A 247,776-nucleotide genomic window follows, 5' to 3' on the forward strand; every position below is an offset into this window, starting at 1 on the left:
AATGAAATATTTTGGGAAATATTAAAAAGGCAGGGTAAAATATTAACGGAAAAATTTAAAAAATCTTAAGGGAGACAGAAACCAGCCCCAGTTTCCCTGCCCAAAGCAGAAACTGAGGAGACCAGCTTTTAGAAATGCAGATTTGGTAATCCATTCAGAAAAATTGGGCCAAGACAGAAACTCAGATAAGCAACAAACAAAAGGTTGACAAAATTAGCTCAGACAAGCACCTAGGGTTTGCATTTCCCCTTTTGCCTATAAAACCAGCTATGACCTTATAGGACTCTGAGAACAGCCAATAAAATATTAAAGGACATGTTCTTGCACAGGAACAGGAAGCTCAAATACAAAGCCCAAAGAAGGTATAAAAACCCACCTACTCTCAACTCCATTTTGTCAGCTGCACAGAATCACATGTGGTTGGTGGTTCTGCTTCATCAATAAACAGAACCTTTTTTTTCTGCAATCAGCATCCAGCGTCCATTTTATCTCCAGTGCCTTGCTCCTGGATTGGAACTGAACCAGATGGATTTTTCTTCCAACAACTTCATAGCTATCAGTATGAATCCCCATTATACCATGTTATTCTGAGATGCAAAGAACAGCTCTAGGTAGCATGAACCAGGGCTGTAACATTTTCTGAAGTTGATAATTCATTATTTACCAGATTTTTATTGATCTGGGAATTAAAAACTATATTAAAATGTTTCCATAACCCTCACTTATCCATACAAATAGTCACTCATTAACTAAACCCATCTGATTCAAACTTTGATCACGACAGCAGGAATTGCAGAGTAAAATAAAAGGCATAAGGCATAAGGTATTGTGTATTTTACAAAACCATAACTTTAGCTCCACCTGGTGGCTTAACTGGATCTTATTCCCCAATAAAGTGCAATAGTGCCAAATAGTCAAAGATCATCAGTTCAAAAAATTCAAAAACTTTCTTACTAACACCACAAAGTAATTCCTAAAGGGAAAAGACACCAATCTAGCAAATATAGATATAATAGTTATAACTATATGGGAAGATAGGTCACCAAAAATTTAATTTTCTAAAATGAAACATTTGTTAAAAGTGGGTTTTCATTTATCAGACTTTTTTTAAATATTACATTATCATCTGTATTTATGTGGGATGACAACTGAATTAGGGCTCACTTGGAAAATTATTACTTATTTCCATGAAGATCTTAGCAATTACTTGGATCATAAAGCAAAAAGGAGCTTTTATCTCCTGGTTTGGGGGCATATACTCACTAGGGCCCTAAAATATAGGTTAGATTATATTTTGATGGGAAATTTCATGATTAGTTAACTTCAAACTCTTTTACTTTATTTTTTTTACTTGAAAAATAGGTGCTAAAATGTTTTGATAAAAAATAATGGGAAATCTGGAATGGTAATTTTAAATCAATTAGTCTTGAATGGTTATTTTAAGGAAGGTCAATGACTACAAATTTATTTCCCTAAGTCACAACAGCAATATAATTGACTCAAATGTTTGATAGTTTGATTTAGGTGAGATCCCCTAATCGGATATGTTCTCATTTATGTTGTGAAATTGACTTTATCAGAAATTAAAATTTAAAATTGGAATTGTTGAGGTTTATGATTTATAGAAGAGTTGAAATTTGTCGTACTGTAATTGGACATCAGTAGACACTTGTCTTAAGAAATGTTAAATTCATTCATTGGACCTGAGGTTGAAATTATTGAAATATTTCGATTTTCCCCAAAGAATCTATCAGAAAGATAGATATCATATCTAATGTAGATATTGTTTGTTCTTGATGTAAGATGATGTAAGATGATGTAATATTGACACTTTTACACAAGCCCTGAAGACATGGTTCTGCCAATGGGCCAGGAAACCCCAGACATGGTTCTGGCCAGAGGTGGTATTCAGCAGGTTCTCACCCAGTTCTGGAGAACTGGTAGCAGAAATTTTGAGTAGTTCGGAAATCCAGCAAACACCACCTCTGACTGGCCCCGCTCCCATATATTCTGTGCCTCCTGAGTCCCATCTGATCAGCTGGATCTTCTTTTGTTGCCCTGCACAGGAGAACAGAACTGGAAGGCAGGTTAGTGGGGTGAGGAGTGAATGGGGATTTTGCAGTATCCTTCCCCTGCCACAGCCACCAAACCATGTCCACCAAACAACACCACGCCCACCAAGCAGCACCCACAGAACCGGTAATAAAAATATTTGAATCCCACTACTGGTTCTGCCAACAGGCCGGGGGATATATCAAGTATTTCGTATTTTAGTATTTATTTGATTTGTCAATTGATTTGTGGTTTGTCTGATTGTTATCACTAGAGGGATGGGGCTTTATTGGTTTTTTTGGAATGGGTTTTTATCTTTGTAAGCTGCCCAAACACCATCACTGATTTGGGAGCTCATAAACATTGTCTTAATGCATAAATAATAAATTTGAGAATATGTAAAGTCATGTCTCTACCAGATGGTTTGGGGACCTGATGGGAAACATTACACTAGAGGTAATGAATTATGATGAATTAAGAGGCAATCCTAACCCCACCGCCCCACCCCAGGGCATATGCTCCCTCCTTCCCCATCTTTTAACTATATTTCTACTTTTCATTGTAATTTCCATTTTTATTGTTTTGGAAATATTTATCTTTTTAAGATTTTTGTGCTTTTAATGTTGTAAGCCAGGGGTCTTCAAACCTGACAGCTTTAAGACTTGTGGACTTCAACTCCCAGAATTCCTCCTCCAGTCATGTTAGCTCAGGAATTCTGGGAATTAGAGTCCACAAGTCTTAAACTTTTGAAACTTACAAGAAGTTTGAAGACCCTTGTTGGAAGCTGTCTGGAGTTGCTTGGAAATGAGATGAGCAGCAAATAAATGTATTAAATAATAAACACATATGAGTAGATAATATTGTCACATTAAAGATATAAATGCCGTTTTAAAATATACCCCACTTCTGAAGAGCTACACCCTTTGTTTATAGGTTATATATAAATTATTCAAATATTTTTGCATATTATACACTGCTCAAAAAAATAAAGGGAACACTTAAACAACACAATGTAACTCCCAAGTCAATCACACTTCTGTGAAATCAAACTGTCCACTTAGGTGGCAACACTGATTGACAATCAATTTCACATGCTGTTGTGCAAATGGAATAGACAACAGGTGGAAAGCATAGGCAGTTAGCAAGACATCCCCAATAAAGGAGTGGTTCTGCAGGTGGTGACCACAGACCACTTCTCATTTCCTATGCTTTCTGGCTGATGGTTTGGTCACTTTTGAATGCTGGCGGTGCTTTCACTCTAGTGGTAGCATGAGATGGAGTCTACAACCCACACAAGTGGCTCAGGTAGTGCAGCTCATCCAGGATGGCACATCAATGCGAGCTGTGGCAAGAAGGTTTGCTGTGTCTGTCAGCGTAGTGTCCAGAGCATGGAGGTGCTACCAGGAGACAGGCCAGTACATCAGGAGACATGGAGGAGGCCGTAGGAGGGCAACAACCCAGTATCAGGATCATTACCTCCGCCTTTGTGCAAGGAGGGACAGGAGGAACACTGCCAGAGCCCTGCAAAATGACCTCCAACGGGCCACAAATGTGCATGTGGCTGCTCAAATGGTCAGAAACAGACTCCATGAGGGTGATATGAGGACCCGACGTCCACAGGTGGGGGTTGTGCTTACAGCCCAACACCATGCAGGACATTTGGCATTTGCCAGAGAACACCAAGATTGGCACATTAGCCACTGGCGCCCTGTGCTCTTCACAGATGAAAGCAGGTTCACACTGAGCACATGTGACAGACATAACGGAGTTTGGAGACGCCATGGAGAACATTCTGCTGCCTGCAACATCCTCCAGTATGACCGGTTTGGCAGTAGGTCAGTAATGGTGTGGGGTGGCATTTCTTTAGGGGGCCGCACAGCCCTCCATGTGCTCGCCAGAGGTAGCTTGACTTCCATTAGGTACCGAGATGAGATCCTCAGACCCCTTGTGAGACCATATGCTGGTGTGGTTGGCCCTGGGCTCCTCCTAATGCAAGACAATGCTAGACCTCATGTGGCTGGAGTGTGTCAGCAGTTCCTGCAAGACGAAGGCATTGATGCTATGGACTGGCCCGCCCATTCCCCAGACCTGAATCCAATTGAGCACATCTGGGACATCATGTCTCACTCCATCCACCAATGCCACGTTGCACCACTGTCCAGGAGTTGACAGATGCTTTAGTGCAGGTGTGGGAGGAGATCCCTCAGGAGACCATCTGCCACCTCATCAGGAGCATGCCCAGGCGTTGTAGGGAGGTCATACAGGCACATGGAGGCCACACACACTACTGAGCCTCATTTTGACTTGTTTTAGGGACATTACATCAAAGTTGGGTCAGCCTGTAGTGTTTTTTTCCACTTTAATTTTGAGTGTAACTCCAAATCCAGACCTCCATGGGTTGCTAAATTTGATTTCCATTGATAATTTTGGGGTGATTTTGTTGTCAGCACATTCAACTATGTAATGAACAAAGTATTTAATAAGAATATTTCATTCATTCAGATCTAGGATGTCTTATTTTTGTGTCCCCTTTATTTTTTTGAGCAGTGTACTTTGTTTCTATAAAGCTGCCCTGTGTGTTCTAGTTTTTGCTTTGTGTCTTCCACAGGCTTGAGAAAATCCAGATGTGTATTCCTTTTAATCATCATCAGTTGTAGACATATCTATTCCTCATGCAAGCTTAATCACCACTCATTCTGTGACCTTTTGAATTTACAACAGCATTGAATCAGTGTTACATAAAATCCATCCTCATACTATGGCCGTAACATCCCCATGGTCATGTGATCGTAATCTGGGCATTCAGCAATCAATTTGCAATTTCAATGTCATGGCATCCCACGGTTAAGTGATTGCCTTCTTTGATGGCTTCCTAAAGGCAGTGAGAAACCTGGCAAGGAGGTCACAAATGGTGACCATGTGAGGTTTTCACTTAATGACCTGGGGAAGTTAGCAAACTGGAAGTGCTGAAATGTCCTTTGCTAAGCAGCGTGGTCATGTGGTATCAAACTTTATGACTGATTGCATTGTTTAACGACAGAAATTCTGGTGCCAGTTACCATTATTAAGTAAGAACTATCGGTAGCTACATTCCAACGTTATACATGTCTTACTAAGGTACATACATTTATTTACTTGTAGTTTTTCACAATTTTTGCATGATTTGCAATTGATCCATTCACCCAGCCATGTATAACGACCTTGGTATTTGATAAAATTAATTTTCTGAATCCATGAGAGGTGCAGGCTTTGTATAACACAACCTTCATTACGACTTTGGATGTCAATGGACCATTTCTTCAGATCAATGAAATATTTGGGGGGAGGGGAGTTTGCACCAACTGTCAAAACTGACAGCTTCAGTGGCCTCTATTAAAGCTTTGCACAAAGCTGTGCAAAAGTGTTATGTTATCATATTTCTGATGCATATTCCACATTACATTATACAATTTAACATTTGCTGCAAATCATTTGGGTTCTCAGCCAAGTGGTCATCCATCATCTGTATGCTCATGCCCCCAACCAAATTACTTCTATTATCAAAAGCATTCCTTATACACTGATCTGTTAATACATTAAAATACCAAGACATTCTCAGCATTAAACGCTCTCTTAAGCATTTCATTTATTATCAAATATGCTTTACTTCTCTCATAATAGCCTGCCTCACAGAGTTGTGGATGGTTCATCACTGGAGGCTTTCAAAAATAAACTTTGAAACTTACTTCTCAAAAGTAAACTAAATGACAACTATTTGACTGGGATGGTATAAGATCTCCTGCTTTGAGCAGGTTGGACTACTAGAAAACCTAAGAGTCCCTTCCAGCTCCTATGCCAGTGGCGGCTAACCTTTTTGGGCTGTGCCAAAAATTGTATAGCGCTTGCACACTTGAACCCGCGTGCCAGCACCCAGAAGGCAATGTGCGCCCCCCCCCACAGCACCTACGCATGCGGGCGTAATCCCCACCCACCCCCACACCTGCACTGTGCCTCACAGCTGATTTTCAGCCGGTTTGAGGCCTTTTTCGGCCTCCCAAAGGCTTGAGGAAGGCTTCTGCAGGCTTTGCAGCCGGAAAACTAGCCCCGTTTCGTCACTTCTGATATTTTCGGAAAAACAGGAAGTGATGAAACGGGGCTATTTTTCGGGCTGCAAAGCCTGCAGAAGCCTTCCTCAAGCCTTTGGGAGGCCGAAAAAGGCTGAAAATCAGCTGTGAGGCGCACGCATGCCCAGTGAGGTAAGTTTGCCTGCAGCTTGCATGCCAGCACAAATGGCTCTGCGTGCCACCTATGGCACACGTGCCATAGGTTCGCCATCAGTCCTATACTCTATAAACCACTGTTGTCATTCAGTAAGCAACCTCATTACTCTCAAAGTATTCCATAATTCAAGCATATTGACTTTTATATATTTTCTCTACATTAACAAATATACAATAAACGTTATTGTGCAAGAATCTGCAGGGATGTGGGAAGAAGAGTGTTAATATCCTGTTGAATTCTTCACACATCCTTGCCTGGCTATAACCACAATGCACTTACCTTTTGTAATTGTGCTCATTGTCACTTATTATCTCTTGGAGATTTTGCCAAGCAGCTTCCCATTGACTAACGAATGCCCTGTAGTTTTTGTATACAGATCTTTTCCTGTCTTGTAACTGCCTTCTTTCAATAAGGCATTTGCCTCTTTACACAGCCATTCCATAATAAACAAACCAGGTATATAGTTGTGCTTACACGATCTACACCTGCAGACTTTATTTTTCAATGTTCTCAGTAGCATTTATGCTTCTTTTTCAAAAACAAATTCTTGGATTCTAACATTTACGTGATATGGGTCTTATATAAATTATATAAATTTCTAAAAAGTATTTCTTCCAACATTCCTTCATTTACTGATGCCAAAATATTTCACCGTTTTTGTTTCCCTTATTTTCACTAGACACTTCTCTTCATTCACTTCCTGACAATGTTTTATTTCCCTCAAAATTGCTCAGGATTTTCTCTAAATATTGACTGATCTTTGGTCTCCGACTGCATTTTTGTACCTTTTTCTTTCTGGCTGTATTGCACAATCATTCTCTCCTCATTTTTTGCAGCGATTACAGGTAGTCCTTGACTTACAACCATTCAGTGAGTCTAAGTCACAACAATGAAAAAAGTGACTTGCAACTGATCCTCTTATTTATACATCACCAAGGTCATGTGATCAAAATTAAGGTGCTGGGCAACCAGCATGTTATTTATGACTGCTGCAGCGCCCCAAGGTCATGTGATTATCATTTGCAACCTTCCCAACTGGCTTCCAACAAACAAGTCAATGAAGGAAGCCAGACTGGCTTAACAACCCACCTAATTCACTCAACAACTTCAGTGTATTGCTTAACAACTGTGGCAAAAAAGGTCATAAAATAGGATGCAGCTCACTTAATAACTTACTTGCTTAGCAATGGAAATTCTGGTTCTAATCGTAGTTGTATATCGAAGACTACCTATATTCTGCATTTGTCATCCACAGCCTCTTCCACTTCATCATTCCATCAAGTATCCCTTACAGCAGAGTTCCCCAACCTTTCTAGCTTTGTGCAATGGCGGGATGTTCCGCATGAGCGGCAGCGAAGCACACACACGCATAGCTCCATTTGTGCAAGCAGTGGACACACACACCACTCACGCAAATCGAGTGTGTGTCCATTGTCCACTGCTCACACAAGTAGGAGTGTGTGCATGCACTCTCACCACTTCCACAGCCCAAGGCCTGGTAGGTGAGCTGCAGCCCGGGGGTTGGGGACCCTAGCCTTAAAAGAACAGCTCTTTCAAGAGAAAATGCTGATTTCTGTGTAACTTTTCCTTTGCATAGCTGAATCAGATAATTCATTTATCAAAAATCTAAATGGTGCAAGGATTTATAGGCAAGTTGTTGACTTTTATAGTTTCTACAAACTGTTTTCACTTTCCACTTTAAAGCAGAGACCTAGATAGCAAACCATAAACTAGGTATTATATAAAATTTATAGAATATACTACATCCATTTTTACTCTTGAATTCTATATAACTAAAGTGTTCTAGTTAAGATGCAGAACAAACTGATATGTTGTACACAACACAAAGCAGTCAATATTAATTCTGAAATGAAAATTATCTTGAATAAAGGACAATTTAGATGAGTATATTCAGTGGAATGTTTCAAGATTCTCAAAGTTTTTATTTTGTACATGTTGGATAGATCCAGCCCATGAAATAAACTTTCTGCATCTGAATAATTTATCAAAATAATATTTATTTTCCCCACAAGGATCAGAACCAATTTTGTAGGATCCAGATTCCTGGGTCTTGCAGCATCCAAATAAAGCTTTTGATTTACACCACTTCCATAAAATTTGGAACTGAAGCAAGTCTTTTCATAATTACTATATAGAATAAACTGCTAGAGAATTACTGCTTTGTTTCAAGAAGTAGTACTGTAACAGTTCAGGAAATAGATGTTTTTGTGCACTCTTGTTAGAAGACATGCTTCTCAGTATACTGTCTGTGCACAAAGTGAACACTCAAAATTTCCATTGTAAAATAAATCTGCCTCAGTGAGCAGCATACTGAGTCGAGCTGCCATTTTATCCCTTACACCTGCAGTTTTAAGACAAAACTTTGCCAAATATTACATAATCTTTTTTATTATTAAATGAGAAAATCTCATTCTCTTACACTATCACATTGCTAGTCTGAGAAATGCTGCAGTGATGAAGAAAGGCAATGTGGAAAAAAGTTCTCATTTCTACAACATCCATTTACAAAGAAATTAAAAATCAGGTTCAACACAGCTCATTAGCATAACAATCTTAGGTTCCTTTATGAGGAGTCCCAAAGATCCTCCTTCTACTGGTGCATATCATTATCATAAGAGTATCGTCCTCCTTTTTCAACATTTCTTAAATTGCATGAGATGCAGTACAAATCTTCAACACTTCACGCATCATCATCTGATGTGTCACTGCTGCTTGTCTCTGTATCTTCATTCTCAAGCATTGCTCTGAAAGTGCTGTTTTTCCAGGGATTGAACTTGAAGTCACAGATGAGACCATTTTTTAGAATGCAATTTTTTCTGAGGCCATTTTTTTGCAACTGAAATAGAAAACAAACAGAATTAGCAGTCTTAAAATGATAAAGGATCTTGATTTTTGGGGTTTCAACAAAACATAGCTTTATATATATTTTAATAATACAGAAGATAGTTTCTGTTTTTACTTTTGAGCATCTGTGACTCTTTTAGACATAGACATAGAATAACAGAGTTGGAAGGGACCTTGGAGGTCATCTAGTCCAACCCCCTGCTCGAGCAGGAGAGTTTATTCCAAATATTAGCGTCTATCTAGGATTGAACTCACAGCCTCCTGATTGTGACACGTTTTTGGTTGATTATTGCACAGTAAGCCAGGATTTAGTGAGAATTTTTTCATTTAAGAGCTGAAAATAGTAATTAAATAACCTTCTAGTGTACAAAATTGAAAAAAAAAACTCCTTCAAGTAAGAAAATGATAATCACTAATCTTCTTCCAGTCTTGTAGGAAGGGCAACAGTTGAAATATGTAAGGATAACCTCAAGTTTAACGAACCAAAATGAAACCTCAGAGTGGATATAAGTTCTGACTGAGTCCCAATCAGACCAGATTTTTTTTTTTTTTTGGGGGAGGATGGGAGTAGATTGTAATTGAAGTATTTGAATACAGGTAGTCCCCGACTTAAGACTACAATTGGGACTGATATTTCTGTTGTACGTCAATGAGGTCATAAAACGAGACATTTTACTGTGGTTATTAAGTGAATCATCATTAAATGAATAACCTATAGGTAAAAAGACTTGGTTATGTTGGAGGACAGGCAGCTACACAAGCTTGCTTTGAACATGCAATGTGGCAGTAAAACTTAGATATCAGGTTTTCATTTTCATTTCTATGTTTTATCATCACAAACACAATAATCTCCATTGATATCATTAACTTAACATGTGATAGGTACTAGAGAAAGCCTAGTGAGATAAGTCAGTTAACTGCTACTAAAGTTGGGCGGGGGGGGGGGGGAATGGCAGAGCAAAAAATGGAATATTAGCCACCATACTGAATAATTGAGAGGCTCAACTACTATTTTGCATTTCAAAACAATGATTGTATTTCCTTGTAAAAGGATTGTGAACACTTAAAAAATTACTTTGCATCTTGAAAAGCCATTTAAGCCTTCTATGCATTTTAGGGGGGATCCTCAGAGTACTAAAATATTGCCCATTATTGATTTGCTGTAATATGAAACTTGGTTTCTCCCTCTCTGGTGTGAAATTGGTTTATTTAGCAATTAACTAGTATTTAAAATTAGTTATCCTGATCCACGTACCAAAACATAAGCAGGATGAGATCTAGAATCCTGGTTTATTTCAAAGAAAGGGCAAGTCAACAGCTTTCTCGGGGTTTTCTACTTGCCCACATGTTGCCAAAATGTAATTCAGCATGTTGTGTAAACCCTTCCAGAATTTCACAATGAGACATGGAAAATTTAATGGGTCAAGCTTCATTGGCTTTTGAAATCTTGAAATATTACATCAACAATAGGATACAGAAATTACTTTAGGAACAACTAGATATCCTGATCTATATACTTTGCTCTATAAAATGATTCACTCTGAACACATTTGTGCCAATTCATCTTACCTGTTCACTAATGATCTGAAATTCTCTCATTTCATCTTCAGTTAGTGGAGCACAAGTGTCATCGTTTTCACTGTCTTCCTGCCAACCCATTTCCTTTAACAACCTTTTTAAAAAGGGAGAAGGGTCAATATTCTTCATTAGATTTATGTCCTGCCTTTTTAGTAAAAAGCTCAAGGTGGCATATGTATAGGAGGCATATGAAGCCACTATAAACTCCACAATGATCCATAGACACAATTTAGTTATGTGAAAGAAGGACATTTACATCATTTATTTGCAAGACTTTTTGACTTGGAAAAAATCCTCAGAAATTCATGAACCTGTAGAAAAAGTGCATCTACCTCTCTGGCTTGATATTCCCTCCCTCGTGTTAAGTATAAGGTTCAGAAATATTTATACTTTTATAACCATTTCACCATAGGTTTTTTTTTTCAAAGTCAGATTACAGAAGGCAGGAAACCTCTCCTACTGCTCTATGAAGATTCTCAATCATGCAGGTCATGGTTTGTCCCAAAGGTGCTTTTTCAAGAGGCAACTGGACTTTCTTATTTTTTTTATTTGAAGATCTTTCGCTTTCCGCGCAAGAAGCTTCTTCAGCTCTGACTGGATGGTGGGTAATGGAAGGGGGAGGGATACGACATCATCTATCTTCAGTAGTTCCAAGAAGGCTCCATGCCCATTTGCACTATTCAGGTGACCCTGAGAACACAGATAAACCTCCAAGTGGTCTCAACTACTCTCGAAAAGAATGCAGATGACCAGCTGTCTGCAAGGAATTTAAATCCTTCCACTTTCCACCACCCAGTAAAAGCTGAAGAAGTTTCTTGGACGAAAAGTGAAACATCTTCAAAGAAAAACAAAGCCCAGTTGCCTCTTGAAAAAGCACCTTTGGACAGAATAATCCATCAGTAGATTGAACTGCATATTGGGGGTTTAGCTCAGAATTAAGAAAAATGCAGATTCCTGTTCTTATTTTGATCATATAATTTGTTTATCTTGAATTTTTTACAAAATGAAATAACCAACCAAAATAACAATTTAAAGATGAATTATTCGAATAAATGGTCCACAGATAGCTTTTTCTTCTGGCAGTGAATACAATTATTTTAATAAAACCAAAATACTTACCGATGTTCTGCCTCAAGTGAACTCGAAAGGACATCAGTCTGTGGAAATGCTGAAGACTGGATCGTTTGCTGAGGACTGTCATTTTCAAAATTCCGGTTTACGTCCCTCCCTTGGTGGCCACTGTTGCTGTTATGTAAATTAAATTCATCATCATCATCATCATCCTGTTAAAGAAGTCACATATCTGAGTAAATTCCAAAAAGAAAAAAAAAAAGATTTACAAACAGTAAGTTGTAGATAAGCTCATACATTTGGAAAATGCCAAAATTAGGAAAGGCTAAACTTTGTCCCCAGGAATGTGTAGATATTTGAAATGGACATGGGAAAGTGCTTTAGACCCAACATACGTGTCCTTGTTGTACGTTACAGCAGCATTTTAAAGAAATTGTGCCTTTTCCTGGTCTTGCACAACTGTGATCCCAGGAAAGTCTATGTTCAATAAACATTAATGAATCAGACCCATACCAAGTCAAAAGCATCTTCCCCACTTTATAGGTGAATGTAATGTATCCCTACAAAGAGCTTTCTGCCACACAATCCCGACACTGAATGTACAGCAATTATCTCATCATTTTAACTGTTTTTACATCTATATCCAAAAACTAGGTTATAGGTCATCCTTGAAAAATGAATGTAATGGAGCCTGCCCATTATGGTTGCATGTCACAACAGTTGTTAAGTGAAATAGCTGCACATAATGACCCCATTCCGTGCTCTTCCTGTTGCAAATGTTAAAACAAACAGGAGAGTTATTAAATGAAGCACAGGGTGACTCGGTGGTGGGAGAGGCCCTGAGAAGCCTGCAACAGGCCCATGCTTGCCTGTCTCAGTCCTCGCAATGCTACCCCCACCCTAAGGCATTGTGTGCTCCGCTTCTTGCTGGGGTCCCTACAGTCCTTCAGCTTCCTTTCCCACCCAGCAAGCAAAGGGAGATCAGGGCAAACAGAGTTTGGAAACTCTGGCAAGGAAGAGGACATCCCATCCAAGGACTTGTAGGATTCAAATGTGCTTAGGGCACAGCAGTACACAACTTACTTTTCTGTTTTTTCAGCTGTTAAGGGGAGCAACTAGGCCCCGAAAGGATCAGTTTCTTACACAGTCAGCCTCCTGGCAAATTCCTCCTATTTTGCAACAGGTTCAATTCTGGTGATACTGCAGAGTTTTTAAAGGAAACTCTATTTTCTAAGGAGGCTCTATAAAGTACATGAGCAAATGGAGCCTCCTTTTTTTTAAAAAAAAAAAACTGTACAGTATCGCAAATATATGATGTAGGATCAGCAACATAGCAAGCACGTGTGCTAACCTATTTGCGTTTATTTTTCCATTTTTCTCTCTTTAGCTCTTTACATTTTTCATTGCTTTTATGTACAAAAGAACTCTGAACACATAAGCTTTCTTAGAAGTATGCTTATCAGCACAGAAAAAAGGACAAAACTAAGCAGTACTACTGCTTGTTTTCCCAACCCTTATGAATACTCACAACATGCTGTCAAAACTCAGGGGTCCCTGAGCTAAAGGCTAGAATTTAACTGATTTAATAAAATCACATATATTCTGCTAATTAACATACCCATTATTATATAAATCCTATGCATATTTATTCAGAAGTCTCACTAAGTTCAACTGGACTCACTACCACAAAGATGTGCAATGGACTATAACAATCAATTAATTACTGATATTATGCACACATTATCTTTTTATTCCCTAACATTTAACTGGGTTATTTTTTAACTGATGCTATTCTCTTTGGTTTATATTCTGGTTTAACATTTTATTATGCGAAAAAGCAATTTCATTATGCTTTTTTATTATGTGCTTATCGCGTAATAAACACTGTTAGGCACCTAAGTTCCTTAGCAATGACAAAAAAATAAGTACTGGATAAACAAACATATTCCCTGCACAACTTGCTGTACCTTCTCTTGATCAACACAGTTTTCATCATGTTCTTCTACTGGATCCCGTTTTAACATCTTCAAAAATTCACTCTTCTTATCAGAGCGTGTTCGTGTTAATTTGGTTAAACGAGGCTGACCAAGTTTATCAACTGGAGATAAGGAATTTGACCGATTGCACTAAAGAGAAGAAGAAATGTAATGAGTGGCAAAAAAAGTTCTTGTTCTTGTTTAATCAACGGCATTTTAGGTAGCATAGATTCAGATTCATGTTTCAGATCTTCCATTTAATTTTTCAAAATTGTCATGGAGACATATTTTGACAAAAAAAAGTACCTCTTTCACTGACTTTTGTGATCCAACAGGCTTGGCAGTAGTTTTTAAAGCACTAAAATTTCCACTACCATATGCAGAGTCATGAGGAAATGAAGGCCCAGTTTTGTTCTCTTTTGTTTGGCTTTTCCACTGTGTGATCTAAACATATCAAAATAGAATATTTTTGTGCTCAGGTTGATAAAACAACTTAAACTATCCAATAATAACTTGTCCTTTATGTTTATTTACATTATAATATACTTGTATTTTAAAACAGCAAAGACGAGGGAAAGTCCCTATACTGAGGAAGAAATAAAAGAAAAAGACAGCAATGAATTGCAGACATCCCTGTAATATGCACAATTGAGTAAAATTAAGTTGATAAATACAAGCAATTTCATATTACAGTACTTACAAAGTTAAGATAAAAATTGCAAGAAAAGTCCCTAAGATATCCACTTTTCAAACTTACCGTATATACTCGAGTATAAGTCGACCCGAATATAAGCCGAGGCACCTAATTTTACACAAAAAAACTGGGAAAACTTATTGACTTGAGTATAAGCCGAGGGTGGGAAATGCAGCAGCTACTGGTAAATTTCAAAAATAAAAATAATTAATTAATTAATAAGCGCTTTTTGCCTTTCCCTTCCCGGCTGGGGCTGTTGGGAGTCGCTGCCGCCGGCGCGGCCCCAGTCCCGCCGCCTCGGGAAGGGAAAGGCAAAGCGCTTTTTGCCTTTCCCTTCCCGGCTGGGGCTGTTGGGAATCGCTGCCGCCGGCGCAGCCTGTCCCGCCGCCGGGCACCCTTGGAGAAGGTCCCGCGTTCGCCTGTCTGCCCGCGGATGTCAGCGGAGCAGCCGCTGCTACGGGAACAGTTTACTGCCATCGCCCCTCAAAAGGGGGCAACCGGACAGGGAATCCGAGGGCAGCGCTCGTTGCGTGCCGGAGGCGACAAGCCCCGCCGGGTGGACGTGTTTGCCCAGAGACCCCGGACGAAGCAGCGGCAAAGCTCCGCTGACATCCGCGGGCAGACAGACGAACGCGGGACCTTCTCCTCCAAGGGCGCCCGGCGCGCTTTCTACCCACCCCCGGCCCGTCTCTTTCAAGCGGCGGCGACTGCGGGCGGGGGTCGTCCTGCGGGGACACCGGTGGGTGCGGAAAGAGGGGCGGGCGGGAGAAGCTCCTCTCCCTGCCCCGCCCGGGGGTCTTCCCCTTCTCCCGGTACAGGGAGCTCCGCGGCGCTGGCCGGGCGCCAAAGACGACGCTCGGGGCTCGGTCGGAACCGTCCGGCGCGCCCGATCCGATGCTAGCGCAGCGGCTGCGCGCAGCTTCGGCTCCAGCGGAGGCCTTCCAAGCCGTGGCCTTTCCCTTCCCGAGGTGACGCGGGACTGGGGCGCACCGGCGGCAGCGACTCCCAACAGCCCCAGCCAGGAAGGGAAAGGCAAAGGCGCTTTGCCTTTCCCTTCCCGGCGGCGGGACTGGGGCGCCCGGCGGCAGCGACTCCCAACAGCCCCAGCCGGAAGGGAAAGGCAAAAGCGCTTTGCCTTTCCCTTCCCGAGGCGGCGGGACTGGGGCCGCGCCGCGGCAGCGACTCCCAACAGCCCCAGCCGGGAAGGGAAAGGCAAAAGCGCTTTGCCTTTCCCTTCCCGAGGCGGCGGGACTGGGGCCGCTCCGGCGGCAGCGACTCCACACCATTTTTTTTTTCAGAGGAGAATCTGACTCAAGTATAAGCCGAGGGGGATTTTTTCAGCACAAAAAATGGGCTGAAAAACTCGGCTTATACTCGAGTATATACGGTACTTATACTTTTCAATAGAAAGGTATCCCCCAGGCTCACCCATACTGTTTGTGAAGTATGTATGTCTTCTTACATTCACTGGGAAAACAGTGGATGTGCAAAAGTAGAAATGACTGCAGATGCCTCTCAACTTATATCCAGCTGCCTAGCAAATGTTCGAAGTTACAACAGATCCCGAAAATGGGATCTATGATCCAGATTTGAAAGTTACAGCATTCACCTTTCCCCCTTGGTCACATGACTGCATTTTGGGCATTCAGCTATTGGCCTGCATTTATAGCTATTTGCGGTGCCCCACAAACATGGGACATGGCCTTTACTTCCTTTACTTGATTACTATCAAGACCTATGACCAAAACTATGGGCTCAATTACGATCCTAAGTCAAAGACTAACCATACAGTACCACAGATGGAGAAGCAGAGATGCCTTTGAGCCTGAGCATCACAATTTAGCCATCGCATGAGAGCGCAGGGGGACATTTGCCTGGTGAACCAAATGCATTTTGCAATATTTAAACAGGGCTTCTTCTCTCCCTCTCTTATCCATCTGTTATTGTTCCATCCAGATTTATTATCCACATTTCCTTTCTAGCAGAACCTCTGTTTCTCCACCACCATTCTGCCCCACTCTCATTCTTTACTTTTCATGCAAGGGAGAGTGGTTTTCAGGTATGAGAATGAACCCCCTCTTCTCTGTGATAAAATTGATAGCTCTAGTTTAAAAAAGTGGAGAAGATGTACTTTTATCTGCTTTTTATTTTCATTTACGTACAATATTTTCACATCTTACCTTTGCTGGTGGAATAACAGGTTTAGGAACTAAACCTTTATAGACATTCAGGCCAGTTCCATTCCCAACCAATTGTGATGAATGAATATTTCCTCCCACAGGGAATCCAGATATCTGCAAATCTTTTGTATTGCCTTTTTTAATAATCAGCATTCGTGGAGATCTAGATTTAGGATTTAGAGGGTATTCTACAAAGACACAAAAGAATAAATGTCATGCTAGATCATGGCTACATTTAAATCAGAAATACAGTAATCCTCATGTACAGGTAGTCCTCAACATGCAATCACAATTGAGAAAAAAAATGTCATTGCTAAGCAAGAGAGTTAAGTCAAGTTTTGCCCCATTTTATCTTTCCTGCCACGGCTGTTAAGTGAATCATGCAGTTGTTAAGTGAATCTGGCTTCCCCATTAATTTTGCTTGTCAGAAGGTTGCAAAACTTGATTGCATGACCCCGGGATACTGCAACCGTCATAAATATATGCCAGCTGCCAAGCATCTTAACTTTGATTGCGTGACCATGGGGATATTGTAATGGTTTTAAGTGTGAAAAATGGTCATATGTCACTTTTTTCAGTAACTTTGCACAGTCACTAAATGAATGGTTGTAGAGGACTATTTGTATACAGTTGTTGAAATGCTTTAGATAAGGCATTCACTGATACTCGTGATACATTGTTTAGACTTAGACACAGCAAGAGCTGTGTCTAAAAACACAGTACATAATAATTCTCCTCCAATTATTGAGCCCCAACAGATCAGGAACCAAAATGTTTACTCAGAAACAAAAAGATCATGATAATCTTGGAAACTAATGTATGCAGAAATATTCAAAAGAAAAATAATAATATCCAAATCATTAATGAGAATTAGCATGGAGAGCAGCCCTGCAACACAAACTGAAAGCGATGCAAAATAAACTAAGGAAGAACAGTTATTGAGACAAAAAAAGTATAAGCCCCAAATGGATTTAATTTTTAAAGACCCCGAAGAACATTCTCAAGGGCTCCCAAGCACTAAGGAAAAAGCCTGGAAATCCTAAGATATACCGTGTTTCTCCAACACTACGGCCTCCACCAATAGGAAGGCCCAGCATGATTTCTAGGCATGAGGTCAAATTAAGCCCCGCACCAAAATTTAGGCCTATTTAATCCATGCGTTTCCCCATTTCTCACATTGTTCGTTAGAACTACACAAGGTGAAGAGAAATGGGGGGGAAGGGCGGGGTGGGGGGGAAGAAAACTTGCCTTTAGGAGTGCCCTGCAGGTAGCCTAGGTTAGAATACCCCGATAGCTGATAGAAGCTCCCCGAAGGAAGAGTCCCCAGCCACTTCAGGGCGTGGCATGGCTGCCCGTGTCCCCTCGCCTTTAGGCAGTCTCTTTCAGGCGATGGAAGCTCCCCAAGTGCAGTCACCAGCCAATTCGATCGGCCAATAGAAACGGTCTCGCGGCGAGGGAGTGTGTGTGCGCTCGCCCGAGGCTGCTTCTACTGGCCGATAGGAGTGGCTGGTGACTGCACTTGGGGAGCTTCTATCGCCCGAGACTGCCTAATGGCGAGGGAACATGGGCAACCACGCCTCGCCCCAAATCGGCTGGGGACTCTGCCTTCGGGGAGCTTTCGTTGGCCAAAGCGGCCTCGCAGCGAGGGGAGTGTGCGTGTGCGCTCACCCCGAGGCCGCTTCTACCGGCCGATCGGAGTGGCTGGTGACTGCACTTGGGGAGCTTCCATTGTCCGAAAGAGACTGCCTCAAGGTGAGGGGACACAGGCAGCCATGCCACGCCCCGAAGCAGCTAGGGACTCTGCCTTCAAGGGAGCTTTCATCGGCCGATAGAAGCAGCCTCGCAGTGAGGGGAGTGCATATGGCCCGCTCTAGGTGGGGGAGGAAATTAAGTCACCTCCGAAAAAGGCCTAGCCATTTTTTCAGGGGTCAAAAAAAAAAATAAGGCCCGGCCTTATTTTGTGAGAAACACGGTATATGCATACATACATATCTACCACAGTACAATGATATGTTTACTTTAAACATAACGCAGTACTGCAATCCCAAATCCCAAGTTACAAATATTACTGCAGATGCACTTGCTGAAAAATTAATTAATACAATTGTATAATATAAAATAATAAACCTAATGTTCTTACCCCAAACACCTTCAGCTAATGATTTGTTCTGGTTTGGTTCCCTCTCATGTTCAGGATTCAGGGATGGCTAAAACAACAAATCCACAGCTTGATTAGTTTAAATTCCATTAGAAACTGTCTTGGAGTTGAATTCTCATTTTCTTGGTTGCAAAAAGCATTATCAAAGAACTCTTGAATCAGTAAGAGGAGACAGTGAAATTGGTAAACCATACTAGTCAGATGGAAAGTATAATCATAGCGAAGCTATAATCTAAATGGTTTATATTGGCCTGAAAGATAAACATCAAACATGAGCACAGGATGGGATTACCACACTGAATTTAGTAACTTAATAACATTTGGTCTATTAACATTTGCATCATTAGTGGTAACCATTGGGGAGTATTTCCTTGAGAATGAGGTTGGACAACAAAACACAACTTCCAAGGTTATTTTTTGGAATTCTCTTAAAATAAAGACAGCTTGCATTTAAGAAAAGGCAGCAACATCAAGAACAGTTTTCTTTAAAAAAAAAAAAAACAGGAAGGAAGGAACGTTGGGTGTTTCTGAACTTGCAGGTTGAATCCTGAAAGTCCTTGGGCAAGGAAGAAACCTGGAGGATAGCAAACTCCAGCTGGCCTGTTCTCCCTTTGCTTACAGTATGGGAAAAAAATGCAGGCTTGCAAGCCCCAGTTGATTCATCCCAGCTACATCTGCCTGATCTCTCTTGGGTGACTGAGTAGCTGCAGGGACCTTGCAGAGTGGAATTTGGGGGTGGGGGTTAAGCATTGCAGCATTCCTGCAGTCAGTCATAAGAGTAAATGCCTACGGAGGTGCTACAGCAACTTAACTTTGAAACCATATTGTAAGCAGCTTTTGGGGAGTCTGTCATAAAACTGAATGGTCACTAAGTGACCTGTCATAAGTCAAGGACTACCTGTAATATCTTCCCAATATCAAAAACCAACAGTAGTTCCATGAAATGTTCTGAATAGTTTCCTTCTGGAAGTACCTGAACGCACTATGATAAACTTACAAAATCTTCAGCTTCAAATTGTTTGGGTTCTTCCTTGCGTGTCTTTTTCAGAGTCTCACATTCAGATGCTTTGTTTTCCTGTGATCCTTGGCTTTTTCCAGACTGAAAGCTCCTGGTGCGAGCACGTGAACCTCCATTATGATATCCTGCTCTATAGTTTGAGTTTTCTGTTCCATTTCTGCCTTGTGAACGCCAACCATTTCTTTCTTTTCTTCCTGAATGCCCTTGAATAAGATTTAAAAGATTAAAATCAAAATTACATACCATGTCGCACAAAGTTTATTATAGGAATATGTACGTGGAACATGTTAATTGAACATTTTAAGCTAGTTCAGTTTAATAACTGATTCTATTTAACATGTATGAAGAGTCTTTGCACAATATACATCTCCCCAATGACATGTAAGGTTCCAGAAAGAACAAGAAACAGTGAAGACATTTATACAACTATAATATAATAAGCATAATGTATCTAGTGATTTTAACATGTTGCAGAGAACTCAGAAATATGCTAACAATACTTTTTATTTTTATTCTATCTATAAATTAAAACGTACATACCAATTTTTTTAGAATCTGTATAATCCCATTGTAATTGGAAATATATGATTTACAAAGGAAATCTACTTAAATTTTGATTCTATGTAAATAATAAAATACTTTGATGCCTTATTCAAAGACAAAAAAGTACAAACAAACCTCCATTTGAATGGCCACAACTAGGATCCAATCCATCAGAAGAGTTATGCCGTCTACGATTAACTTCATAACGATTTTCTGTCCATGAAAAGGTGCTGGAATGTTTCTCAAAATTCAGTGATGACTAAAGATGAAAACAAAAATTATATGCTGTTTGAATCAGAAGTACAAACTAATTAACAAACTATTATGTAAATTTGCAGAGGACTATAATCTTGTTTCAATACCCAACTACTACACCCTAATGCAATCTCATCCTTAACGTTTAAACATTCTCACATGAAAGAAGAAAAAGCTATACTATATATACTACATCCATTCAAATATTCAGAATAACCAAGCTGAAAGGGAGGTCTTCTAGTGTTGAGCATGCATTCTGAAACCTATACAGAAAACTAACCCAATCATCATTCTTCAATTTTTCTGCTTAAATCCTTTGTACAATGTTTAATAATAGCCAAGGATGTGATATTATTCAAATTTGCTAACAGTGTTAATACTACATACAATCTATCTTTTGAGCACATGATGGAGCTAGCGTTCTATTATTCTCAATACTGCAAAGAAAGTTGCTACTAGTTTTATTGATTTATTACATTTCAAACTGCAGATCTCCAGACTACTGTGAGGTGGAAAAAACTTGATGCTTGGAAGTACACATGTATTCTATTTTGTTAATAAAATCAAGATAGAATTTTACTTCAAAAAGTGAACTGCATTCATAAAATTAAAAATCAAAGTACAATGTAAATTGTCTTTCAACTTATTTCCATTTTGCTTCTTATATTCCTCCATACCCAGTGAAATTTTGCAGTGAAAGAAATAACATTTTTGTTTTCCAGTTATAAGAAATATTAATAATAAATATGAAGCATTTATTTCAGTTATAATAAGAATACAGTTCACCACAAAAGTGATGCTAAGAAGCCAAATTCAAAATAGTAGTTAAAATAGATTGTTATTAAAAAATAAGAATTGAAGTCTAGGTTCCTATTTTGAAATGTATATCAAATAACAGAAAAAAGTAAGGATAAATATTTGAAAAAAACACTGAAACATTTTAATTGCAGTTTTATGCTGTTTATCTTAGGGGACTTTAAAGAAAATTACAATGGGCAGAATTCCTACATTGCACCAAATATCTGGGTTAAAAATTCCTTCTTTATCCAGCCCCTCAATATTTCCTTGAAATCCTGTTCTAGATGGCTGTAGCGCCTACCGTTGCAAGGTAAACTAAAGAAAGGGAAAGGGAAAATTTCCTACATTAGTAATTTAATAAATAGCACAAATAACCTTTGATGATGGTGGTGGAGTAGGAAAATTAAGCCAGGCTGGAGCAAAGTCATGCTGCGCCATTTAGGTCCAGTCTTCCAATCAGTGAAACAAGGCTTCAACACCTCATGACAATACCTGTCAAACAAATGTCGTACATTTTTAAGTATGAATACTTTAATCCTGGGCCAATTAATAGCTTTTTTAAAAAAACTAGAAATACAACTAAAGTATACAAATATATAATACACTTTGTATAGCATATTTAGAAAAGAATGTTAAATGGACAACAGAAATCTCATATTTTTAACAAAGAATTTTAAGTGTCAACAATTTTAATACTGACATTTATCAAAATTCACATTTTATCTAATTAGAAGATATATATTAGCATCCTAAGATGATGTTTGAAAGTGAAAAATGTTTCCTGTACAAATGCTTTAATCAGAACCTCCCGCTATGCAAATGGAAGAACGTCTTCCATTCATACTGAAGTTCTCAATACAATTATTTGCACTTCTTCTAGGTAAGTATCACCAAATAAAATGAGACATATTTTGACTCAACATGTAGCGACCACAGTATTAATTGCATAACCGGTGATGAAATGAGCAGCAAATAACTTTAATAAATAAATAAAACAAGGCTATTCACAATTAATAAAATAAATACAAGGTAATCCTGGCACTATAAATTGGGCGAGTAAAACACAAAAATATCCATCATGAACTCCTGCAGGAAAGGTGAGATATAAACTTAACAAAAAGTAATAATCAAACCACTTCTATATTTTTAACAAGAGAAATATATGCCCACAGATACTAGGGGTTGAAATCAACTCAACAGAGACTTTACCTTAACTTGGGCATAAGGAAAGGTTCAAAATTCTGATCACAGAAGAAATAAAAATAATGCCATACGGTAAATGCATCACTGATTTTGGTCCCCCACTTTGGAGCATTTTAAAAAATCAGCTCAAAAATCAAGGCAAAACAAACTGCAACTTGTGAATTGGAGAAGAAAGTTGGAAGCATATTTGTTTGTGTGTGCTTGCCCTGTTCCTTCTTTCCCTTTCTGATAGGGACCTAAGCAAATTTCTTAGCAATTCCTAATTGGATGACATACCAACTCCACAACTAGGTCGGGGGTTCAAATTTCTTAACAACCGGTTCTGTGGTCATGTGACTGGGTGGGCATGGCTTGTGTGTAAATATTATATTTATGTAAATATTGATATATTTTTTTATAAAAAAGAGCAACTTTTACCCAAAAGCAGGCAAAGCAGGCAGGCAGATTGAGTTGCTCACAGAATTACAGATTCACTTAGAGATCTATCTATCTGCAATCAGCTACCTGAGTCTGTCACATAAAATTTGCTAGCAAGCAAACTCACAAAATTAACTCACCATGTATGTAAATATTGAATTTTTTATTTTTTTAAAAAGGTAATAATGGTGCCATGGAAATGTTTTACAAAAGAGATCCCCTTCTTGCTATTATTCTGTTAACTGCTGGGATGTCTAGAAGACATTTCTAAAAAAGACTTAGAGAAAGTTGTAAAATAAAACCTCAGGTAGTGGAGAAAGGTAGTTTTAGCTATCAGAAACGTTAGCTTCATCGGATGAATTTAAATCAACATTCCCATCATTATTATCTCCTATATTTCTTGAAGAGGTAAACTCAAGTGTTAAATCAAAGCCAAATAATTAATAATTTTATTTTTACAATACCATGTGTTTGGGAAATATACATTATTTTCATTATTATTTTCCCCTTTTTTAGATAATGAAGTTTCTTCCAATATTTTCTGATATAGTTTCCTACAACTTGCAAAAAGTTTCTGAGATTAAAGGAATATAGAAAAGTGTATAACTGATTATTTTGCTTTTGCTTTTTTCTTATTGTCCATATTGTACCCAAGACTTTTAAAAAACATTACCTTGTGCACTCCATTAAACTTATCTTAACCAGGTCAAACATACCAAGCTCTTTCAACCATGCCCCAATAAAGCCACCTCTAGTTTCTCCCCATCTTTATTATCAATCTTGTTACTATACATATTGGCACAAAAATTCTCACACACTTCTGTTAAGAGTTCCTTCAAAAGATACTACCAAGATGTATTTCATGAGTCAGAGTTTTACCATTATTATACTTTATTACATATAAGTGACTATTAACAGCATTTAATTTAAAATTTAATTAAATCAAATTTTATATTTGCAATTTGCAATATAGCTACCAGTGCATTAATCAAAGACCAATCCTGGCCCTCTGATTATAAAAAAAATGATCTACATGGTTATGAAGAGCAAAATAAACAATTATTTTTCTAAAAATATAGATGCTAAAATTGAACTGGAATATAAATACTATGTTCTATGGACTCTGTTCTAGTTGTGTTAAAACTGCAAATATATGTTTAGCTTTTGACCTACCTTAATGTTAACGAATTAACTGCAGTATGAATAGAATTATTAAAATTATTAAAAACCAAATAAAACATAAGCAACCATTAACCAATATATTACTGTGTTTCTTTTCATCAATGACTGACAGGACAAGTTTCTTACAAATGCCAAATGGGTGAGGGGCTCTTCCACAAGGGAAAGTGCCCCAACACAGATGCCTGTTTCCTGGGTCCCATCAAATGGCACTGCTTGATGAAAAGGACTCAGAGCAGAGAATACCAAGGATCCCAGAATTAACTATAAATAGTAAAGTGCAAATAATTAAATAAAAATCTAAACTGTCATGATGATTACAGTTTTGCAATATACCTTTAATTATGTATTAATTATAAAAATCACTTTTAAAAACTAGGAGTCACTATTAAGCTTTAAGCAAAGAATATATATTAGGAACCATGGTAAATGCAATATACATTATTGATGAAAATTGTAAATAAGTTGATTCAATACTAAGAATCTATTCAAATTAGAATATTCCATGTAGTTAAAATAAAGACCTCATATATAGAAAAAGTGAAAGTCTATATTAAATCCAGAAATCAGAACTGAATTACGCATTAAATTTACTTTTAAGTTACAGTTATTCTGGACATCAAAACATATTCTCACAATTTGGTAAACTGGTCTTCCAAGAAAGGAATTGAACCACCTTTCTGTTAAGAAGCATACTATATCCTTAACATTCACAGCTTAAAGTTAACTCTCTATACTCTGAAGACCATGTGGTTTAGTAATATTTAATACAATGTAATTAAAACATTGGAGTTTGAACTGAGAATTCAACATTAAAATTTTGTTACATTATAGTATGGAATTGGTGAGTTTTACAATATTGCTACAAAATATGAAGAGAAAATGAGCATGCCTAAGCCAAATACCACCATTCATCATATTAAAAGCCACTAAGAAACCAAAGAGACTAGTACTGAGCTACACAGCCATCCCAAGGCCTTTAGAAGTTATCTGCAAGGGAATCAATGCTGTCTCCATACTAGGTCCTTGCCTGAATCATGAACGAAAAGGGTCTGCACAATCTGTATCCTTCAGAGCTCTTGGAAGTTGCAGCCTGACCACCTCTTTTATAGCCTTCCTTAAAAAGCAAAGGTTGGAAACTGGATGCAAATTGTCCAGTTACTTGCCAGGTTGAGCAATGGTTTTTTGAGAAGATTGACCCTTCATATAAGGATTATCTATAACCATTATCTCAGTCCAACTACACTCACTTCCACATTTCACTATGGCCTTGATGAATTAGTAGGAACATCAATGTAACAAACATAACTAGCACACAATTCTGAGAACTCTGGCTACTTCTTCAGACAGACTTCAGACGGACTCAAAACCTCCCCAGACAGATAGTACTTTAGTCAACTTAGGATCTGTACACCCAGATCCATTTAAAGCAGATCCAAGCACCATATTTGCTAAATACTGCTCAAAGTAGACCTGCAAATGTCTTCTGGACTCTCTTCCCCAAGAGCAGTGTTTCGCAACCAGACTGGCAGAGGCAGCAGCAACAGCAGGGAGAAGGGATAGTTTCGTGTGCATGCACCACTTTTACAAATCATGTATGTGCTCACCCACCATTTCCAGATCTGGGCCTTGGACCAGAGATTGGAGACCCCTGCCCAAGAGGATCTAGGTCAACCTAAGCAGGCCACTGGCAGTGATCAGAAAAATAACATTTTGTTACTATTAACACCACAAGGTAATCCTAATAAAGACTTTACCTGTATTCAGTCAGATTTGTTCTTTGCTTTCCACCAGGCACCTCTTGGCACCTCTTCTCTCACTTCATGTCCAGACTCCTCTTAAAAATCAGGAGGTACTCCAAGGTCAATACTGATAGTCCTTCACTTACAACCATTCGTTTAGTGAGCATTCAAAGTTACAATAGCACTGAAGAAAATAATTTATTTTTCCATACTTACATCCGTTGCAGCATCCCCATGGTCACATGATCAAAATTCAGGCACTGGGCAACTGGCATGTATTTATGACAGTTGCACCATCCCTTGGTCATGTGATCACCATTTGTAACCTTCCCAGTTGGCTTCCAACAAGCAAAGTTAATGGGAGAAAGTTGGATTCACTTAACTGTGTGATTCATTTAACAACTATGGCAAAAAAGTCACAAAAAAGGGCAGAACTCACTTAACAATTGCCTTGCTCAGCAAAAAAAAAAAATTTGGCCTCAATTTCGGTCATATGTTGAGGATTACGTGTATACAGGAAGGGATGCAAAGATGCAATCTGATCTGAGACTATAGTTGTCTTCACATACCAAACAGCAGCTAAAGCCTCAGATAAATTGTTTATCAAAACCTCCAGAAGTTCCTAGTGTTCCCTCCAAAATCCAGTATGATCAATAACATGCTTGAGATAGACAAATCAAATCCAGCTATCCTGTAGTAAGGAGCAATCACTGAAAATTTCTAAGTGTTTACAGAATTACCAGATCATGAGGGAGGGATAACATGCTTTATCCACATCATGCATGGTCACTGTGACACCTGAAACCTGGCTGAGCTATGTCCAAAGGGGGAACCTCTTTTCCATATCAGCCATGCTTTAGTTATACACACCAGGGCAGCTCTCTGTTTCATTATTAACTCCTACATGAGGTGAACTTTAATACAAACCAGCCAGGCATTAAACAGCAAGACACAAGCCTGGGCCACAGGTGGTCTCATGACCAGATATTGGGTAGAATCCAGGAGGCTGGAACACAAATCAATTTAAGACACCAACACTGCCTTCCCTGAAAGTGGCCCACCTTCCATCTCCCAATGTATTTTCCTCTCTGATTTATCACTAGGATGTTACTACCCACACTTTCCTGCCAAAGTAAGCCAGCGTCTTCCTAGCCAAGGCATTCCTCTCCCAGATACAGATGGCATATTTACATAATAATTGGACAGACTAGTTTCACAGCCACTCCTGCAAAGCACTCAGCAGGAGTGGCTGCTCCTCTCATACAGTTCACCAGCCTTTGGGATTAAAAAAAAACCTATCAGTTTGATGCAGTAATTATGGTGATTATTTATTTATTCATTCATTCATTGCATCCTTCTTTTTCACAAATGACTCAAGGCAGAAAACATATCCAACACACCTTTCTCCTATTTTCTCCACAACAAACCTGTGAGGTGGATTGGGCTAAGAGAGTGACTGGGCCAAAGTCACCCAACTGACTAAGTTAGGACTAAAATTAACTTTCTCGCCTGCTGTCTTAACCACTAGACCAAATTACCTCATTAAAGAAGACCAATAAGATCCATTCAAGTTAAATTCAGCACAAAAACTCATTTTGTATAACTTTAAGTTATTATATCTATTGTAAATCACCATATTCTTGTGATATAAAATTGAAGAAAGGCACAATGCCTTGTACAATCTAAAAAAAACTATGTCTAGATGAATTATTCCTGATAAATCCGTGCTGAATCCTAACAGTCAACATACTATTTTCTTAAAGCTTGCAGAAATAAGATTCTTGCAGCCATTATATCATAACAGTTTGCCTCATGAAGGCCCAGGCTGGGCAAACTTTCAGATGGGTGGAAGAAAGTGGCAGAGGTCATCTGGGAGCAGCAAGGCCAGCAATGGAGCATATGGGGAAGAGGTAAGTCGGTAAGAGGAGCTGAAGCGCCCCTTTAAGTGCAATTGGGAGCACTCAAATGTTGATTGTATGACTGTGGGAGTGTTGCAACAATCATAACTTCATAAACCAGGCATAGCTACCATTTGTGCAGCACTACTGGTCGCTGAATGAACTATTGTTAACCAAGAACTATCTGTATACTGCTTGCTGTCCAAGAATATTTATTATTATTTAATTATTGGAACAACCCTCCAAAAGATAACCAAATCTTCACGCTCCAGAAAAATAATCCAAACATTTTGGTGCTTCCAACAATAGTATGTGCACATCGCTAAGATAAAGGTTTCCCTGTCAGTTGTGACCAACTCTAGGGCATGTGCTCATCTCCATTTCTTGGCTCCTTTCCGTGGTCATGTGGCCAGCATGGGTTACCTTCCTACCAAAAGTTGTATCTATTAATGTACTTGCATTTGCAGGATTTGGAACTGTTAGGTGAGGCAAGTAACAGAACTCATGCTGTTGCGCAGAGCTTGAGTCTCAAACCCAGGTTGTCAGCTCTCCAGCTAACAAGCTCAGCATCCTTAACCACACAGCCATCACGGTTAAATAATATACATTACTAGGTGTTATTTAATACACATTCTACAGAAAGTAAGTTGAGCATTAAAAGTACATTTAAATTAGGGGTGTCAAACTCACAACAACCCATTGTTATCACATGACATATTGCAACTATTCCCCCTTCACTAAACCAGGGGTGGGCATGGCCAGTGCATGACACATCCAGCCCGCAGGCTGCGAGTTTGACACCCCTGATTTAAACAAATGTACTATATTTGTTGTACTATATACACGTCTCAAATATCATAGGTTGCTAACTCAGGGAACTGACAATATAGTATGGTACCACTCATGACCTGAATGGGCAGAACAGGGAGAAAAGGGCAGTGAGGAATAACAATAATTCAATGATAACCTTTAAATTCATTATAAAACCTCACATCATTCATATATCTCATAGTTTACCCCACTAGACTGTTGTTTGTGTGTCTATTTTAAAGACTCTATGAAGTTGAACTGATGATCTGTCATTCTATTCAAATCTATCAGGTTCTTTACCTGTAACCTAAAATGAACTTTTTTTATAAACCGTTTCTTTTTAATGGGAAATTAATGAAACAAAACCCAAATAATTACAAAATTATTGAAAACACAGTTTATCGCAGGCTACCAACACTCCATGCATTCTTAGTTTCAACAGTAATCATCCACTGTCACACAAAAAGAGTTGCATCAGAACATTATATAGTATGGTGAAAACCCACTGTAGTACCCAGCAAGCTACACAACTGGAGAGAAAGTATCTATCTACATGGATAATTCAGGCAGAATGGGTACCCACAAGCATTTATTACAAGATGCCTGCGCAACACGCAAGGAAGAGAAATGAAGACCACCAACTATATGACACATCCTGACATACATCAAAATCATTTAGGAAGCCGTGCAATACAGCTTCCGACATCTACAAGTGGGCATTGCACATCATCCAGAGGCTACCATACAAGGCAAATCATGCACTGCAAAGATCGCTTGGAGGTGGAAGATACTTCTAATGTAATCTCCCGGATCCCTTGCATGAATTGCCCCTTTGACCTCCAGATTGCAAGAATACAAGTGAGCAGTCAGGTGAGAAGGCCCAAAGTCATTGGTAGTCTCTCATTGCAATGAATAAAGACATGCATTCAATTTAGCAGCTACTAAAGTTGTTGGCCATGCAGCTAAAAAGACGGCCAGGGAAATGATTGAAACCTGAGAAACGGGGCCCCTTGCCAGTCAACAGAAGTGATTTACTATCAGCTTATCAGGTATTTAGGAGCCTGATGACTTGGAAGCACAAAGAAGAAACAGCCAATCACCGGACATCAACACAATACGACAGCTCCACATAAATATGATGCAAACCCAAAGCACGCATTCTGGTAGACAGAAGTTCCCCTGATGATAGGTTCCAGCACAACTCCAAAAGCTCGGAAGATTAAACCTCTGATCCCTGATCAACCCAGGTTGGAACATGCAATTATTGCCCAGATGTTGACCAGAGCAACCTAATTGTCATATTTATTTCATTTTTTCACAATTAACAACTACCCATATCAAAGTAATATTTATTTCACTCATTAAGGATTAGGTAAGGTTTTATTACTGGTATTTTGTTTATCAATTTACAACTGTGCATATATACAAAATAACCCCACAGGTGGCAAATAAATTTAATTAATAAATAACACACACACCAAAAACATGTTTTATCACCTAAGTAAAAGCACACAGTATCTATCTTGTGGCAGCCAAGTCTTGCACTTAACAGAACTTGAAAAAACAAAGGGTTTAATGCAGATTTCCTCCACCCATTTCCTAAATTGGAGGATTTGTTAATCCTAAAACTAACTACATGAAGACTATCTAGGGATTATATTTGCATTATTTCAGTATTTTACTTCATAATTTAAAATAAACCGTTTTTGGCAATTGTGCTAAAGAATATAAGTCACAAAAACCGTGCTTCATACAGCCAGGGGACAATTTTTCCTCTTCATTAACTTAGCTATTGAATAATCTCATAAATGCAGATTGTCACTCAGAAATACAAAAACACTCCATCTGTTGAAATCGGTTTATTCTTACTGCTGTTTAAAAAAATAAAAGAATCTTATGTCTAATTAGTCTTTCTCAATCCAACCCCCACTCCTACACATACAAAACCTCCTTTAAAAGTTGCTATATTGCCTACAGACAAACTTCAATAGAGACATAACTCACCTAAAAACCCAACAACAAAGTAGTAACAATCTACTTTGGGGCAAGCAGCTCAAGTTGAAATCCTTCCTAAGCAATTAAGCTTAGTATATAAAACTTAAAATAAAACATGTTTCCTACTCTATTAACAGAGCACTGATTCTCTGAAGAATTCTGGAGAAAATATAGAATAGAAATGTCATAAAAATATTAAATATTGGATTTTTGATGTTTTTATGCCTTTTGAAAGTATTTATCTTAATAATCTTCACAGCCATTTTAGAAAAAACGATGAGACTTATCCCTAACACTGCAGATGGGATGGCAGTACTGATACCTCACCTAAGGCTATACAATGAATTCATAAAGAAGAAAGGATTTGGTCTGGAAAATGTGTACATAAAGAATCTTTTTAATGGAATTAAAAGTTACTGTATTTGCAACTGACAAGAACTGCAACTCATTTCTACCATTTTTCTACTCTTAATTGCAACAGCATATATATCTGAAAAAATAGTGTTCTCACACTCTCTTACCCTCTACTTCTTGCTTCAGCTACCACAAAACTTTATAAACATGAATCCTAACAGAACTAAACGAAAAAGACCCTGATAAGATTTTGTATAAATTTGTATACATTTTTCTTTACATTTGCTTAAATTCTGAGACAGATACAGGAGGTCCTCATTTATCAAACACTCACTCAGCAACCATTCAAACCTACAATGGCGCACAACCAATGATAGTTAAAACCATTTCTTGTATTGTCATTGCACGTAGTCATGTGAATATGATTTGCAATCTTCCCAGCTGGCTTCCCACAAGCAAAAAAGTTGCAAGTCACAATTTATGACTGCATTGCTTAATGGCAGTTTCTGGTCCCAATTAACATTAAGCAAGCACTGTCTGCAATTAATAAGATAGCATGCCACAAATTTTACATACAAATATTTCAGTTCTAGAACAATGAAAAAATGGAACTTGGAAATACCACAATTTGTCATAATGCTATGACAAATATTTTTCCTCTGAATGCCCCACTAAGAATTTGATCTTTTTTTTTAAATTAAAAATATGCAGTTTCAAATTTTGAGATGCATTTTCAAATGGGCATTGAGATATACAATGTGCAAAGGGATATACATATATTTTTGGATCATGGCCCCAAATATACTTGGTTAATTTATTAAGTTGCACATAAAACTATATGCATGCCCTTTTCTTCTAATTAAAACTAAGGTCACTTGGTCCTTTAAGTCAATCTTTCTGCAACACCCCAGCAGCTAGATTTTCTAGATTGCACAGCTATCTAAAGTATTTAATGACTCTGGGAAAAGATACAGCTGCTTTAAATGTTTCAGAGCATTACATATAATATTCTAAATAATAAATATCCCAAACCAAAGATCCACAAATTAGATTGCCTATTTGTCAGGAAGTAGAAATATAGGGAAAGGAATGCTTTGAGCAATACAGATACATGAAAATAGAAAACTGTAAAAAAGAAATTCCAACTTAAATTCCCATTTATCTTTTAATGTAAAAAATGTTATGTACTCACTAAACAAAATTATTTGGTTTAATATCTGATTTAAGGTTTTAAAGTAATTAAATTGGTAACTATATTATTTAAAACTACTGTTTAAATAGCCCAAAGTATGTTTTATTTATTAAGTATATGTAATTTATAATGAGAAACTGGAAAAACCATACAAACTGCAATAAATGGTACTTACTTCTGAATTAGATTGCTTTATCCATCTTATATGAGGTAGTACTGGATTCTGTTGAAAATAAACCTGCAAAATTTAAAAACATTGAAGCATTAGACAATCATGTGCTCTCTCTCTTAATTAAACGCATACCGTGTTTCTCATATAATAAGGCCGGGTCTTATTTTTTTTTGAGCCCGAAAAATGGCTAGGCTGTCTTTTCGGGGTGACTTAATTCCCCCCTTGCATCTTTGGATGGGCGGGTGGCGATGGCTTGGATGTTGACCTCGGCGTTGGTGGGGCACTTCGTATCGGGTCAACGCAGGCAGCACCATATCCAGGTGTGCAACAAAAGTACTTCCTAATGGCAAGCCCCCCCACCATTCCCCCATTTCACATGTTTTAATATAGGCCTTAATTTGGGGGAGGGGCTTAATTTCATTTCATGCCTATAAAACATGCTGGGACTTCCTATTGGGGGAGGCCGTATTGTTGGAGAAACAGGGTAGCTTTTTTGTTAAATAAAAATACAAACCAAATACAAATGTATCAATCACTATTAATCAGCTCTCAGCAATATCTAATTAATATACAGAACTTCTGAAAGCCCAGTTAAAATCTAAGAAAAAATCTATTTCTAATTAGAACCAATTCTAATTCTATTTTGTACAACAAGATTCCACACCTTGCCTTTGGTCCTTTGCAATACCAATTATTAACCTTAATGCCAGATTCTGGAAACCATCACTAATATAATCCAGATTGGGAAGAGGCTATGAAATACTAACATTATGGAGGGAACCAAGTTTCTGCATGTTGGCTCAGTAATGCTATTTAAAGTAGGTAGCAAAAAAAGGTTTTAATAGCAAATCTTTGTTGACTAAAGTTTTATGACTCATACAACATGCTAGAAAATATTGTAATGCAATGCAACAAATATTAGATAATCTATAAACAAGATGGTTCTTTTCTATGAGTTTACAGCTGTTCAGCAACTATGTCCTGAATGCTTATTCAGACACATGTTCATATATAATCATGAACATCCTCTCAAGATTCCAGATCTCTACAAGATTTTCTACAGTTCAGACATGCATCTAGATTGATGTTTTCTACAGTAGATCAAGTGCAATGGCAAAAGCTGTTATAGCAGCAGAAAACTTCCTAACAATTGCTTCAGTTTTTCAGATTAATAAAAATTGTTTCTGTGCTATTACTATTATATCCCAGTGACGGTCTAGGCAGACACAAAGCTTAGGAATATAACTTCCTTAACAGCCACATTTAATTGAGGTTTTTTTTAAAAAGTTGCACTCTTTCAAATATCCAGTTTCAATGTCAATAACTTGCTTTATTAAACCTGTTTCTCAGGTTAGACATTATAGGACACTATAATATGCTTTAATATGCCACAATATAAATGCATGTATAAGGAAAAGTTGGAAACAGGGAACAGAAAGCAGTAAAAACTGTTTCCTATTTGAAAAAAGTTGGCAAAGATCAGAACATGCGAATATGAACACCTTAATTCTGAACACCAACATTATTTAAATTTAAAACATAAGAAATTCAACTTAAATTCAGTATGATTTCAAACATTTATGCATTAATCAAGCTGCATATTTAAATATTCAATTTAATATCAAATATTACTATTCCTCCAACTAAGAAAAGTTGCTGTAGTAGCACAAGCAAGCAACCTCAATGCTCTTAAGTCTACAAAAATTAGTATTTGGATACTTACAAAATCCAAGAGTACTGCAGAGATTGGCATCGACTTCCCACAATTTGTTTTCCAGTTTTGCTTCCCTTGAAATATCCTGAGCTCCCTAATGAAACTACATCTGTAGCAAACAGCTGACTCTCCAAAATCAGCTACCCATTGTTCACATATAAGGACTCTGCCAAGTTATTTCTTGAAGCAAACAAGTCTGATTTCAGTGATTTGTTTTCTGAAACAAAGTTTTCTTCACTTTCCTATTCCATGTATTTTGCACGATAATGAGCATCAGCTCTATAAAAAAATAAATACCCTTTTTAAAACATAAAGAACAGAACAAATTCCACATCCAAAATGAGGTGCATTTCTAAGAGTTAATTCAGGCATGAGCACAGCAGCTATCTCAATATTTCCATAATGCTTCTTTATATAAAAAGCAAATGCAAATGAAAAATAAAGTCCATTGCCTTCATAAAGGAAATAGGGTCCACTGCAAGCAGCAATATTAATCCTCCTAAAAATTTAGATAGGAGTTACCATCAACTACAACTAAAAAAAAAAAGAATTAAAAGCTAATATAATTTCTAAATATAATTGGCAAAATAAGTCAATCTCAATATTTCCTGAATTCAGTGAACTGAAAAATAAGAGTTTTGAAAGAAATATGCAGAGCCTAAGAAGTTTATATAATTATCCATTCCATAGGGACAAAAAATTAATCCAAGGCGTCTTCAACCAAAAGGGGAAAAATTTTCAAAAGTTCATAAGCTTTAAATTCTGAAGATTTCAGAAAAACACGAAGTGGAAAGTGACCGAACAGATCGACTCCATGGTGGAAAAAATATTGTCCTTTTCAATTGAAAAAGCTTTTCCTCATTTAATCGGAGGCAATGAAAAATAACCTCGACGTTCAAAACTAGAGAATTACCTAAAATGGAAGAGGCACAAGAAAGAGACAAAACACGCCGTAAGTCAGGTTTCTTTTCTAAATAACATCGAGAAGTGAGGCGTTATTAAAATACATCCAAACAAATTCCCTTCCCTCCCCCACCGCGAACAAGACAGGTCTACTTTAGGGCACATGAAGACGGATCCATGCGTGCCGGATTCAGCAGCCAAGGAGGTTTGGGGGAAGGATCTTCCCCACACGGTGAGAGTCGTGGCTACAAACGCAGCAGCAGCAGCACCACGGGAGGAAGGCCACGGGAGAACCGGAAGGACGAGGCTTTGGATCCAAGTTCTTTTACCCAATAAAGTACAGAACCGGAGCGAACAATAGCAAGATATCGGGCAGGGGGTGGGGGAGATGCGCGCTTGCCCGAGACCCTTCCTGCGCTCGCTTACTTTTCGTGTGAAAAGTCCAAAAAGACTCGGGTTGCAACTCCACGAAGCAAACGAAAGTTAAAATGCCGGACAGAAGAAACGTCGGGGAAAACCCGGGGCCCACCCGCTTTCGCTTGCTGGACCCCAGGAGAGAGCGCAGTTTCCCTCCTCTTCCTTCGCCCCCCCCCAAAAAAAAAATTGGACACCGGTAAAGTAGGGCACAAGTCCTTGTTTCCTCACCTGGCTCCCTAAAAATTTACGCGGAAGAGGAATTGCTGGCCCTTTTCTCCGCCAGCCCTTTTCGGACGTTCGTTTCGAACGAGGCTAAGGCCAAAGAGAGCCGCGCCTCGGGTTCAGAGGGCCCCGGAAGGAAGAGGAAGGGGGCGAAAAAGGCCAAACGTTCCGGCTTCGGGCGGGCGGAGAGGGAGCCTTCGGGACGGCAACGGCTCCCCAGGGGAAAGGCTCTGGCCTCCCCGGTGGACTTTGACCCAGCTCTACGCCCCCGCCTTCCCTGGGGACGTGCCTTCCTTCCCTTCACCGCTTTCCAGAGCCGCCGCCCCCCCCCCCTCCCCGACGCAAACATCATTTCAACGCTACTTTTTCCCTCGGCCTGCCGAGCAAGGAGAGAGGTAGACGCGCGGCTCCCACCTACCGGCAAAGTTCCCAGACAAAACGGGACCCCCGAATTTGAAAGCGCCTTTTGCCGCCGCTTCTTCTCGCCCGCCGCGCGCACAGCTCTCCTCGCACCAGTCAGTCCATCCCAAAATGGCGCCGCTCCGAGCCGCAGCAAAGCGATGGCCTGCGCTGAAACCTCGCGAGAGTTTCAGTACACAGCCGCCGCCACGAGCCGGAGAGGCGACGGGAAAGGGGCGAAGGCTGACCGTTGGAGGGTCCCCGTCCGAGAGCGGCCTAGCGGGAGGAGGAAGAGGAGGGCGAGGGCATCGGCCCGGAGAGGGACAAACAGGGATGCCCGCTGGCTTTCAGAGGCCCGGCCGGAACGTAATTTCGCGGACCTTCCCTGCGCTTCGAACACTTCATTCTCCAACCCGCGAGCACCCTCCTGTGACGTCACTCGGAACAATCCCGAACTTCCGAGCATTCTGAAAGAGGGAATCCCCTTTCCTGCTTACTCCAGCTGGAAGAGGGAATTCCCCCCACCACCACCCCCGTGCCCTCAGCGAAGCCAACATTAACCATGCGCTCATCTTCTGTCTGCGCGGGATACGTTTGTCCTGGATTGCTTCTCGCAATAGCGCTGCTTAATATAAAATCCTGCAGCCGTAACTGTTCTCCGGAGAACCAGCGATCAGGTGTGATCTGAAAGCAGGAGCAAAAAGAAACTTGCCATCGGCCGATGTCTCGAGAACGGCGCGATCTCCAAGATAAATGACCCAGCCTCTCCTGCGGCTCCTCGACGCAGCTTAAAGAAGCGCATCTAGCTGGAGCATATCAACACAGAGGGCAAATAGTGTAGCATTAAATTTCTGGACCCCAGCATCCTGTGCACATGAGATGGACTAGCTGAGCATAAACTTTCCGTTGCGGGGTTCAAATAATACACTGAGCTTAAATGTGGCTGGCTGGTTTATTTCTCAGCAAGTTGTGCCAATTTATTTTCATTTATTCATTTCTTTTCTTTTTTTAATAAAGTTTTATTTGGGTTTTCACACACAAAATACAAGTAAAACATCTTTTTTGAAAATAGCATGGTCCCGGGTTGAACTTCTTTATACAGACACAAAACTCAATTTCATGTTCCTTTTTGTGTTCTGTTCCATATCTTATATTATTCTACATTTTCTATATAGTTTTTCCCCTCTTTTAATTTTCTCAATTTTATTTTGATTATCTCATCTCAAATCATTATATTTATACTTTTGTCTGTTCTGTTTCAATTTCATATTATCTTTTCTCAAACAAATTTTCTCCTGTAGTTACTAATTAGAGTATGACACCTTTATATCTTTTAATTACATCCATTCAACTCTTATTTAAACTTCAATATATACCTTAAGGTTATGACCTTCAATATAATGCATAATACATAACTTCCAATTGAATTCTGCTTGGTACATTCTTATAATACACACTATATTCTTTTTTTAAAAAAGATTATAAATATATGTAATTATAAACCCTCATTCCATTCCAATTCAGTTGTATCAGTAATAATCATTAAAATCTTAACATCTTTAACACTTTTCAATTAAATATCATACTTCCTTAAAGATACATATAATCTCCATAATTAATTTTTCCCTTATTTCTCTTCACATATGTTTTGTAAATCATTAAATATTCATTTTGTTACATTTATTTATTGACAAGCATTCCACTGAATTACGACATTTTAATTATACATTGTTTCATATTTTCTAAAATTATTTCTGCTTCTAATATAACCAGACTATCTTATGTACCTTTGCAGAATCCCTTTTTCCATTAAGTTTTCACCCATTATCTCTAAATTGGCCCTGTTTCTCTATATTTTGTTTCTGTCCTTTATAACTTATTTTCCTTTCTTTCTTCCCTCTCATCTTCTCCCTCCCCTTTTTACCTCCTTGTCTCTCTACTTCTAATTCTTCTGCATTTCCCTCTTCTGTTACTTTCTGATTTTATACTTATTTTTCACTCTTATTTTTTTTTTTGAGTTGTTTTTCCCAATCTTAAACTTTCCATCCTCTTTCCCCCCTTTCCTTTTTCCCCCCCACCTAAGATTACTTGTTCATTAAAGATGGCTTCTTCTTTGTCGCAATCTTCTTGTTCTGCAGGCATTTCTTGTTGTTTCTCATAATTCCAAATCTCCATTTCTAAAAACTGAAATACGAAGCCAAAAGAACCTCTCCCTTCTTGTGCATCTTCTTTGTACTTTTTAAGTTCCATTTTCAGTTCTTCTAAAAGTGGAGCCATTTTAAACAGTTTTAAACAACCAGCCGATTGATTTTGATCATTCAAATACAATAACCAAAAATCCAGAAATAATCAAGTAATCCAAATAGTCCCGAGTTATATCTTCTTATTTCTTTTTCGATTTTCTCTTCCTGGGGTTTTTGTTGCGATATTTCAGTTAGAATGTATCTTTTGGAAGTCATGTTGAGATTTTGCTATAAGTTCTTTTTAATTCCAGGCAGTCTCCTCCCTTCCAGATCCTGCCCTTTTATTCTTTTTCACTCCTTTCCTGTTTTCAAAAGCTTTTAATTATCCAGAAATCTTTATTATCCCTTTGACTTTTTATTTTCAGCATTAAATGCCTATTAATGTCAAAGTGGATTTTTTTTCCAATTTCTTGCTTAAGTCTCTTAGCTGTCAGTATAAGGAAAAGGAGAAAAAAACCCAAATCTTTTCCCTTTTCTCTCTCCTTCGCAGCTTAAAAATCTTCTTAGGGAACAATGTTATTGGGTTTTTTTTAATAGTTTCAATTCCACGGTACCTTATTTGTTGCTTTTGCTGTTTGACCCGGTCAACCAATACTTTCTCTTCTTATCTTCCTCCTGCACATTCTTTTCCGATCGAGTTCTTCTTTGTGGTGGCCATTTCTGACCACCGCTACAACCGCCTTCAGGAAAGGGAGTAATGGCCAGCTGGGGAGGAGAGATGCAGCTCTCCTCAACCCTGAAGGCAGTCTCCCCCCTCTTCACCACCTCTACGGGGTGGCTTTGCCCTGAAACCAGCCAGCTCAGGGCGCTCCAGCGGCGAACACGGATCGAAGCCTCGCAGAGACAAGGTTTCGGTCTGTCGCCGAAGAAGCTCAAACCGGAAGTCCTTTCATTTCAATTCATTAATTCTCTCCCCCCTCTTTGCTCTCTGCTCTCTAACCCTCCATCTTTTTTATCGTATTAATGTATTCTTGTTTTATTTTTCATTGCTTATTGTTCTATTTACTTGTTCACACTTTTTTTAAAATTGTTGTAAGCCACCTGGAGTAGTCCCACAGCGAGATAGGCAGCAAATAAATTTAATAAATTAATAATTCAAGTAATTGGATTATTCTAGTAAATCATGGATTTGCATTTTGTGTAATTGTAAGAGCTGAGTTCCTTGGACTGCAAGGCAATCAAACCGGTCAGTCCTAGAGGAGATCAACCCTGACTGCTCTTTAGAAGGCCAAATCCTGAAGAGGAAACTCAAAGACTTTGGCCACCTAATGAGAAGGAAGGACTCGCTTGAGAAGAGCCTAATGCTGGGAAGGATCGAGGGCAAAAGAAGAAGGGGACCGAGACAGAGAATGAGGTGGCTGGATGGAGTCACTGAAGCAGTAGGCATGAGTTTAAATGGACTCCGGGGGATGATAGAGGACAGGAAGGCTTGGAGGAACGTTGTCCATGGGGTCACGATGGGTCAGACATGACTTCACAACTAATAACAACAAAAGAGCTGTACATGACAAAGACCAAAAAAAGCAAGGAACTCCTAAACTTAGGCTAGGTGTTTCAGCAGCCATCAAACCAGTATCATACTGGTAGCTACTGGCTAGATTTGCATCCCTATTTCCAGGAGTTCAAGATAGCATTTCATGGTATTTCCTCGAATTTTAAATTCTTAAGCACATTCAGAGTTGCATTGCAAAGCTATGATGGACTGTATTGTCTTCATCTTAGTCTTACCCTTAAGCACTAGAGGTGGTCCTCATTTATCAACTACAGTTGGGACTGGCAACTTTGTTACTAGGACCAGTCATAAATCATCTCTTTCTGCATTGGTGTAACTTTGAACTGTTGCTGAATAACCGGTTGGTAAGCAAGGACTACCTGTTAAACATTGCATTTTAAAAACAAAAGCAAAACCACTTTCTTAAAGTATGTGAGCACATAGAGGCAAAATGTGGGATATCTACTTTCAACTTTGAATGAATAAATGAATTCTTTATTGGCCAAGTGTGATTAGACACACAAGGATTTTGGCTTGGTGCATATGCTCTCAGTATACATAAAAAGAAAAGATACATTCGTCAAGAATCATAAGGTACACTTAATGATAGTCATAGGGTACAAATAAGCAATCAAGTCATACTAGGAAACAGTCAATATAAATGGTAAGGATACAAGCAACAAAGTTGCATTCATACAGTCACAAGTGGGAGGGGATGGGTGATAGAAACAATGAGAGGATTGATAGTAATAGTAATGCAGACTTGGTAAATAGTTGGACAGTGTTGAGGGAATTATTTGTTTAGCAGAATTATGGCGCTTGAGGAAAAAACTGTCCTTGTGTCTGGTGTGCAGTACTCTATAGCATTGTTTTGAGTGTAGGAATTGAAACAGTTGATGTCCAGGATGTGAGGGGTCTGTAAATATTTTCACAGCCCTCTTTTTGACTCGTGCTGTATACAGGTCCTCAATGGAAGGCAGGTTGGTAGTAATTGGTTTTTTGTTTTGTTTTTTGCGGTCCTGCAGTTTGTATGTTTGTAAATCCAGCAGCTATGATTTCTAAGTCATGTTGTGTTTTAGCATTATAGGTCATAGTTATGCACTTGCTTTTGCCATAATAGATCCACCCACAAGCAGGAAATCCCACTATATCCAAAAAAATAAAAACTCCAAACCACTGAATGCCCTCTAGTAGCTGAACATCAGCAGCCTTCTTTGTATTCTTTATATTGGAATTCTGGAATCCTTTCAACCACCCTGAAACTCAGGAAGTGCCTACCAGCAACTCACCTGTATACCAGGCCTTCCTGGTATGAATGTTGGTCAAATGTTTTCCTTTTAATGAATGTCTTATTTAATACAGGTAGTTCTTTACTTATAACCACAATTGGGACCAGAAGTCCCAGAAGTCATTTAACTGCTAACAAGGCAGTTAAATGAGTTGAGCCTGATTTTATCACCTTTTTTGCCACAGCTGTTAATTTGAATCACTGCACCTGTTAAGTGAATCCAGCTCCCCTGATTGACGTTGTTTGCTGGTGTCTGACTGAGAGGCTACAAATGGTGATCACATGACCGCAGGATGCTTATAACTATCATAAATGCATGCCAGTTGCCAAGCACCTGAATTTTGATTACATGAGGGGAGAGTGGAATATTGTAATGGTTATAAATATGTGGATTAGTTGTAAGTCATTTTTTTTAATGCTGCTGTAATTTCAAATACCTGTAAACAAATAGTTACAGGTCAAGGACTACTGTATTGTTTTATGTATTTTTAAGATATTGCTTATCATGCAATGTATTGCTTTCCAAAAAAAAAAGCTTTAAGTATATAAATAACATTTCAGTATAAGAAATGATATCTAAAAATATTTAGAACATTTAGTGCTAACACTAAATAGGATGCTTTATGAGTACCTAACCAGTTGTGATTAATTCAATAAAGTATAGCATGATGCATAAACCCACTCTGTAAATTGGAACAGATGGGAATGGAGTGTGGAGAATACTTTTAAAAAGCCCCAGGAAGACAAAACATGTTTTGTGCAGTTTGCTGAATGTTGAATCTGAATATATTTTTGCAGTAAGTCTCAGTCATCTCTCTTGAGATTCATAAAATTTAGATTGCAGCAGAATCTTCTTAACCATTTCTAAGATAAGACAAGATGGATTGAGGAGGCGGGAAAAAGAAAAAAGCATTATTTAAGGAAGTCTGTCCAAATATCCTGCATTTATTTATTTTTTTCCTATCAAAAAAGTGGAACTCCTATTGGGAGGGAGGTAGAGTGCCATGAGCACAGGAAGAGCCAAGGAATGCTCCAGCAGCGCATAGACAGACCCCAGGTTATCCTACAGGTTCTATCCCCCAGAAAGGATTTGCTTGGGTAGACTGAAAAGTATTACTGAGAGACATAAATATAGATTACAAATCATTCCATCACCCACTGTTAGCTGCCATGCGAGCTCCCTGCTAGTACTTGACCCCTGTCTACAGCAATGGATCTGCCATAGTGTGATAGGTCTAGTTGGGCATGATCTGTTAAGCCTAAATTTAATCTGTTAAACCTTTATTCTCCTAAAGCAATTCAAATGTTATTTGGATACTTTCTCAGAAAGAATAAGTAGAAAACTAAGAGAAGTGAACAAAGATAGAGAAGAGAGTAGTTGATAACCAAAACTGAGAGAAAGGATATGCAGAAGTAAGATAATCTTTGGTAGCCTTGTGATAAACATTATGTAATTAAATACTCAGGACTTATGTTGATGTACCCCTAAAACTATTTCTATAGTATTGTCTGTCCATACAATACTATTGTTACATAAAATGTTATTTGTACTTTTTTATTGTTTTTTATTTGTTTTTTATTTGTATCAGCTGGTCTTCAAATAAACAAGAACATGATACAACTTCACACCACCATACATTGTGAATACTAGATTACCAGGCAAATAATTGATAAGAAATAATATCTCAATATAAGGACATCATTCTCAGGCAATAGCTGAGACACTGTAAAACTTTGGGGGGGTGGGGGTTGTACCACTAGTCAAATGAATTGCATTTTCCTTTAACTAGTTATGATAGTTTTTGGTGTCCCAGTTCAGAAGTAGCCTGTTTTTGAAAGTAAGTTGGTGGAGAGGGAATTGTTCTTTTGTCTTGATAGCCTCCCAACAATATCTAGTTGTTGAGTATTATGGAAACCAGATATATATAGCAATTGCACTTAGACTTATATACCACTTCACAGTGCTTTACAGCCCTCTCTAAGCGATTTACAGAGTCAGCCTATTGCCCCCTACAACCCGGGTCCTCATTTTACCAACCTCGGAAGGATGGAAGGCTGAGTCAACTTTGAACCGGTGAGAATTGAACTGACAAACTGCTGGCAGCCAGCATAAGTAGCCTGCAGTACTACATTCTAACCACTGCACCACCACAGCTCTCGGTAAATGCAAAACTACAATCTAGTTCACTGGACTAAACAAGTTTGCTGATTGGTCTAATCCAGCAAGACTCTTGTAACATTCCCTTTGCAAAAATGATGTGAAAAATACTGGGATGATTCAGTTGTAATATATATATTGCAGCAAAATGATTACCTCATCTTTAACGTTATAAAGGTACCAGGTCTGGACCTTCCTAAGGGAGATTCCAAAAGTCTCTGCTACATCAAGAATGGGGAGGGGAGGAGGATTACCAGAAGCAAGATACTTTGACCTAGAATCAAGAACCTAGAGGTTGAGTACAAAATCACATGAATTATGAACCCTAATCATCAAAGGAGACCATCCTATTTACTAATAGTTCTAATAGTTACAAACTGATCAAGAAAGATTTTTAAATATCTATGGAAAAGTAGGGAGGTAGAATGGAATGGAATGGAATGGAATGGAATGGAATGGAATAGAATAGAATAGAATAGAATAGAATAGAATAGAATAGAATAGAATAGAATAGAATAGAATTCTTTATTGGCCAAGGGTGGTTGGACACACAAGGAATTTGTCTTGGTGCATATACTCTCAGTATACATAAAAAAAAAGATACATTCATCAAGAATCATAAGGTACAACATTTAATGATAGTCATAGGGTATAATAAGCAATCAAATCATATTAGGAAACAGTCAATATAAATTGTAAGAATACAAGCGACAAAGTTACAATCATACAGTCACAAGTGAGAGAGGATGGGTGATAAGAAGTGATGAGAAGATTAACAGTAATAGTAGTGCAGACTTTGTAATAGTTGAACAGTGTTGAGGGAATTATTTGTTCAGCAGAGTGATGGCTTTTGGGAAAAAACTGTTCTTGTGTCTAGTTGTTCTGGTGTGCAGTACTCTGTAGCATCATTTTGAGGGTAGGAATTGAAACAGTTTATGTCTGGGATGTGAGGGGGTCTGTAAATATTTTCACAGCCCTCTTTTTGACTCGTGCAGTATACAGGTCCTCGACTGAAGGCAGGTTGGTAGTAATTGTTTTTTCTGCAGTCCTAATTATCCTCTGAAGTCTGTGTCTGTCCTGTTGGGTTGCAGAACCAAACCAGACAGTTATAGAGGTGCAGAGATAGACTCAATAATTCCTCTGTTGAACTGTATCAGCAGCTCCTTGGGCAGTTTGAGCTTTCTGAGTTGACACAGAAAGAATATTCTTTGTTGTGCTCTTTTGATGATGTTTTTGATGTTAGGTGTCCATTTTAGGTCATGTGATACAGTAGAACCTTGAAATTTGAAGGTCTCTACTGTTCATACTGTGTTGTCTAGTATTGTAAGAGGTGGTAGTATGGGAGGGTTTCTTCTAAAGTCTACCACCATTTCTATGGTTTTGAGTGTGTTCAGTTCGATTGTTCCGGTTACACCATGAGGCAAGTTGTATAACCTCCTGTCTGTATGCGGATTCATCGTTGTCTCAAATGAGACCAATCACTGTTGTGCAGTGGTGGGATTCAAATTTTTTTACTACCAGTTCTGTGGGTGTGGCTTGGTGGGCATGGCAGGGGAAGGATAGTGTAAAATCTCCATTCAGAGGTGGTATTTGCGGTTCTCTGAACTACTCAAAATTTCCGCTACCGGTTTTCCAGAACTGGTCAGAACCTGCTGAATACCTCTGCTGTTGTGTCATCAGCAAACTTCAGTATTTTAACAGGTGGATCGTTTGAGATGCAGTCATTGAGTATATAGGGAGAAGTGGAAATGCACACAGCCTGGGGAGGGGGGGCTGTGCTAATTGTACAGGTATCAGATGTGATTCTGCCTAGCTTCACCTGTTGCTTCCTGTCTGTTAGGAAGCTTATGATCCACTTACAAGTGTGTTCAGATACTGCTAGCTGGTTTAGTTTAGTTAGAAGAATGTCTGGAATGATGGTATTGAATGCTGAACTGAAGTCTACAAAGAGGATCAGTTACAAAGGTAACTGATGATGATGACTTCTTCTCTAGTCTGCTCCTGTGTTCCTATAACCTTTTCACTCTCGTCTGATGTATTCTTGGAAACTTGGTCACTTCCAATTATTTTGTGAATCTTCAGTTAACCAAACATATTTTCTTAATGTAAGTTTGCATTTTCCCATCGTGATTCTCCACACAGCTGCGTTTACTTTTTATGTGTCTGTAAGAAAAAATATGTTCCTTGGGCTTTCATACATCATACCTCAAGAATGTTGGTTGTATTTTGTACACCTGCTACCCAATCCAGGAGAATATCTGCATACAATAGAAAGATTTATTTTATTTATTTATTTATTTGATTTGCCAATTGTTTACAAGATAATAAGTATAAGTGTATACATAGTTGTGAATACATGAAATGGGTACATATAAGAAAAATAAAAGAAGAATAAGAGAAACAATAGGACAGGGACGGTAGGCACGTTGGTGCGCTTATGCACGCCCCCTACAGACCTCTTAGGAAAGGGGTGAGGTCAATAGTAGACAGTCTAAGGTTAAAGTTTTTGGGGTTTGGGGAAGAAACTACAGAGTCGGGTAGAGTATTCCAGACATTGACCACTCTATTGCTGAAGTCGTATTTCCTGCAATCAAGTTTGGTGCGGTTAACTTTGAGTTTGTATCTATTGTGTGCTCTTGTGTTGTTATGGTTGAAGCTGAAGTATTCATTGACAGGTAGGACATTGCAATGTATGATTTTATATACCATGCTTAAATCAGACCGAAGACGGCGTAATTCAAGGTTTTCTAGTTCTAGAATTTCAAGTCTGGTGGCATAAGGTATTCTACAACGAGTAGAGGAGTGGAGAACTTTTCTTGTGAAATATTTCTGGACTTTCTCAATTGTGCTAATATCAGATACGTAATGTGGGTTCCAGACTGATGAACTGTATTCGAGTATTGGTCTAGCAAATGTTTTGTATGCTCTGGTTAGTAGTGTGATATTACCAGAGAAAAAGCTACGTAGGATTAGGTTAACAACTCTTAATGCCTTTTTGGCTATGTAGTTGCAGTGGGCTCTAGCACTTAGATCATTAGAGGTGAGTATTCCAAGGTCCTTTACAGAGCTTGGGTCATCAACAAGATCTTGACTATTCAGCTTGTATTTTATTTTCTGATTTTTTTTGCCAATATGTAAGACAGAGAATTTATTTGTTGAGATTTGAAGTTGCCATTTGTTTGACCATTCTGATACATAGTCAAGATCTTTTTGTAGGGTAGCAGTATTGTCTGTGGTATTGAACAGCTTTACATCATCAGTGAAAAGAACGCAATTGCTCTTAATATGATCACAGAGGTCATTTATGTAGAGTATGAAGAGAGTTGGTCCTAGAACACTGCCTTGGGGGACACCACTATTGACAGGTACAGAATTTGATAGGACGCTCCCAATTTTGACCATTTGTTGTCTGTTTGCCAGGAATGCTTCTATCCAGTTATTCAGTTGTCCAGAGATACCATAGGATTTTATTTTTAGGAGTAGTTTGTCGTGTACCACTGAATCAAAGGCTTTACAGAAGTCTATGTAGATTGCGTCTATTGCTTTGCCCTGGTCGAGTTGTGTCGTCCATATGTTTTTGCAGTGTAAGAGTTGCAGATTACAGGATAGTTTTTTTCTGAAACCAAATTGTTTATTGGAGAGTAGGTTGTTTGTCTCTAAGTGGAGGATGATGGATTGGTTAATAATTGATTCCATGACTTTACAGGTGACGCAGCATAAGGAGATTGGTCTGTAATTTTCAACTAGGCTTGGGTCTCCCTTTTTGAAGATGGGGATGACTGTGGCTTGTGACCATAGGTTAGGCAAGGAGCTGGTCCTGAAAGATTTTTCAAAGATTATGCTTAGAGGTTTGGCTATGGCAGTGGATAGCTTTTTTAAGAAGTAGGCACATATTCCATCAGGTCCAATAGATAGAGATGGTTTTAGATTGCGTGAGTGCTTTTTCAACATTGTCTTCTGTAAAATCGATATGTATTAGATCATTGTTGTTATCTGTGGTACGGCTAGGAAATACTAGGCATGATCCATTGCTGTTTACAAATACTGAGCTGAAGAATGTGTTAAAGATGTTGGCTTTAGTGGTGTCGTCGTTGCAGTCTTTACCATCAGGTCCTATCAAGGGTGGGATAGACCTTGAGTCTTTTAGTTTGTTGTTTACAAAATTGTAAAAAGCACGGGTGGAATTGGTGCTTAGAAGGTTTTCCTCTTGTTTAATGTGATAATTGATGCATTCGGTCTTTATCTGGTGGCATAAATTTTTGTATCGGCTTTTGAAATTGGCAACGTGACCAGATTTGTTTTTCTGCCAGAGTGATCTCTTTTTGGATTGAAGTTTCCTTATTGTTATGGGTAATCTGCTTTTTTGTTTTGTTTTGGGAGTTGTTGTTGGTACATATAGTTTGATGACTCTTTTGACTTCAAGTAAAAATATGTTGTAATGGTCTTCAACATTATTGCATCCAGTGAATAGAGATTGCCAGTCAAGGGATGAGAGATTGTTGTCTATAAGATCATAGTTGCCTTTTTTGAAGTTACAATTGGGGATTACATCATTGTGGTGATTTTTGTGTGGGCGTATGTTGAGACAAAAGTCAATCATATTGTGGTCACTGCTGGAAAAGGGTTCTTTAGTTTGTATTCCATAAATTAAATTCAAACTATTGCAGAAGATGAGATCGAGGCAGTTGTTTAGTCTAGTGTTGTTGGTTACTAGTTGTTCCAGTCCCAGATTTGAAAGATGTATTATCTTTCTGCATATAATAGAAAGGTGTTCAGAAAAGAGAGCAGCAACTTGATATTTTCCACGTGTCGGCACTGAAACTTGTTTAGCTGACTTTTTTTTTTTTTTTTTGCCTGCAACTAGCGATAAAAATCTGGTGTTCAAAAAGTTTTTGCCCGATAGAAGATAAATTCACCCAAACGAAAAATAGAGACGGGGCATTTCAAACAGATCTATTACTGATCTATTAGCCCAAAGATCTATTACTGTTGGGGTTTATTTCCCTCCAACCTTTGAATGGAGAATGTTAATAAGCAAACACCGGCTGCTCGTGAAACACTAAGCAGGGTCGGAGCTGGTTGATACTAGGGAACTGGGAAATAAAACCTCTACAGAAAGTAAACGGCTTATTGTATGCATTTTTCCAAGACATTTTCCCCCTTCTACCCACTGTCGTCCACGTTCCTTGTAGAAACGCGCGCAACTTCCTGTTAAAAGACCTCCCCCCCCCCCCTCAACCTTCCCTCCACAGAAGTTACTCGGCTCTGCCAGGCGTTCCAGATTCCGCCTTGCATCTAGCTGGCAGGGCACTTTCGCTTTCATTTCCCAGGATGCGAACTCGCGGCGCTGCAGAGAAGCAGAAGAGAAAGCGTGGAAAAGACCGTAAGTTTCTCCAAGTATGAAAGTGGAAGCAAAAAAAACCTGGGGCGGATTAAATGCTGTAGTAGAAGGAAAATCAAGGATGGGTTTTTAGAGCCGACGGATCTCTCCCCTTCCTTTTGTTTGGGAAAGGCTAGGGCGCCGGGGAAGGAAAGGGGGTCTTATGAGCGGAGGGAGACTCGGTACATGATGGACCCATCCCTGATGCTCATTTTTTGATGGATCAGAAGGTGCCAGGGAAACAAAGAAGACCCGTCCTAAACTTCAACCCCTCCGAAGGGTTTCAAGCCATTGTAAACGGGTACATCCCATTACCCTGTGTGCGCTGCGTTGTGCTGCGTTGCGCCGCGCCGCGCCAAAGATACATAATATACTGTAGGGTCTCCAACCTTGGCAACTTTAAGCCTGGCGGACTTCAACTCCCAGAATTCCCCAGCCAGCTTTGCTGGCTGGGGAATTCTAGGAGTTGAAGTCCGCCAGGCTTAAAGTTGCCAAGGTTGAAGACCCCTGCGTATATAGTGCTTTTCTTCCCGATGAACGAAGGCGAGAGAGGCCTGTTCTGAAGTTTACGGTTCGGAATGGACAGGGCCAAGGTCCCGCTCACTTCTCTCCTCCTCCACTCCGGAAGCAGGGCCGAGGGGTCCCCCAAGAAGAGGGGTCCTCCCCTGGAAAGGGGGATAAGGGGACCAGTCAGGTTGGAAAGCTTTACCTGGGAAAGGGGGATAAGGGTCGATTTAAAAGTTGGGGATTTGGAAAGCGAGGATCCGGCACAGAATGACAGAATGAAACTTTTCCGCTGACTTCCATATTTGGCGACCAAGGAAAGTGAAACTGGGCTGGTTAAATGGCGCCTGTAAAGAGGGTTGCGATCCAGTGGGCGAAGCTTTTCGTTACAGCCCGCATTTCCGGCGTCCTTGTCTATCTAAAGACAATCAATCATCCTGTGGAAAGGAACATGGGATTTAACAATCCAGCACTTAGATAGATACTATAGTCCGATGTTTCTCAACTTGTGCGACGAAGGTGTGTGGACTTTAAACTCACAGAATCCTCCAGCCAGCATGCAATGGAATTCTGGGAGATGAAGTACCTGCGTCTTAAAATTGCTGAGGATTTATAGTTTAACCATTCTTGTGAGAATAGAAATACCAGGAATTAAAATTTTCAGCACTCTAAGTGAAAGTATAAGACTTGCTGTTCTGTGGGGTTTTGCATTTTTATTTCCCATAATCTGGAATGCATCCTCCCGCTTTTGTGCTTTATTTAAAGCACTACTTTCTGCTGGTTTCTGAGTCTTTGTAATCCAAAAATTGTATGCACTGGAGCGTCAAAGAATTAGTTTTATACATCAGCCTACACTAATGTTGTAATATAGTACTTCAGTTAGCTGACAAATAACGTCATGTGCCAAGGTGTAGGCAGATCAGAAATCATGTTACTCACATTATTTTGAAATATTTAACCTAAGTCAAACAAGTAAACACAAGCTCCCAACCTTGTTGATATTCTGTATCCTGTGTCAACAGTTTAGTAAGCTTACTATGAACAACTACCAGTTTTGTTATGCTTATGCCATGACTTGTATGTATTCTAATTAAAAGGATGTTGTTAATGCGCTTAAAAGGGCCTTTACATCAATCCCATGGTAATCCAAACCTAAACCCAATATGGATAGAGAGGTTAATAATGACTATTTGTGACGTTCTGCTGGAGAATTTGAAGTAACAATATTTATAGTATCCATCAGAGAAGCCACAGATGTTTGGATAGAGATCCATTACTAATAAGAGCTCTTAAAAGTAAAAAAAAAATACTAATTTTAACTATGTTAAATTGCATTAGATCCTGAATTCAGAAGAGGGTTTAATCACTACAGTCTCCTTTGGGTTAAACACAAATACTGGTAACTTGATTAATGTATTTATGTTGTTTTCTTAACATTTGGAAGCAGTTCCTTATTTTGGGATTTCTTTTGACTTCTTAGTTTAGGGGAGAAATGGGAATTCCAGTCCAAGTACTGATAAACCTCGATCTGCCTAACTATTTTGGCTCAATCAAGGCAGCTAGGTATTGTTCCCTTATTGGACAGGAAAGGCAGAGATAAGCTTTGATGAAAAGGATTGAGTTGGAAGATACAAACTCAATATTTCACTGTCTTTCTTCTTTTTGTATTGGCCAGTATTCTGAACAATTGACATTTCTACAAATGTTTATTACATGAACCAGGAGCTCATTGCTCAAGAAATAGGAAGTTAACTCCCTTCTTAAATTTCAAAAGGATTTCCATCTACAAATGAAGGTGTTTATGCTCCATTAAAGTGGAATGCAAAGGAGTTAGACAACTGCTGTACCCTAAAGTTTGAAACTTAGAATGTGTAATGGACAGAGAACAAACTTGACAAGGACTAGAAGCTTTTCTTTACAGCTGTGCCTTATGAATCCCAGACTGATCATTTCTGCCTCCCTCCCTATGAAGAAAATGAATTATAATTCTTCCCAGATTTAAATAAGTTTATGATTGAAGTATGTGTATGTATAAACAAATTGAGTCCCAATACTATATGTGTTTATGCTGATATGTATATACACATTTAAAGTTAATGACTCTTATTTACTCAGAAGCAAAGTACATCTTACCATGGTAAATGAAAATGTTTTGAAGTGGCCTGTTAGCAGGGTTGATCTGCAATCCATCTATTACCCTGATGGACAATTGCAATGTACCCTTATTTACCTTTTCTTGCTTGAAAGTAATTATCCCACTATGGTTTTCTTATTCTTATGTCGCTACACCTTCTCTGAAAAACATCCAAGCATCTACTTGCCAAAGAGGCCAAATATGGCTGTCTCCTTTGCTCTCTTGGCTAGTGATTCTCATTTCTGTTATTGGCAGATAAATTGGCTAAATAATCTTTTTAGCCTTTCAGGATATGTGTGGTGCTATATTCAACAGCCATGGGCTTCCCTAAGAGCATTTGGAGATTACTAAGTCTTATAGCGGAAAACACTGTAAAACACATAAAGAATTTCAGCTAGCAATTTCTATTGTGAAAAACATAGTAAGAAATGGAAGTTAAATGGAACTGCTCAAGTCAAGACAAAATCTGAAAGACCCAAAGGAAAAAAAAATGTTTAGAAATGCCTAAAAACTAGTCAGTTTGGCAAAACAGAACTCACAAATCACTTCAAGCTACCTTACTGAAAACCTTCGCTGAGTTGTTTTCTGCAAGTCTACAGCACCGCAATGTTTCTATAACTGTTTATTTGCATTGAATGTTTCTCAGAAGAAAACCTTTCTTCCTCTCTTTCCATTGTATCACAAAACTCATTGTCCGGAGTATGCAATAGAAAACTAAAATGTTTGGAACAAAGTGCTTGGACTGATGAGATAGGCCACGATCATGTACATTTGGGGGGAAAATGAAACATTTGGAGAGAAAAAAGTGAAACATTTCAAGAAAAGAAAATCTTGCCAACCGCCAAGCAGAGTGGGTCTGTTATTCTTTGGGATTGTGTGGCAGCACAGCACACTTATGCAACTGGTAGGAGGAATTGATTAAGTTAAGTGACAACAAATCTTAGAAGTTAATGTCTATATTCAGTGACCAAACTGGAAGTGAAAAGATGCAGATATTTCAGCAACACTCCAAATCTCTACAAATAAACCATGAATTATAGGGGACAGACGGACGGGGACAATGGTTTTGCTTCAGTATAGCCTCCACAGTTTCCAGTCTAGAATATAATAAAAATTCTGTGGCAGGATCTCAGAAGTCCTCTCGTGAGATGGGCATGTGATTGATTAATAAATAAACAAAAATGTAGTAAGGGCAAAAGGCTTAATATCTCTAAGCCAGAAAAATCATATCAGAACAAGAGGGGAAGAAAAACTAAATATAGGAATAGAAAGACTTGATCATCAGGAGCAGGAAACACTTGGAAGATGTTATTTCTGTCAAGGGAAGAGTTAAAAAGTGAAAGAATATCTAAATATATGTACCTGCCGTATTCACTGTTTTCTAATTCTGAATCTCTGAATAACTGCTCATAAAGAGTAAACAAGTATTCATATTTATAGCAATATGCCACGTATAAATAACTTTACCCCATGTAGGAGATGTGTCTGCTTCCATTCACTTAAGAGATTCATTCAAACATAATTGAAAAGGGTGCCTAGATTTTTGTATTCAACTATCAGTATACAAATGAGCCACATTATTTTGGTCCAATGACATTTCTGGATAAACTACGAAGTCAAGATTTTCATGCTTCGTAAAGTTATTTTTGGAATTTGAGGAGTCCATTGGATTCAGGTGAATACTGACCTGAATGGCTGTACTGCATCATTCTGTACTCCAACCCAACCAGGATCTCAGTGAAGCACTCAAACATGAATAAGGATTTTAAAGAAGCTTCCAAATTATCTGATTATTTTGAATACTGCATGGGGAAAGCCATTGTGTCTGAGAAAATACTACGTTGCCTTCTAATTATCACATTACAGGGGAGATGGGCAACATAAAAATTTAATAATTAAAATAATAAAATAAATTGTTCACAATATTTATATACACATTGCATTGTAATCTGTTGTAATCTAATAAATTAAATAAGTTTATTGTGGAGATCCAAAATCTCTGGTTTCTCACCACTTCTTCCATTGGTGCTTTTAGACTGAGGGTTCAAGGAGAATCTGTGAAAATACATTATGCAACTATTCTGTCTTTTCTTCCTCAATTTTTGTGCAAAGAAAAAAAATACTTACCATACTTTGGTTGAAATAAAAATGTAGGGGAATAAACAGAATACTCAGTGAGCAGGACTACAAGGATATGTGATGTGTCCTTGGTTGCTTAACATACAAATGGATAAATGTATAAGGAATATTTGTGATGATATTAGAAGTGTATTGGTTGGGAACAGGAATACACATATAATTTTGTGTACAAATAATGCTGAATTGTTGACTGAGAACCTGAAAGATCTGCAATGAAGATTAGAGGAAGCGTATTATACAATAAGGAATAGGAATGAAAGTGACTGTCAAAAATATAGGTAGCTGTGTCTGACAGGGAAAATAACATTATTACAAGTTATGTATAAATGGTAAAACAACTAGAGCAAGTAGATGAATTCGTGTATCATGGTAAAATATTGAGAAAAAATAGGAAATTGAAGAAGAAATGTTGAATGTGTAAATTCTGGAAGAATGATAGTGGTTAATATGGAGCTTGTTGGAAAGAAAGAACATTTATTGAAAGAAGCAAAAATACCTTCATATAAGAGTGGGCTTCTATTGATTGTTAAATGGAAATGAGATGGATATGTTAAGAGAATCATAACAATCCATTGATTTCAGTGGAAATAGGATACTTAAATTTAAGTAGGCGAACAAAAAGAGAAGGGTCAAAAATAACTAAGTACTCTGAGTTGAATGTGGATTGGTACAGAAGGACATGAATGACCAGAGTATGAAAGAAGTATACTGAAGTGGTATGGTCATACAGAAAGAATGAATGAGGACTGAAATGTAGAACAAATGGAGGAATAGTAAATGAGTTAAGAATAGTGAGAAAGTTATCCTTTGATGGATTTGATGAGATTCTCAAGAGAGAGGTTTGAGAGAGCAAGTATGATGTGGAAATTAAGGCATCAGGATAGAAATTTCAAGACCTTGGTCTAGGCCACAAACCTTGTTAGGTGACCATGGGCCAGGCACTCTCTTAGACCTTGAAGGAGGCAGTGGCAAATCACTTCTGAAATCTGCCAAAACTAAAAGGATTAGTCTCAAGATGTGTGCCAGGAGTCAATATTGATTCAAAGGCACACAAAGAAAGAAGGAAGGAAAGAAATAAAAAAAAGAAAAGAAAAAAGAAAACAGGTTTGAAGTGTGAAAAACAAAACGCTATATATGAAGCAGTATATGGATGAGGTTAAAGCAATGATAACTTGCAAGTATTGAAAAGTATGGAGAAATACAATGAATGGTGTTTGTGTAAACTAGTGTTAGCTACATTTTCATTCCTTTTCATACTCTTCCCACACTCTATATAATATTGCTTACCCTGAAATGGAATGGTGCGATGAGTATGTATGTATGTATGCATATATTTCATATGAGAAAATGGAGTATATTGAATATGGAAATCAGCCAGCTGTCTTATGCATATTTATTTGAAAATAACTTATGCATCCTGCTACAACATAGCTACATCATTTGGCTACAAGTATTGCTTAACTCAGCAGAATTTAAGATATTTCTAAATAACACTTTTATTATGTATTTAAACATTTTTTACCAGCAATTCCTATCTCATCTCTTATTTGTTGAAAGTAGTTTGGAGGCATATACTGTACATATAAAACAACAATTACTTTGTAATATTATATATTTTATTGGTGCCTGCTGAAGAAGGCTCTTATCCCAATCTGTCAGAATATATTGTGTGCATTCTATTCTTTCTTAATGATTTTTTTGTGGAAAGAAAATATAGATGGGGAAAATACAAGAGGGTTCTAAGTGGAAAATGATGACCCCTACTTTTCTGGTAAAAGCCCATTAGTGAAGCAATCGTTTTTTGGTTTTTTTAAAGCTGGAAATTAACTTTTAAAAACTTGTTAGATTGGTGAATCCAAGGATTCAAACACTCTCTGTTCTCAAAGTCTGTAGCCAGGAATTAATGGCTGAGCGTCTCGCATCATCCTCAGGCAGGGTGTGATTTGTTGAGTGGCACACTAGGATGGATGAACGCGTTACCGGTAGGCTCGGGAGATGCTTGGAAAACATTGGGAGTCAGAACCAGTTTCCCGGGGATCCTCGGCTCAAGTAGAAGCGCCGCGCAGGCGTCTGTCGGGGACCTGTAACGGGGAGCCCCATAGTGGCCAGGAGGCAGAGGCGACGGCCTAAATGGACCCTTCCAACTCTTGTCACTGCAGCTATTCAGGGCTACTATCTAAGCAAATCGCGGGCAGCCGTTTCAGCGCGGTGCTCGAGCTACCGTGCCGGCCCGACCAGGTGGACCAGGTCCCTTGGGGACCCTTCCCTCCCGCTGCCTCTCCGGCTGCCGTTCATTTATGCCGGCGCTAGAAGAGGTCCCATGAAACTTCGCGAACGAGGCGAGGGCTTCATCCCCTTGGCCGGGCTGCGAGCGGGGAGTTCCTGTCTACCTGCCCCTTCCCTTCTCTTCCTCCCGGCGTTCCCTCGGGGCTGCAGCGTAGGCAAAGTCTCCGGGAGGATGGACGGAGCAGCGGCGCTCCTTTCTCCGCCTCAGCCCGCCGCCCGGCAAGGCAGAGAGGCCGCTTTCTTCCCCGCTCCTACCCCACCCCGGCTGTAGCCCCAGTCCCGGCCGGCCTGCCATTGGCTTAGCGGCCCCATCCGGGCATTTGGCGCATCGCTGCTGCTCAGCCCGAGCGCTCCCAATATGGCGGAGGTGAGCGGGGAAAGCGGGTAGGGGCGCTGGGGTCCGGCCGGTTCCTGGTCGAGTTTCGCGGCGGGGTGGCCCCTTCAGGCCGCTCCGACACCCCTATAACTCCCTCCCGGTGGTCGGAGCCCCAGCAAGGAGGCCCTGGGGGGCGGCTGGGGGCTCCTCAAGCTACTTGAAGCGGAGAAGCGCAGCCTGCGCGACTAGGCCGCGTCTGCCTCCGTCCGTCCGTCGGTCCGTCTGCCTCTAGCTGTCTGCTGAGCGCTGTACCGGTCTCCACCCACAGTCCCGGGCCCGGGAGCGGAGAGGTCTCCTTTCTCCGGTTCCGTGGGGTCGGAATCCGGGATGGAGACTGTTTGGCTAGGGTGAGATGAGGAGGGAGGCGACGGAGCGGTGAGATTCTCCGACGGGCAGCCCGGATCTTTTGGTCGCTCCTTCTCAAGCTGCCCCTGTCACCTCTCGGGCGGGCCCGGCCGGGATGGGGCTGGTGTCAAGGCCCGGGTCTCGCGTCGGGGACGAGGTGGAGGAGTTGGAAAAAGAGGAAGGTTGGAGGGAGGGAAGCAACTTGGGGTGCTGAATGCGGAGGAAAAGGGAGGCGAGAAGAGGGACCGGAGGAGCGGTGGGGGTGCGAGTGGGGGGGAAAGCGATGGAGGGATGCTGAGAGCTGAAGAAGGGGGAGAGAAAGAAGTTAGATGGAGAAATTGAGGAAAAAAAGATGGAGAAGTGTGCGTGAGACAGAGGTTGAATAATTAGGAGGGGTTGCCTTAACATTTTCCTTTTATGACCACTTTTTCCAAATCTCTCTGGCCAGCCTATTTGTAATCCGTTTTTTTCCTCCCTCTCTTATTGCTTGTTCCAGGCTTCCTTTGGGAGTTCGAGCCCAGGTTTGTCCTGTTCAGTTCCTTCTTCTGTGATTCCGGCAGTGGGAAGCTTTTGGGTACGGCTAAGGGCCAGAGTACAGGCACATCTATCAAAGATGTTTTATATGTTTTCTTGATTGTGTTAAAATGCTTACTTCCTCCTTCATTGTCTCTAGTTCATGCTTCATGCTCAGTTGTTTTTATCTTAAAATCACCTGTTTGGTTCTTATTGAAAGTATGAAGCTCTTTGCCGTATATAATTCTTGTGATCAGTTTCAAATTGTTATGTTTGATTTTCCAAACATTTATTGAATATGCAAGAAACTTCAGTTTAAAATATTGTTGAATAAAATTGCTGCTTCAGCGATCTGCAGACCTCCTGCTTCTTTATTAAGCATGATATCTAGTATGCTTATTTGGAACTAAATCATTTTCATTAGTTTGTATTTTGCAACATGAATTAAAATCACAGTCTTGATTGCCAAATTTTCAGAAGTAAATTGGACTTATTATGAGGTTGTTAATGTGGGCTTTAGACCCTATAACAATGCATTATTTTATTTGTACAAAGAAAAACAGTACAATAAAAGTAGGAAATGAGATCCGATTAGCAGCTTTCTGTTCACTTAATGGAAATTTGCCATTTTTTGTGTCCTTCAACCCTATATACTTCCCCAGTCCTCTTCCAAAAGTTCTGTCAACTTTTTGGAGTGTGTTTAGGGAACAAAGTTTCAGGGATAAGTGAGATGCTCAGCTAATAGATGCTGTTCCTTCAAAGAAAAATAAAAGCAAGTGTAAATTTATTTGGAAGTAAGTTTCATTGACAATAATGGATCCCAACCATCCTTGGCTAGAATAGATTGTGTGTATTCCTATAAATATTGACTTAAGGAAAGTCCCATTGCATTGTGAAACATTCATCCTTGAATGCTTCTTTAGTTTTAAGCAATAATGATAATTTCTTTCTTTACAGGATGTTAATGAACTAAATAGAAATATAATTTTATGAGTGGCAATAGAAGCAGAATTACTTTTGTCAGTGAAAATAAAGTACAATGTATTTAACTTGTAATAAGATCAAAATTAAAAATATATCAGATATTTTACATACAACATATATGAATAGTCTTATAACATGTCTTTGATCAACTTGTTAGACAGTACATTATATTTTTAAAATGTTAACTAATTTGACTTAACATTTCTGGGTATAATTTTGGAATTAGCCCCTTTGAATTCAGGATAAATTCTGAATAGATAAGAGTAAAACTATGCTGTCAAGGTATTCTTTCTTAAATATACATATTTAATAATACATGTAATATGTAAATATAAAACAATTTCAAAAGTACTTCAAATGCATTTTCCAGAACAATTGGTAAAACATCTCTCTAATGTAATTATAGTGCAGTGCTACACTAGAAATCTGATGTCTGGCGCAAGTTTGGATGGGTAAGATTCCCTCCACTTGCTGAGCATGATACTAAATATTTTTACTTGGGAGTAAATTCACTACAGTTCAGTAGAACTTTCTTTATGGGAAATGAATTGAAAATTCTAGCTTTTTTAACTTGATCACCATGTTTTTCAGAAGTAATTCCACCTGATTGGACTGATAAGGTCCCCAAGATGGCTCACGACAGTAAGCACAGCCCTTGGTATGCCTGAAAAAACAATGTGATAGATCTGTTGCTGTGTTCCAGATGTTGGCCATTTGTCTAAAACCAGTCTTGGATTCTTTGAATCCAAAGCTTTTTTATTTCCTAAAATGGCCCTGTAGATCAGGCCCATCAGCTACATTTGCTTGAGGGTGGCCCTGGTATCATCCATCTAGCAGACTGAGGAAGTGGGACATGTCAGCATTCCAAGTAATGCACCCATAGAAAACAAACTTTGAGGCACTCGAGTGCCTCAGAGAACAATTTATTGGATACATCATTTTGGCACAAACTAGTGAAAGCCAACTGAGGTTTCCCGTGACTTTCACCTAATGAAAAGTAAAAGTTTCCCCCTTTCCCCCAAATCACTGGTCACACTGTCCAGTCTAGGTGCTGACTGGTTGCTGGGTTACCGGCTCCTCCTCTGGCCAGCCACCTGTTAGAATAACCTTGGTTCCCATAGGAAAACTTTATTGTTTTGGCTACAAAACCCCATCTAACTATTTCCCCCCCTCCCACTGCTGTGTGGCAACTCTGAAGCCTCCAAAATGGCTTTGGCCAGGCTCACTTCAGGGTTGACAATCGAAATTTACTCCCTTTCCTTTAAAATTCATCTGCAGAGCTGTAATACCACTTTTTTAAAGAGTAAGCTCCATTAAAACATTATGGCTTACTCTGATAAAGACAGGCGTAAGTTTATATTAATTTTATAATCATGAGTCAAATTTATTATTAAGATTTTTCATCTTAAAAAAGTACAGTATAAATTTTATTTAAGATCAATATTCAAAGAATCATTTAATTAAAAAAAATGAGCAAAATCAGCTAAAGTTAAGCTTTATTGATCACATCAATTTTATATTTTCTATCAAGAATAAAGGCATTTGATCATGCTTAAATTTGGCTGGAATCTTATACATTTTAAATCCTTGAAATTTGATTATTAAACAGTCACATATCATCATTTCTATCATGATTGAATGCACTTTTATTAATTTGAATAAATAACTGTTAAGTGCCATACATAACCATTTCAAAGGAAGAAAATTCTAAAAAAATAAAATAAGTTGTTATACATATACATTATTCATACATACATACATACATACATTACTTTATAGCTTGTTTAGATGGTTAATTTTGACATTCAGGTAAATTCGATTTTATATCCAAGTGCAAATACTTTTCTTTAATGGGAAATGTATAATTTGAAGACATTCTATTAACTTCCAGCTTATTAAAAACAAAAATAATAAAGATTCACCTGAATCCAACTTGACTCCTGAGGTTATAAGAATCCATCCGTGCTACATTCTTGACAAAAGGATGGAGTTTGGTTGCTACTGCCTTCTTCCCTGACATTTTTCAACCTTCCTATCTAGCTTAAATGCTTGAACTTTCTTGGTTGTCTCTCATCCAAGTATAAACTATGCTCATCTTTGTCAAAATTACCCATAATCAGATGTTTCTACCTGCCAGTATGCATGCTTTTAAAATTGCCATTCGTTGTCAAAATATGTTTTTCTAAATCTGCAAAACAGTGTATAACCATCTTCCCAGAGCAATATCCTGAAGCCATTGGGGCAATATCTTCCAGAATTCCTAGTATTTCAGGGTCTAATATAAAATAGTGTTTTGTACTGATATTGTTCTATAAACACAGTAAGCTGTGGAAACCGGTACTAATGTTTTTAGGTAGCTTTAGCCCTTCCTTCAAAATTTATTAGCTTTAGAATTTAAACCATTTCTTCAGATAAGTTGGCTATTTTTTAGCATTCTGAAATAGCACTATTTTCCTGATAACAATTTCTGTGAGCTTCCACATGCAAACTATTGTGTTTATATCAGTTTCAGCACATTCAGTAATCTATGAAATCAAAATCAAGTAGCTAGGAAAATTATAGCTATATTGTATAGTTACAGTGGGGTTAGGACTGGTGTAGCTATTACTAGCACAGTATAAGTGCAAATATGATTATTTCAATTTTAGGCCTTTTGACAAAAGCTGTAATGAAATCATTCTATTATGTCTATCGTATATGTTTGCTCCAGGGAAGTCTTTTCCCTATTCCTGTAGAATTGTTTTAAAATGAGAAGCATTAATCTAATATTCTCTTTCATTTACTCTGCAGAATGTACAGCAGTGCTTAAAATTCATGCCATGGTTGATACATGATTGTTTGGGGTATTTAATTCTTGAATTTTGGTAATATAATATTAAAGTTATTAGTAACGTTTGCTAAAGAGATTCAAATTATCTTTTTTTAGTTGGTTCTTTGTCTTCTGAGGATCATGACTTTGACCCTACTGCTGAAATGTTGGTACATGATTATGATGATGAAAGAACTCTGGAAGAGGAAGAAATGATGGATGAAGGCAAAAATTTCAGTTCTGAGATTGAAGACTTAGAAAAGGTAAGAGAATATACATCTCGAGGTTTGTTCTCAAACATCATTTGAAAATGCTGCATTCTGCAACTTTTAGGGCAACTATTTTCATCACTACAGTGATATAAATCAGGCCAATATATAAATTCTGGAAAACCTATTTATATTAGCAGTATAAATGAGGGAAAGCAATGTCAGTACAACTTCTTTTTGGAATGAAGTATTAGCTCCAAAGATAAATACAATTATTATATAATTTCATTGCATTTCCATGTAATGAAATATTGATTACTTTGTGGCACTATGTTCAGGTCTCTTGTTTGTTAAGAGAATACTTTATATTTCAATTTTAATGATGCATGCTAGATTGTAAACTAATAGTTCAAATTGTTAAGGGATTATCAGTTTCAAAAAAAAATGAAGCATTGATAAATATTTTTACCAATAGCATAATTTCTATTTAATTATTTAAGCTACTTTGTTCCTAGCATGTGTGCAAAATCATATAGTCTTCTACAAATTGCAATCTATTTTCTCTTTATTTAAAAAAAAAAACCTCAGGAAGGAAGTATGCCATTAGAAGATTTGCTAGCATTCTATGGCTATGAATCTGCTATTCCTGTTATAGCAAGTTCCAGCGCAGATAGTTCCCCAAGCGAACTTGCAGATGAGCTTCCAGACATGACTTTGGATAAAGTAAGTAAGTTTATCTGTTGCCCTAAAATGCAGGAAATTCCTAGGTTCTATTATTATCATGACCTCATTCCACTGAGAGATTCAGTTCTTTTATTACCTGAGCATGAATCTGACATTGATTATTCCTTAAATTTCAGCAGGATGTAGTTCTAGGCATATTTAACTTGAAAGCTATTTCTGCAAAAGAGGGGACGGATATGTGAGCAAGCCTAGCTTTAAGTACAATAACAGAATTCAGAATGAAGACTGGGCATATCTATAGTACTGTAGAGTTTTAAAAATGTATTATCAGTGCACAGTAAGATATTACAGCTTTGATGTAAACTTAAAGTTGGATGCAAGTACATCAAATCCTATTTTGTATAAGGGTTTTCTTCTTTTTGTAAAGCAAGAAATTTTTTAAAAGCAGGTTTTTAAATACTGTTTGGGAAACTGTGTTCCAACTATCCATTAGCTACGTAACAAAAATGTACATATGTATATCAATGCATTTAAACTCTGTCTTGTCTGTCTATCCATCTATCCACCCACCTACCCTACCTACTTACCTACACACACAAACATCTACCTGCACACACATATATACAGAGAAAGAGAGAAAAAAACTCAGGGAAATTAAAGTATTCTATATGACAGAAGCAGGTATTTCATAGAAATTAATAGTAAAAGTAGCTTTTTAAAACACATCACTAGGATGAAATTCAAAGGAAATAATAGTTATAAAGAGATAAAGAATAATAAATGTATTACAGATTAGAGCAAAGGATTTCAAACTAAACTTTACTTTCTATAAAAATACACATACTTATTTTGTTTTGAAGCAGAAGGCAGGGGTGTCAAACTCAAGGCCTGTGGGCCGGATACGGGCTGTGGGGTACTTAGATCTGACCCGCAGAGCCACCCTGGAAACAGAGAAGGACTGGCCCATGGTGCCTCTGCCAGTGAAAACAGAGCTTGGGAGGGCCGTGCACAACCCTCACAAGCTCTGTTTTTGCTGGCAGAAAGTTGCAGGAGGCCATTGCCTGAAAACAGAGCTAGGAGGGGGCCCATTTTCACTGGCAGAGCGCTCGGGCCACCATAAGCGCCCCTGACATGAGTGATGTCAACCTGGCCACACCCACTCCAGCCCCCTGTGGTCAAACACAACCCTGACGTGGCCCTCAATGAAATCGAGTTTGACACCCCTGACAGAAGGTAATACCGGTAACATTTGCATGAAAGGGAGTCTAGAGTGAGGTAATTATATGACATTTTACTCAAAAGTAGATTTTGCCCAAAGGAAAAGAGTGTTGACAAAAATTACCTATGATTGACTTGGAGCTGATCGTTATGTAAGATGTTGGGGAAAAGGTTTAATTCATTGATACTTTTATTTTACATGAAAAGTATAGTCCTCAAACCAGACAGACAACCATAACAATTCTTACAGTTTCTAAAAATAGACAGGGAATAAATAGGCAAGTATTAAACTAAGATTCTCTTTCAAGTTTTTTCTTCATAGATTGAGAAAACCAGTATAATTTTATTGTAGCACTTCCATGATTGGAGAACAGACACATTAATCACTGAATCCAGTTCTCTCCACATCCATTTAATGTCCTAGTATACATTAACACACTACTGTAATCAAACAGCATTGCACATATTTTTTTCTATTTTTTTCATGCAGAGACAGAGTTTGTTGGAAGATTTTGAATGAAGGATGAGGCATATCAGGCACTTCTGTTTTGCCTTTGTTAATTTTAATATTACAACTTGAGATGAAAAATCACACTGAATTGCTGCCTCCTCTTCCAGCTCTGGATTGTTGTTGAATCAGAACTCAGCTTTATTAGTTAATTCTTCAAGACATGAACGATACTAATGATTGATTCTTTTGATTATAGGAAGAAATAGCCAAAGATCTTTTGTCAGGAGATGATGAAGAAACACAGTCTTCTGCTGATGATTTGACACCATCAGTTACTTCACATGAAACAACAGATTTTTTTCCTCGACCGTTAAGATGTAAGGAAATATAATCAGTATTCCAAATTAGCTATGTTAAAATTGTGAAACCGTTAGTCATCTGTCTTGGTTCGAAGAACAAATTCTATTGCATTTTCAATTTTTTATTTTCTTTCTAATCCATGAAGTGGTTGTAAAAATAAAGTGAAGAATTTCATTGATGGGGTTCTAACATGGTGCCAAAGTGAAACTATGCAAAAGGAGAGAACTTCCTCTTCGGAGGATTATGACTGTATAAATGGCAACCCATAGCTCTGTGACAAGAAAACCATGCTGTTTACAAATGAATACCAACTGAACTTTTCACTGGTTTCATCTGAACTTTTTCCTCCAAATTCAGTCCCTTATACTTACAGTCTCCATATTGTAATTTAAGACACACAGAGCATCTTTTACATGGCCTGCATTAACAGTGTACAATTTGAGTATTATCAGCATATTAATGATTACCTTAAAGCAATACCTTAAAGTATTACTTTAAAACAAAAGTCTATTCTATGATTTCATACAAATATTAAACAACATAGGGGTTAAAATTGAGGCCTGATATTCCACACTCAGTACCTATTGGCTCAGTTATTTCGTCTCATGACTACTGACTAGAATTGCCCACTCAGAAATAGAATTACTGTAGAATTGTGCCTTCAAATCTCAGATACCATGCTTGGCAATATTGAATGCAGCCAGTAGGTCTGCATTTCCCCTTCCAGTCTCAATGAAAGGCAACCAACAAAATAATCAACACTATTTCCAATCTCTGACTGAACTTGAATCCTGTTTAAAAGAGCTAGATAATTAGCTTTCTTTAGGATCTTCTCTAACAGTCCATACCATATTCTCAACATCATTCCCTAAGAAATATTGGACACAGTTAGACACAATTCATCTAATATATTCCTTAAGAGCAGGTAGCACCACAGCTTCTCTCTGGGTACATTAATCACTTACTTGGGTTCTACAATCCCAGATCACATTGTCTCTGTAACCCCGTTCATCTCATATGATTCTGTCCATCCAGACTTGGACCAAAATAAGCAATTGTAGCTACAAAGAAACAAATCTTAGAAAATGTGATGAAATCTGTAAAGTAAATGTAAATTAGAAATGTAAGATTGTTATAAAAAGTATTATTTAGCCAGAATGTTAGGGCCAGGTTTTTGTGTGAATTCATTCTGATAGGTGGAGTGCATGTTGGTATGCCCCAAATAATTTGTGAGTGGAATGCTGTGGTTTTGTTTTTATTGTTGTGGAATGTCTGGAGTTACATTTCTGCAAGTTAGGTAACCATATATTTTGACTGATAGCTATGTAACTGGAATGAATATTTGTGATTAGTTATTTTTCTCCAGAATTTTTAGGTATTGATTTGCTAAAGATAAAACATATATAAGGGCTTGGGGAGGGAGGGCTTGCAATTTTGCTTATAGTCAAATTTATAATTCTATGATGTAAAAATTAGGAGTTTGCAAAATGTTTCCATTTTCAAAAGGCTTCTTACTATCTTAAAAGTGTTTTGATGCTTTTCAAGCAATTTTGGAAGTGTGTAGAGATATAAACAGATGTTACAGGGCCTCTTCTATGTTTCCATCATCCACAGTCATCTGATTGGAGTGATACAGAAATGTAGTTACTAAATAAAGCACTTAGCTGTGAACATGGGCTTTGAACATGGGAACATGTACAGAAGTTGGACATGATTTGAGGGGGACGTTTTATTTCAATATTACATTAAAATAGTTGTCTGTTAACACTCCTTTTCTATTGTAAAAAGCAAACACTACTTGTGATGGTGATAAAGAATCTGATGGTGAAGATGTGGAAGTAGATACTGGTAATTCATCTGAAGATTTGCGAAAGGTAATTCTTAAAATGATCTATAGTAAGGTATAATTTTTGTATGTGTTTTATATAGTTAAACTGTGTAAAGACTGAAATCAAGATGTATAAAATGGCCTAGAATTACATTTATTGCTGGCCTCAAAGCTCCAAAGTTATATTTGCCTTCGAGAGTGTTTTACTTCCCCATTTCAACTGTAACCTAAAGAGCAGGAGACCTGCCTGAGTGTATTGTTGCCAAAGGATTCCAGTGTGAGCCTGGAAATATTTGTGGGTATGGATCTTAAGAAAAAACAGTATTTGAATCCTGGTCTTCTTGGTTCACAAATATATATATCATCATAATGAGATATGTATGGTTACAATACCACATGTTCTAATTTTTTCAGGAAATAATGATTGGTTCACAATACCAGGCTGAAATACCACCTTTCTTAGGCAAAAGTTGCAATGACGAAAAAGGTAATTAATATTTTTTTATTAAATGGTTAGATTTCAAAATAAAATTAAAAATTATATTGTTTAAAATATAGTATCAATTAAAGTAAAAATTAAAACATCAACAGATTTAAATTCAATATCATGAGATATGGAATATTTGGTTATCTTGAACTTAATTTATGCATTATTTTTGAGTGTTTAAATGAAGTATGCTACATTTAAAAATATTCAAAAATTGCTAAGAATTTCAATAAAGACCACATTTTAACATGCCTGCTGAGGAGGGGGCTATCTGTTACTTCCAAATAACTATTAAATGAGAAAGGATATGATTGTGTTTGTCATCTATATAATGATGTGATTACACAGACGTTGCAAATGACATATTAGTTTATATCATGTGTAATCTCATTACATAAAAGTTAAAAATCACCATGAATGTGGTAAATTAAGATAAATTTAACTACTGTGACCGGATTACTACAGATGCAACAGGCTTGTATATCCTTTCAGGGTTTATCTGGGTAGAAATGCAGTTTTTTACAACTGAGGTCTGCTAATTGAAATTTTCATTTATTCAGACATGATTATTACTTTAACATCTTTAGCCAGTCACCAATCCCATTTCATGCTCTCCTTGACCTCTAGCTCGGGGTCGCCAACCTTTTGGACCTCAGGGACCACCAAACTCATAATTTGAGATCCCAGGCACCACTAACTGGTTCTGTGGGCGTGGCCTAATTTGTGGGTGTGGCTTGGTGGTCATGTTACTGGCTGGGCTGGGCATGGCTTATATGTAAATATTATAAATATTTATATAAATTTTGAATTTTTATAAAAAACACTTTACAAAAAAAACAAAACAATTACCCCCCCCCCCCCCCCCCCCCCCCCACTCCAACCAACCCCCAAAAAACCAACAACCAAACCCCCCAAAAAAAAACCACAACACCCATGTTTAAATATTTTCTTTTAAAAAAAGCAACTTTTACTCAAAATCAGGCAAAGCAGGCAGGCAGATTGAGTTACTCACAGAATCATTCAGTGATCTATCTATCTGCCATCAGCTAGTTCAGTCTCTCAATTTGTTTGCCGTGAGTCTGCACTGAATACTAGAACCTTCCGCCCTAAGGGAGGTTCGGCTGTGCTTAAAAGCAGAGCCAAAGATCTAAAGATTAGCTAGAAAGCAAGAAATCTAACCATTTCCTGCTTCCTAGCTAATCTAAATCTCCCCGCACAGCAGAACAGATGACGGTCGGAAAAAGGAAAAATAGCAATTTAGCAAGCAAGTTTGCCGGGTAAGGAGTGAGTGGGCGGGAAGAGTTCCTGTGGGCCATGTGGGCTGCGCAGCCTTGTGTTTCTGTGCAGCCTGGATTAATTGCTTTAGGGGGGTGCTCTGGGGGTGAGATTTCTCTGTGGCCCACCAAAATTTTCTCACGGCCCACCAGTGGGCTGCAGCCCACCGGTTGGCGACCGCTGCTCTAGCTGATGAATGGGAATATATGGGAGTACATAATTTAAAATATTAGATAAATATGCAGATATAATCAAGAATAAAACTCTTCTTTACAGTATAAGACCAAACATTCTTATCAATAAAAAGGGAGTAATTATAATTCCATTTATTTAGTTAACTAGGTGGTATTTGAAGATGACTAAAATGCGAGGGTTTCTGGACCGTTCATATATTAAATATTAGCATCTCAGTTACATCCTAACAGTTGACTTTGACGTGCATTGGACTACAGGCCGTCCTCAAGTTACAATGGCATTTGGGTCTGGAATTTCTGTTGCCAAGTGATGCAGTCATAAAGCATGATGTCACATGGCTGCATCTCTTTAACAATGACAATTTCTGCAGTCCCCATTGCTGTCATTAAATGAAAGTTGTAGAACATCTCCTCTCAACTTCCTGCTGGCTTTCAACAACCAGAGTCAGTGGGGAAGCCAGCAGGAAGTTGCTGCTACAGGGTGGGGGAGGGAACAAAGGGGTGATTGGGTGACCGGAGAAGTGACACACAAGCGTAGCAGCACTTGGGGGCGGCTATTGCCAGATGTGTAAAGGCGTATGACTGGTGGGGGAGTTGCAGCACGAAAGTGATTGGTTCTAAGGGTAGCTGATGCTGGGTGGGAGAATGCAGTGGAGTGGAGAGATGTGAGGTGGGGTTGGGGCTATGGGGTTGCTGCTGCAAGGAACAGGGTATGTGAGTGTCTGGAGAGGCAGGGCACCAGTGCTAGGAGGCCCTGCACTGGATGGGGGATAGAAGAGACTTCTCACCATCACCCCCACCATCCCCCCAGAACCAATGACGCTTCTTGGATGAGAAGCACAACTTCTTGTTCTTCTTCCTCAAGGAAAAATAGTCCAGTTGCCTTTTGAAAAAAGCACTTTTGAGTTCATTGAGTTATTTGTAAAAACAATAAAGACATGGTTTAAATAAATAAATAAAATTCCAAACATGAATTGATTATTTTCACATATCTTTGTTTTATTTTATACTTGATCAAGATATAGAAAAATATTTTCAATTATTCTAGTATTCAGTTTGATGCGTGCTAGAATTTTCAGAAGGTACAAACAAGGTTTCTTAGAATAGGAAAAGAACTTTTCTTCCTATATAATCATGTTTGCATTGCTCTCTTATTTTAGATAATCCTGTGGCAGACTTTCTACTGGCCACTTATTTAGTAATTATTCATTATAATAATCTAATATTAAGTCTGTAAGATTAAAGAAAAGCTGAAGATTACAAAAAAATAAGGTGCTGAAACATTTTCATAGAAAAAGTATATATGTTTCTTTTTTAAAATGCTATTTTTAAAATGTTATTAAACATTTTATTTTACTTTAAATTTTAAAAATGCTGCAGTTATTATTTTTGAAAAGCAAATCTTAATATTTGTGGTAACATATATACTAAATAGCAGGAGTACAGGTACTCCTCAACTTACAACAGTTTGTTTAGTGACCATTCAAAGTTACAACAGCACTGAAAAAATGTGAGTTATGACTGTTTTTCAGAGTTATGACCTTTGCAGCATCCGCCATGATCATGTGATCAAAATTCAGGTTCATATTTATGACCATTGCAGCATCCCATGTGAACACCTTCTGCAAACTTCTGACAAGCAAAGTCAATGGGGAAGCTAGATTCAGTTAACAACCAGGTTACTAACTTATCAACTGCAGGGATTCACTTAACAACTGTGTCAAGAAAGGTCATAAATTGGGGCAAAATTCACTTAACAAATGTCTTACTTAACAGCAGAAATTTTAGGCTCAATTGTGGTCGTAAGTCAAGGACTACCTATATAATAATATAGCTCCTCAGAAACATTGTGAAAATGAGTATGTGTATCCTAAGAACATTGAAAAGATATGACAAGAAATATCCCAGAGAAAAGTCACAACTAAAACTTTTATCATACCAGAGTGTAGGTCATAAAATGTTAGTTTTAAAGCAGATTCTTATAAATTGTATATTTCTTTGCATATCTTACTCTCCAGTAATATATGCAAATAATTGCTGAGGATTGCTGAATTGCTAGTCAGTTGGTCTCATCGATATTTCAATATTTCTTAATAGCATATGAAAATGAGGACCAGCTACTTTGGCAACCTGATATTATTTCAGAAAATAAAGTTAAAGAGTACCTTTTTGAAACTTCTGTAAGAACTGGAAATGAAAAAATAATTGGCAGAATTCCTGATGGAGTGCATACCCGGGACAATGAACAAGTATGTTTTAATCTTATTTCTGTACAATTTGCCACTCTTAACTCTTTGTTTATTCTTAGGTATGCAAAACCAAATATGTTTGCTTCCCCCCCTAATATATTTCATATCTATATCAGATCTTATTCTTTGTCTTTATATAAAGGGTTAAAGTTACTTTGTTTATAGAAGGGTTTGGTTCATTTTTGCTTCCCAGATGAAGACCCAGATTGCTGGGAGAATATGCTGACTTTGTAAACTGCTTAGAGAGTGCTATAAAGCACTATGAAGTAGTATATAAGTCTTAAGTGCTTTGCTATTGCTGCTGCTGTTTTGAAACAATGGAGATCCAAGGAGATTCTGGCCAGAGGAGGGATGAAGGGGAAGCTGTGTTCATTGATTTATCTTTTTCCTATGGGGCATCTCTCAGTGTTCTAAATAATATTTTGTCCTTTGCTTCCCCCCCCCACCCCCTGTCACTCCATTTACATGGGAGGTTCATCTCATGGATTGCAGGAGGAAGATAACTTTCTCCTCACCTTCTCTTAGTGATCTCTGGCAGTCTGTTCTGGAGAATTGAAGGACTTTCCAAAATAGTGCAGAAAGTAGTGTTCATTTAGCTTCTTCCATAATGGTTTACCAGTAGGATCTTTCTGCTGGATCAGCAGCATTTAGTGGTTGGAAGAGGTTTTGATCCAGCCTGTTTACACTCTGCACTGTTTTATTTGAAGTGGGTAAATAACCTTATAATAGAAACATTTGACTGACAATGAGATTACAGCTGCTGGATTGTGTATGTTTCTTTTGACTGGTTAAACAAGAAATATTGCAATCTCTACTAGGCACTCTATGAACTCTTCAAGTGTGACCACAATCTAAAGGAAGCTGTTGAGAAATACTGTTCAAATGGAAAGACGTCACAGGGTAAGTACTCTTATCGAGAGGTTTATACGTTAATACTGTTAAATCATAAAATTCAGACATGGATTATGATGACTGTGTTATTCAATACAGTTCCTCGTGTTTTTGTAATACCTGAACAAACTGCAGCAAAGTAATCAGAATGATGCAAGAGTAACAGTTGGAGTGTTCCACATAACATTCACCAGACAAACATTCATCATTCTTTATCATTGTTACAATATTAGTCAGATAACAAGAAAGAATGCTTGAAACAATGACATTGTATGTAATATACAGTTACGTATGCATGACCTCATCATTAGTGTTCTTCCCTGCCTATTGAATTCCTGCTGCAATGATGGAATACCATTTCTGCTTATGGCTTACTATTATTGGCTAAGTTTGCACTTCAGCCTAAGATATAAACTACAGCTTACAAACCATAGTAACTTCCAAACACAAGGTAATCAAATAAACTATGTTACATCCACTCTGGGTAGGTCAGCAGTTGGGCTGATTCCACATGTTATGGTTTACTTTGCTGTATAAACCAGGCAAGTTTGTTGAAAAGGTTTTCTTTATTTTTCAACTGTTGAGACCAAATGCTTGCTGATTTGTCAAAATATCAAATGCTCATTAGTTTCTCTCTTACTCTCCCTCTTAAGATATGACAGCTTGGACAGAAGAAGAATGTAGAAACTTTGAACATGCACTTCTAATATATGGGAAAGATTTTCATCTTATACAAAAAAATAAGGTGAGCAGATATAGAAATAATTTATTAATGATAAAGTTGTTAACATTTGAGTAGTTGGACAAAATATGTAAAATAACATAAACAGCATATTTTTGTCAACCAGTTTTGATTAAAATGTATTAAACAGAGAAATATATAAAGAGGAAAGGAAAGAGGACAAAAGGGGATAAAAGAGTAGGATACAAATGAGTAAACAAGGGATTTACAATTTTATAGACATTATAATTTACAAGTATATAATTAATTGGTCATTTGCATGTGAATTATCCATCTAGTAAATGAGTGTGCCTCTTTTTATATTTTTAACTAGCTGCTATACTCACAAGCATGTTTTGCTGTTTCATACAAACATTAAATTATCACTTGAGGCTTTTTGAAAATAATTTTATTATGCAGAACTACTTAAGAAAATGAAAGTGTATTATGAATAGTGTATAATTTCAAATATTTCAAGGAATTTGAAAATTAATGATTTAAATAAACCAACTCCAAAAACATTCATTATATTGATGTCCTTTGCTATCACTTCCTTGTCAACTGTGGATCATGAATTTATGGACTTTGCAAGAGCAGCGAATCCATTAGTTTTTTCTATGTAAGCTCCTAATGGATCCAAAGTGTTTGCAGAGGTCTTTGGGGATTTCCATGATAATGTGACAGTTCAGTCTTGCACTTGGTCAACTTGGAATAACAAAGGCAGCCAAAGTGCTGGATGAGAATACTCATCCAGAATCTTGTAAAAATTCTAAACCAAAGAAATGATCTGGTTTTCTGAGAAAAGGGAAAATAAGCAAGTGAAAAAGTCTCTAGAGCAACGATAGTGTAAACCCAGAAACAAAATACCATGAAGCCCACAAGATGGTGATAGTAGTGAGGAAGTGTCAGTTCTTTTCTGTGATTTTTACAGCTACAGACTCCTGTTTGGTGAATAACAGCAACCCTTTGAGGAAAGATAGGCAAATGCCTTCAGGCATATTGGAAAAGTTCTTTATTTGTTTGTGACTATAATCACTTATGTCTACTCTGGGTAGGTCATCAGATGGGCTGACTCCACTGTGTTAAGTGAGGTGATGTCCTTTGTTGTAGTCTGGGGTTCCTTGGAAATTGAGCCTAGGAAAGTGGATGGAGTTCTCTACAGTATAAATTCTGGTTTCTTTGGCTAGTTACGCAAGACATGAGCAACTAAATCTGAAGATAGCACTTTACAGTGCTTTACAGCCCTCTCTAAGCGGTTTACGAAGTCAGCATATTGCCCCCAACAATCTGGGTCCTTTACCAACCTAAACTTTACCAACCCTAACCCCTCCCCCCTCCCCCCTCTCTCTCCCTCTCTCTCTAAATTGTGAATCATCCAAATTCTGGAACTCTGAGGCTTAACCAAATCTATAAAAATATATTTAAAACTATGACATTTTATTTAAAAAAGTATTTTAAGAGATAAAAAAATTGTTTTAGATTCCCCCTCACCCCCTCACTTAGCATTACTCTTATAAGAATTAAGTGCTTTGGGCAAAAAAAATTAAACATAGATTTTCTTTGTAATTTGTGCACTGTAAAACTGTATTGTATGTGCATACCACCAAACCACTCTGTAGGAAGTTCTTGAATCCTACAGTCTGGGACAATTATAGCTTTCGTCGATTAAATAAGATTATAGTTCTGATTTTGCCACTTAATGTGTAGTATAGATGTGTAGTAGATTAAATTTATGAATACCTGAGTAAGATTTAACCCATATTTAGAGGAGAGTGCTTTCTGTTAGCCATCCGGTTAAGAAAGAAGATAAAGACTGTATTGGAACATGCTATAACAAACTTAAAATACTTGGACAGAAAACCACCATTTTACATTACAGATAGTTCTCAATTTATGATCACAATTGTGAGCAGAATCTCAGTTCTTGAGCAAGCAGTCGTTAAGTGACACATCATGACTGCTCTCTCAGCTTTCCCAATTGCAGTTATTAAGTGACTTTGTGGGTCTTAAGTTGGTAGAGTCTAAGATAAGGAGTATGGGGGCATTTGGGGAAGGCCCATGCATACCACACATGAAATCAAGAGTGTGCTGCACTGCTTTATGTCCTTTTGTTCCAGCACTGTTGTTGAATTTTGAACAGCTGCTGAACAAATGGTCATAGATTGAAGACTATCTGTAGTAAATTCATTCCTTGCTTCAGTGCTAACAGTTGATATATTTGCAGGGGTATCATACTGGAATCAAACCAGTAATTCATAGTTTTCCAAGTATTAACAATTTGTCAAGTGTTTGATCATTTGTACTCTTTCCCCATAAGAATTTACCACAAGCATTAAGCCTATTTTTTTCTGTCTTTAGGTGAGGACCAGGACAGTTGCTGAATGTGTAGCATTTTATTACATGTGGAAGAAATCTGAACGATATGATTACTTTGCTCAACAAACAAGATTTGGAAAAAAGAGGTACAACCACCATCCTGGAGTCACGTAAGTTGAAAGACTTTGGAAGAAGATTTGTGCTTAAGACCTTTTAGAATTTCTCACAATAGTAGTACATCATTATACTTTCCAAATGGATTTTGTTAAATAACCTCTCTATCATCACTTTCTTGAAGGGACTATATGGATCGGTTGGTAGATGAAGCAGAAGCTTTAGGTGGTGCCGTTTCTTCAGCCATAATGTCAAATAATAGACTAGAGCCCATTCCTGATCAACAACTAAGCCTCCTGAATTCGATCACTGCCAATGATTTGACAGGTAAATTAAAAGGTAAATTAGAAGAGCTTAGTATGACTATAGGTCGGGGAAATGGTTACATCTTGTACAACATCTTTTTTTCTGTCTTCTAGCACTGACCAACAGCGTAGCTACAGTCTGCCATTCTACAGATGTGAACTCAGAAGACGCCTTCCCTTCTCTGGACAGTTTGCCCCGAACAGCAGTTAATCATGTGCCTGTCGTAACAGAAGATTTGCTTAACTTACCTAGTAATGGTGAAAGTGATTGTTTTAATTTATTTGAAACTGGATTTTATCATTCTGAATTAAACACCATGAACATGTGCAGTGAAGAATCTGAAAGGCCTGCCAAGAGATTGAAAATGGGAATTGCAGTCCCGGAGTCCTTCATGAATGAAGTTTCAGTGAACAACTTGGCTGTTGATTTTGAGAATCATACACATCATATTACCAGTGCCAAAATGGCGGTCTCGGTAGCTGACTTCAGCAGTCTATCGGCAAATGAGACAAATGGTTTTATCAGTGCCCATGCGTTACATCAGCACACTGCCCTCCATTCAGAATGAATTCAAGCAGCAAATTAAAGACTGAACACTGTTGGCAGTTTGTGGTAAACTTGATGAGTTGATCAGGTTTGCTTAGTCTTTCACTGGAAGTTTGAACTATATGACATCAGTGATGTCTTTATGTACAGAACTATATCTTGATTTATCAAGAATAATTTCACTTTTTTTTCCAATCCATAAATGTGGAAACTTCATATAATATCTAGCAGAGTTCGGGACTAAGAGAACTATGTGATGCAGCTTTAAACTCTGCTTCCTTTCTTTTTAAAACCGTAGAGAGACTGCTGTCTCAAAACCAGCACAGAAGTTCTGAACTTAATAGAATGGGTTTTTGTTCTAGGTTGCTTCTGCCCTAATGGATGCAGTGGAATAACATTTGTTTACAGGTACAAGTTCTGATCCTTGCTTAATGTAGCATTTTAAAATAAATCAAAAGCAGGGAAACATTTCTTTAATTTAAACTGCACAACTACACAAGGATATTTTAAAATGGAAGCTTCTGTCATCTGATATTAAACCAGAGCACTTCAGTTTACAAAACAACAGATTCATCTTGGTGGATACTAGCACAAAAGACAGTAAGAGCAAAGTCTGAGGAGAAGCTTAGATGCTCTTACAGGCCACGGCTACCTTATACAAAAATAGTTATACTGTCCAAAGGTTTTGTGTACTTTTAACATATTGGCTGAAAAAATGTGTATTGTTCGAGCTGGGGTGGAGGATATCTATATTTCTGAGGAATAGAATCTGAAAACATCAAGTATTATCTAACACTGCTTAAAGCCACTAAGAATGATACAATTTCCTCATTCCTCTAATGAATTACATCTTGGGGTTTGTCTTTACTTCAGAACATGGCAGTTCAAAATAGCATGAAAAATTATAGATTAATAGATGGTGATGATGCAATGGGTCTTTGAATCATTTTCAGCCATTAGTGTAGTTTTCTTCCTGAATTTATTCAGACTTAAGTATATTAATATTCCAGAGAGAAATCTTTGACAAGATTGTTCTGTGTTGAAGGATTTGTGAAAGTTCACTAAAACTGATAATCAATTATAAAACTTGCCAATGTTATATTTAATTTTGTTACAACTGATTTTAAGGTTTTTTTTCAGTACTGATAGTAAATTGCTTCATAGTTGTATATCAAAAAAGGACACCTTGGTTAATAATTCAAAAGGAGTGTACTTTATATTTCTACAGACTGTATCAGCATCTTGAGCAACAGCAGAGTGCTGGGAATCACTATCAAAAGTTTTGAGTTTCTCAAATAGCACATTTTAACCATTCTAAGAATTAAATTACCACATATATATGTTAATGGTGATATGTTGTAAAATATACATCTGAAACTTGTCAGTCTAATACAGTACACAATAATGGTAGCCTTGGCCCTGGGTCATATTCTGATACTTTCAGTCAAATTGTCAGCTTCCTGTTGCTGTAATTTGTGCTGAATGCTGTATCTTGTGGGGGTTTTCTCTTACTCAACACATCTTATTTAATTTTGTAAAATACTGGCCGTATTTTTTCCTTTTGTTATACATTCATTGTATGGGTTTTTCCAGTGGCTGGTTTGTATAAAAATCATCACACAAAATGTATGAATGCTTATACCAGTTGCACTTAAATGAACACACCCATTCTCATCAACTGATGCAGTACTATATGTTCAGTTTATCTATGCATTGCTGGGGTCTTAATGAAGACCGAGACAGTCTAGTTTCTCGTCTAAAGTTTTGATTGTCAGCAAGTTAAATGGACACTTTAGTTATTTAATAAAGACTTTTGACCAAAATTCTAAAAATGGTATGAGAGAACAATGAATTCTGGCTAGTTTTAATAGATTTTTAATTGCTGATCTAATTTAGCCTATTGGCTAGCTAGCTGATAATGTTTACTTTTAATTCCTTGTTAAAAATGAGGCAATAATTTGCAAGATTATGTAAATATGTACATTCTGCATATCTTTTTAGATATCTATTTCAATATTTTCTGACTACTTCTGTGTATAGTAACATTTTGTGCATGCTTGATGTGACATTCATAAATTTGTACCACTATGACTTTATTCATGTAAAATAGCTATTTATTGAATTTTTCTTTTTAAAAGCTGGACTTAAAACTGTTTCTCTCTATTTTAAACATTTTACTGGAGAAATTGTTACTGTTTATTAAAAGAATTGCGTTTGAATCCAAATGAAGCTGGCTAAATTGCAGCCATGTGAAAACTACATTGCATTGATTCATTATAGGTAAAGCACAATTCTTCTAACAAACTGTGATGACTTCTTTGTTCATTGCGGAGTATATTCTCTGTTCTCCCTTGTTCTCAATCCATTCGTATAAACCAAAAATTCATGGTGGGCATTTGCAGTTTGTAGAAGTATCGCTTACAGGAACTCCAAAAGAACATCAGATTCACTTGGATGTGCAACTGGTGCTGCAATAGAGCAATACTTCAACTTTTGTTAGCCATTTCATCCTCTCATTGATAGCTTTTTAAGTATTCATTTTTCTTCTTTATGTAGACAGGCCAATCTTACCTACAGACTGCATTATATTCTCCGAAGTATTGAGCTCTGTACTGTTAGATTTTGTGCAGTTTTTCTTTGAAAACCAATAATTGGATCCATGTTAACTTCACATCCAGTAGTGCATTAGTGATACTATTTAATTGAAACAAACTCTTTGAATGTAAATTAGTGGATAGCCTAGCCACTAGAAGACTGCCCAGTGTTACAAGCACAGTATCTATAAATGGGAAAGTGAATGTGCAAATAATCATGATTATGATTTCCCATGGGAGTGGCATATTCTAGTTATTGCTTCAGGCCAGTTGAGGACTGCAGTCAATCATGTCCACCATTGCTAGGTTCAAATTGCTTCACCCTGTGCATAAATTAGTGGCAATCGCAACCAGTTTTAATATCTGATGCTTAAAAAGAAGTTGCTATTGTCGCATTGGTTTTAATATTTGTACATAAACACTTTTTTTTGAACATTATTTTGTATTTGTTGTATTTTAATATCTGGTGTACAGTTCCAGAAATAAATGTCTGGAAACCTTTTTTTCTCCTATGAAAGTTCTCCTGCAACGTTATTTGTCCCTTTAGACAGTCTTTGGACAAAGATTTTTAAAATGTGCTATCAAATACTCCATTTGCAACTGACAAGAAATGGAAACTGAATGACAAAATCTATATTAATACTATTGAAAAGACCATGGGAAAAAGGATGTGCCACTTGTAAAAAGGATCAATATGACCTGTTGTCGAGAAGAAATTGAAAACAGTATTCCAACAGATGTCCATATAGAAAGGAACAAAGGATCAAGCTGGTACTATTATGCTGCTTATGTTCCTATTTTTTCACACTTTACGGAGGACCTTCCTGCACCATGGCAGTTAGGCATGAAGATCCATGTTATATCACTTACAGTGTTACAAACATGATAGTCCTTGAGAATGATACCAGTCATAACTTTTTGGCTTTTGGAGTGGGGTTTTTGTGTTTTGATTAGTGCAGCATCTAATAGATTAAAGCATTCATAACTACTAATGAGTTGCAACACTACCTGCCCAAAGTTTAATTTGCTGTAATGAAATTTCAGAACAGTTGGAGCAGTATCCACTGTAAACTCTGCTGTCCTACTCATGCATGCAGACACACCACAGGTGTAAGGAGTCTTTATTAAGGCTTCCAAGACTGAATTGTATTTCAGCAATTCCCTGTGCTGGCACTAGCTCAACCCCAATAAGTTCCACAGGCTACCCAAATCAAGCCAACACCAGTCCTCAAGGCAAGTCCCAAGTCCCTAGGCAAAAGCAAGGTCCCAAGACAAAGGCAAATCTACAGGCAAAGGCAAGGGCAACAGCTGAAGAGAGATGATCCAAAGTTCAAGGCAAGAACACACAGCAAGGAAACAAACACATTCCTAACATTGCTTCCATCTATCTGCTGTGCTAAATAGCCAGTTTCTGGTGCAGCCTATCAAGAGGGGTAAGGCTGCTTCCTCATGAGTAATCAGGCTGATCTCTGCTCCTGCCTTTTTTCTGCCCTAAATGTTCTTGGATCAAGTGCAGAAGGCAGTTCCTCATCACTGACCAGCTGCAGCTGCATGTTTTCCCCACCTAAAGCCTCAGGGATGTCCTGCTGCAGCTGTGCTTCAGCCCTTTCAGACAACTGCTTGGAGCCATTGACCAATTCCCCTCCAGATGTGCCTTGAACTGGTTCATCCTCTTCTGAGCTGACATCTGGCGAAGTATCTGGGAAGCGTCCGGGAAAGTAATCACATAAACATATTACACTTTTCTTTTCATGACATGGATATGTTTATTTGACAAGCTATAGTCTCTATAGATTCTCTAAAATTCTCTGAATTGTGATTTCTAATGTGATGGAAGGAATATTATTAAATAAATGGGATGTAATTGTATACCTGAACCCGCAAAACATGATAAACCCCTGATTTATATTATTATACACATGACCTAAAAAAAAAAGTTGAACAAATGTATTGGGTGTTCTTAGGTATCAGAGGTAAGCTTCATTAACTTTAATGGGAATAACATCAAGAAAAACTTAATAAGATTACAGTTTAAAAGTATTGAAGTGGACTTCAAAAATATATGCATTAAGCAATTTATTTTTGAGCTATGACATTTCAAAATCAACATAATGATGCATTTGCAATGCAATTTGGTAAATGTGCGATAGGTAGTACTCATCAAAAACTTTCTACAGAAAATATAGATATATCAACAGCCCTCAACAATATTAATTCATTACATGGGGGATATTAATGTAGTATTTGTTGCAATCACACTGGAAAAAAGTTTTCAGAAATCTACCTAAATTCCATATCTTTAAAAATAGTTTAAAATGGACACAATATCTACTTTTAACAGTTTTGTTTCTATGTCATTTTATTGGATTTAATGTATCAAAATCGATCTCAAAACTCATTTATTTGAAAGCAAAATGTTTATCTACTCATCTAAATCTTTTCTGTACAGAATTCCAAGGACTGTTGATGAGAATAAGGATTCAACTATAATGACTTTCTGCAGCTATAAGTCTAGAGAATGGATGGGTGAGAGTTCCTCTTTCCAAAGAATTGCAGTGCAGCCTGCACGTGGATTTGTTATTTCTGTTTGTGAGTGTCAGACAGAACATATTTTTTCATAAAAAGGTAGTAATCTGACATGTATGTTACCATATATATTACATATCAAGTCTATAAAATGTATAACAACTAAAGTATAAGCAATTTTTTGGTTTATATTTTTTAAGTTAACTAAATGGACAAAATTCTTTTAACAATAGTAAAAGAAATGATAAAGCCATTCAAAACTCAAAATATGAAATGTGTTAAATCCAATACATTTAAAAGACAACAGAGGGAGACAATGAACAACATGAAGTCTCTATGCTGGAGCCAGGTACACTGGGGAACGCTGTTTATTTCAACTCTTGTACTGGTGTTTGTGTAGCAAGCATTTCCCAAATAAGTTATGTCCCATATTAATCCACAAAGTTTAAATTTCAACCAAAGCTTTCAGATAGGCTATTTAAAAAACCCAACAAAGTTGACTTAGTAAATATATAGTTGAAGCCATGACCTAACTCTCAATAAAATTTTTGTATTCTTTGTTAAAAGATACCACATTTGGTTTAATCACTGTAAAAATCCGTAGTTGACCATCAAGAAATAACTGTGTAATAGTTCGAAAAAAGTTCTTCTCCTGGGCCAATATTTCGGAGAGCTACCAAAACCACACATCTCAAGGGCCTGCAGATTGAATATTGCAGAAAAAGAAGATGGTCTCTCAATTGTGCATTGATATTTTTAACAACACAAGCAAATTTTCCTGTTACAATCTTGACATATCCTACTTCAAATATTTGAGAATGCTTAACTATTTAAATTATTAAATTATTCCAGAAATATTCAAAAATACAAATTTCTCACCTTTCTATTTCATGGCTATAGTTTATGTTTGGAAGATACTGTTTAAATTCTACCGGAAAACATTTAGGTATGTTCAGTTCTTGATAGCAAACATTTGCTTCTTTTTCTGATGGAAAAAGAAAAATATCTTAAGCGAAGAAGGGAATATTAATATATTTCTGAATTTATTCAAGTAAACAATCCCTTTACTATCTAAGCCATTCTTCAGGAGATGAATAGACGTTTCTCTGATGTAGAATAAACCTCCACTATTTGCAGAAACTATAAATGAAAACCCACTGACAATATTTAGGCAGACTAACAACATGCATAACAATTTCAATTTTTAAATCTAACCAAAGGAGAAAAATTGGCCTTACCTGATGAACAATTATTGACATATTGTCCCACAGCCAATGGATTGTGCATAGCAGTTGTAAGCCAAAAGACATCGCACATTTTTAAAGGACCAATTTGATCTCTTTTGCTGCATGACCTAAATGATATTATAACATCAGCCATAACATTCTTTTTTGATTGCTTCTTGGACAGTTACAAATTACATTCACTTCAGAGATGGTATTCAGCAGGTTCTGACCAGTTCTGGAGAACCGATAGTGGAAATTTTGAGTAGTTCAAAGAATCGGCAAATACCACCTCTGCCTGGAGATTTTACAGTATCCTTCCCCTTCCACGCCCACCAAGCCACGCCCACAGAACTGGTAGTAAAAATATTTGAATCCTACCACTGATTCACTTGCTAGAGCTGAATTACCGTACCCAACAGATATACATCCTTTCAATGGTGGAGCTAAATATTTGTTTCTGCAAACTATAGCAGAGATGGTGTGATACTAATGACTTGTTTTAGATTCTTTTAAATTAAAAGAATTAGAATTTTAATTCTGAAAATCTGCATGCTGAGCTACTAGAATAACTGTCTTTTTTGCTGGTCTCAAAATGCTGAGTACAGTCAAAACATAGCATGTGTCAATCATCCTGTCCTTCAGATGAAGAGTGCAAGAAACTGCATTCAATTAGTGCCCTACTCTGAACTGCCACTATGATTCCTCTCCAACAAAAAGGAAAGAAAATAACGTATATGCACTCCTGTCATTCTGTTATTTTATTATATCCTGTAGAAATCAATACAAATAGCATTTTATCCACCAACTACCTATTAGCAATTATCTTGGCCAGAAATTGCAGCACCAGGAAATAAGTGTGCTTTATTTGTTAGCTTAAATGTTGAAACATTTAACAAGAGACATACACGCAATACCGTGTTTCTCACAAAATAAGGCCGGGCCTTGTTTTTTTTTGACCCTCGAAAAAATGGCTAGGCTGTCTTTTTGGGGGTGACTTAATTTCCACCCACCCTTGCATCCTCGGGTGGGCGGGCGGCGACGGCTTGGATGTTGACCTCGGCGTTGGTGGGGCACTTCGTATCGGGAGACCTTCCGCCACTGTTGCTTTCCCTTCTCCCCATGCTGCATTTAGAGCAATGCCGCGGCGTTTGGCGCAGCCACGCGGAATTTCGCGCAGCCACGTGGGGCCAGCCAGGGCTCTTCCCTGCAACCGGAGCCCGGCGGAGACACTCAGCTTCAGGCGCTCCTTCGCAGCCTTCCCGGGCATCATTCGAAGGCAAAGCCCACTCTTTACGACGCCCTACTACGACAAAGCCTCCCCTGCCTGAGAGAGCAGCCCAACCTCACGTGGGGAGGTGAATCTCCTGGGGCCGCAGCGCAGGATCGGCCCACCCCAGGAGAAGCGCCAAGCCACCATCCCTGCCTGGTGCCGGGCAGAGCGTGAAGAGCTTCGCCTAGGGTGCCCAGCAGAGCTGACAGACGGGCCCTCCTTCCTGGTGGCAGAGCTCCTGCCAAGGCGAGTGCTTCCCCGCTGGGCTCTCCGCTCATCCCACAAAGGCCGCGCCAGAGCCAGGTGGGCTGGGCAGAGCCGGGCAAGTGAGCCATGGGTGCGCGCCCGCCTGCCAAGCGAAAGAGCCAGGTCGATCTGAGCTTGGCTTCCTTCCCAAGTCCCTCCAGCCCGACCCTGAAGGGGCCACCGGGAGAGGCCGCCCGAGGTAGTGATAGCGCCCACCCATCCCTGGATAAGGAGGCAAGGCGACGGCCCATGCCACGTCCCCCTCCGAGCTGAGCCCCACCGGGTGAGCGCCTTTGCCTGATGCCCGTGCGGCTACAGCGTTTGGAGCTGCAGGCACATTTGGAGATGTGTGGGGATGGGGACGGTCTGGGCGAGGGGTGGAAAGGACGGGCGGCTTCGGGATCTCTCCGCTGGACCCGCCGGCCAGGGAAGCAGCGCTGCCATCGCCTTTCCTCCCTGTCTGCAGATGGGTGGGCGCTATTACAGCCTCGGGCAGCCTCTCCTGGTGGCCCCTTCAGGTTCGGGCTGGAGGGACTTGGGAAGCCAAGCTTGGGTCGGCCCGGCTCTTTCACTTGGCAGGCGGATGTGCACCCACGGCTCACTTTCCCAGCTCTGCCCAGCCCACCTGGCTCCGGCGCGGCCCTGGCGGGATGGCGGAGGGCCCAGCGGGAAGGCGCTCGCTGCCTTGGCAAGAGCTCCACTGCTGGGCAGGAGGGGCCACCTGTCAGCTGCACTGGGCACCCCAGGCGAAGCTCTTCGCGCTCTGCCTGGCACCAGGCAGGGATGGTGGCTGGGTGCTTCTCCCGGGCTGGACCGATCCTGTGCTGAGGCCCCGGGAGATTCGCCTCTCCACGTGGGGTTGGGCTGCCCTGTCAGGAAGGGGAGGCTTTGTCGTAGTAGGGCATCGTTTTTAAAAGAATGGGCTTTGCTTTCGAATGATGCCTGGGAAGGCGGCGACAGGAGCGCCTGAAGCCGAGTGCCTCCGCTGGTCCCAGTTGCAGGGAGGAGCCCTGACTGGCCACGCATAAGTGCCCCACCAACCCCGAGGTCAACACAGGCAGCACCATATCCGGCTATGCAACAAAAGTACTTCCTAACGGCAAGCCCCCTCTGCCATTCCCCCCATTTCGTATGTTTAATATAGGCCTTAATTTGGGGGGAGGGGCTTAATTTCATTTTATGCCTATAAAACATGCTGGGACTTCCTATTGGGTGAGGCCGTATTGTTGGAGAAACACGGTACACATCACTTACACAAAACACAAATACACAAACCCTACTGATTATTGATTGCTTGATTATGTGCCATCAATTCTTCTCCAGGATGATCTGTTCCCAACCTAGTCCTTACAAAAATGCACCTATCACCACAACGGTGTCCATCCACCTTGCTGCTGGTCATCCTCTTCTTTTAATTCTTTCCTTCCTTTTCCGGCATTAGTCTTTTCCACAGAGCTAGGTTTTTGTATAATGTGTCCAAAGTATGATAATTTGAGTCTCGGCATTTATGCCTTGAACATTTCTAACATTGGCATTGTAGTTTTCAGTTACAAGCAGCATATTTTGCTTGCATATTCTGTCACTTTCATCTTACATTTGATCATTAAATTCATCAACCTCTTTTTCTGCATTAGTGGTTGAGGCATAAATCATAAACTTATGATTATAAGCTGCCCAGAGTTACCATGTGATAAGATGGGTGGCCAATATAAATAAATTTAGACAATGCCATACAAGATTCTCTAATTAGTATTAATCAGTTGTTCATTGCATAATAACCTGGTATTGTCTTTAATTACGTTGTCTTAATTATGTAATTAAATACCATTCCTTGTTTTTCATGTCTGAGAAGAAAACAATTTGATCTTGATTGAAAGTCTCCAATTTTACTCCCATCTCAATTCATAAACGTCTATGGAGATTCCCAGTCATCCAAGTCATGGTTGTCCCAAAGGTGCTTTTTCAAGAGGCAACTAGACTTTCTGGTTTTTCTTCAGCAGAGCTGAAGAAGCTTCTTGGATAAGAAGTGAAACATCTTCAAAGAAAAACCAGAAAGACCAGTTGCCTCTTGAAAAAGCACTTTTGGGACGATCTCAATTCACAGTTACTTACTCTGCCAATATGTAATATATTCAACTTTCAGCTGTGTTGAGCTTTCCTGTTACAACTTTAATTTGTGGATTTTTCTTTTTCTGCAAGGCAAAATCAGCAACTAGATATCCCAAAGGCTTCAATTTAGTTATTTCATACACACTTTGTATTCTGAAGATCCACAGCTCTTCCTCAGTAGCATATTGAATACTACCTGAACTTTATAAGGTATAAACATTAGGAATAATTATTAATTGCTCCTTATTTATATTAATATTTACTCAATGCTAGTATGCCTTACCTGTATATAGCCTTTGAGATTCCCCTATTATTTCCATCAATAAGTACACCATCGATACACCTAAATATAAATGGATTGCCAATGGATTGAAAAAAGATGGGTTCATGATTTTCATAGACTGTACCTGTTTTTTTTAAAAAAGCAGCTATTTTAGATCCTTATGTATATATTTCTTATCTATATGTAATGAATTAAACATAGCTATTCTTCAATGGAGCAACAACTTAACTTTTGTCTCAATAGCATAATATTCTTTGAATTTTGACATGGATTAAATACCATTTTACTTTATTACAACTGCTGAATCACACCTATTTCCAAGGGGTTTTGTACATGATTTCTGAGACACACTAAGCTGAAGAGTAACAACTGTTGAAGGAACAGTTGAATAAGGATTTGAACACAGGTTCCTGCAGTTGAAATCTGAGTATATGAGTACAGGTTGTCCTCAACTTACAACAGTTCATTTAGTGACCGTTCAAAGTTACAATGGTCCTGAAAAAAATGACTATTTTTCACACTTATGACCATTGCAGCATCCATGTGGTCATATCAAGAAAATTTGAATGCTTGGCAGCTGGCTCATATTTATGAAGGTTACAGTGTTCTGGGGGGGGGGGTGTCATGTTAACCTTTGCAACCTTCTGGAAAGCAAAGTCAGTGGGGAAGCTAGATTCATTTAACAACTGTGTTACTAACTTAACAGCTGCAGTGATTCACTTAACAACGGTGACAAAAAGATCATAAAATGGGCTAACCCTCACTTAAAAACTGTCTCATTTAACAACAAAAAATCTGGGTTCAATTGTGGCCATAAGTCAAGGACTGCCTACATCTACCATATCACACTGGTCTTATTTTACTAATTTATAATACTGATTAGTATTATAATGAATAGTAATGTCAATATGAAAGATGCCATTGATGCCATCTCCCCCACTTTCTCAGGGGTGACTGAAGTGGTAATGGCTGCATAATAACAGGACAAAAGTGCGCTATTTTTTTTTTTAGAAAAGTACATATCGTAGTAAATTTGGCCCTGTCAAAATAGTATTGGCAATCCTAAAAAACAGAATCAAGTGAAAAACACTTGGGAAACACTTAAGCAATGGAAGTTGATTAGTTTGCAGGGCATCTGTTAACAGACAGCTACAAAAGGTAACAGTCCTCACTTACTTCAAATTGGTAATGCCCAGAAAACTAAATAAAGGCATTGGACCGTTAATTCATATCAAGGAGAATAACTACAACCCAGTGGGCAAGATTTTGAAGCTGGAATCCAGGACTCAATTCAGAAAGTGTTGAGTTTGTGGCTTGCAAACAGTTGGGTTGCTTTATTAAGACATGAAACCATTAATCATCCTTCCATCCATCTACCCACCTATCCATCCATCCACCTTCCCAAACCTTCTAAAGTGTCCTCCACATATAAACATTAAATCAAGGATTAAACCTAAAGCTATGATCTGCTGCACTACCTGATGAATGAAATGTAAGGCGGTTTCTATATGAATTTATATGAAAATAATATTTCCATACCAGGATACATTGATACGACTGTTCCTTCTGAAACAAACCCTTTTGCTACAAAAACTCCTATTCCAGCTGACTCCAGTGAACTGGGTTGTCGAATAATGTTGAATCCTAGTGTACTGAACAGAACTTCTTCTGGATTAAGGGCTCTTTGACATTCTTGATCGTTGGATATTGCTTTGGGTATTGTTTGGGATTGCACTGAGTGTATTTCTGGATATTTCAATTTAATTTCTGGAATTAGGTCCAAAAGGCACATTTGTCTGTTCAAGTCATTCACAAACAAAGATCTAAATGTTTTCAGTAATGTTTGAAGAACATTTTCATCAGAAGCAATTTTGTCTTTAGATTCTTCTGGCACAAACCGCAAAGTCCTGAAGTAAGATAGGAGGAAAAAGTAAGCAAAAGAATTGTCACGGTTTAAAATTCCATAAATTTGTAGGGAAGGAAGCATACAGAAATATTTTTATTTTTTTTATAAGAAAATTTTGTTAAATTGTTAATGATTATAATTTCCAAAACATGGCTAGTGTGATATCAAACATAGACAGATAGACAGGATGTCCACTCCTATACATCATCTAGGCCAGGGACCTTAACTGGATTCTCCTCAGCGCACCTGTTAATGCCTGAAAAGGTCCTGTGTTCCCCCAAACTACCTTAAAAAAAACAAACCCTAGAATGGCTGGTCTGGAAAAATAGTTTGTAATCTCATCTGTCTTGTGTTGAGATTCCTAGGCAAATGACTGATTTGCTGTCTCAGTGGCTTGTGTTTCTCCCACCAGAGGCGAAAACAAAACAAAAGCTTCAGTGCAGCATTTCCCAACCTTTTCGGCTCCAGAAGGTGGTGGGGATCGCAATGCTGGGGGAATGATTTTGCCCGCACACAGTGGCAAATTGGCAGACCAAGGATAGGAGACTCCCTTGTTTTAGAATAAAATTGATATATTTGTAGTTGTACAATTTCTAATTAGCTAAATTGTGATATATGGCCCACAGCAGTTTCTCTAAATTTCAGATGTTAACAAAGTTACTAGCTGATAATGAAGATGATGTATTCAATGTATATGCTATCCAATTCCCAGTGATTCTGGGCAGCTTACAATTGTTAAAATATGTTTTAAAACCCGAAGAATAATACCGAAACATAAAAACAGCACAAGTCAAAGGGACAATGATGGTTGTTGTGGTTCGCCGGCAGCAGGTGCGTATGACAGTGATCTCTGAGTACGTGAACTCACATGAGGGGCCTGCGTGTGATGCAGGTATGGGGCCAGCACTATCGGAGAGGGGGGTGCTGCCTTCGGAGCTTGTGAAGTCTGGCAACAGTGATGCAGAGGACCCCAAGGAGCCTGTGCCCAGTGCGCGCAGGGCTCCTCGAAGGAAAGAGCAGCTGCAGCAGCAAGGGCGACTCGGGAGTAAAGCTGCAAGGTGATGGCCCTTCCCATAAGGGATAAAATCCAGCCCTCAGGAGTTGGGTTCTTTGCAAGAAGCAAAGAAGTTCTTTCAACTTCAAGTTCTTGTGGAAGTCCTGTCTGTTCTGGTTCGTGTTTGGAGACTTTTGGTTTAGAATATTTCTCTGCAATTAATCTTGTATTCTTGGCAGCCTTTCATAACCTTGAAAGGGATTGCTCTTATTTAGTTTTAATGAGTCTTTGCTGTGAATGAACAGAATTCAGAGATGCATTAAAAAGGTTTGCTTTTATATATACTTTGTGTTTATTTGATTTGAATGAGGTTTGGGTCAGAACAATGGCAGAGGGAAGAAAAAGGAAGGAAGAGACATCAATCCAGAGATGGTATTCAGCAGGTTCTGACCAGAGAACTGGTAGCGGAAATTTTGAATAGTTTGGAGAACCGGCAAATACCACCTCTGACTGGAGATTTTACATTATTCTTCCCCTGCTACGCCCACCAAGCCGGTAGTAAAGAAATTTGAATCCCACCACTGCATCAATCATCCTGTCCAAAGGGTTAGAGAAAAAGCCAGGCCCTTCAAAATCCCAGTAGGTGGGGAAGTTTGAATTTCAGGGGAACCACATTCCAGAGGGCAGGCCCTACTATGGAGGAGGCACATTCCAAGGTTCCAATAGGTGACACTATTTCAATACCAGAGTGAACCATTCAGACAGATACTGTGGGAGAATCATAGCCTTAGTCAATGTAGCCAGCAAAGCAGTTACAACTTACCTCTTATCTGCAAATTACTATATCCCCATAGTGACTAGAGTTCACAGATGTGGAATTACAATCTCTGGTCTCCTTGGGATGCAACAGCAGTTCTGTTAGTCCTCTCCAAGTATTGATGAAATCAAAATGCCCACAATCCATATGGTACTCTAAATTTGTGAGCTACACAAACATGCACATCATTCTCCCTGTTTCAACTCCTTTAGTTGGCAGTTATGATTAATTTGTATTTAATAGATATCACCTTTGCCTCCGAGTGAGGAAAAGTAGGGACAAGAATCACTTCTAATGAAAACATATTTCAAACAAAGACTTAATTACTCACTATAATCTACTATACTATTGATGACTGGATTAAGAGTAGGATATTGTAGGGCAAATTCCTCCCGCCCCCCCCCAATTTAAAACTGATAATTTGTGATCAGTGTCGAAGAGAAATGTTTATAAAATAAACATGTTTCATAAATCTCAGTTGCAAGCATTAGTATCCTATTAGACAATAAAAATTCTTTGAGTGTGAAAATATAAGACTGCAATTCCCTACAACTTTACTCAGTATATTAAACCAAACATTTTCATCTTGCTATATGTATTAGTTTTCAAGGAAACCAAAAACCAATTCAAACTTCTCTTATTACAGACACCTGTCCGTTAATTCAGAAATCAGACACAGGTTGGAGAGAAAAACCCAATTAAACCAAACGTGAACTGCTGTCAGTATAGAATCGTCCTCATATACCAGAAATTCTCCCTTTTGAGTTTTAATTACTCTTCAAAGTTAATGAGTTACTTAATCGTACTTATGAAGAGAATATGTGCCTTTAAAAAAAACAACACCATCATATATGGAGAGACGGGCGCAGATTGTTAAAACAAAGATTTATATCAGAAAGCGGGAATATTGGTACTGAAAAGAGAGGAAGGAAGGAAAGAAGGAAAAGGTTTAGTAATATGGATAAGGAAGAAAGAGAAAGATTAAGCTTCGATCCGGTTGCAAAATTCTGGCGAGAAGGGGATGGCAGTAATGCGATCCTTCGGAATTCCGCAGCCCAGATCCCGCAGCCTTCGAACAGCGCCCGCAGGAATCCCGCAAAGGGTGTTCCCGGTTTCTCTGTATCGTTCTCCCCGCCGAGCGAGGCCCTTCCTTACGCGGCCCTCGCCCTCACCTGCGCTTATGGCGGAGATTGAATGCGATCCAGGGCACGAAGCGGTACTTGTAGGTCTCCCAGCTCCTCCGCAACCTGCCTATCATGGCGGGGCCGTGCCTGCAAAGCGCCCCGCCGCCCGAAAGCAGGAGAAGGCGCGCCGCAGTGGGCGAATAAAAGTGTGTGTGTGAACGTGTTTCCGCCAATCTCGAAGGCGGCTCTTAACTTCTCGGTGGGGGACGGGACTAATCTGCCTTTCGCCCATATGCTTCGCCGTGATGGGGGACATAACCCCAAATAAAAGCGCTTAATCCCAACTCGCCTCTCGTACCCCCAAAAACCCCCAAACCCTCCAGTTGTCGGCCTCCCCAATTCGGGGAAAGCATCCTCCGGAACCAAACTCGACACGGGCAGAGTTTCCCGGGACGCGTTTGAGGGAGGGATGCTGGCCATCTCGGTAGCCAGTTTGCGCTCTGCTTTCTGTGCCAGTCTGGGGCAGATCCGAATGGTGGGCAACAATTGTCGCGCATTCTTTGCAGGCTTACTTAGGAGCGGAATACTTGGGTTTCGGGTTAAAGGCTTGCGCGGTCAGGCCTCCTGTGAGCAGTGGAGTTTTCGAGAGGTCCTAGCGATTAGGAGTGCTTGTAGCAACAGCCAGCGCTGGCTGGCACGAAAGTTTATGAGTTAAAATCCTGATTTTTCGAAAGTTAGTTGAACTAATTAGAACTTTTTAGTACAGGTAGTCCTCGACTTACAACAACGGCCCTGAAAAAAGGGACCAAAGTGTACAACCGCTCTGTGTGACAACCAGCTCTGCTGCTCCCTGTGACTGTTTTTCAGTTACAACCTTTGCAGCACCCCCATAATCATGGGATCAAAATACGGATGCTTGGAAGCTGGTTCATATTTAGGACCATTGCTGTGTGCCAAAATCTTGTGGATCGTCTTTTGCGACCTTCCAACAAGCAAAGTTAATAGGGAAACCAGATTCACTTAGCAACCAGGTTACTAACTGATTAAGTGCAGTGATTCATTGAGTCGTAAAATGGGGTGAAGCTCACTTAACAAATGTTTCACTTAACAGAAATTTTTGGCTGCATTATGATTGTAAGTCAAGGATTACCTGTAGTTCCCCCCTTTCAATTGAATAAGAGAATGAAGACCCATGAACTTTTTTTTTCCTTCTTGTTGTGGAGCAGATACTATGAAACTTCCTGCCCCTTGAAATTTGATCAGCTTTTTACTGTAATCATGTAATCAACCAGCTAATCAACAATTTTATTTATTCATTTTAAAATATATATGTGAACCTTCATGAAACTTTTAAAAAATCGAAGTGTTTCAGAGATATTCTTTTCTCGTTTTGTTCGTTTTCTGATTTTTTTGTTGCAGTATTTTTAAATATATATTTTGTTCAGATTGTAAGCCTCTGCATCTGTCAACTGAAAATTGAATGAATACTATTTACTAGTTATAAATAATAAAGGGATAGTTCCCCCCATATTTTAGCAGAAAAGCAAGCAAAGAAACAGGGAAAGGTGGAAGGAAAGAGAATCAACAGCAGAGTGGTAGTGGGTATAGGCATTGGGAGACCAGGTTAGAGGCAGCTATTGATGAAGACAAATGTATGTAGTTGTTAAGAGTTGACACTGACTTGAAGGCACATAACCAGTCAATGCCTACTGAATTGATCTCATATAATGCTGCATTCCAGCTTTTCAGTTACTTAACATGGCAATCATTGTGGGCACAGGTATATTTTATGGAAATTAATTCAATAAACAAAGAAAATGCTTGGCAAATTATGTCACATAGTATGAGTCACAAATCCAAGATATTCACAAAAACCAGAGTACTGCCAAGCTGCACTCTCTACTTTCCTCCTATGTAAAAAAGCCTTCGGAGCCAGAAGTCACACCATGTTGAGAAATTCTGAAAAGTGATAAGACATACCCTTTTTGGTTTCCCAGACCTTTGAGTAGAGCACTTAGTTGGTTGCTGCATAGCAGATTCTGCCTTCTGCATTTGTTGACTTCACCTGATCCTTTGGACTGTGTTGTGTGTTGTATATAAAGAATGTCTCACTTGGTAGGTACTATGTGTGCAGGAAGAGGTTGCCTGTCATCAGTAGGATTCAAGCAGCCTTCGGGCAAAGTTAAAAGAAAGGTTAGGGTTACGAAGGGGCTTCTTTTGCTGAAGAATCACAACAGCAGTGCTTCACCTCTTGCACACTCCTTCAAGAAGCCAAGGAGACATTCCTCAATACTGCTGTGCTCTCCTGGACCCTTGGTCACCCTCCATTCAGCTGAAGCTGATAATCTTGGCAGTCTTATCATCCCACTAGGTGGCCAAACAGAGTAAGCATCCTTCCCAGCCCTCCAATTTGTCTTCGAGAGCTTTATTTAAATGCATGTAGTCCTTGACTTACACCTGTTTGTTCAATGATGATTCATAGCTACTATGGCAGTCTCAGAAAAAGTGTTTTACTTGTACTCACACTCACTCACATCACCCTCATGGTCACGTGATCACAATTTGGGCACTTGGCACTAAGCTCATCTTTTTGTCTAGTGACAGCATTACACAGTCACATGACCACAATTTGCAACATTTTTAAAGCTGGTTTTTGACAAAAACAATTTTTTTATTGGGAAACTGGATTTGCTTAATGACCATGTGATTTGCTTAACAACCACAGTGATTCATTTTATAAGTACCATAAAAATGGCTGTAAAATCAGGTCCAGTCACATTTGACTTGACTTACAACTGAAATTTCAGTCCAAAATGTGGTTTTAAGTCAAGGGCTACCTGCTTTCAAATTAAAGGCCACAGAACTCTTAAACAACTCTGGTAAGTTTACAGTTACAGATCACCAAACTATAAAAACAGATACAAATCATACATGCAGAAGATGTAAGAACATTTTGCATAAAGACTCAAGAATCACTCTACTTCAAGCCCTTGGAGAATAATAGCCAGGTTTCCAATGACTTTCTGAATATCATTGGGATGGGAGCCACATAGGACTCCCGCTTGGGTGGGGGGTTGGACTAGATGACCTATAAGGTACCTTCCAACTCTGATTATGTGTTATCTGACTCTGAAGGATGCTATTCCATAGGTTGACCCTACAACAAAGATCAGAAATGTGTAAAATGCTACTTCGCACTGTGTGCATTCTGACAGAATGTTGCTGCCAAGACCTCTTAATCAATCATCTGCCATCTATGTGAGAAACAGCAAATGCTGCAAAGTAGCTTTTTCATTCTTTATGAAAGAGATGCCCTCATGATTTTCCCTCTCCTCAATGCTTAGAGATTCTGCTATAGACATAGGAGGTATGGGCTTTGGGCTTCAAGGCCATATTAACACGACTGAAATTGAAAACACTAAACAGGACCTGTTCTGGTTAGAACTCGTATAGGTAGAAGAGGCAAGGAAAGGTTGAATATAATCTTATAGGGCACCTAATTTGTCCAGAAGCTACAGCCATAAAGTGAGATCTCACAGGCCCATCAGATGTACACTCAAAGCTGAATTGATCTTAGAATTTGCTTCCACGCTGCCAGGATGAGCCAGCAGGAAAGTCTGAAATTTCTGCAGTTACTTTTATAAAGAGCAAATTTCAATCCAAAATAAATATGAAACAAGAATGAGCATGGTAGTCTTAAAAAATAAAATCCAAATTCCAAGAATTATGAAAAACTAAAGCAAGTTCCCAGTTCCAATTAAAAATTCAATTTTATAAAGCTGCAAGCTTCTATCACTGCAACCCCAACAAAATCAGTAGTTTTTAATTCATGGGGCGTCACATTCATTGATGGGTTTGAAACTTTAAGAATCCTTACCCTACAGGAATATGTAGATAAAGCAGTTTAGATTTTTGTTATAGCAATTATTCCAAATACAAAGTGTTTCTAAGACCAAGAAACAAACAATGACATCCTTACTTGCAGGCACTTTTCAGACCACAGAAAAAGTGACAGGATCTTGTTTGCTTAAAGCAAAATACATATAATACAGTAATTCTAGGAAGTAATAAAGTCAAGGTAATTGCCATCAAAAAAGGACAAGTTTTGTCCAAAATCTTTTATTTACTATAAAGACAAAACCACCAAAATAGGTACAAATTATACTATAAAATTGTTCAAAGGGGTAAAAACTTTTAATTAAAATATCTTGATATATTTAAAATAACAAAGAATATAATGAAGCCAAATTTTCTTAACCCAGAGATCTTTAAAATTTACTTGCACAGTAAGGTGCCCTTAAGCCCTGGAACTCTTAGGAATCAGTCACATAGCAAATATAATTTCAATGTGAAAATGAACTTTGGTAGAAGAAAATCTATAGGATACCTGAGGTAGTAGAAACTGGAATAAACAGCAGTAGACATTATTTACAACTTAGGTACCAAATAACATTAAGAGCACAAAAATAATTACATAATACAATTTTCAGTCCAGCTTTGATCCAAAGAAAATAAGATTACATCACATCTGCATTTAAAAACACAATTACCAGCAAGCGGAAGAAAATGCAAACAAACTCGAAGAATGCTTTTAGACACCCAGAGGTGGTCCAAGTTTGATATGTGAAAGACATGGTGAACTACAAGGATAATACTGATTAGCTGAGGTTTGTCAGTTTATATAATTGACATTTAAGTCCAAAGTGGTATTTATCTGACAAGCGATCTTCCAGTACATGAGTTGGCAAGAATGCATCCTTTAAAGCTTGCACAGAAGAGACTTAAAAACAATATGATTGGAATAAAGACAAATTCTAAACTGTCAAGAAACAAGTCAAATACAAACAAAGCTACAAAACTTCACATTTAGATTTTTTTAACTCTTCAAAGTCTCCCAATAATAAAAAAAGCAAAGGAATGTAACATTTCAAGAAGAAATACACATCCACCGTTAATGACATTGCTCTTGATTAACTTTAGCATGGTCATTGTGTAAACCTCTATTAACTTTGTTTCCAATTTTTAAAAATTGTACATTGCCTAAATTGTACAGTATTATAGCTTATCAAGTTTGTCCTGAGCCTTTGATCATAATTTGATCATAATTTCTGATCAATATTTCAACTGGCTTCTGAAGAGTTAAAATTGGAACAGTTATTTTAACAAAAGTTGATTAAACACAGTCAAAACTTTACTTCAAAAAAATTGCCAGAAAGTAAAAGAAGAGCTGCCATTTTCCTTCAATATTCCATTCATCAGAATTTAAAAACCTGCCATTGAAATAATCAATGACTCATTTGTTAAAAAGATGTTCTGCATCCTTGGTGCAAAAATATTTCTTCAAGGCTATTTAATTTCATTGAGTAAGTTTTTCAATGGCTCTTTTCCATTTTAAAAAATAGTTCCCAATAACTTAATTATCAACTATTATGTATTTATTTTTCATATTTCCACCCTGCCATAATCCAAACTGTAAATGATGGGGCTGTGCAAGGATCATGCTTCAAGGCCACAAGGCCAGCTTGTTATGAGACAAGTTGTCTCGTCTGTCCTGTATTGCTGCGATGTCATGCCCACTGACTCATTCCCAATTTTGGAACCTCTCCAAGAGAAGACACCTAAATAAGCAAGGGTGTCTTGTCCTGTTTTTTTGTTTTAATCAAAATAGGATTCTATTTTCAGGAAAGGCTATTATTGTGAGGATAAAGTCACAGTTTGTAGAAACTGCTCTTGGGGGTTTCAGGTTTGGCTCTTTACAAGTAAGTGCCCATGATGTATTTCTCCTTATCTGAATGGGTTCACGCCAAATCAGAGCACAGCCCCAGTAATAAGATGACAAATGGCATAAGGAAAACAGCAGGAAAAACAGCAAACATAATGCAATGCTAAGAGTAAGGCTGAATTTAAAGCTTCAGCTTTAAATAGAATAGAAGTTGGGTATCAGAAGGCAGTATGACACAATACTCCTTTCTACCACAATTTTACCATGAGCTGTGATATTAAAAAGGGCTTCGAAACAGAACATTCACTTGGTCCTTGGCTATGAAGTTCTGTTATTCAAAAAAACTTGTGCACTCCTACCCCAATAACACATCTTGTTTAAAACACTGACTCAAGGGCAGCATTTTATTGCAGGTTTCAAACCAATTTTAACCATATTCTTTTACAGTAAGCTGTCCAGCAATATTTAGCTTGAACTTAATTCTAGCTATTTGGGTTTCTTTTAAAAACATTTTTCCCTGAATGTGAAGAAAATATAAAATGAAACTACACAGTGGTAACTTCAAAAGGACAGTTACAGGACTAATAGTAAGTAAATGAACAACATGTGCCATACTTAGTGACTCTAAAGCAGGCAAAGGTGATTTTAAAACTATCCAAATTTTCTTTTTCCACATAAAGAACAAGCTTCACCATAATGTAGACATGAACTTTCTTTAAAATTGATTGTTGAAATTTGCATGTACTGAAAAAAAATAGTGATGCATTTTTAAATGGCTCTTTAGCCACTCAACTGCTAATATCTCTGAAGAAATAAAGTTTTTTTTTAAAAAAAAATCACGTTTTCCACTAAATAATCATGCAGATCTAAAAGAGGAATTGCTTCTCTGTTCATGAACAGACACATCTTTGAGAAAGGCACAGTTTACATATTTCTGCACAATTTGTGAAATGTTACATATTGAACTTATGTCAAGATCTTGATTTGTCAGTCACATACATATAGGTCCTCTACTGTCCTCAAGTCCTCAAAACATATAATTAAGGCTGGCAGAGCAATTAATACACATTGCTATGCTAACCTGCACAGGAAGACCAGCACTTTATATTTTCAGTAGCATCAAGTTCAGTGTACCCCCAGGTTTCTACAACTACCACATAGTGCGAAAGACTGGGTGTTTTAACAACTCCCTTGCTGGGGGTCTGTCCTGAGGTTGGAGCTCCAAACATCGAAGTGCCACATCCCTTAAGCCTGGAGTCAAATGCAGTGGGATTGTTGGAGCTGTAGTTGCACTAGCAATCTACAATTAAACAGAAAATAATTATTACACAAAAAGCCCAAAACAACAGATTATATTCTGCAGAGCATCTTAGTATTTGCACTGCTGACAATGTACACATTAAGTTTAGCACAGTTGATTCTCGTTATTTGTAGATTCCATATTTATGAATTTGCCTACTTTCTAAAATTTATTTGTAACAACAAAATCAAGAGTTTGGGTCTTTTGCAATCATTTATGGATATGCAAAACAGAAAAAAATTGAGTTGTTTACACACACATTCCCAGGTGGGGTTTCAGTATCAACAACTTCAATGTCTGTGGCAACTTGTAGAACAGAACTACCGAAAATCATGAGAATTGACTATATATTGACACTATAAATACATGTGTCTATGGTGGAGGATATCTGCATACTTTGCAACAGATTTTCAGACTGTTCAGTAATTAATCCCTGAGACACAGTAGGCAGGAAGGAAGGAAAACATATTTCTTCTGTTTTTCTTTTCTTTTTAACTGCTATTTTTTAAACTACTGGAATTTATTCATACCCCTTTGGAAATAAAATAATAAATTGGAATACCCTGCATATAATGTGGCTATTACATTTCCCCCCCCTCAAACTGAAAGAATGCTTTCAAAATATAAGAGATCCCTAATCATCCTTTGAAAAGGATATATCATGTTCTTCACGTCCTTCTGTTTATGTGCACAAATATCATTTAGCCTAATCCAGCTATCTGCTGAAAAATCCTTTCCTCTCAAGTTCTAATGACAAATTTACACTGCACTCCTGGGCATGTCAGTGGCCTTTGAATGGAAGAAGTTCTTAGTGCATTTCCTCAACTCTAGGCTTTACACGTTTTCTCTTATGGATCATTTTACCTTAAATATCAAAGCAAGATGATTGGAATGTTTCTCTGCGTTCCAGGGGGGCTTAGCGCAAGCCATTTCTATAATAGCACAGCCAACACTCCACACATCACAGCTCCTGCCATACTGTTGGCCTCTCAACACCTAAGAGGGGAAAAATAAATGAGTAACTTTGATTCATCAATTGAACACCTTTTTTAAAAAAAGTGTAGAATGCTTTATCATGAGATTAGCCTAAAATAGTAGGATGCCATCATAAAATGTCACGGCAGATTGCTTTATTTCAGTATTCATAAAACGCTGTTCCTGAAAATATTACTCTTACAATTAACACTTGCAAATTCCAAATCAGAGCATAAATGTCAATTTTATAGATTTTCTTCAGCTTTTGCTATATTTTAGAAATCCCATGAAAATTAAATACTTGTTCATGTGAGACCAGTAGCCCCATTAACTTGCTTTGAAGAGAATGTGGAAATGGAGAACTATTTGTGGTTCCTAAAGTGCATTAATCATTTATGTATTTTTAGCAATTCTTTGTTTAAGAGCAGCTGTCTAACATAAACTCTGTTTGACAGCAAAGAAAGAAAATGCCAGTGCTATTAGAGCAGACAAGTCAAGGTATTTTGCAAGGTATTTCCAGAACAATGTTTCTTAAAACATGAGCAGCATTGCTCACTTGTAACTTGTTCTTAAAGGATAGTCACAAATCAGGCTGGTCCACTAATATTGCAATGGGGAAGATGCTTGTCAAACTAATAATGAAAGAACCTTGTATCTACATACAAGAGAGAAGGTATCAGATAAATGATTGAAAATATAGATGCAATTTCCTGATTTGGGTCATCATTTCATATTACTATGGTGACAAGTTCATTAACTATTTCAAGTTAAGAAAAAACTGAGCAAGGGTATCGGGATATGATTATGGCTGTCATTGCCCTACAAATTAAGTACCGTATTTATCGGCGTATAACACGCACAGGCGTATAACACGCATCTTCATTTTAAGAGGGAAATTTCAGGAAAAAAAAATTAAATTTCTAAATAAAAACTTTGAAGCAAAATAAGGGTAGCTCAGAACTTTATTTTTATTAATATTATTACCACTTATAAGGTAAATCAGTGGTCCCCAACCTTTGTACCAGGGACCGGTTTCAAGCAGAAAATTTTTGCAAGGACGGGGGGGAAGAGAAGAGAAGGAGGCTTAGCTCTCTCGCTGCTCCACCATCAAGGAAGAAACTGCTTCAAAGAGCGGGGGGCTTTCCTGTCGCCGCAGCTATTCCGAAGCGCCCGTTTCACCCCCACTCCCACCGCGCGCAGCGCTTCAATCCCACAGTGTCCCATTCTGCCTGCCTGCCTGCCTGCCTGCCTTAGTTTCTGGTTGTTTGGGAGCAGCTTCGGCTGAGAATAATAACTATTAGCCTCTTTTACTCAGCCGAAGCTGTTCCGATTCAACCATTAACGAAGGCAGGCAGGCAGGCAGAAAGCAGAGCACTGCGGGCGGGCGGACGGGGTGGGGTGGGGAGAAGCGGCATATGTCTTTAGATTATGTCCTGATTCTTAGGTCAAGGATGAAAAACGATGGCCTGTTTATGACTTGTGGACTTCAAGTCCCAGAATTCCTGAGCCAGCCATGTTTCCCACCTCTGCCATAGGTGATAGATGAATGTTAAATTATTCAAAGTCAATCAAACTCTGAATATTGAGAGGGCAAAAACTATTTCAATCAGTTCTTGTGAGTTTCTTTGAAATAGGTGGCTAGTTGGCCTACACAGAATTGGATTCTGACTTGATTAAATAAGGCTCTTCTCATATTCATGTACTCTCCCAAATTAGTGTTTCATGGAATTAAAGAAAGGTTAAGTTAAAAGTTGTTAATATCCCTTTTCCCAAGATGAAATCTTACCTCTGGTGCCATAAATGCAATAGTCCCCAATAACTGTCCTTGAAATTCTCCAGCACCAGTTCCCTTTGATGCCAATCTAGCTGCAGCTCCAAAATCAGCAATTCTTAGCCTGTGACCTGTGCTGTCAATTAACAAGTTGGCACCTGTTGGCATTATTAGAAATGCAATTAAGTGATGAAAGAAATGCAAACACACTTGTGGTAGAAAATGAAAAAAAAATGAACTATTTTTCTTAATTCAATAAAGTAAATTCAGGGGTAATTGTAAATATATGCTGCAGTCTACATTGTTGAATTATATATATAAAAGTTAGCATAATAATAAAGGACTACACAATACATTAAAATCAAAGGACAGAATAACAATCTGGGTACTTGAATAGTTATAGACTAAAGGCTTTTTTTACTGCTGTTGCATAGGTCTATTAGAGGTGTTCCCAAATTTTATTATGATTTCTAAGTTAAAAGAAATAGTAAGAAAGCAACAACTAAATACAACATATATTTTGTTTTCAGAACACAAACAGAATATTAAAATTAAAAAAACTAAAGTAGGTATCCAATAGCTCTTGAAATATTAAAAAACATAAAGTGACTCACTCTTTCTTTCATTTCTAAGCAAGTTCCCTGTGGATGGCAAGTCAGAGCTCTACCTACCTACCTACCTATTTATCTGTCTATCTATCATTATCCAGGTATATACCAACAATTTAAAGAATGAAACTAGTGATGAATGAACCAAAAATAATTATTTCCATTAGATGGCTCATTGATTGGCAATGTATGTATGTCCAGTTATAGTAACATTGATCTTACCTTTGACATCTCTGTGAATGATCTGATTTTCATGAAGGTAAGCCAGGCCACGAAGCAACTGTTCTGTGTAGTTGGCAACTACAGACTCTTTAAAGGCTCCATATTTACCTAACAAATGAGCAACAGATCCTCCTGAAAAACAGGAGTATATTTTATCAATTTAGGTTGACTATTTGAAAACAACAATTTGAATCAGATGCAAAATTTGATCTACAGAACAGGAAATGAATTCTCAGGGCTTTCAATGAATTTTCTTTGGCTTCCTTATATTTATATGGGATTGTTTTATAACATACTTCATATTGTATTAATAATTTACTTACTAAGAATGGGACAATAAAATTTAGTGTTATATAATCTTCACAAAACACCTTTCCTTGAAATATAGATGCAGAATCTTCAAGAACTCTCAATACAACTGTTATGAAAGTTTTACCATACCCTGTTTGAGTGTCTCTGTCATAGACAAATTTTCCCAGTACCACGAATAATGAAAAGTATCTATATATGTATATGCACACAGAGATAATGTGACAAAACCTTTGAAATTTCTATATCAAAATATCCTGAAAACATGCTTGCTTTAATAATAGTGCTCAGTGTTTGTGGGATAGTCTCGGCATAGCCCTAAGCTGAACTATTTTGCCCACTGTTCAGCCTGAAGGTTTTAAAGATGGCTATTTCTATTGCAAATTTTCTTCTTCATTGATAAATAGATGTATTTTGTATGTTTACTGTTCCACATTGCAACACTCCATACTTATCACATTGCTGGTCACATACATTATTTAATGATGAAGCAACATATATGTTTACAGTAACTTATTTACTTCCCTCTCCTCAGCTTGCCAGTCCCTACACCCTGAAAGTCATTCTACTGAGGCTGAGAAATGTTGAATTAAGAGCATTATAACTAAAAGCCTGAGGGGGAGGCAAACAATTGCAGAAAGTAATCATCTAATAGTTTTACCCAGCCTAAAAGAAATAAGAACAAAAATAATTTTTCATTTAAGTTATATTTAATAACATATAACATAAGCAAGAAAGCAAAATAGATTCCTGTTGCAAAATATTAATTTAAGGAATTCTCATCAAGATTTAAGTGCCAAACAGTCCAATTCTGTCCATTCTGTAACATTGAACAGAGTCAGCTTGCTCCTGGCCTCTTCAATCAAGAATGTCACAGGAAGTGGGCCTTCTCTCTTGCAGCATCTGCCTTCCTAAACAGCATTCCCTTAGAATGATTGTCCACCTTATAGACCTTCAAATGAGCATTACTCAATTGGATTGACATGGGTGGCTACAAAAGTTGAATAAAATAGAAATAGGCTCTTCGCCCAGGTCTTGACTAAGCGTAATAGGGGAGTTGGGTGTCTGTTTTTATCTCCATGTATAAATTTTGATGCAAGGGGTTAATTTTGCTTGTTTGTTTTATTGAACATATTTTTATTGGTCAACGAACAAAATAAAGTTTCGGTCTGTCACTACTTTGGGGGTTTTATTTTTTATTTTTACTTGTATGTTCAACTGCCCAGAATCATTGAAATTGAGAGACCTAGAAATGTGAAATATAAATAAAAAATGATGAAGGGGGACTCAAAATTTTCCTCCAAGCAACTATTGTCCAAAACAATACTGCCCTCCTACATATGGGACGAGATGACTTTTTGAGAAATCCCAATCCAAAATTATTTAAAACTTTAAGATAACAATAGCAGACTTATACACCACTTCAGTTCTTTACAGCCCTCTCTAAGTGGTTTATAGAGTCAGCCTATTGCCCCCAACAATCTGGGTCCTCATTTTTACTGACCTCGGAAGGATGGAAGGCTGAGTCAATCTTGAGCCTGATGATATTCGAGATGCCAAATTGCAGTCAGCCAGCAGTCAGCAGAAGTAGCCTGCAGTACGGCATTCTAACCACTGAGCCACCGCGGCTCTTAGGATATTAGATATTATGGTATTAATATATTAAGAGCCACCGTGGCTCTTAAGATATTAAATCCATAGCAAGCACAAAGTATGTGGAAGAGGCTCAGACGCCCCACCCCCTACGTTTATAAGAACAGGAGATACAGCACAATTAGATTTGCAAGATTCTGTTATTGTAGCCAAGCCCAATGAAAGTAGTTTTATCCTTCCTGTGAAGTTGATTCTTGGACTAGCCTACCTGGCGTGGCTGACACAGACCCAGAATTCAATGAGAAAACCCTAAACTTAATTCTAGTGCCACAGAGTGGGAGACACTTATTAAGAGATACATTTTGGCATACATACCTGCCATCCATTCTATAAATAGGTTGTAGTTGCTTTTCTCACATGTAGCACCCAACATTCGAATGATATTGGGGTGATTCAAATGGCCCATCATTCTTATCTCTTCTCTTAGGGCTTCTACCACTTCTTCCTGCTCAGATGATGTATTCCTGACATATGTTACCTGTTTCATAAAACATGACAGCTTTTGATCCAACAATTCCATTAGCAAGAAAAATAGCAACTGTCAGTGTTGTAAGTAGATAAGATTCCATGCTGAACTATTTGAAGGAAAAGATTCAAAGTATGATATCCTGTATGATATCACTAGGTCAAAGTGCAGAATGTGCACCTGGGGATTACATGAGGTTCCCAGTGGCTTCCAGAATTGTTGCCAGATTGTAATTTTACTGTGAAAGAAAAGGGAATATGCACATATAACTTGTATATGTGTGTATGAAGAGCAATCATTTGAAGGAATTTTTAAAATTATATTTAATTTTATCCTAGTCTCACACATCACTTTTTGAATGTCACTGAAAGAATGAGTGCAACCTTTGGACTAAAAAAAGTTGTACAGCTGTACAGTATATATAAAACAAACCTGAATACCTGCTATTTTTGCTGCTGTTATTAATATTTTATTGGGACAATATTCAAATAAATTGTATATACTTCTTTCCCCAGAGGAACTCCAAGTAACTCTTTACATAGTTAAACCACTTCTTGGTGAATGCAGTGAAAAAATTGTATATTGTGATACTGAAACAATGTTTGCATCCAATATGCTATGCATCCCATTATAAAGTCATAAAAATTCAACAAGTGCTTCCAACAGATCAAAAAGATGGCAATATTAATCAATTCTACACCCTACTTATGGTCCTCCCCAATTTGCAACAAATAGGAGAACAATATACTGGTATAGGCTTTGATAATTAGAAGGACATCAAGAACAACGGAGAAATATTTGTGGGATCTGCAAGGGAAGGGAAAAATAAATCAAAATAATTCTTGTAGCACTATGATATAACAATACATGTAGCCCTTGACTTATGACCAAAATTGAGTCTGGAATTTTGGTTGTACGTCATTGTGCTTGTTGTTAAGCAGATCAACATATGACCTGACTTGATTTTATGACTGTTTTTCTTTTGGAAAATGGCAAAAAGGATCACAAATTATGCTCATATAACAATAAGACATTGCAACCACTCATAAATGCATGGCAGTTGCAATGCAACAATTTGTATGATTGCGGGGGTGGGGGGTGTAGCAGCAGTCTTAATTTTGAGACTGGGCCGTAACTTTTTTGTTGCGATAGTCATAACTTCAAACAGCCATTAAACAATTGGTCATTAAGGAAGGACTGCCTGAATTCTGGCAGAATGCTTCACATGAGATGGCCGTATTAGTGAAGTAAAAACCAAATCCAACAATTTGTAAAACAGCACAGAAACAAGTTGGCTTTTATTCGGTTCATCTCAAAATCCAAGATTTTCTAGTCTTTCAGCTAATAGTTTCCAGCCTAATTTTTAATATTCAAACACCTGAACAGTACTAAAAAGAACAGATACTATCCATGATCTTAAAAGACCAATGAGAAACTATACAATGCAATCTTTTTTCATTAGAAAGATTATTTTTAAAAAGGAATTTCATAAATCCACAGAAGGAAAAAAATGATCTTTTAATGATAAAATACTTCTACCGTGTTTCTCCAACAATACACCCCCCCAATAGGAAGACCCAGCATGTTTTCTAAGCATAAAATGAAATTAAGCCCCTCCCCCCAAATTTAGGCCTAGTTTAAAACATGCAAAATTGGGGGGGGGGAGGCGGGGGGGAACTTGCCATTAGGAGTGCCCCGTGGGCAGCTACGCCTCACCATCAGCCGCTCCTAACACCATGGTGGAGCACAGAGGGCTCCCTTACCCCTCCCTTACCTGGGTCAGCAGGCAGGCGGCATTGGCGTGGATGTCCGGCAGCGTTTCAGCTGCTTCTCAGGCCTCTGTAGCTTCCATGGTTCCCACCGGTGCTGGCGCCTCTCTCGCCAGCGCCGTCTCCAACAACAGCATCTGAGTCGCTCCCACTTTCCCCCCCCCCGTCCCCGTAACAACAGGAAAAAGAAGATTTTGAGGTACCTGGGAGCGCCGCGTACTGCGTTTTGGTTTAATCCGGCGGCTGGGTGGGCGTGAGAAGAGCCGAGCGAGCGTCTCTGCTGCTGCTTACCTTGGTGCTCCAGCCTCGGGCTCTGCAAGTTTGCAAAAGTCCCGGTGCACAGCCCGTTCCTGCATTCCAAGCGCCCAGGCTGAGCTGCAGCTGTCCCTCTCTCGCCAATGCTGTCTCCAATAACAGCGGCAGCAGCGGCGGGAACCGTGGAAGTTATGGAGGTGGCTCCCCCACCCGAGAAGCAGCTAAAACGTTTCCACGGTTCCCACCGCTGCTGCCGCTGTTATTGGAGATGGCGCTGGCAAGAGAGGGACAGCTGCAGCTCAGCCTGGGCGCTTGGAATGCAGGAACGGGCTGCGCACCAGGACTTTTGCAAACTTGCAGAGCCTGAGGCTGGAGCACCAAGGGTAGCAGAAGTAGAGACGCTCGCTGCCAGCCGCTCGGGATTAAACCAAAACGCAGCATGCGGTGCTCCCAGGTACCTCAAAATCTTTTTTTCCTGTTGTTACAGGGACGGGGGAAAGCGGGAGCGACTCAGATGCTGTTGTTGGAGATGGTGCTGGTGCGCTGGGGGGGATTAATTCACCCCTGAAAACACGTCCTAGCCGTTTTTGGGGGGCTCAAAAAAAAAAAAATAAGGCCCGGCCTTATTTTGTGAGAAACACGGTATATATGTTGTGCCTGTTCTGCACATCTTAATGTTATTTTCCAAATATTCATTTAGCAAATGCTTTCAAAATATTCATGAGCATCCTTTTACCTGTTTCACTGCCATTAACGTCCCAGTGCCAACATCCTGAGCTTGATAGCAAGAAGAAAAAGCTCCAAGGCCTATCTGTTGACCTTTAAGCCATTCATTGTCTTCCCTATAATGGTGCTTTGCTTTGGTATGCCCAGGCAAGGTTTCTGGTGTCTGCAAATTAAATAAAAGATATGATAATGTTATCCTTTGAAATTTAGGAGGAAAAAGGATTAATGTTTTCTTAAAACAAACATATGAAGCCTCTATTTAGAATACACAAACAGCATAAGAATGTCTTTAAGCTCACAGGTTGTCCAATTGAGACCTGCCCCACCCAACTATTTAAAGAAAAAAATAACCAATTTTTAGGATCTGTTTACAGACTTTCTACATACTGGTATATACTTAATTTGTTTATAACCTGCCTGCCCCATTCCCAAATGACTATGGCAGGCATTCAAAGATAAATGATAAACAATACAAAACTTCAAGTAAATTCATTATAATAGACACTACCATTCACTGGAACAAAACCACACTGAAATAAAACAGCTCTAAATAGTTTCTTCACAGAATAGCTATTGAGTGTATATCTGGGGGAAGTGTCCCATCCTAAGAGTGGGGGCTGCCATGAAGAAGGGCTTCTAATTCACTGCCCCTCACACCTGGAGGGTATTTTCAGAAAATATAGGTCAGCAGTCCCAACCTTTCCAGCTTGGAGTGGAGGGTGGGGGAGAACATGTAAGTGGCAGGCGCACACATGCACTCACGTGAATAAAAGTGTGGGTGGAGGGTGCTTTTGCATGTGAGCGCAAGTGCCCTTTGCTCATACAAATGGAGCTTTGTGTGTGATCACAAGTGCCTGCCACGTGTACAAGTGGAGCTTCACATAGGCACGATTGTCCGTTCATCCCACGGCCTGGTTTCAAACAGGCCACAACCTGGTAGTAGGCTGTGGCCCTGGGGTTTCGGACCCCTAGGTGACTCAAGTTTGGGACCCCTTAGTCTAGGTGACCAAGTTCAACAGACATAGCAAGTTCTGGAGAAGTGTTGCCTGAGGAGCCTCTGTGGTGCAGTGGTTAGAGTGCAGTACTGCAAGCTACTTCTGCAGCCAGCTGCCTACATTTTGGCAGTTCAAATCCCACCAGGCTCAAGGTCGACTCAGCCTTCCATCCTTCCAAAGTGGGTAAAATGAGGACCCAGATTGTTGGGGGCAATATGCTGACTCTGTAAACTGCTTAGAGAGGGCTGTAAAGCACTATAAAGCAGTATATAAATCTAAGTGCTATTGCTATTCATATTCTGGTACTCTGGTATAAGGCTATAATGGTGATAATCATACAGTGATTTAGAAACTGATGTGATTTGTGATTGGTTGGATGCACGTATGTGGATATAAATAACGTTATAAACAAACAAACTCTGGCAGCCTCGGGGTGGGATTCTACTGGTTCAGGCAAACCAGATGTTAAATTTGCATCTGGTTTGACGAACCGGTATTTGAACCAGCCGGCTGGCCCTGACCACCCTGCCCCTCCCCTCCCAGGAGTCTCCATGCAGCCCATTTTTGATGCAGGTAAGTGCGGGGTCTGCACAGAGGCTCTGGAAGGGGGAAATATGGGCCTTCCGGAAGTATTGGAAGTGGGCCTGTTTCTGGCTTTTTGAGGGCCTCCTGAGCCTGGGGGAGGCTGTTTTAGCCCTCCCAGAGGCCCAAGGAAAGCCTCTGGACCCTTGGGAAGGCGAAAAATGGTCCTCCCAGGAGTTCCGGTAGGCCACGCCCACCCAGCAACAGGGCAGTGAACCGGTTGCTGGGATTTTTGAATCCCACCCGTGGGCAGCCTCTAACGTTCTGTCCCCCAGAGGCTAAAATATGATCCTTCCTGACATATACAGTCATATTTCGATAAAATAGAGCACAGTAAGTATCTAAGATAAATGAGATGATCATCCTACATTTAGAATTCACACCATGCATGTCTCTCACAAACTAGAACACATTCAGTCATAAACATCTGCATTCTATTAACTGGGGTAGGGTGCCTGGAAATGTCTAGAGATCATAGCAGCCAAGAAATCAAATACTGCTTCACTGTAACATGAACAAAATAGGCATAAGCTTCTCATTCTTATTCCCCAAAATAAATCCCAGATTTAGTGATTGAACTATTTAAGTAATCAAATTAACAAAGAATACATAAAATTTTGGTTGTTAAATAGTAGAGGTATCCAACACATTCTGTGCACAGAATACATGTTTGATTTTGGCTTGGTGTGAACCCAAACCAAAATGCACATGTAGAGCATTTTGGTCTATGTACTGATTGAAATAGGGATATAGATAAGAGCTGCAGCTGAGAGGAGAAGATGCTGGGAAGATCAAGGAGTGGGATATGCTGCACTAGGATTGAGAAGTGAAGGCAGGGAAGAGAAGGAAAGATGTTGGAGGCATGTTGACCAGTACTGAAGCCATGCAGTAGAGGGGACAATATACAACTGCCTTGTCCTACTTGCTGTAAAAACACACCAAAATTCCTCCAGATTTTGTTTTCTTTTGAGGAGCAATCAGAGTTGCTGGGAATTGAGTGGCATATAAATTATATATATATTATGGTTGGTCCAACAGTCAGCCAAATAAATCGTCTGCATTTGATATTTTTGTCCACCTTATCATGAAGGATCAATTTTAAATGTAATCCAATTTAATAAAAGAATAGTATTTGGACCTACTGTTGGTTCAGCACATTAATTTATTTGGAATTTTTACTGTGAATAATTTATGAATAATTTTATTGCTATGGGTGCTTTAATTGCTTAGAATTGTTGCACATCATCGGGAGTGACTGTTGCACTTGATTCGGAATAAAAGAATAAACAAATGAATAAATGCATGAATGCCATTTATCTTTAATCCATACACTTATTTAAAAAAGGTATGTTGCATTTTCTACTGCAGTCTTTCATAGAACTTTCAATAGTGATTTCCGCAAAACCTTGCACTGATTGTGATTATCACTACAAATAGTGCTATATTTAGAGACAAAGTCAATTTATCTTCAAAATGCCACCAGAAATGCATTGTGCAATACCGCAGTAACAGTAATAAATAGCAAAACCCCAAATACTCACATCCTGTTGAATAATGATGATATCTTCACCATTTTCAACTTGAAGCTGAGGAACTATTGGGAGAGCATCCTGAGATGCTGACATGGCCATGGCAATAGCTAAAGCTTCCTCTTCTTCAGCTTCCATCTTTTCCTTGCATTTCTGATTATGATTCACATCGTCTTTATACGTGTTATCATTTTCTGCACGCTCAGGAGACAAGACAGCCACTTCAGACTTGAATGTGACAGTTCCGTCATTGGCTGGAGCTTCAAGTAAGTCTTCCATACTAGAACTGAGTTCTGCATTTATATCCAGTTGGCTATGTTTTTCTTCCACTGGGGTGAAAACAGTCTCTTCACTTGGTATAGCTGTACTAATACTATTATCACACTGTGATATGTCATTTAAATTGAGCGACATGCTTTTTTGGGAGGTTTCTCCCTGTTTATTCGTATCACATGGTTTAGGTCGAGATGGCTTTGGCCTATGTATATGACTGAATGGCAGAGGCCTGGCCTGGGTAAAAACAGGGGAAAGCTTTTCCAATTCTTTTTGCTCAGCACAGTTTCTTTGAATCGGGAGAGAGAGCTTCCGCTGCATTTGAGGAGAAGCTGAAGGTATTTTGCAGGGAACAAATCCCTGAGATCTGAGTTTAGGAATATCAGTTCCTGCAGGGGCAGATGGGGTAGAGGGGGAAGGCAAAATGGGGAATATGGTTTGAGAATGACAGGGTGAGAGAGAAGAGTTCAAGCATTGACCAGGGGATCTGCTTTTTGTTTGAATGGCTGGCTTTGGTTGTTCCGTTGTTCCTGCCGTAATAGGAAGTCCCAATGAAATACCAGCCATCATGTCAGAAAACTCCTCCGGCATAGCAGTTCGCTTTTTGTTATCGAGTCCTTTCCCACTTTTACCTGTTAACTGAATTGTGTTACTTGGAGTACAATTCTCCGTGGTCTCTGGAGAGTTATCAGGAACTGGAGGCTGTGCAAATTCATGCCTGCATTCTCCAGAATGCATCGGCTCCATGCCTAACTGGATGGCCTCTGCAATTTCCATTTCGTCTGCTATAGCCATCAATCGCCGACGCATTCTTGTATGATGTATTGAGCTTGTCATGCTCAACATTTCTAACAGCTTTACAAATACTTGGGGTACTCTTGCAACCATTCTGGCAGCACTTAAAAATATTCTCCGGGACAATTTGCCCACCATCGAATGGGAGTTGTCAATTGACTGCAGCGCAAAGCTCAGTAGAGATAACAGCTTTTCATACCTAAAAATGAACACGAGGCTGTTAATTTCCACTTATTTTTCTGAAATACCTTTTTTAAAAACATCAGCATTTCAAGAGAAAAAAGACAGATTTTAAAATAAGGCTTTCTATACCAACTAGCATTTTGATACTAAAGACCAACTTTTTAAAAAGCAAGTTTTTCTAAATTATTACCTGTCAATGATAGCATCAGCTTGTAAAATATCTCCACTAACAATGTGGGGATAAAATTCACCAGGAAATTCTAACAGCAATCGATCTATAAGACAAAGACGTCCAAGTAATGCTTGCCAGTTGTTTGGTTCAGATTGTGTCCCAAGGATGCAATTTAAGACAAAATCAATACCCCCAATGCCAATGGACCCTGCAATAAAAGATTAAATAATTAATGGAATTATATTATTTGAACTGGCGGTTGGCATCTCTTATAAGCCAGTTTCCTACACATAAAGGTGTTTTACCCAGTTTTAATCCCGGTTGTTGTAACTAATTCTGAGTTTCTGAATTCATTGTTTTTTTTAAAAAAAGTTTAATAAGCAGAATTCTCCTTCTCAAAATAAAATATATCAGATGTATTTGAATGTTTCCATATTGCCATTCCTTCTGATGGAAACTTGCATATAGAGTTACTCATTGCATAACTATTTCAAAGATACAAATGTCATTGTAAGGATTAATGCTATGATTCATCACATATTAAAGAGAGGAAAACATTAAAAAGCTATTCATTCAGTAAAGAATTCAATAAATCCAGATATAATCACTCCAAATTTTAGTATTACCACTGTTTAAAATTCCCACAAGGTTATATAGACATACATATAAAGTTTCTCAATTATCACCACTGAATTACATTACTTGTTTTATACTTATTCTTCTTTTATTTTCTTATTCTTATTCCAAATTCTTCTGTCCCTTTACTAATTCTATTATTCTTTGAGCAGTATCCATTCCAACAAGATTTTATTTTCTCCATCAGTTATTTTTTATTTACTGTATTCAAAATCAGTACATTACTTATTTATTTGCTACATTTTTATCCCACTTTTTTCTATGTTTCTCTCTTCTCCTGTTTTCCTATATAACAACAATCTGGTGAAGGAAGTAGGGTCAGAGTGAGTACTTCATGGCTATTGGCCTCTCCTTTTGTAGTTTTTTTTCTGCACAATATTTGTAGCCTCTTACATCTTCCATTGCAAACTAGTTTGTTATGTTTGCAATTACCAACATGCTATTTCCTAAGTTCCATGTTATGCATAGGTACAAAATGCTTCTTGTATATTTTTCTTTTTTCTTCTCTTTAGGAGAAACTCTATTCTTTTTTACTTTTTTCATCTTTATTTTTATCTATTCCTGCTATGAATTCTCTTTAGTGACAGCAATGTACCCTATGCTTTATTTCATTTCTTAATATACCTTGCAAATATCTGAGCCACTCAAATACTATTACATTGAGATTTTTACAAACAGCATTTTGAACAATTAAAATAGCTAACTCTTTATTCTTTACCTGATATAAAAATTATGTCCAGCCCTTCTTACTGCCAGATTTTCTAATTCCAATCAAAGTTTTAAGTATTTATAATATTCATCCCATTTTACTGTTAATCTCAAAAACCTAAGTGAAATTTGATTTAGGTGGAAAGAAATAACAGAGCTGTAGAAATATTACACCACCAAAATAAAATGCCGAATTGATTTTATGTGTTGAAATAAATTGCAGTTTCAAATAGATTTGGTAGATTTATATGTATATACATATTTTAAACAAAAAATTCAAAACAAATCTGAAATTGCTGCAGGCTACATTCATCTCTAGGAAGTAGTTCCTATATAGTATTCCTTAAATCCATTTGGTGTCTACATGGATAAATTCATGAAGTTTTATTGGCAACATTTTCTGAAGCAGTTTGTTATAGCCTTCTTTGTAGGGCTGAAAGAAATTGACTAACCAAAGATACCTAGTTGGCTTTATACCTAAGGTGGGACTAGAACTCTCAGCATCACAGTCTTCTAGTCCAGTGCTATTAACCGCTATACTATACTGGTAATATTGCTTAAGTAAGAAAAAAAGTTTACCAGATTTAAGTATTTCTCGACCAATTGCCAACTCTCCTGCTTGACCTTTACACATCTCCATCAATGTTGAAACTGAAAGTTGACTTGTGCGGCTGTAAAAAGAAGAAGAAGGCTCTATTTTTTAAGATAAAAGGATGAATAATTAGAGCTGACTGAACACATTATAAGTAATTGTTACTGTCCTCTTAACAAAGTAATTCATTTTGTTAAGATCCATTAGACTGCTGAACAATCACACCATGCCAGGATTACAGACATTAAACAAAGCAGTCACATGACATCTCACTTAATGACTCTTTTGCTCATGGTGACCCGTCCTAGTTGCAGTCATACATTGAGGACTACATGAGGACTACGTGAACTTTTCAGTCCTGGTTTATTAGTATTTATTAGTAGTAATGCCTACAGAAAAAAATAATGTAATATATCAGTACCGTATTAGGTAACATAGCTAACATATTACTTCTTTCTAGTTTATTTATTTTTTTGTAACAGTTTTCACTTTTTCAGCACAAATATGCATGCAAATCTACCAATGGCTAAATTGCCCTTGAATTTGGCCCAATACTATAAAACTAATATAGACAATTTTAAAGACAGCAATCTAAAATATTTAAATAGATTAAAGCCTATACCTGTTGGGATCTGCACATTTCACCAATATGGTTTCCACAACTGGTTTTAAAAGCTGCTGCAGTTTGCTCCTCTCTGTTAGGCTATGGCAGGGAGTATATACCAGCATGGCTCTTAATGTTTTCTTCAAAAAAAAAATGGAATGTAAATTTTAAAAACCCACTACTTCTTAAAACCCTGCATACATTTCTGCAACCGAAAGACGAACACAAAATGCACCAACTTGTACAAATAACATTTTACACACAAATTGTTTCTGCCTACAAATTTGTCAATTGTAAAATACACCTCTCTGTCATTTAAAATTTGCTCCTTTTTCTGAGATTCCAAATAAATATTGACATTATCTGCTACACCAAAGGGTATAGCTAAGACAAAGTTACAAGACTCCACCAGAAAAGGAAAAAACTAATTATCAGCTTTCAGACTTTTTAGAGAAATCTGCTCCCAAATGGATAAACTAAGGACACATTCAAGAAGTAAAGAACATTTAAAGTAAAAAGGAAGTAGTGACATTTATCTTTCATATATACATGCAGCTTAACATTGAAAATCAACTTATTTAAGGAACTGGTTTCAGCAATACTACACAGCGAGTACTTCAAATATTGTACTAAGAATTTGGAAATAGAAAACTTGGTGCAGCTGTGAGTCTTTGATGATTATAGTAGTAATTTTTATTGTTTAGTGTTTCACAGAAAAAGCAAAACAATAAGCATGTAAAAATATCACAGGACTTCTCAAGTCCCTCTACAAATAATATAAAAGTTGGTATGGAAATTATTCAAAATATTGCATGACTTTGAGCAGATGTCTGAATCTGGCCATAAAATAATTATATAAAAATATAAAATAATATAAAATCTAAAAATAATTAGAAAAAATAAGAAATATTCTGAGGATCAGACCAGTTCTCTTTCCATTCCAGGAGGACAGGGAGAAAATTTTCTAAACAAAATTTTAATTTTTTTAAGCCTCTCAAGAAATTGGCAAAGTAACAAATAATAATGTTTATTTTCTATACTGCCTTAAAAAAAACTTTAACCAGATATCAAGCATAGCTGATGTCATAAGGGCAATATTGACTATTTCTTTCTGCCCCTAAAAAAGGAAATATTGTAGGCTTAAAATGATTTTCACATTAAAATTGTTTATAATTATGGAAAATTTAGCATTATAGCGTCAAAACTTTGATGTATGCACCCTGATTTCTAGATCCAACTTGCTGTAAAATTATTTAAACTAGAAGAAAAAAACGAACAGAATACAGAATCTGATGGAACAAACTCTGGAATTCTGTTGCACTATCTATGGGCCTATTTTTCACCTCCACTAGAAGGCAGAGCTTAAGCTATCTTATTATCTGAGAAAAATGGGCTGCGATGTCTCAGCGGTTAAGACACTGAAACTCATACTGCAAACTCAGAGATTTGACGCTGAAGTTTGAGAAGCGAGCGCTGTGTGACAGGATAAGCTTCCATTACTTGCCCCAGCCTACTTAAGCAGTTTGAAAGCATGCAAGTACAAGTAGATGAATAGGTACCACTTTGATGGGAAGGTAACAGCATTCCGTGCATATGGCAATTAGTCATGCTGGCCACATGACCACTGAAATATCTTCGGACAACGCTGGCTCCCTCAGCTAAGAAACAGAGATGAGCACACATACCCTCTGGGCCTCGGGCACTACTGGAAAGGAGAAACCTTTACTTTTACCTTTATTATCTGAGAGAGCTTACCCTGAGCCTCAAGTTAAATATTCTAGAAGAACTTAATTTGCCTGGAAATGTATACATTTCAGAGCTGAGAATAGAAAAAGGAATATTTCTAGAATTACTATGAATTGTTTTTAACGATTTGTTTGGAGGGTCTCTGTTTCAAGTAAAGAATCCGTACCTCAAATATGCTGCCCTATTTCTAAATTTTGAGTATGATTTAGAATGGAAAGTTAGAAAAGAATAGATTACTTACTAAAGCAGCAACATACACTTTGTAGACAGGGTCAGCACAAACCATAGAAAGTACACTGCAGCAGGATTCTACAACAACATCTCCTGAGATATTTGTCTGGGATGACCCATTAGCTGCCCCTAGAGTTCCAGGACTTGTGGTGTTTCCACTGCTGCTTCCAGAATTTCCAGTGCTTTCACCATTAGCCAATAATAGAGCACCACTAACATCATGGGAGAGACGTCGAAGGGCCATCTCACGTATATTCCAGTTTCGAGAAAACAGGCAACCTACTAATTCCATTCCAAATACCTAAAAAAAAATCAATATTACAAGGAGATCCTGATTGCAGTTACATATTTACAGGTACATACACATGTACACTTGAAAGAAGCCATTTGAATTCTTCTGGCATGTACTGTATGTTTTTAAGAATTCTTATTTTCAATATATAATGTGAAGCAATGCAGATTAACAAGATCGGATTAATATTGCACCAAACATTATTTGATAAAAAGAAGTAGTAGTGACAGGCTGAAATTAAATGTACTAAGAAATTTAATTCATTAAAACACTCTGAAGTAGCCTAAGTAGATGAAAGTTAGAATGCAAAGGTTTTCATTTTCATTCTCCAAGGGTGGGCACAAATAATATGCCTATTGCAGTTGTCTAACATTCAAAACTATGTTTGGACTCTTGACTGCCAGAATTGGACAAATAATTCACTGCTATCAAGCAATTTGTAGTATTTTATAGTGAAAGGTCTGGTCATAGTAGCACATCAACTAAATTGGAATAGCTACAGGTCTCCAAAGTCCTTAACCATAGTTCACCATGGTTAGACCTGACTAATAATAAAATAGAAAAATAAAATGAGAAGGCAAGAACCAAACAAATAAGCAAATCAAAGAAATTTAGGTCAAATAAATTTAAAATTGGCAACTGAAAACAAACAATGTAAGGTTTAACTCTTGGTGATATAAGATAGAAGGCTCTAGTGTAACAGCTATTCATATCACATCTAGATGAAGGACATCCAGACATTCAACAGACAGCCTTAGAAGAAATTACTTATGACTGATCACTTAACAACCATTCACATTTATGACAATCATGGAATGGGTGCTTTGTGACCCAGCCATTGTAAAAAGTTGCCCTACCCCATGGTCATGTGACCACATGTAGGGGTTTGGCAACTGGTCACCTTTTCACGGTCACAACATTCCATGGTCATATGACTGTAATATGTGTCTTTTTTGCCAGTTTCTAACAAAAATAAAATGTCATTTGAATCAATGTGTTCACTTAATGGCCACCGTGTTCACTTAACAAGTTTGCAGTGAACATGTTAAGAAAAACCCTTCCAGTCACATGGCTGCCTCAACTTATGACTATAACAATTTACACCTGGATTTCCAGTCCCAATTGTAGTTGTAAGTCAAGGACAATTTGTAACTGTCAAAACATCTTCCATGGACATTTGCTGTTCATTTTGTAACAATCTGGAAAAGCAAGCACTCTGGGGGAAAACGACTAACATGTAACTCAGGTACTCACAAAACAAAAAGCATATAGTCAGCAACATACATATTTATGCAGACTGAAATAAAGTGTTCAGTTGTAGCTGACAAAAGAAAAATAATAGGTTTAGAAATTTAGCATACCTGAATCCATGGCTCAGCTAAATCCTTATAGGCAGAAGGAATTTGCTGAACCCCATAATGAGTAAGGTTAAAATTGCTATCTTGATTCCTCCTTGGTGAACCAGTTACAGGTTGCTGAGTTTGTTGCTGGACCACACAAACAATCGAAGGAGAATCAACAGGGCTTGGCAATTCATGACTAAACAAATAATATACAACAATAAATAAATAATGAATGGCTATTTTCAAACTTTAAAAAAATCAAAGATTTAACGTGAGCTGCATTTTTATCAATTTGTCACAATTTAATTTCTCCAAATAATGTGCAAATAAAAACATTGTTATCTTCAAGGTTTAATTCAGCTGAAAAATATGAACGTGTATCTGTTGTTAAAAAGTATATTCAGGTGAAGCAATATTTTATTGTAGCTTGTAAAAACATACCAGCTGATTTTGAATTGTGATTGAAAGGGCTTACACACAGGCATTTATAATAAACAAACCTAAATTGAAAACAGACTGACGAGGCTTTTCAAATGTTTAGATGTTTAACTCTGCTCATAAATGGACAACACAACAAATTCAAATAAAAGGAATCCTCACCTATAGAAATCCTGTGTTCTCCACTTAGATCTACAAAGAGGGCATATAAGAGGCTCCTTGTTTCTTCTACATTCCTCTGCCCCTAAAATTGCATCAAAATCCCACAAAGAAAAATAGAAGGATTCTCGAGTTAATAACATAGGGACATATTTTAGAACAGAAGTTATATGGAAATGTACAAAGAATTTATACTGTACAACAAACAGACATAGGGAAAGCTAATTATATACTTAATCACATGTCTAAAGAATAATATGCAGTAAAGGTACAAATGTGGGTACTAGCAGTACCAGATCTTTACAAAAAAATTCAACACCAGACTGTATGTTTGACAGTTCTACATAGGCTTTGTAACTGCTCGCTTAAATAATGATCTCTTTCTGTATCTCTTTGTTATTTCTAAAAGATAAGTAAAACTTTTTATTATGTTTTATATATTTTTACTCTCCCTTGTATTTTAAAAGTGTAAAGCATGCTTCCTTACATTTCTGTAAAGATGTTTATTTCATTCAAATGGATTTCTTCTCTAAGACACTAGCTTATATGAAAAGAATTCCATTAACGTTCAAGCAATTACAATACCACTTATGACTGCAATTACTTTTGTTTCTCCACTCCGGGGCAAGGACCTCCTTTGCTATTATTCCTTAAATCCATTCTTATGATTCAAGTGCACATAATAATATCAGTGACGTACATATTGACATGCAGTGATGGTGAAGTTTATTTCTGCAGCCTTCTTCACAGACCGTTAAGCTTTCCTCATCCAACATGCCGAGCAAACAAATGGGGCACATCTGTTCCTCTTCGTCCTTGATACTATAAAAATAGATACATATAGATAAATATTTAAAAGTCACATTCAGCCGATCACGTTTATTTATTTTTCTTCTAGGTCCAAAACAGCCACCTCCTACAATATTTCAATACAAAATATTTTATCATACTGCAAATGGACAAGTATCGATTTTCTGATGCAGTTTTTTTAATTACTCCGCATAACGTAGCTATGGATAGGACGTTTTCATCAACCCACCCATTAGGCATTCTCATATTTTTTCACAGTGGGATTGTAGGATCTATGAAGCACACATTTTGGTGCTTGGCAGCAGATTTGCAGTTGCTGCTTTCCGTGATCATATGGACACAATTTGTAATGGATTTAGCTGTTTTCCAGCAGAAAACAGGAAAAAATATGCTGTGCAGTGACTTGCTTTATTATTGTGATAAAAAACAGCTGCAAAATCAAATCAGATTAAGGATTGCTCCAAATGATGAGCAAAATTCTGGGCCCAATTGTTGTTGTGTATCAAAGACTACCTGTATTCTCTTCTCTTCAATGTATTTTTTAGCATATATAACTGTTTCAGATATGTCCTTGTGCATTACATTCTTTATACATTTTAGTTCATCACACAGACTTTCCACATTAACTTACTCTAGGAGCCACTGCTCCAGAATGAATATGAATACTATATATATTTTAGTATAGTATAGTACTACACTAAAGAAATCTTAAAAATACCCAGGTTAAATATCATTTTATTTACTTAAACATTTAAACCACCCAACAGCCAAAGCTATCTGGGCAGTATACTATAAAGTAAAAAAATAATTAGAAACAAATGCATTTAAAAGAACAAGAACTGTCTATTATGATTTTATAAAAAATATATATTATGATTTTTATATTATATTATGATTTTTTAATATTATAAAATATTAAAATCTCCCAAGTTTAAAATTAGAAGCCTAATAAAGGCCAGGAGAGAATGTACTTTAAAACTTGGTTACTACAGATAGAAGTCGTAAAACAGATATTTTGTAAGTGCATGCAGTAAATTCTTTGCATGCAGTAAATTCTTTGCATTCTGCAAATTTTTTGCATATTAAACGTTTCTGTTATGCACATATTCTTTCAGGGGTTCACAATCATATAAGAAATATTTTGCTCCAGAATTCCTTTCCAGCTACCAGCATTCATCTTTTTTCAAACTGCCACTGCATCTAATCTATTCACACAAAATTTATTTAATGCAGATATCATTTCCAAGAACTTGTCTTACTGATAGACCACCTTGTATCTGTGGAAAGGCGAAAGTAAAAATTTACCCTATGGCTATACATTTATAATATTTACTGCAGAGGAATTACAGACCCTTCAGAAAAAGATTTTGGGGAACACAGGGAAGATAGTGGAATTTTTTTGCATAATGTTAAATTGCAAGTTTTACCATAGTTTGGGGTTTAAATGGAAAAGATCTTCAGAGCATGCAATGTCTTTCACACAGGATCGATTGACAATTCCTTAGTAGCTGTGTCTTTTCTTAGGATTCAAGGGCTGTGCCAATTCCCAAATATATGGCTCAAGAAATTAGTAACAGATATACTTGAAGCATCTTGGGGTGGCATCAGTGGTGGGATTCAACTGGTTTGCAACCACTTCGGCCGAACCGGTTGTTAAATTGCTGGCTAGCTCTTCCCCTCCCTGCCCCTTCCAAGAGTCCCCATGTGCCCCGTTTTGGCTCCCAGGTAAATGCAGGCAGGCCTACTAGGCCCAAAACAGGGCGCCGGGTGTGGTGCGCCCTCCCAAAGCCCGTTTTTGCTCCGGGGGTGGTGGTGCAGGAGGCTGAGTGCTGCCTGTCACACACCCTGGCCACACCCACCATGGCCATGCCCACCCAGCCGGTTATTAGGGAAGAGAACTGGTTGTTAAATTATTTGAATCCCACCACTGGGTAGAACTCTATCTTGTTTTACTGAAAGACTATAACTGTTACAGTAAATAAATGTATTCTGACAGTGAGAAAATAAATTAGACACATAACCAGCATGTAACTATTTCAGTTAAACCACCAAACTGAGAAATCAGTGTTCATTTTTCATATTTAAGCACAAGAATTTTAAATACTAAAAACTTAAATGAATACAATTCCTTTCCAGAGATCTTGTAAATTGCTTCTCATTTTTATGTAGAGAAAATTCAGAGACAAGTTCTGTTTCCTTAGGAGCTACTATATCTGCTTAGAAGCCAAAAGTTATTTTTAAACATACTACTCATATCAATATCCTACAATTTTATTTTGTAAACTTTCCTTATGAAAATAACTTGAGTCATTTTTATTTATTTTATTTTGTTATTGCCATCCATTCCAGTAGACTCTGGGCAGCTTATGAAATCCAATATGTGGTTAAAACAATCAAAACATGAAGAAAATGAGGTAGCCTAGACGAAAAACAATCACAATAATATAAAATATTTAGACTGAAATTTAAAAGAGCCTGGAGTGCCGGGCAAAATTTCATAGTATCTGCTCCGCTACAAAAAGAAAAAAAAAAGTTTCCGGGTCTTCGTTTTCTTATTCGACCAAAAAGGTCAGCTACAAAAAGGTTCACCTTATTAATTCAATCATCATTCAAAAAATCAGGATTTTAACTCATCAATTTTCGTGCAAGCCACATCTGGGGCTCTTGCTACGAACACTATGACTGACTCCCAAAAACTCTATTGCAAATGATCATGTGGCCTTCAGGATGTTGCAACCGTCATAAGTTCATGGTGGTTGCCAACCACCCAAGTTGGGGATCCAATATAAGTGCAAGGAAAAGGTCATAAGTCACTTTGTCAGCACAGTTATAACTTTGAACAGTTGTTAAATGAATGGTCTCAATTCACCTATACTAGTTTATTTTTAAAAGCTGAGATATTCTTAAAGAGTCTATTATATTTTAAGAGCCTCTAATCATGCACCAAACAGCTTCTTGCATATACTAGTTCTTTAACAAAACAACCCTGTGATTACAGCAGCAGGCCTCTACTTAGAAATGTCGAAAGACACATACCAAGACACAAGGAAATAAACAGAACAAACAGAAATATTGCTCAAAACATAGTAACAAACAAAAATTAGTCCAAACTTCATACTTAGGTCTCAATCTATTAAGCAACAAAACAAAATAAAAAATGTTGACTTACAATAACTGTCCAAATGGGAATATTTTCCCTTTTTTAAATATGAAAAATAAAGCAAGTATCTACCTATACTACAAAGTATACTACAAAATTCTCGCTGTATTTATGTTTCTATTTTTGTACCTTCAAGTTAGTTTTTTTATGTTTTGTTTTGTTTTTTGTTTTCCCATATTTTGTTCTATTGTACTTTACTAATTTATTTGATTCTTTTTGTTAGTTTTTATTATTTTTATTTTTTGTTTTAAATATGGTTTCACATTGTGTAAGCCGCCTCGAGTCACCATGGGCGAATAGGCGGCAATATAAAATTAAATAAATAAATAAATAATAGTGCATTCACAATTTTTAAATGAAAGTATTGAAAATCTGTTAATGATAGCAATAGCAATAGCACTTAGACTGCTACTGCTTCATAGTGCTTTACAGCCATCTCTAAGAGTTTTACAGAGTCAGCATATTGCCTCCAATAATCTGGGTCCTAGTTTTTCCAAACTCGGAAGGATGGAAGGCTGAGTCAACCTTAAGCCGGTCAAGATCAAACTATTGGCAGTCGGTTTAGTTAGTCTTCAATACTGCAATCTAACCACTGGACTGCCATTAAAAATCTGGGACACATTACTTATGTGGAATTGAAATTTCCATGATGTTCAGCCCAATTTTATTTGCAAAGTTATGGGTACTGCAGTATCCCTATGGGCATGTGATTGTGATATCCTTTGTTCCCTGCCAGCTTCCCAACAGCAAAGTTAGTGGGGAAGCCAGCAGGAGGTCACCCCTGTTCCCACTTTTTTTTTTATTTTTCCTCTTGGGTGACAGCAATACAGTTCAGGAAAATTCATTCTGGTCACTTCACACTATACTCTCAAAGGATGACCCAATAAGTCACAGGGTTGTCTATTTATAAAAATGGAGACTATTTTGAATAGCAGTACTGATTTCTTAAGAATAATTACTAACCTATTTTCTGAACTAGATGTAGATGTACTAGAAGATGACAGTGTATGAGAGTTTGACATGCGTGAGACAAACTTCTGAATGGTGTTACGAGATGGCGCTTTGATCCTTGAACTACGCCTACTGTGGTATTTCTGGAACAAACTCTCAACCTAACATTGGGAGAAAATATTAATAGGCAGTGTTAGAATATGAACTACTAAAAGTTGAGTTCTCTTAAATAAATATATAATTGCAGCCAAACTATAAGGTAAAATTATATCAATTTATTTATTTATTACCAAATAATAAATACACATATATAAAATAACAGCATACTATAAATACCAACTATGGTATGGATGAATTCTGTAAATGGTATCTTTTGTAATTAGACACATATACATACACATTCTCTCTCTTTCATTTATGGGAATGCAAGCACAGATGCTAAATGTTGCCAAATACTACTTTAGATGTGAAAATTAAATAAAGTATGTTCAATGCTCATAATTTTCCATTTGACATAAACTAGTGATGCTACCTCCTAAAGAACAAGAGAAATAATACCATATAATTTAAATAAACTATACTAATAAAATAATACATGAATAATAGGGCCAACTCTTTACCACTACATGACATCACCCTGTGCCCTGATCTTTCTCATGGTTAATGGATATATTTCAGCAATAATCAGCCAGGACTAAGGATAACTAAGATAAATTTTCCACCTTTAAATATCTATATAGTTCAGAGAAAAAAAGCAGTCAGTAGTAAATATAAATGTCTATGCAATATAGAGAGAAACTAAGTGCTTGCTGTAAAGAACATGGTCTTTTAGCTAACCCTGGTAAATTCCAATTATTAAAATGGAGAAATAATAATGGATAATTTATTCAGGGAACTCCACTCATTTATTTGATATTGGAGTAACACTTGTTATTAACTGATTTTAGAAATGACGTGATCAAATTTCTGTAATTTTGAAACTGTAGAAATTCTGTATGGTAAATTTCAGAAGCCACAACTGTATACTTGTGACAAAAGAAATAGAACGGAACTACCTCAAAGTTCTTCAAGGTTTTTCGCCACAGCATTGGATCTGAAGATTCAAGTTGAAACACTCGAAGCATAACGAACAGTAGATGAATGCAAAATGTTCCACGTCCACAGCTACATGTCTATAAATAGAAATTTATTTATTGTGATTATTATGGCCATATTATATTGTTTTTGTAACCTTCCCCCCAAATCACTTCTTACAGATTTATGAGGATTATGTTTCTGCTTTCTTCAAAACAAGAAATACTTGATTAATGATGGCTTTATTCTTTCCAAACTACTGCTGTTGCTGACATAATCAACATGGCATTCATATAGCTGTTTATATTTCACTTGATACTTTGTCAATGCCTATGTTCTGATTTATGCAAGTGAGAAATAAAATATTTCTGGAAAGCAAGAAATGTTTCAGCATTTTCACATGTCTTCTTAAACCTAGAGAAGTCATCTTAATTACATCTTCTCAAATGAGTTTATTAAATAGTCAACACTGTTTCAATTCATACCTGAGGACCAATGAACACTCTGTATTTATTATCTGGGCTGTCTCCCCCTATCAAGAAAGAATTAGGTCCTATCTGTTGCAAGAGATACAATCTAGCTCTCATGACTTTGTTGACACGACGATTTGTTTCCTCAGGACTATATGGTGAGAAGCCATCTGGAGAAGGTGCTCTTCGTGGGGGTGTTATACGTCCACTCTGAAACTTAAAAAATAATTTTATTTTCAGTAATTTTTGTCTCTCCTTTTCATTTTCCCATTTCTTGACCTTTCAAAGAAATTCAGCTATCTCCTTCCAAACTAGTAGAATGCACACAATAATTAGAATAATAAGAAGTAATAATTAGGTAATAAGAAGTAACACTTCTTCCACTAAATACTATAACATTACTACTTCTATGCTTTTCTCTCAGAAATAAAGCAAGTAGTAATATCTGTTCCTCATACAAACCTATACAATTTAGAGTCCAATGCAGTTTATAATCAATCAGAAATTAAAACAGCAAAAACAGGCAAATATAATAAGGTAAAATGAGTTTACATTACAGAAAACATAACTAAAACACCATTTATGTCCATCAAACCAAAGGATTCCTAATTCAAGATATCAGCTGATATGGAAGGAGATATATGAATTTGGTTTCATAAGCTAAGGCTATCCCATAATTACTTACAGGTACAGGAGACACCCTCTTCCTTCTAACACCAGGTGACTCAGATTTAACAGTCCTGGAGGAGGATGAGAAGGGTCCGCTAGGAGAAGGGCTCCGTCTCCCTTTCTGAGTAGGTGAAGTGGGATTTGTTTGTCCACCAGGAGGCGGTTCTGCTACTGATTTGTTTGCTTCACAGCCATCTCCTTTCATTGGTATTGGTTTTACCACCTTGAAACAATAGGAAAAAAATGTCTCCGTTTTCCAAAAGAAAGCAAATATTCTCATTAAATTGTAGATAAATGGAGGAGGGGATTTCCACAAACTGTTTTTTAATGCTAATGAGCATCTATTTTTAGTTAGTTAAGTTTAAATTAACCAAATTAACTAATTAATTAACTAATGGAGAACGTCTACTTAATGAAAATCTAGTAATAGTGATGTTATTTACAGCGAATCCAGTTTTTCTTATAGAGTGTGCAGGATCTCAAAATTAGTATGGTTCTTTTAGCCAAGTTTAATAAATTATTATAATTTATTCCATTCCAAGAAAACAGCACTGATTTCTTCAATGTTTGGTAATCAAAACTGTGTCCTAAACTGTCTTGAGTTTTATATTTTGGAAAACATTGCCTCTTTCACTGTATTGTGATCAATTACCACAGGCACGTTAGATAAGCAATATTAAAACTCACAATGTTTTATTGTAAAAATAACAAATATGAGATACAAATAAATAAATAGAAATATAAAACATATCTTCCTTCTAGTTTTTGTAATCACAACTGTTTTCAACAAATGAAGCAGAAAGTTTAAAAAAAAAGCTACCCATAGAGGGCAGTGTTGTGTCATTTTAAGCAACAGAAATTTAAATTGAATTTGATTTGGTGAGGCACTGCAGATCTATCCTTCCAGTGAAAACAGCAACATGAAAAAAATGAAACAAAAACCGGGATTTCATTACAACTCCTTATAGTACCAACTGTAAGGTAATATAAGATAAGAAAGCAAATTCTGTGCTTTCAGCAATTCTGCTTTTTAATTGATTTCAGAGTCACTTACCACAGGGCCTCTCCTACTTCTTCTTTCCAGCCATTCATGCTTCCAAGCAGGCATACATGTTGTCTTGAGTTTTTCCCTGATCATTCGCTCCTCTGGGCGATCATCCATTTTCTGCAATCCCCTGAGGGTTTCTTTATTCTCCATGTCACGACTACAGCTGAAATGAAAAGCAAAAAGTATATATGTAATTGTCAATGAACATACTGCAACGTTTCAGGTTTTAAACCAAGTTATAATTTATTCCCTCGAAACCCCTAAACCATTAAACTTCTAGTACCAGGAGCAATACATCAATGCTTCAGTATAAATAATTTGCTGCCCTTCTTCTTAGAATGATTAAATTTTTAAAAATGAAAACACTCTTTGCCTTTAAAAATACATTTAAATAAATTCATAAGTTATGCCACTTTACAACTGGTAATAAACTTTTGAAGAGCCTTTAACATGAGCAGAACTGGAGATAAAGTCATGCCCATCAGGTGAAGATGTAGAATTACTGATATGGTACATATTTTATGTTTTCAAAATAAAATTTCTAACAGATTTTTTTTTAAATCAAAATCCTAAATAATGAACGGTGTATTATGGTTGGATGGGGATACATATCTTGTTCATATTTATGATATGGCCACCCGTTGGACAAGACAGTTCTGAAAGCTGTTGAACAAGCATTCCCCCAGACCAAGGAAATGATATTTATTTATTTATTTATTTATTTGATTTGTCAATTGTTTACAAGATAATAAGTACAAGTGTATACATAGTCGTGAATATATGAAATGGGTACATATAAGAAAAATAAAAGAATAAGAGAAACAATAGGACAGGGACGGTAGGCACGTTGGTGCGCTTATGCACGCCCCTACAGACCTCTTAGGAAAGGGGTGAGGTCAATAGTAGACAGTCTGAGGTTAAAGTTTTGGGGTTTGGGGAAGAGACTACAGAGTCGGGTAGAGTATTCCAGACATTGACCACTCTATTGCTGAAGTCGTATTTCCTGCAATCAAGTTTGGTGCGGTTTACTTTGAGTTTGTATCTGTTGTGTGCTCTTGTGTTGTTATGGTTAAAGCTGAAGTATTCATTGACAGGTAGGACATTGCAATGTATGATTTTATATACCATGCTTAAGTCGGACCGAAGACGGCGTAATTCAAGGTTTTCTAGTTTTAGAATTTCGAGTCTGGTGGCATAAGGTATTCTACAACGAGTAGAAGAGTGGAGAACTCTTCTTGTGAAGTACTTCTGGACTTTCTCAATTGTGCTAATATCACTTACGTAATAAGGATTCCAGACTGATGAACTGTATTCGAGTATTGGTCTAGCAAATGTTTTGTATGCTCTGGTTAGTAGTGAGATATTACCAGAGAAAAGCAACGTAGGATTAGGTTAACAACTCTTAATGCCTTTTTGGCTATGTAGTTGCAGTGGGCTCTAGCACTTAGATCATTAGAGGTGAGTATTCCCAGGTCCTTTACAGAGCTTGGGTCATCAACAAGATCTTGACTATTCAGCTTGTATTTTATTTTCTGATTTTTTTACCAATATGTAAGACAGAGCATTTATTTGTTGAGATTTGAAGTTGCCATATGTTAGACCATTCAGATACATAGTCTAGGTCTTTTTGTAGGGTAGTAGTATTGTCTGTGGTATTGAACAGCTTTACATCATCAGCGAAGAGAACGCAATTGCTCTTGATATGATCACAAAGGTCGTTTATGTAGATTATGAAGAGAGTTGGTCCTAGAACACTGCCTTGGGGAACACCACTATTGACAGGTACTGGATTTGATAGGGCGTTCCCGATTTTGACCATTTGTTGTCTGTTTGACAGGAATGCTTTTATCCAGTTATTCAGTTGTCCAGAGATACCATAAGATTTTATTTTTAGGAGTAGTTTGTCGTGTACCACTGAATCAAAGGCTTTACAGAAGTCTATGTAGATTGCGTCTATTGCTTTGCCCTGGTCGAGTTGTGTAGTCCATATGTTTTTGCAGTGTAAGAGTTGCAGATTACAGGATAGTTTTTTTCTGAAACCAAATTGTTTATTGGAGAGTAGGTTGTTTGTCTCTAAATGGCGGATGATGGATTGGTTAATAATTGATTCCATGACTTTACAGGTGACGCAGCATAAGGAGATTGGTCTGTAATTTTCAACTAGGCTTGGGTCTCCCTTTTTGAAGATAGGGATGACTGTGGCTTGTAACCATAGGTTAGGCAAGGAGCTGGTCCTGAAAGATTTTTCAAAGATTATGCTTAGAGGTTTGGCTATGGCAGTGGATAGCTTTCTTAAGAAGTAGGCACATATTCCATCCGGTCCAATAGATAGAGATGGTTTTAGGTTGCGTGAGTGTTTTTCAACGTTGTCTACTGTAAAATCGATATGTATTAGATCATTGTTGTTATCTGTGGTACGGCTAGGAAACATTGGGCATGATCCATTACTGTTTACAAACACTGAGCCGAAGAATGTGTTAAAGATGTTGGCTTTAATGGTGTCGTCGCTGCAGTCTTTACCATCGGGTCCTATCAAGGGAGGGATGGACCTTGAGTCTTTTAGTTTGTTGTTTACAAAATTGTAAAAAGCACGGGTGGAATTGGTGCTTAGAAGGTTTTCCTCTTGTTTAATGTGATAATTGGTGCATTCGGTCTTTATCTGGTGGCATAAATTTTTGTATCGGTTTTTGAAATTAGCACGTGACCAGATTTGTTTTTCCGCCAGAGTGATCTCTTTTGGATTGAAGTTTCCTTATTGATATGGGTAATCTGCTTTTATGTTTTGTTTTTGGAGTTGTTGTTGGAACATATAGTTTGATGACTCTTTTGACTTCAAGTAAAAAATGTTGTAATGGTCTTCAACAGTATTGCATCCAGTGAATAGAGATTGCCAATCGGGATGAGAGATCATTATCTATAAGATCATAGTTGCCTTTTTTGAAGTTACAATTAGGGATGACATCATTGTGGTGATTTTTGTGTGGACGTATGTTGAGGCAAAAGTCAATCATATTGTGGTCACTACTGGAAAAGGGTTCTTTGGTTTGTATTCCGTAAATTAAATTCAAACTATTGCAGAAGATGAGATCGAGGCAGTTGTTCAGTCTAGTGTTGTTGGTTACTAGTTGTTCAAGACCTAGATTTGTAATAGCATTATAGAAGGTTGTGTGTATGATTTCAGTTGTACAATTATTTAGGGTCCAGTCGATATGAGGTAGATTGAAATCTCCAAGAAAGATAAAAGGGTATGGGCAGGATGTAGCCCATGTTAGTAGTGTATTTAGCTTGTTTACATGTTCGATGTCATAATCAGGTGCTCTGTAACATAGTAAGAATCGAATTGTGATATTTAAGGATAGTTCACAGATGATGGTTTCAGGAAGGGCAAGCTCCTGGGTAACTTGGATATTTTTAGATGTAAGGATTTTTATAGAATATAGCAACACCACCTCCTCGACGATTTTCACGATCTGATCGGTAAACATGATAGTCTCTTACTGTGGTAATGGAGTCGGGAGAGATGCATTGAGCCATGTTTCACAGACAAATATAATGTCGAAGTTAGCCATATTTAAGAGGATGAGAAATTCAGGTATTTTATTCACGAGGCTTCTTGCATTGAGTAGTTTGCATTTAAGTCCGGCAGCAGTTGGGATTGAGGTAGTTGGGGCGTGCGTGCCTAGTCTTGGGTTAGTATTGCTAACTAGTATTGCTGTTATGAAGAAATTTGTGCCACCAATAAAAGAATAAAACAGATTTAACTGTTTTACCAGGTCATATGATCAAAATTTGGGCCCCTTGGCAACCAGCATGTATTTACGTTGGTTGCAGTGTCCTGAGGTCATGTGACCACCATTTGTAACCTAGTCAGGGGCTTCCAATAAGGAAATGGGAGGAAGCTGGATTTGCTTAATGACCATGGTAAAAAAGGTTGTAAAATAGGACACAACTCACTTAACGATTACATTGCTTAGTGACAGAAATCCCAGTTGTGGTTGTTAATTTGAAGACTATTTGTATTATGTTTATGTCTTGTATTTATTTGTTTGTTTGTTTGTCAACATGTACAAGATAACAAGTATAAGTATGATCATAAACAGGAAATAAATACAGATAAATGGGAACAGTAAGACTATTTAATAGTACAAGTAATAATTTTCACTTATTATCATATTAAAATTTATAATGTTAAGGATCGGGTTTGGCTGAGAAAGCATGTTACACACCACTTAAGAGAATATACACCAAACACTCCAAAATCAATCTCTGGCACACCTTTTTAATCCAGGAATGCAGAACCTCTCCACGTCTTCAAAACCCAGATACTGGGAAAAGAGAACATCTGCCTTGTTTGGAATATTCTCCTAGTTATAATTTAAGTGACATGCCTCTATTATTGGTTCAGCACCAACTAATAATTTATTTAAGCATTCTGAAATGTGATACTAGCTTGTGTTTCACTTACAGTTTTATTCTTAAATTGTCATTTTGCCTCTGGTCTGTTTTTATTGCAAAGTAGTAGTATTATGCTTTCATAAAGAATATTAACTAGCTAAAACAATTAAATCCATTTCTCCTTCTGTACTAAAATACACACTCCCCAAATGTTTGAACAGACTTTAAATTACATGTACTCTTTCGACCAAAACCCAACTTACTTCCTGTCATGTGAGAGTAAAACCAACTTGTTCTTGCTTTTTTAAAAAAACTGTCTGCCTATCTATATAAGCTCTGAAGCATGAACTAAAAAACAAGTTTTTAGTCAGGCTTCTATGTAGCAGATTACGACAAGAGGCACTGAAAAAAATGTTTATATACTGCATAAAAGTCTTCCATGATTTGCTTACACACACTAACACAACACAAATTAATCTGATAAAATAACAACAGGTCAATATAATGGCAAGGTAAATTTATTCCAATATATTATTCCATCTCACCAAATGCAACTGTACCTATTTATTCACTTTGAAATTCAGCCTAGGCAAGTTAGGCATTGGTAGTCTGATTCATATAACTACATAGCTGATAATCAATTTGATCAGGAAGGAATTGTACTTCCCCCCAAAACATGAGATTTACAGTTTTGAGGTCCCAATACATAGATCACATAATGCAATAGCTTTAGTTATTCATGCCGATAATCTTCGGATTATAGAAACCTGCTGATTGGAATAACTAATTCACTTATTTGATGATTTTTCAGTGGCTGATTACAACAGATGATTGTACAACTGTGCAGGAAAATATGCAACCTAGTTCCTTAGAGCTATCTTGCTTAGGGCCTATTTTCCATTTTACCTGACTAGGCATAATTTCACTCAAGAGCTGAAGAAGCTTCTTGTATGAGAAGCAAAATATCTTCAGCGAAAAACAAGGAAGTCCAGTTGCCTCTTGAAAAAGGCACCTTTGGGACAACCATGACCTGGATGACTGAGAATCTCCAGAGACATATTCATAAAATTCCATGTATGTCAGATCTATTGCAAAATCTAAATTTACAGGTAGTCTCACTTAACATCTGATAACCAAAGTTACAACAGACTCAAAAATAGTTATTTATGATCCTTCCTCTAACTTACTCCCTCACGTACCCCATGCAGTCATGTGATCTTATTTCAGGAGCTTGGTAACAAGCTTGCATTTACAATCATTGCAGCATCCCAGTCACATGACAGCAATTTGTGATTTAAAAAAAATCAGTTTATGACAAAAAACACCCACCTGAAATAATTGATCTGCTTAATGATCATGTGTTTTGTTAATGACCATGTGATTCACATACCAAGCATGTGATTTGCTTCATAAAAATGGTCATAAAATGTAGTCAGGTCACCCACTTAACAACCTCAACAACTTACAATGAATGTTCTTGGTCCAGAATCAGATTTTAAGAATTTAATGCATCACCTGGAATATTATCAGTTTTCGCTTTTTAAAGCATGCCTTTCAATCATAGGCAGACAATTCAACAAACAACTAAATATTAATATTTAATATTAAACAAGTTAATATTGCAGATTTTTAATATTATATTTACAGAAATGTTAGGCTGAACTGTAAGGCTACAAAAAAACCCATTCAGGATTATGAGCCATCTTTACAATGTGGTTATTACAGCAATGTTATGTTAGAGATTTTTCACACATGCCTGGAACTTCAAATTGCACTTCCCACAGGAATAACCTTTGTTAATATCATTGTATTTCCAAATAATGTATTTGTCATGGAGGCATTACAGCTAACATGACATTCAATGATTAACAAACGGAATTCTACTAAAAAAGACGTGGGAACTTTCTATGGAAGAATCTGTGTGGAAATCACTATCACAAATAGTGTAAAAAAGATCATATAATTAATACAATTGATAAATAGTAATAGTAATTTATTATTAAACACAATCAATCCTGGTTGAAAATGGTAGTAATTCTAAAGACATTTAGAAAGTACCACTTTGGGAAGGACTTAAATGCAATATCTCAACGACCTATTTCCAAAAGTGCCTCTGAGCAAACATTTTTCAAAGAGTACAAAGAGTCAAGTGGTAGCAAGGGAGGAGAAAAAATCTAGCAGGCTTGCCCAATTTGTTTTGCAGACTGGATAGTTTTGTGCATCTTGGACACTTGGTATTTTGAAATATAGTAAAATGCACAGGAGGATGGCAATCACAAAAGTATTCTGTGCAGTAATACTGCAGTATTCAATTGCAGCAAACTACACACAGAGCAAAAATGCATACTATTCCATGCACAGGACCCACACAATTTCAGATAAGACTGCTTCAGAACGCTGTAATTCAGCCAAACATAAATGTACATCTTGGTTGTTTTTGATTCCAGTAGAGTCAAATTCAAAAGGGATTCACTGGGTTAGAAGGCAACATTGACACCCCTGCCCTAAACAGAACAATGGCAATTGAGCATCCTCAGTGGCTACACAGTATTTTATGACTATGGAGGGAAATCCCAGAAAACTAAATGAGAAAAGAAACAGAGTACAGTTGCTACATAGGAGGGAAGGAGCACTATTTATGTTAAGGAAAAGATGAACTCTCATTGTTTATTTATGCCATTTCCCAGTTCACTGTTAAAAACTATTTTTAAACATCCTCAGAAACAAAAATCAGATGTTCTCATAGAAATAAATGGAGAAGTCTAAAATTTTGAAACAGTCAAGGACAGATGTTACATCTACAACATGCAAACGACAGCAAGAAATTTTTTTCTATCATTTGTGAAACATTTGAAAAAATAATCTGCTAATATAAGTTAGAAAGCAAATGAATTTAATTCAGTATTGCAAACTGGAATAGACAGTGGCTGCAAGATAGACTAATGATAGCCATAAAATATATGCATGTCGAACACTAGTCAAAATCAGCATTATTAACCTTGTAGCAGTATTAAAATCTTATGCCAGGTAGGAATCTAAACTAAAGCTGAAGATATAACCAGTCTGCAATAATTAATATACAGATACTCCTCATTTAGTGACCACAACTGGGACCAGTGACTTGGTTATTATATTAAGCAAAGCAGCTGGTAAATGAAACTTTAGTAAGTGATCTTACTTCAGATTTTCTTTGCTTTACGGACTTGTGAAGGTTGTAAATGCAAAGATTGCTAGTAAAGTTACTTTTTCTTCACAGTCCTAAATGCATGTGATCTCTTAATGAGGTAATTGTTAAACAAGCATAACATCTATATTGATTTTGTGTTGTGTTTTGCAATGAGAGTAGTGCAAATAGCTCAGTTAATACAGCTTCAGATATGAAACTGAAGCTGGTTTCAGTTCCTAAATTAAAGCTTCACTTTGTTGGCACTGTGATGTAACAAAAAAATTCCCACTCTTTGCCCCAGGACTCATTTGTATTCAGGATGCTTACTGAAACCACGAACACAATGAAACCACTGCAATGTGCAATTCAAGCTTCATTGAAGTATCACCTGAAAAATAACATAGTTGGTTCATATCCTTAAATATTTAAATTTGACACAGCAGGATTTTTCCAGGCAACATTTTGAATCCCAGATTATCTGAGATTCTTTCAATCTCGTAGAGCAGGTTCCTAGCAATATAAATTGTTCCACATGTTCCAGGCTGTATTCTTGTTCTACCAGGCTTTTTTGGATAACTAGAGGTGGGTTGAGAAGTTGAATTCAGAAGGTGATTAATGTTCTGGGGAAATTGTATGTCTGACTTGAAGGAGATGGAAGTGCAGCCCCATCTGAAAGGATTTATCAATGCTGGACAATTTCTATTGGATCTTGGAACATATCCTTCTAGAAAAGGTTTTGGAGATGATGGTAGATTACAAAAGAAGCAAATTACTTTGATCCCTTTTGTTAGGCCTGAGATCCTGTGATTTGTGTGAGATGGAAACTGCATTTGTTCTTGTTGTTAACTTCTACCAGATGGAAGAAATGTGATTTTTCTAATCCTATTAAATCCTGAGTGATATTTTATATCATTGAATATGATATCCTTCTGGACTGTCTACAACAGGGGTGTCAAACTCAATTTCATTAAGGGCTGCATTTCATTGAGAACCTCGGGGGTGGGAGGGCATGGCATGGCCAGGTGGGCATGGCCAGCTCGATGTCACTCATGTCTGAGGTACCTGTGGTGACCAGGGCACCCCCCCCCCGGCTTCGTTTTTGGCTGGGATGGTCTCCTGCAGTATTCTGCCAGTGAAAACAGAGCCCAGGGGGGTGCATGTGGCTCCCGAGCTCCATTTTCACAAGCAGAGAGGTATTGCAGAATGGTCTTTCACTGTTTCCAGCAGTCCCGCAGGCCAGATCCGGCCTGGGGGGGAGGGGGCTTAGATCTGGCCTGCGGGACTGCTGGAAACAGTGAAAGTTTGGCATGCCTGGCCTACAAAGACTTAGATGTTTGAGACATAATTTTGCAATATATGTAACCAATCCAGATTGTGCAACTCCAGATAAATGTAAGGGGAGACACTTGGAATTCTACCACTAATTGATTTCCACTTTAACAAAATATCTCAATACTTATTTATGATGCTGTTACTGTATTAACTGGAGAATCAGCCCAATTAGGTTACTAGTTCTACTACAACAAACTAATTAACAGAAAGAAAAGTTCACACACAAATAGTATTCCTCTCAAAACTCATAATCATAGAGGTAGATAATAGAAAAACTGAGGAAAATGAAAATAAGAAATTGCTATAAATGCTAAGTGTTGAAGAAAAAAAGATGTTGAAAAAGGAAGTCATAAAACTTGTCAGAACACTGAAACAGCAAAGATTGTGTAAGTGAAGAAACATTAAAAAATACCATAGACATGATAGGTTGTGCGATTTGTTTAGCATGTGTGGGAACACTGCACATATGTCTGGAAGTATGATATTCTCTTATTTTAAGAAACAAGTTAGAAGTAGATGCAAAATTTACAGGGGGATGTGTTTGTTCAGTGTCCAGGGAAGGTACAGGGCAGAATTCTTGTTGTACAAGAAATGACAATAAGCAACATGAGGGTGGTGCATTTTGATTTTATGCCAAACAGGGGAATGCAGGTCATTTATTTTCTCTTCAGCAAATCACTGCAAAATGCATACACATGAGAAAGAAATATTGTTTTCTTCAATTAGAAAAAAGATAAGATAAACGAAATAAAGTTATCATAGAATGTTTTGAATGAATATGGAGTTGAAGGCTGGTATTGAATTTGGTAAGAATGCTAAATAATGGAAATAAAACAAGGATGAGAATAAATAGAGTACTTAAACTATATTCAATACCGAACAAACCAGTTATTTTTATCTATATTTAGTATAACATTATCACACCTGTAATATATTCTTTCTGAGTAAGGACAAAATACGGATTATCCAATTATTGTGTTCACTAACACCATGGAAACTGAGCATGGTTGCAATCTAAGATTATCCAGTGAGTTTCATGGTTGAATAGGACCTGAACAGTCTGCCTTAATCCAAGAATACTACTACTAAAACTATATGTTCTCTAGAACACATTAGAAACTAAATTTATCTATATTGTTTCTTTAAACACAAATACAAGCCATCTCACTTTCTCTCTTCTGTCTTTTACACACACACCTCCCAGAGTCTTTATAGTTGAATAATATATGCCAGCAAAGTTAAACCAATAAACTAAAAATAAATTGATGCATTTTATAGGAATAAACATATCTTCCTGATTAATAAATTGCTTAGAAATTCCACAAGACGTAGCATTTATTGCACAGCTGTGTCTTTTGCCCTCTGTTCAAAAAAAAAAAAAAACACTTTGAAGGCTCATAAAGTATGCCACTTTCACCTTGAAAGCCGCCTATTAGTCACTATAGATAATTATAGTGGATACGTTGACTATCTTTTCTGTTCTTTATAGGAAGTTCACTATTCCAAAAAAGGAGAGATACATTTCAGGAAAGATATTCAGGAAAATACAAACAGAATCACGGAATGCAGTTACGAGGTATTGTTTTGTATATGCTCATCTTGAGAATCTGTTTTCATTACCAGATGTGGAGCTCATGTCTGAATACTTTTCCATGGTTCTCAGTGTTAGTGACTCCTTGGTTTCTCTTACTTTCCAATTTAAACTTCAAAAAATGTAGATAGTACAAAACAGAAAGGTAATACAAGATAGAAATTACAGGCTTTACTAATTTAAAATAAATTATCAGAAACAGATATAATAATCCAACAATTCTTTAAAAATATTAAGCAGGATTGTGTTGCACTTCTAATAAAAAATATTTTCTACATTTTCTAAAATCAGTATTTCCCCCAGAGAGTGAGAAATACCTAACTTTTTAAAAAAATTATAATAATTTTGACAAAAACATGGTCACCAATAATACGAGTAACTGAATGAAGCAATTAATACAGTACTGAACTGTCCTGCAGTGTGTTGTCCTGTGGCAAGTTGGCCATCGTGAGTTATCACATAGTGAGTTAGGCAAGGTAAGTTGGCCATGGCAGGTTGGCAGTGGTGAGTTGGTTGTGGCAAGTTGTCCTACCTATACCCTTTTAGAAAGCCCAGGAACTGAAAGATAAGATGGGATAAGCAACCTGCATGCATCCCGTCCTCCCTTTAGCTCTCAGTTAAAGGCATGAGGTCACACAGCTGGAACTCAGTTGTAAAGATTCTAAGTGAAAAACAAAAACAAACAAACAAAAAGGATAGTAATTTGTTTTCAAGGCCTCTGCAAAACAAAACAACACCATTCCCAACTTTACACACCTCCCATACTGGAAAAAAAGGCAAACATTCTTCATTATTACCCTCTAGATATATCATTGAGGTTCCTCCTATAGTCCACAAATTCTATAATTTGCTGATACCAGATGTGGTGGTACTTAAGATAGTTGAAAAGAGGATATTCTCCTGTAAGCTTCCTAGATGCATCTAGTTGCCTGAATCTACTTTCATTTCAAAGCTCAACCAATCCTATAATGAACTGTCAAATCTGAAGTCAATATCTGGCTTGACATGGTCTTGTTTTAAAAGTCACTATGCTTTGCACATTAGAGAGGTGCTGACATTGGGGTTAATTGTGAACTTACTTTATGTCAACCTAAATGGATTTTAATCAGTAAAACCTGAATAAAGCTGGCAAGACTTTTTTTATATAAAGCAAACAGGGAAGCATTCCATTAAAATCAAATAAAAATTCCACCATTGATATCTACCGTATTACTCTTTTGTTTCTAAACTCACCATCTGGAGAAAGACCATGCAACAGATGGTGATTCTTATTGTAGATAACTCAGAAACTAATGATTTTCAGAAACCTGCCAACCTAGAAATTTGAGTCCTTTTTTCTTTAGTTATTATGCATGAGATTTTGGCTACTTTGTTAGCTTGTTAGAAAACATAACAATCATTGCCTACAAAAATTATTTGCATAGATCAGGGGTGTCAAACTCGCATCGTCATGGCATCGTCACGTGACGTATCATGACTTTTCCCCCTTCGCTAAACCAGACATGGGCATAGCCAGCACATGACACATCCGGCCTAAGGGCTGTGAGTTTGACAACCCTGGCATAGACTATTTAAATTAACAATGACTATAAAAGCAGTGGTTTCTTATTGTCATATTTGTCAACAATTGTTCAAAGACCGTACTTACTTCTCTAATTTAACTGATATAATTATTTGCATAGATTGTAATTACAAAAATGAAAGATCAATTAAAAATTGAGTTAAGTTTAATTTTCCAGGAAGTTACTGTTCAGGATAAATCTAAGCCACAGCCTTTGATTTTGTTAAAGGTACTAAAAAATAAACAAAAGAAAGTATCTAATGAAGCAGCAGCTAAAACAAGTGGTAAATGAAATCTGAAGAAGCAATATTTAAAGTTAATTCCTGCCAGATTTAAGCCATATCCTGATTCAAGCTCTACCTAAGATATAAATATCTCCCTGAAAGGCAGCCTTCAATAAATAAAATATTATGTTCCTGTAATAGCCATACCATGCCAATTCTAAAAGATTAGGAATATTTTTAACATTTAACCTCCCGCTTGAATCTAAAATATTGTTTTCAATTGTGTCTTATTAAATACTATTCCCAAAAAATTAGAATTAGGAAGAAATGCAATCACTTTTGCATATGAAGTGATCAACATATCTATCAAAGTATATATATGGATGGGTAGATGGCTAGATTGCTAACAGACAACATTCTAATTTCCATGAAAAAATATCCATCACCAATATCCCCAGTTAGCTAAGAATGATTATACAACTGGAACAGGCCATATATAAATAAAAAAGCAGCAATAACTCAGAAAACCAGCCAACCATTAATTGTATTTACAACATCTTCACTATAAAATGTTACCATCTACAATCTACTATATATATATTTTTTGCATAGAATTTTGTAATCCAAGAACATACTTGCATATGGGATCTTATCAAATCTAATGCAATCAAATACAGCATGTACAGTAACCTAGATAACAGAAAAGCTACCAACAACTTACTTAAATATTTAAGTGTTTAAATATTTAGTATTGTATACTGTTACCACAATAGATGTATTCTTAAATTTTGAAATAAACATTCTATGTATCTTTCCAAAAATCAATTATAAAATTGCAGTGCAAAGATATTTTATAAAAATGGAAAAGAGCAGATATGAAAGTGGAGACAGTTTATAATGTTATATTAAACTCCTATTAAAATATAATATTAGAAATATTAATTTATCCAAGAAGTATACAACTAATATGTTTAAAACAAGTTTTGCAACATCTTAAAGATAAACCAATTTATTCAGACATAAGCATTTAATATATTATATTTATACTAAAATGAATGTAGTTCAGAAGTAAGCAACGTTCTGAGCTGCCATGCATGTTTTCCACACACAGATGACCATATATACACACAGGATGAAATGCATGTAAAATCATTCTTCCATAAAACTTCACATAAAATGCAACACAACACATTACTTATATAGGCCAAAATTACTTCATTTTCATGCCATTGGTAGCTAAAGTAAAGCAGTTTTAAGTACCTTTGCTTGAAATGAACTGCAAGTCATGTGATTTTCTTTCCTTTCTCCAAAAGAGGGCAAAATGGTTGTTTTCACTATTTTTATAGTAGCAGTTCTGACTTTCCTGAGGCAACATTCATGACTTGTGGTTTCTTTCAAACAAAAACATTAAAAATGTTCTGTTTGCTTGGCAATAACTTCTAGCTCTTTTCACCTTACTTATACTGACTTCACCCTTACTTACCCTTTTTCAATTTTGCTATGAAGCACTAACTTAGCTAACTAATTGACCATTAGTTAGAATGTAACCACTTGCCCAAGTCTTCATTTCAAACTAGAATTTATTTTTTTCATAATGTTCTAGGCCAATTCTGAGAGGAGGTATGAAGGTTTTTAAGATGCCACAAGATTCCTGGCTGATTTTGCTGTCAACGATATGGTTACTCCTCTAGAAATGTTTAACAATTTAGAGCAAAGTTTGTAAAAGAGAGCTTTCATTTAGGAATGTGCTCACCTGAATAAAGCATGAGTTCTTTTTTAACAGTTTGCTAAATATTTCATGTAGCAACCTAAAAACAAATTGCCAATATCTGAACTCACTGATTTTTCCTACCATTATTTATTAAAGGTATGTTGCAAATGTAGTAGAGTCAGGCACAATATTTAAGTTCTACTCCCTGAACAACGCCTCCCTGACCAAACAGAAGCTCACAAATAGCTGGCTCTCGCAAACATAAATATACCCACAGAGAAAATAATATAAGAACTACTCATCCTAATTTGCAGTTTGGCACAACCTAAAGCTACACTGGAAAAGGCTGCATTCAAGACACATTGCCAATGCCATTTAAAACCTACATAGGTAGCCATCAATTTACGACTGCTCATTTAACAATGGAGTTAGTTACAAGGTTCTCAGAAAGGGTGCTTTATGGCCTGTACACTTCTGGTTATCGTAAAATGTCATACAACCAACCATGGTCACATGACTACTTGTTTGTGGGAAAAATATGTGAAATTCTAGGTTTATCAGATCATTTTAAAGGAAAATTAGATTCAGATGTTTCAATTAATAGGATGAAAATTAGGGATGAGTGTGGGAGGTCTTACCTTACTTAAAGAATAGAATTTTGGATGTTCACTATCTTTTGAACTCAAGTATGCAGAAGTGTGTTATGGTAGGAACAAAGAAGATTTCTGAAAACTTTTGAAAAGCAGAGGTTGATACTCACCAGGCTGGTAAAATTACAAAACTATTTCAAAAGAGTTTTGACTGTGTACAAAGAGAAACAATTCAACACCACTGCTACTCTCCCGTGGAGTGGTCAACTAAAGATCCCACAACCAAGAGTAAGAAATGTAATATTCCAGGAGGTCACAAAGAATCCCAGGGTAATGCTTAAGGAACTAAAGGCCTCTCTTGCAATGGTGAATGTCCTTGTTCATAAACCTACCATCACAAAAGCACTGTGTGCATGTCAGGATTGCAAGCAGAAAGCCACTAAATCTCCAAAAGGAACATAGTTACCCCACTTACAGAATGAGAAGGAACCTTCTGAATGATGGCAAGAATGGCACCAGCTTTCATGATTGTTTAGAAAGCTGGAAAAAAGCTCACTATGCTTGCTTCCTATGCAAGAAAGATGCTGAAAAGAATAAAGTAAATGTAAATTGGATTAAATCAAACATTTTGTTCTGTTTTAGGCCTGAACTATTTGAATATGGCATCGCATATTAAAAGCCTAAATACAGCCCTCAGCCCATAAAAGGTTCTCCGCCCCAACTGAAGACCTTTACAAAAGAATAACCTTTTTTATTTACACAGTACTTGAAGATCCATAAACTTTCTTATCTTTGGATGAGGGGTAATTAACTTAATAAACCTGGAAATCAAACCAGGCTCCAAAACTGTGATTTTGTCATCACCTGGTTATTTAATGAGAAGCAAGACTATAAAGAGCGGCCTCCAAGTTAATGCAATGATCATTTGGAAGGAGGTTCTTTTCTTACTGAATTTTTACAAACTAGAAAATTTAAAGGGGGAAAAAAATCCAAGAAATCCATATGTTTAATATTCATTAAGAAACCATAAACAAGGATCCAATATAGCCCATTTTTATGTAGAAGCACAACTAAATCGGTTTGCTTCACAAAGTTAACAGCTCAAACATCCAAAAGTTATTCATTTCCTGCTTTAAGTTTTTCAAGTTATAATCAGCTCGTTGAATAACTGCAATGCATAACATAATGGCTTTAAATAGGGGCAGAATTAGGATGCCAGACTGATTCATATATTACAGATGGAAATATGCTTTAACAATGTCTGAATTGTAATCACTAAAGTGGCATAACCTTCCTTCTAATTCAGGTTAGAGGAAAGAAAACCCCCTTAATATATGGGATTATAATAGCTTTACATACAATAGATTTTTTTCTAGTTTTTCTTATTGAATATGATGTGTTTTTAAATAAATTAAATCCAGTCAAACAAGGTGACCACTGATGTTTGAATAATATACTTTCAGGTTTGTCTTGCAACTGGCAGCAGAGAAGCACAATAGTACTTCAGAAATAGGCACAATATTTTTTTTAAATTTGTATTCCATCTTTATCATTTTTACAAATAACTCAAGACTGCAAACATATCTAATAAGCCTTCCTCCTCCTATTTTGCCCACAGCAATAACCCTGTGAGATGAGTTGGGCTGAGAGAGAATAACTGGCTCAAAGTCAAGCAGCTGTCTTTGATGCCTGAGGCGGGACTAGAACTCAGTTTCTTGGTTTCTAGCCTGATGGATTAATAATTAGACCAAACTGGCTCTAACATTAAGCACATGCAAAATTCACTGAGCTGGGGAGAAAAATAGGTGTTAAGATTTTGGGGCATGCTAAAACTCCTCCTGTCAATACAAGTAGTTTTCAATTTACGGTCATTAGTATAGTGACTATTCAAAGTTATGACAGTGTTGGAAAAAGCGACTTACAACTGGTCTTTGCAATTACGAACACTGTAACATTTTCATGATCATGTGATCATGATTTAGGTGCTTGTAAACCAGAATGTATTTATAATGGTTGCAGTGATCACGTGATCACCATTAGCAACCTATCCAGCCAGCTTCCTTCAAGAAAAATCAATGGGGGAAGCCAGAGTCACTGAATGACCGTGACAAAAAAAAAATGTTATAAAATCAGGTGCAATTTACTTAATGACTGCATTGCTTAGCGATGGAAGTTCTGCAGTATAAATCGAGGACTAGCTGTACCATTAGAAATAATTTAAGGTGCTTTGTCTAGAACAGCATGTCTGGAGGAGTTTGGACTTGGTATGGAGAAGGCACAGAGCATTCCAGAATTTTGCAGACCATTTTATCATGGAACTTGAAGCTTTTCACATTCTTACCCACTAAATCTTAATTACCAACTGTTCTGATGACACATTAGCCATAAACTGTAGGCAACAGTATATGGGAGCAACAGGGAAGCAATAGTTGCTAGCATCCGTAGCATTCCTTAAGCTACACATGCTCCCTGGGCAGTGCTAAATAGACGAAACAACCAAATGCAGCCATACTGCCATCTTGGGCCACATGGCCATAACAAACAGACATGCATAAAATCAAATACAGGTGGTCCTTGAGTCACAACCACAATTGAGCCCAAAGTTTATGTTGCCAAGTGAGACATTTATTTATGTTGGTAAGTTTTGCCCTGTTTTATGACTTTCTTGCCACAGTTGTTAAGTGAATCATTGCAATTGTTAAGTTACGGTAGTAACACGATTACTACGTAAATGTGGATTCCTCATTGACTTTGCTTGTCAGACGGCCAAAAAAGCTTTTCCCTGGGACACTCCAACTGTCATAAATATGAACCAATTTCAAAGCATCCGAATTTTCATTACATAATCTTGGGGATGCTGCAATGGTCATAAGTGTGAAAAACAGTTATAAGTCACTTTTTGTAACAAAGTTGTAACTTTGAACAGTCACTAAACAAACTGTTGTAAATTAAATACTACCTATAGCTCTTTTGGAGTTTTCTGCTAGCTTAACATTGTAGACATCAAAAGTGAATACTTTGCTAAGATCTTTATGGATGATACCATTGATGTTCTGGTACTTCAGGAAAAACACATGGAGGACGATCTCCAACTGACAATTAGGGCTAAATCTTTGGATATAAAATAGTAACAACATTGCACCACCCTAAATACAGAATCCAATAGCCACAACACATCTTGGGGCTATAGCCAATGTGATGAGAATGGGAGTAGATTATTCAACTGTATGGAAGTAAACAAACTTATTCTTATTTATAATGCTAAAGAAAGTGGCACTTCATTCTGCTCATTGGCAACAGCATTATCCTGATCTTTGTTTTGTTTCCTCTGGAGTAGTAAAATCATCATCTCAAATCCAGAGATAGGTTTTGAACAATTTTCCATACAGTCAATGCAGGCCTATAATCTAAAGAATACCAGATCCCAGTAATTAGGTCAACTCTCGTTGGAAAAAGCAAATTGGAATACTTATGCCAAGCACACTGATGCTAATATCAGATGGATCAAAGCAGTCCCTAAGAACTACTACAGGTTTGTTAGCTTAATTAAATCTGTGGCTATAGAGTCTACCATAAAGATTACATCCCTAGAGGGAGGGAGTAGACAAGTCACTTGTGTGCCAAGTTTGAACAGGATGATAATGTGGAGAAAGCAACCAAATTGCTGAAGTTCCTGTACAGAACCAAAAAAGAGAAATGGTCCAGGACAAACAGGAAAGCCTGGTCCCTAATCCGAAAATTTGACATCATCCATACCATCAAGAAAACATCATCAGTGTAGTTAACCATCTTGTCTCTATTTCAAGGACTACAAGATATAAGAAATTCACCAGGCTAATTAGATTTGAACTTAGGACAGTTGAAGCACGATCTTCCACCACATGCTTTATATTCATGCCCATTTACACCGGAGGTGCAGACGAGCAACAAAATTATTGCAATTTTGAAACCAGGAAAGTGTCTCTGTCTCACCTACAAACTTTTAGAAAGACTTGTGTTAAACAGAATAGCCCTGTCAGTAGAATCTGTAAGCCAAGTAGAACAAGCTGGATTTTGCGCCAAATGTGATTGTAGTGACCAAGCCCTTGCACTAATTTCCTACCTGGAGAATGAATTCCGAAGGAAAATAAAAAAATGTTTCAGCAGCCTACAATACTATCTGTAGAGAAGAACTTCTCCTCAAACTAATCAAGGTTATACCTTGTCATAATACTTCTACCCAGTTTAACCCCAACAATGCCTAGAGAGAGGAATGGTCCAAGATAACTTCTTGCATCCTGACCATTAGGGATTTCTCTATCAAGGAACCTGGTTTTGACTTGACTCACTCTATCTGGACAAATTGAACAGATATGGGTGGAAGAAGTGCTTCTGCCCTGTATCAGTGGGGATGGAAAGATTCCCCTTGTTGTAACTGTAGTGCTGATATGTAAATAATTATATATTGCTTCTGTACATCAGATTCCAACCAATACTATCACACAAATTTGAAAAATCTTTGAAGAATTGGTATTTGAGCCATGGTGGTGCAGTGGTTAGAGGGTAGTACTGCAGGCTACTTCTGCTGCCTGACTGCAGTTTGGCAGATCTAATCTCACCAGGCTCAAGGTTGACTCAGCCTTCCATCCTTCTGAGGTTGGTAAAATGAGGACCCAAATTGTTGGGAGCAATATGCTGACCCTGTAAACCATTTAGAGATGGCTGTAAAGCACTGTAAAGCAGTATATAAGTCTAAGTGCTATTGCTATTTCAGAAATCAATGTACATCCTTCTATTATTGCTTTAGGTTGTCAGAGTCCATTATATTTGCTAATGCTATACCAAAAATCTTCCTAATATGTGCAAATACTACTGTATATTCACGAAGATAGTTCACACATAAATATATGACATCTGGTTCTTATTAATCCAGTACTGCAAAACACATTTGTGTGCTGAACAAAAATGTGAAACCAAAGTTAGTGTAGCTATTTCTCAAAAAAAAAAAAAAAAACCTTATGTGCATTCACTCGCTTTGCAATCTTGTTAATCTTGTTTACTGAACAACAAGTGAGTAAGGAGGAGAAACATTTTATAAAATTAATCCTTCTTCCAAGAACATACTCTACCTATCTGTATCCATAAAAGAGAACAAAGAGCAGAGGCAACAAGAGTCTGAATGGAAGTAGCTACTATTAGTGGAAAAATTCCACTAATCTCTAAAATATGGCTTATGGCAAGTACCAACTGTTTCTAGAAGACAAGTTCTTACAGCTAGAGAGTTATATTGTGCAATGACTAGCACTCATGACTACTTTTCTTCTTGCCGTTAAGAGTTGTACATGCATGAAGTGTCACTTACATGCCTTCTTACAGTATACAAAAGCATTGGAGAGAGATGCACATCTAACCTCTACCATATAGTCCCTCAATCAAAATTGAATTGCCTGCCCATTTTTAGTGAGTCCCAACGTGTCTTAGCATCCATGTTCTTTAAGTACAACAGGGATTTCTGAGGTAAAGTTATAACAATCAACAAAGAACATGAGGCTTATTTGATCACAAATTTTAGCCTCTTCTTATATTATTGGCAGCTTCAAACAACGATTTTTTAAAAAAGTTGAGTGAAAGATTAAACACCATTTCTGAAGTGATAATTCTTCAAGTTTGTATATATACATTACATAAGGGCCCATCTTAGCCATGAAAGCCAGCTGGATGACTTTGGGCCAGTCACACACTCTCAGCCCAACCTACCTCAGATGGTTGTTGTGGGAAAAATAGGAGGAGGAAGATAATAAAGATGGGATACAAACAAACAAACAATCTTTCTTATTGTGAAAAGTATTCAGAAATTCAATCTCACATTTCTGATGTCAATGGATCACTGTATTCACAAGCATCTAAAGCAAATGTTGTCAAAATGGTCTCCTTGTACCTGCTCAAGGTATCTCTAACATTGCAAAGCTTTTCTGGGCTCATAGAAAGTATATCGAACAGCCTGATGTTGATCTGTTTAACATTTAAAATTAATACAATTATCAAGTGACCAATTAAATTTTAAATGAATGGAAATGACTTGTAAATTCAAATCAGCCAGAAAAATGAGCAAAGCCATGGGCTTATTTATAACATGGTCATTTATATCACTGAGCCTTCTGCAAATGATTATTTTCAGATACGTACATACCACTGATTGTTTGGGAAACTACTGTATGAACCTTTGCAGGGGTGTCAAAACTGGCGGTCTACAGGCTAGATGCATCATGCACAGGCCACACCTACCCCAGCTCCGTGAAGGGAAAAACATTGCAATGCGTCACATGAAGGCAACATGACAGAGTGAGTTCGACACCCATGCTATACAGTAACTGTCAACCACAATTTTTGAAACCACCAAGATTCCCAAAATAATTAGACAACTCATTAATATAGTAAGCTTTTTAAGCAATGTAAGAGTAGTGTTAAAAATAGTCTTCTTACAACAGATTAAGAACCTCACAGCAGAAGAGAGGAACTCCCACTTTTTAAAAATTATTTTTTAGACTTCCAAAGGCTTCAATAAGTAGGTTAGTAACCCATTATTATCAATGGAAGGAGGGACAGCTATGATATTGGGTCTTCTTTTGTTTGGAGGCTGCTTAAAGTCAAGCTAGAAATTACTGCCAAGCAACTCTGCAGACTTGTTTCTTTATGGAATGTGTGCTCCTTATTATAGTAACTACCAAAACTGACATTTCGATTGCCAAGATGTTTACAGATATGCAACACTTCCAGCTTGTTTTTCCCCATCCACAATCTTACACTCCAGATACTGATACAAGACTTTCACAGTATCTTTAGCCCAGCCTCCAGTGGCAATGTGTAACTGCATATCATTGATGAATGTTTTTAGTTAAACGACTGGGGGGAAATTCCTGGGCCCCTCCACATGCCCAGAGTCGCTTTATAGTTTATTTTTCAGCATGCTGCAGAAAAATAAACTATAAAGATTTGATTGCTCTTATCCCATAACTATTCACTGGAATCACCTGCTCAGGTAGCAACAGAACTACCCAGGACAATATTCCCAAATCCCAACCTATCCAGGCAATCCAGACAGATACTATAGTCCATGGAACTGAAGCCTGCCATGATAAGCATATTCTTTCCATCTAGATCCCAACAAAGATCATCCACCAGAGGAACAAATGCATTCATATGTGACAAGATGTCAAGTTAACACCCAATAGCAAAATTGTCACAGATGCTTCTTTAATAAGATTTGTTGAAAAGGAAAGTGATTATAGAAATTTCAAGAACTAAATTGTTTTCACTTTCAAAAGCCGTTTTATGCTTAAAATGTTGTCTGCAGCCTATTAAAATGAGAACTTAGTCTCTTGACCACATCCTCTGCATGAACTGATAAAAAGGCTGTTCATTTGACTGGTAAAGGGGGAATGTCCAGATGTCCAAAGTGAAAATCTCTCTCAGGCTCTGAACATATCATTGCAACTATGCTGATCTATGCTAGTAATAAAGATTTGATTTGATTACCACTGCACCATATTTGAACTCTGACTGGGAGCTGTTTTCCCACTATCTTCCAAGTGCCTTTCGGCCAAAGGGAAGGGTTAGTATAGAGGGAAGGTCTTCAGATCACACTAAACAGAGCTATTACCTGTAGATTCAATAAGAACAAAAAAGGACATTTGCTTCACTGCTCTCATCACCAGGTGCATACCAGTGCTTGATGAAATCGATAATGGAATCCTGAGTATAGGAATTTGTAAATTGGTAAAATTATACATTCCTTATCAATAAAACAAATGACAACCTCTCGTCTTTGTCAAGAGGCAGGAAGAGGACCAGAACAATCAAATTCCTTACTTAAACATATCAATAAATGAGGTGCTAAAGTACAAATGTCCAGTTTTCAAGATTCGGCAATCTAATCCCCTTTCCTTTAATAAGACTAATGAGATTCTGTAAAATTAATAGCTATCCTGTTTGTGATCATGGCTTTTGGTCTTACATTAATATTGTTCTGGGCATCTTTTTGCTTGTTTCAACTCTTATAACCTTCCTGAGAAACAAACAACCATTCAGGATTGGAAATGTCCTCACAAAAGCAATTTTGATCATTGTAATGGGTATTTTGTCTTGTACAATAATCTACAGTACGACCATAAAGTGAACTGATCATAGCAAAGAATAGGTGTAAATTTCAGATCACATCTTATCATCTCCAATTAAATATTTTAGTTTAGGAGATACCCATCTTTTTGAATCTAAGTTGAGATTACCTGAGGCAAGCTCATTGTCCAACATCGAAATCATGAAATCCCAAGTCTACTCAGATTCCTCTCCCAGAATATGAAGACTCATGGTCCTCTAAACCCAAATCTTCAAGCATCAATCCCAAAATAAAGACCAGGAGCACCTGGAAGGCTGATATTAGTCAACAAGGTGGCGTTTACACAGAGGACTCATATCCAATTACAGATAAATGTTACAGATCAGTGCCAAGGTCTCGTGAATGAATGCAGCAATTACTTCTCCCTGGCTTCAGAATTACAGCAGGACTGGGGGGAAATTCTCTTCAATAAGATCGCAGTTGTTGTCCAACTAAAGTCTCAATTATGCACGCACTAGTTGTGCATTTCTCTATCACCAACTTATACAATGGATGGACATGGTTTTATTCCACATAGATCTTGTGAGGGCCAATACATACATTTTTATTACTCAGGAAAAACTAAGGCATATAATATACTGGTCTGAGCTTTTATGGCTAATGTCATTCAAGCAGGTACAAATACAAAAAGTCCAGTCACTCCATCTTCAGTTGTCATGCGATGCCAAAAGTATACAAAACAGCTGACCATGTCTCTAAAGATGGCAGCCACAGCTGCTGACATGTCAGGATACCAGAAAACCAGACCACAACCACTCAATCTAAAAGCTCATTATTGTTTAAGACATGAAGTAAGAATATGCCTACTTCTTCTCTTCATTATATATGGTGAAAGTTTTGTTATGAGGAAAAGAAGTAATATCAAAATAACGAATATAATTTATTTTTAAAGCAATAAACTGCTCAGAGATCACCTTAATGCATTCATTCCAAATATATCTCCAGTGTTGTGATTTGAAACAAAACTGTACATATTGATAGCAAAAGCTGTTCGTATCCAACTTAACACTCTCTCCTAATGCCTCCTAGCCACTCCCTAACCAGTAATATCCCCTTTAAATGTATTCCTTTACTCCTAAGTTGACAGAAAGTTACCTTGAACAGCTCATGCTTTTAAATGCTAAAACACATAAAGCAAGACCAACATTAAAACTATGTCTGATTCTGTGATATATACATAAGTCATTCCTGATGAACAGCCTAGAGCAGTGATGGCTAACCTTTTTGTCATCATGTGTGAAAGTGCACGCATGTGCCTGCACCCATAATGCAATGTGTGTGAGACTCCCTCCCGCTCACCCCATCCCCCTGAGCATGATCCCCCCACTCCCCTGAGCATATGCACATGACCCCCTGCGCTCCCCCTGCCCCCTAAAACATGCGCACATGACCCTCCCCACACCCCATTTTGGGCCTAGTAGGCCTCCCTGCAGCCTCCTGGGAGCAAAAATGGATTTTGCTCACAGGAGGCTGCAGGGAGGCCTACTAGGCCCAAAACAGGGAATGCGGGGGAGGGCTGCACCACACACCCGTGCTCCCCATTCCCCCGCGCATGTACTCACAACCCACCTACGTTCCCCCAGCCCCCGTGCATGCACACATCCACATTAGCACCACCTCCGCACATGAGCAGCAGAGACCTGAAAATCAGCTAGCTGGTGGGAGGCGCATGCGGTTGTGTGGTGAAGCTGAGCTGGAGCGACAGCTTGCGTGCTGCAGAGAGGGCTCTCGTGCCACCTGTGTCATGGTTTGCCATCACCAGCCTAGAGTGTTAGAATGGATTGATAATAAAATCATTGTATTCTTAAAAATCAGTCTATGTGAGAAATCTACCATAAGAGATACAAATACAAACATCATTTAAATTTTCAAAAAGGAAAAAAGGAGAATCTTGGAATTGATTCTGATTTTTAAATTGATTTTGATATTACAATTTAGAAACTTATAAAGGACTCTATCTGCTGATAACAAAACATTGTTTTAAAGAAGGCATTGTTTTAAAGAAGAATAAATGCAACCAAAATAATATTATTTCTTGATTCAATGGATTAAATCTTAACAGATTGTGGTAATGCAAATCATGTAAACTATTTTCATATTAACAGAACATTAGGCAAGAATACATGACATTTCATTAATACTGGAAACCTAATGCTGCAAGCACAAACTGGATTTCTAATTAAATATGCAGAGACTGCTCAAATTCTTAAAACTGTAATTACTGGATACAATCATATTTCTTTATGATAAAAATATTGTTTACATGTGAACAGAGTCATCAATATTCTTATTAATACACAGGCAAGAGACCTGATGAAGCTATACAGTTAAAAGACATACAAGATGGCATTTGGTATTTCTTGGATCTTTATGTTTCTAATAATATGCTAGCTTTAGTGGCCCAATAAAATGCACACATTAATAGAGTCACATACACACACACATCTTTTGTCAAACATTAGGAAAAGATATAGTTAACTCAGTTTCGTTTTCACACACTATCCTAATCCCAAATCAAGCTATCAGATGTGGTACGTGCCACTAATATAGACCATATTAAAAAGGAATGTATAGATTAACAAAAGACTAAATAATTAACATTGTTAATTTTTAATGACTGCTTAATACCTCTTGAACCACATGCAGCATTACCTATAATAACAGATACTAGAAAACAACAATAAAAGAGAAATATTGCCCTTCTGAGCTTCCTGAATGCATCTAGTTACCTGTTATGCAACACCAAATGATGCCATATATCGATTGTTGGCCTAAACCAACAAAGTTCATTGAATGTTCTTATGTTCCTACTTGAAACTCCATTACACCTTACATTTTTCTGCATAAAATCACTTCATTCACATTATGGCAGTTTTGATGGGATTAACATTGGGATTCCTCTTAAAATATGTATATATTAATTTCAATGTAATATTCCTTTTTAATATAATTAAACTTATCTCAAAAGATTTTATAAGAAATTTGACTATCAAGTTATATCCATTGAAGTTATAGCTATAGATTCAGACATTTAATTCAACATTAAATTCAACATACTGTGATAAATTTTGGAAGAAATGTAAACTCAAGTATTGTATAGAATCTGTTCAAACTGTAAAATCTAATTAAAAATAATCTACAAAAGTAATAGATCCCAAAGATAGCAAATGTATTCCTGTAATAGAATGCCCATACTATAAACACTGTTGCTTTGTAATATCAACAAACATTGTAATAATTTATATAATTTTCAAGAATAGCCATATTATTAATATACTGTATAAAAATAATATATATTCAATTTTAAGTGCCTTGCCTTTAATGCTCTGAGATTGTGTAATGGAATCTACCAACGGTTCAAAAACCAAACTGAAAATCAAAAGAGGTAGGGTACATTATTTATAATTTAAAGGGTCACAATATAATTTAAAGGCCTGACAAATTGATTGGTGATCAGGCAAGCTACAGGATGAAAAAACTAAATTGCAATGCCATGAACAAAAATACAATAGAAACCATACCTTCTTAAAATGCATTTTAATGTTCAGTCTGCACCCTATCAAAGGCCTTTTCAGTATCTAACAAATTAGAAGAGCTGATTTCATTGTATCTGCAGCTATACTCATAATATCAATCATCAGGCAAATATTGATCAGATACTTATTTAACCCAGCCATCTTTGATGCCTAAGGTTATTGAAATGAAGAATTCATTCTATAAGTCCAGATAATCGACCTCTTCCTCTGTCACACTGGGATCAGTGAGGGGATGTTTGCTGCTGTTTGCATGGTAAGCGCTGTCCATTTTGTACCTTACCAGAAATAAGATATAAAATGACACTGGGGTAGCTGAGATGCACACTGCTAACTTTTTCATTCACACTGGCATTTGAAAAATCCATGTTTGTTGTTTAAATATATGGTCACTGACCATTTATTTGATTTGTTGTTTATAGTGCATTTTTATATTGCAATTTAAATGTTTTATGCTTTGATGTTATAAAGTCAAGCAGCATAAAGTTAAATATCAGATTTTTTTAAAACATGTTTTTAAAGCCAATCCTGAAATGTCTGAGACCTAACAGATCACAGACGACTCTTCTTTCCTATTTGCCTCTTCTATATTCTTCCACCTCCACTGATGCTTCAAAGTTTAATTAGTGTGGCTTTTGCTATTTGGTTGGAACTGAGTCTACAAGTTAAACTATAACAATTATTGTACTAATAAGATCCCCCACACAGAGAAAGACACACATATGCATGCACAAACACAGTATATATAGCATACTACTATATTGGAATTGTTATTCCATTGTATTTTTTTCAAACCTTTCTACATATACAAAAACCTAATTTTTAGTTAGGTCCAATAACACAAAATTGTCTAGCTATGTATTTTCAATTATCATTCTGGCACAATTTCTTCCTCCATCACTCCAATGTAAACAAATACAGGAGCAACAGAAATCCTTGGTAATGAAAATATAAAGTTTACTATTTTTGAAAGACAAATTGCATAAGGGCTTAGCAGGAATTCAAGTTATAATCCTCACCTATAAAAAGCTTATTATAGTAGCATTAAGACTGTTTCCTCATAGATAAGATAGGAAAAATCATAGTTACACCAAAAAGGCTGCTTAATTATGTAAGTGCAGCTTTATCCTTATACTCAGACTATGCTTCACTGAGCTTAATGAAACTTGGTCCCAGTGTTTGGATTGCAGCCTAAGTTTCAGAAAATTATTTTATCATTAAAATTCCATTTTTTAAGATTCCATTATTACTGTTGGACATAATCAGTATTTTGAAACACTCAAAACCACAACTTTACTTTTACAAAAGCTGCTTTTCCATACTCTTTAAGAACAGTGAACAATTAATACTATGAAATTCTAGCAGCATTTACTGAATGAAAGTACACATTAATAAGTAACATTAAAGTACACAAAAAACTAATCTGGATCTCCAATTTTAAATTGCTAGGCAAAATAAATGGAAGGCTAAAATAACATAGTAAAATTAAGACACCGTCAAGAAAGCTACCTTACTCTTTATTTCATGGAAGCCAGGGTATTATCATAGTTAAATATTTGGGGAACTGAATAATTTAAGACTATTTAACTTTGGATTAACTGTCATGGCTAACTTAATTCTCATATTCAGCAAGGAAAGTCATTCTATGCAGCTGCAACCTTTTCCAAATGGAGATGTTACACTGCATTAGTAATCATCGAATCCCTGGATGGATGGATGAATATTTTTATCCCTATTCCAAGCTATAACATATACATAGCTAATTGCTTAGACCAGAATTAGTTACATAGATTTTTATTTTGTTTCATAAGCATTTTGAATTAGAATGATGCAAATAGATACTGCAAATAGCGTTCATAATTCAGAAATGTGATGAAGTAGGAACTATTTAAACCCTGGGTTGAAAGATCATAGATAAGAGAGAAATATGTGAGGGCCTTAAAGCAGCTGCACTATCTACTTATTTCAAGAAGGGAAAGAAAATTTCACTTCTTATGAAAGGAATTAATATTAGTTACTGCACTCTGTGTTAAATGTAATAATGTGATTTAGATTTTAAGAATTTAGTTGAGGCATTTACTATTTGGAGTATGGTGTAGCAGCACTGTGCTACTTACCAGGTGACTGAATTCTAGTTCTGCCTGAGACACAAAGCCAGCTGGTGACCTTGGGCCACTGTCCCTCTGTTCTAGAATAAAGGTAATGGCAAATAACTTTCAAAAATCTCCCCAAGAAAACTGCATGGCTTATCCATGCAATCACTAGGAGTCAAGAATGACTTGAATGCATGCACGCGTGTACACACACACACAAACTTAGCTGAAATATTAACAAGAGTAATAATGGCTATTCAATGTTTAAACATATTGAAATTACAATTTGCACTGGCTTTATTTTTGTTGGATTTATTTCAACTAAATCTGTACTGTCCATGCGGAGATAAACTATTTAAGTAAAATGATTTATCCAGTATGTTTAAATATTTTCTCAGCAATTAATTTTAATTTATTTCAATGACTACCCCAACCCCAAATGTAGCAAATCCACAAGTTATAAGCATATACAGAACCACTGATTATTGGCTGCCTAAGAACTAGATCTGGTTGTACAAGTAGTTTAAAATTAAGTATATTAAGACTGTAAGACTAAACATGCTTATTGAAAGTGACTCAGGGAGGTCAAGGTGATCTGTTTCTGAGAGAGATCCCTGTTTAGGATCAGGCTTCTTTTATGAGCAATGCAGAATGTACGTCTCAGAGCACCCCCTTACTGATTATAAGGGCATTTCTTCATCAACCCTTGGTAAAATGTTTTGATAAAAAATGCGTTTATCTGAACAGAGGTTACTAAAAACAGACACCGAGGCACTTTAACATATGTATAAAAACAAAACCCACAGCTTTGTCAAATTTAAACCAGCGCTTTTTAATTTAATATCCCCAACTGAAACCTGTGTTTGCTGTCGGGAAAACAGGGCAAATTCTGAACGGTCAGTTAACTTTAAGAAACGAAGACAAGCCCATACACACTGTTTTCAAGTCTTGTCACCTGAAATCTCAATTTATATCTGTTTCAGCGACAGCCGGGTAGAGAGGCATATGGATAAAAAAAAAAAAAAAAACTGCTTTCTCCCACTCCGTAAACAGATTTCCCTGTTTTCAAACAGCGTGGGGGGAACAAGCTACAGACGCGCTCTCGGTTCCTGAACCAATTGAACGGCAAACCAATCTAAAATACTTGCATTTTACAGCGATGTTTACCCGCATCCCCATTCCCCTCACCTCCTCCCCTCCAACTCTGGATCCTCCTACTAGTACAAGAGAAAAGAATCGCCTGAAGAATTAGTGGGTTGATCCGCACACAAACTGAAAGGCTGGGACATCCGGTCTTTTTCCACCACTCCGGCCAATTCAAACTTCAAAGTCTCTCAAGCAACCGCCGCTGGGCAGGTATTGAAATGGCTTTTCGGCCCCGGGCGCCCTTTGAAACGCGCCCATTCCTTCTGCAACCCCATAGCAGAGTCAAAATCAAAATGGGGCTCTTAGCGCCAGAAAAGAAACACTTCTAAGGGGGCTAAAATAGCAAAGGATGCGTGCGCTGGGCAGGGGAGTGTGCTGCCAAAACAATGCTTGGGAAGCAGCGCCGCACGCTGACCTGCCCCCGAAAGCGACCCCTGGCCGGCTTCCCTGACAAATCCGAGCTCCCAGGCAGGCAGGCAGGCAGGCAGGCAACTCTCGAGGCTCGCCCGGGTGTGTTTGCAAACACGCGCCCTCTCTCTGCAAGGCGCCCCAAGCGCCGCGTTACCTGCCCGCGCAGGAAAGGGAAAGCGGCGGCCGCAAACAGCCCCGACCCCGGCGTCCCGGCCACCCCTTGCCTTCGGCCAGGCCGAAAGGATCCCGCCGCTCTCAAGTGTCAACCGCAGCCCCGCGCACTCTCGCCCGCCCGCCCGTCCGCGTATACTCCGCAGCCCCACTCACCCAGCTCCGGCTGAAGTGGGGGGTGGCGGCGGCGGTAGGAACTCCGAGATCCTCTGGGCGACGCCAGCTCCCGCCGCTTGGCTCCCGACGTCCGGCTGCTGCGGGTCGTGGGAGCCGGCGATGAGGACGCCGCCGCGGCTGGGGGAGGACGCGGGACTGCCGGGGGTGGAGCGCGGCGCCGGGGCCACGGGCTGGGGGGTGGAGGAGGACGTGGCGCCCCCGGCGGTTCTAATGAAGCAAAGGGGCAGCTCCGGGCACTCGGCGGGCTCCGGCAGCCGGTCCAGCTCCACGCTCCGCACTTTGCGCAGCTGCTTCCGCTTCCAGTCTGAGCGCGACTCCCTCTGGTTGCCGCCGCCGCTGTCTCTGGTGGGGAGCCCCGCGACGAGTACCGGTGCAGCGCCGCTGCTGTACCGTAAAGGCTTCGGGCTCGGAACGCCTGTGGCGGGCGCTGCTACGGAGGCGGCAACTCCGGCGGCGGCGGCTTCGTTCCCACAAGATAATCCCACCGAAGAGGCGATGTGATCCCCAGCCGCCGCCGCTGGTCCTCCTGCCGCCGCCATTTTCTCTGGCGGGTCACATCCCAGCCCACACTGGCCCTCCGTCAGTCAAGCGCACCGGCTCTGAGCGGGCAGGCAGCGAATTCCCCGGACGGCCACTACGCCTGCGGCGTGGCTTGCGCCAGTTGCGTAGCCAGAGGAGAACTGGGCCGATGGGCGGGCCCAGGTTGCGGGAGGGAAGGAGAAAGAAAGGAAGAGGGCGGAGGCTATAGGTAACCTGAAGGGCGCCGGGGCTGGTTTTGCGCAGCCGACCTCTCTCAGCGCCGCCTCTGGCCGGCCAGGTGCATTTGGCTTTTGGCTCTGCGCTCGCCTTGGCCGCTCCTCCTCGCCTCCTTCCCCCAGCCAAGTTTCTTCTCCCAGCTGCCCTGCATCCACCAGAGAAACGGTATCTTGGGGAAAGTGCCTGCTCCTCACTAGGGATTCTTCCGTTTGCCTGCGCTTCGGGAGGATTGCACACCGATCTGCTTTGTGAAAAAGCCGTTGTATCTGTCCGGTCAGCAGAAATAAGGCAATTAGTGGGCTTCTGAGGCATTTAGCAAGGTTGGAAGCATCCTGAACGGCAACGGGGAAGATTTTTTTCAGGACTCCCCCTATAATAACTGGCATTTCCTGTATGTCAGTGAAGACCTTCAGGCAAAGCCTTATGTGCTGAAGGTCTGCTTTAGGTTTGTTTCTTGAGAATGGAAAATTCAAACCCAAGAAGTTTGAAACAGGGAATCAATTCTGTCACTCTGCTAGGGAAATTAAATATGAGTAATTGGTAAATACCTCTCTGATGGCGTTGGCATGCTTCCCCCTACAGTTAACATGTTTACCAGTTGTCCTTTTCTAATTTTTCATAACACACAGAACCACAAATTTAACTTGCATCATGGTGGGTTCAAATGCCTCCAGCTCCCTGTGCTGTATAAATCCAAGTTATAAATAAGAGGGTTTTTTTGTTTGTTTGTTTTAGTTTTATTGCACAGGTTTTTTTACTTTGACAAACATTTTTCTCTGGTCAATTTATTCTACAACATGAAAGGCATTTTAACCAAAAATAGAAGTCTTGAATAGCTTCCACAATTCAGTAATTTTTTAGCAAATTTCATATTACTTTTTGGATTGGCATCCTGAACTTGTAAACCAGTGTCATTGACAGCTCCTGGATAAACCCATGAATAGGCTGGGTGGCATCCTGACACTGCAACTCACTGCAACATTAGAGTGTTATACGTGCCATTTCCATTCTTAGTTACTGGAATGTCATTTGATACCCTCCTCTGCCCTTTTCTCACATCTACTTAGAAAACAATGAGATATACCTAATTTTCCCTGAGCCTTATGGTTCAGAGAAATTAAAGACTTTGGCTCTTGATCCAGCTATATTAAACAACTTCTGTCCCTTTGTTTGTCAAAAGGGGCATGGAAAATCAACTACACAGGATCTTGGAGAACTAGAAGCCTTTCCATCAGGATTCATGCCTGGGCATAGGTAGGACAGAGACCTGTTTGCTCCGGTGGGTGATCTTTGTTGGGATCTGTATGGAGAGAGTTCACCCTCTTGAACATTCAACATAGTTTTGTATCATCCAAGTAAAGTACCCCTTTAGACTGCCTGCAAGACTAGAGAGTTAGGAGCAGTGTTTTATAGTGATTCTGTTCCTACTTAAGTGAATGTCTAGACAGTATTCCTACAGAAAGCAATCATGTTTTGATTTCTGCAGCAAACTTGATCCTGTACCCAATGTTATTTAATTATTAAATGAAGTTATTGATGGAGATCCTCTTTTGGGTGGTGATGATATGAAATATGTCTTGCAACTCTGAAGCAGACTGGATGTGCAGTGAAGGCCTTCTACTGGTGTCTGGAGGCTATGAGGGACCCCCTATAGTCCCTCATAGCCTCCAGACACCAGTAGAAGGCCTTCACTGCACATCCAGTCTGCTTCAGAGTTGCAAGACATATTTCATATCATCACCACCCAAGAGAGGATCTCCATCAATTGCAAGATAAGGTGATGTTTTTCCATAAGCAACTTTATTTTTTGGAACCTTGGTCCCCCTTGTGATTTGAACAGGGTTACAATATTTTCATCATGAAGGAGGAAGTGATCTATTTAAAGGTCCTTCTGGACTTCAGTTTCTGTTTCAACAAGTAGAGATTGTAACAACTGGGGCCTTTGTCCAGCTTTGAGTGACTTATTACATATAACCTTATCTCAAGCCTGGAAATTTTATCATGGTGGGTCATGCTCTTGTCACCATGCACTGTTACTATAATATACTATGTGGGACATCTTGAAGATTACTCAGAACTGGTACTGAAGACAGTGATTGGATTATTGCAGGTAGACATTGCCTCTACAGTTGCTACACTGATTGACAATAAGCTTCCATGCTCAATTTAAAATGCTGGTTTTAACCTTTTAAACCCTCCACAGAATAATGCAGGGTTGTGATCATCTTGTCAGATTGTTGAGGGAAGCCTTATATAAAATTCTGCTCTCATGCAAAGTAAGGGAGTACAGTCTATGGAGATTCTCAGTCATCCAGGTCATAGTTGTCCCAAAGGTGCTTTTTCAAGAGGCAACTGGACTTTCTGGTTTTTCTTTGAAGATGTTTCGCTTCTCATTCAAGAAGCTTCTTCAGCGCTTGGATTCAGAGCTGGGTTTTTCAGAGCTGAAGAAGCTTCTTGGATGAGAAGCGAAACATCTTCAAAGAAAAACCAGAAAGTCCAGTTGCCTCTTGAAAAAGCACCTTATGTCTCTACTCTGAACATTATGCTATTGCTGGAAATAGCATGTTCACAAACATGCAATAATTTTGTCATGAAAGGGAAGGATATCCATCTTATTTTTGTAAAAGCGTTTATATATTATGTTATATTTTATGAATCCCCTCCCCAATCAATCAACCACATCAATCATTCCACCATGGCTCTTTCATCCTCTTTCTCATTATTATTGCAATTTTTATTTTTAAAAGGAGCAATTTCTTTTGTGGTGCTTCACAAGACTGAAAAAAATGTCTAAGACATGACAGACCAGGTCATCCCTAATCATGCATCACAGTGTTCAGAAGTGAATAGTTGTCTAAGGAGAGATGACAAGGTTATGTCTATCATGCAAACACAACCATAGACTTAAAAGAGATCTGTCAAATCTACTGTATTACATAGTTGGATCCATACTGTACAGAATTATTGGCTGCTAAAAACTGAAGTGAAGTTGGGAAATTCTTAGACATTGTGCAATGAAGAGTTTAGTTAACAGAAAATCTTATCTTGCTGAATATAGTGTAATGACTATTAAAGGCCATAGATCTATAGCAATAAAATTCTCATGATATCATTCCCTTCCAACAAAGGAAGATGCCAACTCTGGAATGCCTAGAGGCATTCTTTGCAATATACCTTTTTGAACCCATATCTCTCACATATGATTTCAGTATTATTTTAGGAATCAGAAGTTGGAAGATTTGAATCGTTCCCTGGTAGTTTAACAGAATTGGTGGTTTATTGCTTTATTTATTTAATTTGTATCTCGCTTTTATTATTTTTACAATAACTCAAGGTGGTGAACATATCCAACACATCTTCCTCCTATTTTTCCTTCAATAACAACTCTTTGAGGTGAGTTGGACTGACAGAGTGATTGGCCTGGTGCCTTAAGTTAATGGCAACATTTGTTGCCCAGTGATAAACACTACCAATTTTAGAAAAGTCTACCACTAATTTTAGAAAAATCTTTTGAGAATACCTGACAGTGATCTATTCCTATGCCAAAATCTATAGATTTGTGTACATTTAGTGTTCTGACAGTGATAATGGACGGAAAATTAAATTCAGGATTTGTGCTACAGTTTTCCTTGGTAGCAAGTCCTGTTGGTTTCATGAAGATTGTTTTTTGTTATTTTAAGGCTATTTTTAAAATTATGGCTTCAAACACTATTACTTAAAATATACACAAGAAAGGAATACAACATTAATATCTAGCCTTATTTTTCAATGAGTTCACAGGCACCAATATAACCACCAAGGCAATCCCTGGGTTAAGAATGTCTCACAGCAAAAGGTAAAAGAAAATCTTCTGTGCTTTTTTTTTTTTTTACAATGTGAACTTCATTTGTTTTCTCTACATGAGAAATGGAATATATTTCTTTCATATTGCTTGTTCATACTGATATTCAGTTCACATTCATCTATCACCCTTTCATTCTTGACTGTGTTTTTGTATTATACACATTTCTTAAATACTTCATTTTCAATGCAGTCAACTTAATTTTTAAGTTTCTCTTTATGAGCCCTGTTCTCTGAAAATATACACCTTCTATTTTTCTACTAAATTTTATACACTTTATTAAATTATACAAATGTTCTAATTTTTCATCATTTATGGATAACTTGTAATTGATCGTTCTATACTTGTCTTACCCTTCGAAGTGGTAGAGTTTGACAGGGAAATGTTCAAACGCTAATGGTCTTTGAAATATTAATTTTCAGATCCTTATTCTTGTTGCATCATATCAACTATCAGCTGATCAGATATCTAACCTGCAGATAATTCAGGCTTAGCCAGCAGCACGACATTAACAGCACACAGATTCAGATCTTCCATCAATACATTAACATCACCACAAAATTCTTTATACATTTATCCATAGACACAAAGAAACCAAGGGGAATCACATATCCTTGTCTTATGCACTGCCCAATGTTGAAATAATCACTACATAATCAATTTATGCCCATGCATATTTTACTTCTATCAGAAACGGCTCTTGTCTCATTCAGCAACCAAACTACATCTTTACATAAAACATTCTATAATTCAAGCCTGTTCACTGTTTCATACAGTTCCTTTAAATCTCAAAATGCGTTCTCATATTTAGACATTTGTAAATGACAAGAAAATTGAAAATCTGATTTGCATATTTCCTGCCCACACTGTTTTTCCCAGACATTGCTCATTGTTAACATTTCATTCTCTTTTAATTACAGTTCTGTCTTCTTAGAAACTCTAAACAAACTAATCCTTCATATTTTTTTCATATTTACTCTTGTTATCCTTGTAAAACGGAACAATAACTTTATTCTTCCAACTGGCTACATATTTAACAAATATTTTGAAATTCTGAGATATCTTAAAGCCACCTGGGTTGGAGAAGTCTGATATAGATTCATTTCAGTTGTGCTCACTTCTAATTAGTTATTGGACATATAACACCATTACTGTCTTGGTGGATGTTCAATATCAAGAACAAATTTCACAAGACTATCTTTCGTGATTATGTTAAATTCCTCAGCAGCTTTTGCTGCCATTAGTCGCGCCATTCTTATCAGACTTTGATGGAACTCAAGAGGCACTGTTTTATGGAGGCTTCACTACTTCTTGAAAGGATGATTTAAAAAGAATAACAAGTGCTGGGGAACTCATTCAGTAACATAGCTATAGGTTTATGAGCTCCCACAAGGCTTCATCTTTTCTCCAATGCTAATCACCATGTTTTTGAAAATGTGTCAAAAATGACCAAATATATTGACAATATGCAATTCTATCTCTTTTTTTCCATCAGAATTTAAGGATATTTTTTTTAAAAAAATGGATCAGATGAGGACAAACAAACTGAAACTCAGCTAGAAGTGCTTCTGTCAAAGGCAGATAAGGATTTGACCTGTGCTAGAAGCAGTCCTGAAGACTCAAGTTTTGTAGTTTGGTGAATTCTGGATATCCTAAATGGATGTGTGAGAGAGGGATAGGGTTGCAATGGTAGCTAGTACCGTAGGGTGTCAACTCTTTCATAATTTCTAGTCAGTACAATTGTTTTTATCAATGGTGTAGGAGTGCAGAGTTCAGAATGACTGTGTACATGTGTACCATGCATTTATCCCAAGGGCAGTAGTCCATCATGCGATACCCATTTTATTATAATCGTTATGTTTGCATCATCATACTAATATTGGAATAAGGTCCATTGAAAATGTGACTAATTATGAAACAAATTATGGAATATTTTGAAGCTTTATGTGAGATTGTCATTCACTGAAATGAAATCTTTACTTTTTTATTAGAAATGCAAGGAATCTTTTAAGAAATACAAGTAGTTAACATCAAGTAACAACTTCATAAAAAGGAAATAATTATCTAGATCTTTCATAACTCTAAAGTCTAAATTCTTATCATATCATTTATTTTCAAACAGAATCTGCCATGTACCTGAAATTTTAATATATGATATTAACCACTTGATTTGAGAAATGTTACGTATTATTCTACTATCTTAACTATTATCTAGCCAAACAGTAAATCTTATTATCAGTTAATAAGCTCACACATCTAGACTATTTTTACAGTAATTAAGATTATATTATTAAATAGTTTGTATGTATTTTTCAATATAATTTCAATATAATTCTGCAGATTATTTCTGTGAAACTTTTAGGAACTGCTGTACATTTGGGTGCAGGAGAGGGAGTTCCATAAGAAAAATTCATAGCACACAAAGTAAGCATGCTGATGAGAATGGGGGTTGCAAGGATTCATTTTATTTCCTTTTTATTTGGAATAGGAATGAGGGGATTTTTGTTATTTAAGATCTGCAATGCTAAATAAGTGGCATTCTTCATTCTTTTTTTAGCATTATGAAGTCAGGAGTACAAAAAAAAATGTAGACCATTTTCAAATATCCAAGAAATTGGAGAGTAGAATGGTAGTGGTTTGAAAGTGCTTTGTGAATATGAGGGTACCTTGGGGAGGTACTTATATCTTATAGGATGCTTTATGTAGGTGTTTCTCAACTTTGGCCACTTAAGATGTGTGAACCTCAACTCCTGGAATTCCATAGCCTCTAGGGAATTCTGGAAGTTGAAGTCCACACGTCTTAAAGTGGCCAAGGTTGAGAATTTTTTGCTATAGTTGCAATCCATTTATGCTTCCTACATACATGCATAACTGGCTCATTTATTATGGTATCATTGGTGGATGATACTACTTGGCATAATTTCAAGTCCAGTCTTTCTCAGCAGAGAGGTTTCTCACAGATTTCATCATTGCCATTTGATCAACATGGTATCATGAGATGTTCAGACTTCTATGACCCTGCAGGAATTTGAGATATCTCTAGTACTTGTTTATTAGGGCACAAATTCCCAGCACTATTGCTTCTTAGTCTTCTTACAGGAGAACCAAGCAGTCCTTGGAAGCAAAGATGTTGTTCCTTTTCTCTGTTCCTTCAGCTACTTCCTTTCTAACTTACTGCTGATAAAGAGCAAAGAGCAAAGCTTAGGCTAATAAACAACTACCAAAAGCAGCTACACTATCCAAGGACATTAAAGCAAGAGCAACACAGACACTAAAATGACAGTAAACATAGGAAATAGGCCAAGTCTCAGTGGTAAACTACAGGTGGTTGTAGACTAGAAGCAGTTGTATTTGCACCCAGCTCCAAACAGCTTCTAACATTCCAGAGTGCTTATATTTCTACAAAATATCGACAAAAAAATTGAAGGGCACTCTTGTTATAGGGCCTTTCTCCATTTAGCAAAGGGGGAAATAAGCTACAGACTAATAAAGATTTTTGTAGCAGAATAAAACAGCATTTTTACTATTATTAAATTCACCTTGAAACTATAACTGAATTTAATTAATTTTATTTTATATATTAGATGGCCACCCACTCCAGAAGGCCTTGAGCAGCTTACAAAGTCAATTCAAAGTATAATAAAAACAGTTTAAAAAGTTTAAACCCACATAAACTGGCAATCCAGACTAAAACAACTAGAATAAACAGTATAGCTATGACAGGTCCCCACAAACACAGAACAAACGCATTAACCCAGGCTTGGCCACAGAGTCAAGTTTTAAGGGCCTTCTGAAATCCTAAAACCTGTAATTCTAAAAAAATAAAAAATATAAATGAAGGAATGTGGGAATGAAGTAGCATTTATTTAACAGGAGGGCAAAAACACCTGGAAAATTCGGCATAGTATTAAAATGTGATCAGAGCCAGATCTACCCTGAACTAAGAAGAAATATCTGGCTTTGGGGAGAATTGTAACATCTAAATAATAAGAAGAATCTGTCTGAATTAATACTTGGCTAAGTTTGTCCCAATCCACCAATTTTCAGAGGATCAGTTTTAAGGAGTGGCCAGAATCAAAGAGTCTAAATATGGAGGTAAATTTTTAAGAGGTTTATGATGGGATTACTAAAAACACTTTTCTATGAACAAGCAAAAGAATTTGCAAGATTTGGGTGCAGTCCAAAGACTTGGTAAAAACCACTTTTTTGTTGTTCTCTGACTCGGCAGCTTGGCTGGGAATCAAAATGGCTACAAAGCATACTTGGGACCTGCCAAAGCTGCCTTGTTAAAATAAAAAAGAAAAGAAAAAGAAAAAAGAAAAAGCATTGCCCAAGATGTACATACATTGTGAGATTACATTTAAAGTATGTTACCCTTTTAAATAGTTTTTAACATCTGAATTTAATATCTACCTATATGACAAAAGGTAGAGATCATATGATATGATTTAGACAAAATGCGTGGCAAACAAGTTTAATAAATAAAATATTGGGGGGGAAATCCTCTAGTCTCGGGACTCTGATGTGGTACACATCTGGTAACGCCTGTGTCTGGATATAAGATTCAGGAGAAATAAAAACTATTTTTTAATGAGATCTCATCTTCTTTCAAGAACAGTATCTGAGGCTATGAGGGCCTGGATGGAGAAAAAAACTGCACCCAACTCAATCCTACTGAAATTGAGTGGATGTGGTTATTGCCCAGGTCTAAGAATCCTCCATCCTGATCCTGAATGGGGTTGTGCTTCCCCATTCTGAAATGGTGCACAATCTGAGAGTCCTCCTGGACTCATAGTTTCTTCTTAAAGATCAAGTGATACCTGTGGCCAACATCTTCATCTGGTGCACTGTTTTCATTCCGTCCTGGATTGGGCTGCTTTCCCCATAGTCACTCATGCCTTTGTCACCTCATGGCTCATGTCACCTCCCTGTAATGCTCTCTATATGGGGCAGGCTGTCCTTGAAGACCACCCAGAGGCTTCAACTAGACTAGAATGCAGTGGCACAAAAAAACCCTGCTTTGTGAACTGCATTGCTCACAAATATGTTAGCAGATGTGATTGAAGGTACCACATTGTTGGAAGAAAAATTCCAGGTCCAGTTCCAAGCTGGGAGAAAGGCACCGGAAATAAAATGGAGGCTAGAGGCTGATTGGAAAGAGTTTATTGAGGAAACAGAACCACCAACCACATGTGATTCTGGGACAGCTGACAAAATGGAGTTCAGAGTGGCTGGGTTTTCATACCTTCTGAATTCCTATGGGACCATATGGGGGTCATGACTGTCTCTATAGGCAAAAGAGGAAATGCAAATCCTAATTTTGTCAACCTTTTGTTTGTTGCTTATCTGAGTTTCTGTCTTGACCCAGTCTTTCTAAAAGCTGGTATTCTCAGTTTCTGCTTGGGGCAGGGAAACTGTGGCTGGTTTCTGCTCCCTTAAGATTTTTCTCACTTCTCATTTAGGGGAAATATTCTATTCTGCCTTTTAATATTTCCCAAAACATTTCATTCTTCTAGCGGGGGCAGGGGACTTCCTATAACATATAAAACTCTTCATGATTGCAGCCTGGTTATTGTCTGTCTCTTTGGTGTCTGCCTGGCCAACTGATAGAGTGGACATGCTCCAGATCCCCATGATTAAACAGTGTCATATTTTGGGGCCTAGGAAATGCACCTTCTATGTTGCAATGGCTGCCCTCTGGAATGATATTGAGGTCCAGTTGGCTCCCACCCTGATGGCATTTTGGTGGACCTTAAAGACTTGGTTGTGTTCTCCCAGGCCTAGCAGTAGGGTGGCTGAACCACTTATTGCATGTGTTTGTCATATGTTTATATGTTTTTGTGTTAGTATGTTGGTTATTTTCCATATTCTATTTTTAAATTATATTTAACTGATTTTATTTTATTTGTATTTTTTATTGTGACAATATAAAAAACAAGAATCAGCCTGGAGCTGGATGTCACAAAAATTAAATTAAGAATATCATACACATAAATACACTGCAGTGCAATAGAAAAATATGACCTAACATAATTAAACCCCTTAATTTTCCTTCCTGATTTGCAGTTCTAGGTTATTTATTTATATATACATTTAATTTAACTTTTTTGGGATACTAGGATAAATCACTTCTCCTAAACACAGAATGAATGTTCAAGTAACTACTTATATCTCGTCTGCTATCATATGCTGAGGCTACATCCTGATCATCATTGCCCAAGGTTGAAATGCTTCTATGACATTTCCTCTTCTGTTTCCATGTGCACTTATTTCTACAGATATAATTTCATAGTTATAAGAAAGAGTCTTAATTTATCCAGTCCCTGTCACTGTATAGGAATAAATTTTCCCTATGCTATTGAAACCCATGAATGCTACAGAATAACATCTATCTATAGGAGGAGACAAAATTTACTCAGCTGCACAATAACCTTCTTACTGTTTCTTTGTGGATCTTACCTGTTTCTTGTGTGGATCATACTAGTGTCAGGAGGTATCAGCAACAAACCCAGAAATTGACAACAATTTGGATAAACTACTATGACAATGAAATATTATCAGACTCCAGGTTGCTCCTGCCCATTCAGATGGATCATTGTGCTTTATCAGATCCAAACAGTATTTTATTGACTTCCTGTTCAGGATGACATATCCAGACTGCATTTCTTTGTGTTCTGTGGCTGTGACTTGTAGATCTGTACACAACTACCTGGTAGTTTCTGGTGCTCTAAGCTACTTAGAGTTTTGATCCCTTCTTACTTAAAGATCTGCCTTCCCAATTTTGTTGAATCATGCTGGCAGGATCTTCAGGGAATTCTACTTCTATTTGATACAAGGTTAGCTTAAAGAGGAAAACCAGTATTTTATGAACACATCAACACATCAAGTTTGCCCTGAAGGAAAAAAGAGTCATGTGATATGTAGTGGAGATTACATTATATCAGATCCAATCAGGTCTCCAGATAATAGCTTGCCTTAGGGCCTCCAGTGGACCACAAGGTTCAAAACATGGTCCCATAGCTTTGGGACTAGGGAAAAGGAAGGGAAATTTTTTTTTAAAAAAAAAGTCCAGAGACATAAAAGAGCATGAAAGTAAACTTTTGCAACAGAAAGAAAGTTGGGAGGCCCAGTCGTGATCTTTGATAAGACTACAGACTTCGTTGCTGTCTGTTTACATCATCTGCTGCAATCTCGGCTTTAGTTTTTTTTTTTTTTTTTCAATGTATGCATTGATTTGTGCAAGGACTTGAGAGTTCACATAAGCTACTAGTAAACAATTAACAGTGAGGCTGAGAAAAAGCTGAAAGCCCTTGCCTAATCACACTATAAATGTCAACAGTTGAGAAAGGCTTGCTTTGTGTTTTTAAAGTCCGATAATGAAGTCAGGTAATGAATGCCAAATTTAGTAGATACGGTATAAATAGATACAAAAAAATTAAGTACTGCATGTTAGCAGTTGTTAATTGTAGCAATTGGCTCCAAAACACTGCGTTAATTTTGCTCTGATATTTCCCCAATCTGAACATTGGAATACAAGTTTATAACAAAGAAAGATTTAGGCTCACATTACAGTACATTTATGCATGAAGGGGACACTGGGACTGTTCCTCTTATACTAGGTTTCCTACTTCTGCCATCCAGGTTTTCAAGTCATAGTCACACGAATGCAAAAGTGGATTATGAATATTTCGCACTGACATGAAACAACCTATTTGCCTATACATCTGTTTGCATTTATAGTACTTTGATGTAAACAGAGATACCAGCAGGCAGGCTCAAAATTTTTGAACATACACTCTTTGAACAAATAAAAGAGCCTGTGTAAAAGGCATCCATAAAATATAGTGCAAAATGAGGATAATGTAAGAACTGCCATACTGGTTCAAATCAGTTATGAAAGGATTTTCAATTCACAACAAATCTGTATACCGGTATATAAAAGAAATATTGCTTGTTACTATAAACATAGATGCATCTTTCTAATATAGATGCATTCCAAGGCTGGTCACGACTATGGTCTATAAGACAATAATAAAAACAATAAGTGTGAAACATTCATTTGAAAAGGCAAATATGAAAGGTAAATATGAAACATTCATTTGAAAAGGCAGGAGGCTGAACAAAACAAAACCATATACTCTTTCCAGAGTTCATACAGGGAAATTCAAGAGATCCCTAAGAATATTGGCTGCCTTTTTAATTTCAGGACAGAGGGTGTTCTAGAAAGCAGATATTCTCTCCTCAAAAATACAGCCAGGCCAGATGTCCTGGCCAGATATCCTTTTAAAGCAGGAGCACAGGTAGTCCTCGCTTAACTGACATTGTTCAGTTATGGAAGTTATAGAAGTGAAGGAAGAGTTATAAATGGTCTTTGAAGGTATGGCCATTGCAATGTCCACAATGGTTATGTGATTGCAATTTGGGTGCTTGGCAACTGGCACAATTTACAATGGTTGCAGGGTCCTGTTGTCATAGGATTACCATTTGCAACTATCATAGCCAGCATCTGACAAGCAAAGTCAATGGGGAAGCTAGCAGGAAGTCGCAAGTCACAATGAGCGATGTTGTAGTGAATAACTGCAGGTGATTTGCTTAATGACCTCAGCCAGACCTGACAAACTGACATAGGTTGGTCATGGTCCAATGCTTCATTTTACAACTACCGTATATTGTTTAGCAATAGAGTTATCAGTCCCAGTTGCAGTTGATATGGTATGACTATATTTCTACATTTCTGCAGGTTACAAAAGTTACATTCCAAATGTGAAGTTTTCACATTGCACGAACAACATAGTTAAGCTTCCTCTGTCCAGGAAACAGCACAGCTGCTAAAATATTAATACCACTCTACTTCTAGAAACAAGACAAGTAATAGTAATTTGTTACAGTTTGCCCTTAAAAGAGGTAGTCAGAACTTTATTCTTCTGACCATAAGTAGATGTATTTGTTCATGGCTATAACTGTTCTTAATTTACCACATGTGCTAACTTGACCTTGATTGGAAAACCCAAGCTAATTCTTCATTGATGGGTCAATTATGTGCCATTAAGTCAGTGTCAAGTCAGTGTCAAGTAAGCACCCTGGGTTAAATTCTTCAAGAATCATTTGTTTGTTTTCTTGGCGGGCCATCATGTGGCTGTGTGGGCAATATTGGGCACCCAAAGAAAGATGTATGTGACACCTCTGCTGAGCCAACTGCATTGGGTGCTAGTTTGCTATCAGGTCTAGTTCAAGATGTTGATTATGATCTTTTAAAGCTCTTCATGGCATGCAGCCAGGTTACCTACAGAATCGTCTTCACCTAATCATATCAGCCCATCCCACCTGATTAGGCAAGGAAAGTATGTTGCAGACCCCATCAGTTCAAGAATTCCAACTGATGGGGTCTAGGAAGAGACCCTTCTCGGCTCCCACCTTTTGGAACATTCTTCCTCCTGGTGCGAGGTGTGTCCCCACTCTCCTGGCCTTTCAAAAATATCTAAAGATTTGGTTCTATCACCTCACTTGCAGTTCACAGAGGAGCACACAGTCATGGGAGGTACTTAGCATGTCGAAAGTCTTCCACCCACCTTTTAATTAACTTATACTGTCAAATTTTAAGTATACTTGCTCTATTTTAAATTTTTATATTCAGTTTTTATGTTTTTAAACACTTTATTTGTACACCACCCAAAGCCCCTTTATGAGCACCAGGCAGTTTCTAAATATGACCAATCAATCAATCATATTCTCAGAACTTCATTACACTTAGAACATTCTCTTAGAAGAAACACTCCTCCTTCCTCTCCTTCCTTCCTTCCTTCCTTCCTTCCTTCCTTCCTTCCTTCCTCCTCCTCCCTTCCCTTCCCTCCTTCCCACCCTTCCTCCTACTCCTTCCTTTAAGATGAAACTTGTGAATCTTTTTTGAGTACTATATACTATATTCCTACAACATCATTGCGTGACTAGAATTGGAAGCGACACATTTATAAGTGTGTCAACATATGCTATTTCTTCATACGCTTCAGAAACTAACGTTGCATCCTTTAGGGTATATCTATAAATAATACAGGCACCTGTTTAACTTGGCAGGGTAGTCATTTTCCATTTCCTTCACTGTTTTAAAAGCATTATAGATCCTCAGATATGCTTAAATTTGCAATTTAAGGGCTAACTCAGATGAGATATGGGACATCTGCATGATAAGAACTTCCAATTTAAGCAAACAAACAAACAAACTTTAAGGCAGTTTTAAAAAGTGCAGGAAGTTAACTTACATGTTTTGCTATAATGTTTTTTTCTCTGATCTCTATGACACTTGAAGCTGCTTTTGCTTGCAATGGGAAAAGCTTACTTTTGTTTTGGAGGGAACCCTGAAGCTGCTGTAAGTTGTAATATTGGTTGAGATGGAAAATAGTAACTTCAGACACCAGTTCAGATTGGAAAAACAAGCTGCAGAAGAGAATGATCTCCCTTTTCACTACTTACATCACCAACCAACCTTTTCTTCTTTGCTTTCAATGTTTTTTCCCCAAGAGCCTTATGTTATATGGCACCTATGTTGATGCCTGCAGACACATCTGGAACAAAAGAAAGCAAAACCAAATACCTGAAGTTTCCTTTGAGCAAGCACTGAGCAACATGTTTGCATACCTTCACAAATACTGTGCTTCTCTGAAAGCCATGCTGAACCCAATGTAATGACTATGTTACTAATTTTTTCATAGTATGGAGTGTTCCAATGATATTTGTCCAGATGCAGCACCAGAACAGGTCACACTTGTGAATCACAGAAAGCTGCATTATGTTAAATCCAATCTTTGGTTTACGTAGCCTGATATTGTCTCCACCAGCCATCTTGAAATTGACTATCCGAGACTCCTCCTTTACTGACTATCTCATTTAGTGACCACTTTCATAGAATAGAAAAAAAAAACTTTTGATCATTTATCGCATTTAAGACACTCACAGGAGGATAAAGCAAAGGAAAGCTGAAATAAGATCATAAGCACAGGTAGGTTTCACCTAGTGTGAATTGTGTTGTGTCTGCGCAGGCGTGGACACATAATTGCCAATCGTGACTAGCGCGGGAAATACACTTTGAGGTGATTGGGTAATGGCATGGCAGGCAACCGCTATATAAGGGCTGCCTGCCAGCCATTATAGCAGTTGAGTTGGTAGTTGTACTTACCTGAATAAACTTGAGTTGCAGATCCCCTGGTTCTGAGTTTTCATTTTGGCTGTATCCAACAAATTGGATTGCTAGTCCCAGTTGTAGAAGTACCTGTAAAGGAATGAAGTCCAATGATCAGAAAATGGTGGGATATAAATAGAGATAGTTGTAAATGGCAACTCAGGGGAAGCTGTATGATCTTTGGGTACATTTCTTTCTGACAATAAATGAAGTAAGGGAAATAATATACAGTATATCCCTTTCATGATAGCCAAAATTAAGATGACTTATAATACAGGTAGTCCTCAACTTACAACAATTCATTTAGTGATCATACACATTGAACATACATTGAAAAAAGTGACTTATGACCGTTTTTCACAGTTATGACCTTTCCAGCATCCCCATGATCATATGATGAAGATTCAGATGTTTGGCAGCTGGTTCATATTTATGACCGTTGCTATGTCCCATGATCATGCCATCACTTTTGAGACCTTCTGACAAGTAAAGTTAATGCAGAAGTCAGATTCACCTAACAACTGGGTTACTAACTTATCAACTGCAGTGATTCACTTAACAGCTGAGGCAAGAAAGGACGTAAAATGGGGCAAAATTCATTTAACAAATGTCTCCCTTAACAACAGATTTTTTTGGCTCTATTGTGGTCGTAAGTCGAGGACTACCTGTACACATTCAGAGAGAATTCTTCATGTCAGTTTTTATATCTCCATCCTTTGTTTTTGAAAGCCCAGAAAAAGAATATACAAGGCTGAACTATTTTAAGCATTTTATTTGTTTTGATTTTGCACATGTGAATCAAATCCAAGGGACTCTGCTTCCTGAAACAAATAAGAACTCTCCTCCCTAATTCCATACACAGAAATGTCCCCTGTAAGCCCTTGAGGGCGTGGAAATATTTAGGAAGCAACATCTATGCCTAATGGTAGAACAAACCCTAAACATTTCAGGGGGAAATTGATGGGGGAAGTTAGAAGCAAAATTAACTCTTCCTTGCAAAAGCTCTGATCTCTAAATATAGAATCTCCAACAAAAATAAATGGAGCAATACCAGGATGGAAAGCTATGTAAACCTATGCACACACATCCAGTGAAAAAAGAACTGTAGCTACTCCCCAAGCTGGTTTTGCTGCTCTCAAACGAAAAAAAGTCAAACTTACTCTTCTTTACAGTGTTGTTGATTCTGTTCTTTGCAGTGAAGGTCCAGAAAGACCACAGTGATCTTGTTTTTAGAGTGGATTGAAATATGACATCAAAGCGGAAAATGAAATAGTTTATTTGCCTCAATTCACTACTGCTGCGTATTGTGTCTATTTTTGCAAAGTAATATCAAATGCACGCCTGAATATGGGGCTGGACACACTTTGAAAATGATCTGGAAACAATGGTTCAGACCACACAAGCACAAATACTTCCTTTTTTAATTAAAGCAACCTGACTTTTTTATGGGGGGGGGTATGTATTCCTGTAGCGGTGGATTGCTCTGTACTTAGGCAGAGACCCCTATACTCCTACCCCATCAAAAACACTTCTTCAAAATAATTTTCAAATATGAAGAGTCCTATATCTTTGGCCACTGGATGTTCCTTTGGCCACCAGATGTTGTGTACCCAACATAGAAAAAGTTGTCAAGCTTTCAAACATTGTACATAAAAATACTCAAAGCTGTACTGAGGGCATCAAAGAATGAGCTCTTAATTACTAATACCACTTCCTCCTAACAAGCTGAAATTATTCCTTGACTGCTCCAGGACAGCCAGCTGGTGCAGTGCAAAGGAAGACCCAGCTTGTAATCCATCTTCAGCCATGGATGTTTTGACTTTGAGCCAATCATTTTCTCTCAGCCCAATCTACTTCATATTTAAGGGAAAAAAATATAGGAGAATGAAGTGTCTTAAATTCCCAATGAAAGATCAGATACAAATCTAGCAAATCGACAAAATGAATAATAATAATGTATGTTGAACATCATAAAGAGACAGGAAATTTGTTTCTTAATATGCTTACAATAGCACAGTGATGGCTAACTATTTCCACGTTGGGTGCCAAAAGTGCCAAAAAAGCTTGCGTGCCTGCACCCATGATGCGATGCGTGCATAATTCCCCCCGCCCCTGCGCATGCGTGCACGACCCCCTTTATGGCACCACGCGCATGACCCCCCCGCACCACACACCTGCGCATGCATGCATGCTCCCCGCACTGCACGCCTCTGCACATGTGCATGCAACCCCCACACGCTGCATGCCTCATGCTGCATACATGACAGATAGCAGACAATCAGCTGGCTGGTGGAGGGATGCGCGTGCATGTGCAGTGGGGCTCTTCTGGGCGACCTCTCGCATGCCAGCAGAAGTGGCTCTGTGTGCCACTTCCAGCATGCGTTTGCCATCAAAGCAATAGCAGGTATGTGTAAAAGAGAGAATGCAACTGGAGAGGTTATTTATATGTTCAACTATTTACAAAGTCTGCACTACTATTACTGTTAATCTTCACATCACTCCTTATCACCCATCCCCTCCCAATTGTGATTGTAGGACTGTAACTTTGTCACTTGTATCCTTATGATTTATATTGACTGTTTCCTAGTATGATTTGATTGTTGATTGTGCCCTATGACTATCATTATGTGTTGTACGTTATGATTCTTGATTCTTAACGAATGTATCTTTTCTTTATGTATACTGAGAATATTTACACCAAGACAAATTCCTTATGTATCCAATCACACATGGCCAATAAAGTATTCTATTCTATTCTATTCTATTCTATTCTATTCTATTCTATTTTTTTAACTGTTCTCTACTGTCTTCCCCTTAACACACAGTTTCAAAATAAGAATTTCCATTCGTGAGAAAAAACACTGTACCCCTTTATAATACCTGATAAGACCACACTTGGAGTATTTCATCCAGTTTTGGTTGCTACAATATAAAAAAAGATGTTGAGACTCCAGAAAGAATGAAGAGAAGAACAACAAAGATGATTAGGAGATTGGAGGCTAAAACATATGAAGAACTGGGTATGTCTAGTTCAATGAAAATAAAGACTAGGGAGACATGATAGCAGTGTTCCAATATCTAAGGGGCTGCCACAAAGAAGAGGGAATCAAACTGTTCTCCAAAGCATCTGAAGGCAGAACAAGAAGCAAAGAATGGAAATTAATCAAGGAGAGAACCAACTCAGAACTAAGGAGAAATTTCCTGACATCTAGAACAATTAATCAGGGGAACAACTTCCTTCCAGAGGTTGTGGCTGATCCATCACTGGAGATGTTTAAGTAGAGATTGGACAACCATTTGTCTGAAATGTGTATAGGCTTTCCTGCTTGAGCAGGAGGTTGAACTAGAAGACGTCCAACTCTATTATTCTGTTATTCTGTTAAAGACAAATTTAATTCCCTCCCCATTCCACCAGTCACTTCATAAGTTGAACAATACCATGCTACTCCCACAGCTACTATTTGCATCCCTTTGGAAAATCTGAAAATGCATCATATGTAGATGTGGTTTCTGTTATATATAGCTGAATAGCTCCAGAGTTTCAGGTGATCAGGAAAGCAGTTTAAGAGTGAAACAAGTAAAAACTTGCATAGATAACTTTGGTATGCATACAATGAAATGTAAAAAATAGTAACTACAACAAATGCCCTTAAAGGAGGTGGTAAATTTGAATATAGCCAGAAGCAAATAATCAATTTGAAGATTCCACATTGAGATCTCACTGATCCTCTTTCACCCAGGAGATCAACAACATTTAGGACATTGTAAACCAAATGATAGAAAAATCATTGCTTCCAGTGAAATGAATTTCTTAATATTTTAAAAACCCTTTTGTGTAAATAATAAGTCGGGATTGCTTCAAGTTAGATACAGATAATTAGAGTTGGAAGGGACCTTGTAGGTCATCTAGTCCAGTGATCCCCAACCTTTTTTATGCCGCGGCCCGGTACCGGCATCAGCTGGGCGCCGCGGCCCGGTACCGGCATCAGCTGGGCGCCGCCATCTTTTTTTGATGAAAAAGATGGTGGCGCCAGCGCTCTCGTGAGCTTTTCCAGGTAGAAATGGCTTTCTACCCGGAAAAGCTCACCGAAGCACTTTTTCATTAAAAAGATGGCGGCGCCCAGCAAACCAGCGGCCGGGGGACTTGTTCCGCGGACCGGTACCGGTCCGCGGACCGGTGGTTGGGGACCCCTGATCTAGTCCAACCCCTCGCCCAAGCGGGAGACCCTACACCATTTCTGACAATTGGCAGTCCAATCTCTTGAAGTTGAAGTTGGCAGAAACAAAGAGTAGATTCCTTAAAGGACTATAGATCAGCACAAAGAACAGGTCTCCTAAATGCTATGCCAAATAATACTGAAACATTTGCTTTAAATTTCAAGTAACTGTCAGTTGCCATATAGGCTAATTGTATCTTTTATTGCCTAAAATGAAACCAAAGTCAAATGATTTGCCCATATAAGCCTAATACCCCTTTCTGGTTGGATAATCTATTCTACACAGTCTTAAGCATGAAATGCCAGGAATTAACTTATCTGTATGCAAAGCTTGTTACTACAATGGAATGCATCCATATATCTCTTTTACTGCATACTTTATTCAAATCATGGGAATAAATGTTTTCCAAAACAAGCATATTAATGAGATTAATTCTGTAATGAACTTCAGTCAATGCACTGAATTAACAGCTTGTTTACCCCTTACAAATGCAGTGGACATCCATTGTGCTATAGGATCTACTGTATAGTGCATTATTGACATATTGCTTGCAGCCAACAGATAGCATGAGACCCTTAGTTAGAAAGGGTGTAGCCCATAAAGCTTCCAGGATCCTCATCCACTTCCTCCATGGGCCAACTGATCAGCCAGCTAGCAGGAAATGGATTGTTGGTTTCCTGTTTTCATTATTAGAAGGAAATGAATCAATCTGGTCCCTTCAGACCACTTCATCACCTGTTAACATCAGCCAGAAACAAGCAATGCACAGTGCACCACTCTTACCAATCTCTATTTTTCCTTTTCTTTTTTTTTTTTTTGGATTATGTTTACACTGCTATCCTGCAGATATGCTACTATGGATTATTATGCATCTTCAGGTTTAATCAGAAAAAAAATCTAATCTCTACTGTGTTATCTAGAATATTCTTTTCACTGCTGCTGCTGCTGAAAATACATTTGAAAAGAGCACAACAGACAAAACAGTAAAAGAAAAAAATGGGGTAGGAGGCTGTATGACTTGTAAATTTGGGCAGGGGGGGAGGAAGCAAACAAGCAGACATTCAACTAAGTATTTTCTCCATATGATTCCATAAAAAAGAATCTGACAAATTAGCTCTACTTTGTCATCAAAGGTTTCCTTCTTTTCTAAATTTGGTAGCAGAATATGAATTTGAATCTACATTAACCCGCCTTTCTATTAATCTAGCTGCTGAAATAAATCGTGCCCTTTTTGAAGAGGCTATGCTTCCTTTTTATGCTTATGAATGTGACTTTTCTTTAAAAAAATGATATCCATGTGACAGTTCCGTTGAACAATCAGCTTGTTATAGAGTTTACTGCAGCAGTATGAACAAGATCTGAAGCTGGAATTGAGTGATTAATTTCATATGCCAAAGGAATTAGCTTGCAATACACATAATAAAGGGCAAACTACAGCTGCAAAGATGGCATGCTGCTTTACTGGTTTTTCCATGTATTCCTCTGTCAACTGGCATTTTATAATAAAGGCAGAGAAAATACATTTACATTAACCATCTCAAAAAGCTTTGCATGTAAGATTTTATGTCACTATTAAAAAATTTTTTTCTGTTCTTTATGGTCTTAGATTTTTCACGGTAGATGGGAGGAAAAAAAGAGACAAACTATATTTGAGTTAGAACAGACTATGTTGATGAATATGAGCTGCACAAACACTTCAATAGACATATATCAAATAGATATAATTATTATTGAGAAGGGCCTATTTGTTGTTTTTACAGATGCATTTGATAAATAAGTCCACTAATACAAGTAGCAACTTGGCTTTGTTCAAATCTAACATTTACAAATTGTGGAGCCAGGCAACTGACTTCCTTTGTAACTGCCCATAAATCTGTTTGGAATTCTCTGAAACACCATCAAGAGAACCTGACTTAAGAATTAAGATATATGAAACTACTTTTGAAAATGATTGCTGTATTCTCCCACCCTAACATATATCACAAATTGGAGCGCACTGTGAAATACTGTATGCTCAATTATATGCTTCATTTATGAAATTTACTCTAGCGTGACTTTTCTAAAATTGAAGGTACTCAAAGCAATTTGCAACTATATTTATGCATTAACGTTGTTTTCCCGACATTTAATAATTAATCTAGTTCTTCCATCCATCATCTGTCTGTACCAAAAACAGGGGTGAACAAAAGCCACACTATTATTTGAGGATAAAAGGGCTGAGATTTCTGAGGGATCGAGGTCTGGGTTTGTTTTCTTAAAAGTAAAATGCTTAATTTAGATATTTATTTGTATTGTTACTTTCATCTCAAGTGCTGGGAAACAAGTGCAATCAGTTTTCTGCATTTATGTAGAGAGGGCCTTGGGACTGCAGATATCTTACCCATCCAGGATTTAGATGCTGCATGTTCATAAAAGTGATGTAGATTCCTAGAGATTTATACTAGACTGGCACATCTAATTGCAAACTGACTTTTGTAGATGAGCTATTTCATTGGATGCCAGGAAACATGCTACTGAAAAATTCAAGTTTGATCCAAGACAAATCTGACAGATTTGTCTACATTCTTACTCCATCTCATCACTGCTCACAATGAAATCATCATCCATATTTTAGGGAATTAGAATATTTTTCCTTTTTTATATTCAGTATTCCTCCAATTCCTTCCAATCCTCACACAAAGATTAGAATTAAGTGTTGAAAGAATCTATATACTACTAAAACTCTTGTTCTGTTTATTTGTTTCTACCCTCTGTTTCTACCCTCATGTTAGCCCAAACGTTTTGAATCAAGATATTTAAAACTTAAAAGTATGTGTGTGTGTGTGTGTGTGTGTGTGTGTATGCACACACACAAACACACACATCTATAAAATGTAGAACTGTTCTAGATAACTTTTTGTTAAATTCCATTCTTATAATTTGGTCTTTTCCATTTATAGAGATTTTTACATTTTATATTGTTTTATTTATCATTAAAGATTATATCACCAAAATCCATAGTTATTACCTAATCTATAGTTAGATAAAAGCACAGGGGTGTAGGAGGACAGTTAAGGAAATTAATTAAATTACAGATTTTGTGGACAGAGATAAACCAGCCATCAGATATTTCCAGGATGAGACCAAATCCTGCAGTTTTTTAACTGCAGTTTTCTCGCTGCAATAACAATCTTACAGAATTTGGTGATCTTCTTGAATATTTCTGTTCAACTGTTATTTAACTAAAACAAAGCATTCTTCACATCGGATCAGCCCATCTGGGAAGTCTTTAATAGTACTATTAATTCAGAATGCCATGCTCCATAAAAAGAACAGCACAATAGATTGTGTAAAACTGTCTCGATTGCTCCGTCTGTTGTGGCCATGTATGGTTGAACCTTCTCTTCAGGACTATTAATGGCAAAGCATTGAGCCCGGCTAATGAAAACACTCTTCTGTATGGGACAAAAAGGCTATTATAAAAGTAATTAAGTAAGGAGAAAGGTTTACCACTGAAGACATAATTATAGTAGTAAGGGTCTTTGCTTCTATCTCTAGAATTTCAGGCAAAGAATGCACTATTTAATCTCAAAAATTAAAAAAAATAGGGCCCTGTCTTGTCAAAAATATTATGACAGGCCATAATAATTCAGGTACAAGATTGTGGTTTTCTTCACACACACAAAAAGGTAAAGCTATATGGATCAAAGAATCATCTTAAACTCAAGGGGGCAAAATATTTGCAAATATTGAATTAAGGCACTGGAAGGCCTATATGCTTGAATTGTTTTCATCTTTTGTTTCTTTCTTTGAAAAATGAATAATAGGAATAAAACTTCTAAATATTTAAAATCTTTGACTTTGCTCAAGTAGGCATTTATTTTCAGTTATGAAGGGAAATACTGTATAAATGACTGAATTATAAATGAAAGGTGTACTGTGAGTTTTGAAATGAAAGATAAGGTATACATTTATAAATGTATAATGCAAAAAACACTTGTCCTGCAAAGTGAAGCTAGGGATTTCCTACCAAGTCCACATTTGACAGCAAATCCTATTTTACACAGAAAATGGGATTGCTTTGCCTTCATCTGAAGTATATGCTAAGCTATATATACATCTTGCTTGCTTCCATAAAATTGGTCAATAGGGCACAGAGTTCCTTGTAGGATAATGTGAAGTATATAGCTGCCTTTGATCTTAGCATTACATTATACCAGTCAAAGGTACCAATGGTATATTCTAATTAAGTCTGCTATTGGTAGGCTGCCAACTATCTCCTTGTATACCTTATGTAGCATCCTCAGAAAGCTAAAAGAAGTGTTTGACTTCAAGCACTGGAAAATGGTTACAGTAGTAACTAGAGATTGTCTTGCAGGCTCACTTTCCAACTTCTGTTCTTAGTCTTGGCAGGATGAGGTGTTGATGGCAGGTGCTGGATTTGCTATAAATGGACAATTTATAAACAGAGCTGACAACTGGGAAAACAGTGTATGTGTGTTGGGGAGGAAGGGGGGGCATAATACTAGCATTTCAGACACTGATATTTGATTTCATATCAAATGGCCGTCAGCACGGAATATTGGGCTACTGTTCTGAAAGGGAACATTTGGCTTAGATCTAAATAAATTCTGCTCAGATTATAGTATTGTTAGGGTTAGAGATTTTCAACAGGCCATTAATGTTATTTAAGTTCACATGGCTGGCTTTCCTTCTCATGTTTTTTATGGCTTCATTGAGTTAATAGTCATCTCAAACATGTGAATTCAACAGAACAGTTTTTGCAAGATCACAGCACTCAAATATCATTTTGAGCTTACAGTTTCCTATATAATTGGATTTGTTGCAAACTTTCTCCATCAGTTGGTTGCTTTCATTGGAGAAGTTGCCTTGCATTCAAAGGCATTTGAAAGTGATGTCATCAAGTATGAAGTTTCAAGAGTCAAATTCAGAGAAGAGTCAAATTTTGTACAAGAGATACTTTTGAATTCAAGGGGCAACTATATAGGCAAACAGAAAGCAAAGCTCACTGCATCAGTAGGACAAACAGTAATATATTTGCTTTGTTTTGAATCAAAAAGCTTCTAAAACAGAATTGTTTTTATCTGGGTATCATTTCTCCCATCATAATGTCGATTAGTCTTGAAAGATGACAAATAGAGTGATAATATTGATTCCTGATTCAAAATGTTAATGCAATATAAAATGTGATTTGCACAGAATCATAACTATCTATTGAACCATATTTTGGACTTCCTGCAAAGTGAAAAAAATTGAGGGAAGAAAATATTTTGATTAGTGTAATTAAAAAAAGAGTTATTCACATTTCTAAATTGCTATTTTATTTAAGGCACCAGGTTTTTTTCCTCCAATGAAATGTTTTATTTTAAAAGTTTGATAACATTTTAAAGAAGGATTCTGCATTTTCCTGTTCATTTATCCATTTGTTAAAAAAAAAAAACTGGGATACTCAACAGCCATCTCAAAAACTAGTTCAACAAGAGAACTAGAAGAGCATAGAATGGAAGAAATATACATAGCAGAATTGTTTCTCATGCCTAAAATGATTTATTGATATCCCAGCTACTGATAAAACTCCTCCTACCAGGTTCTCAATATTTGTAATTTATACTTCTTAGACAGGAGGAATATTTGAAGTTTGGATGTTATGGGCATTACCTCAATATCACTGTGGGGGAGATGATTTGTACATTCCCCAGATGATAGACTGCTGAGATTTTCCCATTATTCTGGGGATGTTGTCCAGAATATTCCCTTCCACTTCAGCTCATACTTCTCATTTTAACTGGGCAAGACAGCACATTTGCAAACAATTCACTCATTTTTAGCCAGCTTCCTTTTCTATTTTCTAAGAAAGCCCACAGGATTTTTGTAATATGTTTACTTCCTATATCATTTTTTGAAATTAAAAGAATCTAGAAAACTAAAATGAAAGCAGCAGTGGCCAGAACCTAGCAGACATCAAGGAAAGCATTCTTAGATGTTGTTGTACTCCTCATGGTAAAATTCCCTATATCTGACATAGAGTAATAGAGAAGGAAAGCAAAGAGGAAGATAAGGGATAGTAAGTTCTGCCTTTGATGTTCTAAAGCTGGAAGCCCAACTATCTATTGAATTTTATGACTAAGTATTGATTCAAATAGTAAAGCCTTATCATATTTCTCCAAAAAGCAAGTCTCCATGAGTTCAGCTGGATTTACATTCAAGCAAATGTGACTGGAGTTGTTCTTATTAAATAGTAACAAGAACTTTTCATTCTAATTTATGGTAGATCAGATCCCACAATCCAAAAGGACATCTAAAAGAGTAATACTTCAAATTTCCTAGAATTGATCAGAAGAGCAAATAATATATTAAGGAGCGAGAGAGGTCTAGAAAGGCTGTCATGATATTAAAACCACACTGGGCAAATTGAAATCATTTTCCCCCAACTGTATTCTTTATAATATATTTATGTTAGATTGAAAGCATTTATAATGTAACAGCTGTGCCTCCACAGGGTATGTTATGCTTAACATCCAGCTGAAAAAGTTTTGTGAAAAACACAAGCTTTGCTTATTTTTTCCCTATATTTTTCTTTTCTGTTAATCCATGTGATTATTTTATTTATCTTCCATTCTTAATCATATTAAGTTTTTGAAGATACTGTAAACCTCAGTGACATTTTCTTGATTTCCTTCAGGGATTTACGAGAAGGGCATTTTTTTTGTCTATGGAGAAAACCTGGCATGTCTTTTCTACTGATCAAACCAAAAACAGAGTTGATGTTTTTTGTTTTGTTTTTTACAGAAGGAATTCCTCTGCAACTTGCTTTATTGAAACATCCAGAAGAAGTAACTCCAGTGAATCTACAAGAATTATAACATATATGGGCAGGTCAAGATCATGGAGCCACTTAACCAACCAAAAATAAACAAATAATCCTATGTGTTATAGATTCTTCAACTATCTTCTATCTTTGCATAAGTGAAACAAAGAGCAATGCAGATGTAGCCTTATCTTATGCATTACTGGGACGGGAATGTTTCAAAAATAAGAATTTGACTAACAAATTGTAGTTTGGGTGACTTAATATAGCTCTACAGAAGTCTTGTAGTTTGATATTCAAACCCTTGATAGTCTTTTCTGGGGAAAATCTGCAGCCAATCAGCCCTGTTATATTATTTAGTTCAATATCTGAGTTCAGGAATATCCCCATAATTCCTTTTATGAGGAATACTCATGAAATATTCAATTCTATATAGGTCTAATGAGAAAGCAATCCCTCAGAATTCAGTGGATTTACATTTGCAGCCATGGAATAGAACCTCTGAAACTTCAACTGGTTTTCTTTAGATTTACTCCTGAATAAATGGGTAGTGGATACACTTGCCGAGGAGTAAGATTCATTCTGCATAATAGGTTTTATTTATGGGTAAGCACATATATCGTGACATTGTTAATGTGTCCCTTTCATCTGTGAGACTTTATGCGTGCAAGAGGTTTTTGTGCAGTCCTGCCTAGAACTCTACTGGGAGAGAATCCACTAAGCTGTCATTGATGAAATGACCGTGACATTTTTGAGTGGAAGACAGCTAGGTATATATAATTAAAAGGGCTGGTGAAGTGGTCTTTTCATATTAGCATGAATCAAATGGAAAATGGCACATGGAAACGAAGGCATGTCAACACCCATGAGCTCAGTGTATTAACTCAAGGTTAGATTTCAGTACACAGATTACTCCCAAAAATGGGAGTCAACGATTAATATGGCATTGTTTTATCTGACACATATGAATACACTCCTATATACTTCAAAGATGAATTTACAACAGTAATCTAAAGACTTGTTCACATACAGTAAAACCTCAACTTTAGAGACTCCCATTCAGCAGATTTCAAATGAAAATACAAGAATCAGAATTTTGATTTTGCTCCCCAAATAAGAGACTATGTCTCTTAATGGGAAGAAAGTCTGGATAATGATGGTTTCTGAAGATGGGTTAATTTTTTTTTCATGAACCAGACTGCATTTTATACTGCTAATGGCATGAGATGTGTAGGTATTTTTGTAAACATTTTATTTAGTCTACCATGCTTTCCAAAGGTAGTTAAAGGCTCCTGTGAGGTGGTTAGAGTGAAGCTGGAATGAAAAACTTCAGCTCAGCTTTTGACAGATAGCTATACCTACTGCTCTAAGCATCTGTCCAAATTCACCTCCTCCATCAACACAGTCCAAAACTAAGTGGGAAGAGTGATTGATGGGTGTTTTTTTTCCTCCTGGAAGACTATCTACCCATCATGGTATTGCAAAGAGAGCATCACTTGCAAGCTTGTTGATAAGCAAAAGGGAGATTTTTGGGGAATGGGGAAAGAACAAATTATGCTGCTATATTTGTGTGTAATCTCACAGACTGGAGAAAACTATATTAAACTTGTTGTCTGGATGTGTCCTTTGGAAGCAGCTGGGTGTGTGTGTGCATGCATAGGATGGTGAAAATAAAGACACTTTGATGATAAATAAATTAGCAACCACATTTTATAGCTTGCTCCCAATTAGTTTGTTCCCTCCAAATCTGAAATCACTAGATATAAAATATAGACTGTTAAGAGCAGGAAAAAGGTGATTGGGCAACTTGTCCCAGACAAATATATACAGTACATACAGATTTTGATTAATTTTTTAGCTCCAAAGCCATATTTACTGGTCCTCATATAGTTATCCATATAAAACATATTAAACACTTAGTTTACCTTAGTATTTTTAACTCTGTTTGAAAGCGAATTTTCCAAGATTTTGGCAGATTTCCAAGATTTTAGCTCCCTTTGGAGATAATGTCTGAGATAATTAGCTAGATAAATAGAAATTACATGTACATAGTTTATTATCATGGACCTGAAATTGGATGCTTATTGACTGAAAATTCACAAATCAGATAACATGAAGAATGTTTCATACAAGAAATATTTTTGTCCAAATTCACAAAGACATTTCTCTAAGTATCATAGAGTTGTTCTTCGTTAAAGGGATACTATTCAAACTTTTTCTACTTCTGCTAGGCAAATTGCACAGTAGAAACCATTATTCAATAATCTGTAGAAAGGGCTAGAAAATCATTCTGGCCGCATGTTTTCCTCCCTAGAATTCTAGCTAATATGTTTAATAACTGTTTCAAGAAGACAGGTAATATATTCCTTCTGAGAATTTTGTACCACACAGGCAAAATACACCAATTACTGCTTGGAAGTCCCTGAGAGAGCCTAGGATACTTTTTCAAGATAATAGCCTATAGATTAGCCACAGTTAATCAGACAATTTAATTAGAGGTTACCTTAAGTAGATTATGTATTTCAGTTTCATATAAATATATATTTACATACAATTGTCCTCTTCCTTTAAATACACACACATAAATGCAATCTTTGCACTTGAGCTCGCATTCAGTTTGGCCATGCTGAGAAGTCAAAAACAAAATTCTAGCAGGCAATGGGCTGACCACTTCTGTAATGCTGCAAAAAAAGGGGGGCCTGGATGCAGATGGCAGGAGTAAGCACTTCAATGAGGATTGAGCCACCTCCTCCCCATCCTGACAAATAATGCACTATTGCCCATATTTTTGATGTGCAACTCCTTTTATTTATTTATTTTTAAATTACAAGCCCCACTGTAAAATCATGAAATGTTGACTTCAAGCACACAAGTCATTCTCGTTCAGGTCATGGACATAAAACGTGAACACATTTATGTTAAATTCCTACCAAATTTCTGTATGGTGATTACATTTCTTTAGCACACTAGCACTGATGATGTTACCTAGTTTGGGTAGTGAAACATCTGCAAGAAAACAAGCAAGCTCAGAGAGCACCAAGGACCCACTACCTATTTTAATCTTGTTGAACCACCTTAGTCTTTTCATATCAGCTATCAGTGAAACAAAAGTCCACTTTGTTGAAATAAACTATATGACAAAACACACATCTACAGTTAACCAACTCCCTGTGCTTCACAAATCACTTCTTGAAAATAGCATGCAGATAGAACTATAGCAGCCAGTCAAATGCAAAAGGGTCATGTGAATCTGCCCCCAAAGCCTATAATTTCTGATAGATACAATGTTTGGAAAGAAAAGCACACATTCCTTCCTATGAAGGATGAGCATGACATCTCTTCTTTCATTCCCATAACTCTTATCTCTACCTGAAAGTGGGAAAAATGCAACTCATAGTAGCACTGCCAAGCATGTTATCTTTGGCACCACCAATTTGGCAACCATTCTTTGAAGATAATCACAGAGTTTTGTAACTCCCTGACCCCTCCCTGGATCTTCTGTGCAAAAGGGATTTAAATTAAACCTCAATCTTCTTCTTCATTGTTTTTTCCACAGAAGAATTACTGTAGTTCAAAATTCAAGATGTGATAAATGACTGCTATTACTTAGAAAAATAAGGCCTAAAATAAGCTAATAGGAAAGTACCTCAACTTAACCTTGAGGCTTGGTGCAAGATATATAGGATTATTGAATCACATAACAACTCTGAAACATGGTTGGAAGGGAATAGAAGCTATGGATTAACATTATTACCTTGCCATTTTGCTACCAAAACATGCATATTTACTCCCAAATGGATGACAATATAGGTTGTTCGGGCCAAAATCAGGACATAATAGAAATTTATAAAATTATGCAGGGAGAAAAAAAATTGTAACAGAAGAGTGAGTACTTGTTATACAGTCTGACAAGTGGATAAATATAATTTCAGAGCAAGAGGAGTTATGCCAGCAGGAGAACTTGGGGAATGTGAATTGTCTACCAGAGGCCTTTGTAGGAAACATATTATATAGAACTGGTAGATTGGGGAAAGTTTGCTGTTCCCTTGACTGATCCCGAGAAAACTAAGGTATCAATATTAAGGCTAGTTCTTAGAGATAGATTTGTTTAAAATGCAGTTTTCAAATCTCCTTCTTCTACATGCATCCACACACAGCAAACAGCTGGTTAACTTCCTATTCTAATCTTTCAATGCTCCCAATGCACCAGGGGAAAAGTAAAAAAAAACATGCATGGGGTTGAAGTCCCACCCCTTCCTTATATGTGTTGTACACACCTAGGAAAAAAAGGTGGGGCTTTGGTTGTGCAGTTAGGGCCATCATAGAGATGATTTTAATCCCTACATCCCACATGGACGCTTTTGAGCCCTACCAGGTTTTAATTCCCAAATGCTGTTTCTGTATCAGAAATTCCTCAGGGATAATAGTTTGAATTCAGCATACAGCATACTATTTACCTAAAGCATGCTGAATTCACATTATTCTATTTAATACACAGTCCTTATGACAATAATGGCATAAAGCTATTTACCTATAATTAGAACAAACACCAAAATGGCTGATGGGACTTATTCTAAAAGTATATAATAGACTGTACCTTAAAACTTGTTGATTTATTTATTTGATTTACAGTTATACATTGGTACTCAACTGTTTTGAAACTCATTGAATTTGATACTCAATGCATTTTGATGCAAAAATTTTGTCCTAGTAATCATTGGTTTGGTACTCAATGCACAAGCTAGAACTTATCAGTGTCAGCTGCCTCGTGACTCACTACATTATTCCTCATAGGAAACATTTGTTCGGTGCTCATTATTTTTGGTACTAATCATGCCTCCTGGTACCAATTAATGAGTACTGAGAAGTGGTGGGATTCAATTTTTTTTTTTACTACCGGTTCTGTGGGCGTGGCTTGGTGGGTGTGGCAGGGGAAGGATACTGTAAAATCTCCAGTCGGAGGTGGAATTTGCCAGTTCTCCGAACTACTCAAAATTTCCGCTACTGATTCTCCAGAACTGGTCAGAACCTGCTGAATACCACCTCTGGTACTGAGGTACCCCTGTATGTGGTTGCTCTTCTTGCCATAATTACTCTTAATTGCTAACATCACATATAATACAACATAGTTCAAAATAAACAGCAGTAAAACAGATTTATTTATTTGCTTTTTTGTTTCACTGAATTTATTATAGCTGCCCACATTAACAGGTATGATGGCAATTGAAAACAAGACCCAAGCAATTAACAGTCCCTAATGGACCCCCACTAACTTCCCTGCCTAGAGATATATTAAGACTTTCTTCTCCAAAACCTGCAACCATTGGCCAATCATTGGGATATTCAATGAGTTATAGACTGGTTTTTACAATTTAAAACTATTTCATTTTTCTTATAAATCAAGGAATATTAGGAAATATTTGCAGCAATATTTGCAGCAAAGGACAAAATACAATCAAAAATAGTAAAAAAAATAATCAGATGATAATCTATAAAAGGTGACCAGCAGTGTAGTCTTATATGGAGTTATATCCAGAGCAGTCACAACTGTGTGGCCATCAGTTTTCATTCCTGTATTTGCACTAAGCAATAGTAATTAAGGTATCGGATTAAGTTATCTGAGGGACCCCCTCTCCCCAGTTGCATCAACCATTAGATCTGGCAGATAAGCCACACTATGTATATCATCTGTGAGGTACTTAACATTTGATGAGTCCTAGGAAGTGGCCGTTCTTTGTCATAGAGTCCACCTTATAGAACATTCTGCCTTCTAAAGTTAGGTTGATTCCATATCTGTTAATGTTCTGGAAGTCTCTCAATACCTGTTTATATCATCAGGCTTGGCTGTCCCAGATAACCAGGGACATCCTAAGATGGGGTTGCTATACTCACTGTCTCTGTGCTTTCTACACTTTCTTTTTTAATAATATTTTAATGTTTAATAATGATTGCTTCTAATTTTGTAATTATTGTTTATATATTGTTGTTTTATTTGTTTGCTATTTTATTAAAAAAAATAAAAAAAAATAAAGGGCAAAGAAGGATGCAGCAATTCTTGTGCATATTAGGCAGCTCCTGAGAACTGAAAAGAAAGTTGGTAGCTACCATTCTGCATGTTTTAGAACAGTCTTCCTTTCTCAGCTGATCCTGGACAAAGTCTAAAAGGCGCAGAGTACCAGCTTAGGGACAGAGATCTGATATACTGTGACACAGTGTCATACAGCATCAACACTTTAGAGTACACCTTTCAAAGAAAACTAGTTCTTCATTTTCTCCTGCCGACATCCATCTATCCTTGTCATGTCAAATAAAGGTAAGGAAGTCACACATGCAAATAGTAGTGGGTATTTGTACCATAAAGGACTAGATTTTAGCAGCAAAGAAAAAGAAAAACAATGCAAACTGTTCAAGACGAAGGTTTACTTTTCCAGCCAGGGGGAACCCTAGCTGGCCAAGAGACATCACAGGGATCACAATTCTTGGCAATCATACTATCTTTTTTTTTAAAAAAAAAAAAATAGACTGGGAAGTTCCCAAAAGCAATGTCTTTGCTATTTATTCTGAGTGTTCCATCAAACGGCAATAAGTAGTAAAACTGATGTTCTGAACTGTATTTCTAAATATTATTGTACTATTAATGGAGAAGATTTGTAGCTCAGGGTTGACATGAGGGGTTCTTGGTGCTCTCTGAGCTGGCTTGTTTTCTTGCAGACATTTTATTACCTAAACTAGGTAATATCATAAGAGAGCACCAAGGACCCCTCAAATGTTATTGTATTTATCTTCCAATTGCTTCCTTTAGATTCACTAAGAAGAAAAAACAGGATACACTACAAGCACTAATATCATCAAGTAGATACCTATTGGAAAATCTCAAACTAATCAGCCAAACATTTGCTGCCTATATCAGTTAGTTCTCTGGGATTCATTAGATGACTAATTTGATATCTGATTCCGTTTCATTTATACCTTCAGTCTTGCAAATCCAGTTCAAAGATTCAGTAGTAATTAGAATATATAAACCTTGGTATGGAGTACCTCTATCGGGAAGGCATAGCAAATACTCAAAGAAAAACTAGCTGTCCATCACATTTACAAAAGCTGACAGATATGTCTTCTAGCAACCAAAATGAATGCACTCATCCTGCAAACAATGACCTGGTATTTATTAAAATGGAATCTTCAGCTTCTCCTTTTAAAAAAATCTAACTTCCTTTGATTCTCCATTGCTGACTTCAATTCAGACCATGTAATATCTTTATTCAATAACTCTATCCATTCCTCTCCAATTACCTTGTCATTCGTCTCCTCTAAATAAGTTCTTATTTTATCTTCATTAACTTCCTCCTTTTTATATAATCTTTGAAAATAGTTGTAAATGATATCTTTTTTCTTCTCTATCTCATGTTGTAAGACATCTTTCTCATCCATTAGTTGGTGTATCAATCTCTTTTCTTTCACTTTTTTAAGTTTATGGGATAGCCATCTTCCTGGTTTATTTGCATGCTCAAAATAATTTTGTTTGGACCTTTTCAAGTTAATTTCTATTTTATCTTGTTCAAGTAAGTTCAATTTATGTTTAATTGTTATTAACTGATTTTGTGTTCTCTGGTTTTTAGGGGATTTTTGAAGTTGTATTTCTAATTCTTTAATTTGTTGTTGGAATTTATTTTGTTGGGCATGTATTCTTTTATTTCTCATGGCATTATAGGAGATTGTTGTTCCTCTTATAATTGCCTTCATTGTATCCCAAATATTTTGTTTCGTGGTTGCTTCATTATTATTTTCTTTTAAAAAAATAATTTAATTCCTCTTTCAGCTTCTTAATGTACTCTTCTTCGTTTATTAACTGAGTATTTAGTGTCCATCTTTTCTTTGTTTTTCTCCTATCTCTCCAAATTAATTGTATTGGGTTGTGGTCGGCCCATTCATTTGGTAGGATTTTAATTTCTTTTATTTCATTGGCCAATTCCCCATCCATCCAGGCCATATCTATTCTGGTCCAGATTTTGTGTGGATTTGAATAATATGTGAACTGTTTCTCTTCTGGGTTTAGTTTTCTCCATAAGTCTATTAAGTTTAATTCTTTCATCATGTCCTTACAGGGCATAGAAAATTCTCTTTTCCCTTTCTTGTTCTTATTCACATTACTATGGTCTTTTTGATGATCAGCAATTGAGTTGAAGTCGCCTATCATGCAGATATTCCTTTTTTCGAAACCTATTATTCTCTGATGAAGATCTTTAAAAAATTTCCCTCGTTCTTCATTTGGCGCGTAGATTGCTACCAATAAAAATGTGATATGATTAATCCAAATTTGTATAACCAGAGTTCTTCCTTCCGGATCCGACCAGATTAGTTCTGCTTTTACATCATCTTTCACAAATATTGCAATTCCTTTCTTTTTATGTTTGTCTGCTGGTGCTGTAAAAAGTTTTCCAAGTTTTGGGCAAATTAAATATCTTTCATCCTTTTTCCTAATGTGTGTTTCTTGTAGGCATATTATGTCGGCGTTTTGTCTAATTAATTTAGTTAATATCCTTTTCCTTTTAGATGTTGAATTTAAACCATTTATATTAACGGAGAGGAGTTTCTTTCCTATCTCCATTTATCTAGGTCTGTTTAGTTTTTTGTCTAGTGATGATTCGGTTTTCTTCTTGCTGTTGTTGTGAGATTGGTTCTTCTCTCCCTGGTTGTGGTTTGTCGTTCCCTAAATTTTGAGGAAGTCCTTCTTTTTGGTTTCTATGGCGATTACGATCATCCTGTGGTTTCCTTTTAGTTTCCTCCTTGGTGTATTGGTTATCCGTGCCTATTAGCTGATCATGAAAGTCTTGGGCCTGTTCTATAGAATCTATTTTGATTTTTCTCTCTTTCCAAGTTATTAACATCCCTTCTGGGATTAACCATTTAAAAGGAATTTCTTTTTTATTTAAATAATTGGCCAAGAATTTATAATCCTGTCTTATGACCCTCACTTTCCTTGGGATTTGTTTTAGGATCATAATCTCTTTACCTCTATATGTTATTGTTTCTTCTCTGGACCTTTTAAGAATTAGGTCTCTCACACACCTCCTTGTGAAACGAATATGAATTTCTCTTGGGCAGTTATGGCGTCTAGCATAACTTGTGCTGACCCTATACACCTCGTCAAATTCTTTGATTAGATCATCTTTTTCTTTCCCTAACCATTCAGCCAATAGTTCTGCCATTAATTGTTCTAGTTCTTCATTTTTCGCTTCTACCACATTTTGAAACCTTAAATATGCCGCTGCTTTATCCATTTCGAGGTGGACGAGGGAGTCTTCGGTTTCTCTAGTTACATTTCTAAATTCCTCCTCTATCCTTTCAAAGTTTGTCTCCATCCGTTCTGTCCTACTCTCTATTTCTCTTATCTTAACTTCGTTTTTCTCCATAGCCTGTTGCAAGGACCCTATCTTATCCTCCACCTTAAGTAAATCTGCTTTCATTTCCACTTTAAGCTTTCCCATCTCATCTTTTAATTCGCTAATATCCGCTCTGGTTTCTTTGTGATTCTTAATCATTATTTCTTGCATCTTGGATATTGCTTCTTGCAAGGATAGTAGGGTAGCTTGTATATTAACGTTAGAGACATTGGACTGTTTTTCCCCTATTAGAGATTCTTCAATGGTTTTTTTGGATTGTTGGTGAAGCAGAAGTTAAAGTAGTTGTTAGGGTCGGGGTGGTCTTCCTTCCCGATTTCAAAGCCATAGTTGTCGTGGAGGTCATCTCTCTTAATATTTGTTTTTGTTGTTGCACTATATTGGATATATTGTCCCAGATCACCATTCAGTGTTTAACTCCTAAAATAAAAATTCTATTCTAATACTTCAATCAAATATATAGATAGGCAGTCTGTACACCTATATTATAAAATGTTATCTAATAATATAATAATCTTTATAATTAATTTATATACTGAATATCAATATTAATCATCAATAATACATCAAATCCAACCCAGTTACTTCTTTAAGAATTTATCTTAAGTATTCTAAATAATCTAAATCAACACTATTTTTCACTCTTTGTTGTTACTATTTAAGACAATCAAATCAATTGTCACTGAAATCTATAAGGACAATATACCTTTTTTTTTCCCCCTCCTTTTGAGTAGGTAAATTTATCAGGCTTTTTAAGGGGTTAAGATAGGAAGGAGAAAGACTGAAACAATGGGGGAAGAGAAGAGGGAAAAGTTTACCTTGATTTGAGGCAATCAATAAGCAAGGGGCTAGAGGTTCAAATTGTAAAAATAGTGCCCAAATGGTAATATTAAAGTATTACCAAATAGAAATTCCTACAAATAAAGAAATGTGATAAGAGAAAAAATATAAAATAAACTTTATAGTCAGTCTTCAAGCTAAAGGTTTAAGTTTTGAGTTTCTTCCCAGCACTCCGGGGAGCGAATGGTATAATGTGCTGATTAATCGCAATAAGAAGTCAATCCTTCCCAGCCTTCTGTTGGTCTCTTCTTCCTTCTTCCTCTTCCTTCTTTCCCCTTCCCGGTTTTGAGTTCAATGTGCAAATCTCCTTCACCTATTATTCCCTCCAAAATCCAATAGTCATCTCTTCTTGGTCGCTTAACAATCTGTCCTCCCAGCTGTATTAAATAAAGCCAATAATCCTATTGAACTCAATTCAGAGAATTAATAAGTCACTTTCAGTGCCGCAATTTTTCCTCCTCTCCAGGACCAGATGGGATTCCGGCAGAACTATATAAAGCAATATTGGAACTAGTAGGACCACTGATGCTGGAAGTGTTTAATGAGGTACTTCTGGCAGCCAAGATGCCGGACTCGTGGAGGGGGGCGCTGATTTCGCTAATCCCGAAGGAGGATGCAGATCATAGATACATCAACAACTATAGACCAATTTCACTTTTAAATGCCGATTATAAATTGTTTACTTCTATCATAGCTAATAGAGTAAAACAAGCTTTAAATCCACATATACACGAAGATCAAAATGGATTTCTTCCGTCCCGACAAATAAAGAACAATTTAAGAACCGTTATCGATGTCCTAGAATATTATGAAGCCCACCCGGAGAAACAATCCGCACTCATGTTTTTAGATGCTGAGAAAGCATTTGATAACTTAAATTGGCACTTTTTAATTCAAAAAATTTACAATATGAGTCTTGGCACCAAATTTGAAAACATTATAATAACTATTTACAACACACAACAGGCTAATATACTAATCAATGGCGAACAAACAGATCCAATAAATATAGAAAAAGGTGTCAGACAGGGCTGCCCTCTCTCACCTCTTCTTTTCATTTTTGCCCTAGAATCACTCTTAACACGGGTTAGACAAAATTCTGAAATTAGAGGAGTGAGGGTCAAATCAGAAGAATATAAACTACAAGCGTTTGCTGACGATATGGTTTTCTTTTTGGAGGAACCCATGGAAAAAGGTTATAATCTAATAAAAGAATTAGAACAATTTGGCACAGTGGCAGGATTAAAAATTAATAGAAAAAAGACGAAATTAATGACCAAAAATTTAACAGAAAACCAGAAGGAAGAATTAGAAACAATGATGGGGATACAGGTAACAAAAAGGGTCAAATATTTAGGAATATGGTTAACACCACAAGGTAAATCACTTAAAGAAAACAATTATGATAAACTACTTCAACAAACAAAGAAAGATTTAGAATCCTGGAATAAGTTGCAGCTTTCCTTATTGGGCAGGATTGCCTCGATTAAAATGAATATATTACCAAAATTTCTTTATTTATTCCAGACAATCCCAATTAAGTTGCCCAAAATTTTTTTGAAGAATTAAATAAGATCACACTTAAATTTATTTGGCAGGGGAAAAACCCAGGATCAATGTAAAGGCCTTACAAGATGCGAAAAGTAGAGGGGTCTAGCCCTTCCAAATTGGGAATTATATTATTCGGCAGCTATCTTATTATGGATAAAAGACTGGGTGAACTTACTTAACAAAAGAATTTTAGCATTAGAAGGGCATGACCTCCAGAGAGGGTGGCATGCCTTCTTATGGGAAGTGGGGAAACCCAAGCAGTCTTACTTTCATAGACACCTCATTAGGGACTCATTATTAATTAATTGGAAAAAAATATGCAAAAACACTATCTAAAAATTCCGATCTGGCTATCAACAATGGAGGCAATGGTACATCCCAATAATTTGGACATAACAAAAATGATTAAATATAAAGATTTATTAGATCCGCAAGGAAAATTAAAAACTCGACAAGAACTACAGGAACAGGGATTTAAAATTGATCAGTGGTTATATATACAAATCCATAGCAGATACAAACAAGATATAAAAGACTTTGGAATTTATAACAAACTGCAGTATTTAGATAAAATTTTACTAGGATCAAACAAAAAGAACATATCCACATTCTATAAATACTTACTGGAAGTAGAATTAGAACAAGAGATAGTCAAAGGGAACATGATAGCCTGGAGCAGGAATGTCGGAAGAAGTATTACATTATCAGAATGGGAAAAGATTTGGAACAGAAATATTAAGATTACAAAATCGGCAGCATATAAAGAAAATACATACAAAATGTTTTATAGATGGCACTTGCCCCCTTCGAGGTTGGCGAAAATGAACCCAAACACGAGTCCAAAATGCTGGAAATGTAAAAGCATAGAAGGAACCTACTTTCATATGTGGTGGTCTTGCAAAGAAACCCAGAAATATTGGCAAAAAATCAGAAAATGGTTGGAGGAGATAACCAAAGAACAAATCGAATACAAACCAGAGTTCTTCCTACTAGGGATCTCTGATAAACATTTACCTAAAAAGATGAAATATGTAACAATTCATATCCTAACTGCAGCCAGATTAGCGTTTGCCCAGTGTTGGAAATCACCCTATGCACCTACAGAACAAATGGTCATCCAGAAAATATGTGATTGTGCAGAAATGGATAAATTAACTATAGCACTTAAAAACAAAGAGGCTTCAACATTTTACGATAATTGGAACTCTTGGTATAATTGGTTAGTCCAGAGATAAACTGCTTAATGGACAATGGGTAATTTAAGCATAGATATCGATAAGATGTGTGTATTCAAATTAAGGTAGGAGAATTGGATCTTGCAGACTGTCAAAAAGGATATTGTCTGTTTTTAAATGCATCTTTTTTTTTCTTTTTTCTCTTTCTCTTCCTTTGTTTCTTTCTTTCTTTTACATCTCCTCTTCTCTTTTCTTTCCAGTTTGTAAGACCGAATGTTCTTTTTTTGTTTTTTTCCCTTTTGTGTATGTAATGTCGATATGTTTTTAATTGTAAATTTAATAAAATTTATTTTAAAAAAAAAAAAAAATCTAACTTCCATCTTAATACGTATCCTGCAGGATGTCCATATGTGAAAATGATGCAAGAATCCCTTCCTGTTCCTTGAAATTAGTTTGTTTTGGTTTTCGTATTATTCTTCTCTTTACAGTTTCAGCCCTGAGTCATATAGTAGAGATATTCTTGGAGGACTGTGTCACTTTTCATTAGTAATTCAATTGCTTTCACAGAGATTTCTGTATAACTAAAATGATTCCAGAAAAAAGATATCCCATTGTGGCATAAATTGGCAAATAAATCATGGAATCTACTGAATTTCATTGCCAACATTCCTTGCCTCAGAAACTGCATTCCAAACATACATATATTTATACACTTCATATACAAAATTTCATACATTAAGCAAAGCTGTGTAGAAAGTTCACATATTTTGGAAAGGTTATATGCAACATGCACACTCTGTTTTGCTGTAGGGAAGGGATCTCTAACTATGTGCCAAAACAGCACTAACTATGTCTGAGAGGAATATATCAGTATGTTCAGTAGAAGCCTCTCTCCCTCCTTTCCCCTATTAATAAGTCAGCCCTCCATCATAGTCCCATTTATAAAATATTAGTTTTAGTCTGAATAGAGATTACTGGGTGTGTTTGCACTGTTGTTTGTTGTGGTTCTAAGATGTGATTTATAATTTACACCAAACGATTAGCCAAATTGTACAATAAGGTTACTAATCTCTCTAATAGCAGTTGATCTTCGTTTTCTTCTTCTCCCTTTCCTAATATTTGGAAACCATTATGAGGTCTCAGGATTCCATGCTGTGCCATTGTCAGTGACTCATATTTGGACTGAAGGCAAAAGTTAAGTGAGAACCTTTCAGAGGCAGATAATATTTCTGTGATTTTTTTATTTATGAATCCACCCTGACAAGTGGGAACAATGCCCACCATTGTTGGGCTGCGTTTCTCTGATATACATGTCTGAAAATAATTCTGAAGCCAGAACTTGATCAATAAACTAAAGAATAAGAGAATGCATGCTTGACAATTTGGCCCAAAACAGTGAAGAATCAATGGTTGTGGGAAAATATTGCTGATTCACAATTTGTATTTCTGGAGAAATTATATATTTGGGATTGAAGCCTTTCAGGTTTGAAAAATAGTAAACTATGGTGAATTTCAATAAACAGCAGCAAATATCCTTCCTGCTTACATTTTATCTTAATGAAGGCTATTATTCTGCCAGAATTTTGTTTTCATATTAAATCTTTATAAAGTGATATCTAAATGGTTTGAGCAAGCAAATACAGGCACCACCTGCCAGCACAAATGGTAGATTCAGTTGTTTGTTCTTTTTTTCATTTTTTTAACCCACATTTTTAAAAAAATACAACTCAAGATAGCAACCCGGTAAGGTGAGTTCTGCTGAGAGACAGTGAATGGCCCAAAGTTGCCAAGCTGATTTTTCATGCCTAAGTTTGGATTAGAATTTAGTCTCCTGGTTTCTATGCCAGCACCCTAACCACACAAGATCCTCAGTTTTCCCCATCAGTAAAATCCATTTAGCTGAAATTAACATTTATTTTGGAAAGCAAAATCTGCAGTGGTGGGATTCAAAAAAATTTACTACCAGTTCTGTGGGCATGGCTTGGTGGGCGTGGCTTGGTGGGCGTGGTGTGGCTTAGTGGGCGTGGCAAAGGAAGCATACTGCAAAATATCCATTTCCACCTACTCCAGGGAAAGGATACTGTAAAATCCCAATTCCCTCCCCACCCCACTAATCAGCTTTCCAGCTCCGTTCTCCTGTACAGGGCAACAAAAGAAGACCCAGCCGATCAGTTGGGACTCTGATCAGCTGGGACTCGGGAGGCAGTGAATAAGTGGGGGTGGGGCCAACCAGAGGTGGTATTTACTGGTTCTCCAAACTACTCAAAATTTCCACTACCGGTTCTCCAAAACCTGTCAGAACTGGCTGAATACCACCTCTGCTATACATGCACACATGTGCACATACATATACACAGGTTTGTTTTCTTGGATTGGCATTTGCTGCCTCTACTCTGCTTTGATTTTACTATATCTTGTGATGGGGGTGGAAAGTAATCTTCAAACAGTTCTTCTGATCTTATTGCTTATCTATACCACTAATTATAATACTTAACATCTAACAGAAGGAATCTAGCTATTAGTTCTTAAAAACAGCTCCAGTTGATAAAATACTCTCATTTTTCCTCCAGGATATTGAGGCTGAGAAACAATTACTAAGGTATGTTTCATATGAGGGCATAAGTGATCATAGGCAGATTCCATCAAGAGCCAATGTCACTCTTTTACCTCCTTCAGGCAGGGCTTAGCTGTTCCATAAAAGCCCTTATGGTATATTTCCAGTGATAGAAAGCTCAAATTTCCTTACACAAGACAAGTTGTAGGAAGGACTGTCAAACACATTAAAATAGGAGTTAAAAACAGGGGTACATGACTTCATGTTCAGGATTAATCATGTTTATAGAACCAATAAAGGGAGGAGCTTTGCAATTTGGGGAGCAGCCACAATTATGTGACCTCTGGAGCACTCCTGAAAGGGACCCTGAGAAGTCCCTCCAGGCATGCCACTCTTGTGAAATCTGCTTTGGGATGTAACACATCTGTTTGTTTCTTAAACACCATATAGACCAGTGGTCGCCAACCAATGGGCCGGGGATCACTGGTGGTCCACGAGAAAATTTTGGTGATCTGCAGAAAAATGTCAACCCCACCCCCAAAGCAATTAATCCAGGCTGCGCAGGAAAACAAGGCTGTGCTGCCCACATGGCCCGTGGGTACACAAGACTTGCGTCGCTTGCATTGTGAACAATATGAGGTAGTGAGGGGAGGAGGGAAAGAGCAGAGGGGGGAACATGCCCCACTCGTCCCACATGCCCGGCCTGGCCACTGGGCTGCTTCTTTCAGCTTCTTTCTTCTTCTGCTTTTGGCTGCACACAAGGAAAGCAGCAAAAGTCTTTCTTTCTCTCCCGCAAACTCTGCCAGAAATGAGTCTTTGAGACCCTGCAAGGCATCCTGCTTCAAGAGGCTGTGCCGGCATGATAAATCTCATAAAGATTCGTTTGGGGGAGAGAAAGAAAGACTTCTGCTGCTTCTGCTGCTTTCCTTGCATGAAGCCAAAAGTCTCTCTCCCTCTCCCTCTCCCCCCCTCTCTCCCTCTCCCTCCTTGAGAATGGAACTGGAGATGGTATCCTGCAATCCCAAATAAAGAATGATTGTTTGGTAGGAAAATAGGGTGGGGAATTTTCCTGCAGACTTTTTTTGAGATTTTCCCAGGGCCTCTGGTCCGCAGGATTTAAAATTATGAGTTTGGTGGTCCCTGAGGTCCAAAAGGTTGGCGACCCCTGATATAGACCACACTGTCTACTATGAAGAAGAAATAGTATCAGCTTTAATTCTATCATGCTCTGGAAATCATCTCAGAAGTTATCTTTCTTGCTGAGATTTCAATCCATCTGCCCTACGGCATATAGAGCTCTATATTTTATTGAAAAAGCACCTGGTGACAAAACAAGCAAGCCATGATTACTGCCTTCTGCTCTCTTATTTGGCTACATTACCAGATATTACTATTAGAAATAAATCTGCCTGTGAATTTATTTAGGAAAGCAGAAATATTTGGTGTTAACAGATCCTAATTTTGTAACATAAATTACTCCATGGGATGATGCCATGTATAACAGTAAGATTTCACACAGCATGCTGTTTGTGTGGGATTCCTGATTACGCTAAAGTTATTATTGTGCCCTTTTCTTTGGATAACACAAGCTAGCTGTTAAACTTGAAACCATTCTGGGAAATTGCTTGGATACACAAAGAACATACAGGTCTATCTTTCAGCTGGGTGCTCTTTTCTGAGCCTCCCAATAAAGGGTTTTTGTTAACTTTCAAGAGGCCTAAGTACAGTGGAATTACAGTACTACATCCTCCAGGGCTTTTGGCTGTTTAATTTGCCTTGAAACACAATCATGATAATTGCAGATGTACCATATTCAAAGTTCAAACATTTCCAAACAGTGGGATTAATTACAATTTTAAAAAAATTCCTGCATAATTTAAATTAATATGGTCTCAACCTCAAAGATAGAAACATTGTCAGCATTTGGCTCCAATTACTGCTCCAAAAGGGCTCTGAGACCATAATAGTAACAACAATTCTTTTTCAAAAAAGAAGAATACAAATAAATATGATGGAGCAAATGCCACATGTTTTATTTTAACTGAGGATGGTTTTATTTTAACTGAGGATAGTACTAATCTATATGAAAAGAGAATATGGGTCTTAAAATTGCCATCTTAGTAACTGGTCAGTATAATGAGCAGCTATATAGCTTACTTTGTCATAGCCTTTGCCACTGAAGAAACGGATTATACTTCTGTTTAAATTATTTACACTGAAGTTTCAACTAAACCTACAAATTAGCATGCATTTTTATACAAAACACTCTTCTAATTTGTCAGTCTTTTTGGCACTGAAGAAATGGCAATTCTGTAGTTAAAGTATTTTGAAAATATTCTGGGACAAATAACATGAAGTCTAAAAAAAGAATTGAAATGGTATCATGGAGGAAAATGAGCACTTTTTATCTACCACAGAAGGGTGAAATATAGGATTAAAAAGACTCTGTATTTGCTTAGTTTGAGGTACATCACCATCTAGATAAGTGACATACAAATCTTAAATTCACTAGTTCGGTTAACTGCTTATTTTTTTTATGAAAAGTCCAAGATCTACTAAGGGCTTAAGCAATCACTTCCAAATGGGACTGGATAGACTAGAGCAGAGGCAGGGGTGGGATTCAAATTTCTTAGCAACTGGTTCTGTTGGCATGGCCTAATTTGTGGGTGTGGCTTGGTGATCATGTGATGGTGGGTGTGGCTTGTATGTAAATATTGTAAATATTTATGTAAATATTGAATTTTTTATTAAAAAAGTGCAACTTTTACCCAAAACCAGGTAAAGCAGGCAGGCAGATTGAGTTGCTCCCAGAATCACAGAATTACTCAGCGATCTACCATTCTGCAATCTGCTACCTGAGTCTGCACTGAAAAATAGAAGCTTCAGTCCTAAGGAAAGTTTAGCTCTGCTTTTAGATTAGCTAGAAAGCAAGAAATCCAACAATTTCCTGCTTTCTAGCTAATCTAAATCTCCCAGCACAGCTGATAGTCGGAACAGCTGATGATGGGGGGGGGGGGAGAAAGGAAAAATAGCAATTTACAGGCAAGTTGGATGGTATGCATGCCAGGTAAGGAGTGAGTGGGCAGGGCACGGAGGGGTGGGACCAGCCGGTGGTGCGATTTGCTGGTCCTCTGAACTGCACAGAATCATAATAACCGGTTCTATAGAACCGGTCCGACCAGGTAGAGTCCCACCCCTGAGCAGGGGTATCAAACTCAAGGCCTGTGGGCAAGATCTGGCCCACAGGTGCTTAGATCTGGCCCATGAGGCCCCCTGGAAACAGTGAGGGACTGGCCTGTGGTGTCTCTGCCACTAAAAACAGAGCTCAGGAGGGCCACATGCAGCTGGAAATGGAGCTCAGGAGCCTGTTTTCTCTTGCAGAGTGCTTGGACCTCCACAGGTGCTGCCGACACCAGTGACATTGAGCTGGGCACGCCCCCTCACCCTCCCTCCCCAAAGTCAAATACAACCCTGATGCAATAAAATCAAGTTTGACACCCCTAGACTAGAGGAACCAACCTATCTCCTTGTATTCAGAGATGCAAAGAGATGTAAGAGATGCACGATCTGATTCATAGAGACAAACAGGGCTAGCAACCGAATTTTAGACCAATCAATGTTTCCAAGCTGTTTATATAGGTAGTTCCATGGAGAAAATTGTAGTTCTCTACAATGAAACTAGATAATGTTCTCTATTTAATCTAGAAATCACTGAAATCAATAGGAATGACTTTGGAGTAGATAAGTATATTATGTAAATACCTGTATCATAAAATGTTCTTTCTTGAATAGATATACAGGTGAAACTCAAAAATTTAGAATATTGTGCAAAAGTTCATTTATTTCAGTAATGCAACTTAAAAGGTGAACCTAATATGTGAGATAGACTCATTACATGCAAAGCAAGATAGTTCAAGCCGTGATTTGTCATAATTGTGATGATTATGGCTTACAGCTTATGAAAACCCCAAATCCACAATCTCAGAAAATCAGAATATTGTGAAAAGGTTCAATATTCTAGGCTCAAAATGTTCCACTCTAATCAGCTAATTAAGCCATAACACCTGCAAAGGGTTTCTCAGACTTTAAATGGTTTCTCAGTCTGGTTCAGTAGGAATCACAATCATGGCAAAGACTGCTGACCTGACAGTTGTGCAGAAAACCATCATTGACACTGCACACAGACGGATCTTGGACATGGGCTTCAAATGTCGTACTCCTCTTGTCAAGCCGCTCCTGAACAGCAAACAATGTCAGAAACATCTTACCTGAGCTAAAGAAAAACAGAACTGGTCTGCTGCTCAGAGAATCTATGGAGCATTGCCAAGAGAAAGATGAGAGACATGAGACCGAACAATGCAGAAGAGCTGAGGGCCGCTATTGAAGCATTCATGGTCTTCCATAACACCTCAGCAGTGCCACAGGCTGATAGCTTCCATGCCACACCGCATTGAGGCAGTAATTGCTGCAAAAGGGGCCCAAACCAAGTATTGAGTACATATGCATGCTTATACTTTTCAGAGGTCCGATATTGTTCTATGTACAATCCTTGTTTTATTGATTGCATGTAATATTCTAATTTTCTGAGATTGTGGATTTGGGGTTTTCATGAGCTGTAAGCTCATAGCAATTATGACAAATCATGGCTTGAACTATCTTGCTTTGCATGTAATGAATCTATCTCATTAGGTTCACCTTTTAAGTTGCATTACTGAAATAAATGAACTTTTGCACGATATTCTAATTTTTTGAGTTTCACCTGTATTTATAAATGTTATGTTATTGTACATTTCCTTCAATAGCTTTCTTTCGGTGATTGAATAACATTTAGGAAGTACTTGTTCAGTGTTCAACAAGCATACATTTTCAATTTTAAATGAGATGTTATGGTATGGTAGAATTCCCTCATGTGAAATCCTTCTCATATTGCAATAAAAGCACTTCTGTAAGTTTGTGTGTGTTCATCACTCACACATTGTGAATCACCTACATAACTTACTTGACAAACTTCTACCTAAAAATTTTTTTCACTAAAATTAGAGGAGATGAAATAATGTGATTAAATAATAGAAAGACCAATTTCCACTGAATGTTAGGGAAGAAAAGCTATCAAAAAGAGCATTTGACAATAGAGCTAATTTCTAATAGTGATAATAAACTTCACTGGGTTAATTCAACTAGCCCTTGAAGAGCTGGACTCTGTGCCATAAATAGTTCCTGCCAGCTCTTTGTTTGCATTTTGTGTGTGTGTGAGAGAGAGCTTCTGTCCTGAGCCCTTTTACTTAGGTATTTATTTCCAAGCTTAGCCATAATAAATTACTATATAATAAAACAAATAAACTTTATAACAAAAAATAAATTACATTCCATTTCTCTCTTAATCAGGTTTTACCACACTGCTTACTTACAATGTTGCATTCCCTCTTTCTCTCCCTCTTCAACTTTTCAGCTAAAGTTCCATATTATATAAATAAGAAAATATTATTTTGAATATCTATATAAATAATACTTCCTTCCTATTTCACAATCTTCAATTAATGAAGAGGCTTGAATTACCCATCTATTTTGCTTAAAGTCTCTTCGTTGTTTTTTTTTACAGCTGTTTCCTTTGGCTGTTGGTTTTCCTTCTCTGAATATATCATTTGGGATTAAAATAGGGGCTGGGGGGAAAGGTAGAATTGTGTGTAACTCCTTCTTATCACCCTGAATGGTTTAAGCAACATTTTATTCTTTAAATGCTTTTTTAAAAGATAATCCTGGTCAGTCAGGAAAGACATAGCTGGTATTATAATGACATATGCAAGCAGTCATAAGGGCAGTGTTCCTTTTCATCTCTCTAAATGAATGAATGTTATTATGGTATTCCAAAGCTCCTCTCTACCATAGAATTAAATTAAACCATTTACAAGGAGCCAATAACATCATTCTTAAAATATACCAATTTGATTTAGGCAGAATTTAGGCCTAAATAAAATTAAAGTCATACTTAATATGATCCTGTCTGATCCTACTGCTCCTTAGTTAACAGATTTGAGCTAGATGGCAATATGCATATTGTTATAGTCCATAACAACTTAGAACGATTTGTCACTTCTCTCCAATATTTAGCAACAATGCATTAGCAAAACAATTTATCAACAAAATTAATAATACTATTAACATATCTGGACCAAGTGGTTTTAATAATTTCTCCAGAGCTATAGCAATTGTTGCTGTTAATGATGGCAAAAACATGACTTCTTAAGAAGTAGGATATGGCCACAGGCACTGATGCTCTAGCTTTGAGATTCTGCTGCTAAATATTTCATATCCATATCCAAGAGGGATATTTTTTTCATGGTGTGCATAAGATTTATCTGACAGCTGGGAAAAGCACTCAGAAAGGCTGACCTTGGTGATGCAGTTCTCTGTGAAAAATTCACAGCCTTCCGCTTATAATATTTAAATAACTTAAGTAGTTCTGCTAAATTTCAAAGGACTACTTCATAAGAGATATTTAACCAAATGATTTTGTGTTAGAGATTAAAAACATGCCATGATGGGTGTTCTAGCATGTTCTCTACTGAGCATGATATTTCATTGGAAATCTTTCCAGACAACAATTACTTGTTCTCCTCCATCACTTTTCTTAACATGTTCATGTTCCATTTCAATCTCTATGAGGCTAATCTAGTAAATCGTGGACCTAGTACTTCTTTTCTCGATCGCCCCTACCACTGCCAGTAACAATCCTGTTGCATATGCTTGTTATCAGCAGCCACTGAGTCTATAGAGAGATTTTTGAGTTCTATGTGTTCTATGGTTAATTTATAGATACGTGACCATATCCTACTTCTTAAGAAGTCATGTTTTTGCTGTCATTAACAGCAACAATTGCTATAGCTCCAGAAAAATTATTAAAACCACTTGGTCCAGATATGTTAATAGCATTATTAATATTGTTGATACATTGTAAAGTCATGGAATCAATTATAAACCAATCCATCACCCTCCACTTAGAAACAAACAACCTGCTTTCTTTTTTTAAACAAACTTTATTAATTATACAACTAAAATGTCAAACAAACACATACACAACACACAGAAAAAAAGAAAAAAAACAATTAAAAAACCTAGCAATTCTATTATCGACATTCTATGGTTCCTTGTCAAACAACCTGCTTTCTAACAAGCAGTTTGGTTTCAGGAAAAATTTGTCCTGTAATCTGCAACTCCTACACTGCAGAAACATTTGGACCACACATCTTGACTAGGGTAAAGCAATAGATGCAATTTACATAGACTTCTGCAAAGCCTTTGATTCAGTGGTGCACAACAAACTACTGTTGAAACTAAGTTCTTACGGCATCTCGGGATCCCTGCACAAATGGATAGCCATGTTCCTGTCAAACAGGCAACAAAATATCAAAATAGGGAGGGCCCTATCAAATCCGGCACCAGTTAACAGCGGTGTCCCCCAAGGCAGCGTTTTAGGACCCATACTCTTTCTGCTTTACATCAACAACCTATGTGATCATATTAAAAGCAGCTGTGTCCTCTTTGCTGATGACATAAAATTATTTAACACCACTGACAATGCTGCTGCCCGACAAAGCGTCTTTGACTATATGTCAAAATGGTCGTGTAATTGGCAACTCCAAATTTCAACTAATAAATGTTCTGTCCTATACATTAGCAATAAAAATCAGAACACCAAATACAAGCTGGATGAAAATGATCTCGTAGATGACCCTCACTCTCTCAAGGACCTAGGGGTACTCATCTCAAACAATCTAAGCCCCAGAGCTCACTATAAGAGCATTGCCAAAAAGGCATTAAGAGTTGTTAACCTCATTTTGCAAAGCTTCTTCTCCAGTAACATTGAATTGCTAACTAGGGCATATAAAACCTTTGCCAGACTAATTCTTGAATACAGCTCATCCGCCTGGAACCCGCACTGTATGTTGGACATTAACACAATTGAGCGGGTTTAGAGGTATTTCTCAAAAAGAGTACTCCACTCATACCCTATGCCTCCACAGACTTGAAATTTTGGGCTTAGACAATCTGGAACTGTACCGCGAACTGCCGTCCAATCTAAGCCTAGTACACAAAATTGTCTGCTACAATGTTTTGCCTGTCAAGAAACTTCTTCAGCTTCAACCACAATAGCTTCAACCACGAGCAAACAATCAATACAAACTCAAAATAAACTGTTTCAAACTCAATATGATTTCAGCAACAGAGTGATCAATGCCTGGAATGCTCTACCCAACTCCATTGTTACAGCCTCAAATTATTACAGCTTCAATCTCAAACTGTCTATCGTGGATCTCACCCCATTGTTAAGAGGTCCTTAAAGGGGTCATGCATAAGCACACCAACGTGCCTACCATTCCTGTTCTTACTGTCTCTATTTATCTGTATTTACTTCCTTTGTTCTTGTTTATGTTCCTACCTATACTTGTTTTCTTGTACATGTTTGACAAACAAATAAAATAAATAATTCAAAATAGATAAGTAAACAATAGTTAGTGACAGCTTCATCTCAGAGAAGGACATTCTGGAGAAATATTATGACTTGGTGTACCCTAGAAATGAAGACACTATGTGTCCTGGTCCTCCCTTAAGGAGGACCAGGACACATAGCTTGAGAGCTGGCTGGGTGACTGTGTGTCAGTCAGTCTCTCCCTGTCCCAATTCTCTTCCTCAAGTTGTTGCTCTGGAAAAAAATAAAAAGTGGGAGCATTATGTACTCCATTTGAATTATAGAAAGTAAAAGTGGGATATAAATCTAATAATAATACAGAAAGAAATCAACCTGCCTGCTGGGGACCCAGAGATAGCTTCTAAATCTATTTCACCCACCTAATTTCTTTCACCACCCTGCCTCTGCTCCCCTACTCTGAGCCTCACTCTGTTTCATATGTATCCTGTCCCCATATATTCTTCCTATAAACATCAACCTCCCCATATCCCTGCCTCCATCCTCATCTTTATAATCTCTTTCTATTCTAGGCAATATTATTATTAACAAAATTAATATTTGTTGCTCCTCATATTATCTTTTTAATGTTCCCCACTTTTTTCAAGAATGGCTCAATCTTTTTAAAAGAGGGCTCACAACAGATCATTCAAGAGCCATGATGGCATAGTGGTTAGAATGAAGCATTGCAAGCTAATTCACTGCCCACTGCCAGAAGTTCGATTATGACCAGCTCAAGATTGACTCAGCCTTCCATCCTTCCGAGGTCAGTAAAATGAGGACCCAGATTGTTGGGAGCAATATGCTAACTCTGTAAAGTCAGCTTAGAGACTGCTATAAAGAACTGTGAAGCGGTATATAAGTCTAAGTGCTATTGCTATTTAAAATTTGGTGTGACCTTTTGTACTATGAAATATGTATATCCAGATTTAGCATCACGTCTCCATTCTTATATTTTTCTTTTTTTAACCTTTGAATCAGAGTTAAATAGAACAGCCCTTTAAATAAGGGATGATTTCAAACACAGAACTGTCCTCTATTAAGTAAGTCACACAGAGCGTTAGCAGGAGAAGTTAACAAAAAGTCAAGATGGTGATGTGACAACACAATGAAAACCCCACTCCTTTTTTACACACAAAAAGTCAAGGTAGTGATATGATAGCACAATCAAAACCCCCACTGCTTTTTTACATGCACCGTGACACTCTAAAAACAGGCACAGAGTTTGATCATGCAATCATGGCTTCCATCTTCCTTTTTTTTTTTTTTTTTACTCCTCACTTCCCACAGAGGCTTCTGGACTATTTTAGGCCATGTGCCACCACAGCTCTTTGTATTTAGTGATAACAATTTAACTGAAAGCCCTTGAGAGGGGAACTCTTTTAGGATCATTATCTAACTTGAAATGCTACATCTGGCTTCAGCAGCTGAGGATCCTTAGATATTTTTATTTAAGCCAGCTGGCTAGATTTGCATAGTTTTTTTTAAAGTCACTACTGGGCCCAAGGGAATTTAGCAAGGAACTAAAGGAAAAACTGAAAAGCAAACAAGATCTATGTTTTGAGACAATTATGGGAAATCTTGGGCCGTCTCTTTGAGAGCATCTCCATCAGCTTTTCCTTACTCTCACAATCCCCTCACAATAAGGAGGAGATATTGTGCCAAGTTGGGTTTCCAGATTCTTGTCTGCAAGAGATGAGTCTGAGGCCTATCAGTATGGCTGGGTTCCTTTGGATACTGCATGGGATTTGCAGAACATGAGATCATGTGGCTGTGGATACTTTTTCAGCAGTAGCAGGCAGCTGAAAGAAATCACATCCACCTGTACCAGCCAGTCCCTGGGAGAATAATGAATAATCAGGTCTCTGTTTTTTCTTATCTCCCATTGGCATAAAGCCTGGAAGGCATAGAGAACAACTTTGCTGCCTCAGCCTTCAGTGTTTGGTTGCAGATAAAGTGATGGGGGGAGAAGGAGGACAGATGTGGAGACTTTGTTTTGTGCTGACCTCACTCTTTGTTTCTGTTGTTGGTTCCAGGTCTGGGGTCAGCAGGGTTTCCTAAAATATGAGGGTGCTATGAAGGAAGTGCAGAAGACCTGCTGTTAGGCACAATGAGCTGTCCATCTCACACAGCAAAAAGGCTGCATATTGTCAATTATTTATTTTTGCATTGTTACCACCAAGAAGAGGGAATTGGCTTTCTTATGTCAGTGCAAGAATAATTTCTTTTTTAAAAAATGCCTATGGTAGTTTAAGCCTGTTGCTTTTTCTTTCTTCTTTCCCACATTTTAAAGGACTCTCTGTTCCATGGCCTTGAAGATGAAAAGAGGTGTTTGACAAACCTGATTTCGCTGCCCTCAAAACTGCTGACTGTTGGTTTTACTTGCTCTGATATCTCTGTAGTTTAGTCTTTTGGATGAACAAGGAAACAGTGACTGAAACCTCCTTTAACATTCTTCAATCATAAGAGTTCATGAACTGTGCAGTGCCAGATAAACTGATGCTTTCTGGGAATTGCAATAGGCCTGAAAGAGTAATAATTATTATATTCCATTTAATCCCTACAAAGCTCTGAATTGTCAAAGAAGCTTTCAAACCTCTGTGATGTTCTCCTATCACAACCTAAGAAATTTTGGCTGAGAAGGAACAACTAGGGAGTTTCATATGAGGATATGAATTAAACTCCATTTGTAGCCCAGAAACTGAACTTTACACTGCATTAGTTTATGGTATAAATGTCAGTTCTATCAAAGACAACATCAAGATATATTTCAACTCTGTTATGTTTTCTGTAGATTACTTTAAGTAGCTTTCCTCAATCCAATGCTCTTCAAATTGGAGTTTGAGGTGCCAGAAGTATACCAGATTGAGGAAGATATTTTTGCTTATTTTCAGGTCTATAATAAAATTTCCAAAACGCAGTAGATATTACTACTCTTGCATACCTCAGGTTATTGACCCAAATCACTTATAAATAACAGACTCTAAAGTTAAATAAACAATGCAGCCAGAACCTTTTCATAATGTAATCAATTTTACAGATAGACTAACCCACTACTTTCTATAATATAAATATACTTACAATATAGTTTATTATTGGGTGTCTTGCTGGGAATCACAGTATATTCCTCAACAGTCTTTTCTGCTTGCCTTCATGCTATTTTTTTCCTTTTGTAAAAATATCAGACACACTAGGCTGAGCTTTACTGGATTTATCTCAATACAATTTGTTCAGTCACTGGTTTCATGTACAAAGTATTTTAGTTCATGTTTAAAAGGGGCTTACAACGAGAAGCCAACTTTCCTGGAACCTGTCATGACACATTTTCTAATGGCATTACCCACACAATATATTTGCAAAACATTAATTAGTCTGGTAGTTAGTCTGGTATAAATCATATACCAAGGATAATATGAATTCTGTCTTCACTGGAGCTAGGTTTGTACAATACCCAATGATGTTGGCTTCAAGATGCTATGAGAACCCCAATGTGATATGGAACAAAGGCTATCAGCTGAAGTCAGCTTATTTCCTTGGACATAATGTTCATGCTTCAATACAGCAATAGCGTCTTACAGGTTGACTTCACTTAACAGTGGTAATTGGGACTGGCAACTCCATCTCTAAGCAATAGAGCAGTAAAGCACAATGTCATGTGACTGCATCAACTTACAACAATTGCAACAATTCCAGTTGCCATTGTTAAGCAAATCCCACATCATCTCAGAGTCACATTGTCTCATGATTGCCGTTTGCAAGTTCCTGCTGACTTCCCCATTGATTTTGCTTTTCAGAATCCAGCAGTGAAGGTCACAAATGGTGGCCATGAAACTGCAGGAGGCTGCAACCATCTAATTGTGTGTTGGTTGCCAAGTACCCAATGCAACCAGATAACCATGGGGATGCTGCAACTAACACAACTACGAGGATCAGTAATAAGTCCTCTTATTCAGTGACATTGCATCTTTGAATGGTCACTGAACAAGTGGTTGCTGAATGAGCATTATCTGTATTATCCTGAGTTTAAGCCCACCCCTGTATTATCCTGAGTTTAAGCCCACCCCTTTGTAGATTGCAGGCTGTGCAGCCCTGATGTAAACATAGTGTTGGGCCACCACAAGCACACCTCTTCTATTGAAGGCTAGTTCCAAAGGTCTGATGGTGCCGTTGAGCAGAGCTGTTGTTTTACATACAGGACAGAAATCACCTTCAGTCAGTTTCCCAAAATTCCAGTCTTCCAAAATGTCTAGACACCCTCTCCCATCCCTCATGTAAAACAAAGGAACCCAACTGGATCACTCTTGACTTTAAGGAAATGTATGTATGGGATTGTTATCATGAAAAACAGTCACCCCATAGATATGGCTCTTGTTTTGCTTCAAACAAGTTGGCCTCAGACAATAATTAAGCCCAGGATTGATGTTGTTTTTCCATGCTTTTAAGCAGTTTTTGAATTCCTCCAGAGCAAACTGTTTTAGAGAATAAGTCAAATACAAACTGTACTGAGCTGGGTAGAAGAAGTTGAAAGGTCTGCATTTTCCCACCAAAGCTATTTGCAATCAGCTCTGGTGTAGGCGTGCGCGTGTGTGTGCAAGGGTCGTGGCCTCCTTGTATTTTTACAGCCGCTGCCATGATTTCATAATGCTGGCAGCAACCACTCCAAGGTATTGGCTAGACTTTATTAAGCTAATGACATGCTAAAATGTGGGTATGAACAGAACAACTTTTCTACAGGCAATAAATGCCAGTGGCAAATTGCTTTGCCCAACAAGTGATCCTTCATTTTCTCAACAAATATTCACTGTGGTGAATATTAGATTAACCGCATTTTTTAAAAAAATGCACCCCAAATGCTAATTTTGACAGCATCTCTGTTGTAAGAAAACCAGTATGTTTCTGTAGGAAATCCTATTTTTTTTCCTGAGCAGTATTCCTGAACTGCATGCTGCATTATATCTATTAACAATCCTGCTACATGAAAACACACACACACACCACTGTTTACATAGCTCCTTAGGTATAGAGCCACCAAGGGCTCCATTTGCCCTTTATGTGAGAACTTTATGTGTGTTATTTAATATGGAGTGATTTATTTTTAATAGAATCTTGGATTTAAATTTGCAAACTCCATTAATAAAAGTTGTTTTTCCAAGACGGATTAAATTTTTCCAAATTATCTAATGGTTTTGGTCTTAATGGAACAACTTGATATATCTTATGATGATTACCTAGTTCTTTGCTGAGCATTTACATGAGGGACTTTCCCCTCTGGCTGCAAAAAAATGTAGCTTTATGCATTTGGGATTTATTAATGTGTGCTTGTTTCCATTTCTCGGACTTTTCTGTGATTAACTTTAAGTATAATTTTTGAAGAGTAGAGGAGGATCCTCACCACATTCGACACAAACATATGCAAAAAAAAAAAAAGAATGTCTACTGATAACATATACTGGTTATTTTGTATGAAATTATCATCTCTGTATACAATTCTGTGCAGCACTGGAAGGAGAGCAGGTTTCAGGGTCAATTCTATGCATTTCCAGATATTACTGGAAAAACTATCTTCTGAAACCTCAATTGTCCTTCCTTTACTTGGTATCCTCCAAATCTGTAGAGCCACAAGTCCTCCAATACAAAGAGCAATGTGCTTAAAGTTTATTCTGGCTAGGAATTTTAGTGTTATAAACCAACACCAGGCTGGAAAAGAACACTAAAGAACTTTAGTCATTGAATGGAGATAATTTTCAAAATAATAACTTAAAGCCCAGGTTGATGAATATGGGAAGATGTAATTTAATAGATAACATTTTAGGAAAAGAATGGGCAAAAACTACATGGAAGCCCACAACCCAGTTATTTATTTATTTATCTCCAAATTTAGAGGGCCAATTCTTTGACAACTTTAGCATGTACAAATAAAAAAGAAAAACAAGTAAGAAAGAGCCCTGGTTCTGAGGGGGGGGGGTGCCATTCACTAGCTATAACAACATTAAAAGTGCTCCCTCCCATCTTATCCCAAAGCCTTTGAGAACAACCAGCTTTTTAACAGTTTTTTAAAAGAGCAGGAGTTTGATCCTGATGGGCTCAAGGTTGACTCAGCCTTCCCCTCTTTCAAGGTCAGTAAAATGAAGACCTAAATTGTTGGGGACAATATGTTGACACTGTAAACTGCTCAGAAAGTGCTGTAAAATACTGTGGAGCAGTATGTAAATCCAAGTGCTTTGCTATTGCTAAATGTCACAATGGTGGAAGTTGTGTGAATTTCTGGGTGGATTTTATTCCAGAGAAAGTGCACATCTTGCAAGATGACCCAGTTTAATTGATGGGACCCAGGGCATATTTATTCCGCTTTGTTGTACTGGATGGACAGAAAGAATTTATTTATTTATTTATTTATTTATTTGATTTGCCAATTGTTTACAAGATAATAAGTATAAGTGTATACATAGTTGTGAATACATGAAATGGGTACATATAAGAAAAATAAAAGAAGAATAAGAGAAACAATAGGACAGGGACGGTAGGCATGTTGGTGCGCTTATGCACGCCCCCTACAGACCTCTTAGGAAAGGGGTGAGGTCAATAGTAGACAGTCTAAGGTTAAAGTTTTTGGGGTTTGGGGAAGAAACTACAGAGTCGGGTAGAGTATTCCAGACATTGACCACTCTATTGCTGAAGTCGTATTTCCTGCAATCAAGTTTGGTGCGGTTAACATTGAGTTTGTATCTATTGTGTGCTCTTGTGTTGTTATGGTTGAAGCTGAAGTATTCATTGACAGGTAGGACATTGCAATGTATGATTTTATATACCATGCTTAAGTCAGACCGAAGACGGCGTAGTTCAAGGTTTTCTAGTTCTAGAATTTCAAGTCTGGTGGCATAAGGTATTCTACAACGAGTAGAGGAGTGGAGAACTCTTCTTGTGAAATATTTCTGGACTTTCTCAATTGTGCTAATATCAGATACGTAATGTGGGTTCCAGACTGATGAACTGTATTCGAGTATTGGTCTAGCAAATGTTTTGTATGCTCTGGTTAGTAGTGTGATATTACCAGAGAAAAAGCTACGTAGGATTAGGTTAACAACTCTTAATGCCTTTTTGGCTATGTAGTTGCAGTGGGCTCTAGCACTTAGATCATTAGAGGTGAGTATTCCAAGGTCCTCTACAGAGCTTGGGTCATCAACAAGATCTTGACTATTCAGCTTGTATTTTATTTTCTGATTTTTTTGCCAATATGTAAGACAGAGCATTTATTTGTTGAGTCTACAGTCTCTAGATTATGCTGTTAAACCTTTCCACAAAAAGAATGCACAACAATTAATTCATTTAAACACCCCACTGTATGGGACAGAGAGAAATCCCAACATAAAAGTTTCATACATGAAAGGAAAACCTAAACTTTCCCAGCAGCAGTTACCCCACTGTGATTTTTGCAGTATAACAGTTCTGTTGCTTCCCCATAGGGAGTTGTTTATTTTTATTTTGTTGTTTTTCAATGAATGTATTGCAATCTATTTCTGTCATGTCATATAGTATGAGGTCCAGAGTTGCTTTTTCCGTGGAGATAGTCAATAAGGTGACTAAATAAATGAATAAATCTGAACTGTGAATCAAATATAACCTGTCATCCTCAAGCAGTGTATCTCAACCTCAGCGATTTTAAGAAGTGTGGAGTTCAACTCCAGAATGAGGAATATTGGCTGGGGGTTTCTGGGAGTTGAAGTCCACACATCTTAAAGTTGCTGAGATTGAGAATCACTGCACGAGAGAAAAAGAGAGTGCCTAATCCTGGGGTTTCCAGGGAATGAGTGGGGGGAACCCAGGAACAAGGTTTCCCTTTCTTTGATGAATTTCAAAGAAGCCTGCATTTTCTCTTACAGGGCAAGCTAAAACACCTTTTTCTGGGAAGGCCTGAAGCCAGGTAAGCAGCAATTTAACCCCTAGAAATTCCTCCAACTAGATATTAGTGGAAGCTAGATGTGAACCATGACTTTTGTTCTTTAGAGGGGGAAAGGCTTCGATTTGTGTTCCCTTTGTTTTACTTTGTTCTCCCTTTGTTATACCTTGCTGTATCTTGTTCAGCCTTGATCTGTGTATATGCATTTGTGTGTTTTTTGTGTGTGTGTGTGTGTGTGTGTGTGCATGCATGGTTGGAAGCAGCCACAGAGTTAAACGATGTAGAAATTAATGTTCTTTCGATTGTTTTGGTTTGGTTTTCCTCTCTCTGTTTAGCTTTCAACTATTCCCAAATCTTGGTATACACAATAAAGACTTGCATTCTTACTGAGTCAGCTCCCTCGTTCTGAAAGGATCATAACTTTAGCAGACATTCTCCACCTTGATTAAGCAATGAAAGAGTAGGAAAGAGGGTAGAGATCACTGCGTGATATATTCATGAGTGATTCATTGCCCAACAATGGATTTATCTTGGGGGGAGAGGGAGTGAATGGTAGGTATTAGTATACCAAACAGGTAGATGTTGTAAAAGAGCTTAGGGACCTCCTACTTGAGGTAGCTGGGCAGGCGGACAGTCATTACTCACCAGGCAAGCATATGCTTGTGGATGCACCCTGGAATATCTCCCAAAGCTAAAGAACAAAAATGCCAATATCAGTGTACTCTGATCATCATTAGCAAGACTCTTTGCCACTTGAGGAGCAAAAAAAAAAAAAAGGAATATAGATTAGCAGGTTCTTAATTTGTAACTCCAGCACTCTAAAAAGCACTCAGAGGTTGACTAGAAAGAAAAGCCGTACATAACAACATATTTGCCATGCATCTGGAACAACGGGTGTTTCTGGATCATCTTTGAAGCAGCCCCAAACTTCACTTATAACTCAAATCATTCTCAAGTATATAAATGCATACAGATACAAATAGACACTTTTACAAAGAAGAGCCATTGCGGTGTGGGTACTTAAGGGACTGAATTAGGAACTAGAATGGCTTTGCAGATGTAGACTGGGGAAGCTGAAAAATATCTATCAACTGTGGAGTAGCATAGTAGATTATAGCCCATCATCTTCAATGAAAAGGCAGTAGATTGATTCAGATATTTCATATAGGATAGCATAGTTCAAGCTTATTCTATGCATACTTATACATGGTGTAAGTTTATATTGTCTTAGAATATTAGAGAACACTTAATGGAAGATAATTATATCTATCTGTCCCTACCTCCATCTGCTTTGTTCAGCACATCTAGTAACATCTACACCAGGAGTCTCCAACCTTGGTCACTTTAAGACCGGTGAACTTCAACTCCCAGAATTCCCCATCCAGCATGGCTGGCTGGGGAATTCTGGGAGTTGAAGTTCACCGGTCTTAAAGTGACCAAGGTTGGAGACCCTGATCTACACAACTTTACATGATTGGTCTTTCATAGGAGATTCTTTAAGTGCTATGGAAACCTATAAAATCAGTTTATCCGGACAATAGCTGATGGATGAATTTTGCAGACAATTCTAAAAAAACAGTTTGTTCTAATGGCTAAGGCACCAGGCTAGAAAGCAGGAGATTATGAGTTCTAGTCTCACCTTAGCCATGAAAATTAGCTGGGTGACCTTGGGCCTATCACTCTCTTCAGCCCACTGCATGTTAAAAATGGATGGTGCATTGATTCTGCAATTGTAGCTGCTATTTTGACTTTTTATGCCTTTTGTGGACATCCTTGCCTATCACTGTTCTAGCAAAATAAAGTACAACATTGGACTATAGTAAAGAATACCATTTGAATGGTAGGACCTAGATTGTGGAACCCTTCCTACAAAATCACTGTCTTGTATCCAGAGTTTAATCTTTTGTGCAGCCAATGAAGTCTTTATGGTTTGCTCAAGATTTTAATTTCAGCTGCTTTATGTAGTTTAGATGATTGGCTCGTGTGATGTCCTATTTCTGTGCTGCTAGCAAATGATTTTATTTGATTTTATAATTCATATTTGTGTTTTTGAAATATTTTAATCTTTTCCCATAAACTTCAAGGTAGCCTGTTATTGCAATATGCCAATGATAATTAAATAAAATCATCTGGGGACGTTTTCCGGTCTAGGATGAACAGAACTCAAATGTGGTTGGTTATATTTTTTTTATTTGCTTGGTTTCATTTTTTTTTTTTACCATGCAGAGTTAATTTTAGTCCTTTATCAATGTTTATCAACCACAGTAATCTTAGCCCAGTGGTAGTGTGCTTCCCATGAAGAAGGTGGAAGGTTCAATGTTTGGTTACAAGAGATCTTTAAGACCCAGAGAACTGGCCTGCTACAGTTAGAATAAACAATCCAGCAAGATGTGTGAATAATTTGGATTTGTAGGAAGCAGCTTTATACTTTCTTATCTCCAGCTTTTGTTACTTAAACCTCAGTCCTAGCTTCAAATTTTAAATCTCTGGAATGTTGGATTGCCACATGGAACTCATATCGGATTTTTCTGCATAATGTTACTTACCTCAAAATGGAATAGCACAATGAGCATTACAGTTCTATGTGTATGTTTGGCTATACAGTATATTGCATGCACACAGATAGGTTTGGATCAAGAAGGCCACAGACACATATACAGTGTGCATGTGTGTTTGGATTAATCAACTGGTTGAGATGTAATGGAAGTAGCTGAAACCTACAACCTTTCAGTAGAAAAAGATGAAGCAAATTGAATCTGTCAGGTCAAGCCATAATTGTTTGTCACCACAAACAATGAAAACTCCAGATTTCCCTCTTTCTTGGTAGTTCCAACAGTGGAAACCTTTTCATAGGCTTATTCTCTTGCCCACTTTTTTTGAAAAAATATATGCACAACGTTGTACTATGAAAGAGCACATTTTCATTTAACAATCCCATCCACTTGGGTCCCTTGCTTCCCCCGCATGCTTTCCTTGGACAAACACTTGCATTGTGACTGAAGCCAAAAAAAAAAGCCCACTCTACATTTGCCTCTGAGAGTCCATGCTTGCTTTTATGGCAGAAGAACACTGGCTGAGTTTACATGATCTTTTCCCATGTCCATACCATAAATTATGCATCTTCTTTCCTTTCAGACAAAATGGGAGGAATAAAATTGCCTTTCAATACATTTGATGTGACCTTTTGCTATAATGATAAGAGATCATGAAACCAACTCTTGAAAAATGCAGACAAGCAGCACACTGAACCTTAATCTAGCTATGCAGTTAAGGCTATGTCAAAATCTGCCTTGCAACTGAAAAATTCAGAAAAATATCTATACCAAATATATTTTTGTTGGCACTTTTTTTCTAGCGTAACACAAGCATTTTACTTGCAAATTATACTACAAAATTCTGAACAGTATTTCAGCAAGAATGCTCCAATTTCTTCTAAATATTTGAGATATTTAAATATTTAAATTAAACATATTTAATTTAAAAATGCCATCAGGTAAAAAAATTCTTCTTCATGTCAACTCATCTTTGCATACTGTATTCTAGAAAAGTATTATTTTACTGAACCAGTCTAATCCAGTTATTCTTTGCCACTGAGCAATAGCAAACCCAAAATATCCTGCACATTTTAAAGCCCCCATGCAAAATTTTGCCTCCTTTTCCATTTGTGTATGATTTGCTGTAACCTTAAGACTGGAACTTCACCTAGTGAATTATCTGCTTAAATTCTACATTCTCTTGAGGACAGAAAAGAGAAAGGTATACAGCTACAGTATCTGTGATTGACATGTTGTATGAAGCATCTGACTTGGCCAGACATATTTACAGTACTAGAGGTGTGGTTGTCTGCTGCTGCATAGTCAATAAAGTTAATAACTGTAGCATTTTAGCTTCCAGCCACTAATCTCAAGGCTCTAGGTTTTTGAAAATGGCTCCACTGATTATGGCAATTCAACAGTGTCCCTGTGTTCAATGCAGTTGCCAATGGGAAAAAGGCCTTTGCATGAAGATTTGTACATCAAAAGATTTCATGCAGACCAGAAACAAAAAAATGTAAAGAGTGATCCAGATCAATGTAGAGACTATAGTCCGATATGGGAAAATCTCCCATCAGTGTTTGTGTTACACACAAAGGTCTCACTGAGGCAATGCCCCCAAGTCACATTAAATTTTTATTTCTACAAATGCGTGACCAGGGCTTATCTCACACCTGAATATACTTCTTCCTGCATTGGTCAAGTCTGCTAAATTATTTTTATTTTTTATTTATTTATTTATTTTGTCAAGTGATTATAAGAGAACAGGTATAAGTATAAATATAATTATGAATACATGATATGGATACACATAAGAAAAATAAAAAGAAACAAAAGGACGGGGACAGTAAGCACGTTGGTGTGCTTATGCATGCCTCCTACAGACCTCTTAGGAAAGGGGTGAGGTCAATAGTCTAAAGTTAATGTTAAAGTTAAATCACCCAATTTGATTTCACTGAATTCTCATGAAGTTGAGCATTAACAATATGTATATTTCCAAGGATTTGGTTTGGTCTTTAATTCCACTGTGCAGCTGAAATGTTTGCCTGTTGCTGCTCTTGCTGGCTGGATAGTTCGTGTATTTCAAATCGGCAGTATCACCTGCCAGAACAGAGGATTCACTATGAGCACGACTGGAAGGGCTAAGGGATCTCGCAGCTGTTGCTTCCACTGACAAGATACCCTGCAAGTTCCTTAGTTCTTGTTCGTTTTATAAATTGACCATTCTTAAGAGAGGAAGGAAGGAAGGAAGAGCCTTCCATCTCCTGCCACCAAAGGTGGTTACTGAATAGCATCACTGTTTTTCCTTTGGTTAGTGGCCAGTGTTAGCACCGGGATCCTTAAAGGAGCTTTATTTTGCCAATTAATAATATGGGGAGCCCAAAGGCTGCAGAAAACAAATTCAGCCAGATTCCAGGGCTTATGTGCTGTTCTACAGCTGCTCCAGAAAGTAAAATAAAGGTATCAATTCTTGAATTGGTTTTACAAACACGAATAACTCTGTGTCTTCAGTCTACAATGCTGGGCACGTAATTCACTCTGTAGAGTAAAAACAGTGTGGAAATGTTTCGTAATATCACACAGAAATCCTTTTTTATCGATAAGATAGTCGTGAAGCCACAAGAAAGCTTTAATGAGACAAAGGTGAGCACTGATAAATGTGTTTTATTTTCTGGGATTTTCCATCACACTTCCAGCTCAGTCTGCAAATTTTAAATGTTTCAAGAAAAGGTTGTATGAATTTATTTATACAATATTCCTTAATGTGTGCTTTTCTGCAACAGTTATCCACAAAAATCTCATACTGCAAACAATTCTTCCCATATATCCCCACTTTTGCGTGTACAGAATTTTATTACAGTTATAAACCAGAGACCAGAATAAATACAAACACTCAATAAATATACAATTAAAAATTCTAGAATAAAATAATAAATAACAGATAAAATATCTGATAAAATCCAGTCTGTCAATTATACATGGTCTAACTATACTAAAATCATAATCCATAAACTGTGTGGCCTGTAGTCAGTTTATTAATAAATGAATGAATGAATGAATTCTTTATTGGCCAAGTGTGATTAGACACACAAGGAATTTGTCTTGGTGCATATGCTCTCAGTATACATAAAAAGAAAAGACACATTTGTTAAGAATCATAAGGTACAACATTTAATATTGTCATAGGGTACAAATAGGCAATCAAATCATACTAGGAAACAGTCAATATAAATTGTAAGGATATAGCCAACAAAGTTACAGTCATACAATCACAAGTAGGATGGGATGGGTGATAGGAGTGATGAGAAAATTAATAGTGATAGCAATGCAGGCTTAGTAAATAGTTGTTACCAAAAAGGAAAGGAATAAGCAGGATTTGCTATTTTTCTGTTCTGTTCTATTCACTTTTGCATGTAATTTTTCCTAATGGACACCTTTATAGAGGCTGTGCACCAGTGGTGAAATGCTACCAGTTTGGCCCAATTCAGCTGAACCGGTAGCAAAAAAGTAGACAACAGCTACTTTGTTTGAAGAGCTTATGCTTTCTACATCTCTAAATGCACGTAGAGCTACTTATTTTTGCTGGTGAGTGTCTCCCACAGCATCATCGATATGGGAGAGGCTCTAAAGAGCTGTATATGATGCTGCTTTGAAAATGAGTTGCTTCGCTCACATGGATGTGTTTTGTAAAACACTCTTTTTAATCCTTTACTCAGCTCAGCTTCATAGGATCAAGAAAGGCTTTATGCTTGACAGCCATTTCTGAACTTGAAGCTTTGAATTTGACAGCATCAAATTTCTTTCTGGTTCTAAAGCAATATTAAAGCTTAAGATGCCTAAAAAAATTATTGGAGTTTATCTGCTATAGGTGGATGAGTTAATGTATGGAAGTTTCATAAATTATATATATTACTACTTGAGGCTTACAGCAGTAATTGGTCTTGTCCAGGAGAGTCCATAGAAAGGACTGTGATGTGGCACATATTAAAATCTGTCAGAGCTTTGATCACACTATTGTGACTGCCATCTTGTCTTCTTTTAACCAGACCCTGCAGTTCCCCATGGACAACATTATCTGATCAATCTGACAAGGGAGACTCAACCCTCTTCAGATTCACCAGTTTCAATTCTCATCCCATTTTTAGTTTGAATACCAGACACATCTTCAGTCAGATTGAGGCATCAAGCATATCATATTTTCTTTTTTGGAAACATGACATGGAGAGAAAAAAGAAAAAAGAAGTGAAATGAAAATACCGTTTACAGATCACTATTACTGATAACTGTAAGATATTCTTCTACACATTGCAATCCCGGAATGAGGGAAAGAGAAAAAGAAACTTGGTAAAACAGCCAGCACTGAACCTCTGAAGAAGAAAGTTTCCCATGCTTTGGGTGCCTGTTGTGTTTTCTGAAACATGTTTTCCTCCTTTGATTACTGAGCCTCTTCAATCTCCTTAAGTGGAATTAACTTTGTGGTCTGGAATTCTTACAGACCCCTGTTGCTCTGATCTCTCTGGCTCATGTTTTACTTCTCCTAAATTTCAGAGCACTCAGGAATGTATTAATGAGGCCCAATTACAGAAAAAGTGAAGCTTTCTAAATCAGTGTCATAAGTAAAGCTGGAATGCCTCTTTTCTTCCTTAAAGCAAAACAGAAAAGGCCCTCCTACATTAAGATTTAAATTAATCATGTGAGTGTGGCATTCTCCCAGGATTTGAAAATTGCAAAATATACATAAATGTATGATCGACATCTTTCTCCCAACAGGCAATTTTAGTTTCAAACAGCAGCACAATGTACTGTATTATGATGCACAGAAAATAAGTTATTTGAGAAATTAAAAAATATTTTACACATACAGTAAGCTCCAACATATAATGGACATAACCAAGTTTAAATTATTTGATTGTCCATCTAAGAGATGTTCCTCCTTCTCCTCCTCCTCTTGTATTTAGGTTCTTTTGAGACTTATAGAGCTGAAGTCTCTAAGTGTGGCATTTGGGAGTATATAATATGCCCATGATACCAATAGGTTCTCAGCTTCACTTAACTTTCAAACATTTTAGTTGAGAATTTAAAAGTTGCTAAATGGGTAGCCAGCATTTTGTAACTAGCCTCTGGTGCAGAGGTGGTATTCAGCCAGTTCTGACAGGTTCTGGAGAACGTGTAGCAGAAATTTTGAGTAGTTTGGAGAACCAGTAAATACCACCTCTGGTTGGCCCTGCCCCATCTATTTGCTGCCTCCTGAGTCCCAGATGATCAGACCCAGCTGATTGGCTGGGTCTTCTTTTACACAGGAGAACGGAGCTGGAAAGCGGGTTAGTGGGGTGGGGAAGGAATGGGGATTTTACAGTATCCTTCCCCTGCCACGCCCACCAAGCCATGCCATGCCCACCAAGCCACATCCATAGAACCAGTGGTAAAAAAATGTGAATGCCACCACTGCTCTGGTGTCAATTCTATTTCCAAGGATGTGTCTGGGATTCCTGTGAACCCAGAGATATTCTTAGAAAATGAAAATGCTAAATAACTACATATTTTCTGCAAGCCTTGTGCTTTTTTTGTCCATTCTGATGGTACTATCCATCTTTTTATGGTCAGTCCAGTAAGATCTAATACAATGGGGACTCTCTCTTTTTTTGGATCTTGGGATAGTTAACTTTCTCTGTTCTTATTCCCCGCACTTCCGAGAATGATGGAATATAAATCACCATAATTCAAGAAATATTTAATATGTTGATTTGTCCTGCTATATTAACTAAGCTTCGTTAGTTCCTTAGAGCTGTAGAGATGCAGTGATTAGAACGCAGTATTGCAGGCTAATTCTGCTGATTGCCAACTGCCGGCAGTTTGAGTCTCACTAGCTCAAGATTGACTTAGCCTTTCATCCTTTGGAGGTCAGTAAAATGAGAACCCAGATTGTTGGGGGCAATATGCTGACTCTGTAATCCTCTTAGAGAGGGCTGTAAAGCACTGTGAAGCAGTATATAACAGGGGTCGCCAACCTTTTGGACCTCAGGTGCCACCAAACTCATAATTTTAAATTCCATGGACCAGAGACTCTGGAAAATCCCCCAAAAAGTCTGCTGGAAAATTCCCCACCTCGTTTTACTACTGATCGATCATTCTTTATTTGGGATTGCAGGACACTGTTTCCAGCTCAATTCTCGGGGGGGGGGGGGGGGAGAGGGAGAGAGACTTTTGGGTTCATGCAAAGAAAGCAGCAAAAGCCTTTCTTTCTCTCCCTCAGACTCCCTCAGAAATGAGTCTTTGTGAGGCTTGTCATGCTGGCGCAGCCTCTTGGAGCAGGATGCCTTGCAGGGTCCCAAAGACATATTTCTGGCGAAGTTTGGGGGAGAGAAAGAAAAACTTTTGCTGCTTTCCTTGTGTGCAGCCAAAAGCAGAAGAAAGAAGTGGAAAGAAGCAGCCTGGTAGCTAGGCGAGGCGTGTGGGGCAAGTTCCCCCCCTCAGTCCTGTCCTCACTCCTACTACCTCGTGTTGTTCACAATGCAAACGACACAAGCCTTGTGTTCCCATGGGCCATGTGGGAGGCACAGCCTTGTGTTCCTGTGCAGCTTGGATTAATCGCTTTAGGGGGTGCTTTGTGGGTGACATTTCTCTCCGTACCACCAAAATTTTCTTGTGGACCACCAGTGGTTTCCCGGCCCACTGGTTGGTGGCCACTGGTATATAAAGTATATAAGTGCTACTCCTATTGCTATTCATACAAAAGACTATTTTCTAGTGTAGAATTAGCCTTCTGACAGCCTGCATAGCTCCAAAAGGAACATAAACTTTTAGCCAGGCCACTGGGACTTACCAAATTATTGGCATTAGTGGAGGAAAGATTCATTCACCAAGGGACAATATGTTTACTCTTTGAAGCTCATTATTCCATAGATGAGTCATCAAGATAATACATATAGTTTCTATATTCAGCATATGACCAAATGTCTAGTATGTTTTTTGTTAGATTGAACTTGACATAAACAAAACATGTTGCAGCTGAATGGATGATAACATGCTTCAGATAATAAATTTAAAACTATTCAATTTTTTTCTATATATGGTAGAAAATCAGCTACTTTTATGAAATACTAATTAAGGTGCAGATAGTTTTTCTCCAATTTGCTGCTTTTTGTTAATATGTTGAACTTTATCTCCCCCAATTCCTCACCTGCCTAGTGTCAATAACTAAGAATACAGTGGTGGGATTCAAATTTTATAACTACTGGTTCTGTTACTATTGGTTCCATTACTGGCTTGATGGGTGTGGTGTGGCTTGATGGGGGTGGCTTGATGGGCGTGGCAGGGGAAGGTTCCCTCCCCACTCCTGGGGGAAGGTTATTGCAAAATCCCATTCACTCCCCACCCCACTAACCTGCTTTCCAGCTCCATTCTCCTATGCAGGGCAACAAAAGAAGACCCAGCCAATCAGCTGCAACTTGGGAGGCAAAGAATAGATGGGGGTGGGGCCAGTCAGAGGTGGTATTTGCCAGTTCTCTGAAATATTCAAAATTTCTGCCACCGGTTCTCCAGAACTGGTCAGAACCTGCTGAATACCACCTCTGTAAAAAGAGTTTGAATCAAAGTCCAACATATCTAGCAGGGAGTTATTGGAAAAGGTTGTGATCAATGCATGTATGCAGGGGTGGGATTCTACCGGTTCGCACCTATTCGCTAGAACCGGTTGTTAACATTCTAAGCAGTTTGGAGAACTGGTTGTTAGAAGAAATTACTGGCCTAATCCTGTAAGGAAGGCAGGTAGGAAACATTCTGGTGTTGCTTACAGAAACTGCCTCTCCGTTAACCCTTATTACATTCTTGGCAGGACTAGACTTCCTGTTTCTGGAACTTCTCTGGAGGTTTTTTTTCCTCCTTTGCTGGTACTTTGCTTGTGTGGAGTGACCATTCAAAGTTACAATGGCACTGAAAAAAGTTACTTATGACCATTTCTCATACTTACGACTGTTGCAGCATCCCCACAGTCATGAGAGGCCAGGCGAGGAGATGCGTGCCTCAATGTGAGTGATGTTGAGTTGGCCACACCCAGCCAGTCACATGACCACCAAGCCATGCCCACCAACCCCAAAAACTTTAACCTTAGACTGTCTACTATTGACCTCACCCCTTTCCTAAGAGGTCTGTAGGGGGCGTGCATAAGCTCACCAACGTGCCTACCGTCCCTGTCCTATTGTTTCTCTTATTCTTCTTTTATTTTTCTTATATGTACCCATTTCATGTATTCACAACTATGTATACACTTATTATCTTGTAAACAATTGGCAAATCAAATAAATAAATAAAAATAAAAAAAACTAAGCCACACCCCTAGAACCGGTTGTTAAAAAATTTTTAATCCCACCCCTTCATGTATGACATTTTATTTATTTAGATAGATAGATAGAATTACATCCTCCAGAAATTGAAGACTAAAGTTTAAGACATAAATAAAATAATAATACAAATAATAATACAACCATAACTAGTAAGACCTAGGTTCAGGGCCAACTCAACCATAAAGCGCATGGGTTGACTGGGTTATTTACACATTGTTCTGAGAATAAAATGAGGGGGAACACATTCAAAATATTATCATCATAAATTAAAGCCAGAATACAGTAAATTAAACATACAGACAAATAAGAAAGACTGAGTGAAACTGAAGAAGTAATTATTCATTTCTATATCTGAAGAAAGTTTACCCAGATTAGGTTCTATAATCACAATCTCAAAGTGACTTCTAACTAAACACATTTATATTTACAATGTATGTTTCTTCACATGTATATGTAAATGTAATGTACATTTATAATTACATATATTTCCATTATAGATGTATTTATTTTGATGTTTATATATATATGGGGAAGTGGGGTGAATGTGAAGAGAGAGAGAAGGAGGGAGAGAATCTATATGTGAAACTGTTTACTGCTTAATTTTCTTTACATGATGAGACAGGAGAAGAGAAAAGATTGTCTAAATCAGCAGTTATTTCTTTGGATCACAAAAAGCATAATAATTTATCTGTCCTTAATTTGACTCTATGGGAGGGCTTGCTGCTAAAATAAAAACAATCTATATGTTTTTATCTATCTTCATCAACAAGTTATCCAAATTTTATAACCAAATGTATTAGTGAGTCAACAGAACATGATTTCTTTAAGATTACTTATTTTATTTTATCAAATAGAAAATCCTCTAGTCTAAATGTGTTGTAGAAATATTGCTGCCCTCCACAGTAAACATGGACTTTGGCCATGATGTATGGCAATTTCGTTATGTTCAGAATGAGGCAGAAGCACAAGAAGGGTAGTACATAAATTTTAATATAATTAAATCAGTTGCTGATGGCCTCAAATGAAACTAATCGTTCTGAAATACAAGTATTCTATTTTCTAGGGATTTATGTTCCAATTTTCTTAGGAACTAAATGAAAGGCGAAAAAATAAGTATTAATATAATTGAATTCTATGTGAAATATTCAAAAGTCATTAATTTTCATTGAAATGCTAAGACAGCTTTGGGAATTGTAGCAGACAAGGGAAGCAATGTGACATAGTCACATACCTGTACATCAAGTTCAGGGCTGTGATTCATGGCATATGTGATCAGGATGGGTGTAGCATATCAGCAAAAGATAAGAGTAGGCTGATGAAGAAATAGGATATACCAGGCCTAGACATTAAGAAAGTTTCTGATTACGCATACTGTACATTCATATGTTTAAGGGCTATGAGGCAAAACCCTGTCATTCCTATTTAATTATTTATTTGGTACTTGTATTTAGACCTTTCTTTTTTAAAAAAAACTTCAAACAGATTACATGAGGCTTCAAAAAGCTTCAACCCTGGCAGGGCACTTCTCAGAGCATATAGTCAAAGCATCAATTTTATTATTTCTAAATTATTATTTCTCATTTTGTCCTGCCTACAAGTTGAGAATTGGGCCTGAGAGATCATGATGTACCCAAGATCAGAGGTGGTATTCAGCAGGTTCTGACCAGCTCTGGAGAACCGGTAGCGGAAATTTTGAATAGTTCAGAGAACCGGCAAATACCACCTCTGATTGGCCCCGCCCCCATCTATTCTCTGCATCCCGAGTCCCAGCTGGTTGGCTGGGTCTTCTTTTGTTGCCTTGCATAGGAGAACGGAGCTGGAAAGCAGGTTAGTGGGGTGGGGAGGGAATTGGGATTTTACAGTATCCTTCCCCTGCCACACCCATCAAGCCACGCCAACCAAGCCATGCCCACAGAACCGGTAGTAAAAAAAATTGAATCCCACCACTGTCCAAGATGACATATATCACAATATTCTGCATTGACTGTATGCTAGGTTCGACTGTCTGAAGATTGGGCAAGACTGTCCTGCAATACTTTATGAAGATGCAAACTTTTAAAACTCATCCTATTAGACCATTGGTCTATCTACACCAGTATTGTCTATGTGTTATGGCAACAACTCTCCAGATTCTTACTCAGTCATCTTTTGTGCTTCTCATGCTTGAATTCCAACTTCTAGCATATTGTCAGGCCCAGCCCCAAAACAACATAGAACAATCTAGCCAAAGTTCAGTTCTTTATTTGCTTACATCCAATACATTGAACCTAGCCAGACTAAACCTTTACTACTTTCACCCCAGTGGATATACCCTGACAACTATCCTAACTCTTTTCCTGTGTCTCTCTCCAGCTCTGACTGTGTTGCCTCTTCTGTCACCTGTCATCACCCCCCCCCCCCCCACACACTTGAAATGAGCTTCCTCCTTCCTGGGAAACTATTGCTTCCCTGTAGAGCATTACACCACCTTCCCTTCCATAAACAACATCCCTCACACATATGGAACATAAGAACAATAAGTTCTAGCAAAGTTCTAAATCTTCTCACGAAGATGGATATGACCATTCCTGTATAAATCTTGAGCTTTACAGAGTAGAATTGAAGCAAGAAAATAATATTTTACCATACTGTTTATGAAAGCTGTGATGTATATATGAACTTATAGAAACAGAAGCAGGATTGTTCCTGATGGCATTTATAATCTTCATATGATTACTGAAAGACCAGAAGATAATTTATATACATGTGAATATGCTTTAGTGATGAGATTAAATCCCTTTCAAGTTGAGCTGGACTCTTTGTGACATCACAAAGAAATCCATATAGTTTTTCTGGCAAGAGTGCAGAAGTATTTGGTTTTGGTCTTTGTCCAGGAAGTTGCTTCTTGTTTTTGAAATGTCCATATCTAACATACAACTTGGGATTCTCTGGAGTTCCTCATTCAAATCCTAATGTACACTGGCCTTGCTAAATTTCTAAGCCCAGGCAAGATCAACTCCCTCCTGCTGAAATGAAGCAATGCTAAATTTCAGAAATTTGAAGCATCCTTCCATAGTGTAATTTGTATTAATTCAAGATATAGTGTAGAAGCATTAGTGCATTTTTTATTTTTATTTGTCAAGCAAGTATTAGATAACAGGTATACATGATTATGAATGCATGAAATAGATATGAATAAAAAGGAACATTAGGACAGACAGTAGGAATGTTGGTGCACTTCTGAATGCCCCCTACAGACCTCTTAGGAAAGGGGTGAGGTCAACAGTAGAAAGCCTAATGTTAAAGTTTTGGGGATTTGGGGAAGAAACCACAGAGTCAGGTAGTGTATTCCAGATATTGACCACTCTATTGCTAAAGTCGTATATCCTGCAATCAAGTTTGGTGCAGTTTACCTTGAGTTTGTATCTACCGTATTGTGTGCTCTTATATTGTTGTGGTTGAAGCTGAAGTAGTCATTGATGGGTAGGGCATTGCAATAGATAATTTTATGTACTACACTTAGGTCAGACTGAAGGCGGCATAGTTCTAGGTGGTCTAAGCCTAAAATTTTAAGTCTGGTGGCATAAGGTATTCTGTTGCAAGTAGAGGAGTGGAGAACTCATCTCATGAAATATCTCTGGACTCTCTCAACAATTAATATCTGATATGTAGTGTGGGTTCCAGACTGATGAGCTGTATTCAAGTATTGGTCTAGCAAATGTTTTGTATGCTCTAGTCAGTTGTACAATATTATCGGAGAAAAAGCTTCGCAGGATTAGGCTAACAACTCTTAATGCCTTTTTGGCAATGTGAGTTACAGTGGGCTCTAGCACTTAGATCATTAGAGATGAGTATTCCAAGGTCCTTGACATAGTGGGGTTCATCAACAAGGTCTTGACCATTCAGCTTGTATTTTATTTTCTGATTTATTTTTTTTACCAATATGTAAGACAGAGCATTTGTTTGTTGAAATTTGAAGTTTTGTCTCCACTCAGTTTTATCTCCCCTCAGCTCATTCTGCTGCATACAACTCTGAAATTTTTCCTCCAAAGCCTGCCTTGATGACATGGCCAACTGGTTGGGGAAATGGAGGGTTTGGATTATCATGTCCATACATCTCTGTTTGCATTAATTGAATGAATGCCTTTTGCTATTATATGTAAAGCAGTGGGTATTTTAGTAGGGCTAAACCTCATTCATAAATTCATTTAGAAGAACAATTCATTTAAACTATTTTGGAATTTGGAGCCTAACTCAGTTCTGAGAAACAGTTTTGAACATATCTCCAAAGCTGCAGATCTATGGGGAAATGCTTATGGATTTAGATCTAATATCTTCAACATCTGCTTATGAAAAATCAAGGTGTTTTGCCAGATTGTTCTTATGAAAATTTGTTGCTAAAGGTCAAAGTAGCTGCCTAATTATGAGAAAGTTATGAAATGGATTGCTAAGCAACTAAGAAGATTTTAGCCTGATCACTCTAAATACCTACAGACACAATTAAAGAACCATGGGAAAAACAATTATACTAATGACATTCTCCCACCTAATTGGTGGAGATAATAAAGAGTCACATCCATGGCTAGTTGTTATTGAATGAGAAAGCAAGGCATGGTTGCAGTCGTAAAGCTTGTCTATCTCTATTTTTATCAGTGACAAAAATTATATAGAATTCTAGAAGTTTATACATTAGGTCAGAAAATCTACTGGCAGTTAAAATCTAAGTAATTTTATGAATATAATAATATTTAAATCTATGGTATCATTTGAACACTCACTTGGAAAAGGTATCTGGATAACACAGCAGTGGTTCACTTCCATTAATAAAAGCATTTTATCCCTTTGTTTATTCATTTATTATATCATTTATTATATTTACAAATTATTCAGTGTTGTACCTTATGATTCTCAACTCTTGACAAATTTATCTTTCTTTTAGGTATACTGGGAGTATTTGCACCAAGACAAATTCCTTGTGTGTCCAACCACACTTGGCCAATAAAGTATTCTATTCTATTCTATTCTATTCTATTCTATTCTATTCTATTCTATTCTATTCTGTTCTGTTCTGTTCTGTTCTGTTCTGTTCTGTTCTGTTCTGTTCTATTCTTTGAGTGTAAGAGTTTGGACCAATTCACCACTTCAAGAATGCTTAAGGTTCCACTTCATTGCAGCTTAATCAAGCCTCAAGAGCTGAGGTTCTTAAATTGTTTGACCCAATTACCCCTTTTGCCAGTCTTTAATAATGTCATTAACCTCAAAACAAAAATCCATGTTTTACATAAGGGTCTCAGCAGCAGCAGTCCCAAACTGGATCCTTGATTCATAAGTTGTTCCATTATCCCTAGGATATGCTCAAATTACCTTCTATAGTAGGGGTGAGGGTACTCACCCCTACTATAACAACCACTAAAACTTCCCCATACATGTTGCCAGAAAGAATTCTTCTTCAAGATGTATAAAGCTCTACCGCTTAACCAATATAGTGTCCTCTAAACTAATGGACCAATCAAGCCTTGAAAATCAGTTTTCAGTCATTAGTTTTAGGATTGAACTTCATTTGCAATTCAGATTTTAGTCTTAGATTGAGGAGGAACCCCTTTTTTAAGTCTATCATTTCATGCCAACCTTATCAAGATGCCAGGTCCCATTTCACCTTATTAAACAAACAACAACTGCACTGAAATATTGGCAGCTCTCATACACAGGTTTGCACTAGCAAATTATGTGGCTTAAGAATAAAAACGTAATATCTGATATGAAACTAATAAAAAAAAATAGCCACGGGCTGGCTTGCTAGGAGCCCTGCAGTATAAATGTTGAATAAAGAAAACAAAAGAACTGAAGAAATGTGACCAAATAATTCGTCCTTGCCCCTTAGTTGAAAAAAAGACAAATCCAAATATTACAGGCAGTAATTCACTGATGTAAATTGGTTGTAGATTTGCCTTACCAATGTTTCTTTTAGTTGTTTCACTTGCATGAAAAAATCCATCATTCTTGATGCCTTAATAAATTTCAAATTCCAGAGCTATAACCAAGAAGATGATGTGAATCCATGACAAACAGCACTAATTCTAAAATCTTGTCAGAATGGCAACAATGGACAAGCTCAAAACATACCTGGTGCTGGGCCTCGATTTATTAAGTCTAAGGCATTCAGGGTTTTTGATGTTAAATCAAATTTTGCCTGAAAGGGATCAAAGGATCAGCATGAAAAGAAGAATACTTTTGTGGCTTTGTTTTCACAATCTATGTTAGCTGAATTTTCCAAGTGGTTCTCAAGAGCATAATTTGCAAAATGTTCTTCAAGAGCACCAGAATAGATTAATAATATACCAAATAATCACAGATATCTGAATAAAATGTGAACAGTAAATTTATGGATTTAACCTTGGTGCACAGTCAGGGGTTTAGGAGTATTCTGGATAGATACATTCATCAGTTTTTAGCCCAAATTGCTACCCCAGAAATACCAATCAAATTTAAATGCATGAAATGAAAGATTATGTAAGGCATCCATTCAGAAGTATATAAAGAACTAACTCTGTAAGTACATTTTTGTGTCATAATTTCCCAGTTACTGGACAACCAACAAACATAGAAATACCTCAGCCAGTCACTGCTGATGGATTCATCAGAATCAGGGTACATTTTCCCATCCTTTCTATTTCACAGAGAGAGAGAAATTTCTTTCTTACCCTTTCAGAAAAGAAAAGATAAATACACTCTCTTAAGCCCACCATGATTATACCCTGAAATCCCAGTTTTGTATGGGACTCATTTATGCAGCCATGTCATTTCCAGAACCAGGTGTTTCCTCCAGTGGCTCTCCTGGCAGGTAATGTTGCCATTTGTTCCCATTAATGCAGAGACTTGTTGGTGGAAATTTTTCATCTGCACCGAGCATTATGATTGTAGCAGCAAAAAGCAAGGAGATCAAGTACAATGGTAAGTGCCCAGTGATCACGAGACACCAGGAGTGGTAGGAACAAGAAGCTTTGCAAAGAGAGAGCTACTCACATCTGATAATGTTGTAGTCCCAAAGGTTGTTTTCAAGACTTTCTTGGACTTTTTCCTTGAAAAAGTTTCACTTCTCATCCAAGAAACTTCTTTAGTTCTATCCAGTTGCCTTTTGAAAAGCACCTTTGGAACAACCATGACATGGATAATTGAGAATCTCCATAGATAATAATTTATTTTTTTATTTGATTTGTCAATCGCTTACAAGGTAATAGATATAAGTATAAACATGAGTAAGAATACAGGAAATAGGTACGAATAAATGGGGACAATAGGACAGGGACGGTAGGCACGATGGTGCACTTATGGACGCCCTTTACAGATCTCTTAGGAATGGGGTGAGGTCAATAGTGGTTAGTTTGAGGTTAAAGGAGTGGGGGTTAGAGGATGTAACAACAGAATAATGTTCTAGGTTAAGCCAGGTTCCAGTCTCTGCTTAGTCATGAAGCTTGCTTTGGCCAGCAATGCTCTCTTCACCTACTATATCTTTGGGCTGCAAGGCTAAAGCAGGATAAGTAGAAATATTAAAAGTCTTGACTTTTTTGGAGGAAGAGGAGAAAGAAAACACCATGAAGAACTGTATACAGTAAGAGGTACCTTTACAAACAGCCAGCAAATAGCTAGCAAACCAAGGCATGTTCGAGAAAAGTTTATACAAGCCAAAAAAAGATTAAGCAGAAAGGCTAAGAAGTGCTTATTAAGCCATTTGTGGAGAGGAACCTCCTCTGTAAACTGTTAAGCAAGCTTGTCTGGTCTTATCCCATGCAAACCTCAGGGACATGTCAATAGATTGTAGCTGCATGAAAGCCTCAGTTCACCTTTGCAAACAACTCTGGAATAATACAATAGCACCATTTTAATCAGTGCTGAGATTAAATCTGAGTATTTCAAGTTCGACTTTTCCTTTCATTGAATGTAAACAATAAATCTCCCTGGGAAGCCCTTTCCTGCTTGACTTAGCAGCCAACGGTAATGTTTCATTTAGTCCAGCTGTTGTAACTCACACATTCTAATTAAGAGGTGAACTTCATTTTAAAAAAATTAAACAACCCTATTATTTTACTTTTAGAACAATTGTTTTAATGCCTGTATAGAAACCTTGGAAAAAAAGTAAAGAAGGAAAATCTAAAATTGGTAGCCCATAAAGCAAAGTACTCGTAAAACACTTGAGAGAAAGCCACAGAAGAATAATAGGGTGCCTAGGGAGAAAGTTTGTGCTCCCATCAGATTAAACATTTCTTGGAAGTTGCTTATAGATTTAGTTTCATTAATGAAACTCCATACATCTTAAAAACTAGCAGAGTCATAAAATGGAGTGTAAACTTTTAAATGTGAGAATGCTCTTTACTGATCAATATAAACAAACTCTGGAGAAAAATCAGGCATTCAAGTCATGATCGAACTTCACAGGATTTGGTAAAATGTAGAATTCGGCTGCAGACAAGCAGGTTTGCCTCTCTCAGATGTTAAAACTGTGCCATTCTGTAGCAGGGCTCTCACAAAGGAAGAGAAACTAGCATACCACATTGGATCCTGTATGACAGGGGTCCCCAACCACCGGTCCGCGGACCGGTCCCAGTCCGCGGAACAAGTCCTACCGGGCCGCTGGCTTGCTGGGCGCCGCCATCTTTTTTTGATGAAAAAGTGCTTCCGGTGAGCTTTTCGGTAGAAAGCTCACCGGAAGCACGTTTCATCAAAAAGATGGCGGCGCCAGCGCTCGGTGAGCTTTTCCGGGTAGAAAGCTCACCGGAAGCACGTTTTCATCAAAAAAAGATGGCGGCGCCAGCGCTTCCGGTGAGCTTTTCTGGGTAGAAAGCCATTTTCATCAAAAAAAGATGGCGGCGCCCAGCTGATGCCGGTACCGGGCCGCGGCGTAAAAAAGGTTGGGGATCACTGCTGTATGATATGCTTGTTTCCCTAACCTCATTCCTTTGTCTTTATTCACTATCTGGTCTCAGGAAAAATTGTTGCTACAGACTTGAAAACAGTTACATTTATTTTGTCTGGCTTTTGAAGAAGAGGAAAGACTCCTTCCTGTCAAGCTTGACCCCTGTCTTGTACACAGTACACAATTTGCTATTGCCTTCTTTTAGGTGTTACAAAACTTCACAGTGTAGCCTATAGCTCTGATATTTTGTGGAATCCAAATACTGACCAAGCCCAAGGGTGCTTATCTTCTGAGTCCAGACAACAACATGTATTCACAACCATACAAAAAAGTATTGTTATTCCTATCCATTACAGGGATAGGAAAACAATGGGTAAATTTTATCTCCAATAAAACAAAACCATTTTGAATTATTGATACATTCCAAAGGTAGCATCTTCTTTGGGATTGTATGAATCACTAAACTATAGCTAAGAAATTAATGATTAAACAATTCTATCCCACAAAGGAAACCAATTTGACTTAAAGAAAACATTATACTTTTCTATCTAAAAAGTTGCATTTTTCATCCAGAAGAAATTTTCAGCTATACTTCTCTCTGTATGTCATTAAAAATAACATCCAGAGAAAGCATTTCTACATGATTTGTTAATTGTATAATCTTGTATGATTGTACAAAAATAATACTGCTGTCAAATATATTACTTAGAGAGATTGCCACTGGTTACAATAATACTTGGAAAACATAACACTCAAGATCCCTTTTACCTTTATCTATGGACTATCTCTTTACACATTTTGTCCTTATCATAATACAGCTTTGTCAAGTGATTACAAGTCCTAGAGCACTTACTCACTTAAGGAACTAAGGAACCTTAAAATAATATTTTTTTAAAAAAAGTTAGACTTCAAAAGGGGATTGTACCATATTGCTTTTGAGTAGCTAAGATTGCTTTTGTAAAATGCAGTTTGCTTAAGTTAGATGGGTGAAGTCCTGTTTTCAATTGTATAAATACTTTGGTGGTGGTGGGAGAGCCAAAAATAGTTGTATTGCCAAAATACAACTTGTGACACCCTAAATCCAGATCTAATTTGGTTTACAGGAAAGGGGTCAGGAACAGGTAGTTTATGAAAGGGACATCATATGAACGCTATTTAATCTGGCAAATATCACCTTATATATCAAGAAGCTTAGTAGTTATGATCTGTCATCCTGAAAAATACAGTTCACATTCTAATCAACATGCAGAAAAGGACATAAAAATATTTGGAACAATTATAATCCTCAAGCAACTCAGTCCTGAAAGAAGCTGCTGGCAGTACACAAAGCTGAAAAGTTGAAACCTCACTCCCTTTTCTCTGCCACCCATTTCCTGGAACCTAAATTAAACCTTATCAAAGTTTTTGCAAAAGCATTCCTCGTACTATTGTACTGCAAATCCTGTCTGATCCGACCTTCAAATATTTATGTAAACTGAAATATGTCTGGAAAGAATTCAAAACAAAACAAAATATGCCAGACAATCCCATCCTAGGGTGCCTCTCCCTGCTCATTTATATTCATGAAGAAACCTCTCCAACTGGTTTCCAACTGTTATGGGGGTGGTTTATTAGTCATAACAGCTGAGTCCATTTCTTTGGATGCATGGATGGCATCTTACATCCTGCCAAGCAATTTTGCCTGACTCTTTTAGCAACAGTGAAAAGGGTTAGCAGTGAAAGGAATTGGACATGCACCCAAATGTCTTTGTTATGTTTCATCTGCATTAGGGGAGCTACCTACGTATCACTGAAACAAGTTAAAAGAGGACACCAATTTGCATAAAATATATGTTAATGTGTATAATTGCTCATTCCTTGAATAGAAGTGCAACACCCTTGGTCTGGGAGGAAAGAGAAATTGGGTGCAGGTGATGCTGAGAACTACAAAGATTCTTCCTAGATGGGACCTAGGGGTCAGGCCTTCTCTTCTCTTCTGCCAACCTTCTGGCTTTTCGTTTTGAAAGCCTGCTTCTTCCCCTAGGCACCGGGCCAGGTTGTTAGCTGAACACAGTATAGGTGTAATTGTGTTATGAGTCTCCTAGACTGCCTTGGCTGTTGCATGTTATTATTTTGAACTCTGTATTTGCATTTACATTTCAAAGTATGTATGCATATAGAGAGATAGAGATAGAGGGTTATTGTTAGCCACCCATGGTTATGTATTTAAAATGGATGGCCATATACAATAAATAAACAAATAAATAAATAAATACACACATAAACAAACAAACATATACATACATACATATTACCAGTAGAGAGGCAACTTCAATGTCTTTGCTTTTTGTACATAGAGCTAGTCCTCGATTTGTAACAATTCATTTAGTGGCCATTCAAAGTTACAACAGCACTGAAAAAAACTGACCCATGACCAGTTTGAACACACCGTTGCAGCATCCCAATGGTCAGTTGATCAAAATTCAGGCATTTGCCAAATGGCATGTATTTATGATGGTTGCATTGTCCCATGTAATCACCATTTGTAATCTTCCGAGCTGGTTTCCAACAACAATGATTCCCTTAAGAACTATGGCAAAAGAAGGTCATAACATGGGACGCAACTTGCTTAGCAACTAGAAATTGTGGTCATAAGTTGAAGACTACTTGTATTTTTATCCATCAGTCACAACACTGCAAAATAGCACCACACGCTCATGTTTACTTAGAGCAAAGTAAGAGCAGCATAAATGCAGTGTATATAAAGATCAGGAATGGGGTTAACAAATGTCAGGCTTGAATTGATTGCTTCGATTTCAAGAAATCGGCAGAGAGTATTTAATTTGATCTGGCTCAAGGATGCAAAGCCAGACTTAAAAGCACTCTAACCCCATTTTTAGCTTGCTTTCAGCCGAATTTGCATTATTAAAATTTCAATATCATTTTGTCCCATTTTTTAATAAATCACCAATTTTAAAAAGCAGTACTTTTTCCAACTTCTGCAATAAATGTTATTAGTAGACATAAACCTTCATGACCAGGGCTTTTTCCATTTTGTTTTTTGCTAGTATGGATTAACATGGCTCTCCTCTTACGATGCAATTCCAGTAAACTCTTCTCCTCCTCCTCCAAGTTTTCATCTCTGTAGGTTGTCTTATAAAGATAAAAGAAAAAGAAGTGACACATTTTAAACCCTTTCTATCCCAGGGCAAAGAGAAGTTCTTGAATCATGAAAGCTTGTGGCAAGAAAAACTGGTATTAGATGTTCTTATATCAGCTTGTCTTTAATTGAAAATAATATTCAGTATTCAGAAGTATGAATGTTGAAGATGCAAATTAGTTTTAAGACGAATGATGCCTCCTGAAAGTACTAACTGTGCATATACCCTATATTTTCACCTTTACAATTATATGAATTCCAATCGAAGAGAATCTCTGTAATTCAGTGCTGACCTGTGGAGTTCTTGGTATTCTCTGAGCTTGTTTGTTCTCTTGCAGATGTTTCATTACCTAAGTAGGTAGCACCATCCTCATACCAGGTAATGAAATGTCTGCAAGCAAACAACCAGCCTCAGAAAGCATCAAAAACTTCACAATTGCACCAGTGTCATTATTGGCATAATAACACATGAAAGCCCATTCACTTGTTTATATTGCTCTTCTGGACTTGAAAGTCTCCTGAGGTATTTCAAAGCATAAGTCTTTTCAAGCTGAATTGTTTTGTCCACTTGGGTGCAACACGTATCTTCTACAGTGCATTGACCAAAATCCTGGAAGAAAAATTTGATACTAGTGTTAATGTACAAAGAAACTCCTCACAGAGAATCATAGACACCTTTTCAGTTAGTTCAGAATCACGGAAAACTATATAGCCTGGTTTATCTGACTAGCCTAGAAAATAACAACCATTCTAAATGTCTGAATGGATTTTTCCCCCTCTGGAGGTAATTTCCAATTAGAAAATATATATGTACTGTCCTTTGTGGATGATAATTAGCACTGATGATGTTACCTAAGTTGGGTAATGAAATGCTATAAGAAAACTACCAAGCTCAGAAAGCACTACGGACATCACTGTTTTACTAGACAGCTGTGGCTCAGCCTGTGTAGGACAGAAGACATGAACATCACTTCCTCATATTATTCTTTGTTCAATATATGTATGTCTTTTTACAATAGGGGTAAAGAAACTCCAGTTCTTGGGTTTTATTTGGTATGCTGGCTGGGACAGCCACACTGCAGGGTCTTGGTTTCATTTGATACCACACCCCTTTGCTTGGAGGCTAATTGCCAACTTTAGTGCATGGAGAACTTAATAAGATGAGAAGAAAGGATATTGGGGGGAGGAGGTTTCCCTTCCTTAATCTCCCCACTAATATCACAACTGATAATGTATCCTCTTAATGTATGTTCTTTGTCCAACAGCAGTCTTAGTAATAGTTTCATCAGTAAAGGGTTTTTATTTATCTAATATAGCCATCCATCTCACAAGCAAGTGACTTTTTTCCCCCTATCCAGTTCCATCTTGTGGCCCTGACGGTGCAGAGGCATAAATCCAGTTCACTCTGATCAACTTTGTATCAAGCAAACTTTTGTTTATTGCTTAGAGTTATCAGGTGCCTAAACAGAAATTTGCTGATTGAAAGTTGAATGGCTTTCTCTCCAGAGGTACAATATGCTACAAAAAAGAGGACATAAGAAGTCAAACCAGGAAATCACATGTGCCAAAATTCCACTGAAGGTACACTTTGTGATTAGAACTGCAAACCTATGCCCATTTGTAGGAAAATAAATTCCACTCTGAGCAAAATGGGGCTGATCTTTGCGTAGATTTATACAAGACTGTGATTTTTGCTCACAATTTTATATATACTTGCTTGGGGAAAAATCCTATTAAATTTAAGAGGTGTTATAGGAAGGTACTTTTAATATTTGTCATCGGTTCAATTCACCATGTGCTCATAGTTTGCTAATTACTCATTTTTGCTAATTTTAGGGTTACAATAACTTGTCCTCCACTGCACCAAGAGAGAATTTTTCCTCTGCTTGCATCAATAACTTCATAGGAATATTGGCACCTCTCTTTCTGCATTGAGGGGGAGCTTCTCACTCTTGTCACAAAATTTATTATATGTCATCAAGTCATTGTTGACTCTTAAAATCCACATAGATTTTTCCCATGACAATGTGTTCCCAATCTAGACATTTAGCTTTCCCAATGGCTTATCTCACTAAACCATTTGTGTACATACTGCCATTGTAATTCAGTCCCTCCAGCTCACAAAATAGTTGCCTATTAAATACCCAACAGGTTTGGAAGTGTGAGGGCTTTCAGTTTCTTAGATTGCTAACACATTCTGAGTATTCTTTATAAAAGAAGCTGAACACCCTACTTGGAATTAAGTCATGGAAATATCATGCCTTGCATTATGCAATGTGTAACAAATATAAAAGGAAAGATTCTATTTAAAAACCAGTAACCAAAAAGATGAAAAAAGCTAAAGCATACAAACTGATCAGAATTCATGCAATCTTAAGCACATGACAAAGCCAGAATATAAATAATGTGTATGTTATTATTATTTTTTAAAAGGGTGTACTAGTCCATAAGGAAAAAAAAAACCTACTAGTTCACAGTTAGCCATTAGTATGAATCAGTCTATCCACGAACTGTAGAAAGACAATCCCACCCAACTATTAAAAGGTTGTATCACAGGAAAGGAAAAGTTTGTGCAGCTAACACAACACATCTCCAGCCAAAATTGTTTTTCTTTAATTCTCTTCTCAGAAAAAGCCATTTTAGAGGAGAACAATTAGGTCTTGATTTGTTTACTTGCTGCCCAGCTCTTTCCCCCTCTCCCTATCCCATTTATTACTGGTTTTATCACACTAATATTCCTTAGCCTGTTTCCCAATTTCCAAGCATGAAGAAATTCTGCAGAAAACACAATAAATGAAAACAAATCCATGCATATGAATGATGGTCACACGTCACCTTGCTAGAACATGAAGCAGCTGTTGACTTTTTAATGAGGAAAGGAAAACAGAGCTCACTTAATATTCCTGCACATATCCCTACGCAGCTGATTTTCCTTCTTTGGGATAAGGAAGAACCTGGTTTCATAGTCTTCCTTTCACTATCCCCCCATATCCTTTCTGACACAGGAAGAACAGGTGAATAGGATGTGGAATACTATTTTTCTGATTACAATTATCTACTTTATTCCAGAGTTTGTATGGGGTCAGAACGGTAGCTACAGAATATCTTACGCAAGGAAATGAAAGAGAAGGATTTACTGTAATCTTTCAGCTACAGCCAAGATAGTGACACACTAGCAGTTCCTGAAATAAGTTTCTAACTTATAACAGGCTTTAACCAAATGCCCCCCAAATACCAACCAGAGTAGCCCCAATTACATTCCAGGAACCTGTAAATTTAGCAAGGCAGAAAAGCAGATGCTAGCTTGTGGCAGATTTTTTGCATTTTCACCTGATCTTCTGGTAATCACCATCCCTTATTAAAAGTTGTCCTTTTACTACATTTAATCCCAAACTTCTCAGACTAACAAAATTGTATTGTCGTAGTTCCTACTATTGGATAGATAATTTAGGCAGGCTCAGGATGACCCAGGGAGCTTCATAGCTAAGTAAACATTTTCACTCTCTAATTATTATATTATGTCACATCAAGTCCTACATAAGCTTCTGAAGATGCCCCCGTGCTTGAATTCTACAGCCGGCAGAGTGACATTCACTACCTCCCTCCCAATCAAGTTTTTGTTTTCCTACATTTCAGGTGTGGCTAAAATATGCTTTCCGTGAAGTTAATCAGCCATGCCTTCCTCCAGCTGCTACTTCCTTTCCTTCAGGAAAGGCACAATTTCACTTTTCCAAGCCAATTAAATCACAAAAGTAGTGTAAATACAGTAATAAAAAGAAGAATGTTTTGCCTTACCCTTATCCTAAGCGGATCTGGGCAAGAAAAAAGTATCCCTTTGTTGAAGAAAAGTGTTTTATAAATAAATGAATGAATGAATGAATGAATGAATGAATGAATGAATGAATGAATATCTACAATCAAATACCCAGGCAGTAATTATTTAATGATAACAACTTTTTTTTTAATAAAAAAATATATAGAAAGCAGCAAGAAAGTGAGGTCTCACTTGAGATGGTCTGTAGCAGAGATGGTATTCAGGAGGTTCTGACCAATTCTGGAGAACCGGTAGCAGCAATTTTGAGTAGTTGAGAGAACCGGCAAATACCACCTCTGACTGGCCACGCCCCCATCTCTTCACTGCCTCCCAAGTCCCAGCTGATTGGCTGGGTGTTCTTTTGTTGCCCTGCACAGGAGAACAGTGCTGGAAAGCAGGTTAGTGGGATGGGGAAGGATTTTGCAGTAACCTTCTCCCAGGAGTCAGGAGGGAATGGAGATTTTACAGTATCCTTCCTCTGCCATGCCCACCAAGCCACGAAACACCCACCAAGCCACGCCCACAGAACCGGTAGTAAAAAAAAGGAATCATACCACTGGTCTGTAGGCTTCTCATCTGCCACCTACTACCTTCAAGGCAGGTACTTAGAGACAGAAATCAAGCCCCAAGATCACCACAGTGCAATATCCTTGCATTGCATAACATTGCACTGACAAAATCTGAATTTTATTGCTAGCCTTTCCCATTTTGGTGGTCTCCGGATATGTTGAACTACGAGAATTCAAGCAATATGGCTTGAAATAAGCAAAGGCCAGGAGATGTTCTGGTTGTGCTTTGTGGCTTTTTATTTTTAAAAGGTGGTGAAGTGGAAAAGGCACGAGGAAGGGAAAGGATAAATTATTATTTTGCCAAAATGATGATAGCAGCAGCAACAATAGTAGGTCTGTACAGTGAATATAATGCTATAATGATCATTTATATAACTTGGACTGGAAACAATATTCTGGGAACAGTATGTATCTATCACCATATTCTACTAAGATATGAAGTTGGATGATTGGCTCCTGAACAATGAAAAAGATTTGCTGTTCCTGCCTTTAATGCTTTTAAGCAAGAAAAAGGGGAATCCCAGTGGGTTTTGCTGAGCTAAAATATGGCTAAAGTGGCAACAGACCAATTCTCCCCTGCATCTCATACAAAGATGTGTATGAACAGTAAGCCACTAGAATAGAATAGAATAGAATAGAATAGAATAGAATAGAATAGAATAGAATAGAATAGAATAGAATAGGAAGGAACCTTGGAACCTTGGAGGTCTTCTAGTCCAACCCCCTGCCTAGGAAGGAAGGAAACCCTACACTACTTCAGACAATTACAGATAATCAGAGTTGGAAGGGACCTTGTAGGTCATCTAGTCCAACCCCCTGCCCAAGCGGGAGACCCCACACCATTTCTGACAAATGGCAGTCCAATCTCTTCTTGAAAGTCTCAAGTGATGGCGCTCCCGCAACTTCCCAGGGCAAGCTGTTCCATTGGTTGATTGTTCTCACTGTCAGAAAGTTTCTCCTTGTTTCCAGGTTAAATCTCTCCTTGTTCAGTTTCCATCCATTATTCCTTGTCTGGCCTATAGGAGCTTTAGAAAATAGCTTGACCCCTTCCTCTCTGTGGCAACCCCTCAAATATTGGAAGACCGCTATCATGTCGTAGGAGATCTTCAGATAGTGACAGTTATAGGAGATCAGGGCAAGGAGTATATCCTGTTGTGCAATTTTGGGAGGGGATAGTAAGGACATCAGGAATGCTGAGTGTGATCTCACAAAATTATTGCTGCAATGGGCAATTTCAAAACACCCATTTATCTGTTGGAGAGCAAATGCATTCGATTGCTCCTTATAAATCCTAAGTTAGAGTATCCCGCTGTGTCTCCTCTACCCCAGCTTAATTTATATTTTTATCCTTTCTCTGATTATGTGGGCCACTTCCAAGTTTCAAACTTTTTTTTAATTTTCTAAGAGTACTATTGGAGCCCAGAGATGTACCATTGGCCTTGCAACATAATAGCTTCCCATGAAATTCTCTTAAAAATATACATGTCATTAATACTTTTTGCCAACTTGGGTGTAACTTGACTCTGTCATGGATCAGAACAATGTCATGTTTTAAACTCATAATGGGATAGTCGTCTCTAGTTCACTCTGTCCCTAATTAAAGTCTCCAGTTTTTCCATGCCTGATATATAATTTGGATACAAATATGACAAAAGTAGAAGGTGAATGTGAGGGGCTGCCACAGAGAGGAAGGGGTCAAGCTATTTTCCAAAGCACCTGAAGGCCAGGCAAGGAATAATGGATGAAAACTGAACAAGGAAAGATTCAACCTGGAAATAAGGAATTTTTTTTTCTGACAGTGACAGCAATAAACCAATCGAACAGCTTGCCTTCAGAAGTCGTGGCAGCTTCATCACTGGAAGCTTTCAAGAAGAGACTGGACTGCCAGCTGTTAGAAATGGTGTAGGGTCTGCTTGGGTAGGGGTTGGACTAGACCTTATAGGAAGGGACCGACAAGGTTCCTTCCAACTCTGTTAATCTGTAATCTGCACTTGGGTCCTTTTTCACCAAAATGGCCAGATAACATCAGAGGGACTGAGAATATTGGAATCAGAAGCCAGAAGACACCAGAGCTATCTATGGCAATAAAGTCTGAACCTGCCCAAGAAAGTTTTCTCATTGCTATTCCCAGGGGACAGCCAATGGCCAATATAGGTAAGAAACTCTCAGTGAAACCCTGAGGTGCTCTTTTCCTAGAACAAGGAGGGAACATACTTTGTCCAATAATAATAATAATAATAATAATAATAATAATAATAATAATAATAATAATAATAATAATAATAATATAGAATTTGTCCCTAATTTATGTTCCAACCATGTGGGAGAAAATGGAGTGCGGCCATAACAAAAGAGTGGCTCATAAAATAAATAAAAGGAAAATGGAAGAAAACTAAATATTGCTGCCCTTGAACTGCCCCTAAACTATTCTGAAAACATCTGCCAAAATAATGAGAAGGAGGTTTCAAGGCTGTACAGCAAGAGTCTTCAAACTTGGCAAGTTTAAGACTTGTGGACTTCAACTCCCAGAATTCCTGAGCTAACATGACTGGAGGAGGAATTCTGGGATTTGAAGTCCACAAGTCTTAAAGCTGTCAAGTTTGAAGCCCCTGTTCTACAGGGTTCCATGTTCCAAGAGTCACAAGCTGTCTATCCCAATCCCTCAAATTCTCTCCCTTCATACTGCTCCTTCTTGCTGTATATTGGATCCTTGCAGGCTTAAGAGACACCCCATAGAATACTTTCTTCTTTCAGCTCAGAGTAAGGTATCCTTTCCTCCTTTTCACTAATTGAATTAGAATATTTTTATATTCCACAACTGGGTTTCAGTACTGCTCCCCTGTCCCTCGGAAGTTGTGGAAGCGCCATCACTTGAGACTTTCAAGAAGAGATTGGACTGCCATTTGTTTCAGAAATGGTTTAGGGTCTCCCACTTGGGCAGGGGGTTGGACAGGATGACCTACAAGGTCCCTTCCAACTCTGATTATCTGTTTAAAAAATCTGTTAAATCTAAACAAAATAGATTCTGCCTCTGTCCTACCAATGAATGTATCAACATTCAGCGTTGAAAGGCTGAAGAATGCATGGCATGCCAAGAAACTCACTTTCATGTAGCCCAGAGATTAGGGGTTCAAAAAACAAATAAAGATGAAAGTAAAGAAAAAAAAATAAAGATGGCAAAGCGCACAATCACTGTACCCGTTGTTACACCGGTTGAATTGCATCACTGGGTACCAAGTAGAATTACAAATAGAGTTTTCTCAATTCTCTCAATGACATCTTCTGTTAGGAAAAAATAGCTGTAAACTTATTAAGGCGGCACCTATCATGGCCACTTTCTCCCTCCCAATTCTTCAAAAGAGTATCAGTAATATCCAAAGCTGCATTTCTATCTCTGAACTATTCAGTATTTAGTATTTAGTATTTTGACATTGATGACCTCCCTGGTGCATATGCCCCAGTCTGCACATTCATGCTTAGTCTAAACTATTTTCTGAATGTTTGCCTTTCTCTTCTTTCATAGTCGATTGTACTTCCTTTTTTGTTTGTTTGTTTGTTTTCTTTTAAACAAAGTTTCCGGGTGGGTGAAAAAGGCTTTGTTATATACAGGTTGTAGTGTTTCTCTCTTCCTTCCTGCGGAAACCTCAAAGACAAAGTGAGGAGAACTACTTGGTGCACATTCAGCTGACAAATTTATCTTTATACAACATCCAGTTTATTGCTTTGAAATAATAGTGGTGATTATTCACTCACCTTTCCAGTCTAGGTAAAAGAGGATACAAGATAAAAATATAAAATCATTTTTTATGATAAGAGGCCATCACTAGCAGGCATCCTGTAGGAGCAAAGATGGCTCTCAAGTGAATCAAAGTGTATTAAACACATATAACAATTGCCCTGCCAACACACATCTCAAGAGAAAGATTGTTGGTTCTGAGAGCAGAAGCCATTCTGCAGAGATTCCATCATCTGCCATCTAGATATAAAAGAAATGCATTCTTGGGTCAATGGGTTCATTGCCAAAGAGAAGTCACCTTTTACATTAGATGAGTAAATTTGGGCTGCAAAAATACCCCCAGACATCTCTTTGCTTACATTTGTGGATAAGCTGAATTTTTGCACCCTAAATGTGGTCAGTGGAAGCTCTGTAAGTTCCATAAAGTGACCCCTTAGTGTCACCTTTTGGTGAACCAAACTTCATATATGAACATCAGGACGAACTTAAGACTCTACAGGGACAGGAGCTGTTTCATTTTCCACAATAAAGTAACCATGGTCAGGAAGCAAATATGATATTAACCAAAATACAGTGAAAGTCTGCAACCTGGCTATTGAAAGTAGACCCTTTGTTGGTCTTCCACACTTTTAGGTTATGATCTAATCAAGCTGAAAGAGAATATGGTCTATCCAGCTCAAAAGTCCTGCTTTTTTAATGTGAGGTCGGTTGGTTGTAAAATTATTACTAAATTTATAATCCTGGGTGAAGTTGCAGCTGATCTGTTACGTATTGCAAAGATATGTCTAACAAAAGGAATAGGAGTTTATGTTCTCAGTTAAATGCAGCAGGCTAGGGCTGGAGAAAAGAGAGCTAGTATGACTGTAATCTATAGGAATTCCAGCTCACTGACCAAAAACTCCAGCGAACAATTTGCCAATTTTTAATGATTACTTCTGTGTATTTGGGGATGAGCTGCACAATAGCTTTTCTTGTTAAACTAGGTGAAATGATCTCTGGTACAGAAGGAAGACAAAGAGAGGGAGGGAAGGAGGGAGGGAAGGGAGGGAGGGAGGGGAGGGAGGAGGAGGAGGAGGAGGAGGAGGAGGAGGAGGAGGAGGAGAGGAAAAAAAGGACACAGAAAGATAGCATCTATAATTGGAGAATATACTCAATATAGCGCTCAGTATACAGGCAGTCTTCCTCTTACAATCAAAATTGAGCCCACAATTTCTGTTGCTAAGTAAGACAGTGTGAAGTGAGTTTTGTCTCATTTGATGACTTTTCTTGCTTCTGTTGTAAAGTGAATCACTGCAGTTGTTAAATTAGTAACACGGTTGTTAAGTGAATCTGGCTACTTCATTGTTTTTGCTCGTCAAAAGGTTGCAAAAGGTGATCACTGCAATCGTCACAAGTATGAGTCAGTTGCCAAACGTCTGAATGTTTATCCCATTTTTATCCCATTATCATGGAGATGCTGCAATGAACATAAAAATATGGGAAATGGTCATGTCACTTTTTTCAGTGCTATTGTGACTTTGAATGGTCACTAAACAAACTATTATACGTTGAAGACTACCTGAATCAATTATGACAAATTAACCATAAGAAACAATGTGACAGAATCTCCACTATTTGCTGTGTAAGAATAAAAGAACTTATTAAAACATTATAGATAAATAATAGTTTCTAATTTACCCTGTGTTGTACTCCAACCAATGCACAATTATTTATAGGTATTTAAAATGTTTGTGTGTTTTTTATTTTAATTCTTTAGTCACTTCTTGTTTCTATCTAATATTTGCCTTCCTGCTTAATATATGGTATGTATGGAAGTCATTCTTGCTTAAATTTGGCTAGACATCTGTTGTGACTATATGCTGTTAATTTTGTCATAATTGCCTGTTCTCCAAGTTCGATTTCCTGGTCTGATATCTTCAGTAAAGTATCTCTGTTTCAATGTCATTATTAATATGATTTGGAATGCTATGCTAGACTTCTTGTCCAGTGGTGGGTTTCAACATTTTTTACTACTGGTTCTATGGGTGTGGCTTGGTGGGCATGGTGTGGCTTGGTGGGTGTGGCAGGGGAGGATACTGTAAAATCTCATTCCCACCCCACTCCAGGGAAGCTTACTGCAAAATCCCCATTCCCTCCCCACCCCACTAACCTGTTTTCCAGATCTATTCTCCTGTGCAGGGCAAAAAAAGAAGACCCAAATGATCAACTGGGACTTGGGAGGCAGAGAATAGATAGGGGCGGTGCCAGTCGGAGGTGGTATTTGCCGGTTCTCTGAACTACTCAAAATTTCCACTACCGGTTTTCCAGAACTGGTCAGAACCTGCTGAATACCACCTCTGTTCTTGTCCTTTGCAACTTTGTTTCATAACAGTGGGAAATTATTTTTCGGGGATCTTCATCCCCAAAACCAAAAAAAAGTGGTTTTTTCGCCCCGGGGGGGGAAAGGGAGAAAAGAGACAAACCCTCCCCCCCTCCTCCCCCTCCCCCCCCCCCTAGGAAAAAGGAAAAGAAAAAAAAAAAAAAAAAAAAAAGAAAATTTTTTTTCCCTCCTCCAAAGGGAAAAAAACCCCCCCCCCCCCCCCCCCCCAAACCAAAAAAAAAATAAAGAAAACCCAAAAAAACCCAACCTTCCCCCCCGCTCCTCCGGAAAAACAAAAAGGAAAAAAAAAAAAAAAAAAAAACAAAAAACCCCCCCCCCCCCCCCCCCCCCCCACTCTAAAGCTTTACTTATTCTGATTGCTTCAACTCAATCATGAATTTCACAGAGGAGAACAAGCTAAAATTTAATGTAATTTGATTGAAACTGGATAGCCAGCCACAGTCTGAAGGGAACTTGGCAAAACAGACTGGTTCCAAGTCAGCCAAGGAAAGAGACAAACAAATACAGCAGGAGTCCCCAAACCATGGGCCACGGACCAGTAC

At 37.7% G+C, this 247,776-nt stretch overlaps 4 protein-coding genes and 1 long non-coding RNA gene across 26 annotated transcripts; 2 read left to right on the forward strand and 3 right to left on the reverse strand.

Moving 5' to 3' along the window:
* Positions 1–8,310: 8,310 nt before the first annotated feature.
* On the reverse strand, positions 8,311–36,199 carry GPBP1 (GC-rich promoter binding protein 1). Of its 4 annotated transcripts, none has more exons than XM_087958393.1 (13): positions 36,085–36,199; positions 34,134–34,403; positions 32,414–32,476; positions 21,824–21,940; positions 20,531–20,654; positions 19,832–20,055; positions 18,817–18,883; positions 16,677–16,864; positions 14,109–14,246; positions 13,794–13,952; positions 11,875–12,038; positions 10,747–10,849; positions 8,311–9,169 (listed from the first exon to the last, which is right to left on the reverse strand). In XM_087958393.1, the coding sequence occupies exons 4-13, from the start codon at positions 21,884–21,886 to the stop codon at positions 9,014–9,016; spliced, it is 1,386 nt and encodes a 461-aa protein (XP_087814519.1). In that variant the 5' UTR covers positions 21,887–21,940; positions 32,414–32,476; positions 34,134–34,403; positions 36,085–36,199; the 3' UTR covers positions 8,311–9,013. The 4 variants fall into 4 exon arrangements, with proteins under 4 accessions (XP_087814519.1, XP_026526291.2, XP_087814521.1 ...); XM_026670506.2 differs by having other exon boundaries at positions 34,134–35,037; XM_087958395.1 differs by lacking the exon at positions 36,085–36,199 and adding an exon at positions 35,673–35,890.
* Positions 36,200–48,519: 12,320 nt separating this feature from the next.
* Positions 48,520–76,709, forward strand: MIER3 (MIER family member 3). Of its 15 annotated transcripts, none has more exons than XM_087958399.1 (14): positions 48,526–48,629; positions 56,907–56,984; positions 58,499–58,549; positions 60,834–60,979; positions 61,514–61,648; positions 63,535–63,655; positions 65,427–65,512; positions 65,881–65,953; positions 69,520–69,671; positions 70,490–70,571; positions 71,216–71,307; positions 73,642–73,769; positions 73,898–74,040; positions 74,133–76,709. In XM_087958399.1, the coding sequence occupies exons 1-14, from the start codon at positions 48,578–48,580 to the stop codon at positions 74,585–74,587; spliced, it is 1,794 nt and encodes a 597-aa protein (XP_087814525.1). In that variant the 5' UTR covers positions 48,526–48,577; the 3' UTR covers positions 74,588–76,709. The 15 variants fall into 15 exon arrangements, with proteins under 15 accessions (XP_087814526.1, XP_087814525.1, XP_087814527.1 ...); XM_087958407.1 differs by lacking the exon at positions 48,526–48,629 and adding an exon at positions 56,026–56,056 and having other exon boundaries at positions 58,499–58,565; XM_087958408.1 differs by lacking the exon at positions 48,526–48,629 and adding an exon at positions 56,026–56,056 and having other exon boundaries at positions 58,502–58,565.
* Positions 76,710–79,218: 2,509 nt separating this feature from the next.
* On the reverse strand, positions 79,219–89,890 carry SETD9 (SET domain containing 9). 2 transcript variants are annotated; one of them, XM_087958411.1, is made up of 7 exons: positions 89,709–89,818; positions 88,543–88,614; positions 86,359–86,726; positions 84,820–84,943; positions 80,924–81,039; positions 80,565–80,670; positions 79,219–80,384 (listed from the first exon to the last, which is right to left on the reverse strand). In XM_087958411.1, exons 3-7 carry the CDS (start codon positions 86,609–86,611, stop codon positions 80,297–80,299), a joined length of 687 nt encoding a protein of 228 aa, XP_087814537.1. In that variant the 5' UTR covers positions 86,612–86,726; positions 88,543–88,614; positions 89,709–89,818; the 3' UTR covers positions 79,219–80,296. The 2 variants fall into 2 exon arrangements, with proteins under 2 accessions (XP_087814537.1, XP_026526281.2); XM_026670496.2 differs by lacking the exon at positions 88,543–88,614 and having other exon boundaries at positions 89,709–89,890.
* Positions 89,891–93,742: 3,852 nt separating this feature from the next.
* On the reverse strand, positions 93,743–155,810 carry MAP3K1 (mitogen-activated protein kinase kinase kinase 1). Its single transcript, XM_026670494.2, has 20 exons — positions 155,132–155,810; positions 124,903–125,059; positions 123,865–124,071; positions 123,195–123,395; positions 122,691–122,807; positions 121,648–121,796; positions 117,415–117,536; positions 116,718–116,799; positions 116,136–116,313; positions 114,493–114,783; positions 112,524–112,645; positions 111,889–111,980; positions 109,984–110,173; positions 108,555–109,809; positions 105,447–105,599; positions 102,536–102,698; positions 100,259–100,390; positions 99,444–99,586; positions 97,547–97,678; positions 93,743–96,682 (listed from the first exon to the last, which is right to left on the reverse strand). The coding sequence occupies exons 1-20, from the start codon at positions 155,689–155,691 to the stop codon at positions 96,533–96,535; spliced, it is 4,596 nt and encodes a 1,531-aa protein (XP_026526279.1). The 5' UTR covers positions 155,692–155,810; the 3' UTR covers positions 93,743–96,532.
* On the forward strand, positions 154,493–182,041 carry LOC113413901 (uncharacterized). 4 transcript variants are annotated; one of them, XR_015748234.1, is made up of 5 exons: positions 154,493–154,603; positions 157,089–157,162; positions 159,243–159,301; positions 159,689–159,743; positions 181,930–182,041. It is a non-coding gene; the product is annotated as an uncharacterized LOC113413901 (long non-coding RNA). The 4 variants fall into 4 exon arrangements; XR_015748231.1 differs by lacking the exon at positions 181,930–182,041 and adding an exon at positions 161,245–161,366; XR_015748232.1 differs by lacking the exons at positions 154,493–154,603; positions 181,930–182,041 and adding exons at positions 155,762–155,900; positions 161,245–162,013.
* The last annotated feature ends 65,735 nt before the right edge of the window (positions 182,042–247,776 follow it).

This window comes from Notechis scutatus, chromosome 2, assembly GCF_049901735.1.
Source record: "Notechis scutatus isolate UNSWTSFEM ecotype Mainland chromosome 2, rNotScu1.2, whole genome shotgun sequence".
In the NCBI taxonomy this organism is placed as follows: Eukaryota; Metazoa; Chordata; class Lepidosauria; order Squamata; family Elapidae; genus Notechis; species Notechis scutatus.

Bases quoted from the DNA above. Each gene is read 5' to 3' on its own strand.
- MAP3K1 (XM_026670494.2), bottom strand. From the start codon at position 155,691: ATGGCGGCGGCAGGAGGACCAGCGGCGGCGGCTGGGGATCACATCGCC. The intron at 123,396-123,864 runs GTAAGTAATTAT...TTATTTTTTAAG, and splicing joins AGAGGGTGTCTCCTGTACCT to TTTCAGAGTGGACGTATAAC. The intron at 117,537-121,647 runs GTTAGTAATTAT...CTATTTTTATAG, and splicing joins ACATCTAGTTCAGAAAATAG to TATCAAGGACGAAGAGGAAC.
- MIER3 (XM_087958399.1), top strand. From the start codon at position 48,578: ATGCGAACTCGCGGCGCTGCAGAGAAGCAGAAGAGAAAGCGTGGAAAA. The intron at 56,985-58,498 runs GTACGGCTAAGG...CATGTTTTTCAG, and splicing joins CGGCAGTGGGAAGCTTTTGG to AAGTAATTCCACCTGATTGG. The intron at 71,308-73,641 runs GTGAGCAGATAT...TTCTGTCTTTAG, and splicing joins ATCTTATACAAAAAAATAAG to GTGAGGACCAGGACAGTTGC.
- SETD9 (XM_026670496.2), bottom strand. From the start codon at position 89,794: ATGATAGGCAGGTTGCGGAGGAGCTGGGAGACCTACAAGTACCGCTTC. The intron at 86,727-89,708 runs GTGAGGGCGAGG...ATCTTACTTCAG, and splicing joins AATCTCCGCCATAAGCGCAG to GACTTTGCGGTTTGTGCCAG. The intron at 84,944-86,358 runs GTATGGAAATAT...TAAAAAAAACAG, and splicing joins AGTCGTATCAATGTATCCTG to GTACAGTCTATGAAAATCAT.
- GPBP1 (XM_087958393.1), bottom strand. From the start codon at position 21,886: ATGGCGCAGCATGACTTTGCTCCAGCCTGGCTTAATTTTCCTACTCCA. The intron at 12,039-13,793 runs GTACAGCAAGTT...CTTCTTTAACAG, and splicing joins ACTGTGTTGATCAAGAGAAG to GATGATGATGATGATGATGA. The intron at 10,850-11,874 runs GTAAGTATTTTG...CTTTTTAAAAAG, and splicing joins TCACTTGAGGCAGAACATCG to GTTGTTAAAGGAAATGGGTT.